Source organism: Desmodus rotundus, chromosome 4, assembly GCF_022682495.2.
Source record: "Desmodus rotundus isolate HL8 chromosome 4, HLdesRot8A.1, whole genome shotgun sequence".
NCBI lineage: Eukaryota > Metazoa > Chordata > Mammalia > Chiroptera > Phyllostomidae > Desmodus > Desmodus rotundus.
In genome coordinates, this window is record NC_071390.1 from 173,437,130 (window position 1) to 173,685,208 (window position 248,079).

Genomic DNA, 248,079 nt, shown 5'->3' on the forward strand with positions numbered 1-248,079 from the left:
TTTCTCCTTAAAGAGAGAAATCTGGAATGGAAAGCTTGCCCAGTCATCACCGTGGTGCCATCCAACAGTATTTTGGAATTTTCCAGAGATTTTAAATCTAATACAAAATAAGCCTTATATCTGATCATATATAAAAGACATTATTATCCAATAAAGGATGGATTTATGTTCATGTGCTTTTACCACTAAACAAACCTACTTTAAGGTCTTTAGAATGGAACATCTTTTATAGAACATCTCTTTTAACAAAATACCGTTTTCAGTATGTCTTATTTAGAATGGTTTTAGTCCTATATTCCTGTGCCAGAGAAATGCTTTCAGAAATGAGATTTTGCTCATGACTGTCTTAGTTGAGTTGTAACAGGTGCATTAAAATCAAAGGCACATTATTCCATTTGTGCTACATCTCCCAGAAACAAATTGAGTTGATGTCCTTTAGAAATCCATAGAATAAAGTCCAGACAGGATAAAACCTAGTAAGTATCAGTCCAAAAATGATTGCCAAGAATAGAAAATATTATTACTGAAACTCAGAGATTCAATAAACTCACATAAATCACTGCAAAGGCTTGCTCTGGACCCAGGGATGTATTTTATTTCTTTTGAAAATCAGTTGCAAAACTGTTGTTTTTTTTAAAAAATATCAATGCTTACTTTTCTCTTTGAAGAAACGGGGAATAAATTAAATTCAGAACTTTTTGTGAGTTAGATACATAGCATTTATGGTTTAGAAAACAGAAGTCGTGTTCTGCTGAAATACATTTTCAAATGAGAAATACAGAATTAAACTGTACTCAATTCAGCAGTTGAATCTATATTCCAAAAATTATATACAACAGTAATCATCTCAAATCCCATTTCAGGTCCTTCAATGCCACGACAAGGCAGTGTTCTTGGACTTAGGCGTGTCTAGGTACAATACGGAAAATTTGTTCAAAATGCAGGAACCCCGAGGCCCCGGGTAGGGACGGAACAGGCCATCAGAAACCATCGGTTCTCATGCAGAATGGATGAAGAACTAATGGATAGATAGTAAAGAAGTTTCATTAAAGACTCACAGACATTGGATGGGTCACTCCATTTGAATTCCCTGTATTATCTTAGACCCAATTACAAAGTCATTCTCGAATTAAGGATTCTGTATGCTTCCACAAACACTCAGAGCACAGGCAGATCTAGCTATTCTTACCCCGGGGGTTCAAGAATCTGAAAATGGGTTTGCGAGAATTTTACGACAAAATTTGGAAGAGGCCATCAGGGTGATCTGTCCCACATTCTAGAGTGAGGCAAAGGAAGCATAGAGAGGTGACGTGTTTCCTGAGGTCAGAGGACTAACTGGGGTCAGAGAGGGTCCAGGCCTTCAGGGTGCCCTCCAATCCCCAAAGTACTTAATGGTTTTTTTGCTCAGGAAAAGTCTATGGGGCGAATTTCAAACATACTTCAGGGGCAATATATTGGAAGTGCTATCAAGAGATGTGTAAATTGTTTTGTAGTTGAAAAGTAAAACTGTCTCGGTGTAAATGGCATTCAGTTACCGCAAAGGAGAAAGAAAACTAGAAATTATGTTTTTTTCAGTTCCTACTATGGAAAGGTATTGCCCCATTTACCAATGAAAGACACTGAAGGCTAGAGTTTATAAGCTTCATAAGATAATTTCCTGGAGCTTGAATCATTGTTAATAGTCATGAGTTCAATGTATTTTAGTCTAAAAATCTCAATTATCAAATCTTTCATAAAATACAGTCACTCCCATTTATTTTTAAAAATTGAACATATTACTCACTAAATTTTCATTCTTTTAAAACAGTTTGTGGTTTGGTATTTTCAACATACAGCTGCCACATGGTAGACAGTACAACCAGCAGGCACAAGAATACACAATTAAGAATGCATGTGGTAATTTTACAACCTTTTCATTGAATTTACATATTCATAATTATGTGTATTAAGATGTAATTTTGCATATACAAATCCATTAACTAAACTTTTAACATAATGAATATTTTGTTGTTGTCCTCTGTTGTTTACATAGAAGACTCTTATCCACCACTTTCCCCTGTTGAAACTATTTTCCACCGATGGAGTGTGCCTTTCACTAGAAGCTGCTACGGCCACATGCTGACAGCACACGACTCACTGCTGAATTAAGGTTTGAATTGAATTACTGTACCTCATGGTTATCCAAATCCTGTTTTTATAATTTAACTCAGAATGTTATTTGATGTCTCTTTAATGGTGGGGATTACATGTTTGTGAAATATTTCTACTGTTTTCTAATGGTGGTATTATAAATCTAGCCCTCTTTTTATGATGGATATAAAGAACAGTGTATTTTAGCTGCCGTTTACTTCCTTCATAGAACAGCTGGTGGTTCTGTGCTGTGTAAATATTTAAGATTATTTGTAACTTAATAGTTTCAAGATTTAGAATAGATACAGATGGACACATTCCTTGGTATCCATAGGGGATTGGTTTAAGGATCCCCCACAGATACTCAAATCTGAGGATGCTCAAGTCCCTTATATAAAATGGCATAATATGTGCATATAACCCATGCACATCCTTTGTCACCTGTAGATTACTTATAATACCTAATACAATATAAATACTATGTAAATAGTTGTTATACTGTATCATTTAGGGATCAAGTTTCTGGAATTGTTTTTCAAATATTTTAAGTTTCAGGTTGGTTGAATCTGGGATTCAGATTTGCTCAATACAGAGGGCTGGGAGGAGAGATTGTATTTGAAAATACCCTTGCTGAGATTGTTAATAACTTGCAATAGGGTGAATTAAATCAAAGAAAACAACTTTTTATATCCAGTAAGATGATTATCTAATTATCAGTACCTACCCAAAGGAAGAACAGTGTTAATTAGAATATTTATATTAATGTTTGCTTTAAAAAAGCTTTGTAGCACGTGGGTTTCATCGGGGGTTGGTCTGTTGCACTTTCGCACCGTTTCACAAAGTGTCTGTCCTATAAGGTAGCGCAGCTCCAGTGAGAAGGTCCGGTTGATGATAAACTACAATCCCTCGGTCCTCCCATCCTCACTTTGCTCACTTTGCTCTGTAACACTTCCAGTACCTGGACACGGCTGCTTCTTTTCTCTCTTTGCTATCTGAAAGGATACACACAGCCTTTGGTACACAATGTCTTTCCTCAGGCTTGACATGGAAAATGAGAGACATCCATTCCTACGATATAACCGGATGCCTAAAGAAACAAAAAATTCACATCTTTTCCCTTCTGGCTCCTGTTGCGTTAAAGGCAGGGGCAATAAGCCAGTAAATGTGGTGCGACAATAAGTGGGAACTTACATACACAAGCAATAAAACTGTACTTCCTTCTTGACAATCAATAAATAGGGATGGGGTGTGTCTAAACACCATAAAAGATCAGAGAATAATAGAGTTTGGGCTGTAAGCAAACTTAGAGGCCATAAACTTTTCGGTATCTTTTGATTTCAAAATGACTCTGGTGATTTGATTAGAGCATTTGTTTTTGAGGGATTAAGGTTCAGTTTTGATCAAGTATAACCCAAACAGAGAATTCCATGGAGGCTGGTCACAGAAATGTTTAGAAATGTAGTCCTGTGGACTGTTCCCTTTTGTGGGGGAGGATGAGGAATTTCCAAAGGCACCAGTTCCTCCTTTCATGGGAAGCCTGGCAGCCAGTTTCCAGCTGCAGGGCTTAGTTCATGTGGGTCCCCCGGCGCTGCCTCCTGCGCTGCGGTCAGACTGTACGGGGGCAACTGAGAAAACAGCCACTCCGTTCTAAACCTGCTGGATTTTTGCAACCAGGTGTTCACTAGTGTCGACAGACCCTTAGGGTCTTTTGACGAATCGGCACAAACTCGATGCTGCTCAGTGCAGGGCGTTTGCATTTGGTTCTCAAGTTTAGACCTAGGGGAGTTTCTAGACAGCTTCGTGTTCAGGCAGGAATCAGTTTTCCTTCTCCTAATCAAAAGGGAAACAGTGGCACAGGTGAGTTGTGAAGTTGGCGTACGGGAAGATGACCTGCCACCGCCCTCTCAATGGAGCAGCAGCATCCACGTGGGAAGAGGACGGCAATGGCGCCTCGGCCCCTTCCCGTATCACCTTCACTTCCTCCACACCTGTGGCAGGTGGCCTGACCCCGCGCTCAGGGCCAAGTGACAGGCCACCGCTGCAAAGGACGGTCCGCCCCCAGCAGAGCAGACACCCCGAGGATGGAGCGCGGGCACGGCGGCCCAGAGCCGTAGCCTAACCCTAACCCGTAGGGCAGTCCAGTGTCCAGGGCGCGTCGAAAGCAGAAAGCACCCCGCGTCTTGGGCCGAGTCCCCGAGGCCCGACGCTTCCCTCCGCGCCCCCACCTGTTGGACAGCATCCCCGAGCTCCTTTTTTGCCCAAGGGCTTCGGAAACTGGCGACGGACACCCAGAGCCCTTGGAATGTGACGGGCGACCATAAATATGCAGCAGAGATGGAGCCCCAGCAGCGGGCACGCGGGGCCGGGTCCCGCGGGGGTCGGGGAGCTGGAGCCCGGCCCTCGCCGCCGTGGTCGCGCGGCCGGTGCCAAGACCCAGCCGGCGGCGCCAACTCACTCCGGGCACCGAGCCTGCAAAAGGGGCCCCGGGCGGGCGGCCGGACACCTGGCAGACGGCGGGCAGCGGGCGCAACGGCCGCCGCCCCGGGGCTCCTCGGCCGACCCTCCGCCCTCCGCCGTCGCGGCCGGCCCGGAGCCCCGGAGGCGCCCGCTCTCCCCTGCCGCACGACCGGGAAGCATGGAGCCCGCGGCAGCACCCCGGACGACGGAGCCCGCGGCGGAGCGGGAAGCGCCCGCGCGCCACGCCGAGGTCCGGAAAAAGATGGCGGCCGCCGTGGCGGCGGCGGCGGCTTCGTACGCGCCGCTGACGCCAATGGCGCGCGCCGGCCGACGGGCCGCGGATGGCGGCGGCAGCGGCGGCGGCGGCGGCCCGGGCTCCGGAGAGGGGCGGGGCGAGGCGGCTAGGGGGCCGGCCGGAGGCGGAGGCCGGGCCGCTGGCTGGAGGGAGGCGGCGGGGTTACTTTGCTCTCGGAACATGGCGGGCGTCGGCGACGCGGCCGCCCCGGGAGGAGGCAGCCGCGGTGGCGCGGACGGCCCGGAGCGCGACGGTCGCGGCCAGGCGGAGCAGCCGGGCGGCGGCGGCGGTCACGGGCCCCCGCTGGCCCCTCAGCACACGGAGACGCTCGGCTTCTACGAGAGCGACCGGCGGCGGGAGCGGCGTCGCAGCCGCGCAGGTGAGGCGGGCGAGCGGACGGCGCTAGGCCGCGGGGTCCGGGGGGCGCCGGGCTGCGAGCCCCGCCGCCGCCGCCGCTGCCTCCGGGGCCGCCCGGGCTGTGGGCGCGCGGGGTTGCCGCCGCTCCAGCGGCTCCCGCGGCGGCTGACAGCTCCCCGGGCGGGGTCCGCACGGCCCCGAGTCCCCGGGGCAGGTGCGTTCGAGAAGGGGCTGCAGCCGGGGAACGTCCGCCCGGGACCACGCCACTGCCCTCCGGAGGTCCTTAGAAAAGACCCTGGGGCATCCTCACGACCCGGCGGGAGCATCTCCCGGGTCTCGTGGAGCCCAAAACTGACAAGCTCAAGGCTGATGTAATTATCTCCAAGCCAAGGTGACTTTTGTTATGTATTTTAAGCGAACTTGAGCCTTAGAAACCTGTTAAGTTACCCTGCACATTGTTTTCCCCAGCCGCCTATAGCTGTGAAGTTCAGTACTTTTGCCCAGAAGTATTTATTTAGCACTCTTCAAAACGTAACCTGTGAACTTTTGCTAAAACGAAACTTACGGCACCTAAAAAAAAAAAAAAAAAAAAATGGCTGTAGAAGAAAAGATGCACGTGCGAACCCTACTTTAACTGGGTATAAGCGTTTTATATTATATCTTTCAGCTATCGGACATTCTTGTTTGTAAAGCGTTTTTAAAAATTGCACTTGCATTTATAATGCCGTTGTATATTAGGCTTAAAAGGAAAGAAACAAGGTTTTGAGATGTACGTTGCATTGAATGTAGATGGCTCACAACATATTAACTCTTACATAATTCTAAGTTTTGAACAGCAACCAAACTGTAACTCCATTAAATTTCTTCCAAAAAAATTGCTTCTGGTGCACAATAAGGTTTTTTTTAGCTGTTATTGTGGGCAGTTCGTGCAAATAAATGTTTAAGTCATAGGCTTATGCATTGATTGTACAGGGGTATTGAAAATGTAGGAGTACTTTAATGCCACGAGGCCGATCAGGTGATAGATGGATTGCTTTGCTAATTTGCAGACGTTAGACATAGGTCAGATTTTGAAGATGTCAGTATCTTCGAAAAATTAACTACAGACTGCCTTGTTCAGTCTTTTTCAATTAACCACTTAATTCTCAACTGTGTTTGGTTTAGTTGTCAGTTAAACATTTGTTTGCAAGAGAGTATTTACTTTCTGAATTGGCAGGGTCTAAGGAAGACAAAAGTATTAACTCTCAGCTGTCTGTTTATTTACTTAGACTTGAATATTGAAAGCACTCTGCTGCAAAGAGAAACAAATGTAGCCAGGTGTCACTGTAATTTCTTTTAAGATATTTCTGAATTTCAGGAAGGGCAACATGATAAGTCTTTCCTTTTTTTTGTTTTCCTTTTACATGCATATAAACTGAAGTTGTCAGGAGCTTTTTGATAGCAGAGACGTTGGGCTCTTGGGATAACTCCTAACACCGCTTCCCTGGCCCTTCCCGGACGGATCAGGACGCCTGGTGCCCTGGACTTCCACAGACTTCATCGCACCACACACCCATTCTTCATCAACATGGGTCACTGGGCAGGGTTGGCTTAACGTGTTTGAAGCTGGGCTTTTAACCCATAGTTGCAGAAAGTCATTATCGAGGAGACATGTCCAGCTTTCCTTGCTGGGGCAGTCCGCTCTCTTTCCCCAGTTCTATCGGTTATGTGTGAGGAGAGATGCCCTGACCACACCTGGGGATCTGGACTTAGGTGAGAATCCAGGAAGTTTTCAGCTGGAGTCACCAGCCAGTGATGTTCCACCTGGGCCTCCGCATGGGCCCCTTATTCTTTCCCCCCACTGCCTGTCTCTGCTCTGCCTGTCCACAGCTCTTGCCATTGCTGGTGCCCACCCTCTAACCCTGATGCTGCACTGGTCGGGGGCATCCTCCCTGGAGATCAGGGTTCTTTCAGGCATTCTTCACCGCCCAGGCTGCTGCCTGGCTGCTGCCTTCCCTCTGACCCTCCAGCATCGCTCCTATCCACTGCTCTGTAACCTCTTCTTCCCTGCCTGTCCAGAATTTAGAAAACTGTCCTCGGGAGCTGGCCTAGAGTACTCAGGGGGGCTGTGAGTGGCATCACCTAGTGTCACGTGAAAAGCACTTCTCCCTGAATCAACGGTCTTCCAAGCCTAGGGGCTTGCACTCACGCTGTCAGCTGTCGGTTTGTTGTGTTCTGGTGCTACCGATGGTACTCCGGTCCCCTCCCCAGATTACAGAACCTTTGTCTTTCCTTTGGTGTCTTGGTGGCCTAACTACCAGCAATGAGTTGCAGAGTTCCCTTTAGCCTGCCTCCCAAGGAATTTGGGGCTCTTATAAATAAGACGTTTGCTGGCCTGTCATGAGAACCTCGGACTTCATAAGTGAATAGACAGGTTAGGTGTTTATTTGAACCCTCCCGGTCAAAGGGAAGTAATTCAAAACATAGTGTTTGAGGTTCATGGTTGTTTTATACCTGTCGTTACTCATTTATAGTTCAGAAGATATATTTCAACATGTGAATATTGATTTGTGTATATACAGCAGTATGTATCATACACATCGATCTACATCAAGGGCAAGCTTTCTTGTTTCTCTTTTCAGACTCTTTAATCACTTGGTTCTCTGAACTTCCTTTCAGTTTGTATGTTGCCTAGCATTGGACTGAAACTTTTCTCAGGGGCTAATCCTTACGCCTTAACCTAGCTAGAAGTTGCCGTCCCACTCCTCATTCCTGTTTCCATTCTCCCTCACAATGGCCCTTGGGTCTTTCTCTGTGGCCTCACATGGTCGCCGGTCTGGGACTCTGGGTATAGTGGTCATTAGGAACTGCAGATCCGTCTGTCATTTTTTTGTTTTCTCCTACTCTTAAAAATACTGCCAACTTCTATTGTCCTTTCTTTAAAAAACGTTTATTTAACTGCCTACGTGAATGACAGAAAGAGGAAGTAATATACAAGTGAAAATATGACTAATAATTCTTTCCTACTTGATAAGACCTTCTCAGCGCTGATGTTACAAAGAAAAGGCGAGTTCTGTCACCGGCAGAGTTATAACTAGTAGACCAGTAACATATTTATACAGATGACTGTTAGAAATGACTCGTGTCGGAGGAAAATTGTCTGTGGCTCTCAGACGTGACTGTTGTCCTTTTTGATGTAAGGCCAGATACTAAGTACATCTTAGGGCGTTTTTGTGCTTGTTCCCCACTTCACTCGTCTGTGGAAGCTCTAAGTGGGAGCGTTTCTGTAGAGCTGTGTTCCCGTTTGGGAATCTAGGTCTAGCCAGTCAACCTTGGACTAAGAATTGGGCAATGTGTTCTTGGCTCGGCCGGTTGTTGAATCGCCTTGTTGACTCCAGGCTTGCCTCACACGCTTGGGCGTGTGTCACAACTCCACTGCTGAACAGTGTCTGAAGTACGTACCTCACTTGGCTACCGTGACCGTGGAGACTTTCCAGTGGAAGACCTGGTGTAAAATGAGCAAGTGTGACGCCTGCATGAGGACGACACAGGGCCTCTTTGGTGCAGGTGCTGGAGAATGCCGTGGGACGGGTGGTGCCTGTAAACCGAGAGCCCAGGGAAACGTGCGGTGGACAGCATTGTTTCCGATTGTAGCAGAAGCGCAGGGCCCACACTTTCCCTTTTTAAATGGCGACTCTCCACTCCCACGGTTTAAGCTTGTAGCCCCTCTATTTTGCTTCTCTCCTCTGCCTTTACCCATTCTAGACCTCTTGCTTTACCTTGGTAAGAATGAGCAGAGGCAGGAAGAAAGACTGAAACCCAGAAAAGCTAATTGATCTCTTTTTTTGAGCAACTCCCACAAAAGATTGCAACTAGGACAGAGGTTTTTACTGTTTGTACTCCCTATCTCTTATATATTGTGTAATTACGAACTCAAGCTCTTACAAATAACATTGTTATTAAAATATGTTTTCACTTAACCAGCCCTCATCCTCCATGTAGTATCTCACACAGTTATCTCTGTGGCCCCAAACTGACCCTAATGGATGATTAAAGGCTGTGATTCTGAAATTATGTTCTAGAATCAATGCTTGATTTCTCATTTACAAAGGAAAGTAAGAGTAGTAAAACTGACTGAGAAATTACTTGGAGTACCACAGATAAAGTACAATTAACTTCTCTTCTGACAGACTATTGCTCTGCTTTTAAAACTCTCACTTGCTTTATCTATGTAGTGCATGAAAACCAAACAAGCAGGGGAAAGTTGTTCTCTCTGGTCTTTGGCCAGTTCAATATCTTGGCCTTTTTAAACGTTCATCGTCAGCCCTAGCAGCTCATCTGTGGCCCAGTTTGGGGACTGCTTGCACAAAAGAGGTTTTGGAAGGGCTCTATAGTGCTGACTATGGGAATAATGTTGTTATAAATTAGTAAATATTCTACCTATCTTCCCTAAATTTAAATAGTTCGAGGTCTTAAAAACTGGAACGGTACCTTTACTGTATTTGACTTCGGAAGGCAGAACTGCTATTGTGTTGATTCCTGGTGAGCCTTGTACAAGGATGTGCCTCTATTTTGTGTAATAAACTTACACTTAATATTTTAGTGTAACCTTAGTAAAGTTTATTAAGGTTTTACATTATTTAAGACTGGAGATTTGCATGTTTCATAATATTTTCGTAACAGTTAACCAATATTACATTCCATCTTTTTTAATGTTCAGAGCTATTCTAAGAAAGATATATTTAGACATGCTACTGAATATATAAATATGTTGTGATTACTCATTACTTTCAATGAACACTTTTCTACCCTGGCTTCTTATTTCTATCTCGGCAGATAATTTAACATAATATTTTTTCTCTGAGGGATGAGGAAGAAACAGTTTTTACTATACTTTTTCTCAATTTAAGATACTGGATCACAGCATTTCTGTGGTAGGAGATGAATATTGATTAAGAATATACTCTGCATAAATTGATTCAGATTTATGAATGTTATTACCTTCCTTATATTAAATATTCACAATTGGCAAAACTGATTTCTTCTAATGTAGAAACTTTTGTTAATATTATAATTAAATGGTAAAATACTTCTATTTTTAAAAGGCTTTTACTTAATGATATTTCTTCTTGGTGAGAATTGGGCAAATGAACTAAAATTGGTTGGCATCTAAAAAGTTAAGTCATTGTTCAGAAAATAAACATAGGTATTACTCTATTTTGGGAAAGTATTTGCTCTTAAAATATAAAGACAGATGCTTGGCATAACAGACGAGAGTGACTTTTGCTCAGAAGAAATAAAATGCCACCACAGTATGGAAAAAGTAAACAACACTTAGCTAGCAGAGTGCTCACAGAACGGTACCCACAGGTTAAAGAACAATAGCCTTCCTAAATAGTCGGGCACCTATACCCAGTCACACAGGACAGGTAAGGTCAGAGGAGTCTGTAGAACGCTAGCAAACCGTATTTAAGAAAGCAGAAGCGCTGAAATGGAGCCACACTTTGGGACAGCAGATTAAGTAGCATCCTGCAAAGTGTCCACGGCCAGGGAAAGGTAGAAGTGGCCCCGGCAAAGCAGCAGGCAAGGCTGACTTAACATCTCAGGCCACAGGGCCACCTGCTCCCCTTCTTCAGTGTGAATCACAGGGCTCTTTCCGATGGGCTGAAGCCACAGGCCTGCTAGGTTATCTTCTCTCCTGAGACTGTCAGGTGATGATGGGTGATAATTACAGGATGGGGGAGAGAGCACACCGGCCTTGGAGTTCAAAGATGCAGGTCCTGTTCCCAATTTTCCCCTTAAATTTTCAGTGACTTTGGACCAGTCTCTTAACCTCTGTGAGCCTCAGTTTCGTCATTTGCAAAATGTGGACACCGTTATCTGCTCTCCACAGCTCTCAGAATTGGGAGGGTTTTATCAAGTAGATGTGTAAGACCTTCATAAACTGCCCCTTGCCATAAAGAGGGGGGACCCTGATCCCTTAAATAGGGCCAGTTTTCCAGGAGAGTGGGAGAAGGAAGCTTTTGAAGTATTTCACGGGTAAAACTTGGTTCTTTGGTTAGTGTTGCTTTAATGTATCTCATAAAACCCTTCCCGAGCCCATTAGTATGGTGTTACTTGTACACAAAACTACCCTTACAGTCAGAACCCACTGGAGGCTGGACATTGGGAAGACTCGGATACATAGTACCTGCTTTCAGAAAGCTCCGGTCTGGCAGGGAGCTGACTAGTTAACTGTGTAACTTATTCAAAGAGAACCTAGGACTATGGGAGCGTAGACAAGGCAGGATGGAGGAGGTCCCGGTTTTCCAGAAAGAGCACAGTGGCCTATTTACAAAAGCACGAGACAGTGATAGGCAAAATAATCGAGTGTCAGCAAGCACACACGTCAGGGATCCACAGCTTGGTCTTTGAGATCTGCCTCTGCCACTGGCTTCCTGCGGCGCCTGGGTTCCTTCACCTGGAAAGTGGACATCACGGTGGGCCCTGTCTCACAGTCGTGAGAGTTGTGTGCTCGGAGTGTATTGTTATCATTTGATTTTCAAGGGCTTATTTTTAAATTCCTCGTTGTGGAGTGCAAATCGGTGTTTATGACTGAAGTGCGTGCATTTCTGCACGTGGAATCCTGACACAATACTGATTTATTTATAAGGTAGTGGGAACACTTTCCGAGGTTTATGCTGTAAAACCGTTTTGCAGAAAAGTGGTTATGCCAGTCATACAGTTTATGAAAGTTACTTGTCAGATTACCTTTTATCCCTGGAAACAGGGCTGTAAAAGTGGCATCAGTGAACACGAGGTAACCACCAGCTAGCATTGGCTACTGTGTGGATCTTGTGAAATGAGTGGTAAGTCATTGAAGGCCTTGGGTCAGGCTTTGTGATTCTCCTGTGCTTTCACATAAACCCTCTCTCAGTCCTTCAGCCATCCCGTGGGGGAGGCAAGCACCTAGCAGGCGTCACAAAACCGGTCTAAGCCTCAGTTTCCCTTCTGCAGACTGGAGATCTATGACATGAGCAGGGTCACAGGACTGCTGTGTGACAGAGCTGGTGCCAGGGCCCCTTCTGCTGATCTCTCATCCCGTGCTTTCTCTTGTGGGCCGTAACAAAACTCTTATCACGGTCAAGGCTCAGCAAATCTCCTTAGCATGGCCGACACACTAGCGGGCTGCCCAGCTTCCCTCCCTACACTGCCTGTGGACAGCATGAGTCTCACCTGTGCGCCCCAGGGCACTTGCTGGCTGTGACTGCATGGGGTGGATGTTCAGGTACGGATTGGGTCTCCCTCCATGGTTACTAGACACACACACAGTAGAAGCCCCTCATGTTCATGGCTGCTGTGCCCCCTGAGGCACCAGGAGCTTTTCACGTTTTCCTGGCTTGCTCCCCATCTCAGACAATTCTGTCTTGGTCCCAGGCTCTCTTCTCGAGAATCTGGTATTTTCTGCCACTACCTCTCCTGGTTTCTGATTCTGTTTTTGTTGTCTGCCACATATCTCTGTGATCTTCCTTCCCCCTGTCCGATCTGTATATCATTTTAGCAAGTATTTGTTGAGCACTTATTATGTGCTATGCCCAGAGGGCACAAAAGTAAAGCAGAAAACCATATAAGAAAGTGAGTATAAAAGGGCCAGGGAAGCACAGGCAAGGGTGACGCTGTGGAAACCTGGGACACTTGGGGACGGCTTCACAGAGCAGGCCATGTCTGTGCTGTTTGCCAGAAACGAAAAGTGGTGTAACTGGAGATTTGTGACCTGGAGATTTGTGACCTAGAGATTCTGGGCAGGCAGGTGCGAGACACGACCGAAAAGACAGCAGTGGCCAAGTTGTAAGGGATCTGGTGTCCCCACTGCTGAGATGTAGGACCTTACCTAGAGGTGACGAAGAGCCGCTAAAGGGTGGCCCTAGTGTGTGAGCTTGCTGACTCTCTGCGAGGACAGGGCAGGGCTGAAGGGCAGGCAGATGGAAGAAGGGCAGGCTTCAGGGAGCTTTTGCAGTGACCTGGGGAGAGGGGGTGGGGCCAGTGAGGCAGGAGCCTGGGAAGAAGGGGAGTGCAGTGTTTCTGAGCAAGAATCTCTAGGGCTTGGTTAGAGGGGACAGACCTGGTCAGCATCGGCAACGAGCTGCTAGCATAGAACTGTCTGCTGAAGCCATGAGCTGCAGTGGAGCTGCTGGTGGGGCAGGGTAGGGTGGGGTGGGGTAGGGTGGGGCGGGGCGTGGCAGTGGGGAAGCCACTGAGCTCGGGTCTGCAGGTGAAGGTGTCTATGGGATTTCCAGGTGGAATTGCCCAGGAGGCTGTTAGAAACATGGTCCAGGCTCAGGGGTCCGAGCTAAAGATATGGTTGGTGACTTCAGGCTTGAGAGGATGGTTAGAACCTGCGACTGTCCAAGGAGGGTATGTGTAGGGAAAAAGAAAAAGAGGGACAGTAACTGAGGATGCATTCCACAATAGCAGCCTGCTGGGATGTGGTGAGTAGAGCACCGAAAAGCAAACATTTAAGGGCGAGGTGGAGGAGGAGGACCCGCCGAAGAACCTTAGGACAGAAAAGTCAGCCACAGGAGAGAGAGGAGTGCCACCGGGGGAGGGGCGGAAGGGAGGAGTGGGGACCCTGCAGAGCAGGTGCTGCTCTGCTCAGGGGTTCCTGTGAAGTGGCTCCGATCTCCCTGGCATCCGTGACAGTTCGTCAGAGTGCAGGCTCTTCTGCTTCCTGTGTGTCCTGTTGCTTCTCAGCTCGCACGTGAGACAACTGGTATTTGCAGACCCCAGCCAACTGGGACACCCTTTCTCTCTGATCAGAAATCCACCTGGACGGAGCATGAGGGCGATTTTTGCACTCTCATTGCTTTTGGCTGCTCTCTCTGCGCTCGAAGGCTTTCGTTTCTCCCCTTCAGACAGCAGACCTTGTTCTGGTTTTAGCCAGCCCAGAGCAGATTAGAAAGTTCCTCACCAAAAGTTCTACTCCACACGGACATGATTACACGAGGGCCTTTTCGCCAAGTGTCTGTCTGTGGACACGGTGGCGTGCCACCCCGGACCCTGCCCGCTGTGCGCGTACTGGAAGTCTGACGCTCACAGCCCGTGGGAAGGTTCGGCCGCCCCTGCGCTGGGTGGCAGGAGGTGGAAGCCTGCCCTTCTCTCCACCTGTTTCAGTCCCAGGTAGCTTCCAAACAGATTATGACCCGGTATTTAAGAAATGTGTGTGTGTGTGACGATTATTATTTTTTGGTATAACATCTGAACATAAGCAAGCCACTTGACTTGGTACCCAAAGAACTAGAGACCTGTTTTAAGTGCTGGAGGAGGTAAGATGTTTTAGGCCCATCAACAGTTAGTCAGTCTACCTCTGAGTCTTCCGAAGGGCTTCTACTCTTTTCCCCGTGCATGCAGACTTAGCATTGCCATAAGACTCAACTCCTTAGGTAGATAAACATAAACAAAATCACCATCCCTCTTGCCATTTTCGGGAGGGAACACCAGTGCTGCATTTGGTAAAAGGACCAGAAGGCCAGCTCAGAGCAGAGGACGGTTTGAAACCTTTGGTATCCTGAGTTCTGAAAGAGAGTTGGGCCCCCTGGGGGTTGTGAGTAGGAAAGGGTGTATGAAGTCAGGGGTCCTGAGGGTCACTGAGGTGATGGGCTGCGAGGGAGGGAGTGTGATGGGATGGAAGCGGCTGGGGTGGGCATTGACAGCCTGGCTTCTCATCTCAAGTGGGCCAGCCATAGTCCAGTGGGAGATTCTAACCTCCTTTGGCCTTACTTTGCTGATCTGAGAGGATGTGACTCTGGCTGAATTTGCTTTGGAGGAACAGAGGAGCCAGGTGGGCGAATGGAAGATCCAAGGAAAGGGAGGTCTTTCAGATCTGAAGTTCCACGGGGTTCAGAATGAGCTAGCCTGAGGGGTGTGTGCCTCAGTAGTATACAGATTATTTTGAGCTGAAGGTGTCCAGGACCCTATGGGCTCAATAGAAGCTTCTGTCGCCTTCCCCCACACGTCCCCCCAACCATCTGGAAGAACTTAAATGAGGGGCCTGGCTCGTGATAAGAGTTACCCCAGAAGTACTTTGAACCTGTCTACATGGCCGGGCAAACTCGTAGTTACCGAGCATGTGCAGTCACCTCCCGAAGCCCGAGGTACCTACCTGAACCCTAGCTCAGAATGTCTTACACACCTCCTTTTCCCCTTCGTGTCTCTGAGCCTCTCATGTACACAGGGGCTCCCACACATACATAGGTAATTGAATTTGGTCATTCTCTCTCACGATGTGTCTCATTCATCAGATCATTAGACCAGCTGATAGGACCTTGAGGGTAAAGTGTCTTCCTCCCCAACACTGTGATTAGCATCACGTAGGTGAGCCTTCGCCTGAAGAAGTGGCGTTATTAGGTACTTCTGCAGGACCTCTGACCAGTATCCATGTCGTTCACCCGGGATAGTTCTTGGACGGAAGCAGTGCCTGTTAGGCGACTTGACTTCCTTTAAAAAAGCGTGTGTGCGTGTGTGTATACCCACCCATCCACTTTATATACATTTGCTGTGTCCTCTTTTTCCTGCCTCCATAGTCCTATACGTTTAACCAATAAGACCCAGGGCTGGGCTCTTGCAAATACTTTTCTGACTATCCCAGCTCATAGTAACTGTCCCTTCTGCATTTCTGTTCAATTTTCAGTTCATACCACACAGAGCAGCAGTTTTCTCGCCAGTGCTTGCTACAGATTCCTGCACAGTTCAGTGTTGGGCACAGAATTACAAATGGCTTTATTTTAATCTGTTGTCGTCGTTACTTAAATGTACTACCTGTGGCCCCAGCTAGCATGGAAGTTCCTTGATAAATACTGTTCTTTTGTTTTGTGTCGTTTTCTTCTCCTATAGAGCTTTCATTGTTGAGGTTCCTCAGTGCCGAACTAACAAGAGGGTACTTCCTCGAACATAACGAGGCCAAGTATACAGAAAGAAGAGAAAGAGTGTACACTTGTATGCGAATACCAAGAGAATTGGAAAAGGTACCTTTTTTTTCTATTACCAGACATCATTTTAATAGTTATGCCAATGTGTTAATCATACAGAAAAAAAAAAAAAGTGAACAGCTTGAGTTGAGTTTTTAAATCATTGGAAATGTTATCCTACATAATTAAGTATATCGATTGGGGGAGTAGGAATTCCCATACAGGAAGAGGCTTAAACAAGTATATTTTTAGTGTGAGATCCAATGACTCTTAACTTGTGCTTCCTATGAAACCCACCCCATTTCCACTGTTGTCCCCCCAGACCGCTCTTCCCAGGGACGAGCTCCACCCCTGCAGTTCTCTTCAGTTGGGTTTTCCTGGGAGCAGCTCGTTTTTCCATTTGGCATGACGAATTATTTAGTTACTGCCTTTACAAGGGTCTCAGTTTCTCACAAAGCCCTCATATTTGAAAACATAAATGACAGTCTCTTCAAGAAGAATGTGGCTCATTGGGCCTTCATCACGAAGGGGCACATCACAGGGTCGGCATGGCCATCACAGCCCTGAGTCCTCACACTCCGTGCTCCCTGGGCTGCGTCTCTCTGTCAAGACCAAGACCAGCAGACAGGCCGGGGGGCCACTTCTTCCTCTGCATTGCTAGAGGTGGCGACTCCGGGCTCTTCTGAAGTTTCTTACCACAAGGAACGAATTCAGAAATAATTCCACTTTAGCTACATTAAAACATGTTTTTGTAGCTGTGTGGGAACACAAAACTCACAGTTCAGTCCCTTAGGATCGTACTCTGTGTTAGAGCGGCTGTCAGAGAGTGCGGTGGGTTTGCTCTGTCCTGTGTTACAGTGACGAGAGGCGAGGCAGGCAGGGAGGGGGAAGGGTCATCCGGTTTGGCGGGTGTCAGTGGAAGGACCAGAGGTGGAGAGTGACAGCTGGAGAAGTGTTGCTTCATGTAGGCTCTGGTGGCGCATCCCATGCTGCAGCTTTGGGAAGGTCTGGGCTAGGTGAGATGCAGAGAGCTGGGGGTGAGGGCACACAGCAGTGCCAGCATTTGTCGCCGTAGGTCGGGATCACTGAAGGTGCTGGGTTGTTGCTGTGCTGTTGCTTCTCTGGGGAGTTCCTGGGCTCCGGGGAGGAGCCCAGGGGCTGGTAGACGAGAAGGGCGAGTGTGTGGGGCGCTCCCTGCAGCACCTCCCCGCCCGTGCAGCAGCGCCTTCCTTTTGTGTATTGGAGTTTATTTAAGATTTTGGTGGGGGGAAGGGTCATGTTTCTTTCGCATGCAAAATTCTTGTATTTTTCTTAAAACGCTTTTTGAAAAGCAAGGCTCACTTTTTCCTCCAGCAGTAAGCTGTGAGAGGGAAGTGCTAGGGCACCGCAGAGGCAGTAGCAGGGGCAGCCTGCTGGGGCTGTGTTCTCGCACAGGGCAGCGTGGCCGGCCACCTTCAGTTTTGCCCACCTGCTCTCTCCTCGGGGACTGTTTTCTTCCCCAGTTTGAGCAGCTCTAGGGCCCATTGCTCTCTGGGGAGAGCATAGAGGGGTTTGCCTGCACACTATGGCTGCACCCAGGGGATTGCTGCACAGCGGGAGGTGTCTGTCTGACCCTTTTTATTACTGCTCCTGTGCCGGAAATAATGAGGAGTGGCAACACCCCTCCGCAGTCCTGTCACCTCCTCAGAGGCAGCTTCATTGGCAACATCGAAATAACAAGCAGGTTTCTTCTGAACAGCTTTCTCGGAGAAACTTGTAAGCATTTTGTGTGTGGTGTTGTGAGTATTAAGTTGCTGTCTGGGGAAAACGCCCACTGGTCTTGATAAGACTTAAGTATAAGTCAGTGTTTTTCAAACTATGGTCCCTTACAGGGCCACTGATGGGGGACACATATGGTTAGTTGCAAATCAATTAGGACTTTTTTTTTAGGAACAAAGTATTAGAGTGTGTTGGCTGTGCTAAAGGTGTTTTTTCGTGAAACTTTGGTTCCATTTGTATGTATGTGAAATATCTATTGTGAGAAAAGTTGAATTGACTCTGTTCATGCACAGCTGTCATAATTTTCTAATCCTTTTTCCCATGAAAGAGGGTTTTGGGTTAAGGACTATTTAGGAAAATTTGATTTGGTCTCTTGGAGCAATACTCTAGAAGCTTTATTGCTTATAATACATGAAGGGAAGTCATATGTTTCAGATTACAGCAATTTCTTCTTAACTTCTAAGACTAAGTGAAACCTAGAGGAAAGGTAGATTTCAGGTTAATTCCAGGCTTAAATATCTTTCAGAACAGCAGGAATTCACTCTGATTCCCCGGGGACCTGTGTTCTGCATGAGCAGCGTCTCACCTCAGGCTTTCAGTGTAAGAGTGGGGAGGCTACCAAGACCTCCATGTTCATCTAAATTATTTTTTACCGGTTTCCCTTGTGTTTCCGCTGTCTGTTCTGATGCATACGTAACGCCTTACTCGGTTTTGTTCTTGTTTTTGGTAAATGTTAGGACATTTTCACCTAGCCTTTTGAGGGAGAGAAACTTGGTAATTACCGAGCCCTTGCTTCTGCAGGGATTGTAAATACTGTAAGACATGTGATTAATGTTTGTACTTTAAAGGGAAGGGAAAGGTCAATTCAATATCTTTTACTGAACCTGCTTATTAATATAAACAAACCCCAGGTTTTTGTCCGAGGGCTAATTTTGACATCTGTGCGAATCTAAAACTGCAGGATTTTTAAATTAGCACCAAAAAATGCTCGTTGAGGTGTTTTCTAAAATAACCTAATATACGTAAGTGCTAATTTAAAGAAACACTGATCACCTATCCACTTATTTACTTACTTCCCCTGTCGTTGTTTTGAATACTTACTGCGTTCCAGGCCCTTTCACACTGTGGAAATACAGAGATAAGCTCGAGACTGGGGAAAGTAATGGCAAGGCGATGAGAGAAGGATGGGGATTCTGTGCGTGCACTGTCGGGCGTTTGCGTATGCACGGGGAGTAGGTGTGTTTGGAAGATCCAGACATGGAGGTTGCTGGGTCCCTGCGGGAAAGCACAGGCATGTTGGAAGGACAGGCTTGGGTTCAGGCCACTCGACGTGGTCACACTGAGGAGTTCAGACTGGCTTCGAGAGGAAAACTACGGGTTTCTCAGGAAAGCTGTCAGCTGTGTGTGTGACAATACCTAACAGTGGCCTACACAAGCGAGATGTTTTAGCAAGTCTGAAGGAAGGAGATCTCAGTAGTTCCAGCAGATGCGTGAAGCTAGCATGGACCCAAGCCTCTTCTCTCTCTGTTTGCCATCATTGGCAAATTCGCTTTTGGGCCCTTGCTTGTTGCCTTTTAATAGAAAGATGAAGGCTGCAACCTCAGGCATTGCTTCTGCATCATCATCAGAGAGAAGAGGAGGGGGACGGTGCCACCTTTCCTACTGTCCCTTTTTTAAAGAATTAAGAGCTTTCCCAGAAGTGCTTCTTTCTGCTTAAGTCTTACTGACCAGACTGAGTCACGCAGCCGTCCCCAGCTGCATGGGGACTAGGACAGTGAGTGTCGTGCTTTTTCACCACAAGGGGAAACACCTTGAGAACAGTAATGGCATTAGCCACCCCCAGAGCGGTGCTTTCAAAACAAGAGTGTAGCCTGTTCCACGTGGGCTGGCGATGAGAGAAGCAAGGCGGTCCCAGCATCTCTCCGTGGGCGTGATCTCTCTCCAAGTTAAAATCGATTGATTTATGTATTTCCCTCTAAGAGACGTATTCCTCGTGTTAAACACATGTCAGATGTAAGTTGTGATTGTTAAGAAGACTTTTGTCAAAATTACTTTTTTCCTGTGGTTACAAGTGTTTATGTAACCTTGCCTATCATAAAAGTTAAAACTAAAATGAAAATACATATTTGACTTTTTTATGTTACAATTCTGTGCTTTTTGGCCATCCCTTATTTCACTGTTACCGTGCTTTGTGCATTATAGTTACTTAATACATTTTTTGAAAAAATGAATTCAACTGATTAGCATTAAACAGAACTATTTAGTTGTCTTAAGAATCTAGTGAATTTTTATTTTTAACTTTAAATTTGTCAGGTAGAAGATAGAGGTATTGCTATAGGTATAGAATATTCTATTTTTAGGCATAAACCATTGTTATTATTAAAAGAGAGAAAGGTTACTGTCACACAGGGGAATGTGTAAGGCCAACATTCAGTACCTTAGCTTCTCATCTCAGGTGTGCAGGGCATAGCGAGGTGACCTGATCAAGGCCTTGTACCTCCTTTGGCTTTGACTTCGTCTAAGATTAGAAAGTTGGACGAGGTCATCTCGGGGGGGCTGGTAGTCCATGAAGGAGTTTGCATACAAGGAACAGGGGGAATGGGAGTGAATGGAAAGATCCCAGAAAGGGAAATGTTCCATGATAGTGGAGAAACTTAGTTCTGCTTGTTCGAGGGTCAGAGGGGTTACATTTAGGAAATGTAATTCACAGAGCGCCTTTCAAAGCAGTGACGGTAATCAGAGTGTCACAGAAAACCTTTTTATTGTTTCTCCCCTTGAGGTGTGTTCAGAAGGTGCCCTCGCAGCCACTGTCTCACCTTTCGTTGAGTGGAGCAGGCCTGGGACTTCCCTGGGAAGCCAACGGAGGGGCTTCCTCGGGCCCCCGTGGGCTGGCAGTAACTTTCGGACATCCTGCTCAGTTTCTCATTTCACGAGAGCACATTTGGGGCACCATCTCTAAATTCTCGTGCTGCGGCCCTTGGTGACGCACCCCGACTCAGATGTCCTGCTACACAGCTGCAGAGGAAAAGCTGGGGATCCACACCGCCCAGAGTCCCAGCAGCCCTGGCTGGTGTCCTCCCTGTCCGTCTGAGGCGTGCTGCTCCCGCTTGTAGTCCTACCTTTCTCAACTCTGGGGCACAAGGCCAGTTTGGACACAGCACCAGAGCCCCTTCCAGAAGTGCGCTGAGAGGTAATGGGAGTGTGGCCCCGGCATCCAGGGCCTCCTGGGCCTGGTGCAGGCCCTGCTGCCTGCTGGGCATATAGAACCCCTCACATAGTGCTAGGACAGGCCAGCCGTGGGGACTTCAGGCCTCTACCCCGCTCACTGATATATTTGAAAGAAAATTTGTGAACTTGGTTCTGTGGGGCTATGTTACCTTTGAATCAGTGACTTATTTCTGTCACATTAGCTTTGGAAACAACCTTAAGTCTCTTTTCCTTTCTTCCCATTTGCTGTACCAAGCCGTTGTGATCTGTTGCTCAGACTCTGTTTCTGTCCTTCTTAACCACTGTCCCTGCTGACTCCCAGTCAGCCATCTCGTGCCACGCGTGCTGGTCACGAGCAGCAGAGCTGCGTCTGTGGTGGTAGCCTGCAGTAGTTGCTACGTCTCTGATCCTTGCTGTGACTCAGATGTGCCCTAGGGTACCAAGAGCACAGCCAGCCTCCTGCACCCTTTCAGCCTCTCAGCGGGAGGGTCCCTGCCCTGCCTGTCCCTTACAACATGCCAAGTAATGGTCCCTGCCTCCAGAGTCGGTGGGAGGATTAAATAAATTAATGTGGGTCAAGCGTTTACAAAATAACAATATTCAAACATGGATTGGAATTAAAAGAAGCAAGACAATCTCAAGACCTTCCCATGTGCATAGGGAATGGCACCAGAATTCTCCCACCTCAAAACTGCCTTTTGGGGTGTTGATTTTAAGCTGGTTATTAAGAAACAAAATACTTAGAAAGAACCTTTCACCTTCCCCCTTTGGTGCCTAAGAGAGTCAGATGGAAAGGCCTCCAGCAAGGGGATCTGAACATGCTCGCCTTAGCATAGGGTAGGAAGGCTCTAGGTAGAGGCCTGGTGGCTAGACCTCCCCCACCTCCGTTGTTTCTGGGTTGCCTAACATGAATTTGCCTGTTACACGGGCTCCACTCTTCCTCAGCTACCTGTAAAATGCCTGTTTCCTTTAAAATCTCAGGCCCCTGCCCCGCTTCCTCCTCTGATGCGTAATGGCATCTAAACCTGAACTTCCCAGTACATTTCAGGTCTCATGTCTACAAACCCTCCCAGCATGTACCTTCGTAATAAATGTTGTATATTTTCTCCTATTCATCTGCCTCTGCCAATTTGATTATTAGCCCAGCTAGAAGAACTCAGAAGATGGGAGAAAAATAGGGGTTTGGGAGGCCCCCAAATAGTCTTCCTACATATTAAAATTTATTTGATTTATTTATTTACCTCTAAGAAATGTATTTTTCGTGTTAAATACAAGTTGTAATTACTGTCAAGCCTTTTGTCAACATTACTTGGTTTCCCATGGTTACATGTTTTTGTAGCCTTGCCCATCATAACAGTACCTGGCTCATGGTGATCCCTTTGTTCGTCCTCTCCTGGAGTGTGGACTTCCTGGGGATGTGCGTTTTTCCATTCAGGTGAAAACAATTATTTTATTGTAGGGATGACCTTGAATCTGCAGTTACTGCTTTCAAAGCCAATCACTTGTAAGCTTTCCTGTTGGTAACCTGTTCTCCTTGACATTGTTCTAAGCACGGAGCCCTGTAGGAGAGTTTGTCGAGAACTTCTGGAACGTAGGACAAAGATTTGCACTCCTTAGCAATTCACTGAGGGTGATTTCTGCCCCTCTTGTACAATTACCTTCTGGCCACACAGCCTCCCGCTTACATTGCACCTTACACACTCTTTGTTTGGAATTCTGCTCCTCCTCACGGTGCCTGGCAAAGTCTAGTGCCTGTCTTCCCTCCTGTGTGGGAGATCTCTGCCAACTCCGTGCCCGCCTCCCCTGTGTGCACACTCCCCGTGCCCTCTTCCCCACCCCCGCTCACGGCACAGACCTACTCTCTGGGCCAGTGCTTCTCGGGCGCGCCATTCATCAGGCACTAACCGCACAATCTGGTGGTCTGTGTCCAGCACACCAGATTGTCAGTCCTGGGACAGGCGTCCTTCCCCAAGCCCTTTTCTCCTCGCATCGTAGAACTGAGTAAGACACACTCTCTGCTCTTACAGCAGGGGACCCAGAGCTTTACAGAAAGTAAGCCCGGGGGAAGGGCGGGAAACGCCCCTTCCTGCTTTACTGCTCCTGTCCCACTGACCTTCCAGACCAGCGGTTCTGGACTAGCGCGTCCTCGGCTAGCCGGCAGTGTTTGGTGCTCTGGTGGCAAGATGGTATTCAGAATTGCCAGCAAGTGAATGTCACGAGGCCTATTTCAGAACCATTGTGCTGTTTCGATTTTAACCATAACGTGGTATTTATTTTGAAATTTGAAAGGGCATTAAAAGGAGGGCAGGAGATTTTTGTGAAAAAGGTAGACAGATTTTTTAGAAGTTAAGAAACCTTCTCCATTTTTCAGAGAGAGAGGCTGACATTTTTATTTCTTTGGAGGAGCAATAGTAGGTTCAAAGTCAACATGGCAAGAGCCGGTTGTGGTCATTTTCACTGGCACGTTTTGTTGACTTAGAGGGTTACAGAATTATTGCCATTTTTTACTTTTCTTAACATTGAAATTCAGATGTTAAAAACTTTACTACCTTGTTGTTTTTAAATACATATGGTGCCAAGTCCAGTGGCACAGTTGAGGCCAGAAGGGTGAGTGGTAGGTGTTGTCAGCACAATAGGGCTCCCTATTTCAAAGCTGCACCTTTTGCAGACCTGCTGAAGTCTGGCCCTGCTTCTTCTGCCCGTGAACTTGATCAAGCCCCTGAGTCTCTGCAGCGTGGAGGTGATGGTGGCCTGAGGCCGTGCCCACTGGCCCCCACACGGCAGTGGCCAGAGCGTGGCCGTGTGCCCAGCACCTGTGGAAGACTCATTCTGAAGCCCTTCCAGACAAGCTCCCGGTGAGAAGAAAGGCCAGTGAACATTTCTGTCCTTAGTTTCCACTTACACTTTTTTTATTCCAAAGAAGAATCTTAAGAACTGCCTTATTAACTAAGCAGAGGGTTATTTTGAAATAATTATTTTTTCATGTAAATTTTTATAAGTCTCTGCTCTGAAAATGAGTTTTAAATTGAATAGCTGCAGTTTGTAACTCCACGGTTTTCGTGCATTTTTGTACGAAGACCTTCCCGCTGCGTGCAGGGCAGGTGCCCTCTGCAAAGCCCCTCGTAGCCTGTGTGAGCGGCGCTCACCACCTGTGGTGGCCCGCCTGCCCTGGGCCCTGCCCTCGGACAGTGCGTTCCTACCCTTCGGTGGGCCATGAGTGTGACGAGACCGGCATTGCTTTTTTAAGAAGGAAATAGAAGATACCAGCCTGTATTTCGTGGAGTAAAGGTTAGTATTAATTTAGTGAAACTTTTTTGGGGGGTTAGAGTATGTACAGGTGTTTATCTAGTGAATTTCAGTGTAAAGTGTATTTCTAGCTGTGGGTTGTGGTCAGAACTTGAATCCTCTTCTTTGGATGTTAAACTTCTTTGCAAGACTTTATTTGATCTTAAAACAGTGAACATATATGTTAATCAACTGTTTTAGTCCCTGACACATTAGAGATGTACACTACATGTTTGAGAAAAAAGGAGGAATGAATCGAAGAATGAGTGTTAGTCTTTGAGAGTTTTCACACAAAGCCTTGTGTAGCATTTGGTCTTCTGTTCCCAGGACAATGGAAAAAGCCAAAACCTCCAGTGTGTGATTTCTTCTTGAGGTATTTGCATTATGCTTTGGTTCTTTGCCATAGTTCGGTTTTCTGCTTTCTGTTCTTTATCTAACGGCCAATTTAAAGAGTTGACATATGCATTAGATGGCCTCCCCTGTAAGAGTGAGACTCCTGTCAGGCGAGAGCCCATGTTCCGCAGGTGCACAAAGTGAGGTGGGACTGGGGTGGTGGCCACAGTCCTGGAGGAGGAAGGGGAGATGGGGCAATGGGCCCAGAGGGTGACAGGGGCCTGCAGCACAAAGCCTGAAGGTCAGCTAATAGGACAGATTTCGCCTGTGATTTAAGGAAGCACATTCTAAAAGCATTGTGCTTCTTCAGTTTTAACCACAATGTCGTATTTATTTTGCAATTCCAAGTGTCACTTAAAGGAGGACAGGAGATTTTTGTGTCTCTCAAAAGGGAAGCAGAGAGTGGCATGTGACACCACTCTCTTCCTTTCTCCTCACGCCTCCCTGACTTCAGGGGAGCCTTTCTTCAGATGTTACTTAACGACTGCTTGAGAACTTTATGGTTATTTCATCCAAATAAAGAGGAAATAGTGATTGCCTGTTTTGTCAAAATGCCATGCAGATTAACCAGCGGTGCAAAAGTATACATTATCCTCATTAGTAATGTATACTCACAGCTTTTAATTCTTAATAACACATTTTCAAAGCTAGCAATAAATATGTGAAAATTTCATGCCTTTTGTAAATTTGATTCATTAAATGCCTATTATTTCTGCATTTTTAATGACATTAGGCAAACTGGCAAAAGATGAGTTAGCACAAAGAAAGTTACGTCACCCCTATGCCTCATAAAAATAGTGGGCAAGACCTTGGGCAGGCCTCCAGCCTCTGGAGCTGAAGTCTCCTCGAGTGTGAAGTAGGGGTGATGGTAACCCCCTGGAAGAGCCGCAGGAGGATTACCTAGGAAGCACTTGCCCGCTTGCCTGGAGGATCACAAGCAGGAGGAGATATTCTCTGCACAGCCCCGTCACAGCCCTGGGTCGGTGGCATCCAGCTGGTGCCAGGCCCACACCCAGCACGGGCTTTTTCACCTCCTTCCAGGAAGGGTGGGTGTCTGCGGGACTGCATCGTGTTTACTCTTCCAGGAAGTTTTCATAGTCCCATTTGTGGAATTTAGGAGAATGCAGTTCCGTGCAGGAAGGGCGCCGTTCACACAAGAGGTACAGTAGTCGGGTCACCTCTCTGCATTCCCAGAGCCTGGAGGTGTGTCTGTTGCTTGCGCCTTGTGTGTTCTCACATCCACAGGTAGTTTCCCTCCCCAAGCGCAGTTTCGTTACGTCTCAGTCACTGTGTCCCTTCCACGTTAATGCTGAGGTCTGTAGCACCGACAGCCCCAGGTGGTCTAGTACGTGGTCGCCAAACAGAGTGAGAGGGTGACTGTGTGCCCACTGAGTCCCCTGGGCTGGTTTAGACTTCAGTTATGTTGTCTACCATAAATGATGCTAACGTGAATTCCTCTAAGCCAAGGACAGGTGACTGTTATTCTGCAGGAAGAGGTTATCTTCACAATTACTTTCCTCTGTGCCCTTGCTCATGCTTCCTCCCCCTGGAGAGTTTCCTTCTCCTTCCCCTGCCCAGTCCGCCCCCTCCACCTGGCAGTGGTCCTTACCTTCTCAGATGTTTTTAAGGGTCTCTTCTAATAGGGAGTTCTTCCTGAATCTCCCCGAGTTGGCCGTTTTCTGCCCAGGGCTCCACTGTTTGTCTCTGTGTCTTCTGTTCTGTCACAGCGCCGTTACTGCTGCCGTGACCTTCTCTGTCTGTGTGTTGGCGTCTCTGCTGAAGTTGGAATAAGCTTGCTGAGGGCAGGAACCCTGTCCTGGTGGGCTGGGCATGTGACTTGGGTCATATGAGCAGCCGAGCGGATGTTGGGTGACCAAATAACATGTTCATCTCCATGTGTCAGAAAGACATCTACCGACTTTCCTTCCCAGCACACTGCTTCCTAATGCACACACTCTGAAGCAGGGAGAGACTTCAGTGACCAGGGACTGGGAGTAGTAAATAGTGACCACTCGCTGTCTGTGGGCAGGGCTCAGTCTTCTGCAACACTCCTGTAAGTGTGTAAACAAGGAGCTGTGCAGACCTCTGGCTGTGCTGGTGGCAGGCTGGATGGCCACACTGGCCGTCGGGGACGGAAGGCTAGAACATGTAATCTGAACACTGACAGGAGTTTAGCATTGTGCTTTCTTTGTGCTTTGTGGGTCTCGCTTGTCATAAAGTTATATGTGCCTATATATGAGGAACATTTTTGAGACATGTTGCAAAACATTGATTAAATGTGTCCTTCCTCTTCAAGGTGTGGTTTAGTTTGCAAGGGCTGCTGTAACAAAGTACCCCTGCTGGGTGGCGTAGAATTGCAGCTCTGAACCTCACAGCCTCAGCAGGGCTGGTGTCTTTCGAGGCCCCTCTCCGTGGTCTGTGGCCAGCTGTCTCCTCCCTGTGTCTTTGCATCATCCTCCCTCTGTCCACTTCGGTGTCCAGGTTTCCTCTTCTAATGAGGACACCAAGCTTCCTGGATTCGCGCCTGCTCTAATGAATTCATTTTAACTTAATGACCTCTGCAAAGAACCCATCTCCAAACACAGTCATTCTGAGGTCCTGGGGGTTAGCACTTCAACTTAGGAATTTGGTGGGGGGGATGCAATTGTGTGCCAAAAGTGTGGATTTCAGCTACTTGATATATGTATGTAGGACAGTGTATTGATGAAGGACACATGAAGTGTTATGTGTGAGGGCAGAGAGACCGTGCTGTGCTTCTGTGTCCAACACACAGGAAGTCACTGCTCTTACAGTGGCAGAGCTGGGTAGCCTGGGTGTGGCTACTTCTCCAAAGCGTCAAGAGACTCCACCCTCCTTCTATGAAATATAGTTCCACATTTAAAGAGTAAAAATGTATAATGCTACAAAAATAGGAAAGATGTGAAGTAGAGTTAAAAAGTTTTACCTGAAAGTTGTCTATAAAATCTTTAATGTTTGAGAATGTACTTAGATCTTTCACAGCTGTGGTCAAGGGCAACTTGTCTTTTGAGTCATTGACTCCTGTAATTGACTCCTGTACGTAGTAAACCAAAGGCTCTGGAAGAAGAAGTACAGATTTGCACTTTGAAAAAGGATTTTTTTCATTTAAATGTGACTTATATCCACAAGGAGAACTATTACTTGTTTTTCCCATAGCTAACTTATGTGAAATGAATTTCATACAAAATTTAGCAATTCCTTATTCAAAATTTTCATCTACAAATATTTAAAGAATATTTATGTTTTGTTTTCTTCTCTCCTTTGAACATCCAGCTCATGGTTTTTGGCATCTTTCTGTGCCTGGATGCATTTCTGTACGTGTTCACCCTGCTTCCTTTGAGAGTGTTCCTGGCTGTCTTCAGGCTCTTCACTCTGCCTTGCTATGGCTTAAGGTAAGTGTGAGGTCACTACTTTAAATGTTTGTTATTTTACTATTTATAGTTGTTAACTATAACAACTGCACTTGTTAATCACATGGAAGGATTTTGCAGAATAGGGATAATTCATACACTTTCATTCACACTTTGGTCTTTAAAGCATAAACTAGTGCTGCTCATCTTTCTAATGAATATTACATGTTTGTGTAATACTTGTATTTTATGTACCCACTCATGTTCCGAATGGTTTTGAACCACAACCTGGCTTTGGCCGGTAAACAAATGTTGACGGTGCAGGACGCGGAGTGCGGGCACAGCGGAAGGGGCTTGGGCCTGAGAGTCGGGCCTCACGGCCGAGGTGCTACCTCACCCTGCACCTTTGTTTTCCTGAAGACCCTTGGCCACCTGGGCATCTCCTGTGCAGCGAGGACTGGGTTCTAGGCGGGGAGGTGGGGGGCAGGGGTGTCAGAATCGCCTAAGGAGCTGTTACTGCGGGGATTCCTCCTCCACCCCTCTTGAGAATCGCTGTGTCAGTGGCCTGGGGACTGTAGCGACTGATTACACGTGAGACTCCCTCTGTTTGAGAGAGGGGACCGCTCTTGAAGGCCATTGTCCCAGTGGAAGGCATCAGACAGCCCGCCCCAACACTGGTTAGCTGGCGAGTCGTGGGCAACTTCTTGACCTCGCAAACAAGCCTGTTTCCACATCAGTAAAAAGGGGTATCGGGAGCCCCACATCTTTTACCACAGAGATTGGGGGACGTTAAATAGAATACCCAGCCTAGTGCCTGGCTCCCAGTAGACAGGAACAAATATTAGTTTCCTTCCCTTTCTTCTGTACCAGAACTAGGAACAGTACAATGAAAATGTGAAGTTTAATGTGAGTCTTGTTGCTCTCTTGGGCCCGAGCTTAGAAGATGTTCGGGTTGTCCAGCTTTCTTTCTTTGTGTAGCTACGTCAGCGTGCCTCCACTCTGCACAGTCACTCCCTGTAACAGTATCCTGCAGTTCTCAGCGCGGTTGCCCGAGCTACACTTCTGACGGGCATCACTTTTCTAAATACATTGCTTTCCGGGGAAGCTTTAAAATGCCGAAATGGACAGTATGTACAATTTCATTTCACTCTAAAGTAGGTGGCTATTCCATGACATCTAAAAATGTGCTTAATAAAGTTACTATCAACAACTGAATCATAGAAACTGAGTTACAAAATCACTGGTCAATATACAGAATTATATGTTGGTGTTTTTTGAAGACTAAAGTCATGGAGATTCTCTTTTAAAGTAGTAAAGGAGCATATACTTGATATTTAGTAAGCACTGAATAACATACAGTTCCTTTAAAAATAAGCCTCACTCGGTCTAATGAGGAAGGATTCTTCCAATATGTGTGAAGAATTCATTGATCATGGTGATCGTACTGGGAAGAGAGTAAAAATTTTTTGCAGGATTACACAGAGTAAAACAATGACAAGAATTAGTATCATATTATTGTTATATGTGATACTTCTCTTTCTTTAATCTTACACTCTCAGAATGAGAATTGTTATGTGTTTTGTTAATTATGTGTTAATCAGATGGGAGAATCTTTTTAGGAATTTACCATCAACTTTAAGGTATTCAAGTATATCCTTTATACTGTTGGGAGAATTTTTACCAAGTTTCATTCCTGTTGACAAACCTCACTTTAAGACATCTGTAGCATGGTGCTTTAATAATAACAAAGGCTACCCTCCCATACTGTTTTCTTTTATCACTATGGGAGCTCAGTAAAATCAGGGCTGTCCAAAAAGCTACTAAGACATTACTAAATGTAGACCTTCACATGTGATTACGCAACAATGTAAAGCCCGGGGAAGCGACCCGACATGAAATGGCGAATGTCACGTAGGGATTTCCCATCTGCACAGTGGGCTAGGTTACTTTCTAGTTATTCTTTGACCAACAGTATGGGGCAAATTTGTGTTCGAGCGTCTTCGAGTGAATGGCTTTTAAAGAAACATTCCGTGTGGCCGGTGGCATGAGGAGCTGCAGCGTCAAGGATCTTTAACCCGAGGCCGCTCTCCTTCCGGGCTGCTCCGTGGGGCTGCTGGTAGCGCACAGTGGAGCTGTCCGAGTGGCAGTGGGGATTTCCCCACAGGCCTCTTTTTTAAGGCTCTTGTCTGAAGACCCATTTTGTTGGACAGGCATCTAAGCTGTATCATTTCTATTGTCCCTTGTCACCTGGAGAAGCGGGGTACCAAAGTAGCACTGGAGAGGTCTTTCATTGTTCTGAAAATTAAGAGAGGTTCTGCAGGGAGCCAGTAAATCTTCAATCCTCCTCCCATCGGCTTTGTTGTGTGAGGCTCATGGTCCTTGGGCCAACCATCCCTATGTACTTGAGGGTAGTGTTAGTATATGGAGTAAAGATTTCTTGTGTACTTGAGGGCAGTGTTAGTATATGGAGTAAAGACTCCTGTGTACTTGAGGGTAGCGTTAGTATATGGAGTAAAGACTCCTGTGTACTTGAGGGTAGCGTTAGTATATGGAGTAAAGACTCCTGTGTACTTGAGGGTGGCGTTAGTATATGGAGTAAAGACTCCTGTGTACTTGAGGGTGGCGTTAGTATATGGAGTAAAGACTCCTGTGTACTTGAGGGTGGCGTTAGTATATGGAGTAAAGACTCCTGTGTACTTGAGGGTAGCGTTAGTATATGGAGTACAGACTCCTGTGTACTTGAGGGCAGCGTTAGTATATGGAGTACAGACTCCTGTGTACTTGAGGGCGGCGTTAGTATATGGAGTACAGACTCCTGTGTACTTGAGGGCGGCGTTAGTATATGGAGTAAAGACTCCTGTGTACTTGAGGGCGGCGTTAGTATATGGAGTAAAGACTCCTGTGTACTTGAGGGCGGCGTTAGTATATGGAGTAAAGACTCCTGTGTACTTGAGGGCGGCGTTAGTATATGGAGTAAAGACTCCTGTGTACTTGAGGGCGGCGTTAGTATATGGAGTAAAGACTCCTGTGTACTTGAGGGCGGCGTTAGTATATGGAGTAAAGACTCCTGTGTACTTGAGGGCGGCGTTAGTATATGGAGTAAAGACTCCTGTGTACTTGAGGGCGGCGTTAGTATATGGAGTAAAGACTCCTGTGTACTTGAGGGCGGCGTTAGTGTATGGAGTACAGACTCCTGTGTACTTGAGGGCGGCGTTAGTATATGGAGTAAAGACTCCTGTGTACTTGAGGGTGGCGTTAGTGTATGGAGTAAAGACTCCTGTGTACTTGAGGGTAGTGTTAGTATATAAGTACAGATGGTTACTTTTGTATATTACTCTGTGCTTCTCAATCTAAACTAATTTCAGTAACATTTAAAAGCAAAATTTAAGTCTTCTATTTTCAGGGTTTTGTAGCTAAAATAACACTAGAGGGCAGCATGTCACACCCTACCTTTAGGGCTCCAGTAAGTTCCTGGGCAAACAGTTCTTACTCTCTCTGCAATTTGAGTCAACTGAGAAATTGCATTCTGTGCCATCACTAATAAATACGTGCTGTGTATAAAATGTGAAGTGCAGTCAGAACTGTACTACAGAGCTCCAGCAATTTTGAATAGTCCGTGAGAATGCAGGCCGGATTCCACAGGTACCGCCTACTGTTTTAACCTTCATGTGCTTTAGCACAATTGCGTGATTCGGGTTGCAATTTATGTTTCTTTGGGTAATTTAGAAAACATTGTCTTTTTGAGCATTATTTTTTATAAGCACCAAATTTTAAATATTTGAAACTTAAAATATAATGTGAAAATTATATTAACAAAGCTACTGTTAATATTGTCTAAGAACTTTCAAACATTTTAGGAATGTAAAAATACATTTTACTTTTACAGAGTTTTATTACTATTCAGAAAAAGCCACATTCTGCCTTCTTATGGCTTTTCTTCCAACGTTCCCTGCTCCCCTGACGGCTGGCTCACTGGGCGTGTCTGGCCCGCAGCTGCCTCACGTTCCCTCTTCTGAGCCAGCAAAGCGTGCTCTTCCCTTCCGTCTGACTTTATTTTCTCAAAGGGCTGAGAAGAAATTGAAGAAACCAGCAAAGAAGTTGATTATGTTCTGTTTTCTTTTTCTTACTCTCCTTTCTGTTAAAAAAAAAAAAAAAAAGAGTCTTCTGTCTATTAAAAAAATGTTAACTCTCCTCCTAGTCTCTTAGCTCTTGAAGTTACTCCCCAGAAATGGGGAGGGGGAGATCAGTCACAGCCATCCAGATGCTGACGTGAAACGGTAACTCTTTGTGGCCTGGTGCTGCTCGTTCCAAAGTCGCCTCCAGAGCAGGATAATGTTACTGCCACCTTCCCATTATCGGGATTAGTGTGTTCCCCTCGTCTCCTCGCAGACTCCTATCTGGCGCAGCATTTATGAGAGCTTCTGAAAGCTGACAGCCTTCCATATTTTCTGCTTTAGAATTTATTCTTTCAACCTGTTTCTAAATCTTTTGCAAACTTGCTGTGGGTTTTTGCTCGTGTGTAAGCAGACAAGGACTCTGCCCTTCCCCCAGGTTGAGGCCAGTGCCCGAGGACCAGGGTGATTCTGCAGCCCTTCAGGGATGCCCACCTTCATCGCCAGTGCCCCACTGGGGGGCATTTTGCCAGCTTTCGGCTGCTAAAATATTATTCACTTTAAGATGCTGGCAGGCTAATCAGTTTGACTTGGCAGTTGAGTGTGGTGTCTGCCAAAAATGTACTGCTTTCATAAAAGGGTTACGTCTCTCCTTAGTATTCCCAAGAAAACTGCATTGGAAACTGTTCCTACTGAGTGAACAGTCTTAAACAGTCTTTGCCTCACATGCTTTCTTACCGTAGGCTAAAATAAAAAACACACCCGGACTCTTTCAAAGCAGATTCAAGTAGGTGTTTCTTCCCTCTTCCCAGATAAGGTAGTGTCTTTTTAGAAAAACATTCCCAGTACTTCTTGAATTAGGATAATTTTTTAAATGATGAGGACATGAAAATTAGAATTAAATTTTGATTCCTCGTATGAGGCATCCATGTTTCTTGGCAGAATAAAAGTATTTTGTTATGCTAAGAGAGGTTTCAAACCTAATTTTTCCAAATTTACTTAGAGAATAAAGAAGAACCAGTTGTATAAATATTTTTAATTTGCCTGGCATTTTTGCGACCCCTCTTTCCTCCTAAAACGTGTGACTTCATTCTGTGTGTTGGATTTCTCAGTCACATTTGAGTTAAAAATTGGGGGAAATTACAAGAGAAAAACGATACCATCTGGTGCCAGCATCCGATAGTTACTTTTGAAAACTTTTAAAACATTTCAGACAGTAAGCGTAGAGTAGTTTTAAGTAATAAATGCCAGAGTGTTTTTCTCTTACTCCAGAGCAAATAAAATATGTACAAGCAGATTTTTTGATGATCTCACCCTGGTTTTTAGGTGACACTTTTACGTGAGGCTTCTTAGACTTTTTTTTTAGAGGCTACAGTGTCTTTTTCTCTTGAGTGTTAACCTCATAGAAAAGCTCTTGTCTGCCAGAAAAATTATGAATTGAAAATGCTTGAGAGTTTCTTAACTCATTGGATTTCCTCTATGCATCTTACTTCCTTCAAGGTAGTTCTCCCTAAAACCAACTTCACGCACACACATACACACAGACACACAGGTTTTTCTCGTTGTAGACGTATGCCTTAGTTCTGACCACAGTGATGACTGCCACCCTGCAGCCCGTGCAGGGAGAGCTCTTGTGACTTTCTCTGCGGAAGCAAGTCTGCCTGTTCCTCCCTCCCACCAGGGCTGGTCCCCAGGCTGGTTTGTGGAGTGAAAGAGTCTTCATGACGTCAGGTGGTGCTGTCCCTTGTTCCTCGCGTGACGCGCCAAGCAGCGTAGCAACATGACTACCTTCTCTCTTTCTTTCTCTCTCGTGAATCAGACCGAAGGGAGGAGCACTCTCACTTCCTTTGTAGAATGGAGTGCGGTGTCACAGGGACCCCTTGTGGTGAGTAAACCCTGATTTTTCCTTCTGTTGTCTTGGCCCAGTTGACATCAGTTCAAACAGATGTTAATTATAATGGGAAAAAAACCCAAATAGGCAGGCACAACCGTTTGGGAGTGGACGTGCACCGCAGAAACTGCGGTCCCCCGTCCTGACCAGCTGGTAAAGCAGGGTCCACATTTACACAGGATCTGTCCACGACCCCACCCACCGTAGGAGAGTCACCCCGAAAAATGATGTTTCATGACCACGTTGGACCCAAGTTGGCAGCAAATACCAACACATAACCCACCACCACAGCAGTAAGCTGAGCCTGCTTCCTCCCATGCAAGCGGTTTTTATTTTTTGTCGCTGCAAACACCGGACATGGCTTTATAAAACCGTTTTTTTTCTAGTATAGTTTGAAATTATTTTAAAGCCCAAGGAAAACTCTAGTCATTCAGTTTAAGCACTTAGTATTTTACTGTATGCCATGAAAGCAAGATTTAAAATTTTCAGTTTTCTAATTAAGGAAAATATCTTAATCTCAATACTTTATTCTAATTTAACTTTAAAATTATAAAGGGACTTATCTTTTCATAAATGAGAACCATATTTAATATTTTACATTTTTCATTTCAATAGAGCTTATATTTCTTTACTCTTTGAGTTATACCACAAATAGCTTAAAATGTTTAGAGAGAGAAAGAGAGAAAGAAAGATCCAACCTAAAGATTTTATAATGAAGTATCTTGTGATGATACCTTGGCAGGTTTCAGCTCTGATTTGAAAATTAACTAAGCAGGGTCATCCCGTTTGTCTTGCTTATTTGCGGTGCCCGCTCTCCCTTCCTGTCTTTCCGTCTGGGACCAGTTTTTGCTGGTGAGCATTATTACCTTCTGCTGAACAGGGGGGAAGAAGCCTTCCCTGCTTATCTTTGTCTCTGATACCATTTTGTCCCCATAAATCTGTGAGCCTTTGAAACTCCGGGAACACTTCTGTTGGTAATTGTGCAAATCTAATGGAAGTATTCGAATGGGTAAAAGATAAAATTTAGAAATGGAGAAAATGTGGTTTCTGGAAGAGCAATTTAACTTGAAAATTTAAAACAAATTTAAGTTCTTCTGAATACCTTGTTTAATATTACCTGTGTTAGGATAACTTACAGCCAACCTATAAATTAGATTAGTGGGTTTTTCACTCTGTTCAACAACTTATTCCACTTGTTTCTGTACTCACGGGGTTTTCAACATTTGCAAAATGAATTGCTGGTAACTACAGTTTAGCAGGCATTTACAAGGAAGAACTTTGGTCTGAAAGTATTGTTCAAAAGCCAATTTAGAGTTGACCGGCAGGGCTGTGGACAGGCTTCCTACGGAGTTGGAGACGCTTGTCAGAGTGTCGTCTGAAAACGCCCTGGCAGAGCAGCAGACAAGCACAGGGCCTGGCTCAGGCGGTCGCAGGCCAGGCGAGAGATTTTGAGGTTAGGTTTTTTCTTACTCTGATGGACTATGGCACGTACTCAGGTCTTTAGATGCTGCCTTACAAACAGTTTTTTACTTTTGCAGCTTTCCTTTTTCATTAACAGGTAGATTTATATGAAAACAGGACCCTTTTTCCTTAAGAGTTCTGCTTCTATTTTTCATTTGAATAATAATCCTTATTTTGAAACTCAGAGGCATCTCTGTGGCAACGAGTTACACTAGAAGATTTTCGCCAGAGCAGCGAGAGCACAGAAAGCAGTGGATACCATGGTCTATAGTCCTGTTGTTTTCTTTTTGGAAATAAAGCGCAAAAGTGATAGATATATTCGCTTTTTAGCACAATAGTTTTTCCAAATGAGAAGACAATACAGTGAATAGTTAAACAGTATTAAATCCTGCTAGAAGATGAAAGGTACTGAGTGGTTGGTTCTTCTAAGTTTAGAAGGTCTTTTGCAGAAAAGCCTGTAGTGGTAGATGGTGGTGAAGAGCGTGCCTTCGGGAGCCAGGCTGCCCAGGCCCAGCTGCCCGCCCCACCACCTGGTAACTCACAGCCGTCTGTCCAGCTGCCGGCGCGCTCTTGGCTGCGCTCTGCCTCATCTTTACAGCGGGTGGTGACTGTTCCCTCCTCGCAGCAAGGTGGTGAGGACCAAGTGGATGTGTGCAGAGGCCTGCAATGGGTCTGCCCTGTAGCTACTGGGTTGTCGCATAGCCGACCCCACCCTTTTTGTTGTTTCTACAGCCTAACCCTCCGCAAATTATAGCTCATTCAAGCTATTTGTGCCACATATATAGGTTTTAACTTATTATCATTTTGGTTCAAAATGTGTGTTATTTTGGGGTATAGATTTCCAATGTTTGGTAGTTCTGATTTCTAACAGTGACTGTATTAAATACAATAGTTCTTCATAGATACACTAACACCTTGGTCTTTTGCTGCCTATGTTTATAAAGAAATACAATTAGATATATGTATTATGTAGCCCTTTATCTCTTAAGTAAAATTGCTTTCATTAGGATCACTTAACTAAGTTGTTGCCAATCTAATACCAAAATCTCTAAGTATAGTTTTCTGCTTTAGTTATCAAAATCATTTTGCTAATTAATGCAGATTCATTAATGCCATCCTACTTTTTGTTTCTACCATTTTCTTTAATTCATGAAACATGACCTGTGGCTTTTACATACAAAGGCCCATGACTGTTGGTGATCTGTGATTTTCAGCCTATGCCCAGCTGTGCCCACACTTCTGAGAAGGAGGTGGGTGGTGTAGCGTCATTTGTCCCCTGGCTAGACCAGAGGTGATTGTCACACATAGGCCAGGAGCCCAAGAGCGTTCAAAATGTCTCCCCTCGTTGTATGAATTTAAAATACGTTTAGCTCCAACTCTCGACAAATGTAACCCCTCTTCCGTTTTTAGTCTTGTCGGGGGGGGGAGGGCAGGGAATTTAGTGCCTCGGCAGTTGGATAGCCCTTGGCAGAGGTCTGTGTTCTGGGCTGGGTGTTCAGAAGCGGGAGATGAAGTTCAGTCTGGGTTCCCAGGGGAGGAAAGGAACAGAGAAAGGGCAATAGAGGTCGCTCTGCTTTGCAACTTCACCCAAACCTCCCCTGCCGAGAGCAGTTGCACTCTGCCTGGCCTGTCCCGTGACCTGCCCTCGGACTTAGACCGGCTCTGGCCAGGTCTCCCTTCAGGCTCATCAGTTCACCTGGTGCCTTCCCACCTAGTTGTGGCCCTTCCTGGACATGGTCTTCACAGAACGTGCCCCTCCTCAAGGCTTTTGCAGTGTCCCCTGTTCTCTCAGTGGACAGGTGAAATGCCTTCCTGACTGGAAACCACGTGTAGAGCGCACTGTAGGAAACAAGGACCAGGGTCCGTACCAACTGCTCCCCGAGTCGGCATTGCATGCATCGCTGTTATCTCGTGAAGTGGTGTTCCAGGTAACAGCTGGAAGGCTCACAGGTTCCCTGCTGAGCCCTGCAAGCATCTCAGGAGGAAAAGAGCCCTGACCTGAATGTGGACGGGGGTTAGGAAAGCGCTCCCGGGAGGAGGTAGCCGAGGAATATGACTCATAAGTAGGTAGCTCAGCACGTCGAGGGCCCAGCTGGAGAGTGAGCTCACCTTAGGGTTAATGTGGCTGTGGTGGGTGGAGATGAAGAGATTCTGCAGCTCCTAAGGAAAGTGCTGGGGGCCTTGTACTGATGGCCTGTTTCTGATAGCTGCCCTGCCAGGAGACTGAGCGTTTTCTGTCTCGAGGGGTCAGCTTGCAGGAGACAGAGAAAAGGCTTCCCCCAGTTCTTGTCATAGGAGTCTATGTCGGGTGACAGAAATCTTAAAGTATTGTTCTAATGTAGTTTTTGCTGTGCCTTAGTGAAATGTTTCTATGCACAATTTAGGTTTCAGTGCTCACACTCTGACCTCAGAAGTAAGGAATGATTTCTGTTCACGTTAATTAGGACATAACTGTTTTTACCTCATGCCCCAGAGGGCTAACTTGTGTAATAGAAAAGCAATTCTACAAACCAGTAAGGAAAAGGTATAAGGAGAGGATTCACAGAAAATATAAATAGCTTAAAAACTTTAAGAAGATGTCAGTCTCCCAGTGAGGGAAATTAACAGGGAAAGTATACTAGACACCATTTTTCACCAGTGGGAGCGGCAAAGGCCCAGAGTGGGTCGAACACCGGGTTGGTGCCCGTGGGCTGCAGGCTTTCTCTTGTGTTTCCAGTTAAAGTCTGAATTGGCGCAACCCCTGCAGAGGGCAGTTCAGCTGCTTCTATCCAAATGTCCAGTGAACATAACCTGGGAATTCCAATTTTAGGAAGCTACCCTACAGACGTACTTCGTATGCGAAGTGTGACATCTACGCTGCATCACAGTTTGCAGTTGCAGAAGCCTGGAAATCTGTGGGCGACGATGGCACCTCCACACCCTGGAGCATCACACTGTTGTAGAAGTACGGGCTCCTTACGGACCGGGGTGGGCCGTCTGTTGTGCTGCTAAGTAAAAAGCGCCACGAGCCGAGTGGTGTGCACGAGCGCGGACGCTGTGTGACGGGCCAATCCAGCCGGCCACTGCGCGTCGTGATGAGGTTAAAGGCGTATGTCGTCATCCTGGAAACACACTCACTCCACAAACACCTGCCCGCTGTGCCCACTGGTCAAGGTTGCCCACTTCTCCACTTCTAATGGTCATTCTGGTTTAACATCTTCACATTCCGTGCAGGGGCAGCAGAGTTCACACTGGTCGGTTACATATGTACACACAAATTCCTTGTTCGTTTGAAGTGTTTAAAGGATGCACCTAATTCTTGTTACCATTGTATGCCAGTATATGTCCAGTAAAGATTCTTTATTTCGAGAATGTAGAACGTAGAACTCATATTTTTATTCCTTTGTATGTTACAGGGACAGGCGCTTGCTGCAGCCAGCCCAGGTGTGTGACATTTTGAAGGGCGTCATTTTGGTCATCTGCTATTTCATGATGCACTATGTCGACTACTCCATGATGTACCACCTGATCAGGGGACAGTCGGTCATCAAGCTGTACATCATCTACAACATGCTTGAGGTGAGGAAGGGCCTCATGTGCCCACCCAGGCGGCCCAGCCCCCGCTTGCCCGGCTGCAGTAAGGGTGCTTCCGGCCTTCGGGGCTCGTCTAGTCCTTGTGCTTGTGAAGATGCAGGTTCTGCTTCCGTAGATCTGGGCTGGCGCTGGAGTCTGTCTTTCCAGCAAGATGTACCCATGTGGCTGGTCCTGGGCCACCGAGGGGGCGGGGGGGGCATGACATGCCCCCAATGAGGAGGAAGGGGCCTGCTGCCTGGGCACTTCTGAGCCATGGCCACCTGGAGAGGGTAAAGTGTCAAAAGGCGGGAGAATTTGTTTTGCCTGTTCACTGGAAACCCATGTCTCCTTTGTGCTAGAACTTTAAAAATCCTGGAGAAAATGTAGGATTATATATATGTTTGCCGTAATAGATTTACATGTTAACTGCTTTGAATTTGCACATAGAGCAACTAAACATAAGTTTCCCAGTATCTCTAAGTACTTAACATTTTATACAGTTTATCTCACTTTAAAGTGGCCAGCAGGTGAACATCTGCATGTGTACAAAAACTAACAGTTACACAAAGCAAACCATGTTTTATTTATGGGCAGAATCTTAATGTTTTTTAAATAGTAAGCTACGCTACGTTATATAATACATTTTTGAGATTCAAGTTACATTTTTCTATCCTGTGTTTTAGGAACATAAGTAAGGTCTGCCTGTCTTAAATTAGCCAGGAAGGGGTTTTTCTTTTTCTTCTTTTCTTTCTTTTTTTAATTGTTGTTCAAATACAGTTGTTTCCATTTCCCTGCCATTGCTCCCCCGCACCCCACCAACCCCCACTCCCACCCTCAATGCCCACCCCTTGGTTTGTCCATGGGTCCTTTACACATGTTCCTTGATGACACTTCCCAGGAAGGGGTTTTTCCTAGTGGGTGGGCAGATGGGACGATGGGATGGTTTTGGGACTTTCTGCTCTGAGGCTGCATTGCTGTGGTACCTGAGGGCCTCCCAGTTCGTCACGGAAGACATGGAACTCAAGCCCTCCTGGTTATCCCTAAGTTCATGACCAGGATGATTTCACACCAACCCCTGGCTTCCTGACTGTGGCTAAGTGCCCTGCACTTGCTGGGCCCCATTGATGGGATGCAGATGGTGGGTGTGAGTCAAGCTTATGAGGTAAAGTGACTATCCTGCTCTCGCCTCCCCCTCTCAGAAGGGCAAGTGCAGCCACGTCTCTCTCTGTCTATCGTCTGTCGTTGCAGTGGCTCTTTGTGCCAGGGCCCTGCTGGTCTCCCCTACTGCCTGGGGAGTAGGGGCCTGCAGGTGACGGGGCCTCTACCTGCCCCTGACTTCATGTGTATGCCTCCTGGTTCACAAAGCCCTCCGCGAGGCAGTGTTACTACTGTTACTATGGAATAGGCCGAGGAAAAGGGCCTGTGAATTGCTGATCAAACGATTTTAATACTCTTCACTCCATGGACGGCGGTTGGTGGCATGGTTTAAGATGATGGACAAGAAGTCTGGGCTCCAGTGCAGAGAGAGCCCGCCTGTGGCCCTGGTTCTTCTGCACGTGGCTGCTGGGTGCCGAGTGTCTCTAGCCCCCAGTTTCCCGTCTGTCAGCTGGAAGTGCTAGGGGGATCGTGAGGACTAAATAAAGCAGCACAGAGGAAGGGCGCAGTGCACTGCCAGGTGCAGTAAGAGCTCCCCAAATGGTAGCTCTGCTGTTGTTCCTTCATTTGGTAAATACATGACAGTTCTGTATGCAGAGAACTGTCTTAGACCCTGCAGATCCAGAGGTGAACAAAGCCGGGTCTCACAGAGCTCATATGCCCTGCCTGAGAGACAGACAGTAAACCAGGAGGTCAGGAGGCACTTGGAAGTGACACGGGCTTTAATGAGAAGACCGGGTGGGGCATTAGACTAGAAGCCACCAGAGATCGGATGGTCTTACTATGGTCTTAATTTTAAAGGTTAATTTTTGTATAAATGTGGATCTCTGATATTTGAGTTGCCTCTAAATCTTAGTAACGTGTTTAAATGGAATATTAGGAAACACCTTTTTCAATAATTTTTCTCTTTAGGTAGCAGATCGTCTATTTTCATCATTTGGCCAAGACATATTAGACGCCCTCTACTGGACAGCAACAGAGCCTAAAGAACGGAAGAGAGCCCACATCGGGGTCATCCCCCACTTTTTCATGGCCGTCCTCTACGTCTGTATCCTTTCAGGCACAGCAGGAGTTCCCGCAGTCAGGCGCAGCCCGCATTGTTTTATTTATCGCGTTTCTCCGATTTACAGGTGTGTGTGTGAACCCCGAACATTAATGCGAAATGTCTGCTGTCTTTTGAGAAATTACTTACAATAGTCATTGTAAATTAACTTAAAGAGACTCATGTATGCATGTTGTTTTGAACTACTAAAAAATAGCTCTGGTCTTGGTGTAACTGATTATGTGGAAGGATTTTTGACTTAAAGGTATTATAGATACTTTATATAAACCTGTGTCACTTTTTATACTTATTTGGAATTTTTTTAAGTTATCTTTACACCTGTGAATTCTTCGTTAAAACCTGGGCTTAATGTTGACAGTTCATCTAGAAGTAAAATTCAAAATTGGTTGGAAAGAATTTTAGAGGTTTTATTCTCCCCTTACATCCCCATTTTAAAGGTTTTCATTTGAAAAGTAAAGTCTTTATTATATATAGTGTGTATGTGTGCCCCTTCATATGCATTTACACGCATGTGTGCCTACACTGGGATTCCGTGTGGGTCGTATGTGTGCCCCTTCATATGCATTTACACGCATGTGTGCCTACACTGGGATTCCGTGGGGGTCGTATGTGTGCCCCTTCGTATACATTTAACGCATGTGTGCCTACACTGGGATTCCGTGCGGGTCAGAACTCATTCACAGGAACGTGTCCTATGATTTGTTTGTACTCTCTCTGAAACAGTGATACTTGAAGGAATTGGATAAATAGTTGGAAAGTTAAGAGGCTAAGTGGGAAGATTTCTACAGAGTAAAAGCTTGTTTCAAGTATAATGGAATAAAAGTCACTGTTTTAAGTAAACTGTTCCATGTGTAATATGAATATAATCCTGCAACTTACGATTTCTTCAAAAAATGACATATGAAGAAGAATCTTAATTATCAGGCAATTCTTTCCATCTTAGGCTCCCCGTCCCCTGAAGGACCAGAAGGGAAAATCACATCCAGACTTTTACTCTGTGTTTTTTCTATTTTGGAATGCAAATCATCCTAATTCAGAATGTATACTGCTAAGTGTCTTCTTTCAGCATTCGCCATAATTTATTCCATTCAGTCAACAAACTTTTTAAAGGGCCTGTTTCCCAAGCATTGCGCCAAATGCCAGAGAACCAGAAAGAGCAAGACAGCTACGGGCCGGGGCTCACAGGGCACGTGAACGGGGTGCGGGTCCGTGTCTGCGCTGGTGTGTCTCACGCAGGTGGCGTACATCCCCATCCTGTCATTTTGGGGCCAACTAGTAGAAAAATTACAATGACTAAAATACACGTGGTCATCTTTTCCCCTCGTTATTCACTTTGAAAATTGTAGTGTTGTCTATTAATCTAATATGACAGCAAATGAGCTTTTTCCTTGACCCCACTCACTGCTAGTTCTGCATGCGATTCTTATAATGGTGCAAGCGACGACTCTCAACGTGGCGTTCAACTCACACAACAAGTCACTGCTCACCATCATGATGTCGAACAATGTGAGTAGGAGTTTTTACATTGGGACGTCATGCGGGCACTTCAGCAGCAATGTTCTGGGTGGGGTAAACAGTTTTTCTGCATGTTAGCTGTTCTTCAGGAAGTTTTATGTGTTATGTCCATTTTTAAAACTTACAATGATAAGGATAACGTCTCTTTTTTACTATTTCAGTTTGTTGAAATTAAAGGAAGTGTTTTCAAGAAGTTTGAAAAGAACAATCTTTTTCAGATGTCAAATAGTGGTATGTACCGTTAGATTCTGCTCACAGCCTTCTGCAGTGTTCTTTTGCAGTTCATTCTCAACTCTGATGTCACACTTCCTGTTTCTTTGACTTAAGCTGGGCTTCCTCTTACTCTCTCAACACCTTTACTAAGTTTGCTTATTATTTTAGTTACTGCAATCTCAGGATGTTAAAGATAATAAAGAAGTACAAACATTTATATAGCTCCCTACCGTACTTTCAGAAACTTCTCATGAATCCAGAAATGTCTTTGGGCAGATGATACTATTCCGTTTTATAGATGTGAAAACTGAAACACGGGGAAAGCAGTTTGACTTTGCCAGGGTCACTGAGCTACTAAGAGCAGAACTGTGGCAGCTCAGACCCCTCCCAAAGAAGAGCTAAGAGCCAAGCTACCCTGGAAACGAAGGTGCTGCTCCTAACTGGAAAGAGTTTAGGAATTTGGGGAATATGCACGTGGGAAACGCTGGCCCATTTATAGAAACCAAGTTTGGCTGCAGAATAAAAGCCATTTCACTTGCTGCAGAGTAACAGGGAAAGGTGGACCTAAGAGAAGCCAAACATTTTGAGGAAGGACTTCAGGGTGCAATTGAAATGCAGAGCGCAGCAGGGGGTCCCACAGCTGAATGGCAAGGTGGGGCGCAGAACTGTGCCGTACTAGAACAGTAGGGGAACGGCGGTTGAGTGTGTGGGCTGTGAGGCGACTGCTCCGGGAGGGACTGTGCTGGCCATGCTCCCCCCTCCCCCCCTCCCCACGGCAGAGATGTGCACACGGGGTGCCGGGCTCGCTGCAGACGTCGGTGCACTTAATTTCACTCCTCGGCTCTGTACTGTCTTAGGCTGCAATGTGTAAAGTAGCTTCTAGCAGGAATTTAGTTGTTTGCTTTTATAAAATCCATTTAGGCGAGGATGAGAGTACTTAGTAAGTTATATAAATGTTATGAAACCTAAGCTGATTTGGTCCCCGCTCCCCCCGAAAGTTCTACACGTGTCTTGAGAAACGCTTCTGTAACACTGTTCTTTTAGTGGAAGGGCTTGTCAGGTGAGCGCCCGTACACTCGGTCTGCACCAAATTGCAAATGCAGAGTTCTGCTCTGCAGGGGTGTTACATTACCCAGTCCTGTATTTTACTTTCTGCTTCAGTTTCTTTCTTGTTCTGGATGAAAATAGTTGTTGTATGTCCCCAAAGACCATTGGAGGAATCTGACTCAATATTACTCAAAAATACTCAGACTGATGGTTTGAGTATTGTTGAAATTTTGTGGAAAAGTAGAATTTTCATGCTGGAATTGTGTTGGTGAAAGAAGTAAATGGCTCATCAGTGTAGCTCCATTCTGTATATAAGACAGTATATTTATTTTACAGACACTTAGCACGTAACATGATTACATTTTCTGACTAAAGTTACTTCATATATATACTGTACTATTATTATTCACATGCACTATGTACTCATGTGTTGAATTTTTTTCAGATATTAAAGAGCGATTTACAAATTATGTGCTTTTGCTAATAGTCTGTCTAAGAAACATGGAACAGTTTTCTTGGAATCCAGGTGAGTAATTTTTAACAACTGCAGTGGCTTCTAATTTTACTCTTGAACCAAAAATCATTCTTTTACATGGAATGAAACGAGCATTAACGAGTTTCAGCTGCCCCCTCCGGGTATCAGCAGCACCCGTACCAGTCTTCAGCCCATCACTCCCTGTCCCCCAGCACCGTCGCTACAGCTGTGTCCTCACCGGGCCACTGGGCCCTGCTGGGCACTGCAGCTGCCAGCCTCCTTACTTTTGCTCACTGCAGTTATGCTGTGGTTATCTCAGTGCAGTCAGATTTTTTTCATTGTAGGAAGGGGTTCACCAGAAGAACGTTTGTTCTTTCCTAACATTAGTAAACCTTTTGAATAATGACAAATTAAAGAAATATAACGTAAAGCAATGAATTGTTACTTACATATATCCCTGAATTGAGGCTGGCTAGTGGTCGGGATGCCATGAGTTTTCCCCGTCCACTCGTCTGGCAGGCGTTCGCCGGCTGTGTGCTGTGGGGCACGTGTGAAGGGTGGTGGCACTCGTTAGCTCTCGCAGGCTCACTGAGGAAGCAGCCGGGCGATCCCAGCGCAGCCTGGTGATGCCACAGTGTGCTCGGCGCTCACAAGTAACGGAGAGATCTCCAGGGCCTGACAGTTTCATAACCCTTGTGCTTAAGAGATGAGATCGTGTCTTGCATTTTATTTGTTACCTGCATACCATGCGTGGTATAGGCATTTAATAACTTCCTGTTAATTTATTTTGATTCATTGCTAGTTTTCAAGTACCTGTGAAAAATCAGAAACATACAAAATGAGATCTGTGATCTTGGAAATATATGTCCAGAAGTTGTTTTCTTGTAGAAACCATAAAATCAGGTCACCTGATTCCCCAAACCTGAGTGCGACCTCAGACTCACTGACACTTCCTCACCCTCTAGTCAGTGTGGAGAGCCCCGCCCTGTTATCTGCACCCTGCCCCCAGCTGCCAGCGTCTCACAGGTCCTGTCAGCATCCCTCACTTGCTTCATGCTGCCCCACTCCTGTATCCTTCTTTGGGGGTGAGGAGTTTATCTGTTGTGGTTTTTATCAGGTAGTTGGTACTAAATTGGCATTTTAGTAAATGTAAAGGTGAGCAAATTTGACAAGTTACATCCGTATGACAGTGAAGTAAATGGTTGGTCTCTATCTTTAAGCCACATGATCAAAGAGGGGAAGTTGTTCAACTGACTCCAGCACACATCCCTTCCCACTGAGGCAGCTCTGGAGCTAGAGGAGCTTATACGAGCCTGCTCATTTCCATAGTCCCCCCAGGGTCCCAGGTCAGCTCCAGGAAGGGAGGTGGGGGCCCTGCCCACACCGTGTCCACCTCAAGTAGTGCTTGGCACAGAGAAAGCACAGAATAAATATGTCAAATGAATTCTTCTTCAACTTGATAAAATATGGCTCCTTTGATAATTTATTGAATGCTTGCTCCATCTCTATTATTACTGTTTATTGGAAATACTACAGTTTTGTCCTGTGAACTTCAGATTTCAGTAATCGCCTGTGATGTGGATTCGATTTATACTAAATAATTTAATTGTTTTTCCCTGTACTTTGTAGATCATCTCTGGGTGTTATTTCCGGATGTCTGTATGGTGATTGCATCAGAAATCGCTGTGGATATTGTAAAGCATGCTTTCATCACCAAGTTCAATGACATTACTGCAGATGTATGTATTTTCATAAGCAATTTAGTATTTGGTGTTGACTTCTGCTTCATATTATAAAGTTGTAGAATAACCAATGTTTAGGTTTATTGAATTTATTATTGCATTATATTGAAGATAGTAGAAGACTAGCACTACTTTAAGAATTATAATTTTAAATTTCTAAAGAGCATTGCACAACTGAAAGTGTGGTAGTTCAGTGTTAAACAATTCTGGTTGCACACCTCCGGGTACAGGTGTAGCCTGACTGGTCATTGCAGTCAGAGTGTCACTAGCTCACAGTCATTATAAACTGTTAATACTACCACCATCTATTCACTTACACTGTGAAAAGTCACATCGTTTCCATTTAAAACATTAGGCTGTCAAAATTCAATTTTGTCTTGCTCAGCATCTATTTTTTTAAGAAGGCATCATTATTATTGTATATGGAATAATAATTTTTAAGCTGTTTATTTAATTTAAAATTTCCAAATTGTTATATACAAGGTCTGTCTGGAAAAAGTACAGCCATTGTTAATATAGTGAGAACAGTTTGTGTGACATCCATGTCACTTGGTAGTGAAGGAGAGTGGACTGGAACAGTGATGACTTCACTATACTAGTCAGTGGGGACAGTAGGTGCTATTGAGTGAGCATGTGTACTGTGTGGCTGTCACATTCAAACTGACTGAGTAAGTAGAACAGTGAATCTGCATCAAATTTTGCATTAAGCTTGAACATTCCTCCATGGAAACTATTCAGATGATTCAGAAGGCCGCAGCTATGGGCAACTGGAGATTGGCAGCTTCATCACGACAATGTACCCACTCATGCATCATGTCCTGTCTAGAGATTTTTGGCAAAACATCAAATCACCTGGGTGATTCAACCACCCTACAGCCCAGATTTGGTGTCCTGTGACTTCTGGCTTTTCCCAAAACTAAAATCATCTTTGAAAAGGAAGAGATTTCAGACTGTCAGTGAGATTCAGGAAAATACAATAGGGCAGCTGATGGTGATTGGGAGAACAGTGTGAGGTCCCAAGGTACCTACTTGGAAAGGGAGTGAGGTGTCATTGTCCCATGTACAATGTTTCTTGTATCTTCTTCAATAAATGTCTTTGTTTTTCATATTATGTGGAGGATACCTTTTGGACAGACCTCATATATTAGACTATTTAAAATAGCTACTATTCCCAAAATTGTTAATTCTCAGGATTATAATCATTGAGTATTTCCCTCTCTGTGAAAAGAAAGCTTTAAAAGGCTTATGAACATAACAGTTGGTGGAATTGAGACTGTTTTACTCTTCTTAGTAGGAAAACAAATAGAGAATCACTACCCAGATGTCTGTGTGGCTATTAGAGCCTTTTTTCTGGTTATTGAACATACTCATCTATCTACAAAGTTTAAATCTGTCCACTATATATATTTGCACTATATTACTTAATATTGCATTCTTATTTGTCTTTAGGTCTACAGTGAATATAGAGCCAGCCTTGCTTTTGACCTTGTTAGCAGTCGACAGAAAAATGTGAGCATTATATCAAAGACATAATCTGAAATTAACTGATGGTGGTTTAATTTAGCAGGAAATACTGGTTAAGGGAAAGCTACATCAACTTAAACTTATTACTTATTCCTGTTCTTGACCCTAAACTTTTACAAATTAATAAAAATAACACTAATACTTAACATAAACAGGACTTGATTTTTATGGCATTATAACAGTGATGCAACTTTGTATTTAAAACTTCTAAAAAAAACCCAACTTCTTATGAACACTTAGATTTCCAAATCACTTTGCTAAGTTATATAGTAGGTGCCAGGTGCCCTTCCGCATAACCTCCCCTGTTTAGAAAACGTGCCGGTGGTGAGTGGGTGGCACTTCCCTCGTGCGGCCTGAGCCCCACGAGCCCTGTCCCTCCCTCCGTCTAGGCGTACACCGACTACAGCGACTCCGTGGCGCGGAGGATGGGGTTCATCCCTCTCCCACTGGCTGTCTTGGTAAGTCCGTGCTTTCTTCTTTTTTAAATGATGCAATGTCCACCATTACAGAATATTAATACATAGATTGATTATGAACAAGTTTGTTTCGAAAGGACTCGGTATACAAATGAAAGGTAAATGACTGGGAAGTTTTGTTGTCCTTCGGAATTTGAGCCATCCAATAAGTGATGTTAAGGAACTGTTTTTGTGTAATGGCTTTTCTAGCAGTGAGAAAACTTTTTTGCCTATTCTTTTGGCAAAGGTTTTTTTGTAATGGAAATACCTGGTGGCGGCCTGGGCCTGGCCACTGTAACACATGTTGGTCGGAGTGTAAGTTGATCCAGCGTTTTGAAGGGGCAGTTTGACAGTTTTATGGAGTGATTCCAGCTCTGGGAACTCATTCTAAGGAAATAGTTAGAGAAGGCACAAGATGATTTATAGGCAGAGTTATACCTTACCGTGGCTTTTATAGTGAAAATTTGGAAACGAGTGAAGTAGGTTCCATTATGGTATGCTCAAGTAAAGAAATATTCTGTGTTCATTTTCCAAAGTTTTTATGATGAAAGTTTCTACTCTTATATTCTGGAATCATATATGTTTCTAAATAATAGCACTGAAATTTACTGAATCAACTTTAGAAAGTCATCAAGCTTATATCTTAATGAATTGCTCAGAACAGCCTTGTCAATAGTTACTGGCCACCTCGGGCTCTAATAATTTTCATTAAGAAGGTTGCTGGCTACACTTGTATTTGATTATATTCCTGGTTTGCTACCTGTTCTCACATCAGAACAGGTGCAGCCATCTTTCCACCAGAGGTCATCTGGAGCTGCCACTTAATGCACGGTGGCACAGAACCACCTAAGAGATGGTTCCGAAGCTGCAGGTCCCGACCGCTGTGTTTCAGAGCAGCTGGCCTGGCTGCGGTAGAGGGTCGATGATTGATAGAGTTAATGTCATTTAAATTTCAGTGCAGCTGTCCAGATAACCACATCCTGAATGTGTTCAGTTATTTTATTAGTTTGTTACAGAGTAATCTCTCTTTTCCTTGGGAAAAGGAACTCCTAAAATTCTGGGAAGAGGGAGAATTTAAAGAGTAAAATAATTATTTAAGCATTTAAAAGATAGATAAGGTAGACTTAAATTTCTCTATGTTTGTTTTATACAACTAGAATCGTGACACATACAGTGAGAGGGTAAACCGAGATAGCTGACCAGTTTCTGTTTAAAAGGACTGGTTAGATGATTGTGTTTGAACGTGGCTCTGGTTTGCTAAATAATAACCATCTAGTAACATGCTTGCCAGAAAACTCTATTTATGAGTAGTATGGATTTTTATTTAAGTATTTGAATTTTTTTGTCTTTAAATGAGTTTTTATGACAAAATACTTCTGGAAAACCAGTATTTTCGTAGCGAGCTGCTGGGTGTTTTTTGGTTTTTAGGGTTTTTTTCAGTGCCTTTCTGTCAGACCTCCCAAGTGACACTGCAGCTTTGGCAGATGTTTAGGAGCTTTGAAGAATATACTGAGGCCTCAGGAATCAGTTCTTTAAGGCCCAAGGGAGGCAAAGCTTACTTCTAAATGTTACCGTGGGTACTACAATGAGTTCGTATCCAAAAAAAGTAAAAGAAATCATGTATTAAGGTCTCATGGAAATGAGGCTTTGGCTGTATGTATCTTAAAGTTACCTAAAATATGCTAGATAAAAATGAAGTCCTTGGAGCCTCATTGAATGTGATCTTTGGCAAACCTTTCATATTAACAAGTGAAGTCCTAGAGCCACATTAACTTCTATCAGGGATGTTTGCGCGGCAGGTCGTTTCCCCACTGGAGGAAGTGATGCAGACTTCTGTATCAGTTTCCTCAAAGTGAGACTTCCCTGAACACGTGACAGCCCACCCCTCTGTTTCCCCCAGTTGCTCTTTTATTGGCAGCATTTTAAAAGTATTGTTTAAAATGTATCTTCTGATGTTTATTTAAGACACCAAAGTAAATTCTTTTATTTGATGAAAACAATGTCACTAGATGGGGTCCCTTATTTTCCCCGATTTTCCGTTGCCATGTAGCAGTTCCCCTGGGCCCTAACAACAGGTCCCCCGCTATCTGAACACAGAGCGTTTCTGTGAAACCTCGCAGAAGCCAAAATGGCGTAAATCCAAGAAGCAGTTGACATGAAGTTGTATGTCTTTATTTTGTTCACCAGGACCAAAGTGCTTAACTGCGTCCAGCTTTATGCTTAATGTAAGCAGCCTTCCCAGCTGCCTTGGGCTTCCCTGATACCTGAGGACACCCCTTGCTCACAGTTGCGCAGAATAAACTGAGATAAAGCCCAGGTGCCCTCTCCATCGCAGCTGCGGTGGCCTGAGGTGGAGGGGCTGAGGGTGGTTCCCTGGGAGGGAGCAGCGCAGCCACTTGTGGCGTCCAGTAGATAAAACCCTGCACATTATTTTTGCATTTTATAATAAAAGCACACTTTGGATTTTTTCAGTTAGCAAAAACAGGTACCAGTGGAGGTCTTTTGTAAAAGCAAAGTGGTGTAAAGTGACCTTTTGAAAAGTGAGGAATACCTGTATGTGGGCACGTTATGAAGCCAAAGCTATACTGTATATATATATATATTTTCCAGTGGCAGATCCCACCAGATGTATTCATCAGGCTTCCCAGGGTAATGATTTTATTGCTATATTTCTATAAGATAAAAAAATAGGTGTTTAACCTCAACTAACCAAAAGAGACAGAAATTTTTGATCTTTATGTAATTGATTTTGTAATAGTATTTTGTTTTTTAAGGAGTAAAAACCTCTTAAGTTTCCCCTTTCTTTCTGATCTCTGCAAGTCATGTTTGGAGGGCGGGGGCGGTGTCTTAAAAAGAATCAGAAAATAAAGGACCCAAAAAGCAAGAATAATGGAAACACCCACTAAATGGTTCTAGCTGTAGCAGGGACGCATGTAGCAGGATGAATTCGTTTGTATTTTCCAAAATAATTTTTTTTTAAAAAAACCAGCTGAATTGTGTCTGTATTGGGGCCAAGCGAACATGTCATTTATGAGCGAGGAGTAATGTCTGACTTCACAGAGTCAGTAGTTGGGCGTAGCATCAGCCGCAAGCATCCAGACTTGCCTGAGTAGCCCACACCTTCCGCAGGTCTCACAAGCTGCCACAGTGTGGTATGAATCGACAGATCTAGAACTGCCTGCCTAGTGGGATTTAGACGGAGGCCACAGGTGTGTGCCTAAAGTGTTAAAATCAGCATAATGACTATTTAAATACTAACTAATAACTCTGTGGTTGTGTTTTGTTTGTGTGTTTTTGTTGTTTTGGTTTGTTTCTGGCTAGCTCATCAGAGTTGTAACAAGCTCAATTAAAGTACAAGGAATCCTGTCTTATGCCTGTGTCATACTCTTCTATTTTGGGTAAGATGAACTGTTCTTGAATATGTTTTTGTTCTACAGTAAAGTATAAGTACAAGATGCAGTCACGTCATAGTGTACCCATTCTCCCCGACCCAGGGCTCCCAGACAGCTTGCACCTCCAGCTGTATTTGCGACTCAGTTAAACTCTGCTTTAATTCCATATGCTGCTATTTGCTAGTAGTGTTGGTAGCACTTTAGATTTTATTTTAGTGAAATTATTTACTTAATGCTCTTTTTGCTTAGGAGTTGAGTTTTCCTTGTTTTATTTTATAAAATAAAGTCTGCCATTACTTCAGACATTTCTCCCTGTTCAAAAGCCTCTGAGTTTCTACTATGTTTGCCACACTAAAGATGCAGCATGCTCAAGGCCTGTGCCCCAGAAACCAAAGAAGGTGCAGCGGTGTTCTCTGCCTGTGGCTGGCTGAGTCTGGGTCTGCACTGGCTCCAGCAGAGCACGGGGGCTGTGCTCCAGGTGCCGTCTGCGGGCGGTCAGACCTGAGTGTCTCAGTAGGAGAAGAGTGGGCAGGGAATGGACGTGAATAACTGCAGCCGTGGAGTCACTCAGAGTCTTCCCCTGGGTGGGGGTCTGCTCTCCAGAGACACCTGCTCCGCTCCCATTTCCCACTATGCCCATTTCCTGCTCTCGGCCCTGCACCTGGCACGTGGCAGGTGGCACAGGAGCACAAGAACAGTCACTTGTCAGCGTCTCACGAACATCAGGAGTCAAGAATGTGCTTCCCAGCCACCCCCTCCCCAAGGTCGTTCAGGCCCATGGGCAATTTCAGTGGTAGCAAAGCAAGGTTTAATTCTGATCACATATGTGACTACTGACTGAATGAACACATAAATGCTTATATTAAGGCAATCTTTTCAATTTTTTTTGACAGTAAACACAAGATTCTTCCTTTCTGGCACAAATCCTCACACTGCCCTTTGAAGTCCAGGGCATTGTGCCTTGTTCATCGAGCGGTGTTGCTGTAATCACCCCCTTCTTTGTCTAACAAGCTTTTAGTCTAGTGTTTTCCTTGTGACATAAACACATCAGGATGTGATGTGTGCATTTGTGGTGTCAGAGAACCTTTGTTTGGCTACGATTGCCTGTGCACAGTTCACCAGAGTGGGTGTGCTTGAATCGGAATTACTGAACATTCACGACCTTCCCCTCCACCCCCACCACGCCACCTCCCCTCTCCCCCAGTGTCTCACCACTTCGCCCCTCAGCAGTCTGGCTGGTCACATATGCTCACTGACCATTCCATCCTGTTGACTACCCTGTAACAGGGTAATACCAAAATTATCCTTTCTTCCTTCAAAAACTTTCTCAAAGCCACCTGTCTGTGAAGGCTTCTCTAATCCTTAACCCCAGCAAGCCCAGGAATCTCCCTTCAGCAAAAACAAGTCAGAACTCAGCTGGGCCTCCTGACACAAAATACTGTGCTTTTTCCCCACCCCCACACACCCAGCCTCTTTCAGGCCATTCTCACTGAGCTACAGGGGGAAGGATTGCGGCCCATCCTTAGGTGGCCGTCTGCTCAGCGTCCTCAGTGGGCAGCGTGCGGTGCCGAGGACTGCTCCCTGCGCTGGCATGGGGACCAAGCAAAAAGAACACAAGTACCTGCCTTTGTGCCACTGAAGTTCCTGTGGAGAAACAGGCAGCGAGCAGAAAGACAAATCACTGTGAAGTGACAGTTGGTAGCAAGCATCGGGAAGAAAACATGACAGAGGCGGCTGCCCTGCGGGGAGCAGCCAGGGAGGCCGCTGTGAGCTTCCCTTCCACGCAGATGGATGGGGTAGGGAGGGCATGCAGGTGCCTGGGGAGCGAGAGGGCTCAGAGGGGACGCAGGAGAGGCCAGTGCAGGAGCAGCTAGAGTGCAGCCATGGGAGGGGCAACCCCTGCAAGGTTCTGAGCAGAGGAAAGCGAGATCCCCTTGGCTTCTTGTCAGGGCCACGCAGGCTGCTGCGCAGAGACTGGACTGGAGCGTGGCAGGAGGAGGAGCAGAAGCCAGGTCAGGCGGCCGTGGCTGGAGCTGGAGTGGTGAGAACTTGTCAGCTAGCGGTAGGTTTTGAAAGTGGAGCTGAGCAGGACTTGTGGATGAATTGATTAGATACGCAGCCTGAGGGAAAGAGAAGGATCAAGTGTGGTTACAGAGTTTGGAGCCCAAGCCACTGGGGCCGTGGAATTGCCATGAACTGTGATGGGGGGGGCTGTGACATGCATACGTGGGGTTTGTTTTGTGTTTTGGGAGGTCAGGGCCGGCTCTAGGAAGTCTGAAATCCTATTAGACTTCCCCTAGGCAGTGCCGAGGAAGCAGGGGGAGGCGTGGTAGGCTGGGGGTAAGTTGGGAAGTGTGTGCCCCCGGGGGCCTACGGCCATGCCGCTGTGTGAGGCCCTTGGTGCTTGTGTTCTTCTTCCCTGGGTGTAGAGGCCACCGTGACAAGGAAGTTTTCTTCTTGCTGTGACCTCCTGCCAGGCCCCTCCTTACACTGCCCCCCACCCCCGGACCTGTAATCTCCTGTGTTTGCCAGGGTCTCATCTCAGACATAAGAAACAGCCGCCCGCGGCATCTTCACGCGCTGCAGAGCTGCCGGCGAGGCCCTTGGTGCTGGGTCACTTAAGGGCCCCATATGTGAGGAGGTCCCAATAGGGAGGGTTTGTTTTATCTGCCTAGAATTTTTGCCAGATTTGTATCAATACCTGCAAATTTTATGGACCTTTGATCTAGAAATCTGACTTCTATAATTATAGCTGTCTAGGAATTTATTTTAAGGAAATACAGATTTAGCATAAGTTTTCATAATCAGAAACTTTTTAATGGAAGAAAAATATTCAAAATACCTAAATATCCAGAAAGGAAGGGCTTTGAGGGGCTTTGTTATGTGATAACCCTTACAGTGCAGTATTATGAGTCCATTAAAATAGTATCACTGAGTATTCATCATATATTGTTCATGCAAACCCGTAATGACGATTACAAAGTAACAAGATCGGCCGACCTTTCTGTGTGGCAGGCACTGCTCTGGGCGCCTGACCGGGACCGCCCCCTTTATGGGTTGGCTGGAAGAGCCCCGGCCCATGCTTGAGTCAGCAGTCTCCTTAGCGTGTGAGCTCACACTCAGCGCCCGGCCTGCGCTCTGACTCGAGACTCCGGCCCTCCTGCCTCAGAAGGGGGCGGTGCGGTCCTGCAAGAAAGCACACGTGGGTGTGTGCACACAGCAAGCGGCAGAAAGGCTACGCCGCAGGTGTCGTACGGGCTAGCACTGGCCTGTGGCACCCTAAGTTGTTTTATGTGTATTTTTTGTTACTAAAAGCATTTATTTTGTAATGAGAGGAAAATGTTAAGCAATTTGGATAAGACTTCTAAATGATATAAGAATAAAATAAATGTTCACTAGTTAGAACCTGTAACTCTTAAAGGGTGTGATTTCTTCTCACAATGAGAAGTAAGGAATTTGTCATAAATTCCCCCAGGAAGAAGCCCCAGGAGCTCGGTGGGGGTGTGTCTCAGGCTCGGGCCCTCCGCCTCTGGGGTCCTGGTCTCACCCTGGAGGCAGGGGGCATCCGCAGTGACTGAGGTGAATTCTGACGGTGGTCGTTTGTCTCTTTTGGGTTTTAGGTTGATATCCCTGAAAGTACTGAATAGCATTGTGCTATTGGGGAAGTCCTGCCAGTATGTGAAGCGGGCCAAAATGGAAGAGAAGTTGTTCAACCCTCCCCCCACCGGCACTCCCAGCAAGCCACCCAGTAAATCGCAGAGCAAGTGTAAACCCTCTCCAGGTAGGTGCCCTTCTCGCCACACCTCCGCGTCCTGCTCTGAGGGGTGTTCGTCTGAACCCGCCCCGGACACACTCTCACTGCCCCTGCCCCAGCAGCCTGTAGCAGCGCCTTCAGGGTGTGATTTCACTTTGCTCTGTTGCTGCGGTCAGTGTCCCTGTGTGGGTCGCACCCGGATACGCCTCAGGCAGTGCTGTCAGGTCCACTCGCTGTTTGTTCGCAGATGATCACCAGGCACCTGCTACATGGGCATCTGCTGTGGGAGGAGAGGGCAGTGCCCGCTGGACTGTCGGAGAGGGAGTGAGCACCCTGGCGGGTGGCAGTGACTAGGTGCTACAGAGAAAACCAAGGCAGGGTCAGGGGAAGCAGACACCCCCCCCCCCCCCCCCCGCCCCGGTCACGAGGAGACGCACCTTCCAGGGAGGAGTGGGCAGAGGGAGGGGGCCAGCAGGCACACGCCAAGGCCCAAGGCGGGACCGGCGGCACCGTGCTTGGCGTGTGGGGGGACATGCAGACCCAGGGGTGGGACTGGAGAAGGGTCCAAAAAGCACTGGGGCCCCAGCTCAGCCAGGGCCCCGCGGGCAGTTCTGAGGACCGTGGCTTTCATGATGTGGGAAGGGGCTGTTACAGGGCTTGGAGCAGAGGAGGGATGCGACCCGGCAGACACTTTAAAAAGGTGATTATCAAGCTTTGTGAAAAATAGAGTGAGGAAGGGTGAGCCCAGAGGCCAGGGCCCAGCGCAGGCTGCCTGGCTCAGAGCAGAGGTTAGTGGTGTGAGCGGGGCAGCCCGACCAGGTCTTGGAAGGGCCTGGAGAGCCCGGGACCTGCTGATGTGGTCGTGCAGTGTGAGGAGGAGACAGGAGTTAGGGACGACCCCGGGGTTTCTGGCCTGGAAGATGTGGAGGAAGAGCAGGGACCCGCCTGAATTTTTGTCGTTAGATGCCAGTTTCCTGTTCACATGGGTGTTATGTTCCTAGGGCGTTTAGCTCAAATGGTGTGTTTGTGAACGCACGGAGCCACTGTGTGCGTGGGTGACACAAAGGCAGACACACCGTGCTCTCAGGGCCTCGCGACGGATGGGGCCACACGGGGGTGATTCAAACGAGGGAGTGAGGGTATAGACGGGCGTGGAGGGGCAGGAGGGAGCCCGCCCCTTCCTGGAGTGGGCCTGCCCACTCTGAGTCTTGACGGAGGAAAGGAAACGGGCCGGGCAAGGCCGGTGTTGGTCCGAAGGGGCCCGCGCTCGCCGTGTGTGCGTTACAGGGAGCTGCTGTGAAGTGAGGCAGACTTGGAGTAGCACTCGGAGTAAGTTTTTCATTACAGAGAACACATGAGCGCTGTCGGTAACCTGGGGCCGCATTTGCTTCTACCGCCTGGGTCGTTCACGGCGGGTCGCGTGTGTGCTGGTGTGCTGGGCCCCTTCGGCTCCTAAGAACTTAGTGTCCATCTTGCCGTAAAGGAACCTCCACACCAATGTGGAGATAACCCCCTAGGCACAGGTCGCAGGTCAGGACCCCTGGGTCCAGGACCGTGTGTGAGGAGGGAATTTCAGAGGAGTTGTCTGAGTGTGGGGCCCGGAGACCACAGGCCAGAGAGCACCTGGGAAGGTGTTGCACAGGAGGCAGCGCGGGCCCCCGTCAAGGATGCAAAGAGGGCCCGCTCTCAGGACAGCATGGTGTTTGTCATGTCTTAAAAGAAGCAAAAGATGGCAGTCAGGGTTGGGGCACAGGGAGGGCAGGACAGAGGGAATCCCCAGAGACAGGCGACCGGTGGTGGGTGTAGCGCAGGCCAGCACGCGGCGGGTTGTCCATCTGAAACACACACAGTCTGCAGTGTGTCAGCTTCACCTCCAGGAAGCTGCTGCTCCAGGGACAGCGCGAGCGGGTCAGATCAGCGGGGCCAGGCCCCAGCCCAAGTGTCCCCAGGCCGAGGTCCAGGACCCTGTGGCCCCAAATAAACGTTTAGGATTTGTTATTGGTTTGTTTTTGCCCCAGATGTGGACTTTCTGCAGGTGGGATGCTGAGTCTAGCAGAAGTGGCTGTGCCTAAGACCTGGAACATTCCAGAGCCTGCTTGGCCCTGACGTCCCAGGTGGAGGAGCTGATGTTCATGCTCTTGGCCTGGCAGCAGGCAGTGAGGACCTGTTTCAGGAGGGAGTTCCTGATGTGGGACTTCTGATCTTTCTAAAGCCGGGCGGTGGTGTCATCTGTGTGAAATGACCCACGTAACAGCCGGCGTGGAAGTGTGGGTTAGCAAACAGAGATGGCGTAGCCTCTGAGTGTCTCTCTCTGAACTGTGGCTGCTTGTACAGCATGCCATTTGGTTATCATCCACACTTTTCTCAGTGCCGCTACGCTGGTAAGCTCATCGTTGTCATGAGTTTGGGGGGAGCCCTTCCTAATTGATGGTAACGGGTCTGTTTTTCCACAGAAGAAAACCTGTCTGCCTCAGTCACCAGCCAGCCCAGCCATCAAAAGGAAAATGTCGTGCCATTACTTGTGACAAGCAGTTCTGACCAGTTCCTGACAACTCCAGATGGGGACGAGAAGGACATAACGCAGGAAAACTCGGAACTGAAACACAGGTCCTCAAAGAAAGATCTCTTGGACATAGACAGGTTCACAATTTGCGGAAACCGAATTGACTGAACTCTGCAGCTCTGTGTGCTGAGCGCCGAGTCCTGGGGCAGCCGAGCTGTGCCGCCGGGCGGACAGATGTGGAAAGTGGCACTTAAATATTTATTTAAGAACTTAAATTATTAATGGAAAGCAAATCTTAGTATCTTTCTTCCAGTGACGTGGTCTGGTTGAAGGTCAGGTCATGGAACAGCAGCAACCTCCAGCCTTGACCTTTGAGGATTCCCCTCTGCTTGCAGGAGCAGTAGGGTCACTTCCAGCCCGATGGGAACAACCTCAGAATCACTCTGCTCTGTCAATCCGTGCTTCCAGAACACCGAACTTGGCCTCGGGATCTCTCCAGTATGAGGGCACACGCCTGGGAAACTGTGTTGCTTTCACCGCGATGTGACCTGTCCCGGCTCCTACTATTTCCACGAACCGTTTTCAAACTACTTCATCTGCCAAAGCATTTAAAAAACATAATTGAACTCAAGTCAAGATAAATGTTCTCACCACAGAATTATCCTTGAAGATGCATCTGAATTATTCAGAATAAAAGGCTACCTTAAATGAGACATGATGAACAGTAGCATTTTATAGAGGGAAAAAAGCCCTAAGCCAGTTTGTCTGTTTAAAAGATATTAATCAATGAAGGTTATGCATCACCGAGAAAATGTTTCACAATTTTTCAGTTTACTCTAAAGCGAAATGTGACCTGTGTGTTGTTTAATCGCAGTGGATGAAACAGAAATTACCTTACAAAAAGGTACTTGTTATATTGAAAAAGCAGGACAGTGTAACATCAATGTACAGTGAACTGGTCTCGCTCTAAAACGAATTGCTTCATCAGTTGTTACAGTTCAAAGGATTTGGGTTGAATAGGCTGCAGAACTGTCTATGTACAAAATTCAAAGATGCTGACTGTTACTTGAATTTTCTGAGTAGCAGATTTAAAGTAAACAGTGAAGTGGGCTGGGCGACATCGCCTGGCGTGGGCTTACCCAGCGCGTTAGTCCTTCTGTGTGGAGTGTCTGCAGGGGCGCTGTGCCTGCCCCCGGGCCCGGTCTGTGCTCTGTGGGGACGTGTGACTGTCCTGTGTGCCTGTGCGGGGGGCGGAGCAGGCAGGTGTTGGGAGAAAGGAAATGGGGTGTTTGGGGTGTGTGGGTGGCTGTCTGAGGTGCTTGTGTATGGATGTCAGGAACAGCAAGCAAAAGATGCTTTTTGGTTTTGTTCGAGGTCAGGATTCCATGTCTGCTTACTTACTAGTTTGTGGCCTATATCATAAGCAAGTTATTTTCCACCACATTTTATCTTGAGAAGCCTTTCTGCATCTCTCTGAACATTTTACAGCGTACTGATGTCAGAGTGCCCGGGTGTCACGGTAACTGTTGTTCCCTTCAACGTTTTCATTGTGAAGCTCAGCCCCTCTGCCGACGTTTCCGAAGTATGGTACGCAGAGGTCAGTCTTAGGTGTTTTGTCTGTTTCCTGGGTGAACACAAAGCAGGCTTGAGTAAAGTTTTGTCATGCTTATTAGACATGCAAAAGTGATTTTTTAATGTTTTGCATTAACTAAAGAAATCTGAAGATTAATGTTCACATCAGGTAAAAGGAAATAGTACAGAAATACTTCTGTTGACCAGGACATATTTCAAGTGAAAAATGAAAAGACTATTAATTGCTTCGTCTATGTTTTAATGATGCCCCAATTTAGGATGGTTTTTTTTCATCTTCTCCTCTAAAAGTGTCCACGGTGAATAGGAATAGTTTGGGGGAAAACTTTGCCAAACAGCCCTAACCAGAGCAGAAGTATGATGGTGGTATATCTTTCAATTCAGCTTGAATTATTCTGTTACCTTGCTGTCGATTTCATGAGAGTTTGATTTCGTTTGCAGAAGATACTGGGAGTTTGGTTCGATGTTCATTTCTTCTGTCAAAATGGCATTCAGTACTAATTTTATAAGTGCATCTTGTGTGAAACTCAATAAATTCGATTTTGTAATCTTTTTTAAAAAGGTCACTGAATTTATTTTGATGACGTTTACTGTTACATTTGATGGAGTGAATTTTCCATTCTGTGAGAATTTATTTCTAATTCACAAGTGACAGGACTAGCGAATCTGAATTACTCTTTTGGTCTTAATGGTGACAAAAATGTTTGATTTTTGTCTTTAAAAGAAAAAAGCTGGGCCTTGATCATAGACCATTTCATATCTGTCGGCAGGGAAGGTTCTCGCACTGCACACGTGTTCCGAACGTCACACAGTACGCTCTTCACATCTGGGACTCAAGTTCAAGGCCCTGCTTTGGTTTGAAAATGTAAGGCGCGACATAGGTCAGACTCTTACTGGCTTTCCCTCTGGAATCGAGCTGTAAACGCTACGGGTCCCTCAGGAGCTCACCCAGACCCCCGTGGACCCCCGTATCTGGGCTAGCCCCTGGACTTTATACTCTCCACCCCCGTCCATGCAAGAAACTGGCTACACTCAGATCCTCAGAAACTTCCCTTCTGCTCTCGGTCACTCAGCAGAGGAGGACCTGCATTCACAAAATAATATAAAATCACGACATTTTGATGCGTCTCAGTTTTATCTGTTCTTTCAACAGAGATCTATTAATCACCTGTGTATCAGGTTCTTTTCCTGTTGAATTTACTAAGGATAAGATGACTGTATAGAACTTCAAGGACTTCTATCAAGTACAAACAAATCCGAAATTGTGCTTCTACTAGAGACACTCGTGGTCCATGCAGACACTGAGTGGTGGCCAGGCACCACGCTGTCTAGTCGGGGGGTTTCATGTGGCCATGTGACTGATTCTCGCCAAGAGGTGGAAGTGGGAGGGGCATACACCCTGACAGGTCCCCTCCACCTCTTTCTGCTTCCCACCTTCTGGAACTCAGAGCAGGTGTGCCCTCTCACTGCAACCATGCAGGTAAAAGCTCAGCTCTCACAGGAGACAGGAAGGAACCTGGGTCCCGAAGGCCCCTTGAAGGGCAGAGGTCCCCATCACCTTGGGACACTCAGCTTGGCCTATACCCGAGAGAGAGAGAGAGACATGCCTTTGTTCCTAAGCCACTGAGTGCAGAGGGTCTACTCCAGCCCTCATCCACTCACTAGGGAATCCGAAAGGGCCTCTTCAGAGAGCTTCACATGATGCAGTGTTAGGCCTGCCTCACTAAAACACTGGCTTCTGAAAATGCGCTCGGGTTCACATTTACTATTTGTTGTTTCTAGGGAAAAAGACAGATTACTGTGCCCCACTTACTCAGCAACGGTCTCCCAGGGCCCTGGGCCATCTTGAACTGAACGTTAAACTCATTCACAAGTGGCAAAGTCCCGTTGGATGGTACACTCTGCCCAGTAGCTGTGCTTGCCCCTGGTCTCTCGGGAAGGCTGTGTGCACAGTGACAGAGCACAGGAGTGCAGCCCGCGAGCACGGAGAAGTGGAAGCCAACGGAGTTACTGCGTGTGTCAAAAAAGCAGCAGAGGTGTCATCTGGGGCCAGTCTGAGGCCAGTTTTCCTTTTACAAGTGACTGCTGAAAATACCCCTATATTCCGGCTCAGTGGCAACCGTAAGGGTCTGAGATGTCAGGCTGGTTTAGATGATGTTTAATCAAAGAGGAACGTGTGCAATTGAGAGGTACCGTCGTTAAAGACGTTGGCGTCAGAAGGGAGCTTCAGTGTCCGGAAAGCTTGCTGATGTGCAGCAGTGCCGGTGAGCATGCCTTTGCTGCTCTGAATTTCAGTAAGAAGGTAGTCAGCTCATACAGCAAAGTAGGGGGAGGCACCTTTAGGCATAGTGTGGTAAAGTTGTATTTGAAGTTGATACTGAAAGTGACAAAAAAGGCTGCCTCCCTGCACAATGTTTTTGCTTTTACCTCGCAACTTTTTTTTTAAGCAGGTGAGAAACTAAGGGGTTCTTGAAAGTACAGTCAACGCCGTTGTAAGAGGAGAGTTCCAGAAGTGCAGAATGCGCAAGCTCTCGAAGGGTGAATCACCTGCACAGTGGGTCGTTATTTTTGAAACGGCCATTCTTTTCAATAACCATATTCTCATTTCATTTTAGATATGCCTGCATAGGAATGTAAATACCAGGGAAAGTTTAGAAATAACTAGAATGTCAGAGTTAATGAGGTAAGTGAAATACAACAGAAAACACATCGATATCTTCTTGGACTTGATTTAACAAATCTTGATTGTGCAGTCACTGCAAAGCACAGGAGTGAACAAGCAAGGCTCTCTGCCCACAAAGTGCGTCTATGGTCTAGTGGGGGGACTGACCGCTCAAGTGGGCAGTCTCAGCCCCACGGGACAGGTGCTGCTGTGAACACAGGGCCTGGTTGCAGTGGGACACCCGAGGCCCATGGTGCCAGCACATCACTGCTGGCATCTTGTCTGGAGCCTTAGCATCTCGTGCGTTTCCTGGCACGTGGAGGCAGCCAGTATTTACAGGGTGAATGAACATTGTGGAGGATGTGCGCTCAGGCTGCGTTTAAATAGAGTGGGAATTAAATGGGTAAGAAGGGAAAGGAAGGGCAGGCCAGACACAAACGGCGGCAATGGGGGGAGCTTAAGTGGAATTTTTATTTTATCCTCACCTGTTTTTGTTGATCTTGGAGACAGTGTAGGGGGGAAAGAGAGAGATTGATGTGAGAGAGAAACATCGCCATTGCCTCTCATACACGCCCCAACCGGGGATGGAACCTGTGAGCGAGGTATGTGCCCTGACCAGAAATTGAACCTACAACCTTCTGGGTGTATGGGACAATGCTCCAACCAACTGAGCCACTGGGCCAGGGCACTTAAGTGGAATTATAAGTTGGATTGTTGTATCTATCAAATGAGAGGGTAATGGTAAAGCAAGCAAACAAGCAAGCAAAAAAACTACTTTGTAAACTATAAAGTGCTACATAACTTGTTCAACATCACACAGGTGGCACTACCAGAGCAGAAAGCTAAACCCTTTCCATAACTGGAAAACCAGTGCTCGCCACACCTGTGCGGTGGGCTGCTTGCAGGAAGGGGGAGGAGACCCCGTCCAGAGGCCACTGCCATCATACCAGAGTCAGAGGACTTCGGGACGTAGGGTAGAGCCACCTTTTGCATACCAGATGTCTAGGGTGTTCAGCCCTCCAGGACGTAAGTGCAGGGGAGGGCCAGCCCGTGTGGGAGCTAGGATGTGCTCTGCGTGACCCTGCAAACCTGCGTCTGCTCGTCTGTACATTGGGTGTAACGCCCACTTCTCAGGGCTTTGGGAGGAGCAAATAGGAATGCATCTGAAACTCGCTTCACAGATGCTGGAGCAATGTACAAACCTCAGCTGTGTTGACCATCATCTCCTGATGCCTCCTAGCCTAGATAAGTGGTCCTCAAAGTGTGGTCCCTGGGCCAGCAGCATCCCACCACCGGGGAGCACCTTAGAAATGCAGAGGGATTCCAGGCCCCCGCCCAGGCCCGCTGAGTCAGAAACTCTGGGAGTGGGGTTGACCACCCGCTTTTTCAGCCCTCCGGGAGATCCGAGCATGTTCCCGTGTGAGATCTGCTGTCCCAGGGCCATCGCTCTCTGGGGTCTGGGCCTCGGAATCATGGCGCCAGAAACAACTCCATCAGCTTTGCCCAAGGTAAACATCAGAGGGAAAAAAATAGAATGTGGGGCCAAAGTTCTTTAGCATATGTCTACAGTTAAGTTAAAAATCTGCATTTTCTTGATGTCATTTGCTCCAGGCTGGGCAGCTGGGATAAAGCAGAGCAGGGGCTTCCAGATGCTGTCAAACCTCAGAGCTCTGGCTGCTGTGCCCTGGCTCCCTCCCCCTCCCGCAGCCGTGGGGCCTTTCAGACCAGTCCCGCGGAGACCAGGAGCACCTGAGGCTACGCAGCTCTGGTCAGCAAACGAAGCTGAGGAAGGGGGAAAGGCCACGCAGTCCAGTAAGCGGTGCTGTTGAGCTGGGGACAGAGCAGACAGGACGGATAGGCTCCTTCTCTTCACAGGCTTCTGCTCCAGTGGAGAAACCAGATGAGAACAGGTGCACTTGGGAACAGGTGAGTGTTGAGGGGGGTGATGGGAGCAATGTCATAGGGGTGTGATGCTTTCCAAAAACTGGACGGTCAGGGCGGGCCTCTAAGGTAGTATGTGGGTAGGAACCTCAAGTTCTAGGCTGCTGGGATGAGAGTGAGCAGGCTGGATTCTACTAGCAGAAGTTGGGTGGTGCTGGGGGACAAGGGAGTGGGGACAGTCTGCACCGTGAAAGCAGTCAGGGGTGGAGAGCAAAGGTCGGGAACAGGTCACTCAAGCCCAGGGGCCAGGAGGAGTTAGGACGTTGCTTTCTTCCGCTGTGTGAAGAATGGGGCGCAGGGCAGCTGGCGTGAAATGAGGGCACTGGGTGGTGGGGGGAGAGGGGTGCGTCTTCCTGGAATAACCCGGGCTCAGGCAGCCTGCAGTCACAGGGCAGTGTCAGATGCAGCCTTCCCCCGCGGGCTGACCTCACTGCTGTCCCCTGGAAAGGCAGAGCAGCAGCGCCTGCAGGGCCCGCCGACCCTCCACAGGCAGGCAGCACAGACAGAACAGGATTCAGCCTAGACTTGAACCCTTTCATGTGCTCACCGCAGAGCAGGCACAGTCGGTTTTTGTCTAACTTTCCGTTTCTCACTGGATGCTGGGCCATGGTGATGAGTGGCTGCCAGACCTGCTACCTTCTGCCATGATCCCCAGAGGCAGGTGGGACCCACCCACGAGCCAAGGTGGGAAGCCACATTTCCAGGAGGGGGGATGAGAGGAAGGAGCAGGAAACTGGGCTCAGCCCCCCACTGTCGGACCAGCCAAGAGCTGCAGATGGGAAGGGGCTGCTGGCGAGGTGACGTAAAGCCACGCGTTTTCAGATTCTCCGCTTCTTTAACTGATTCCCTTGCAAGTTTACTGGACGTAAAAGCACGGTTCACGTCTCCTTTAAAGAGAACAGGTTTAAAAATGAGGTGAGTCCCAGGCTGATGGGACCACCTTGAAGGGGTTCTAACAGGGCACCCAGCCTTTGTCCTGCCCAAGTCCAACCTCTCTCCCAAGGCAAGCTGATTTTTTTCCTGTTTTTTAAAAAATTAATTTAATGTAATTCTTAATTACAGTTGACATACAAGATTACGTGAGGTTCAGCTGTACTACATAGTGATCAGACATTTCTATTCCTTACGAAGGGATCACCCCAGTAAGTCTAGTTCCCACCTGGCACCAGACATAGTTACTTCAGTGGTATTGACTATATTCCCTGCGCTGTACTTGACATCCCCGTGACTGTTCTTACAACTGGCAACTTGTGCTTCCAGCTGCTTTTCTCCTGTGCCCCTGATAAGATGTCACCTGGCTGCAGCTCGAAGCAAGAATGAGAGTAGTAGGAGTTATGAGAATAACAGTGTGTGAAGTAGTACCTATTAGACGTCCGCCACAAATCTTCGCACAAGGAAGGCTCTTTTAATTCATTCCTCATTTAATCTGCACAGTGTCCCTGCAAGTCCCCATGTTACAGATGTGGAAACCGAGGCTCAGGAGGCTCTTAACAGCCACCCAGCTAAGAACAGAGCCAAGAATTCACACCTGGTCCCTCCGACGGCAGAGCAGTGGCCCTCCCCTCTGCGCACAGACCCCAGGACAGCCCTGCGTGAGAGCCCTCAGCAGCACACACAGTTGACAAATGTCCCGTTCCTTCTGACCTCCTCTAGGCTGACATTTCCCAAACTCTTGTAGGATTCTAATTTTCCATTGGTTGGTGTCCCCGAGTGCTATTTTTAGAATTTGGATTATGAATGGATTGTTCTGGTTTTGCTGCTTATTGTTGAATCACCGTTTTTTTTCTCCCTAAGGAGCCCCGACAGCGGGAGGCATCACAGCGCAGGTTTATGTGATCCCTGGTGCTTTGAAAATCCTCTCCACATGGGTTTCATTCATCCAGCAAGGTGGGTGCAATGGGGTCGTGTTGTCCTTGTACCAGCAGGAGACTAGGCCCTGGTGTCCAATCGTCTGGGTGCAGGGCCAGGACCAGTGGGGAGGGCTCCCCACCATGTTGGGCATGTGCTTGCTAAACACACAGTCATAACATGCCTGGCACTGCCTGTCCCACGCTAAGAGGGGAGGGTGGGGAGAGCACACCATTCCCACCTCAAGCAGTAGCAAATACCACAAAGCAGTTTTACAAAAACATGTATTACTTATCATCCTTAGTTAATACACATTAGTTATAGAGAAGTCAGAAGACTATTCAGATAAAGGTAGGGGTGGGGAGAGGATCGCCTATAATTTCACCATCTAATTTGGTGCATGCTCCTTCTTTCCACCTGCTTTTGATCATCTATACGCACACAGGTGAGTTTCTGCGTGTAAATACAGCTCAGTGAGATGCCACACGATGGTTCATAATGTGCTTCATCTCCTTCACAAGGACTAGAATTCCGTGTATGATCAGACCCTAGGTTATGTAAGCAGTGCTTTTTGTTGGGCATTGGTCTGATTGCTTCCTTAGGATAAATTCCCGGAGCTGGAGTTCCTGGGGCAAAAGCGCCGCATGCTTCTGGTGTGAGTCATGAAACTGCCCCCCAGAGGGGCACAGCGTGTGAGTGTGACCGGAGCCCCACGCTCTCGGCAGCCCTGGCTGGATGACTGTCTGAATCCCTGCCAACCTTCCGGGGGTTTTAAAAAACATATCTGGGACCTGGCAGGTGTGGCTCAGTGGACTGAGTGCCGGTCTGCGAACCAAAGGGTTGCCAGTTCAGTTCCCGGTCAGGGCACATGCCTGGGTTTCAGGCCAGGTCCCCAGTTGTGGGGGTGTGAGAGGCAACCAACGAATGTTTCTCTCACACATCAATGTTGTTTCTTTCCTTCCCTTTCTCCCTCCTTTCCCCTGTCTCTAAAAATAAATAAAGTCAAAGAAAGAAAGGGAAGAAAGAAAGAAAGAAAAAAAGAGAAAAGAAGGGAAAAGAAAAAAGAAAAGAAAAGAAAAAGAAAATAAATCATTGGCTTAAAACAATCAACTGCCTGGAACAAAATCAGAGTTTCCTTAGCATGGAGTAAGAGGGAAGGTAGATATCAGGAACACCCAACACAGGGCCAACATCAGACCTGCAAGGACGGACAGGGTGTGGAGAGGTGAAGCCTGGAGAGAGGCCTGTGAGAGAAGGTGGGGAGGCAGGAAAGTGTCTGTCACTTCGGCATGCATGCAGGGAGTCTGGCTGGGAGAGTCCTCTGAGCCCTGCCTACCAGGAGGACCTTAACTACCAGGCTGCAGGACAGGACGCTTCAGGGAGTGGCTTACCTCGGACTGCTATGACAAATCACCAAACACTAGAGGGCTTAAACAACAGACATTTATTTCTCAATCCTGGAGGCGGGCAGTCCAAGGTCACAGTGCTGGCAGATCTGGTCTGAGGAAGACCCTCTTCCTGGTCTGCTGTCTTCTCGTGTCCTCACATGGCAGAGAGCAGAGAGAGAGGAAGCAAGCTCTCTCCTGTCTCTAAGGGCACTGTGATGGTTAATTTTCTGTGTTGGCTTCACTGGGCTAAGGGAAGCCCAGGGAGCTGGTACAACATTATTTCTGGGTATGTCTGTGAGGGTGTTTCTGGAAGACACATTAGCATTTAACTCAGTAGACTAAATAAAGAGATCAAGTTCTTACCAGTGTGGGTAGACATCATCCAATCCATTGAGGGTTAAACTGGAACAAAAAGAGGAAGGAAGGGAGAACTCTCTCTGTCCTGGAGCTGGGACATGCATCTCCTCCTGCCCTCAGACGTCAGCGCTCCTCGCTCCTCCAGGGCCTTTGGACTCTAGGTCCTACACTCACAGCCTCCCCATGCCTCAGGCCTCTGGGCCCAGACTGAGTCGGAGCCCTGTGTTTCTTTAGCTTGCAGACAGCAGACCTCAGGGCCTTTTGGCCTCCATAACTGCACAGGAAACTTCCTACAGTCGGTCTCATATTTATTCACCTCCTATTGGTCTGTTTCTCTGGGCAGCCCTGATAATACAGGCATGAGTCCCATTCATGAGGGCTTCACCCTCAGGACCTACGTACCTCCCAAAGGCCCCACCTCCTAATCACCCACTCCCACCTTCCACTGGGGGTTCTGATTTTCGGGAGCAGAGACTGTTCCATGTCATGACCTCTGTCTGACCTGGGAGCTGAACCTGGGCCGGAAGGGGGAGATTGCTTCCTGCAATGCCCCCTTGAAGATAATCTGATGGTAATCGATGCTGTTCTGACATAAACCGGTACCGTCCCCTGCTGCCACTGTGCCCTGGTTCCTGGAACAGGCCATTGTCACAGCCTTGTCAACGTGTCAAGTAATTTCTCGAACCTGGTAGCATTAACATACTTTCCCCCCGCCCTTTACCCTATTTGGCTTCTGCCAAGAGGTGCAGACACTCATTCCATCTAGCAGCTGCCCAAGGTGTGCCTCGTATGGAAGTTTCTCTTAGTAAACTCTATCCATTAGCAGATTAGAGTGCCCAGCTTCTCTCTGCATCTTGCCCTGCCCTCTGCTTACAGAGGTAGGTTTTCCCTCCAGGGATCTTCTCTTGGGTCTGAGTGTACCAACAGATTTTAACAGATAAATTTGGTAGGGCACAAGGAGGGGACACAAACATTTGGTCCCTAACAGAGAGCATGGTCGTTGGGCAGGAGTCCCCAGGCCCCACCTTCCCAGCAGCCTTTCTTCCCAGAGTTCATTTTTCTAACCACAGGCTGACCCACCTCAGGGCTCTGTCTCCAGCTGTGCTCGGTTGCACAACTTTCTCTGCGTTCTTTTTCTCCTGTAGGATACATTTTCCTAGCGCCTTTTCAAGTGCACGGTCCTCACGAATGCCCCACTGAGGTTCTATTTCAACTCATCCTCCGGATATCTCCCCTGATGGCTTTACACAGCAGTCATGGGGAATGGGAGCCCTCTCCGATGGAGCCACGGTGGGCAGCACATCTGCCTCGTCAGATGCAGCCCCCGGGCCGCAGTGCTCAGCCTTCTCTCACGTCCCTCCCTCGTGATGGCCCCCGTGGCTGAGGACACAGCAACTGGATGTGAAATGATCGCCATTCTGTCCAGACTGGACACAAAATCCCCACAAAAGGAGGGCTTTGCTCAGCCTTCTTCATGCTCAGAAATAAAGCATCTTTGCTGTTACCGGTGTTCCTTTTTCGTTCCGTGGAAGGAGTGCTTCACCAAGTCTTCGCTCGTGTCCCATCCTGATATTTTACTGCAAGTCCTGGCCCCTGACCATTGGGGGTGTCAGCTGCCCTGTCACGAAGGTGATGGTCGCTGATGATGGGCAGGAAGGGGGCCCCTTTCCCATGATGCCTTTAGGACAAACCAAGAGGCAAGAAGAATCCCCCAACGTCACTCTTCCTGCAGTGCCTGTAAGCAACAGCCTGTGAGACTCGGCGTGGTGTTGACTGAAACGATGCTGCACTCTGTGTGGGTTTCCGTATGCTACCTCCAGTCCTCGGGAGGTGGTGGGCAAGGAAGAATTAATGAACAAAGGACACAGCCTCCGTTCTCTGGCGAAGCTGGGCTCCCCTGGACGGACAGCCGAGAGAAACGAGTGATCCTGATGTGATGATAATAAAACCTTTGTATTTTGGTCGGACCTCATGCTTTCTGGACTGTGTTCTCATCAATTATTTAATGGAGGAAATCAGTTTAATTACTCTCATTTGTCTAAGTAGGAAAACAAGAGCTGGAAAGGCGAGGTAGCCAGCGCTTCACCTCTGGCGGGGGCCGGAGAGCAGACACACGAAATCACAGGTCTCTGACCCACAGCTGCGACTTTGCCCCACCCACCGTGTCCCCCGGGCAGAGCACCCTACCGCCATGCAAATTAAATTCCTATGATTTCCTAATATAAACGGCATTAATGAGCTCTGTCATCTTACCAGAGGTGACTGCTCTTGACATAGACTTTTCTCCACTTTGCAAAAGTCCTTTTACTCCCGACTATTAAATTAGGCCACACGATAGCCCCCCGAGCAAGCTGCTGACCCGGTTTGAAAACTGGGGCTGCACCTCAGTGCAGAAGTAGGATCCTCACTGTGAACTAGAACCTTCTCGCTCTCTGTTCATGAACTCAGTCTTAACTCACAGGGGCAGGCTCCCAGCCCCTGGGAGTCATCCTGGAGTGGGCCGTTTTCCCTCTCTGCTGTTTGGGCCTGTAAAACGGGCTTCATTGTGGGACCTGCTTCCTCAATTTCTCTGTGCATTCATGAATCCAGGCAACAGTTGTGAAGCACGTGAGTCAGGCACTGGCCCTTCCTAAGCACTCAGCAAATATTCACTCACTGTTTTACTTCACTATGAATTTTTTCTCAGAACATGTGAAGTTTACCACAGTGTTCTTTATACTGCAGGGGTTCAGAACAAGTCACCCAAGATATGCGTTGGTGGCATTCGGATTATTTTGAGCTAAAGGCAACCTACTGAGACCCCGAAGGCTCAGGAAAGACCTTTGCATCCCTGCCCTTTAACTGACTAGAAGAATTTAAATTAGGGACCTTCCCCCTAATAAGAGATTATCAGAGATAACCTTTTGACCCACCTAGAGGCCAGGGCAAACAACTAATTCCTGAACATCTATCTGCCCTTCTTCTTGTCCTGAGGCAGCCCTCCCTCCACCGCCCCCCAAGCCCCAGAGCTTCCAACCAGGTCCCTAGCTCAGAATGTCCTAGGCAGGGTCCAGGGGAAGCAAGGCCCGCTCGTATGTCATGAAATTTGGTTATTTTCTCTTGTTAATCTGCTTATGTAGATTCAACGATCACACCAGCCGGTGGAGGAAAGTTCCTTCTTCCCCCGCAGTACTAACACAAGTTGCGATGATGCCTAGCAATGTGGAGTGTTTAAATATAGTTCATCTGCATCGAAATCTGTTAGGATATTATTGACATAGAAAAATGTTTACAGCATATTGCTAAGTGGAGAAAAGCAGACTAAAACACTGGCACATGAAACTATTTATATAACAAGTCATTACAAAGGTTCCAAGCACGTGGGTCAGACTGTTGAGTGATCATGTGTGTGATCAGACTGAGAGATTTTTTTCCCTTTCATGTGACTTTTTTTAAAAATAGGCCTCATTTTTGAGAACAATTTTAGTTTCACATCAACACCGTGTAGAAAGTACAAAGAACTCCCACGTGCTCCCTGCCACCCCCCACAGCCACAGCCTCCTCCCACCCCATCGACACCCCCCACGGGGTGGCACACGTGTTACAATCCATGACCCAACGCTGACACATCAGTAGGACCCCAAGTCCACAGGATAATGAGGGTTCACTCTTGGTGGTGTACATCCTATGGGCTTGGGCAAGTATGTAACGACACGTATCCATTCTTAGAGTAGACGGAATAGCCTCGCTGCCCGACAAATCTGTGCTGTTTACTCATCCCCCCACCCCCATCACCTCTGCATCAGCGATCTTTCTCCTGTCTTCCTAATTTGGCCTTTTCCAGCATGTTAAGTCATTGGGATCGTACAGTACGTAGCCATTTCAGACTGGCTTCTTCCGCTTAGCGGTATGCATTTAAGGTTGTGCGTGTCTTTTCATGGCCATTTCTTTTCAGTGCTGAATAATATTCCATTGTCTGGATGTACCACGGTTTCTCGATGCACTCACCTGCTGAAGGACCTCTTACTTCCATGTCGTGGTGATTATCAATAAAGCTGCTGAAACATCCACGTGTTGGCTTTTGTGTGGACATAAGCTTTCATGTTCTTTTTTTAAAATAACAGCTCTATTAGACTATAACTTACATACCATACAATTCACCCATTTAAAGTGTACAATTCCACGGTTTTCAGTATAGTCATAGCGTTGCGCAACCGTTGCCACAACCAGTTTTGGAACGTTTTTGTGACCTCAAAAGAAACTTGACACCAATTAGTAGTAACTCTCCAGCCTGTCCACCCCAGCCTTCGGCAACCACTAATGTACTTTTTGTAGATTTGCCTGCTCTGGACACGTCCTATAAATGGAACCGTAAACCATGTGGTCTTTTGTGACTTCTTTCACCTCGCATGTATTCGAGGTTCAACCCCGCAGTAGCACGCATCAATACTTTTTTCTTTTCACTGCTTCAAAACCATTGCATGGCTATCCCACATTTTGTTTACCTCATTATCAGTCAGTGGAGGTTGGGTTGCTTACACGTTTTGGCTGTTATAAATAACGCTGCTGAGGACACCCATGCATAAGCTCATGGGTGGACTTGTGTTTTCCTCTCTCTGGGGTAGATCCGTGAGAGGGGAAATGCTGAGTCATAGGTTTCACCTTTTGAGGAACCACCAGACCATTGGCAAAGCAGCTACACCAAACAGCAGTGTGTAAGGGTTCCAATCTCTGCCGGTTCTCACCAACACCTTCTGTTACCTGTCTTTTTTATGGCAACCATCTGAGTGGGGTGATGACTGGTCCTTACGCAGTGTGTGTCTCTCTGTTTCCTGATGAGTGTGTGTCACTTCTGTAACTGTGAGGGACGTGTTACTCGAACAAATCAGAGGAGTCAAGCGCCCCTCTGGGCGGCACAGCCATGAGCCAAAGCGCATAGCGATGTGGTTCATTGGGGAAATTGGGTGAATTAAGTAGGGTGTAAAGCATCACCGTCGGCCTGGGGAGCTCTGTGATGTGCCGCTCCTGCTGTCCTCTGAGACCCTGGTCCCTCCACAGCTCCACCTGTTTGTCTCCCTAACCCTAGGAAATGCAAGAGAGGACCCCCTCCCTGGCTGGACCCTGGGTTTGCCTCCCAGTCACTCTGGTTTGGGTTTCATGTCACTCTGCCCCGTGCCTGGTGGGCAGCAGGAAACCTCGCATGCATGGACGATCTCTTGGATATTTCAGGAAGGTGCTGGAAGCCACGTTAGAGCTTTACCGGGTCCTCTGACAGGGAACATGACCCGTGGCAAGGCCCGAGCCCGAGCCCTCTGAGCCCTCGCCCTGTTTGCCCTCGCGGAAAGGTGAGGTTCAGCACTACTCCTGTACCCCGACGACGCCGGGTGCAGTTCAACTCGGTGCTTCCAACATCACCAGGGCGCTCATGCTCGCTCAGAACCGGGCTCCCGGGAGCACTGTCCCGGCGGTTGTGACTCCAGGTGGTCGGAGAGAACCGCATGTCAGGCTTGTTTTCCTTTTTAAGTGCAAACCTAGTGATCTGATCGTTGTCTGTGAGCCCGTGACGGAATTCAAGGCCATAGTCAGAATGGCAGTAGTCACCATGAACTGAGGACCTAACGCCCTTCCCTCTGCTAGCCGTTCACTTATGTTATCTTCGCCCTGTTCCACGCAGCAGCTTCCTTGTGGCTTCCCGCTTCCTTGCCTTCCAGAATGTTGCAGAAGCCGTTTCTCACCCAGTTGGTCAGTTCTGCAGTAATAAGGAGGTCGCTCCTGTATTAATCATGTCTTTTATTTTGTATTTTTGATGCTTTGACATCTCAGGGCCTTGTTGACTCTGGAGGGACTGCCCCTCCTCCCATAGTTGGCTACTTCTAGCAAATGTCTGGGCCGATACTGTCTTTCCAAGGCAAACCAACCAATACAGAGCCTGTACCCCCAACCCCCTCTTCTCTAGGCCCTCACACCCAGTTGGATGGTGTCTGGCCAGGCACCAGATAGCTAGGGACAGCCCCTGTGTCCCGGAGCCCACTGAAATTACTCACACTCACCCACCCCAAGCCTGCCTACCCTGCAGGAAGCTCCTTCCTGTGGAAAATGTGATACAGGCTCTTGTCCACGCTTCTCGCTTGTTCCCTCAGCCTCCTGACAGACCTGGGCCCAGTGTGGCCCTGCCTAGCGAGTGTCCTGTGCCTACTGTTTCTAGGGATCTGTGAGGATAACGTGCTTTCATGACAGCCACGTCCTTGTTGGCATGTCTCACTGTCCCTGATGAAACAAATCCCAGCCACTCTTTAAACGCCTCTGGAAACCCAGTCTAGAGCGTGCCCCCACTCCTGACCCTAACCCTGTCCCGCAACATCCTTCATATAATGTTGTAAGCACCTGATTTCCTGCACTGGCTCTCTTTTGGCCTAGAGACCGTTAGAGGGTTTTGTTTCCTGCAGTTTGCCCTGATGGTCGGCCACTTCCCCCAGGCTGGCCAGGAGAAAAGCCCCCCCAGTGTCTGCCTCTAGCACCTGAGCCCTCAAACGCCCTCCCGCCAGCTCTGCGGCTGGCTGCTGCTGGCTGCCGCTGGCTTGCTGGCTGCTGCATCACAGCCCCCGGGCTCAACTTTTCCCCAAACACAGACTGTTGCCCTGGCCATTAGGTGACCTTTTTTGGCCGGCCTCCAGGCAAAGCTGCTATCTAAAAACGTGTTTTCAAATTCCTTGATGTCTGGATCATTTCCCTGCCGTGGCCTGGGCTCCAGGTTAGGTTTCAGTGCCTGGAGGAGAGGAGCGCAAGGCTGCGCGAGGCTGAACTGAGCAGTCTTTCCATTTTAGGGGCAAGTCTGAGGGATGCTGGGATCTTGTTCTGGTCATTTTCAGAACAGAAACATTTCCAGCCCAGTCTCAGGTTGAAGTTTGTTTTTCCTTTTTTTTCCATCTCACATCTCAAAGCAGTGGCCCCTACCTCACAGGCCTTGCTGTGTCTGGCCCCTCGGGAGGCAGAGGGAAGTGTGGGCAGGGGTAGAGAAGCTGTGCCTGCAAGGAAGTCCTGCTGGACTCCTGTTGGAAGGCCGGGCCCCTGGGACCTGGTGAGTGGTGGGTGCCTGAAGGCTGTCCCTTGTGTTCATTTCCTAGGGATGCCATAACAATGTACCACAAGTGAGGTGACTAAAATCAACAGAAATTCCTCCTTTCACAAGTCCAGGAGCTGGAACTCCAGAATCAAGGTTTTGGTAGAGCCAGGTTCCCTCCCTCTGAAGTGTCTCTGGGTGAGTCCCTCCTTGCGCCTGGTGACTCCAGGCATTCCTTGGCTGGAGGCAGTGTCCCTCTCTTCTCTGTGTCTCTGCATCCATCTTCACTTGGCCTTTTCCTCTGTGTCTGTGTCTGCATTTCCCTTTTCTTATTAGGACACCAGTCACAGTACACATGACTCCAGCATGGCCTCATCTGAACCAATTACATTAAGCACACCCCCATGCCCAAATATGGTCACATTTACAGGGACAGGGGTTAGGGCTTCAGCAGATCTTTTGTGAAGACACGATTCACCCGTGAGAGCCCCCTTTTCTACTCTTCTCTGATGGGCTGCTCTTGTGGTTCTTCAGAGCTATCCCCCTCCGCTCACGCCCACCCTGCCACGCCCTGAGACCTGACCTCCCTCGGCTCCTTCTCATCTCTTCATCTCCCACCAGAGGGTTGACCCTGGAGGTCCCTTTGCCTGGCAAGCAGCCCTCTCGGGCAGGATATCTCCTTGGATTCCCTCGGCCCACAAGAAAACTCACACACCCTTGGCCCAGGCAGCCACAGGGGACACCGGCCGCTCCCCTTGCTGCCCTCACCCCTCCGTGTCACCCAGACAGCTCCAGAAAAGGGGACGCCACTTGCCCATGGCCTCCCCCATTCGGGAATGGGTTCAAGCCCTCACTCGGGGTGGTCGCCACACTCTGTCCTGGTCCTGCGGTGGCCCTGGCCTGCCCGCCCTGCGGCAGCTCGGGAGACGTGCCTTGCTGAGGCAGACACCCAACTGCCCTACTTGCCTTCACCACCCCTCCCAGGGTCTCTCCTCCTGCCCCTCCCCTCACTTAGGTTGAGGAATTTACTTTTCTCTCTTCCCCCTCAGAGGAGGAGAAACGCTATAACGTTCTCTCCATCTGCCAGTCTGCTTGGAAGGATAGCCTCCTCTGCTCCGTCTCCGCTGAGTCACAGGAGTGGGGAGCTGGGGTCCAGGTTCCTGCAGATTTGAGCGTTACTGTCAGGGTAGCCACCGCCTCTTTGGGAACGTGGGAGAACCCACTGTCGTCGGTTTGGGAGATGCAGGCAATCTCACTGGACAAGTCTCACCTAGCGTCCTGGAAGACCAAGGCCATTGCTGGTCCCTAGCGAGCACTCAGTACATGGCAGTCTGGAAAGTCCCAGTGCCAGCCCTGGCACTGCCAGCGTTCGACTGCTTCCTCTTCGGCTACATTAGCAGCTCAAGGCTTCAGGGAAGGCTGCACTCCTCCCAAGCATGCTTTCAGGCGCAAGCACCAAGTCGCTACTCTCTCTGAGGTTCTGTGTCACATCCCTCCCTGACCTTGGAGGGATGGGGATTGGGGCAGGTGTGAGTGACATAGGCAGTGACGACCCCCTCATGCAATTGTGTCCTCCAAGGGGGCTTCTCTGACTACTTAATCCCAAGGAGCACACCCCTGCCCAGATGCTCTCTGCTCTCTGCCCTCTGCCCTTCCTCAGCGTGCTGCAGAGCCGTTCTCCCTACCTGAAGTTGTAGTAAATTACAGTTTGTTTGTTTACCTCTCTGTGAAGCTGGGCCCTGTCTGCCTGCGTGTTTCCTGCGACATCTGGGATTTACAGCAGAGCCTGGCATGTGGTAGGTGTGGCGGGTTGAGTGGTGACCCATAAAAGGCATGTCCACCAGAACCTGTGCAAGGCCTTATTTGGGGAAAAGGTGTTTGCAGATATAACTAAGGATCTTCTAATGAGGTCATCCTGATTAGGGTGAGCCATAAAAACAATGACAAGTATCCTTACAAGAGAAGAGAAGGGAGAAGACAATGTGAAGACAGAGGCAGCATGGAGTAAGGCAGCCACAAGCCAAGGAAGGCCTGCAGCCACGGAAGCTGGAAGAGGTAGGGGAAAAACCTTCTCAAGATCCTTGGGAAGGAACACAGGCTTGTCAACACGTTGAATTTGGTCTTTTTGCCTGCAGAACTGCACAAGAATAAAGTTCTGTTATTTTAAGCTACAAGTTTTCAGTAGTTTGTTAGGTACCCCTGAGAAACTAATACAGTAGACATTCAGTTGTTTGCTAAGTGAGTGAATGAATGAGGGATGAATGAATGCATGCATGCAGGAATGAACGTATCATCCACGGCAGCAATGTTCGGCTCCCTTCTGTAGGATCCTGGAGAGCCCACTGCATCCAGAAGTCACCCCTAAAGGAGGAGTAGGTGTCAGGACCACTGAATGTAAGTCCCAGCTGTGCTCTAAGTATCAGTTCCTACTCCTGGCCTCAGTCTCCCGGCTGGAAGATATGGTCCCCTAGGTCCATTGGGGTCTCTGGGATTTAACAAGAGCACTGCTGAGACCAAGAAGATTTTCCAAGCAGCTCTCTGCAGGCCCCAGATCAGAGGCCTCAGCTGGTGGAGGGCCCCGGGACTTCCTCCAGAGTGGGGCACAGGCGCTGTGCCCAGCGGTGGCAGCTGCTGTGTGTCTGCGCCTGTCCACCCTCGGGGCCTTGTGGTTACCTAGCAATCACTCCCTCCCTGGGCTCCCTGCAGCAGATGGGACCAGCTGGCATAGGGCTGGGTGAATTGTCCCCTGGCTGGGAGACAAAATTGTGTGTCTCCAAGGACATTATCTCTAGGTCAGGGTGGGGGACAAGTGGCTTAGGAAGTCACCTCAGTGCTGAAGGCTCGTTTCCCATTGAGTGGATGCAGGGAAGCCCCGTGGTGTTGCCATTTCTCCTAGGAAGTCTGGCTGGCTTCCCCAACACAGAGAATGGGGGGTATCTTGGGAAACTAGTAAAGATCTACAGAAATTTATCCACGGGCTCTGCCTCTGTATTCTCCTGAGAACACTGTTGGATGGCCCAGTCTTGGTTAATTTCAGCAGACTTACATGGGTGTTAAAAGAATTCAGACCTGCAAATATTTGAATTGTAGTTCAGCTGGCCTCAATCTTCTGACCTTTCCAGTGACTGATTCTACTTGGGCAGCTGCTGCCCATGGAGTGATGATTGCCCTGGGCCTCTGGGTCATTGGGGCAGGTCCCAGGGCCTGTGAGCAGCAGAATGGTCTGTGGGACCATGGGGAAGTGCCTAGTGCTCTCTGCCTCAGCGGACTCATTTGGGAACTGGAGCTCACAGAATCCACCGTGCGTGCCTCCGGAGGCATCCAGGCAGCAGGGCTGTTTGAAAACTTCCTAAAAAAGGGTGCGGGGCACTGGGGAAATGGGTGGAAAAGCTGCAGAAGGAGGCTTGGTGTGCAGTAAAGGATTAACGTTGACCAAAGAAAGGTATGGCCTTTGCCTCTGGTCCTGGGAGCTAACCTTAAGTCCCAATAGGAGAGGCTTTTTCACCTGGGGTGGTTTGGGGCTATGGCAGATGGTCTACCCTAACTAAGTGGTCTAGGGTGGGGGCCTTGTGCCAAGCATCAGCAGCCCACCCTCCAGATGAGGGGCTAGTAAAGTCAGCCATGTGGGTCATCAGCTGTGTCCATGTGGCCGACCCCCATAAAAACTCTGCCACCAAGGCTCGGGCGAGTGCCTTTGGTTGGCCACACTCAGCGTGTACTGTCACACATGGTCTGGGAGATGAGAGCGCCATCCGTGACTCCGCCGGGAGAGGACAGCAGAAGCTGCTGCCTGGAGCTGTCCCGGCCCCTTCCCGCTGCCCCTCTTCTTGTTGCTGATTATAATCTGTGAGCTTTTGCTGTGATAAACCACAACTGCGAGTATGACAGCTTTTCTGGGCTCTGAGTCCTTCCAATGAGTATGGAACCTAAGGGCAGCCTGGGGGCCCCGCAGAACTGACATTTGGAGAAAGGATCACACAAAGGAGGTCTCAGCGGTGGGGAACGCCAGAGCAGGTCCCGAGCAATGGTGGGATGGGCCCCCACTGCTGGTTCCCCCGGATGCTCACAGATGCTCCTCCCGCACCCCCACCTCCGGCACTGGCTCTTGTTTCTCCCACCAACACAGGGAGGGGTCTCTAAGGACCCTGCATCTTTGCATCACCCACTCCAGACTCGAAATCCTGGTAGGGAGCATCTGATTGGTTGAGTCTGGATCACATGGTTTCCTAGGGGCTGGAAGAATTTTTGTGGTGGAGGGGACCATGCCCCCATCTGGATGGATACAATGGGACATACCTCCAGTCCCCAAATTGGAGGGGATGTTCTGACGCAGAGCAGCCAGAAAAAGCTACTCACTCCAAATGAGCTGAGCAGTCAGACCATCTCAAAAACTGCTGTGAAATTAAATCACAGAAGGAGACTGCTTAGAAGTAGGCCGGATTCACGGACACATCACCTGTGCAGGTGCCCTGGACCCCGCCCTTGTTGTAACGCCCTCCTGTCACCATCTTGAAATTCCTAATAATTTTTGAACAGGAGACCCACGTTTGGTTTTGTACTAGGCTTTGCAAATGATGTAACCTGTCGAAGGTGTTGAACACCATGGAAATGCAGGGGCTGATTATAACCTTTGTTTTTACTAGCAAATGATCTGATCCATCGAAGTTATTTTCACAGCTGCCTCTTAGTTTTTCAGTGTTTATTTGACTTAGAATGAAAGTACCACCTGTCCCACTTGTAAGAATGCCCCAGAGCAACACCCTCTGTGGTCACCAAAGGCTTTCTAGTCCCCGCACCCACTCGCCTGCTCTGCTGTGGTCAGTCATGCTGCCTTTGAGCTCTTGGTGCCTCCACTTCATTTCTCTTTCCCACGCTGGCCCCCGCCATCCTGCTCTGCCCTGGTTTGCCCCTCTGCTCCAACTGCTGCTTCTTTCTATCTTCCGTTGGCTCCATCTGCTCTACTTCCTCTCTGCCCTTCAACCCTGGATGTAGCCCCAGGCTGAGTTCCTTCTGGTGTTTCCTCTCCAGGTGCACCAGTTCTCTCTCGAGACTTCCAGCAGGACTTGTGGGCAGAAGCTTCCAATGCAGCAGCCCTTACTGGCATCACCACATGGCTGCCACGGCGGGTCTGAGCCTGACGCCATCAGCTCAGGCCACCTCTCCTCTTGCTCTCCTGATTCTGCCCATGTGACCATCAGCCTTCTAGCTTAACGGGTCTCAATTTTCCTGCTTTCATATTGTTATCATACCTAGTACGTGTCCATCAGTGACATCATTCCTATAGTTATTTGCAACAGGGGGAGGGGGCGGTGTCAGAATCTCTGGGCAGAGGGCTGGGGTGGAAACTCATGTAAGTTAGTGAAAGCTCTCTAGAGCTTCTATTAAGATCCCCGAAACGGATGTTGACTCTCTGAAGTTCCAGCCCCCAAACTTCCAGTTTAGAATCACTGCCCAGGATAGGTGACCACCTGTGTATTAGTTATATTTATTCATCTGCTGTAACAATGTTCAAAATAATCAAAGAGACATTTCTGGGTCTCTGGCCACACAGTCCACATGGATGCAAAGCAGGTCTCCAGTAGCCAGCCCAGGACTTTCAAGGACGTAGGCTCCTTCTCTCGTCGTTTCACTCTTCGGAGTGTGGCTTCCAACCTGCCTTCTGCACTCCAGCAATTCTACCTTCCAGCCAGCAGGAGGGGGAGCAGGAAGAAGGGCATGGCCCCTTCGAAGTTGGGGAGGACATTGTTTCCTTTCCATCATCCAGATAATCTGAACTGCAGGAGACAGTCATTATCCCACCCAGAGATGACCCCAGCTAAAGATGGGATGTTCTGTCCCTAAGGAGCTAGTGTTAGTGGGCAAATGGCGTCTCTGTCACAGTCACACAAACAACAGTCTTGCGTGGACTTCCCCGGTGTGTGGCAAAACAGGAAGTGTACCCTTTTGCTTCTTCCATTGTCCCCCCTTCTGGCCTCCAATTCATATGTCACATATTGGAGCTCCAACAGCCTTCTTGCATCAGGTGTATATTAGGATGGGAAAAGCAAGAGCTAGAAAGAGCCTAGGCTATGAGGGCCATCGAGTCCTCACTCTACCTGAGCAGTCCTCCTCCAGACTCCACCAGGAGAGAGAGAGAACCATCTGTCTTGGTTAAGCCACCGTCAATGCATGTTAGGAACTAATCCTCAGGCCTAAAGGACCCAGATGTGACATGCGCCCCAGGCATTGCAGGCACACTCTAGTTGTGACTTTCTTGCCTTTCCATGAACCAAGAGATGGATGAATTTGCACAGCCACCGGAAGTGCTGGGGGATGTTGTAAGAGGGCTAGAAAGAGAAGGTGGGATTTTGGCAAAACAAGTCAGATCCAAGGCCTACGGCCCAGAGGGGAGTACTGGGGACCTGAAAATAGTTTGTAAGCTGTATTTGAGATCCATTTTAATCCAGTTAATACACTTTGGGGGACAGGAAAGGCCTGAAACTAATAGCCAGCCATAAAGATTATTGTCAGTATAATCACACTGTAGCCTGGTGGAGGCTTGGAAACATTGAGATAACAAGGGGGGGGGTGTACACTTGTGCTTGAATGTATGTGTGTGTGTGCTCATGTGTATTGAGTACATTCTGGAAGTGTACTCAGTATGCACTGGCCAAATTCTAAATTGGCAGATGGTAAAATCAGCCTTTGGTCAAAGCCCAGGCAGTGCTGAGTAGTACAATCACAGAATGAAGTTTTAGGAGCGTGTGATGAGATGGTTCTTTCTGCCATGAGACCACCTGGTCCAATTATCTCCTAACTAGATCCTGTCTCCTAACTAGGACAGACTCGGGGTTATCAGTGACACTCCCCAGCCAGCAACTAGGTGTGGAGGGAATGAGTGAATGAAATGCTTCCCAGTGGGGGAGGCCACGACTAACATTCACGAGCTGTAGGATCAGAGAAAACTACAACCATCAGGATCACACTTTCAGGGTCAAGGCCTGCAACAAGAATTCTGATAAAGTTTTTTTCTGATGTTTAAATATATTCAAGTAAAAATCTTACAAAGGTGTTTAAACACATCCAACTGTTTTTTAAAACTTCCATGCCTTGCATCCTAACAGGAGCCACGTGGTCTCATGCCTGGCCATTGTAGTCGCTCTCTAACTGTTCTCACTTTTTCCAACTGACCTCCCTGTAAGTGGTTCGGGGGTTTCATATGTGGACATTGGGCAAGAGAAACACTGTCCTCGAGGGCCCCAAACCAGTGTGACCAGGTGGGAGCCTGGAGCTTGTCAGGTTCTCTGCTACTGGAAGAAAATCGGGGAGAAAATAGGAACAAAGCCCTAGTAACGTGATTTGAGTCACTGGATTCAGCTGTGCCTGCATTGGCCCCCATTCTTTCTGAACACCTAAGTCACCAACTTTTCTTTTGTGCTGAAACTCCTTTGGAGCCAGGTTTCTGTCACTTGCAAACAAAAGGGTTCTGATAAGTGTAATTTTCTCAGTTTCCTCATTTGCCTGTTGTGAGGATCAAATGAACCAATATTGCATAAGAGCTTTGTGAGTATTAAGTAAAATTATTCTTTGTCATGCACCCCCCAAAGGCACTTAATGAGCTAGGGTACTTTTGGTTGCAGAAAATAGAGCATGCAACCTGAGTTAATGTAAGCCATGGCTACTCAAAGGTGTGGTCCACGGACCAACATCAGCATCATCTGGAAGTCTGTTAGGAACACAGATTCATGGGCCTCCCTTCAGCCCTGCTGAGTTCAAATCCCTGTGTTAGAACAAGTGCCCTGGGTGATCCTTATGTACACTGAAGTCTGGAAATAAATGACTTGAGCAATAAAGGGTTTCTTATCTCATATAACAAACGGTACAAAGGTAGCTAGCAGCAGGTGGTTTAATGTTATCAAGGATCCGGGTGCTTTCTACACTGCTTCATGGTTTACTGGAGTTTGTGTTGGGGTTTATTTCCTGGTTGCAAGATGGCAGCCTCAGCCTCCAGCTGAACATATAGCATACCTGCATAGAATCACGCCCAGGAATGGAGGGGCAATTTCTCCTCATATTCAGGGAGAAAAGCCTTTCCCCCAAGTCCCATAAAGGACATAATCGTGGTCACGGGAATAAAGTGACCATTAATGGCTTAGGCTAAGACACCTTCATCACCTGTGACTGCAGAGGAGCTAGCTCCCCTGAGCACATGGGAGAGCGACTACCCAGACCAGGCCAGAGCATTGCCAGCAGGGGAGAAGGGGAGGGAAGGCTGAGGAGTACAACCGGGAAGGTCTGCCGCACGTGTAATAGGAGGGCAGTTGGAATACAGAGCAGTTATGTTGCTTTGTACTCTGATCCCTCAATCAAAGTGAAGTCCAAGTGCTGAGGACCTTCTCCACGTCTTGGGAACTTCATCCATGGGTCATGAATGACAGAGATTTCTCGAGGTGCACCAGATGAGTTTTTGGTTAGCTAGCTCAGAAGGGTCAAGGAAAGAGGTTGGGTGGCCAGAGGCCACCAAAGGAAACACATGCCCCACAGGTCTATCTGGTGTGGGCACTCCAAGCCTTTCCCATCATCAAGGCCACACCCACATACAAAAAACGTTCCCTTTTCAGGGCAGCACATCATAATAGTGTGACACGTGCTTAGTTGCTCCATCACCTATTGGGTGCCTGACATTCTCAAGGGATAGGTTCCAAGGCATAGTAATTTCCAGATTCATGAGTAAGGACCACTTAGAAACCAGAAGGCCCACCTGAGTCCAGGCCAAGCCCCCAGCTGGAGGACATTTGGAGCTTGATTGAGGGGAGGGGCATCCTGCTTTCAGACCCAACTCCCAATTGACAAGCTATCTGGCCTCACCTGCAGGCCAGCCAAGCAGCAAGCAGCCCCAGATGCGCCTTGGTCAGTGGGCAGCCCCACGTCCCGTGGGCTGCCAGGCCAAGGCAACCATGTGGTCCCGTAGTCCCAGGTTTCCCAGCAATGAGGAAGCAGCTCCTGCTGGGAAGTAGCCTATCTCTGGGAGATTGCCAGAAAGACTGAGAATAGCAAGAACAAGCATGCTGTGGAGGGACCTGAGCAGCAGTGGGAACCCTGGGTCCCTGTGGTTCTCCATGCTGAATTATTTATGATGTATGGGTTGGGCTGTGGTTTTAATTAGCATCCTGGGAAAAGGCCGTGGCCTCGCAGCCCTCCTGTGGAATCTCACAGCAAGCTCTATGGGCCCATCGAATTGTTTTGGTAACAAGATCAAATACTGACTGTGGTGAGCTGGCAGCATGGTTGGACGGGGAGAAGCCAGGCCCGGGAGGTCTTCCTTGCTTTATCAGTCCTGAGGCATGTGCCCTTGTTTAGGAGTTGAGATGGCGTGTGTAAGGCTAGACCAGGTGTCTGGCTCCGTGCCTGCTGTAGACAGGGTATCCTGGCGAGGCACCACCCGAGGGCCCTGTGCAGTCTCTGAGCAGCGCCGGCAGCAGAAACCCTGGGGCCAGCATGGCTGCTTCTGCAGCGCTTTTGCCCTGCTCTCCTTTTGGAAGGCCTTCGTGAGCTCTGCACTGTCAGCAAGGCGATGATCGGAGCAGCGACCAAGGGAGGAAGCACACAGCAGCCCTGGGCAACCTGGAAGGCAGAATCAGAAGCATGCAGGTGAGGGCCCTGGCCACGTGATTCTAGATCCCAGATTAGGGGCAGGTTGGAGACACTTACCAGGCCTGCCGAGACAAGCAGCCCTGTCCCCCTATCTGTGTGACCCTGGACACACTTCACTTCTCAGTACCTCTGCTTCCTTCTCTGTAAAACGCAGCAATGATAATGACCTAGCACACCCAGGCCCTCAGAATCCAGGGAGACAGTTGCAGAGTGGTGGATGCCAGGGGCTTGGCGGAAGGGGGGAAGATGGCAAATTCGGAACAACAGCTTAATGGGAACAGGGCTTGCTTTGGGGTAGTAAAGGTGCTTTGGAACTGGACAGAGGTGGTAATTGCGCAACACTGTGGATGTACTACATGCTAGTGAATTGCTCATTTTGAGATGGTTAATTTCAGGGTAACTTTGTGTTATGTGAATTTACTTAAGTTTAAAAAAGAGAGAGAGAACAGGGCTGTCCCCCCAGGTTACTCCTGTTGATCGGCTCCATCCCCCCTCCTCTCCTCCTCTCTGCAGGAGCTCCACTGGAGGACTCCTCCCCCTGATGCTTTTTGGGACCCCTCAGGAGGGGCCGGACCCCCACGGTGGGCCCCACCGCCCCCAAGGAGGAGGAGATATTTGTCAGGCCCTTGGAGCCGTGAGGGACTTTTCTGGATGACAAGCGGGTGTCCCCCACTACGCTCTACACCACAATGCCACCGGATTCGTTCTGCTGCGGGCTCTCCCACCCAAGCCCCGACCAGGGCCCAGCAGAGCCCGGGAGTGTGGCCAGTAAGTGAACCACGTGCCCTTTTCTGAACGGTGTGATGGGGTCGTTCAAGGTGAATTATTTTCTCTGTTAAGGCCCCTCCATCCTTTGAATCTGTCCCCTGTGTCTCCCTGGGCATAAAATTGGAAAGCTGATCTCATGGGGTTTACAAGATGGAAATGAGGTGGCAGAACTGGGAAGTCCCCAGCAATCTCATGGTCTGGGATTTTCTCCCTGCTCTGCTCTCCCTGGGGAGAATCCGCGCAAGGTGCTGGGCTGTGGTGGTCACGCTGGACCTGCGTTGTGGCCTGGAGACCTCAGTTGGGGACCCACCCTGATTGCTGATTTCAGCCACACTTTGGGGGAAACCGGGCTGCTGAGAGAGAGGTCAGAGGCCAGCTCCACGTGGTGTAGAAAGGAAGGCCGGCCCCGGTTTTCATTCCGCTCCTCCTTCCTTCCTACTGGCAACGCTTGGTACCTTCTCAGGAAGAACTCTATGGAGAGAAAACAGAAGGTCTGTTTGAATCTCAGCTCTGCCACTAAAGAGCTGGGTGACTCTGGCTCCCTCCTCTGCTTCCTTGAGCTTGGGTTTCCTTGGCTGTAAAAGGAGGAAATAAGAGCGACCCCGCAGCCCTGAGTTACAGAGGGTCTGGGAGGGCGAGCAGAGGTAACCCAGCAGGCCCCTTGGAGGGGGCCAGTTAAACCCAGATCCCAGCTGTGATGACACCAGCGTGGGAAAGGTGGCAGCCACCAAGAGCCAAGCGTTTTCACTCATAGAAATCTCCTGCAGCCACCTTATTTATTTTCCCAGGGTTAAGCGCCCTGGATTTAAAGAGCTAGAACCTCCCAACAAGTCTTTTGCTGACTTTCGATGTAAATAAGAGCATGTGTTCCGGGCCTTTGTTCCTCCCGGATGCCAGGAATCAGATCAGAGGAGGAAAAGGAGGTGTTTTGTCCCGTGTGTGGGCCCAGGGAGCTAATTGGCACGGTGGCTACCTAACCACAGAAGGGCAGCGGGCCATCCAAATCACACATGCACACACCCTTCTCTGCCTATAGTAGCCCGAGGGTGCAGGCTGTTCTGGGTGTGGAGGAACCCCAGGGCTCCTCGGGCTCCCACTGCCCGGGGAGAAACAGTTCAGTGCAGCGGGAAAGGGCTCGGAAGCCAAAATCCCTGCCCCTTCACAGATATGGGGCCCTGAGAGGGACAGGCAGCCTCTCTGAGCCTGTTTCCTCTCGTGGGGTGTGGATTCATTTGCTAGAGCTGCTGTAACAAAGTGCCACACACTGGGTGGCTTTGATGACAGAAATTTATTTAGCCTCACAGTTCTGGAGGCTAAAAGCCCAACGCTGAGGTGTTGTTAGGGTTGGTTCCTTCCAAGGGCTGAGGGAAGGATCAGTCCAAGGCCTGTCTCCTTGGCTTGCAGATGGTCACCTTCTCCGTGTCTTTTTTACGTTGTCTTTCCTCAGTGTGTGTCTGCCTCTGACTCTAAGTGTCCCCTTTCAGTAAGGACACCAGGCCTCCTGGATTAGGGCCCACTTTAATGGCCTATTCTTGCCTAATTCCCTCTGTAATGACCTATCTCTAAATATGGTACATTACCAGGGGTTAGAACTTCAACGTGAATTTTGGGGTGGGGTGGGGTAGGGACCCAATTCAACTCACCACAAGGTGGCCGTGATGGCGACAGGAGATGGGGGGAAGGAAGTGTTCACAGATCAGTTCCCTTTACTCTCCTGGAGGCAGGGGCAGCCTTCCTCTTGGGGACATTTCTGTTGTCCTCATCTTCCCTGGGCAGGAGAAGCAACTCTTGTAGGATTCTTGTTGGGTGGTTCCCCAGCATATTCCTGAGGCTCACACTGTACCCTCTGTCATGGTCCTGGGCCAAGAGCTCAGCATCAAATGTCACAGTGGTTCAGAAACCTGGTTCAGTGAGTTCTTCTAGACCTGTTTATTCTGCCCTGAGCTTCAGGCCTCTTTACTTAACAAGCAGTCTGGAGTGGTAGCCAAATCCCGGCCCAGAGTCAGGCCAGTGGGCCTGCCAATGCCCCACCCCCACTCCTCAGCATTAACACTTGGCCAAGGTCCGATAGCCTTGGGAATCAAGAAAACGAACTGCACACTTTGTGTCTGGGATATAGTATAATCTTGACTTATATCTATCAAGTTTACATATACTCACTATTTGTCCTCTGTCACGTGGCATGTCCTCTCATGGCCTGTCTTCCTGGCAGCCCATCCAGGCTCTGCTTCTTTTCTGTCCCTTTTGAATTTAGACAACTGCTCTGCGCCATTTGCTTTAGTATCTATTTTATAAACAGGGCAATAGTTCCTTAGCCCAAGGCATGATAGGCAAAGCAGCCAAGTCCCCCTCCTGGGACTACTAGGTCTTCAGGACATCCCCAGTGAGCCCACCGTGCCCCTTGAGCCAAACACCAGCTTCTGCCCTGGGAGGGCTCAGCAGGCAGGTGGGGGCGGGCGGGGTCAGAAAGCAGCCTTGCCAGTCTCCCAGCCCCCTGCTGCAGCGGTGAGCAGAGATGAGCTTTGGGGGCAGGGTCAGACCTAGTCCAGATAAGCCAGGTGTGGCTGTGAGGAACCCTCCCACAGCAGCATCTGTGCCCTTTGAATGACATTGAGAGGACAGTGCTCTGATATGACTACAGGGGGCTCCGATGCCCCGGGATGCTGGACAGAGTCTCCCATAGGAGTGGACATCCCTGATGTCAACCAGGCAGGAAGAGGAGGATGCTGGGACAGGAAGTAGTTTGGAAGGTGGACCCCAAACTGGTGAGGAGTTGCCACTTTCCTATCTGTGGGCCCCTCTGTGGGGACCTGGACCCCAGGGGTAGGGAGGGGATAAGTGTTTTAGGCAGTGGCCACCGCCCAGAGGAAGCTGAGCCAGGCAGAAGGCAATCTTGGGTGGCCTCGAGGGTTCTGAGAGCAGCCATGTTGGTGATAGTTGTCAGTTAATCTGTTTATGTCCCTTTGGTGCTTCCAAGACCCCCTGTAAAATCTTACTAAACAGACCAGCTGGGACTCAGCTGAGCTGGGCCAAACTGAGGGAGGGGTCTGTGTTTAGGGTGAGGTCAGAGGGCAGGAAGAACAGGTGGGGCCTTGTGATGCCAGAGGTGTGATGACACAGGGAAACCTGCCCCCACCCTGGGAAGGCCCCCCAGGGTGGAGAGGCCCCTCCCCGTTGCCAGTACAGGAGAATCAAGGTGAGGATTGGATGAGGATGCTGGTGAAGCAGGTGTGACCACCCATGTGACTTAACCCCGTCTCTGGGCTTTTCTGGGACAAAAGAAATGATCTGAAATGGGCACACTGCGCTAATGATGCAAGCACGTGCTTTGTCTCCCCAAACCCTTATTCCCAGAAAAACACGAATCTTATAGGGTGTGTATTACCCTCCCTGTTTTATAAATGAGGCTCAGAGAGGCTGTGGGGGCTGCCAGGGTCACACAGCTAGCTAGAAGCAGAACCAGGGTTTGAAGTCAGACTTACGGTACATATTTAAAGACTAAATGGCTTATAATCAGTTAAATGGCTTATATTCAGTTAAATTATTTTCATGTCTATAAATTCAGTATGGAATTCTGGAAGGTGATACAGCTGGATATCGACAGGCATGGATCTGTAAACCCTGATTCTAACACACCAAAGGGTTAATTAAAATAGTGTGTCCTTTCCCCTCGGGGGGAAGAAGAACTTCATATGTTCTTTTTGTTTGAGGCGTCTCTGAACTACACAGACATCTGCCTCAAATGAATCAGAACCATGGGACACAATGAGATCCCATTAATCGGTGATGCCTGACTAACAATTTTTAGAGGCCAGTGCAGCTTACCCGGGGTTTAAAAGGGGGAGAGAGGGATTTACAGCAACAATAAGAGCTGATTGCAAGTATTTCTCTGCCAATTACATTTATTCTAGGAAATCTTAAAATTACTAAGTTCAGTAGCTATCAACTGAGCTCATCAGCTGAAGCTGCTGCTTAGAATGGACGTGTTTAAACCTCCACTGAGGCTAAGAATAGAAGAGTAAGAGAATTGCCCTGGAACTGTCTCTTAGGGAAAATTTGGCTCAGCTCCTGAAGAAATAAAACTTTACAACAGTTTAAATGAGATTTTAAAAACTACCCATTAAAAGCATCTTTCCAAATAATGCATTCTGCCATTTAACGGAACTTAATCAGGACATGAAAATTGTTCTTGAAAGCATTTCCGTGAACTCCTTAAACTACATACTTTCAGAGTGAAAAATTAATGCATTCTTAAGATTTCATGCTTTTTTTCCAGAAAAGTCATGTACCAATACGCATCACTTATAAACCTGAACAATGGAAAAACTTTCACCCCCACCCCCCAAAATATATTAAAAGTGGGATTAGATGGAGATACTTTTACATAATTACAGTAATTTTTTTTTCCTTCAAAGGGTTTTCTTCCTTTAATGATAGAGGAGCAGATTTTTTTTAAATAGTAAATCTGGAATTACAGAAAAAAATTTATAAGGACAAAAAGGTAAAAGACTTTTGTCCCCTTGTGCCTGGAGACAATGGGGGCTAACGTGTGTCGGCGTGTTTGCTTCTGCTTTGTTTGGCTTCTTCTAAGCTTGGTTTTTATTGTTTCCGAGTGTGCTGTTAGTTATGGACCACGTTTTGTTCTAGACGGGCTGATCACCTGGCAGATGGAGGTCAAGGGCGGGGCAGGAGGCTGAGCTGCCACCCCGCTGGATCGCTGTGATCCTGGGTGAGTCATTTCTCATCTCCAGGCCCCACATTTACACAGGTCAGTTGTTTACGCAGGTCGGTTCTGAGAATCTGAAAAAAAAGCAACAAACCCTTTGTCCAAAGTTGCACAGAGACCCACAGCCCCCTGCATGCAAGCGCAGCCCCCTGCTCCAAACCCCTTAACCATCCAGGAGCCTCAGGTTCAAAACCCCTGAACGAGGGGATTTTACAGACCCCTTGGCAGTTCACACCCCTGCCTTCTCAGGGAGGCTGCCGCATGCCCCTGATGTTTTCAGACCCCTGTGTGTTCTGAGTGAGAGTTAAGGAGGAAGGAGCCTTCCCAGCACCCTGCCTCTGCCTCCCGCTGCAACCTGCGCACGCTCTGCGAATCTTGCCATCAGGCTGCAGGAAAAGGGAGGTCAGCAGGCTTTCTGCACCATCCCAAGTCCACACTGCCAGGGACACTTAGATGAAAACCGTCACGTGCTGCCTAATGGCGTTTCGGTCAGTGACAGACCACGTGTACATCGGTGGTCCCTTCAGACTGTGACGGAGCTGAATTTCCTGTAAGAAATAGAAGGCTACCTGGTTCAGGAGGAATCCTCTTGCAACAGCCAAAACTACACGTGACAGTCCCCTATCCCTGTATGCCTCAACTTCATTTCTGATTTCTACTGGTCCTCAGGCCACCTTTCATTCCCTCCAGACTCCCTGTGACGGTGACCCTCGCTTTACCCAGCCAGTTTCTTCTCGATATTTCCAATCAGTCCCGCCCACATGCCTGTCCAGGGAGCAGCGTTGATGGCTTCTGTGTTCTGTTTCCGACCGTGTTGGGAGGCAGTGGGGGAGGGGTTGTGTGGTGCATGCTGATGTCCTGGCCTCCACATCACTCCCCCTCACTGCCGGCCTCACCCAGAGCACCTTCCAGCCCTGCGAGCTCGGTTCACGGTCAGCGCCCTGTGCTGGTGCACCGTGTTTAGTCTTTGATACTGCATTCTTACTGCGCCTTTTCCGTGTGTGTATGAATGAGTACTTACCATGGGGCTATGCTGTCTACAGCATTCAGTGCGCTGACAGGCCGCACGGGCGTGTAGCCTGGAGCAATAGGCTGTGCCTCTCGGCCTAGGTGTGCAACAGGCTGTGGCATCTAGGTTTGTGCAAGTGCACACGCTGATGTTCACACAATAAGGGCACTGCCTAGTGACTTGCTTCTCAGAACGTATCCCTGTCATTAAGTGGCATGTGACTGGATTGGGTCAAGGTCAAGAGAAAAGAAACCATCGGTCAAGTCTTAAGGAAGGGTTTTGTTTTCTTGTGCCCCTGTAAAATGGCCCCAATTCCCTACATGCCCTGGCAGGCATTCAGTGCCACCCAGCATGTTGGCTGCGCCCAGGTCTTGGCCACACAGGGTTCACAAGCAGCCAGACAATGGCTAAGAGCCAATGTCCTCAGCCGCAATGTATGGTAACTGTGGCACACCCCATCTCTCCCTCCAGGGACACGGCCAAGCCAGTTCCGAGGCAGTGCAGAACAAGAAGGTTAGTTGCGGACAGAGCTGGGTGCTGGCGGGCAGGGCAGAGGGCCTAGTGGGGCATTTGGGGACCTAGAGGTGAATAGTGCCCTGGGAGGGACTTCTAATTGAGAGTCTGGAAGAAGGGGGAAAGGGATCGAAAGGAAGCTTCCACTTACTTGGTACTTATTGCATCCAACACTATGTATACAGTAATCCTATTATTCAAGCTTCTCAATATGCGGGTGAAATAGGTATTGTTCAGCTATTTGCCCAACAACTATTATGGGCTGGGGACACTGTGCCAGATCCTAGAGAGATGGCAGCAAACAAACACTGAGTCCGTGCTCCCAGGGAGCTCATTTGCTAGTGGGGGAGCAGGCAAGAAAAAACTGGGTGAATAAGCATGAGATGACAGGTGAAAGTGACCCAGGGAAAAGCCAGGCTACCTCAAGTGACAGCTAGGGGTGTAGTCAGGAGTGGCCTCCAGAGCTGTGCGTGGCGGGGACTGAGATCCCAGGCCAAGGGCACAATCAGGCACAGCCTGAGGGGACATGTGCTCGGCCCTGGTAGGGATGGCAGATGATTACGGGCCACACTGGGTACCTTGGCTGTTATGCTAAGTGTGGGTTGAGATGGGGACCGTCATGGGTTTTTAAGCAAAGGAAAGACAGGCTCTGGCTTCCATTGAGAAAGCATCGCTCTGGCCTCTGTGTGGAAAGTTAGGCCCCAGGCAGGCAGGAGAGAGAGTGGAGGGCACATTATGACTTCTCATTTACAGATGAAGACTCAGGAACATACTTCAAAAATCTGATCATACCACGACCATCCTGAATCTTTGTGCGAATGCTGTTCACCTTTAGAATCGAGCATGAGCTCCCAGACAAGATCCCACAGGGCCTGAGTCGGCTTCCCTCCCCCAGATCCCCAGCTACCCCATTGCCTTGGGCTTTCCCTCTACCTAATCCTTAAGAGGCTCACATTCCTGTACTTACCTGGCTTTTGGGCATCTTTCCTGATACCTGCAATGCCCCCGTCCCACCTGTTCACCTGGCTAAGTCAAATCCTTGTCTTCCTTCATCTCCTTAAACACCTTTTCTTAGGGAAGCCACTCCTGTCCCCATCAACCAGGCCAGGTGTGCTGAGTACCTCTGTAGGGTCCCTCTTCCAATGTGGCTGCATTCTCCACCTTTGAGAATCCCTGTTCTTTGTTAGCCCCACCCTGGATGCTGGAATGCCCAAGGGCAGGCTGGCTCCTGTCTTGTTCACCCCCTGCACTGTAGCCAGGTGCATGATCTGGCATCCAATGTGAACACTTGACCAGACTACTTTGTGAGTTGAATAGAACGTTTGCTTCAAGATCACACAGCTGATAGGTGGGAAGAACAGGGTTTAAACTTTTATTTATTTATGTTTGTTTATTTTCTTTTTATTGAACTTATTGGGTTGACTGTAGTTAACAAAATTATACAGGTTTCAGGTGCGCGATTCTACAACACATCATCTGTACACTGTGTTGTGTGTTCACCTCCCCAGTCACGTCTCCTTCCATCACCATTTACCCCCCTTTACCCTCCTCCATCTCCTTCCACTCCCCTGCCCCCAAACCCCGGTGAGGACCACACTGTTGTCCGTGTCTGTGAGTTTCTCTCTCTTTTTTTTCTTTTTTGCTCAATCCCTCCACACTGCCATCAAGCCCAACCCCCCGGACGGCTGTCAGTCTACGCTGTGTCACTGTGAGTCTGTCTGCTTTGCACATTAGTTCATTTTGTTCATCATGCAGCCTCTGGTCACAGATTGTTCTAAGTGGGGCTGTGGGGAGGGGATCGGAAAAAAAGTCAACAGAATCTCAGTCCCAGCGAAGGGGCTGTTATTACATTATTAGAGTCTACTCAAAGGTTTAGAGGTAACTATGCATTTCCTATTTCCAGTGCTTATTTGCATTTTAATTAAAAATAATTAATGTTTAAAATTTGTTTGTCTCCGTAGAGATCATAAACCCCATTAGGGCTTCTATGTTATAATTTTCAAGAAATTAAAAACATGATTTCCATGCAAATATATAGTGACACATGTCAAAGATTTTACCCAGTTCATTAGTTAATGAGGGAGCTAGTAAGATGTTACAATTGGTTCAAAGGATCCTTTGAAGAACAGACATTTATGTAGGCACTCAGGAATGCTGACATGAATTTTTGCTAATAGTTGCAAAACTTGTCACTATCCTATAGGGCAACAAAATTGTATGTTTAGGATCACATTTCTACATGGTAGAAATGAAGTGATCTCTACTGGAGAACATTCATTGGCATTGGCATCGTTTTTGTACAATGTAACTTCTATCCTTAAGAGTTGTGCTATAGCCTAGTCAATAGAAATACAGTGAAAGAAACCTATCTCTGTGGAATCCAATAATTTCTAGAAGGTCTGTTCAATTATGTCCCTCACTCCATGGAAAACACAGTCAGGCTTCTCCTTTGTTCATCCCCAAGTCTTGGAGAATTTCTTTTGAAGGACAGAGATCAGAATATGTCCAGCTCCTGTGGCCTTTCTGGCCTGGAGCCTTGCAAATCCGTGGGATATATTATGTAATGTTTGTGGGATGAAGTTAAAAGAGGAGATAAGGGTGAAGGACAGCTTGACAGAAAAAAAGAAAGAACAGAAATAATGGCTGCCATTTACTTCATTGTCAAGTGTGTGTACCAGGGATATTACCTGTATCATATCATTTAATCTTTGCAAAATCTCTATTTTGTGTGTGAGGAAACTGAAGTTCAGAGAGGGGAAGTATTGATTTGGTGGCTTTAATGTTTCATGTTCTCCTCTATAAGGGGGTAGTTCTCTGCCATATCTGCGCCTGGCTCACAGAACATCTTGAATGCCTGTATAAGTGAATGAATGAATGAATGAGTGAGTGAATGAATGAATGAATAGGGTAGCAAAGCTAGGACCCATTCTCAGGTTTTTTCGAACCTCCACATCCCATGCTTTCCCCACTATCCCTTAAAAAATAGCTGTTCTTTATAAGTACCTGGGTGGAGCTATAATTTTTTTATGTTGTATTATGCATCTTTTATTTTATTTTATGTTTCCCAATGTAATTGAGATCTAACCAATATATAACATTGTATTAGTTTACAGTATAAATCACAATGCGTGGATATAGGTATACATAATTGTGAAACGATCACCGCAGTAAGTTTAGTTAACATCCACCGCTGTGCACAGTTGTAAAATTTTTCCTTCTATGTGATGAAAACTTTTAAGATACACTCCCTTGGAAACTTTCAAATATACAACACAGTATTGTTGGCTGTAGTCGTCATGTCGTACGTACATCACAAACCCGGAACTGATTTACCTTATGACTGGAAGTTTGTCCCTTCTGACCACCTTCACCCACTTCCCTGGCTCCCCAGCCCCAGCCCCTGGCAACCACAAATTTAATCTCTGCTTCCTCCAGTTTGGTTTTATTAGATTCCACATAGTAGTGAGATCATATGATATTTGTCTTTCTCAGGCTGACTTCACTTAGCATAATGCCCTCAAGGTTGGATGAGCCTATTATTTAACCCCTTAATTGGTCTGTCAAAAAGAAAAAGAAAAAGAAAAAAAAGTGTTTTAATTAGCAGAAAGTTTCCTGAGGTTAAAATAACTATCTTATTACAGCTTTAGTGGGAGATAAAGTATGAAGCAGAAGAGAATTTTGCAGACAATGCTGTTTTTAAAAGTCTCCCAATGAGTTTGCTGTCATTTTTACTGTTCCTATTTTTGATCTTCTTTTTCTTAGGTAAGGATGGAGTGGAGTGGGGGGGAAATGGGACAACTGTAATAGCATCATCAATAAATATATTAAAAAAAAAAGTCTCCCAATGAGGAAAATATGCAAGGATAGTAAAAAAGAGGAAAGACTGTGTCTGAAAAAAGATTTTTTTTAGTAAGTAAGTTCTGAGTCAGTAGGTAATGACTCCATCCAGCTCGTGATCTGCAGTAGGTACTAAGTACATATGACTGGCTCCCTGGTGCCTTGTAAGTACTTTCAGGTAATGATGAGAAGTGCAAATGAGTGGTTATTTAGGGGAAACTAATAATAGTAATTATTTCCAGAGGAGTAAAATACTGCTTAGCAAAGGTGTAAGTTTTGCTGTTGTACAAAGTACAAATTCCTGGGTGAACCTTTTATGGAATGTGATTTCAAAAATGAAAATCTGAAGAATCAGAAACGGTGGAGTTTCCCGCCTACCTCCTTCTCTTCTGCAATCTCTCACTAGCATTTTGGTGGAAGGAAGCTCACCTTTGTTGAGAAAATGAGAGCGAGTGTCCTAATGCTTTATAATTCTCTGCTCTTCCGCTGCCCTCATTTTTTCCCATGTGGTTACAGAACACAAACTCTAAATCTCCATTTGAGTCACTGCATGTGGAAAATGAAGAGGGACAGACCCAGACGAAAGCACGCCATGGAGATGAGGCATTTATTTGAAATGGTTACCTGAAGACAGATTCAGCACATACAATGTAAAACTACCCCACACCTACCCCCATTAAAGTGGGACAGAGTTCGCCAACTTCTCCCCAGAGTACACGCTTGCTCGGAATCCAAGCTCTGAGGCACCTGGCCTCGGGCTGGCCACCCCTCACCTTCTTCCTTCCCTTTGGTCCAAACTGAACTGAAGTGTTCCTTCTCTGCCTTTGAATTAATATGCAATGGGCTTGGTGGATGACTTACAAATTTTACCTGATGTTTTTCAAAGTACAAAAAGAATGTTTCCTTGGTTTTTGGTTGTCAGACATCAGAAATGTTATTTTTGGGATCAAAGCCCAGAAGCAAGGAAGGAGGGGAGAGAAAAATGAACAGGACATCATGAGGTAAAATATCTGTAAGAGAATGCTGGCTTGCAGGATGCCATTCTCTTCAAAACTAGTTTAATTTCTTTTATAAAAAATATTTTATTTATTTATTTTTAGACAGAGGGGAAGGGAGGGAGAGAGAAAGGGAGAGAAACATCAGTGTGTGGTTGCCTCTCGCACACCCCCTACTGGGGACCTGGCATGCAACCCGGGTATGTGCCCTGACTGGGAATCGAACCAGTGACACTTTAGTTCACAGGCAGCACTCAATCCACTGAGCCACTCTGGCCGGGGCAAAACTAGTAGAATTTCTATTTAGAACAATATCTCTCTCTTTTTCTTTCTCCTTCTCCACACACACTTCTCCCGTTTTCTCCTCTCTTGTTGGCTGTCTCTTACACATATTGCACATTTTCAGTCTTAAAAAGGCAGGCCAGTGGCAGCTGACACAATCCTGTTTTCTAAAGAGAAAAATGCTGCCATGTTTATTGGTCATGTTTTTGTTTTTGTTTAAGAATAGCTGTTCATGGTAGAAATTGTCAGGTTAAGTAGAGTAATACACTTGCTAACCTATTTTGTGGTAGTCTTAGTGACTCAGAAAAATATCCAAAGTTTTTCATAAGGAACACCTTGTGGGAGACCTCGGATTCTCGAATGGCCAAGAGTTGGCTATCCTGACAATAACTCATCTAACACTTCAGTTCGAATGTCACATAACCCTGATAACTTTGTTGAACCTCAATCTTCTCATCCTGGTCACGTCGTAATTTTTCTTCACTATGGTTCACCGTTGAAGTCAGCACTGCCCAATAGACCTCTCTGTGATGACAGAAATGTCCTCTATCCGTGCTGTCCAAATGGTAGCCTCCAGCCCCAGGTGGCCAGTGAGGAAGGTGAAGCCCTGGGGGTTTGTGACTTATCAGCCACCGTGTGACTTACCAAGGGCCACACTGGCAGTTAGTGACAGAATCTGAATGATTGTCTGTTGCTAGGATGCGATGGTACCTCATGTTTAGATTTCATCTGGGCTGGGAAAATGGGGAGCCATTTCAGAAAGGGAGACCTACTTTTTGCATCTAATGACGGAGTGTGTATATGGGAATAGTATCCCCCCCCCCGCCCCGGCCTTGTGTATAACGGGCCACATAGAAATTCAGCAGTGCTGAAATGACAGGACAGGACTGCCGGGTTAGGGCTCAGAGCCACAGTGAACAGAACAAATCATGAGGTCCCTTCACCGTCTGCCTAAGGCTGTTCAGAACTGAGCTGAATACTGTGTTCCGTGTTTATTATTTATTCACCCACCAACTGAACACCTATGGTGGTCTAGGTGGAGGAGGCGTTGGGGGTATAGAAAATGGATAAAGACAGCTGAAGCATTCAGGGCCCCACAGCACTGTCCACTGGGGCGCACGGACCCGCGAAGGTTGTGCCTTAGCTTTGGGTGTACTGATGGACTGGGGCTCTGGAGGCCGGATCTGGGTTTCAAACCAGTGCTTCACCTACTAGTTCTGTGACCCTGGACACAGGACTGAGATTAGTTCAGCCTTCTCTTTAAGAAGGAGAGAGAAAATGCCGCTGTTGTTGCTAAGATGACACAAAATCGTGCGCTTAAAGCGCTGAGCATAGCGCCTCCTTCACAGTGAACACTCCCTGAGTGCAAGCGCTCACCACCACTACTACTGCTGGTGGTGTTACCATTATTAGAAATAAAAATGAGCCCTGTGAGGCATAATTCTCAAGATAAAGCAGCCAAAGGCACAGTGATGAAAAGGGTCAGGACCAGAATTTGAGGCAGGCCGGAGCTGGCTGCTCTCAGGAGGGAGAATTCACCTCTGGGCCCCACCCAGAGAGGGCTGCCTCTGAGCGGGAGGGCTGGGGTTCTGGGGGTGTGCAAGCAGAGGCCCCTGACCAGCAGCGGCGTCCCAGGCAGGAACATCAGGCCTGCTGAGAAACCTACCTTTGCCACACCTGTGGTGTCACTTCAGAAGTTTCCTGAACTCATATTTGTTGTCCTGGAAATAGGTGTATTCATGCTGAGTGTAAACTGTGAATCAAACAATGCTGTTCCCAGCGCCTGTTTTGGTGGATTCTAGAGTAAGTGAAAGAGCCACCGAATTAACGTCCCTGTCCATCATTCAAAGCTCCGGCCATTCATCCGTCCACCCACCCATGCTACCAACATCGAGCACCCACTGTGTACCCCCATCTTGAAGGCCCTTTTCCTTGTACATCTTATGTTTCCTACCAGACAGTATTCTCAGTTCAAGGTAGAAAGCGGGGAGCGAGAGGCGAGATGCACGCTGGTGAGTGCGGTTACAAGGGGCAGTGGTTCCTCCTGGCAGAAGGCTTGCACGTCCAGCCGGGCAGCGGGTGGGGACTGCGGGGACAGTGGGGACTGTGGGGATGGCGGGCAGCTCACAGCCGGAGAGGCCAGTATGAAAGGATTAATTACGGGCGGTGAGTTTCCTGTGCAGCGGATGTCTGTAGATGGGGGAACGGCTGCTTTAAGCTGCTTAATAGCTCCAGCCACTAGCTTTGTGATGGGTACACACTAAGGAACCAAATGATCTGGGTTTTGTTTTGTTTTATTTTGGTAAATTGTTTTTAAAAGTCTGTCGGGAGCTGTAAAAGCCCATAAAAGCGTCCGCAGCAGCGGGGGAGTCCGCCGAGGCAGGCCTGAGTTGGAACCAGACGGAGGAGGAGTCTGTGGAAGGAAGGGTAGCGGCATTCCAATCGCAGGGTCCTGTCCGGGTGAAGGAGGCGTGGGTGCTGCGAGGAGGGCGTGCCCCGGTGAGCAGGACTGCGGCCTCAGGAAATGTTTGCAGTCCAAGTCCTACTAGGTGCCGGGGGGCATCGCGGCGACGCTGCCCTGCTGGTCCAATGGGAGCGCGCCCAGGACCCCAGGCTTAGCTATCTTTAAAACCCCCAGCGGGGTCCCCACCAGGCACCTCGCAGCGCTCCGCTATCCCGCCTCGGGTGAGTACTGAATGCACTAAGGAAACTTTGACTAGAAGTGGCTCCATCCGCAGGTCCCGGGTCGGCAGGAGGGCAGGAGGCAACAGGTCCCCCGGCCACCGGCCTCGCTAGTGCTTCTAGGGCAGACGCCTTTCTGTGCCAGCCTCCTCCCAGAGCCTCTCCGGAAGCCTTCCCGGTGGTCCCCGAAGCATCCTCGTTAATCATTCATGAACCGGGCCGAGGAGCAGGGCTGCAAGGGCAGCTGTGGTGGGCCACGCTGGCCAAAGTGGGAGCTGGACCGGGTGCAGGGTGTGTCTGCGTCCTCACCCGGAGGAGCCTGGGGAAGCGTCTGCGACCTGGCAGGGGGCTGAGCCCACCTCCTTCTAGAATGCTGGGGGCGGGGAATGGGAAACTGAAGGGTTCTTTCTGCACCCTTCGCCTCCCACTCCTCTTGAGACCCCGCCCGGATACCTCGGCAAGTGGCAAGTGATGCGAGCCAGAGAGCAAACACAGGGGCTCCGGGGCGGCCCAGGTGGTCCAGGCACCCCGCCAGCCCAGCGGGATTCCGGGCAGGGTGAGATGCGCGCAGACTTTGCCAGCTGCCTGGGTCTTCTCATTCACTGGAGGCGAGCCGGAGGCTGTAGTCCCCAGGTTCTGGTCCGGAGCAGGCGCTGGGAGAGCGAGTAGGACCAGGACCCGGACCCCGAGGCCGTGGGCTCGACCTCGGAACAGCAGCTAACAAAGAGGAGTATCGTCAGGGGCTTGGGACCTGTTCTGCGGTGAGGGAGTGCTGCGTGGCACCGGGGGCGCAGGGCGTTGAGCCTCCCGAAGGGTATGGAAAGCGATCACCTTTCTCTGGTTTGCCAAACGGAGGAGTACGCTGTGCAAGTGACCGTAGCACCAGGGAGCTCTGGGGGCAGTGGGAGGCCATCTCCCCGCTTAAGCCAGGGAGCGCGCTAACCCCTGACTTGAAGCGTTCCCCTACCCCAAAGCGTTCCCCTGTGCCCTTTGGGTGCAGAGCGTGCGGGGACCTTCCGAGGTTTCGGATCCAGAACTAGGTGCTGGGGCGCCCCCGGCGGTAAGTGCGGGCCGGGACAACAAAGGGAAGCGTGGACAGAGGAAGAGCTTCCCTTTGCGGGCGAGTCGCGACCAGAGGTCAGTTTCCCCGAAAGCCTGCGCTGAGAGGGGCAAGGGACCCCATCCCGGACGGTACTTGGGGGCCCCCATCAGTGCCAACCCCAGCTGCGGAGCCCTCACGCTCGCTCGGGGCGGCCAAGTTACTCCGGCAAGCCCCTCCCCCAGGGGTCTGGCTAATTCCTGGAGTCTCGCTTCGGGACTAGCCCTGCAGCCCATTCTTTTGTGTCAGGCTGTCTGGAAAGGCTCCGGGGAAGGAGGGAGCGGGAGAAGTTGGGGGCAGAAGAGGGTTGGCCTGGCGGAGGCTTGGAGTAAAAGCCTGGGGAAGCCAGGGCCCCAAGCTTCCTGCAGCAACAGGTTGCGCCCACAGCACGCGGTGGCTGCTGACGACTCCCTGCCCGGCTCCCAGAAGGTTTTCCTGGAGTCCCGCGGGTTGTGGGTACCTTGCTAAGGATAAGGTGTGTGATTGGTTTCCTTAAACTTACCCCTGCCCTGCGCCGCAATGTAGACCCCCGTGGAGACTCAGCCATCTGCGGCCATGTGTTAGGATGAACTACCTGGAATTGCCCTGGTTTTGTTTGTTTGTTTTTGTGTGGAAGACCTGAATATCGTCAACTTCATATGATTCAACCTGTGGGGCCTTACTACCTATTTTTCTTTCCTCACTCACTTGCGAGTTTGCTCTTTTCAATATCCGTGGAGCCGCCCTGTCTTGTTGGGGTCAGGGTGTTGGTGCCGGCAGGAGCAGGACAGGCCGTTATGGACAGCGGGCTGCGTGCCCAGCGCCAGACCTGTTTCACCTCTAACCCTCCAAAGTGACTGGAAGCCCCATTTCACAGAGCAAAGGAAAGGGTGGAGAAAGCATGCAGTGTCCCGGAGTTAGTCAGACTCTGGACTCTACTTGCACTCTCTCTTCAGCGGTGCCTTTTCTTTCCTTAATGCTTCTCACAATGTTTTTTGTGGACTTCCCTATGATTGCACGCTGGACTGTTTCAGAGAGTCTAGGGCAAGGACCCAAGCAAGTGCATCAGAGGACAGGTTGAAAGAGTAAAACTTTAAACCAAATACTGTTTTGTTGACTATTTAAAATATGAAGGAAATAGGTTTCGCAGCGGGACCAAGAGCTACTTCTGAGATTTGCTAAAGGCCAGGATACTTTGTTACAAACAAATGGTAGAAGCCAACTCTGGTCATTGTATCTGGTGGCTTAGAGAAAGGGCAGGAAGGAGGGCCAGGCAGGCTCAGGAGCCCAGGGGAGCAGGACTCAGGACCTGCACCACAACCCCTGAGTGGTGTACGGCCGTGCTGTCCATGCCGTCACCTTGATGAGACTCTGGATGTGGCTGCTGGTGCTGCAGATGAATGAGAAACGGTCTCTGCCTTGCTGTGTTGCTCCATGCATAGGCCAGGAAAGCATCTGATTGGCCGAGCCTGAGCCACCCTCCAGAACACCGTTTTGGTGCCTCAGCTGGCCTCACGATGAGAGGTAGGGCTTGGCAACCGCAGACTCACAAAAGTGGGCTCAGAAGTCAGGCAGCTCCCATCATGCCCACTCCCACCCCCCAAAGCCCCAGATGACAAACATCCAGTGCAAAGATCCTTTAGAAAGAAATGTCATCAAAAGTTCAATCAAAGGAAGAGAAGAAATGAAGCTGGATGGTCCCCATGTTTGCTTTTAAACCAAGGTTTGTGGAAGGAAGTGCCCCACTCTGGACCCCAGGCCCAGGGTCATGTGAGGCATTTGCTTAAAGTTCACATTCTTGGGCCCCTTCCCCAGTTTGAACTCAAATTGCATTTGGAGTGAAATCCAGGGATTGTCACCCCCATAAACCAGAAAAACAGTGAGACAACTTTATTGTTCAGTCTGGTACCTAGGCAAGGAGATAGCCCCCAGGAGAGCAATTTCCAGAGCCTGCAATATTGGGGGTCCCAGCAGAAAGTATGGCCACCAGAAGGGTAGACCAGTTGGCTGCCTCTGTTCGCAGAAGTAGCCAGCATTGTCCACAAACAAATGTTTGATGCATTTTGAAACAGGTAAAATAGGCCATTTTGTGAGTCTTCCCTCAGCGGTTTGATTTCAGCAGTCAGTCCTTGCTGAGAGCCTACTGTGTGCCTGACTCTGCAGCCACAGAGATGAGTCAGCCCACACAGCAGCTGGTCAGTTCAGTGCAAGATAAGAAGGGTGGTCGGCAGCCTTTGCCTTACTTCCGTTGTCCTGTGGTTGTGTCTGGGAAGCCGGAGCTGTCTTTGGAAAGAGGCATGAATGAGCCCGGCAGCAGTCAGGAACAGCAGCGGTTCTCAACCCTTCTGTGTCTTAAGAATCCCTCACCAGGGGAGCTTGTGAAAGATGCAGATGAATGGCCTCACCTCTAGAAGTCAGTTCTGCTAATCTGCATTTAAAATAAACATCCCCTTTGGCCCAATGGAGCTGTTGGTGCAGGAGGGTTTTCCTGGGTTTGATGCCAGCAGCCTGGGAGCTGCTGTCAGGCACACTTCCTGCATGTGTGTGTGTGTGTGTGTGTGTGTGTGTGTGTGGTTTCATAGGGAAGCACCCACACTTGGTGCCGCTGATTAAAACTGGAATGAAAACCTTTTCTTTTTTGACTTGACTTTTATCAATTGTCTAGTGTTTCCGACGTCATGAGATTTTAATATTTTCTTAAAATGTACTCTAAACTTTAAGAGGGGCTGACATGCTGGAGCAAGGTGTAAAAGTGTCTGGGCCTGGGGCTCCAGGTGCTGCCTCAGCCCACGGACACTCCCATGTGCCCCTGACACTCCCATGTGCCCCGCAGTGGGAAGCAGCATCTTCTTTGGGACTTCCCTTCCCACACCATCTCACGCAGGGAGTCTGAAAGTCTGTTTATTCCTGGCTCTCCCACCGGCCAGATCCCATTTCTCTCCTGCTGCGTGTGTCTCTATCCCTGGCCCAGGCTTGGTGGCATTACCAGGAAGTCAGCCTTTCTTAGCAGCTGAGCCTTTAATCCCTCCAGCTGCTGCGCTCCCTGCCTGTCCTTTAGCAGAGAACAAGATGCAAGTGTGTGTGTGGTCTGTGTCCACAGGTGCACAAATGTGTGTTGTGTGTTAGTGTGGTTTGTGTATATGTAGTGTGTCTGTGTGTGGTATGTCTGTACACAGTGTGTGTCAGTATGTGCATATGTAGTGTGTGATGCACGTATGTGGTGTGTGAGTTGTGTGTGCCCATATACATACACAGTGGGACAAAAGCAGGTTTCCAGATCTTTGTGTGGAAAATAATGCAATGATTAGTAACAATATGAGAATAAAGTCTGTTTTGCGTGCCCACAACTATAAACCTAGTCTTGCCCCATTCTGTATATATGTGTTAGTATGTAAGTGTGGTATGTGCATGTAGTGGGTCAGTGTGTGGTATATGTGTACATGGTGTGTGTTAGTATGTTGCGTGCATACATAGTGGGTTGGTAGTATGTATGTACATGGTATGTGTGTGCATGTGGGATGTGTGTACACATACCTGCCTGCCTGCTTAGAGTAGCCCTGTCCTACCTGAATAGCCACACACACCTCGCCTTTCAAACCTTCCTGCCATTCTGGGCAGCCCCAGAGATTTCTAGACCGAGGGGCCTTGCAAAAGCTGACACTTCGTTTTTTTATTTGTTCTCTCTGGAAATGATCTGATGACTGAGCAGAGCCCTGATCTCCTGTTAGAACCAGTGAAAGCCTCGGGCAGTGCGGAGCCTGAGGACCGTGTTTGCAGCTGCCATGCCCATCAGGGCAATTGCCTCTTGCAAAGTCCTGGGTACATCTGTGAGTGAGATGGAGAGCAGACATGGAAACTCGGGGTTTATGAGGTTGGTCCTGGGAGCCACTGGGGGCTCCGAGCAGCCCCGAGTTGATAAAGGAAGAATTGAGGGTCATTCTGTTGTGGGTCTTTGCAGAAGTAATTGGAGTGGGGCAGGTCTTAGAAGACTGGCACCCTCTAAGGGGATTCCATAGGAATTCACATCTTCTTTCAAATAGCCCATGAAATCCTACCTCCTCCTTTGACTTGGTGGAATGGAGGCCGTGGGTCCACTGGCCCCTGTACAATGTGTACTTTCTTGATGGGCCCCCTCACAGTGTGTGTTTCAAGAGCACCTTGTCTTTGTTTTGAAAGTTAGTGTGTGTCTACTCTATGAAATAAAATCTGGGGTTTCTGACGCCAGGGCAGAGGGGCCAGCAGAGCTTCCCTGTTGCCCTGGTGGGTTCTGTTTCAGTTCACTAGTCTCACGCACCGGCCCAAGTAAGGCAGCGATCTGATTTGTATGTTCAGCAGCACTTTCTGAGCCCCTCCTCTGTGCCCTGACTTGTGTTCAGCTCTGGGGAGCAGGGGCCACATTGGGTATTTTCAGTAGACAGTGGGTTGGTAGCTGCTTTTAGGATTCCTGTGTTTTTTCTGCCTCTCCCCGAGGGTGAGCGGGAGTCCCCCTCCACCCTGAATCTCATCACCTGGACCCCTAGGTGATCAGGTGGTGACTTGGGGTCAAAGGTTTCCATCAAGACTGCCTGGTGACTGTATGAGACAGATAAATTCCAATGTCACCCAGTGAGGTTTTGGTCCTTGCCGTTGAGACCATGTTCTTCTAGTTTGGATTGGGGGTCAGTGGAGAGGGGATGCTTGAATGTGATCAGTGAGCAAGTAAGTAGAATAAAAGGCAGCGTATGAGTTATCTCCAGAGACAGGGGAAACAACACAAACTTGGAGGGAAAAATCATACAGTCTATTGCTGGGGGCCTCCTGCCTCCGACTGGAGCCTGAGAGGGCAGGTTCTGCAAGGAGAGCCTCTGTGTCTAAGATTGGGCTCTAAAGGCAAATGTCTGTGTTTGAGTTCTGGCCTCCCCTTGAATCAGCTGTGACCTTGGGCAAGCCACCAAAACCCTCTCTGTCAGTTTCCTCATCTGTAAAATGGGATAATGCCTTAAATAAGATCCAACCTGTAAAGCATGTACCACAATGTCTGGAATATAGTAAGTGCTCAATAAATGTTAGTTTCCGAGACTACATAGCCATCTCTACACAACCTGGTGTTTCCTGAACCCATAAAGAGACTGAATGTGGCCCCTTGTGGAGGAGGGAGCTGCTTTTCACTTTCCTGTCCCTGTGGCTCTGAGTCAGCCTCTGTTTGCCTCCCCCCCTCCCTGCGCCCCACCCCCATCCAGATTAGGCGGATAGGCTTGCCCTAAAGCCTGCAGTTTCCTCTGGGGCAGCTCCTGCTGCAGGCAGCTGCTGTGTTATCCACTGTTGCCCCTTGTCTCTCTGCCAGGGATGCTGCCTTGAGCACCTAACCCCTCTGGAGGTCTCGCATGCCAGCCTGGCCAGAAAACAGAGGACTCCGAAGACCCAGTCCTCCCCACGCCTCTTCTGCACAGAAACGCATGCTCCTGGCTCATCCTCGGCTTCCGGAACCTCTGAGGCAGAAGGCCCCCACTTCTACCTTATGTGTGGGGCATCTTGCTAGCTATGACCCTGACACTCAGCTTCCTGCTGCTGCTGGGGCTCTGCCGGAACACCATTTCCAAGGGGCCTCCGTCATCCCCAAGGAATCCCGCTGGTCTGGAATTTGAATTGCCCTCAACGAACTATGAGACCAAAGACTCTTACACACCTGGACCCATTGGCATTCTCTTTCAAATGGTGCACGTCTTCCTCCATGTGGTGCAGCCCAATGCTTTTCCAGAAGGTGAGTGACGGTCACGGAAAAGATAGAATAGTTCTCCAAACAGCTGTGTGCACACACTCAACGTTGTTTGTTAATGACAATGTGACCAATGTACATTATAGTCAGTGTTAAGTATGAGGTTCAAGGTGATGAATTGCACAAGAGCAGGAAGTATTTCGATAGAAGTTAAGAAAAGTCATACCAGGTTAAATAGGTTGTCAAGAATGCGGTGATAAGAAATGAAATCAAACTATGTATGCTGGTTTTCCAATTCTTTATCCTCCTCTCCTTTTTTTTTTTTCTTATTCTCTTTGGCCAGAGCAATGACTCATTCTCAAGTACATGCCAAAGGTAAAAATTAGGGTAAAAATGCAAATTCTCTGTCATCAGATGAGAAGTTAATAATTACCTCATGGTTTAACAATCCAGCGCTTCTCTACCCACCACGAAATGCCATTGACATTGCTTCTGGCGAGGACAGGCCTGGCCAAACCTACGCCCCTGAGGGACCGTGTGTTTCAGTTCTCAGAGTTCATGAGGACACGAGGGGTGGCTCCTTTCAGGCCTGTCCATGGCGTGTGGTGCCAGTGTCCTTTACACATGCAGCTGCGTGGCCTTCTTGCCATTGCTGGGCCTCCTGGGCTGTGCTCAGAGCCTTTGGGATGTGTGTTTCCGGGGACGGGGTTATGAACTTTATAAGGGTCCGTGGAGACATTCTGCTACCAGGGTCGGCAGGCTGAATTTTGTCGGCTTAATGTTAGATTTGCCCTGTGCTTTTCTTTAAACTACAAAGATTTGAACACTATCATGATTATGAAAAATTCTAAGAATTGTGGAAATTTGTATCATGTTCCTTAGCTGGTCAGCTACTGTTCATAAGAGGAGCGCGGGGAAGAGAGAGAGGGAGGATGTATTTAGTAAACTTCAGCGCTTGTTTATATTATGGGCAGTTTATGGATTTTCATTCAAATACGTTTATATCAGAATATTTTTCATTTATTTGTCTTAGATCAAGCAGATGGAACAGTTTTAAGTATAGTTCTCAATTTTCTTGTTAAGTTTAAATTTTGATTTAATGAAATAAATTACTTTGAGCCCTGCTGTCTTTGAAGAGATTCCTGAAGACTACTTCCTGTTTACGTCATTGCTTAGGAGACTAAATTTGGAAATCCAAAAGACAGAAGTAGAAAATACGCTGAGTTTATTTATTTACTTTGAATACAAATTCACTGTTTTCAATACACATCTCTTTATTTGTAGGCTTGATGTAAATATTACTGAAGAAACACATACCTATTAGTGTTTCCACTAGATTCTTTTTTATGTAAAAAGCACAGAGTTCAGTTGTTTATTAAGAACTTACGATGACATCTTAAAATGTGTCATTGTGCAGCATAGCAGGTACCGAGCTAATCCTGTAATCTCTTTCCATATGTTGTTCTATTTCCCTTCCTCTAGACTTCAGAGGAAGACTTCCTCACACGATTTTACAAGGGAAAAGCAGCATTTTAAAAAGTCTTCATTCAAATGATCAGGTTAAAAGATATCCTATTTCCAACGCATTCTAAGGTGATGAGCTCCAACATCATTGTTAATCTAGAAGGAAGATTCTGAAAAATTAGATCCTGCTGTAATCTGAGGGAGTTAGCCTTGCTTGCCCCCTTGACCTTATTCAATACTTATGACTTCAGAGAAAGAAATTCTCGAAGGTTTCACGAGTACACCAGAGCAGACCAGCTCTACCCCATTCAAAAAATAATTGTTAGGGCTGTTTAAAGAATATAATTTTTTTAAGATTTTATTTATTTACTTTTAGAGAGAGGGGAAGGGAGGGGGAAAGATGGAGAGAAACACTGATGGGCCAGAGAAACATGGATCAGTTACCTCTTGCGCACCCCCAACTGGGGACCTGGTCTGCAACCCAGGCGTGTGTCCTGACCGGGAATCGAACCGTGACCTGTTGTTTCGCAGGCCGGTGCTCAGTCCTCTAGGCCACGCCAGCCAGGGCATAAAGAATATAATCTTGAATTCTTTAATCAAGATTATGATCTTGGAATGCTGTTTTTCTTTCCCACCACCCCATTATTTATATTCTTTCACCAAGTTACTAGACTTCATCATAGCCTCAAAGTGCCCAGTGGACGCTTTGCGGCACAACAGACCCACAGAGACCAGCATGGCTTTCGCAGGTGTGACCAGTGCATCTCATGGTTGCCTCCTCATAGGCAGCCATCTGTGCAGCTGAAAATGGAAAACTGAAAAGAGAGGTGGATTCTTATGTTTACCTCACTAACTTCTGGTAATACACTAACCAAAACAGAGATCTTTAGTGTGAGTCCTCGATGGAGAAGACTCTGCTTCTATCTTCTGAGAAGATACTGTCCCATAGGTATAGGCTTTCACTGGAAAGAGAACACGTGTTTTGATGCCCAGGCCCAGTGCAGGAGCTGGAGGGGAAGAGAGGGCCCTGGAGGCCGGGCTCGCTCCTCTCGTGCCATCGGACTGGGGAGCTTTCTACTTTTATATCCTGTGTGCAACCAAATGGTGTACCAAAATTATTATTTTTTTTTGCACTTAGACCTCTCTAAACAGAAACACACGTTTCTGTTATTTAGCTAGTACTTGAGACAAAGGCTTCCTTAACTTCCTGGGGAAAGAAAAATCAGCTTAGGGAAGGCCAGGAAGACGATGCGCTGAGGCAGACGGTGCTCTGGAATCTGGTGTGGGTATTTCATAACGACCTGCAAGGGTGATAAGAGGAGTCCTTCGTTGAGGGCAGGACGCCTGAGGGTGTTGAACATCCTTTGTTCCAGGAAGGGAACGGCATGTCTGGGGAATGGAGGAAGCCATGGTTCACTGTGGACCCCTGAGGTGGCTATTGGTGGAATAAGACCACCTCCTATCGGGAGCCAGAGAGGACAGGCAGGTCAGAGAGTTTTGTGGAGGGAAGGAAGCTGAGGAAGCTGAGGCAGCACGAGCAGAGGTTTCATTCATCCAACAGGCATTTCTCGAAAGCCCTGCCTTCCGTGGTGGTGGTGCACCGTGCTGGGTGCTGCAGGCTGGGGAGGAAGCAGAACTGAGTTTGGGGAAAAGAATCTCAGCAGCTGGCGGGATAGGTCACAGGGATGTGGAGGCTCTTGTAGTGGGTGCAAAGGGAGGTAATAACGAACTAACTCAGAACAAGTTAAACACAATGGGGGGAATGGAGGCTGGGTCTACTTTCTGTCCAAGGGATTGTGTTTAAATCCTAGCTCCTGCCTATTGCCTGCTGTGTGATATTGCCAAGCTGTTTCATCTTCAGAGACTCTGTTCTCATAGACGTAATGTGACAATAAATGTAATGCACTTTATAGTGTTTATCTGTGAGGCTTACGTGGCTGTACTAATATTATTATTTGAGAGGAAACATTGGCCAAATTTGATGCCAAGATTAGTTGCAGGAGGGAAGGTGGGAAAAAGGAGGTGTCTCCAGGAGGAATCAGTGAAACTTCTTGCTGCTGCTCCCGTGGGGATATTCCTCATGGAGGTGCCTTGGAAGAAGCAGTTCCACTACTTTAGAAGTTAAGTGGCTGTGTCCCCTGGCAAGCGCCACAGTAGCAGAAGCAGGGGAGAAGCCAGGGCTCGGATGCAAGGCTACTGTACTGAGTGGTCTTTACTCCTCCACTGAGATATCTCCATCTCATGCGCTCTTGCTTCCTCTGCTTCTTTCTCCTCTCCTGCTCTCCCTCGTACCTGCTGTGAGACGTCTTTGCTAGTGTTTGCTTCTTTGAATCTCCTGGCGGCTTTGAGTGGCAGAAGAGGGTGGTAGATGGTGGTCTGTCTTCTCTTTTTCATATCCCTCCCCCCCTTACAGGTTGGAAAACTAAGTTCAGACGAGATTACATGTTCAGGGCACACAACTAGCCAGTGGAAGGTTGAGAAACCCATCTCCAGGACTAGCTATCACTTCTATATTCCCCCGCTTCCCTTGTAGATAATTTATTTCTCTTTTACTTTAGCATAGTGCTTGTAAACTGGCCAGGGAATGCGATGAAGAAAATAGTAATTTTTACACATTGGAGGGGGTCACTGCGGAAGGTTATCTGGCATAGATGGTGAGGAGGGCCCTTTTCAATGTGCTGTGTCTGTGACTAATCTGGCAGAAACGGGACCTGGATCAGAGGCACTGCAATGGAACAAATGAAAAAAGAATTTCGCCTCTGCTTTTATTTTTATAGAAATCCTCTACAATTATTCTCTGCCCTGTTTTCGTATATTTTTAAGTTAGATTATAGGATGGTCGGTCTGCTTCCAACAGCATTGTAGGCTAATCAGATTCACTCCCGGGATTTGAGGGTATGAGAGTGGAGTTGGGAAGTGGCAGAGTGGGAAGAGGGAAGAGGTGAGATGGTTTCTTGCAATGGCATCAGGATGTTGGGTTACGTGGGAGCCCCTTCTGGTGCAGGTGACAGAGACCTATCAGCTAAGGTGATCACAAACAGGAGTTTATCGTCAAGACTTCAGGTCACCCTCTAGTTTTTCCTTGTCTGGGAAGCTCTGGGTCGGCCCTTCAATTCTCAAGGATAGCTTTGCTGGGTAGAGCAGTCTTGGCTGTAGGTTTCTGCTTTTCATGACTTTGAATATTTCTTGTCAGAGGAGTTCATCATCAGCAAACCATTATTATATGATATGTTAAAAGGACTTATTTAAGAAAAAGACCCAAACTATGAACAATAAAATGGCAAAAAAATGCAAATCTATCGACAATTGAATCTAAAAAAAAACAAAAGCAAACAAGAAGAACAGAGACAGAATCATGGATACAGAGAAGGTTTTGATGGTTGCCAGATGGGAGGGGGATTGCGGGGAGTGGGTGAAGAGGTGAGGGGATTAAGAAGTACAAACAGGCAGTTACAGAATAGCCATGGGGATGTGAAGTACAGTATAGGAAATGGAGTAGACAAAGAACTCATACACGTGACCCATGGACATGAACAATGGTGGGATTGCCTGAGGGAGTGGCAGGTGCTGGGTGGAGGGGTAGTAAAGGGAGAAAATCAGGACAACTGTAATAGCATCTTCAATAAAATATAATAAAAAAAAAAGACTTCACGTCATCTCACGCACTCAGGAAAAGGGTCAGGCACCAGGGACTCTCCGTCTCCCATGTGGGAGCTCCTCTCTACACGGCCATTTCATTCCTCCCCCCTGACCCCACCTCTCTGGGTTCTCCCACTCCTGCAGTCTCAGGGTAGAGAACCAGGTTGCCAATGTTACAAGTTTCAGACCGGCTTCCTGGACAGTGGCTGGGCATTTTTTTCTCTTTCAGTTCCAATTCCAGTCCTGCCTGAGCCAATCAATACCCATGGGCCCCCAGAGTAACTGTGGCCAAGGTCCCAACTCCTGGGCCTGACGCTGTGAACCATCGCTATCCTCACAGTGTCACGGGCGGGAGGTGGTTCCCAGGGAAGTGGTGGCCAGGCTGACAGCCCAATGAGAGTGTCTAAACCAATATCCATGTAGAACCAGGATGTTACATCCAACACCTGTGTGTTCTTAAGTCAGACAAAGCCGGTACTGTCCTTTAGAGCACATGACTCATACTGGCAAAGGGCCTGGCTCTGTAAGGTCATGGAGGGAAAGAACTAATTAATATCTGTTGTTCCTTCCTCCCAATGTCCCGCATGCGGAGCAGTCCATAGCTGCCCCCTCTTTCCATCCCACCTACTGTAACAGCAAACAGCTATTATGAGCCTCCACGCAGGGATTTGAACACCTCCACGCTCTAGGAGCTAGGTACTGTTACTCCCATTTTACAGAAGAGGAGGTTCAGGCCCAGAGAGCCAGCTAACCTGTCTAGAGTCACATGCTGGTCAGTGGCAGAGTCAGGGTTTGAATCCGGGCAGGCTAGCTGGCTGTAGAGTCCAGGCTCACAGTTGCCATTTTTATTGGGCTGGTAAGAAAAGTGAGACTTGGGAAGGTCAAGGGACTACTCCAAAGTCACGCACACTGATGGCTAAGTGGCTGAGCCAGGCAGGGCTCCATGCTGCCTCTGTGGAGGACACCAGCTGTACAGACTGCATTTACCTGTCCCCAGAGACCTGCGAGTGTGAGGTGGAGCTGGCTGGGAGGTGACAGACGTGTCCGCAGACAGTAACAGGGACTCTAACCCTCCTTACACATCTGCTTCATAGTGCAGCTAGTTCAGCTCAGCTAAAACACTGGTCCAGTTCACTGCATTCCCATAAGCTTGTCTAGGAAGCCCTGCTGCACTATGCTCCTGCCTTCCCTAAGGGAGTGAGGGAGGCAGTGTGCACTAAGGGAGATGTGCGCCTGTCCCCAAAAGACTCCAGAAGAATAGCTTCCTGTCTCTTGGTCTCCAACAATGATGTCCTTTTAGGAGGATTTCAAATACATGCAGGAACTGAGAGATAAAGTACAAACGTAAATAAAGAGAGACCACCCCAGGAGCTGCTGGATGAAGGCAGCATGGTAATAAGTATCGCTTGTTTACTGGGGTTGAGTGGGAGAGAAGTCCTGAAATTTGCACTTGGAAGAGTAGCTGCAAAGTGTGGCCTGCACAGGGCAGTTCTGGGTCAGAACCACGAAGAGTGGACATTACCAGGAGAGTTGGCTCCTGATGGCCTGGCACACACCCTCTACTTGGGTGGGGTCTGGATCCTGAAATGAGCCTCACACCTGAGCTGTGGGGAAGAGCTCACCTTTTGGAGCCACCGCCTGGGGTTGAATCCTGGCTCTGTGACCTTGGGCAAGTGACTTAAACTCTCTTTGATTTCCCGCTCTAAAGTGGAAATAATAATAATGGTGGTACTTCTGGGTTCATCATAATATTTACATAAATAATATTTACAAAACAATTACAACAGTGTCTGATATATATGAAGTGCTACATTAATGTTTGTTAAATAACTATGAAAGTATACAATCCATATGCATTTAAAAGCATTTACATTAATCTCAGGTCTTGGTGATCACATGCACTAAAGAATAAGTAGTTATTTGACCCCCGCTGTATTGTTTTCCTAGGGCTGCCATAAGAAATCACACACTGGGTGACTTAAAACAAGAGGAATTTATTCTCTCACAGTTCTGAGGGCCAGAAATCCATGGTCAAGGTGTTGGCAGGGCCATACTTCCTCTGAAGGCTCTCAGGGAGAACCCTTCCTTGCTTCTTCCAGCTTCCAGTGGCTCTGCCTTTCTTTGCATGGCCACCTCTGTGTCTCTGGCACAAATCTCCCTCTGCCTTTATCTTCTAAAGACAGCTGTCACTGGATTGAGGGCCTTCCCTTTGTCCAGGGGGATCTCGGACCCTTAACTTGATTACATCTGCGAAGACCATTTTTCCAAATCAGGTCACCTTCCCAGGTTCCCAGGGGCAGAACTTAGACAAGCATTTTGGGGGTCACAAATCAACCCACAAAACCTATGACATAGTTCTTTAGTCGTCGCCACCAGCTCAGATGTTAAGCAATGTGCCCAAGGACCTATTTCTGAAAGACAATGAAAGCAGATGCAAACCTGACTGATTGCTAGTGCTTATATGTCAATTATGTAGTGAACTCCTACTGAATGTGAAGCCTAGTGCTGTTGGGCAGAGATGGAGTTGATGGGGTTTCTCTGTTCGCAAAAGGCTGACATTGAGAGAGGAGACCTTCACCTAAAAGTGGGCTGATACAGGACAGGCTGGTCGTACTCACTGTCAGGCCTGAGCAGTGTGCTCTTGGCTGGTCAGAGGAGGGATTAATCATGATGGGGCAATCAAAGAAGGCTTCATGGAGGAAGTAGCATTTGAACTGAGCCCTGAGGGTGTGGGAGGGTTCAGGAGGCAGACAGTGCTCCAGGCAGAACATTCTAGGTGTACCAGCAGAGGCCTGTGTGATGCGAGCTGAGACAGGGGCTCGTAGGATCTGGCCTGGAGAGCAGTGGCGCCAGAGCCCTGCATGTCTGGGAGGTTGTAAGGCCATGAGCCTGGGTCATAGCTTGTAGGTGGATGGCCGACAGGCTCTGGAATATCATGCCAACACATGTGCACAAGGTTCTGCAAGTCATGAAGAGTGGACATGACCTGTAATCTTGGCCAAAGGTACAGGAAGGAGGCCATGGGGAGTACGCATGTTCCATGGAGCCTGTTCCTGGAAATTCTCATATACGCTTGGGCACCAGTGGTCTGGCCCAGGGCTTCCCTAGGTGTGCATTTTGGACCAACAGCATCAGCATCACCTGGGAGCCTGTTAAAAATGCAGAGACTTAGATCCTGTCACTATATCTACAAAATCAGAAGCATTTTTTTTAATTTAAAAAATATTTAACTTTTTGCATTGACATGTTAATGAGCATGTAAGAAAGCACACCTAAACCTACCACTTGATGACTTTTCACAAACTGCACACATCTGTGTCACTAGCCCCCAGATCAAGCAAAAGCAAATGAGTTTGTAGAAGATTCTCTTATTTCCTAGAACCTTCTATTATTTTCTGTTCACTGTCCCCAAATCATCCCAAGGGTAACCTGCTCCTGACTGTTGATTTTTTAGATGAGTTCATGCCTGGTGAACATAGTATAAACTCTTTTGTTTCTGACTTCTTTTACTCAGCATTTTCATTGCGAGATACATTCATATTGTTGCATGTCATATAAATATTCATTCTTATTATTGTATACTATTCTATCACATGAATATACCATAATTTATTCATCCATCCTACTGCATTGGCATTTGAGAAGTTTGTAGTTGGAGCCTGTTTTAGTCAGCTTGGGCTGCTATAAAAAAATACCAAAGACTATGTGGCTTAAAAAATAGATATTTATTTCTTATACTTCTGGAGCCTGAAAGTCCAAGGTAAAGGGGCCAACAGATATGGCATGAGTCCTCTACCTGGTTTGCAGATGGCTGCCTTTTTTTCTTGACAGAGAGAAAGAGAGACAAGTCTCTGGCCACTTCTTCCTCTTGTAAGGGCACTAACCCCATCCTGAGGGCCTCATCCTTGTAACTTCATCTAAATCTAATCATACCCCAAGGCCTCACCTCTGAATGCCATCACTGGTGATTAGACCTTCAACATGTGAATTTGGGAGAGACTCAAACATTCCTTCCATGGAAGGGCCATTGTGCAGAGTACGGCTATGAAGATATTTGGTTGTCTTTTGGTGACTATATATACCAACCAAATCCTTTAAACATTTTAATTTTATTTATTTATTTTTAGACAGAGGGGAAGGAGAAAGAGAGGGAGAGAAACATCAGTGGGTGGCTGCCTCTCTCATGCCCCCTACTGGGGACCTGGCCTGCAACCCAGGCATGTGCCCTGGCTGGGAATCGAACTGGCAACCCTTTGGTTCACAGGCCTGAGCTCAATCCACTGAGCTACACCAGCCAGGGCTTTATTTTATTTTTGAGAAGAGTCTGATGAGTCCTCATTTACCCATCACCCAAGTGTCAACTTTCAACTCAAGACCAATCTCTCTCTATTTCTACCTTTACCCACTTCTACTCACCCCTTCGTTCTGAAGCAAGTCCTAGTCTTTCTATCATTTATCTGTAAATACAGCATCTGGCAGAAGTACCGCCTGTTTGAGTGTGGTTGGTAGGGTAATAACATGGGTGTAATAATGTATAGTTTTAATATGAACATTTAGGAGGAACCAAGATGGCGGCGTAGGTAGACACACTGCGCCTCCTCGCACAACCAGAACTGACAGAAAATCGAACAGCAAGGGGGACCGAAACAAGGAAATAGAAAATAAACATTCATCCAGACTGGTAGGAGGGGCGGAGACGGGCACCGAGGTAGAGAGGACTCGAGTCGCTGTGGCGGGACTGAGACTGGCGGAGTGTGGGACAAATGGCGCAGGCAGTCCGAGCACTAGCAGACCCTGTGGCCCCACATTTGCACAGATAAACCCAGAGGGCCGGACTCAGAGTGGCGGAGAGTGGGGCAGGCAGAGTGGCGGGTAGCACCCTGCGGCACCACATTCGCCCACAGATAAACCAGACGAACGGCGGGCAAAGAAGCAGACCGTGCAACCCAGGGCTCCAGCTCCGGGAAATAAAGCCTCAAACCTCTGATTGAAAGCGCCCCTGGGGGTTGGGGCGGCAGCAGGAGAAACTCCCAGCCTCACAGAAGAGGTTGTTGGAGAGACCCACAGGGGCCTAGAGTGTGCACAGGCCCACTTACTCGGGAACCAGCACCAGAGTGGCCCAGTTTTATTGTGGGTGGCGGAGTGAAGGATTGAGGTCCAGAGGAGAGTGAGGCGGGCGCCATTGCTCCCACTCGGCCCCTCCCCCACGTACAGCGTCACAGTGCTGTGACCAGCATTACCCCACCCTGGAGAACACCTAAGGCTCCGCCCCTTAAAGTAACAGACGCGCCAAGACAAAAAAAAAAAAAAAAATGGCCCAAATGACAGAACACTTCAAAGCTCCAGAAGAAATACAACTAAGCGAGGAAGAGATAGCCAACCTATCGGATGCACAGTTCAAAGCACTGGTTATCAATATGCTCACAGACTTGGTTGAATCTATTCGAAAAACAGATGAAAAAATGAAGGCTATGCTAAGAGAAACAAAGGAAAATGTACAGGGAACCAATAGTGATGAGAAGGAAACTGGGACTCAAATCAATGGTGTGGACCAGAAGGAAGAAACAAACATCCAACCAGAAAAGAATGAAGAAACAAGAACTTGGAAAAATGAGGAGAGGCTTAGGAACCTCCCGGACGCCTTGAAACGTTCCAACATCCGAATTATAGGGGTGCCAGAAGGAGAAGAGGAAGAACAAAAAATTGAAAACTTATTTGAACAAATAATGAAGGAGAACTTCCCTAATCTGGCAAAGGAAATAGACTTCCAGGAAGTCCAGGAAGCTCAGAGAGTCCCAAAGAAGCTGGACCCAAGGAGGAACACACCAAGGCACATCATAATTACATTACCCAAGATTAAACGCAAGGACCTACATCCAAGATTACTGTATCCAGCAAAGCTATCATTTAGAATGGAAGGAAAGATAAAGTGCTTCTCAGATAAGGTCAAGTTAAAGAAGCTCATCATCACCAAGCCCTTATTATATGAAATGTTAAAGGGAGTTACCTAAGAAAAAGATCAAAAATAGGAGCAGTAAAAATGACAGCAAACTCACAGTTATTAACGACCACACATAAAACAAAAACGAGAGCAAACTAGGCAAACAACTAGAACATGAGGGTTGTCAATGTGGGAGTGGGAGGGGGAGAGGGGGATAAAGGTACAGAGAATAAGTAGCATAGATGATAGGAGGAAAATAGACAGGGGGAGGGTAAAAATAGTGTAGGAAATGTAGAAGCCAAAGAACTTATAAGTATGACCCATGGACATGAACTATGGGGGGGGGAATGTGGGAGGGAGGGGGGTGGGCAGGATGGAGTGGAGTGGGGGGGGAAATGGGACAACTGTAATAGCATAATCAATAAATATATTTTAAAAAGTTAAAAAAAAAATATGAACATTTCACCTAAAATGTCATATGGCATGTTTGAGTGTGATATTGTTATGTTACAGAATTACCTGCTTATGGTTTTGTAATAAAAAAGGGGCATTATTTGTACTGGACCCCACATTTCCGTATGTGTCTCCAAAAATAAAGACACAATATTATCATACTATAGAAAGTTAACAATAGTTCTGTAATATAATCAGATATTCAGGAAGTGTTCAGATATTTTAATCGTCTCATAAATGCAATTTTAAATAGCCTGAATCAGGACCCAAATAATGCCTATACATTGCAGCTGGTTGATATGCCTCCTTATGTTTCTTTTGAATTTATAGGATGCCCCTCCATGTCTTTTGTCCCCTTGCAATTTATTTGTTGAAGAACCTAGTTACTTTTCCTGTGGCACTTCCTATAGATTACGGATTGTATCATCATGCTGTTCTTAACACGTTCCTCTGTCCTCTGCATTTCCTATCCTAGTCCTCTAAAGGTCAGATGCATGTTCATTTGGGGTCAAAATAATTGATAGATGGTATTGCACCTTTGCGTCAGGAGACATTTGTCTGGTGGTTTCTCTTCATAGTGGCAACAGCATTGGTGATCACCATGTATTCATTCATTCATAACAGGTCCAATCCTTTCAAACTCCTTTGCAAACAAGCTTTCACTTATATGGAAACTCCTAAGAAAAAATGAGACACTTTATATATTCTGTAACTTGAATGTTTCATATAGTGAACTTTTCCCCATAAGGATGTTGACTGAAACAGATTTTCAGCAAGGAACCTAGAATGTTCTTTCACCGATCTTTTGATGTAGGGCCAAGGGTTTAACATTATTATGAGTTAATTCTTTGAAGTTTTACGATTAGTGTTTCTGATATGAATAGCACACACCCAAAAGCATCCTATTTTTAGTTTTATTGTTTTGATTTCTTTGAAGTGGAGCAGAACACTTGGAGCTCAGTGTTTTAGATTTATAGTTTATTGTTTTCTCCCCAGGCTTTTATGGCTTCCCCACACGTAGTTTCACCCAATTGACTGGCTGTTAGTAACCCTTCATAGAACATTTGACTTGGTTTTTAATGGTCGTCCTTTTAGGTTCTTATCTCTTCAGTTCATGTGATATTTAATCACTTATTATACACAAAGAGGCAGAAAGAAACTTGGGAACTAACCCAGTGTTTTGGGTTGAGTTGTCCTGTCTCCCCGCCACCGAAATTCACATGCTGTGCTCCTAGCCCCAGTACCTCTGTATTCGGACTGTGTCTGGAGGTAGGGTTGTTGCCACTGCAGCTTGTGAGATGAGATCAGACTGGCATAGGGTGGGCACCTAATCTGATATGACTAGTGTCCACGTCAAAGGGGGAATTTGGAGACAGGTACACACACAAGTAGGACTCCATGTGAGGGCTGGAGTCATGCTGTCACAAGCCAAGAAACTACCAGAAACCAGGAGAGATCGAGAACAGATCCTTTCCTGGGGCCTTCAGAGGGAGTGTGGCTCTGTCCACATCTCGCTCTGTCTGGACTTAGTGCCCCAGAACTGTGGGGCAATAACTTTCTGTCGTTTAAGCCACTTCATTTGAGGTGCTTTGTTACAACACGTCCAGCAAGCCAATAAATCCAGTAAGTACACAAGTGAGCAGAAGACAAGTGCGGAGGGCCCAGGGCCCCCAGCAGAGATGGTCACCTGGCCCCTGTGGACTGTGTGCAGCCATGTTTTCTGAGGGAGAGCTGATGGCCAGGTAACCTGGTCAGCTGGGAAGTGGGGTTCAGCTCCTAGAGTCTCTACTGTACTTTTATATACATCAGTCGCGTCATCCATTCTTTAATGGATGGATTCCAACGCACGTGCTGAAGAGTAAAAGGGATGAGAAGTAAATAATGTAACTGATTATCCCCACCTTTTCACAACTGTGTTATGTAGCATTCACCTTCACCAACGCTTTAAAAATTTTTTTAAAAACTGCCACTGCTTGTTTGAGACAAGAGATTTAAGGGCTTTCCACAGATAATTCCTGGTTTTTGTTCCCTGCAGTCCCTGACTGACTTGAGAACCTCACTTTTTTCAAGATCAGACACCTCACTGTTGCCTCTTGTCCTTCACTTGCCTCCTGGCAAACTGTTACTTCTTCAAACTTTCCTTGTGATTCATATTGTGAAAATCTGGTTCCTCCTATCTCATTGTTTTGTCTGTACCACTTTTGTTTATAAATGAAAGTTTTATTTATTTATACATTTTTGCATGTCTAACATGGCCTTTTAATAGTTTGTAGACTTGCCCTGGGTGGTGTGCTCAGTTGGTTGGAGTATCGTCCTGTAACTGAAAGGTCGAGGCTCCATTCACGGTCAGGGCACACACCTAGATTGTGGGGTTGATCCCTGGTCAGGGGGTGCACGGAAGCCAATGAATGGATGCTTCTCTCTAGCATTCATGTTTCTCTCTCTTCCTTCCTCTGTCTCCAAAAGCAAGGAAAAGAGTGTCCTCAGTGCAGATTAAAAAAACACTTTGCAGTCCTATCTTATAAACCTTTTGATGCCAGCCATGCCTGGAGTATCAGAAGTCCTTCATAATTGCTAGCTTTTATATTGATATTTTTGAACTTTTAAAGAGATTGCACTCTCCCACTCCACCAAATTTCTTTTTCTATCCACTCAGTGAAGGGTGAGTATTTGCCATGTATACCTCCCTGACGTCCTGGTGTCACCGCGCCACCACACGCGCTCAGGAACATGCGCCTTTCTGGAGTGTGCTGCTCTGCTTTCACATTTCCTTCTGAAACGTCCCTCGCTGTCAGGTTTTCAATGACTTTTCTTTTTATTTCTCTACTGTCAGCTGCCAGTGCCTCTCCGCTTTCTTCAGACCATAATGCTTCACATCACACACTTCACTTCATGCAACCATCTGGGTGGCTGCCGTGGTGGCCCTGTTTTTCCCATAGAGTTCAGAATGGGTGGATTTTATGATAGCTATTTATATTGCAGAAACTTGAAACATTATTTCCAAGATTACCGCTTTTTTTACTTTTGTGGCAAAACTCCAGCTTATAACATTTTAGCCAACAAGATGCCCAGATTTAACAGTAATTAAATATTTCTGAAGAGTTCAGGGGCAAGGAACAGCTGTGGTGTGGGGGCCACCGTGTGGGTCTTCACTCTAAAGGTGACAAGGGTTCCTGGGGACACCTGACCTGGGACAGGATAAGTATTGAATAAATACAAGTCCTCATATGAGTCCAGTTACAGGCATTGTTATTAAATAGCTATTGAATTATAGTTTTAATAGTTATTAAGGTAATTTAAAATGAAGTTCTTTTATTTTTAAATATAAAGCAATATATGTACATAAAAGGCAAATGACATTTAGTGGTGATGATTGCTAACAAGATTTTTATGTAGCCATTTATTCAGTCATTCATTCAGTGGATGCTGAGTGAGTGCTTTCCAAGGGCCAGGCTCGGTTCCAGGCTTGGTTGTAGGCTCTGGGGAATAAACACCCACAGAGTGTTTTACGCGCACACACACACTCTCTTTCTCTTTTTCCAAAAGTGATTATTTAACAAAGTTTTTCTGCCTCTTCCTTTTAAAACTACATATCTGATTATTCTAGACGTCCATTTCATTTGTCTTTACTTTCCCAACATGCAGAGAAGTACAGAGAAAAACATTCATAAAACATCGTAGTGTATTTCTTCTTGGGGAACGAACAAGTAGTGGGATTGTTTTAAATAAGAGAATGCAAATGCTAGTGACAAAATTGAAGCCCCCGTCCCAGTTTCCTTGATCCTGTCTTCCCTCCCGCCTTCCCTTTCCTTATCCACAGAAGCCTGTGTTCTTTTGTGCATGGTTTTATGTACTCACTATACAGAAAGGGAGCATTGTTTTGTGTCTGCTTTCTTTCTTTTTGTTTAAGCTCACTGTTATGTTTTTGGTTTCTCTCCATGGTGCGACCCATGGATTCTAACCCATTCACTTGAGCTTCACTGTGATGCTCCATTGTATGAGTAAGCCACATTGTGTTTGTCCCGTTCCCTAGCAATGGTATTTTAGTTTTCCTCATCTTTGTTACTGCTGCATACTTAGTGTTCCATTGACTAGACAATGCATTTCACTGGTGCATTGATGGATATTTGGGTTTGCAGTTTCTCTCAAACGCCATTACAAAGACCACTGTTGAATGCACGTATAGCTTTGCGTAGTTGGGCAAGTACAACCAGCAGGAGCAATCCTAGAAAAGGAATTACTGTGGCAAATGGCATGTGCATTCAGAATTTTGAGTGACTTACCGAATTGCTAAGTTGTGCACAAATCTGTACTCCCAGTATTAAAACATAAAATGCTTGTTTTCTCATACTTTCTCCAATGCTGGTTATTAAGACTTTCTATCAATACCAATCTGACATGGTATAGGAAACAAAGTCATGTTTTAATTTGTGTATCTTTAATCACAAGTGAGTCATATCCTTCTTCCATTTGTATTTCTTTATTCAAAGGAACTTCCTGTTGCTTATTTTTCCATTGAGTTATTGCTGTTTTCTACTGATTTGTTAAAGTGTCTCACCAAATTTAAAATACTGTATTTCTTGAAGAAGTAACAAACGTACACGACTCAGAATTTAAAATCACAAAACAATGTGAGTGTGCCGTTCTGTGCCCTCCTTGGTTCTCGGACACCCAGCCACCGTTTCCAGGGCTCGTGGGTGCATTTGTGTGTCTGTGTCTTTTCCGATGTGTTTTTTACCAGCGAATCTGTGTGTACGGTCTTCTCCTCCCAGATGACAATATGTTGTAGATGTTATTTGACACTTGACGTTCTTTTTAAACATGCCACTTGGTCCTTATTTTATGTTAGTACATAAAGAGCTTCCTCAATCTTCTTTTATTGCTGTACAGTTGTTCATTACTTATTAACTAGTTTCCACCATTCTGCTGTTACAAGCACTGTTCTTAGGAACTTCAGTTATTTCACAAATGTGCAAGTATGTAGGATAAACTTCTAGAAATAGAATTGCCAGGTCAATTGATAATTTTGCAAATTTACACTTTTAATAGATATTGCCTAGTTGCACTGCATAAGGATCAGACCGCTTTAATCCTACAAGAGCAGTGCAGATCTCTCTCATTGGGTCTTGTCCAGTGTCCTGTGAGGTGGGCATCATCCCTGTATTACAAACAGGGACATGGAGGGTCAGAGAGAGGAACTCACTTACCAGGGTCTCACACAGCTTGTGAGAGGGCAGCGTGGGGACTGGGCTCAGATCTGTCGGAGGTCAGTGTCGTTGCCATGCCATGCTCCTTTGGCCAGGCTGCTGGGTAATACCTTGAAGCAAGATTGGACAATGGGCCTCATGGGAAATACTTTGTAAGTTCTACTTCCCAGAAGTCTAGAAAGAAAAACAAATAGAATGACTGTAAATATTTGCTATAAAGGCGGTCCAGGTATTACTCAGTGGATCTTAGACCATTTCCAAGGTGCCTGTTCACACATTGTGCTGCTTGTTTCATTATTGTCTTCCCCACGGGAACAGGAATGGACTCCAGAATTAAGGGCCGGCCTCTACCGGCTCCTAACATGCCTTTAAATGAAAAATTATGTTCCCTTTGTTCAAGCTATTTTTAGTAATTCTTCCCTTCTATACCTGGAAGTCCAGTTGTTTAATTTTCTTTCTTAACTTTTTGAGTTAGACATTTGGTTCTCTCTTGGTTTTTTTTTTTTTCTGTTAAGAGTTTGCCATGTAATTTATTTGATGGGCACTCTTCCTAGGGCATTTGTGAATTTTAAGTCCAGAATATAGACAATAGGAATTTTGGTTACAGTCTGTACCCATCTCAGAAATAGCAAGTGATTTCTTTTTTTTTTTTCTTTTTTACTTTCAGCATTAGTTTGTATTGGTTTCAGGTGTACAGCATAGTGGTTAGACAATCATATACTTTACAGGGAGTTCACCCTGATAAATAACTCCAGTACCCATTTTTATTTCTATTTCCTAATAAATGCATTTAAGTGTATACAGTTTCCTCTGCGAACACTTCGGCTTTACCCTGTAAATTTTGAAATGTGGTGTTTTCTAATAGTTTATAATTTCAATTGAGTAAATTTTACCTTTTTGAAAGGATTGAATGACAAAGGTTAGGCATGACTCATTGTAATTCATTTAGAAATCCCCAGTCTTAGGCGAGGCTTGTATCCTGCCGACCACCTGGCTCTGTCCGCAGCTGTGAGCTGCGTGCCCAGAGTGAACCCTAACGAGCCCTCCTCCCCTCTCTGCTCATCACTTTCTGAAACTGCGCAATGAAACACAGGGCCTCCGTTTTAGGATATTGTTGAAGCAGTTGCTGACCCCGTCTCCAAGTTTCCTCGTGGTGAGAACATGTGGAAAAACCCTTCATTCTAGTCTTGTTTCTCCTGAACAATTGGCCAGCGCAATTAACTCTGAGTGGCACCTGGGGAATTTCAGCGCTGTGGCTGCCCCTGTAAGCCAGCAGGCACAGGGCTGCCCCTGGCCGCATCTGTTTCTTTTCTGCAAATGCCAATGAGTGAGTGCAGGCCGTGGGGATGGAAGGTGGGGGGCAGATAGTCTCTGCTGCTTTAGCTTAGGAGTTTCATCTTCTGCCCCTGGGCTTGCTTTTCTTTTTTCTTGCTTCTCATTCATGTTGTCTTAATTGTATACATATCCCTGTTAGCAAAGGTAGAATAGGAATTTTATAAAAAGAAAACCTTAAAGTCCAAATTTGTATTGAGTGGGATTGAAAAACAACTAACTTAAAACTAGAGGAGAGGGTTGGAGAAGACCCCCAGGACAGCAGTCAGGTGACTGGAGTCTCCTTAGCCTTTCGAGGATGAGGACAGAGGGGTGGTTAGTTTGCAGAGAGAGCGCTGCTTGAGACGCCAGCTGCAGGGAGGAAAGTTCTTAGTCTACACTGGGGGCCAAAAAGTGGTGAAACAAGTGTTTATTGGTGTTTGGCTTTTTTTTTTTTTTTTTTTTTTTACCATTTCTGACCTCATGTAGGAACCTATGAGTTTCTGAATTATCATTTAAAAATATTTGAATATGATGGTGTCACTGATTCAATAGCACATGTTTATTAACTGAGATGAAGGCTCTCTTCAAACCTAATTGGAAGTAAATGGCCTTACACCCAGGCCGAGAGGAGGTTGTGTACATTTTAATATCCTCCTGGAAATGGGCTGACCCAGAATCTCAGCCTAATGAGATTTGGACAGCAGGCTTCTAAGAAGGAGATTGATTGTGACGTGCTGTGTTTAATGCAGACAAGTCTGCGGCGGTGCAAAATGAACGTGCAGGGAATGGCATTTCTTTAAAGAGCCGTTCCATATATAACCTGTGCAATAGAAATGAAGCTGGGTAGAAATGAATATCTCCTCCGAAATTTAAGTTAACAACAACTTTAGAAATGAGTGCTTCCCAAGTATTGCACTGCAATAAAGGAGCAGACCAGTCTCCTTAAAGACCGGTTTGCTCACAGGTAAATCCGGATGTTCTGCGATGAGGTGTCTATCAAACCTGCTCACTCATCTCGACTGTGCTCCTAGCTGAGGCTGCCCATCTCCTGGACCACCACAGGGGTCTCCTGGGGTACACAGACAGTGGGGAGGGCTATACATAGTAGCCTCCTAACAATCGTACTAGTGACACCAGCTGGCTCTCCCCAGAACCTGCCACATGATGCCCTGCCTCAGACCCTTAGCATCTGACTACTCTGTTTGCCTGGACCCTTCTTCTGCATGGCTTATTTTTTCATGCTGTTTGAGTCTTTGCTCAGCTGTCACCTCAGAGGGAGCATCTTTGGCCATACTCTCTAATTCAGGACCCTTCTCCCCACTCCCTCCCCTTGCTTCATTTTTCTCTGTAGCACATAGTTTGATATTATAGTAAATATTTGTCCTGCTTCTTAGACTCGAAACATCTCGAGGGGTAAGACTATTTTGCTGTCCTCCTCAACGCTGTGTCTCTAGAGCCTGGAGCAATGTAACGCTCGATCCCTAATGTGTGCATTAGTGGACACACTCGCGTGCACCCCACGTGCTCATGGTGTGCAGTCACACCCGCCTTTTAGCTCCTAGAAATCTCCAGGCTCCTTCCTGACATGGGTGCCCTTGCACAGGCTGTGCCTCTATCTCCAAGTTCCACATCTTCCAAGTAGGTGGCTGGCTCCTTTGTGTCTCCAAGTCTCTGCCTGGGTTTTCTCCTCAGATGGTGGCCTCCCTCGAGAAAACGTAGCAAGCTGCCTCCTCGCTCATTCTTTTCCAACTCCGCACTTTGGATCTCACGCTCAGAGCCCCCCTCATCTTCTCTCCATCGGCAGGCACCCACAGTCCTGCGTTATAAGCATCCCTCCTTCCCCACTGTGATTCTCTTCTGGCAAAATCCCATGTCTCCTTGCACCATTTTCTGGTTCCTCCATTGTCTCATTTCTGTGTCGGAGCAACTGTGTACTCCTAGAAGAGACTGCTGTGCCGTCTACAGGACTCACTTTACGTGTGCATCCACAGATCTCCAGGCCACGCACATTCCTGTTCCACTTCTGACTTGGTGTACTTCCTGTTCTCGCATTTCTAACCCAAACGCTCCCCCACCAGCCAGTGACCTCATACTACATGAAGGGAATGGATGGAATCACATGGAAACTGACTCATCTCTCCCTATTTTTATTTCCAGTTTCTCTGTAGAGCTAGGCATGCATTTAGGTTTCTTTTCCCCTGGATAGAATTATTAATCAAAAGATAAGATCTTTTTCAAAGTTTTTTTTTAAAATTTCAACTTACCAGAAGGTCCAGTAATTGTTTATGCCACTGCCAGTAATATGTTGGGCATTTCAAAAACAACCACTTGCAAGGGATATAACCTCTTGTCATTTTAATATATATTTTAGTTACTGGTGAGATTGAGTGTTTCTCATCTGCTTTTTTTTTTCCTTTTTGAGGAGTTGTCTATGAAAAATGCCTCTTGCCTAGTTACATAGCAGAATCTTAGTCTGCTTACTGTCTTTTTTGTGATGTTAGCTGTTTACACAGAAGCCCTTTACCTCCCTGTTTACTGTGAATTGGCATTAGGCCGTTTGGTGTTAGAGAATTTGTCATTTAGGGAAGATCATCTGGTCAGAAATAGTCACCCAATTTCATACCATTTTATAGATGAGAACACTAAGGCTCAGAGGTGGGAGGCTTGCTCATTTAAGACCTTAGTAAGAGCTGGTAGGAAAAGAAGCAGGAAAAAGAAGGAAGGGGGAGTGGCCTGGGAGGTCTTTCAGCACATAAGTTGGTCTTCTTTGTTGACTGAAGTTGGATTCCTGCTGCTTGGAGCAGAGTAGGAGCTTTTGTTGAATAAGTATGCTTTTGTTCACTAAGTAAGCAAACTAGTCGTTTTTTGTAATGTCATTTGTTGCAAACACAACAGACATACCTTTATTTATTTCCATTTTACATGTAGTATCTGTTAATATGAAATGCAGAGAAACAAATAAAGGTCCAGCTGTATGAAAATCAGATGTGCCGCTGGAATGGCTGGGCTTTTCAAGTTCAACAATATGGTGATTTCAGATTTCTTTTAGTTTGGAAGAGGTCTGATTTTTCAGTCTCAACCGTTTAGGGCTTAATAAAGAAGCTGAGGTAAAGGATGTGCCAGAACTTCTTCTTTTTAAAAAAAAAATTTTTATTGTTATTCAATTACAGTTGTATGCCTTTTCTCCCTGAACTTCTTAAAACAAAAAAGATCCAACTTCTTAAGAATAGTATATTTCTATTTTTTTTTCTTCAAGGAAAACATGCCTAGAGGAATGTTATCTTCCGAAGTCTCATTTAGCTGTCCTGTCCAGGGCGTGCATGATTTACTGAACACTTGCCACAGATGCACGCGCACTGGGTCAGAGATTGTGAGATGTACGTAGGAGAGAGAACATTTTCTACTTTAAGGAACAGACACTCTCTAGATAGGAAGATAAAATGTATTTACAGAGAAGAAGGAGTCCAGGGAACATGTAAGCCAGACGATCATTAAATGTCACACCTGAGTGATGAGTTGGAAGGGTTTAGCGAAGAGGGAAGTCAGCTGAGGACCTCAAGTTTTAACTTAGAAGGAAAGAGCGAGGGTTTCGGCGGGTGGGGGAATCTCATTAACAAGTCTCGGAAGGGTCATGATCAAGTCAGGTTTCGACTGGGGGACCAGGGAAGAGATCTGGCTGGATTGGGGGGGTCTTGTTTGGTGGGAGATAGCACTACAGCAGCTGCCTGCTTATTGCTTAGTGTGTGCCTGGGCATCTTGTTCAGGGCTTCTCACACGTTATTTCTTAATGACAGATATTATTACCTGGATTGTACAGATGACAAAATTGAGGCCCAGGGACATTAAATAGATTTCCAAGTATCAGATTTGGAATCTGAACCTAGGGTCACATGATTTAAGGTGACCATTTAATTTATCAACTAAAGGGGGCATTTTAAGAATAAAAGGAAACATTGGTAATGATTTGGCCAGAAGAACAGGTTATCTCTGGACAACCAGGACTGTGGGCAACCAAGGTATATATTTGGTCCCCCTGACTGCAAAGCCAGCGCTCGCTCTGATTGAAAGCTAATCAGTGCAGGTGACATAAGGGGGTTGTAGGGTGATTAATCTGACAGCACTGAATACAATGGAACGGAGAAGGGAGGTGAGAGGCCAAACTATAATTAGCAGGGGACTCCATTAAAAGCACGGTAGATGCGTGGAGGGTGAGAATTAGGCGGCGGAGTGCTAGGGAAGCAAGATTTCCTATAAACTGTTTACAATAAAAAACTGTAAACCTACCCCAAAGTGGAAAAAATAATACAGTGAATCTCTATGTGCCAATTGCTCAGATGAAAAAAATTGTCCGATTTTTTTTCTTGTTTCATCTATCCTCTTCTTTTATTTCTCAATATTTTTCCTTGTTTGGATATTTAAAGAAAACTCAGGCATAATATCATTTCACCTTCCACCTCAATTGGATTTCTGAAGACTATGGACATTTCTTACTATCTACAACACCATTACCAAAACTACCAAAATGAATAGGAACTCTGATTTTTTACTATGAATTCTCACTACTGAGGATTATATCCACATTTCCCCAGTTATATGTTTTACTGATTTCTGTCTTCCCTTGAATCAGAATCCCAGTGAAGAAGGGAGAAATCATAAAACATTGTGATTCCCTAAAACTGGGTCCAAAAGTTTTGAGCTTAACAAGCAGGACAGCAGGTTAACTGGATAAGCGGGTATTGGGAGTAGAGTTTGGTTAAAACAGTTTGGAAAAGTTTATGGCGAAAGTTGGGGAGAAATCCAGGAACTTTTTTCCTTCCAGATATTTATTTTGAATAATTTTAAATCTTTAGAAATGTTTCAAGAACAGTACTGTGAGCACCTGTATGTCCTTTACCTAGATTCATCAATTGTTACTATTTTCCTGACCCCTGAGTACTTCAGCACGCATCTGGTAAGCCATTTTCCTACACCAGCGTGTGTGAGGATGATACTCAGAACATTTGACATTAGGATAGCACTTTTATGTAATATATAGCATTTATATTTATATTTCTCAAAATTTCCTATTAATGTTCATACTTTTTATTCTCAAGATCCAGCACTCAGCCAAGATTCCCACTCTGGCTGTGTCGATATGATCTCTAATCCAGAACAGTTCCCTAGCCTTTTTTGATTTTTTTGTCTTTGTAACATAACAACTTATTTTTTTTGAAGAGCCTAAGCCATTTCCCTCCAAAAACATCTCTCAATTTTGAATTTATCTTGATGCCTGATGATTAGATTCAAATCAAATATTTTGTCAGGGGCACTACATAAATGCCCCACCCCCGCAGTGGGTCACATCGCGAGGTTACTCTTGTCAGGTTGTCCCATTACTGGTGACATGACGTTTGATGATTCAGTTAAGGTGGCTTGTTCCCCAACAGTCATGTGCCTAGTGCTTTTAGCATCCGTAGATTATTCTTGCCTTAATAAACCATCACCTCGGTGGTTTTAAAAGGATAACATCCTATTACTTCTTTTCCATTCACCAGTGGGCTTTCTGTGGTATCAGGAGCATTCTGGTACCAGCACATTACAGGAATTGGGGAAACCAGCATAGTCAAGTGTTTTCCAAGGATTCAGTGGTGATTTGGGGAATGGCCTGCACAGAGCTCAAGGATCTGGAATCTCTGGGAGCGCAGCAAATGTCTGTTTCTACATGCAGATGCAGAAACAACCAGGGAGGAGGGCCGTGTGCATCTTCAGCTGCTGAGGAGCCTCACTGAGTCGCGCCTTCTGAGTGCCTGAGGCTCAGCTGTCATAAAACATTCCTTTCAGTGGCCAACCAGCTGCAGGGTTTCTTATCCCACAGCTAATAAACAGGCATAGTTGTAGAGATCCAACAGCAGTCGGACTGTTCCGCGTTTAAATTGAAAAAAGATGGCCTTTGGACATTTCATTCCTTTTCTCTGCATTTGGAGTTTTGCTTTCCGACACTTAGGAAGTTTACATAGGAGTCATTCAAAGCAGGCAAGCAGGTGTCCTGTTTGTACTGGGTTTGGGATGTTGGCTTTTGGGGCCACTGGGCTCTTACTAATTCCAGTCTCATTCTCAGTTTCTAGTGCTGCTTTTATCTTTGCCACGAATAAGTGGAAGACTAAAATGCTGGGCTCACTAAACCAGGGTCAGGAGTCAGGTCCCTGCTTGCTTGGCTTTGAAAAAAATCATTTTGTGACCAAAGAAAGCCCTATGCATTGACCACACGGACCAGTCAGGCAGTGTGGGGCTGCTATTGATCTCAAAGGGGTGGGACCTTGTCTGGAGCCTGCACTCCCAAAGCACACGCCATGAGGCCTTATATCCCCCTTGGCCCACAGCCCCGCCAGTGTCTCCTGATCAGCATCTTATGATATAAAATCAGCTCATTTGGGGCTCAGTGAGGGTTTGGCACACAGTCAGTACACTCTTTACTTCTCAGAATGATGGATGTTTACAGCTTTTAGGGAGCTCAGAGCTAGTCATTTGTTAATGACCACCCCCCTTCCAGGACTCATTTACAGATGAGGAAACTGAAGCACAGAATGGGTAAGCAACCCGTAAAAGTCCACACAGCCATTAAATGGCAGGGCTGAAATTCTCTTCTCTAAACTGTTAAGCTAATTGCCTCTCTCTCCTCATCTCCCACCTTGGATATTTTAAGCCGTGCCAATTATTTGTAGTTCCTTAAACCAGTCACGTCATCTCATGCCTATGTTCCCTTTTCCTGAAGTTTCTTCCTTTCACTGAACAGTTGGATACATTTCTACTCCCCTTTAAGACATCTCAAAGATCACCTGCTCCAGTCTTGCCTTGCTCCTGCTATCTCCCCTGACCTACCTGCTGACGCCGAACCTCACACGGCCACAGCTTCCCACCTAGCACACCTGCTTCATCTTATTTATGTACCTGTCTTCCCAGTAGACTCTGAGCCCATTAACAGCATAGATTGCATCTTTTCTTCTCTTCACCCTTAGCACCCACGACAGGGTGTGGGAGAGGAGGCAGCCTTCCTCAGTGTTCTTACACTGCCTCCCCAAGGCAACCAAACCCTTGCCTGGAATCTCTGTTGGTCTTGGGGAGGAGAGAGTTTTCTACCCTGCTCACAACAGTGGCATGCCTACAACTGTTTTCCTTCCCCAGGAGCAGAGGGGATTTTGCTCCCACCCTGTCCTCCCACAGCATGGGGTTGTTCCCTGTATCCTACCAGCAGGAAGGTTCCCAACCTCCTCCCCACAGGCAGACGGCTTTTGCATGTACCCCCACCTTAGATGCCGCAGTAGAGTTTTGCCTTGGCTCTGGCACAGAGGGTCCGCTGCCCCTCTCCTGATGGCTTTAAGGCTTTTGCCTCATCTGCAAACAAGGTCTAAGGACCTAGAAGGGGCCTCCCTGCCTGTTTCTCAGCTGCAGCCCACCGCCTCCTTTTTGTGGTCATGTTTTACCCAGGAGACTTTCTTCAGGCATCTGCCCTGCCCCAGTCTCTCTTACGAGCACCCAGTGGAGGCAGCCATTGGAAGCTTGTAAGCAAATATAAACTCATTTTTTCTGGGCCTTCCAGAACCTTCCCAATGGACATGTTAGCCCACAGTTGGCTTTTAAGAGCTTATGAACATTTTTGGTGATTTCTTCTTTCCTGCTTGGCACTCTTTGGAATTCATTTCTTTGCAGCCTCAGGTCTTGGGTGGGCCCAGGAAAAGCAATCTTGCTATCTGGCCAGTTGATGGGAGGAACATTATTTTGCAGATTCTTACCTCCTAGTTTTGCACTGAACATTCTTTTTTTTTTTTTTTAAGATTTTATTTATTTATTTCTAGAGAGAGGGGAAAGGAGGGAGAAAAAGAGGGAGAGAAACATCATTGTGTGGTTGCCTCTCATGCACCCCTACCTGGGGATCTGGCCCACAACCCAAGCATGTGCCCTGACTGGGAATCAAACCACCGAACCTTTGGTTCACAGGCCAGTGCTCAATCCATTGAGCCACACTAAGCCAGGAAGTGAACATTCTTAATGTTGGCGAGTATGACTCTCCTGATAGGACTTCCCCAGCAACACAGATTTCATGATTTCCAATTTGGGTTTTATTCACATAATGGGAATTTGTGGTGTCAACTGAGGCTGATTTTTTTTCCCTAGTTTCTCCTTGTTTTCTCTCTGAGTTTTTCAAGTTATCTTCCCTATATTGAATCCAACAGCTCTTTTTTTTTTTAAACAACAACTTTTAAAAATTTTACTGAGTTTTCTAAACATTCCATGTAGTATTTATATAAACAACAACATTCACTTTTTGTGGTCATGTTTCATCCGTCTGCATAATAATTAAGTAAATTGTATAATTGCACCACAAGTACCACTGGCAGAAAAGCGGTTTGGGGACAAACATGAGAGACTTTGGGAGAGCCCCACAGCTCAGTGGGCCCGGTGGGAGGGGTGGACCCATAGCCACGGGAAAGGTGGTGCTGGGGCGCTGTTAATGAAATGCTAGAGGAGTGTATTTTGCCTGAACCAAACATTTCTTGGGACAAAGCTGGGCTTTTCCAGATCTTGAATACTTAATTATTTCTTTTCTAATGATTATTTATTGGGCTGCATCTAAATTGTTGCAGATTTCACTCTCATTTCTTCTTAGTTTTTTTTTAATGCTCTGAAAATGGCTCCAGGTCACATACCCTGCACAAGATACTGTAAAATCTGATTTACATTTATAGGAAGTGAATGTTCTAACTTGATAGTGTTAAGAATTATGTTGTTTAGGGGAGGGGTATAGAAAAGTATGTCCATAAAAGTTCCTTGTTTAAAAACTTTAAATATTCTTTTAAAAATTGAAAGTGAGCTCAAAGTACACACGGAAAGTAAAGTCCCCCTTCACTCTGCCCCTAGCCCCCACTTTCTGCCCCCATTGTGGGGAGGTGACTGTCCATAGCTGAGCCTCTGTCACATGAAGAACAGAACAGGGTTTAGCTGATGTACATCTCACAGGACTGTATGTGAGATCATGTGGATCTCCTGACAGACAAAAAAAAGTGATTTGAACCACATTCCTTTCAGGGATCCTCCAGGCAAACTTTCCAGCAGAGACAAAGGCTATAACCGGAATTAGCTTTCCAGGAATGTCTTAACGACAAGCCAGATACCATGGGAATCTGCAGATGTTTTCATCGTGTTCCCTGCCCCCTCCCTGGATTCACCAGTGGTGGCAATACAGCTGCTGGCCTGTCCCGGGTACCAGGGCCCCTTCCCAGCTCCTCCCATCGCTAGGGACGCCCCTGAGCCCTCTGGGGACTCGCAGCTGTCTGTGTCCAGGATTCTGAGCTCTTCGAGACCCCAGAAATCTCCCTGCCCTGTACAACCTGAGCACCTGCTTCCTCGGAAAGAATTTGAAATGATTTAAGGGCAAGTTGGGCCACTAACAGGCTTGGAATTGGCTGCCTGCTGTAAAGGTAAAATAAAATCCCAGCGCTGGGATTGGTGTGCACACGTGGCCTGGAGAAAGCCATGAGGACCAGCCTGGTGCCAGATGTCTTCACAAAGATAGCTTCCTGTGCAGCGTTTTTCCCGAGCATTTTTCTTGGAGAGAGAGTCAGCACCGTGGTTAATTCTGGTGCAGGCCTGTGTGCACCGGTGCGTCAGTCCTTCAGGGAGAAGCAGCTCCAGTTAATTAAAGGAGGCCCGCACAGTCCCGTGTTGACAGCTGTCACGAAGGAAGAAAGCACACCAAGGGGGCCTGGATTGCCTTTTAAGTGAAGGAAAGGAGCTCACCTGCCCTCCAGAATACTCGGTTATATGCTTGGAGGCAGGGGGAATAAGTTTTGATAAGTTCTAATAAACTCAGCTTGGCTTCTAAAGGTCTGAAGCATCCATTTCTTTATTAAAAAGCCAAACCAAAGAGCTCAGTCATGTTGACAGAGGCTTTGAACTGTAGGGCGAAGGGTTCCATCTGTCTCTTGTTGGTTCTGTTTCTTTGGAGAACCCTGCCTGACACGACCATCCTCGTGTTTGGGGATTAGAGGAAAGCCTAGCCTTCTCCCCATTCCCATCACTGAAGAAGCAGATAAGCCAGGTCCTCTTGTATCTTCAGGCAGAATCTATGATCACCAAGTGCTTTCTCTATACTGCCTATGTGATGTGTAGATGGTGTGACTTTGGCCGCCAACGACGCCATTTTCATCCACCCTAAACCTGTGGCTTTGAGGTGGGGTGGTTGGCCCCAGTCAGCCATTAAATAAGTGAGGATCTTCCTTTTACCAAAGATGCTATCTTGACTCACCTCCATTCTAGCCAGAGCACTCATACTCAAAAAAGTACCCTTCTCATCGACTATGGCTAACAGATGTGTATGGATTTGCCCTAAGTTAAAGTAAAATGCCTAAGGCACAATTTCCTGCTTTTTCTTTTTCAACTAACCTCTCAGCTATCAGAACTGGTCACACATACTATGCTAATTCAAGTATATTTAAGCATTTTCATGCAATGAACCTGTTCCTTAAACATTCTTCTTGGTAACAGGTAAACTAAGTCAAGTTATCCAAATAACCATAAATTTCCAGATTTGTTTGAATTAATGAGATATATTTCTGTCAAGAAACAATGTCTTCCAGAAATCAGAATCAGGAATTTCCAAAGCATAAAAACAAAACCCAGTAAGCCTAGATTGATGAAGGAAGACCAGACTTGACTGCAGTGAATTACCTCCGTTTATAATGTGAGATCCCTTCCATCTGGAATCTCTGGAGAAAGTGCTGGGGGCCACATACAAACCACGTAAATGTTTATATTTTTACCAAGAAATGTTGCATCTTGATTGAAATCTTTATTCTCCTTCAGAAAGAGCAGCCAGGACCTGGAAGCTGGCGCTCCCATCTGTGCCTTTCTGTGTCCATGACTCTTGGGTAGGGCACCAAGATCTGGTCAATTTAGTCTTAATCTGTTTTCGGTGCACATTTCCCAGAATAACACTGTAATCTGAGAGCATTTCCTTTCAATATTTTGGCAGTAGAGACCATGCTTGAATCTGTGGTTTAAATGGGTTATGAATATGTACTTTGTAGATCAGGAAAATTCAGTTGGTAGTGACGCTTTTGAAAGGCTTGTGGGCATTGAAGACAGGCCTATACATGACTCCGAAGCTTCGTAGACGCATGGACAAGAGCAGGTAGAAAGAGTGTTTTACCTGAGCTATACTTGGTTGCATTTTGCAGTGATTTTTCTGGGTTCCAATGCTTTTTCATGCATTTTCTTGTAGGAATACAGAATACCAGTCTTTAAACAAGATACCTTTTAAAATCTCAGTTTATCTTAGGGCCAACCTGTTGGCTTCACCAAGTCTCCATCTGCTGTGTGACCCGTATGTGCACGTGGAGACTCCCTCCTGGGAAAAATGAGCTACTCTTTGTTGGGTCAAAGTTGGCAGGATAAGCTGCAGGGGGAGGGTGTGTACAGCAGAACTACAGTGGGGGTCTCAATGGCTGGAGCTTTTAGTGAAAGTAAGTGACACCATCTGTCAGGACAAAAGCCCAAGTTTCAGTGAAGAAAATGCCTCTCTCACTGCTCATGCAGTGTCGAAGCAGTGAGGTGAGAGGTCTGGGAACCGGGGCTCGCTTTGTCCGATGGTGCCACCACTGCCTGGGCTTCTGAGTTCTCCATGGGATCCTCTAAATTATTCCCACTCTATACTGTGGTGGGAAGTGTGTAGAGAGGGCAAGCATGAAGGTCTGGTGAGAGGTTTTAGAGGCCAGGCCTAGAAGTGGCATGCACACACCTCTGTCCATACGCCACTGGCCAGAACTCAGGTCCTGCCTCACTGCAAGGGGGCTGCAGAATCACAGGCCCAGGAAAATGAGGGGGCACGTGGATTCTGCTGACACGCACGTTCTGGGCCACAAAGGCAAGCTCACAGAAGGCTGTGCCACACCAGAGGGGAGGTGAAAGATGCTGCATTTTGTTTCCTGTTAGTGTATTAGGTACCAAGCACCTCCCCAGATGCTTCCTTGCCGCTCTTCCACTCCCTGTGCACCGCGGGCGCCCCCAGGGCCCTAACCATTGACTGAGTGGTGGGTGTTCCATCCGGAGTTTCAGGCATTCCAGGTGGTTTGCTCATCTGCCCCCATCCCCTCAGGAACTCGGTCTAAACAGGGGCAAGTTATCAAGTTTATCTCTAAGAGCCTGTGGAAACTCTTATGCCTGGAAAGAAACAATGAGGTGTACTAATTGATATTTAATTTCCTATGAAGGTAGACACTTATAAGCCTAGTTTTTATAAGTTCCTAGAATAAATTTGCATTTTATTTTATTCTATCATAAAACTAATACTTTCAAGTAAAAATGTGAATAATCTCTTTTATTTTGATCAGTGTCGATTTAACATACAAATGAACAGATTAAAGACTAGTAGAGACTGTCCCCACCGTGTGAGTTTACGATGCTGCCACTCCAGGGTCAAAGAGGGACATGGCGGTGTTCCCACAGAGAGACACTTAGCACTGTTTCTGCTCTCTTTACATTTCCAAGTAAACACTTTATGTGCCCAAGAGGGCAGACTGTGTGTGTGTGTGTGTGTGTGTGTGTGTGTGTGATTTCTATTAATAAGAATTCTGAGTACACTTAACAAATGTAGACATTTAGAAAAAAAATTATTCCCTCTCTCAGGTTTGCTCCTAAAGAACAGCTTGTTCTGTACATTTTAATACTCAGTTTTAATGTTTAACACCATAATGCTTCTAAGTCTGTAACTTAATTTTACACTTAATTTGAATAATTTGTACTCTGTCCTGTTGTTGCATCTGGTTAGAGACTAGAAAACATTAGGTAGAGACCAAATAAAATGACCTGAATATAAAACTTGACTGAGACTTTTTAAAAAGTCTTTAAAACAAAAAACCCCTAAAATTAGAATACTTTCGTCAGAAAAAAATTAGCAGCGATGAACAAAATTAACATTTACATAAGAAATGTAGACGCAGTACTTTGTATGGACACCAGTTATGCATATTAATTACTGGAGTGGTGAAGCAGAATGAGAGGCAGCTCTTAGCCTAGGTGAGCATTTGAAAATGCCCCAAACAACATGCGTGTGTAAGTCCAACTTTGTATAGCTGACATTTTAGGGGTTTTATGCAGTGTTCAGAGATGACATGGGAGAGATGTCTCAGGATTCAGAACTCTTGGGTTAGGCTCATGGTAAGATTCCTCTCATTGGCAAAATATCATATAAATGTGAAATTGTTGAAGGATAAATTGTATCTGTGCTTCCACATAATGAAGGATTAGCAATTGCAGCGTAACGTTTTATCAGTGACTTTGAATGAAGTCTGTGCAGTTTGCTGATAAACATTAAGGTGTGCTGTGAGACACCGAAAACTCTTTCAAATGGCAGCCCTCTAATTCTGCCACTGGCAAAACAGTAAGTCAGAAATATCTGTCCTCCAGTCCTTGTTAACGGTTAAGAGCCTCATTAGCTCAATTATGTACCTGCATTAAGAAATAGGAATAAAACTCTGAGAGTACAGCAGTATACAGAGGTATAATAATTTGTGAACAAATATAGACCTTTATCTTTTAAATATACATTTTATACTTTTACTGAAAAAGTAATTTTGCTGTTGTTTTGTGGCTTTTTTCCCCAGATATTTTAAGAAAAATAATACAAAAGAAGTTTGACCTTTCAGCTGATTATGAGAAGGTAATTTTTATTGATGTACTTATTTTAAAGTAAGTATGAGCAAATTTTGAGTGACTGGAAAGTAAATCTTTAAATAACAGGTTATGTAATCTGTGAATTTAGTAATCTTTTTTGACTAAGACCTTCTTTGGAATATTGAAACACCTTATAAATCTCATTTGAACTACAGCAAAAATCACAAAAGCAGTGGTTAAAGAAAGAGTCATCTTTCAAGTTGTATGATATTTAAAAACTATAATTTCCTTAAAGGAGGTATTAATGCTACTGTTTTAGTGAAGGGGGGAGAGTTCCCTAAGTCAAGTTGACCCTTGAACCATGTGGGGGCTGAGGTGCCAACCCCCGTGCTGCCAAAAATGCTGGTAGGTCTTTTGACTCCCTGACACCTTAATTACCAAGAGCTGTTAAACAACTCAAGAAGAGTGTGGAAGCTTTGCTAGAAATAAATGGCAAAGATTCATTCATGGGCCGTAGAGTTTACAAGCTGGAACACAGCTAGGCAAAACCCAGAAGCGCTCCACAAAAGAAAGAAAAGTTCAGAGTGGATATTATAAAGTCACATTCTTGAGACCGCTCAGTCCAGGATTCCTCGCCTCTGGATCGGTCTGAGGAGGTGACCTGTGATCTGGTGGTCTGGGGCCAGGAACAGTCTCTCCTTAGTCCTTCGCGGGTAACCAGAGGTTTGATGTATCCCGAGGCATTGACGCAGGACTTGAAAGTTCAAAACTTTACATTCCCAAGCTGCCTAAAACAAGAATAGAATCATTTACTCATACCTCAACCTACTTGATTTTAGTAATTTAACAGCTTGACTCTTTACAGCTTCACTCTGTTCCCCACGGCCTACTGTTGGCCTTACCAGTAACGAACAGTTGATTAACACGTATTTTGTGTGTTGTACGTAATATATACTGTGTTCTTACAATAAGGAAGCTAGAAAAATGTCATTAAGGAAATGACAAAAGACGTACATTTACAGTACAGTGTGTATTTATTCAAAAAGATCCGGTATGAGTGTATCTGCGCAGTTCAAACTGTGTTGTTTAAGGATCAATTGTAGAATTGTTTGCACACCCCTAGAAATAGGGGTGCATACTTTTTTTTAGAAGATAGTTTGTCGAAAAGTAGCTTTCCGTTTGAACACTGTGTTTTGAGCCCTCTGAGGGTGCACGTACCTGGGATTGGAGGGGGATGGAAATGAGGAAGACAGCCCGGGGTCTCAAGAGGCTACGGAGCCAGATGGCCAAGACAGTGTCTAATTATTTAAAGAAGGAGAAGAAGGAAATAGTAGATTTATAAGTAATGTACAGAGGAACATAGAGAAAAAAATAATTCATTATGACCAGAAGTTCCCCTGTGGGGAGCTGACTTTGGGGCTTGAGGTGAAAAGGGTGAGCAGGGCTGGAGTAGGTGGGGAGGTGGCCTTGCTGGCGTTCCAGGCTTTGGGGAGCATGTGAGCTGGGAGGACAAGGTGCGAAAGAGGGAAGTTCATGCACAAAGCTGGTGGGTGAGGAGGGAGAGGAAGGGAAGGTGAGCTGGGGCCGGGTCACTGGAGGGTCTTGAACACCTTGCTGTGATTGGTGGACAGTATTTTCAGGAAATATCAAAGTACCTGGCATGTCTCTCCTTAATGCCACGGTATTACTAAGTCACTCTTTGGCATCTGTGACTGACTACCTAAACAGAAGAGTGTGTTCTTTTGATTTTGGTTTATGATGAGTGTAGATTACCAGCAAAACAAACCAACAAATGTCTGTTGCGTTGGATGTTATGGAAATAAAAAATAGTTGAACCTATGCGTCAGGTTCTTAGTCCTGGGCTGGCGTCTTGGTTGGGCGTTTCCCTGGTTGGCTTCATGTTAGAGCTGGAGGTCCGGGAAAATGGCTGCTCTTTGGTTTTTGACTTTTCTTCCCACATCAGGTGCCTTTGCGAACTGATAAAAACCATCGCTGTGGGTGCAGAGTGGAGAGAGGAGACAGGACTGAGCCTGCATGAGTGAACTGAGTTCTCCCCCGGGTGTGGATTGGGTCACAGTTTCCACAGTTATCCAGGAAGAGAGCTTTAGTTAAGCCAAGACACCCAAGGAGCGAGGGCACTTTGGGAGGGTTTCAGTCTGATAAGTGCTGGGTGTGTTAGGTTAGGTTTCCCCAGGACAGACCCTGAGGCCTGGATTCCAGGGCAAGTCATTTGTTTGGCAGGTGAAGGGCAGATGATGGGGAAGTGGGAGGTGATACGGGGGAGAGGAGCGAGGGGAGCAAGGGCAGCCTGTAAGGGCTGTGCCATTATGCCCCCTGCCACAGGTGCAGCTAGAATTACCATCTGCATCCAAGTCAGCCCTTGGGAAGGGGGAAGAGAGCTGAGGTGTCTGAACCCCAGGACTGTGGGGGCACTGGATAAGGGCTGCTTAGTGGTGGGTGACACTGTTAGTCCCTAGGCAGGTCTGACTTATGGTTCTAGAAAATGCCTTCGAGCATAGAGTTGTAAGTGCCGGAAGTTGGAAGTCTGAAGAGGCATACCAGGATGGCGAAGGTCTGAGGGGCACGGGTGGGCACCAGTGGCATCTTATATACTGTCCCGCGCCCACTGGCTCGCTGATTAGTGCAGTCGCACAGGTAAGATCTGTCTAGGTGAGTGGTCCTGGGGAGTCTTTTTAGCGCTCATGGCCCCGCGCTCAGTGTGTCGTCTTCTGGTGAGCCTCCGCCAGCCAAGGAGCCTGGGCAGCTGAGTCGGTGACTTTCCAGTGGGGGCTCTGTCAGGGACCTTTCTCCATCAGGGGTTGGGGGCACTCAGCAGTGCAGACCCTTTGTCCCAGGGAAATAGCTCCCTGTCACAGCACTGCCTCCTTTCCGGACTTAAGCTGAAAATTAAAAGTAGTACATAGGACTCTTGAGCCCCTTCTCCTTTGTGACATTTTAAACATATTTTCTCTCTTTTGTTTAATGTATTTATTTAATTGACATTTAGAGTACTGACTAGGAGCAGTGCCAGGGAGGGGGACAGGCTTTTACTCCAAGAACTCGCAGTTGGGGAAGGGGAGGCTGTGGGATAAGATGTGTGTGTGGATGGTAAGGGAGAGTTTACCCGGGCAACTGACTTGCCCATTCAGTGTTTGGGGTTGGGCACGCCCCGTGTGTGCCACGCCCCGTGTGTGCCACGCCACGTGCTCAAGATTCAGAAATGAGCCGTGCTGAGCACAGCCAGTAATGCCGAGCTCCCGAATCCATTCCCTGGGGAATCGGAGAGTGTGGGCGAACCCTCCCCAGCTTCTCCACGTGCTGACTGACCATAAACAAAGGGGAAAACACATAGCATCGCCCACCTCCAATGCTCACACAGGGTTTCTGCAGAGAGAGCGTCTCAGCCTAGCTTGTTAAGCGACAGCTGCTCGATTAAATAACAGAACACATTTCCTATACTCAAAGAATGCATAGTTTGGGGCCATTTAGATAGCCGATTTATTATCACTTTGCACCAATAACCCATCAGTGCCTCCCACGCATCTAGAAACCTTTTCAGGGAGCAGTTCTCCCAGCAACCGCCCCCCCCCCCCCACCTGCCACCTTCCCCATTCTGCACACCACTGTTAGCAGGAATGGCGAGTTTCCTCAGGATGACTTCCTGAATTAGGTTCCAGGTGGTCTGGCTCATCTCCCCTCCAGCCTCTTGGTTTGTATCTTCCTCATTCATTTCCATCCTCAGTAACTACCTTCCCCTTCCTTGAAGCTTCCTGTGGGGGCAGGTGCAGGGCTTGGGACCTGTCCCCGCTGCTTCTCACAGGATGTTTGGGAAAGGTGAGTTAGTTCCCCGTTTCCTGCCCTGTGAGCCCCCGATGACTTGCTGCCTGTGAAAACATGCTCTCCTGTCGAGTATCTTCCAGGGGTCTCAGAGGGCATGCAGATGAAAAGCATTGCAAGCCCCTGACCAGGATCATCATCTGGGGCTCCCTGGAGCTCAGAGACGAGAATAACGCTGACATGCATTGATTATTACCTTTTCTTATTGACTGAGCCTTCGCTGACAGGCTCTGGTCTAAGCACTTCAATGTATGAACCCACTCGATGCACATGAAATAGTACATGTAAAGCGCTTAGAACAGAATAATGTAAACACAGGTTACTTCTCAGGTTGTCTCTGCAGTAACTGTGTAAAATAGGGTCTCAGCTCTTCCCCCTTCTGTCGCTAAGGTAACCAAGGCTCCGAGTAGCATGGTACTAATGCCTTGACCGGACCCCAGAGATTCTGATGTGGTTGGTCAGGGGTGATTGCTTATTGATATTTTCACAAGGCCCCTGGGTGGTGGCAATGGCGACTAACTGCAGTAGGGAAGCATGGCCACTCAGCGGCAGAGCCAGATGCAAACTGCTGCATCGCACAGATAATAACCTCAGACCTGTGTGACAACCGGCACAGGCACGGAGAAGGAGCACGTGTCCCCAGGTCCGCGGAGGGGTGTCGGTTCGCTCCCCCAACATATCAGACCAGGCTGAAACAGGGGAAAAGGAAACACAAGCAACCGGCTGGCTGGTGGGGCTCGCAGGCGGCTCTGCCCTGGCCGGAGCCCAGCATGGTCAGCCCTGGGAGCCAAGAGCCGGTTTCCCAGACTTATCTACTCATAGCCTCAACACAGGGCCACCTTAAAGACAGATTCCTGCTCTTAAGGAATCTCCTGACACCTACTTTGGGGGAGGAGCCTGAAGTCAGTGTTTTTCACGTGTACTGGGAGGCGCTCTTGGGAGTGAGTTTGGTTGGGAGGTACCCGGGCTATAGGTCCCTCACACAGGAAGAGGGCGGGGTCATTCAACCTGCCTGTAGCCCTGCGGTCAGAGGCATCTGAACTGCCCACGCCAACATTTTGGATACCTCATTCAAAAGTTCTTAATGTCACAAATGTTTTTCTTTCCCATATGTGAAAATCTGCCATCTAAAACAGTAGCTTCTGAACTTGGATTTCTTGGACCAGACCATTTCAAAAAGTAATCTGGGGAATGATATATATGAGCCACCTAATTTTAATTTGCTGTGGTTGGACATTTATTAAGTCAATCATGGTGACTTTGTTCCCTTTCATACACGTTCCACCTCCCTCCCTGAAAAAAGATAGTCTTATGAATTGAGCAAATTTTTCTGCTTCACGAAGGGTTGGTCCATCCTCATCACTGACTGACCAGTCTCTGTCTCTGGACCACTGTTTAGGAACCGTTGGTCTAAGGCAGCAGCTCCTACTCCCTCAACTCATCCGTTTATCTGATTCTGATGGGCACCGGCTGTATGCCAGGCCCTGGGCTGGGTGCCGGCAGAGAAGGCCTAGTGTGGTTGTCAGGGTTCTCAGTCTCCCGGGGCATGCAGTGCAGCCGGTCAGCCTGCGCGGGGAAGTGCTGTGAAAGGGCAGCTATAGGACTCCAAGGCAGCACGAAGGAGGGTTGTAAAGCAAACCCAGCCTATCAAGACAGACTTCCTGGAGGAAAGAACATCCAACTAAGTATGGTGAGTTTCATCAGGGAAAGTGTAATGGGAACAGTGGTCCGGACAAGGAGGGAACTTGAGGGAGCCCAGAGTGAGGATGGGGAGAGAGCATATGCTTCCTGGAGACGGCAATGGTCAGGAAGAATGGGGACGTGAAGCCGAGATTAAATAATACTGGACCACGTTAAGCCTGGATTAAACATCCTGGTGATTCATGGAATGCTGTTAAACAAGGTGACGGCACCATCAGATACCATTTCAGAAAGGACCCTTTGGCAGGTGTTGCCTTTGGCTCTGGGGTTCTAGGCAGCGACTGCTTCTCTATTTCACGAAGACCACGTGGTAGTGTGTTTAGCACTTGTACCTTTCCTTCTCATTCCTCTGTCCATAACTGATTAGCATGCCGATTAAAAACCTTTCAAGAAATCCAAACGAGAATTCAAATGTAAGTTCCAGAACTTGATCTACTCAAAACACTCTTCCTCTAAGAAACACTCAGGTTTTGTACTTCTGCCTGGTGTTGCTCTTTCTCCCACTTGTGCACTCCGTGGTTGATCACTCACCTACCTGTCTCTGTTTTCTTGATGCATGCTCTCTCCGCCTCACACGAACTCCTCACCGCTTTGACCTCCACAGCCAGAAAGTGTGGTCTTGACCCTGAAGGTAAACTCCTTGTCTGCTCCTTCACATTGCTCTGTCTAAAGTCCGTGAGTCATGTAAATGTAATGCTGTTGCCAGAACCTTCTACCCTTCCCTGTCGTGTCCACTGTGATGGCCTTTAAATTATTTGTGTCACTTTTGTTTGTGCATTGTCTTTAGTGACAACTAAAGTTGTCAGTTGTAGTAGCTCATGGAAGAAAAGTGACCCATCCCAGCAAATCTTTGGTCTTCCCTTCGCAATCCCCAAAGCACTCCAGAGGTCTCAAGGTTTCAGAAGGTTGTTGAGGTGTTGGCTAGATGTTGGCCAGACTCCAGCCCAGAAGTCAACTCTTGAAGTGACATTTCTTGTCCGTATTCAGTCTGACATCATCATAGTTAGTCAGTAACATTGGAAAGCTTGTATGTCGAATATAAAATTTGTGTTTGGAGCTAAAGAGTATATTTAAAACACTTCAATACCCTTTCCCTCCTGGGTTTGGGTTCAGTGTTTCTTGAGATTCAGGAAGACTTCTAAATTCCTAGAAAAATAGTCAATAATTTAGGATACTTGCTGAGAAATAATAGCAAAATGTATATATAAGAGTTTGGGGTGTCTAGAACTGGTTTCCCAATTGGCCAATGCCATGATTCCCCAAGGGAGGGTTAAAAGAGCCAGCTGCCCTGACTCTTCCTGACCACGAGCAGGCGGGCCTTAGTTTAAGTAGGAACACGTATTTGATGGGGATGCAGCAAAATTTAATCACTTTTTTTCTTTTTAGCACCTTAACCTTTATATCTAAATAAATAATAATATTCAAGTGCCATGTGCCCCTGACTTAGTATATGAGCATTTGCTCATGGAGGTAACTACTATGGGTTGAATATTTGCTGTGTGCCGGGCACTTGGCTGGTTGTTTTCACATTAAGTCATCTCATGGCATGTCCCTTGCAATATGCTTATGAGGTAACATTTTCCATTTTAGGGAACTGGAAGCCCCCTGCTGGGACTTAAAGCGGGTCCTCAGGCTTCTCTCCTGACACATCACCTTTGCTCCTAGGACCAGCACTTGTGTTTTGTTTTATTTGCTCAGCTTGGCTTCAGAATCTGCTGCTAACTAGCTGGTCCATTAGTTGCAAACTGCCGACCTGTAATTTTCTGCCATTCTTTAAAAATGTCGTGCTTGATGGAAACGTGAGTAACTGCATATGGATTGGAATGAGGTCAAGTTTCATCATCCAGTTGCATTAATTTTTATTTATGCCAGAATAAAGTCAGGAGTGATTAGGAAAACGTGTTTCGGTCACACAATTGTATCTAGAAATTGTGCCAGTTGCTGGGACTCTAGGGTTCTAAGAACTGTCAGAGACACGGGCAGCCGAGCCCAGGCTCACCACACCACGTGAGAGCTGCCGCTTACCAAATGTCTCCCTGGTGCCTGGTACTTTACTTGGCACGTTATTGCTAGTCCTACATTATCTGCAATGTTTGCAATGATTTTACAAGGCACGGGATATTCTTCCCAGCGGGTGGGTGGGGAGACCGAGTGGCCGTGTCTGACTCAGAAAGTCTGAGCCTTTTGTCTAAATGTTGATATATTCCAGGCTCTTTTGTAATGGACTGTGAACTTTTCATTCATTGATCCTATCCAAAATGCTTCGAATCCTTAATAACTTCTCCTGGTTCTGTTTTTCTGGTGAAAGCACCCTAAATGCAGAGCCTTCATCACGCAGGGACTTCTGCCAACGTCTGTTACACCGTTTAAAAATAACCAGAATACATTTGCGGTTGAAATGAAACCCTTTGCAACTTGACCCTGCATTTGGACATTTTTCTCAGGAGTTGAAAGAACACAGGAACTGCTTGGCCCATGTTCTCATCACTCAAATCTCTGCCTCCACTGTTCCAAGGGGCTTTACAATGGAAATCTACACACACACCCGTGCACCTACGTGTGCATGCACACTCAGGGTGGCAAACAGACTAAAGAAAGTGAACCGTGCACACTGTGGGACGGGCCACTTGTTTTGTGGCACTGTACATGGAGTTTCTTTTGTTTGACTTGCAGGTGGTCCACTATGAGATCGGGATTATCATCTGCACCGCCCTGGGGCTGCTCTTTGTCATTCTGATGCCTCTGGTGGGCTTGTGCTTTGGTTTGTGCCGCTGCTGTAACAAGTGTGGTGGAGAGATGCACCAGCGACAGAAGAGGAACGGGCCTTTCCTGAGGAAATGCTATGCATGCTCCCTCTTGGTGACTTGTGTATTCATAAGGCAAGTAGAATCTTGGACAGCACAACTGGTTGGGTTTTTGGTGGATGAGGAATGTCTCATGTTAAGCCCATGAGTTTCAAACAAAGCCACAGAAAGAAACCCCCCAAAAACATGTAAAAGAAAACAAAAATGCTTGTCCGGGATGACTTAAAAAAGTGTCACTGTAACCACGAGTTAGCATTGTAGTTGTGCTGCCCTAACGCACATGCTAAGCCAACCCTTTGGTGCGTTTCCATCTTGAAGACATGCTCGTAAACCTTAGACTGCAGGAGGCATTCACGTCCTGAACAGAGGCTCCCTTCTCCTAAGTAGCTGTTGTAGGCAGGCAGCCTGCAGGGAGGCAGAGCCAGGATTTGCTAGACAGTTTCTCCCTCCAAAGGGATCTGAAAGCATGGCTACAGTCCCTGAATTTGGGAACTGGAGAATATTGTGGAGTGGAATTAGCTCTCCAATAACATACCTAGTTTCTTAAATTTGCAGTTAAGCTGTTACCCTCTCTCGAAGTCTGGAACACACCTTGTAGTTTAGGGTGCTTCTTCCTGTAGTCCTGCAGCCAAAAGTTTTCCAACTGACGAGCAGCTCGGAAGTACACTGCTTTTCTTTGAAGATGATGACGTTTTGTTAAGAGTCCAGATCAGGTTCCTCAGCTAAGGAATGTGCTCCATGACACCGGCCCCTGGTTGGGATCTTCGGTCATCATCCTGCATTTCCTCACTCATTCAATCTGCGTGTCATTTCACCCACGGGAATAAAGTTCCTGTGACGTGAATAATGCTAGGGCTCCCGGGGACTCAGAGACAATGAGGACCAGCAGGCAGCATCTTCCTGGATGTGTCTCTAAGTATTGCATTTGCTCAGTAGCCACAATTAAGATTTTTCAAGTTGTGCCAAACAACTGGTATTTGGGAATGTAAGCAGAAAACAGAATTAGACAGCAATTAAACAAAGTTATACAGAACAATTGAAGTGGCCCTACCAGTTGAAGTTCTAGCTGCATGTTCGAGAAGAAATGTTCTTGGAGTGTGGCCATCCAGAGGGTAAGATGAACGCTTTGGGGTGTCCAGTCATTGAAATGCAATATACCCTTTGGGGAGGACTGGAAGCTCGCCACACGCTGATACAGAATAGTCCCCAAGTGAGATAAAGTGGAAAAAGCAGGTTGCAGATTGTGTGTAGAACATGGCAGCTGGGACAACAACCAAAAAGGAGGGAGATACAAACCTTGGTTATATTTGCATTGAGCCTACATGAGCAGATTGCCAAGACCCTGGCCACAGTGGTTGCCTGTGGGGAGGAACCGGCCGCTGTGGAGGGAAGGAAGGAAACTTACTTTTCACTGCGGATCGACTTTGGGTCTCCTTCATTACCCTCTATGTTAGGTACACGAAAAATTAAACTTGAACAACCAAAACAGCCCCACAGAAAGCAAACGCCAATGTGTGACCACTTGTTCCACGGCAGTGATATTTTTTTACAAGACATACTTTTGCTGCAAATAGTGACGTAACAGACTTGAGCAATATACTTGTAAACAACATTCAGGTGAATGTACTAGCTGATTTCATGCATCCTTTTTGACCACCAGGGTTCTTTTGTGTTCTTGGCGAGATGAGGGTTGGGGGCATCTCTCTCTCTCTCTCTGTCTCTGTCTCTCTCTGCAAATAATTTGAATCTGTTTATTCACATTTAATTCTAAAAAACAAGTTACGATTGAGACAATCTTAATTCCAGATGTTCCTGCCTTTCTGCTTTGTGTTTGAAATATTTTCAGGAATGCACACAGTCAGCAGCCCTTATCTCCTCCCCAGCTACCAGCAAAAGGCCATTGATAGCCCACAGACCTGTCAGCCCTGGGAACGTCCTCTATGGCTGAAAAGTATACCCTTTATTCCCGCAGAGACTTGGACAGTGGGGCTTCTCCTCTTAGTACACTGTGGGCACACCCTGGGCAGTAAAGATGAGGCTCAGTTGAGAAAGTATCATTTGAAAATATTTGCCCTTAGGGCTTCTTGTTAGTGGCATCTCTAATGAACAATTTAATAGTTTTCACTTGATATAAACACATATGATGTCATTTCAGGAATATGCTTCATAGCATGTAGTTACTCATTTACGCGAATAAATGGTTTTGTTTTGTTTCGTTCTGTTTTCGTTAGGGTTAGAGTTAGGATGAGGGTTGAGTGTAGGTCCCTGCTAGGCTAGTGCTGGGGTTGATTTAGGGCCAGGGTTAGGGTGAGGTGTATTGTTCCGGTTAGGTTTTCCGAGTAAATTTTTATATATGTAATAATGAGCTTCCGATTCTTCTGAATGAAGAATTTAACCTGTTTGGGGTTTCAACTTTTAAATTAGACTTTATTTGCATTACACATATTTATGTGTTATAGTTCACCCTGAATTGATTGAATTATTTACATTCTGCTTAAATACCAAAATATATAAACAACAAGGCCACAAAGTCAGAAATAAACTTGGCTGTCATTTATATATAAAATGAATGCTACGAATTTTTTTATTTCAGAGAACTCAGACCCATGAAACAAATTCAGTTAAGTTTTTCTCCTGAGTATATTTTAGTTCAGAAAATTCTTTTTAAAAATAGATTCTGTGATTCTATAGCCTCCTTATATATTCAGTTAAGATATTTCCCCCACCCAAGTAAAACTTATTAATTTGAAAATCATAATTTTAAATTCCAGTATAATTAAACCAAAATTGATCAATTATTTGAGGCTAAGTGACATATTTAAAACTAATTTGTCATATAATGCATTAAATTGATATGAGTCATAAATAGGTCCAAAGAAACTATTCGATATTTTTTTTGCTTAATTTAAATTCAGGCTAGAAGTTAAAACTCCTTTCCCCTGAAGTTTTAAATTTAGAATGGCCGTTTCGATGTCTTCCTTTTAAAACTCCTGTTGGTTTGCAAGTCTCTTCGACCTCACCAGTCGACAATAACAGCTCTATGTCATTTACAGGGGATCAAAATTAGCCCTGAAGAGTGAAGACCAGGGGGACACAAAGCTTTCTGTACTATCAGCAGATAGAACGGGGCAGAAAGTGTGCCCACAACATCAGAGGTCAGAGAAGAGGGAGAGGCGTGCAAACAAAGCCAGAGAAGGAGCCGATAGCCTCTGGCCATTGTGACCTCAGCAGAGGTTGGATACTGTTGGTGTATCATCTTTATAAATGATTTCTTTTTTAATTCAGAAACCAGGCATGGCTGTCACTTACCTTTTATCAGACTCAATCCTACTTTGTGTCTCTCTAAGAAGTGTTACAATTAAAAATGAAATTAATTTTCAAATTAGTCCTAAACACTCTAATTTTTCATCCATCCTTTTTTATTTAAAATTACTTAGATTTTACTTTTTTTCTGATTGAGAAAGGCATAGGTGTTAAGGAGAAAGATCCCGTAATAGATGTGGAATGTATGTGGTCACGTTCTCCCTGGGTTTGAGCTTTTCCAAGGTAGCTGCGTGGGTCAAAATCGCGCAGAGGCTGACCTGTGTTTATGTAACTGTCCGACCATGGGGGAAGTTTGCGTTTCCACCTCTGACTGCAGACTGCTGAGCAGATGTGTCTCACTGCAGAAAAAGCCGCCTTTCCTCTTCTTTCTTTCCCTTGTGCTTGTCATCACTGCATTTTCCAGAATTTCAAAAAAGAAACCCCTATAAACAACACAAAGGAACAACCATGCCTTTATTTTTCCAGCATGTTTCTAAGTTCCTGAGTATAATCAATCAGCTTTTGACAATTACCCTGGTAAAAAACGGAATCCCAGTCATTTTCAGGAAGATGGCAATTTTTCAAAGTTCATTTTTCGTAGGGATGTGATTGTCAGTTCCCGGCTCGGAGGCCACAGTTTCCAGAAAAGAAACTGAGTTAGCGTGCCTGAAAATCACAGGACTTTCTTAATGTGAATAAGAAAGCTAGTTATTTAAAATTTAAATTAAAATTATCTGCAAAAAATAAGAGATCAGGTACAGACTGAAAGCAATTTTTTAGCTTTCATTGGCTGGTTTTATTAAGACAATAGAAATGGTAGAAAAAAATTGCTACACGTTTTGAAGGTTTAGTCGTATTCTTTAAAAGCTGTAGGTATTCAATTTTAAGGGTATATGTGAGAAAATCGGTCTATTCATAATTTAAAAAAGAATGTAATACTAATGTTCCATAAAAAGTACAATTCCTATCTTGTGCTAAAATTTTTGAGATTTTATTGTACTGCATTAAAAAAGTGCCTCTTGATATCTTTTGTGTTTAAATAGAAGTTTCAAATTAGAGATTGCAAATGGAGACCAGTTGGTTCTCTGGTTATTTAAAGTTTCTTTTTTTCCTTGGCTCCTTGCTAATATTTAAAGTAGGAGGTTTTACATAAGAATACAGATGTCCGGGTTTCTGTGAAGATCTGGCCGCAGGGTCTGCGGTGGTCAGGGCACTAGCTAGGACTGCAGAGCAGCTGCCGCACCCCTGCCTTTGACCCCCTGCTCCCAGAGGTCTGTGCCCAGCGCTTTGCCCTTCGTGTTTCCTTCCTGCCCACGTAGGCATTTGAATTTTTTCATGCCTGATCTAAATGTAAAACTTGTGATGTGGCATGGGTCTGAAAATCAGCTTTGACAGTTGCTGGATTCTAGTCCAGAATTCTGTTTAGTACAATTTTTATTAAATGATCAATACTTTCATTTTAATTGAATCCATAATCGATCAGCAGAAGCATGGGTCTCTTTAAATATGTTGCATTGAAATTCAGTGTCACGTCACAATTTATTTTACTGATTAATGATCTTGCGAATAAAGGCATTTATTTAATAAAAGAACAAAGACCGTTTCTGACTTGGACACTCCACACATGTGGCTAATCTTCTAAATGGACCAAATGAAACGAAGTCCAGTCTTTAAGGCCGTGGTCACTGAGCACCCACCACACATAAGGGACCCCACATTATGCAAAATTGACGAAGAAGCAGTTTTCACCTCTTTTTAGAGGAATTAACCACAGATTAAAAATAAAGACAAAAATGGAGTGTGCAGTGAGAAATAGCCCACCAGAATTTCAGGAGAGCCTTCTGGGAGAAGAACCAAGGAGGTTCTGGGGCCAGGGCGCCCTTGAAGGCCAAGGGGACTTGGTCTTGCTGTTTGTTTCCCAAGTTCACTTTGACTTCTTATATGGCACAGTCTGTCTGGAACATGATGAATGACAAATCATCTGGGCATGTTGGGGAGAGACAGCAAGGGCCCCCACGATGAAATCTTGTCATGGGCAGGTGTATGCAGGTGGCGATCCTGACTTACCACAGGTGTTTGAAATTTGGCGTGATAACTAACGCTTCAAGTACATTGCAATGACTCAACTTTTTTTTAATTCTGTCCACACTGCTCCAAAGTCATTATTTTGGGTCATTTGGCTTTCTTTGGCATAAGTGTGCATTACTTAATAACCTAAGTAATGACTTAATAACTGCTGTTGCTATGGGGTAAAGTCTGCCTCATGAATACCAAATGCAGACTTAAGATGGACAAAAGTGGATTCTAAGGTGATCATTCCAAATGGCCCAGAATATTGTTAATATTCATTATTTAAAAAGATGACCGTCGACATGAACCCAAACCTAACAAAAGTCTTGGAGAACATGTGGACGTCCAGCAGCCCTCTCCTTTGTAGCTTTGGAAGCACTTCTCTCGGGTAACTTCCAGTGCTGTGACACCAGCTGAAGCTCAGAGAGGGCATGCGACTTTCTCAAGCTCACACAGTGTGAGTTAGGGGGTGATGGTGGCAAAGCTTGTGTTTCTGCTCTAGCACACGTTAAACATAAGAAGTAGTGTTCTACATTGTGTGTTACAGACTTTTTTGGATTAGTGTGGGAAATCTAACGCTCCCGTGCAACGCTGCAATGGGACAATGTTTTAAGTCAGACCAGCGATGAAATAGTGCTCCTTGGAATGAATGATGACAGAAATGGGTGAATGGCTGTCCCCATTTACCCGAGGCTGAGAGGTTTGCTGGGAACATGGGCCTTTTGATGCAGAAACAGACACTCGGCCTCCCCACCTATAAAAATATATGAAGGCGGAAAGCCCATTGCTTTTGGTGCAGTAACAAGGTATTGGTACTCTGCATCAGAATATACCAAGGTTTGTTTTTTACTTGCAAAACTTTGTTCTATCAAATCTTTTGTTCTAACTTTGTTCTATCCATACGCTCTATTTCGAATGGTTACAAACTAACGATTTTATTATTGACTGTAGGTAAAATAGTCTGTTATGAATTTATGTAATTCCTTACTGCCACCTAGTGGCTAAATCCAACAAGCCTTGGTAATTAGCAATTTTAAATAACATTTTATTTGTTCTAAGGCTTTAACATAAAAAGAAACCAATCAGTCAAATTAATTAAGTCAGGAGATTGTTAGTAATTAGTCAATATTAAAAGCACTCAGAATGATTAAGTGTAGACATTGTTTTGGCTTGAAAAAAATTTTTTTTTTCATGTAGAGGAGCCTTTCCTATAGTGTTTTTGAAAATCTTTACTGAAGTGTGTTTTCCGTGATGAAAAATGTCCCTGTCATGAATAGATATTCATGAGTTTCTATGAAGTGAATACACTAGTTACATTATTACGTGCCCCTCCCTAAATACAACCACTGACTTTCCGTAGAATTATTTTGCATGATTTTATGCTTTAAATAAAATGGAATAGTATAGTATGTACATTATTGTTTGCATCTTTTCATACAGCATTTTCATGCTAAAGTGACACGTGTTTCTTTTCAACCTAGACAATAGAAAAACGAACAAAGACAGTTGGAGAAACCAAAACTGTTAGAAAGCCCAAAGCAGTTTTGTCGTTTCAGTATTTTTGCTGGTAGTCTTCTTTGGGGGAGCAGAGGCGTGCGTGGGGGGGGGCGTGCACTGCACGGGAGGGCGTGTGCCTGTAGTGCACACATTACCTATAACCTTTGTCAGCTGCGTTTCCCTCACAGTTTCTCATGAACACTGTCCTGTTGATAAGATTCAACAGAACAGTGTGTCTTCCATGGCTCTGTGTCTTCTCTGAGCAGACGGGTCCTGTTCCGCAGCCCACACGTCGGTGGTGGGTGAGTCAGGGCATCTGAGCTCAAAGGCTGTAGCAGTGGAGGGACCCGGTGGGGAGGAAGGCCCTGTCCTTCCTGGGGCTCTGCTCAGAAGCCCTGCTCCTTCCCATCCGCAGTGCCGCCCTGCACCTGGCCCGCCCCCACGGTCACACAGTAAGTGCTCTTCCTTGTCCTGTGCTCTTCCTGCAGCATTGGCATCATCTACGGTTTTGTGGCAAACGACCACCTCAGGACCCAGATCCGCAACACACGGAAACTGGCAGACAGCAATTTCAGAGACTTGAGAACGCTCCTGAATGAAACTCCATCGGTAAAAACCCCGATCTGTGTATCCCATGAGGCTCCGTGTTTGGGGCCTTTTGGAGTTCCCGTGTATATCTGAAACCTTATTTAGAGCTTCTAGAAACCCAGTGAATCAATGTAGACACATGTTATCTTTGAATTTTGTGGATGAAGAAATAAAGGCCCAGCAAGTGATTTCTAAAAGAGTACAAAAACATGTTTTCAAAATTGGTGTTATCTTATTTTGTTGAGGTATAACATAAAATTATAGTATATATTATAACAGTGTTTAACCATTTTAAGAGTCTCATGATTTATTTTTTTTAAGAAAAAAATCTTTAGGTGCCATTATCCCTTTTTTTTTTTGGCAGTATACTTAACTCTCCATTGTTTGCATAAAGTTACCTTTGTAATGAAACCTTTCTACTTTATAAACATGCACTTGCTAACGTCTGTATAGATGGGGGAGTGGACACGGACACACACACACACACACACACACACAAGTTGTGTTTGGGGAGGGGAACATGATGGGCCGAGGCACCTTTTTTCTGTGACCAGTAACATGTCGATGTCTTGCCTGTTCAGAACGTTGTTTGTACAAATGTCTGAGCAGAAACCAGACAGACACAGGCCGCTGAGCTCAGGGGACCAGCCTGGGGAGTACGGCCAGCCCGCTGGGTTTGGTAATCGGAACTCTCACAACCCACAGGTCTCCTCACACAGGGCTGCTCCTCCAAGTTTGTTACAGTCTACAAAATCCTAACCCATTAAATAGCGTCCTCATTTGTGAAAACAGGGGTGGGGCTCAAGGGGCAAAGGATGCAGGCAGTTCTTAAACGTTGCAATTGGAGAAGCTAATTTGATCCATCGTATTACAACAGTACAGGAAGGGAAGTGTTTCATCTTCCCAATCTGTGCATAAAAATTCGTCGTAGTTTTACCTGTTGCCCTGAAGACTCCAAAGTGAAACTTTTTCCCTAAAATGCTAGCAAAATTAAATACACAGTGATTGTGGCTGGAGTGCTTGGGGATCGTTTCCTAAACTTGGGAGGAGAGTAAATTGTTATGGCTTGTGGGGAAACCTACCGACTTCCAAACACATAAAGAGCTTTTTTAAGGCAGAGGCTGTACCTAGTCATTTTGTAGAGGAAGCATACCTGACCCCAAACACCATAACATACTTATTCTTACTCTACTAATGGGAGAAGTGAAAAATTAAACAATGATGCACGTTTTCACTGAGAGGATTGGCACTAGTGATGTAAGAATAACAGCAGAGGTGTGAAGGACGTGTGGAAGCCGCTGAGACACAGAGACGCGACAGCAAGCCCAGGAGCAGCCACCAAATAAAATGGTCCTAAGGTGGTAGTTGCCAGTGGCCTCAAATTCCTTCTAGCTTCTCCCTTCCAGAGGTGGAACTGTTTACGCCTCTTGAATCCAGGCCATCTCTGTGACTTGCTTTGACCAAAAGATTTCAGCGAACATGACCTTGTGCACATGTTGAGCTTCGGCTTTTCAAGGCCCTGCAGCCTCTAGCCCTGTTCTCTTCCCACCAGGGCCAGAGTGCGAGAGCACCCAGGCTGGACGCTGGGGAGACCAGAGGCCACGGAGAGGGGCCCACGCGTGCCCAGCCACACCAGCCCAACCCACAGCTGGCCACAGAGCCAGTGCATAGAATCTGAAAAACAATAAGTCATGTTTCTTATGCCAGTGAACTTTGGAGTATTGTTAAGAAGCCTGGGTATCAGAAAATGTAAATATCTCTAAGAGCCTGCTTTCTTTTTTAAATGTTCTGGTTTGGGATAATTTTTGTATGCTAAATCTCTTTTTATGGTGGCTCTGGATCTTAGAAGAGAAGGTTTCATGTTATTTTATTTTATTCTAGCAAATCAGCTATGTCCTGGGCCAGTACACCACTGCTAAGGAAAAGGCATTCTCAGATCTGGACAGTGAGTAGAATTTAAAGTCGCCTTGGATTTTTTTGTCTGTTGGTTTTGGCTAGAAGATGCTAAGGCCACCTGGCATAAAACATGGACTAGGAGGTGAAGTATGCTCAATTTCTGTGTGAAAGGAGGGGAAAACAGCAAGGTAAAATTCCCTAGAGTTACTGCCAGTTTGCAGAGTGTTATTCAAGGATGAAAACCTAGCAAAATGCTTTTGCTTTCTTTTTTTAAGTGGCTTAAAACACACACATTTATTTATTTATTTATTTATTAATATATTTATTGATTATGCTATTACAGTTGTCCCATTTCCCCCCCTTCACTCCACTCCATCCTGCCCACCCCCTCCCTCCCACATTCCCCCCCTATAGCTCATGTCCATGGGTCATACATATAAGTTCTTGTAGCCACAAGCGCTTGCCCTTCAGGCCCCCTGCGAGGGAGGAAGTGGGTCTCTGTCAGGTCCATTGTGACTGACAAAAATAGGCCCTGGAGAAGCCCAGGGCCTCAGAAGCAGAGGGCTGGGCATGCTGGTCCCCGCGTGCCCCCAGGGACTCACACGCAGCCTTGCTCAGGCTTCGCAAGCAGGGGCTGCTCTGCCTGCAAGGCGACATTTGGCAACATCCGGAGACATTTTTGGTTGTCCCAACAGGCAAGGGTTGGGGTCAAGGCTAATGGCATCTGTGGGTTGAGACCAGGCCAGGGTGGCAAGACCCGGGTCTGGCTGGAGAGGTTTCGGGCCCCAGGCAGTCAACGCTCAAGGTGATAAATCGCACCGTGTTCCTGGTGTGATTCAATACCAAGTCTCTGGTAATTAGTTTCTCCCTGGGGCATGGCTGGTGCGGGCTCTTGGAAGAGCATGAAGAAGGCTCCACACAAGAGTGACACCTAAACAGGGTCTAGAATAGAACTGGGATTTCTCTGCGGGAAAGACTGAAGGTGATTTTCCAGGTGCCGACCCCCCACGGGGCAGAGAGCACGAGTGGGAACAGCGAGGGAGCACATGGAACAAACCTCACGCTCCCTTGTGCCTTTTTGATTTTAGATATAAAGTCGTTGCTCGGAGGCGCAATCCATGAACAACTGAGACCTAAAGTGATCCCCGTTCTTGATGACATCCAGGCCATGGCAGTGGGTAAGTCCTGAGATAGACCGAAGGGCCTAGAGGACGTGCCACCCAGAAGCTGCGGGCTTCCCAAGCTCTCCCGCCCTTTTCGTGGTTTCCCGTGGAGTTGCTGGGGCCACGGCCACCATCTGTGCTCTTGCACACAGGCCAGGCACACTGTGTCACAACAGGATTTTTTTCTGAAGCTTGTTGCACGGTTGTCACGTGGTTGGCCTACGAGTCATTTGAAATAATAGCGGCAGAATTTGATTGGGGCCCGCCACCTGCTTTTGTTGACAAAGTTACTGGAACACAGGTGTGCTCATGTGTTCAAGCATCATCTCTGGCTGCTTTCACCCTCGGATGGCACCCTGTGGCCCACAAAGCCTGAAATGTTTACTACCTGGTCCTTTTACAGAAGAAGCTTGTTGACTTCTGCTATAGAAGGCAGGTAGCCTATAGAATTTTAGGTTTGGGGGTCTCTTAATTACTCTTTCCTTTGTCCCCCCCCAAAAGAACTAGTTCTGTAAAGTAAAAATATACATAATGTATTCAAAGTCACCACAGCTGATAGGATAAGTGAACAGATATTCTGATCTTAATAACTGCACATTGGACTGCAATTTAAAAAAAAAGACCTCCCAGGCCCTTCCAGGTGTTGAGAACATGTCTGGGCTACGTACCCGGTGCTCTTCCTGCACCAGATTAGTCAGTGCCCACAGCTCTGTGGGGTGGTGCGGTTACCTGCATTTTACCAACTCAAGACAGGAAGGCCCAGAGATGGTGTAACCTGTCCAAGATCAGGGAGCTGGGAAGTGGTGGAGTTGGGATTCATACCCTGGTCTGGCTATAAAGCCTGTGTAGGACCATCCTACAGGATGTCTGGGTCCGTTTGGGAACGTGAAGATGTAGGGTGCCTCTGTGCCATCCATGGTCAGACAGCCCAGCGTCACCCTGGAGGAAGAGTTGGAAATGTGGAGTCAAGAGCTGGTGTGGCCAAGCATCCCTGCACCCCACACCCCTCGTGGGCCAGTGCATTTGGACTGTTGGTCTGCCAACATCTCTTCCTGCTCCAAAACTCTGCAGGTGAAGGCTGCGCCAAAGTGGATGAACAGTGATGCCATGTGGTTGGCGCGGGCCTTGACCTCTCGCCCTGTGGTTTGCCCAAGATTTAATGTTTGAATTATAGTTCTCTCTGGATTAAAGACAATTAAAACACATTTATTTTTCTCTTCAGTGCCTCATATATTAGTATTAAAGTTCTATTAAAAGTCAGGCCAAATGCGTGACAGCTTAGCCTTGGGTGTTGGCCAAGGCTTTTAAAAATGTGATTAATAAACAGCTTTGGCAACTTTTTTTGCTCAACATTCTTTGCAGGTTTATGCATTTAGTAGCCTTTGGAGAGAGCAGAAACATGCAAATTTATTTGAACAAATCATGTCTGAGCTGCACGTCGGGGTCTGTAAAAGAAATGAACTATGAGCTGGTAAAATATGAATTAACTAAACTGGAGATTCTGAAATATCTTTTCACTGACTTCTGGTACCTAATACGTGACCTTGGCAGGCCTGGAATGACTCCCAGAGTTACAGCTCACTAGATATTTTATAGACATAAAATGCTCTGAAGCCTTTGGAAAATCTATGTATGTTTACACTTCTCAGTCCTTGGGCCAGGACAGCATAGTACTCACAACCCGGAGTGTCAGTGGATGGTGCCCAATGGACGTGTTTTCTAGGCCATCGATTTATTTTATTATCCATCATTTTTTGTTGTTGTTGTTTGTTTCTTGCCTTAAACTGACTTATCTTGAAGTCAAGGTGGAAAGGCAAACCATCAGAGGTAAACCACACAACATGAAGAGGTGAGGTGTGTGCTGTGTGATGTGTATTTGGTGTGCTCTTTTCCTTTCTGCCGTGTGTTTCTAGTTGCAGCTGTGTTCTCTGGGTTTTTGTTTGTTTGTCTTTTGCTTTGCGAAGGTAGCTACTTATTGAGCTCTCTAATAGAGCAGGCACCAGCTCTATGCTGATAATTCTGCGAGGTAAGTGGAAGAGATGAGAGACTGAGGCCCAGAGTGACTCTTCGATAAAGTCATAAATATCATTATAGTTTCAAATATTGTTGTGTTACAACTAGAGCAAAATTCAAGAGAAAAGATTGTTTGAAGCAAACTTTAAGATTTCCTATTCAGAGGAGACGATAGAATTTGGGACTGGTAGTCAAGCATTAAAGTGTGTGTGTGTGTGTGTGTGTGTTGTTTTTGTTGTTGTTGTTCTTGTTATAGCTCTCAGGTTTACGTGGTGGCCCAGGAAAGTTGGGGACGTGAGTTTTTAAGGGCACTCACCCTTTTCCTAGCAATACCCAAAGATGGCTCTGCCATCTGTTTTGTGAGCCTGGAAGACTTACTCGCTTAGAAGAAGAGCAACGCCCTCTAATTTAAATTTCCGTCATCATCTGTTGTGGCTGTAAGTCACTGTAGGAATGAGCTGTAGATTTGCCGCCTCCCTACTCATGAATACGGAGCTCTATGCCCAGAGAACCAGGACAACAAACAATTGTTGGGGATGTCCTAGTGTAAGAATGTTTTCCAGGCTGCGGGGCTCCCAAAACAAAACAGATGGACTCACGGTCATTGAGGACGTTCGGACTGATTGTTCCAATCCCCACATTTCATGACGAGCATGGTGGTGGTTTCACCATTTGCAGATGAGGAAATTGCTGAAGAACGTCCAGGAATCGGCTCCCAGTTACACAGCACGTAGGGGAGCTCGGGTCTGCACCCAGACCTGCCTGAGTCCAAAACCGTGCCCTTAACCGTTGCTCTGTGTGTACTTCCAGCTCTTTGACTCTCCATAGCTGAAACATGTCTGGGTGTGACCAGTGTTTCACGTGGATCAGAGCTGCTCGGGAGTGAAGATGCTAGCTTTTCTGGGCTGGCCTCTGCAAGGCTGGGTGTCGCTAGGGTGGCAACACCCTTTCCTGAAGCTGCTCCGCCAGTGACAGCCAATGAACACCACTCTGGGATATCCCCATCATGTTTCCCAAGTGGGAAAGCGGAGCTGGTCGTAGTGATGGGCAGAGGAGGCCAGCAATGTCCCTGTGTTCCCCTCTCAGACTGCCCCTGGCAGCAGGCTCTTCTGGTGGCCTTCCAGTGGCATATACACGTTCGTGTCAAGTCCCTTTAGGGGACTGCTGTAGATAAGAAGTGATTTGCCATCGCCAGGCTAGTGGGTGCCCCTGTTCTAAAGCGGACTGTGTTCCTACAGCAATCAAAGAGACCAAAGAAACCCTGCTGAACGTGAACAAAACCTTAGGGGAGCTGAAAAAATCAACTGCGCGACTTAGCACCAGCCTGCATGACGTGAAGACGAACCTGGAGCAGTCACTCAATGACCCCACGTGCTCTACGCAGTCAGAGATGGCCACTTGCAATGACGTCAGAATGACTCTCAGCCAACTGGATGACAACACCAACTTGGGTCAGGTGAGGAGGGTGACCGAACCACAGGGCTGTGTCTTCGGGACCACTGGGCAGGGCTCGGTGTGGGTGCGCCTGTCAGGCGCGCAGTGGCCTGGGTCTCCCTCGGACTTCTCGGTCAGCCAATTGCCCCGGTGCAGCTGCAGCAGGGGGCGGGAGGAACACGGAACCCCTTCTCGCGAGCTGTCCAGAACTGACTCGATGAAACAGCAAAGGGAATTCAACTTAAAAAAAAAAGGGAAACAGTTCATTTTTGTAGACTTTAAAAGTTAAAAAATATTTTGAAATGAAGTACCTAGTATATTGACCACATATACCTAAATATAAAGTAATTCCTCATATTCCCAAAGAGAAGATTATGGGAAAAAAAGAATTTGGAGCAACTTGAATGTATAAAGTTCTGAATATATAAAATAATCATGTCTACTCGTGGTTTTCAATTTATGAAGATAGTGACGTATAATACACATCACATTTATATAAAACAATATTTCAGTAGAGCCGCGTTTTCCTCACTCTCCCGTGTCATGACTCGGGCTTACTCAAACACGGCATGTCAGCGGCTGTGTCTGCAGAAGTGATGCTCCAGTCACTTCTGTTAGCATCCCACAGTTTTTACAGCCCAAGGTCTGCACTCACATTGGAATTGAGATCGGGCCTTTTTGAATGCGATGTTTTATTCTTGTGTGTTTTCCAACATGAAGAAAATCCACTAGAATGGTACAGGGAACCCCCGTCTACACCCTTTACCCAAATCCACCAATTACCAACGTTTCGCTCCATCTGCTTGATCATATCATTTTATCCATTTATCCATCTTTCTCTCATCTATCTGTTAATATTATCATATATGTGCATAAAATAATATACATTTTGTTCTTTTCTCAGTCGTTTGGATGTAAGTTACAGACATTGTACTCTTTTTACCCCTAAACATTTCCTACCTTAGCCATTATACAATGATCAAAGTTAGGACATACTCATATAACGTAGACCTGATACTACCTTCTAACCCATAGTTTATATTCAGAGTTTGCCGGTTTTTCTAAGAATGTCCTTTACAACCGTTTCCTCTCAGTCCAGTCTATGGTCCAGCCCCGGGTCACACGGGGCCTTTGGTTTTCACGTCTCTTTAGTTTCTTCAGTCTGGAACAGTTTCCAAGTCTGCCTTTGTCTTTGGACGTTGGCATTTTTGAAGACAACAGGCCAACTGTCACACAGGATGATCTTCCATTTGTGTTTGTCTGATGCTCCCTCGGGATTGGCCTTCAAGTGTGTGTCTTTGCCAGGATATCACAGAAGTGACGTTGTGTCCTCCTTGGTGCCTCGTGTCGGGAGGCCCAAGGTATTTGTCCCAGTCTTGGCAAGAGATAGAGCACGTTAAATCCATGAATAGCATTGTATAAAGGGAAAAATTTATGCCAGACAACACACCAATATAACCACTGACTGTAGTACTTCTAGATGGGTTTTTTTTTTTTAAGTTATTTACAACTTTTCCCAACAGTATTCAGTACCTGAAATTCTGAGGTCACACCTATTTGAGGTATGTTAAATTTCACTCCCTCATTTTTACCTGACCACAGCAGGAGATCTCCAGATATGTAAAGTTAGTGTTTAATGTAGGCCATTCTGAGCTTAAATGTGTTTCCCCCAAATGATACTCTACTGTTCCAAAGAAATTTAGATCATCCCCTGTAACATCCCCTGTAATGTGGAACTTGGGTATAAGATGACAAATGATTTTGGGGGTAACCAGCTTGCCTTCTCTTTTGCTTTCCACATTTCAGCTCCCATCTTTGGATAAGCAAATTGATAATATTACTAATGTGCTTCGAACAGATTTGTCCAGCCTGGTCCAAGAGGTATGTTGTTTTGGAAAATATATAGTAGCTTATTTTAAATAATAAACTGATATATAAGAAAATAGGTAACAGCAAAAAAGAAGTGGAATTCTGGAGAGGGGTTGCCAAGAAGGGCGATGACTATTAACTTCCAGGTAATTCTGTGCAACATTCCAATTCAAGAAATGTTTATTAAGCATCTCTTAAGTGCAAAGAAACCATGCTAGGACCAAAGAGAGAAAAAGAAATACAGGATCTCAGCTTTCTAGGACTCAGGATCCGATGGGTCAAGTGCTGGGCCCCACACTGACTGTACCGCGAGCCGCTCCCCCACCAGCCCGTGGGGCGGCCACGCTGGTGTTCTGCCTCCGCGCCCGCTTGCGCATGCTGCTGCTTTGCCGCCTCCCTCTGCTTGGCCTAGCTACCGAGGCTACGAAGCACTAGCCACTTTAAGTTTCCTGTTTCACTTTCTCCAAAGGCCCAAGAGGCCTTTCCTGGGCATCTTGACCAGGTCAAAACCTGTTTTATTACATTCTTACAGCATTGCAAGTGTTCTTTGTTAAGTTCCTCGTGACTGTAATTATTGCTTTAATGTCTGGGTTATCCCACTAGACTGTAAAACCCTAAAAGAGGCAGGGTCCACATTGGCCTCGATTTCCCCGATAGCCTACCAGTTGTTGCTGCTTATGCAGCCAAGGTCTTGAGTGCCCAGAGAATATTTCTCTGTAGGTGAGGATTTTGTAGGCCTGTAGGAAAGGGAGAGAATAGTTTTATTCTTGACTCTACAATGTCTGTTAGCATGGATATAAAAATATCATCAAATAGCTATTAAACTCAGCTACACATGAACAAAGTACATATCCCCTTAGACAAGCGATTAAGGCTCTTGGTCTTTGGACTCGGGTGTCACGTGGTTTCTTGAATAAAGGAATTGAATTAGGAGATCTGTAAGGCTCCTGCCAGCCATAAAACCTCTTACCGCGGGTGGCCTGCACAAGCCCAAACCAGGGTTAGGAGCACAGAAAACCGACACAAGCTCCCAAGTGCTGAGGGTGGCTTAGTCACCTCTGATTCGGGACGTTCTTTCTGTGTCATCGGTGTTGCCAGGGTAAAGTGGAGCCCTGCCAGCACCATCAGTATAAGGAAGCTTGTCACTTGGACTGGACTGCTATAAACAGCAATCACAGACTGGGTGGCTGATAACCAACAGACTTTGATTGCTCACAGTTCTGGCGGCTAGAAGTCTGAGATCAGGGTGTGGACGTGTGAGTTCTGGTGGGAGACCCTTCCTTCCAGGTTGCAGGCGGGCATTTTCTCATGGTGTCCCCTTAGCATGGTCTTCTCCTCACACGGAGAGAGCTCTCGGGGTCCCTTTTAAAAGGGCACCGGCCCTGTTCATGAGCCCCTCCTAGTTCATGAACCCCTTGGGGGACCTTAAGAGCCTCCCCAAGGCCCCACCTCCTAGCACCTCACTTTGGGGGTTGGGATTTCAACATTTGCATTTTGGGGGCACAGACATGGAGTTCAGAACAGGTCACAATCTCTACGGTGGTCCCACGCAGCTGGCTAAATACACCCGCTGACAGAAAGAAACACAAACGAAACCCCCAGGGAAAGGCTGGCCATTTAATTGACTGACTTGGAAAAATTGACACTTTCCTGTCATAGAGGTAGCCACAAAGTGATCTAGCTCGGCGTGGCTGTCTTGTTTCCGATTTGACCCCACTACAATTTGTATTCTCTCTAAACTGTACTTCAGTTGTTTTCTGTGAGAGTAGATCTCCAGTCTTACTGTGCGATTGCACTGGAAAAATAAGGTTCTGTTTCTGGAAATTCTTCTGTATGAATCAGGCACGAACTCACAGCCGCACTGGTGCATTGCCGGGTCAGGGTCCCTTACCTCGCTCGGCACAGCGGGCACTGTGGCTGCCCGGGCTCTGGTGGGGGCTGCGCTGCGCACTGCGGGGCATTCACTAGCCCACACCGGCCCACCCAATGCCAGCAGCGCCCCCCACCCCCAGCTGTGATAACCAACAAGTCTCTGAATATCGCCACATGTCTCCTTGGGGACAAATTGTCTCCATTTAAAAACACTGGTATAGTCTAGATACATGGAAACATTGAACACGAGTTAAAAGTTAAAAATGTTTAGCATGGTCTTTGGTGGATACAATTTAAAGAAAGTCCCCTCTAAAGGGAATATTTTTAGACTTTTAGTGACCATATAATGATAATTTATGCCTTAGGTAAATCTTACATTTGTTATTTTTTGCTTTTCTACTTCCTACTAAATGAGTAATGGTTAACTGCTATTCTACTTACCATGTACATCAATTTATTTTTGACTATTTTTAGGGCTATAAATCCTTTAATGATATACCTGAGAGGGTGCAAAACCAAACCGTGGACATAGTATCAGGTGAGATTCACAGTTTGAAATAATTTTGTCTCTCTTTGTTAAGAATTGGATGGTTAGTGCAAAGAATGTATTAAAAGTTATATTGCTCTTTTTCCCCCATAAATAATATTCTCTCACTAAGACCTAGAAAACTAAATGAATATCAGAGCTTTTCAATGGTGCCACCTCCACATGTGATGTAGTTTTAAAGATAATGATCCTCTACTGACCACGGTCACCTCGCCCCGCTGGTGGAGGGCCACCGGGAGTGATGAGCCCTCATCGGGAGCTGTGAGAACTAACAACAGCCAAAGCCTGGGAGGTCATGTTCCAACTGTTTGCACTGGGAAAAAACTGTAGATTATTATAGCTCCTAAAAGAACTTAAAAGTGATTTATTTTTTGGAATACTATGTATAAGGATTTATTTTGTCTTTGAAGATGTTCATTTGCCTCTTCTGCTCATGTAATGATATTTTAGGCTCTTAAGGTTGCTTACAATTTTGGAGAGAGAGCCTGATGGTGAGCGCATTCTGCTGGTCTTAAATGATCGACTCACGTTGCATTTAGGGTGAATGGGCCGAGAAATAATGCAGTGTAAACAGTTCTCGGTGCAGGAATGGGGATAAACCTAAGTTATTTGCTGAGAGAAATTTTTGAAGCTGTGTAAGACTGTGTTTTCTCTCTTGCTCTTTTTCTTTGTCTGTGGGACATTAACTATCTTTTATTTTTATTTTTTAACTTTATTTTTGACACTATTACAAATGTCCCATTTTCTCCCCTTTGCCCACCTGCACTCAGTCCCCACCCCCCTCCCTCCGGCCATCGCCACACTATTTTCTGTGCCTATGGGTTATGCATATATGTTATGTTTTTTTGGCTGATCCCTTCACCTTCTTTCATCTAGTTCCCCCTCCCCCCTCCTCTCTGACAGCTGTCAGTCTGTTCCATGTGTTCAGGCCTCTATTTCTGTTTTGTTTGTCAGTTTATTTTGTTCATTAGAGTCCACACATAAGTGAAAACATATAGTATTTGTCTTTCTCTGACTGGCTTATTTCACTTAGCATAATGTTCTCCAGGTCCATCCGTGCTGTTGCTAAAGGTAAGAGCTCTCTTTTTAACGGCCAAGTAGTATTCCATTGTGTAAATGTACCACAGCTTTTTTATCCACTCATCTACTGACGGGCACTTGGGCTGTTTCCAGATCCTGCTATTGTAAATAATGCTGCTGTGAACATAGGGGCGCTTATGTTCTTTCGAATTGTTGTTTCGGGTTTCTTAGGATGTATTCCCAGAAGTGGGATCACTGCGTTCCCACCCATAGTGCAAGAGGGTTCCCTTTTCTCCACATCCTCACCAACACTTGTTTATTGACTTACTGATGATCGCCATTCTGGCAGGTATGAGGTGATATCTCATTATGGTTTTAATTTGCATCTCTCTAATAATTAGTGACCTTGAGCATTTTTTCATATGCCTATTGGCCATCTGTATGTCCTCTTTGGAGAAGTGTCTGTTCAGGTCCTTTGCCCACTTTTCTTTCACTCATTTTTTTTGGCCCATTTTCCAATTGGGTTGTTTGTCTTCCTGGTGTTGAGTTGTGTGAGTTCTTTATATATTTTGGAAATTTACCCCTTATCATAGGTATCATTGGCAAATATGTTCTCCCATTCAGTAGGTTCCCTTTTCATTTTGTTGGTTTCCTTTTCTGTGCAAAAAGCTTTTTAGTTTGACATAGTCCCATTTGTTTATTTTTTCCTTTGTTTCCCTTAAAGACTTAACTGTAAGTTGCAAAGCCATAAAAATCCTAGAAGAAAATATAGGCAGTAATATCTCAGACTGTCTTCTCTTTCTAAAAAATGCTTTTCTCAGTGCTTCTGTTTAGCTATTGACGAAGTGGATTGAAATACTGTGTTAGGTAGAGGTACTTGATTTTTTCCCCCTAATAGTATTTTTCCAGTACACAGTGCTTCAGATGCCTTGTGGGTTCCCTTGTGTTGAATCTAAGATTCCAGTTGAAAATACTGACATATTAAAGACGAGGTCCCACTGTTGTATGCTAGCATCTGAAGGCTAACACACGCTGAATGTCTTACAGCCACCTGCTTACTAATCTCTGTTTACTTCCTCTGTCTCCCCTTCCTGGACCTCTTCTGCCAGTTCCTGCAGCCCTCCCTTGTAAGTCTGGCAAAGTGAGGTGTGCAGGGTGCGTGAGCGAGGCCCATGGCACGCACTGTCATTGCCTACACACAAGCCAGAGTTTTCCGGGGTCTGGCCGAGTGCCACTCCATCAGCAGGAACATAAATTGCTTATTTTCATGTTCTTCTAAAACAATTGGAAACCCTTAGCTGCCATGTTTAGATCATTCAGTCCTATCTTGCGCACATGGTTTAAGCACGTACTGTATGCCAGGTTCTGCCGCGCTCTAGGATGGGAGATGAATAAGGCATGGCCTGTGCTTCCCGTTTGGTTGGGCATGTGTGCAGGTGACATTTATCACACTCTGGTAACATGTCCAAGGATGTACAAGGGATCCAAAGTGGGCCAAAGGAGGACGGCTTCCTGGAGGAAGCAACTTCTGAGGCCTGCAAAAGGTATTTGCTATGAGAGGGCACCAGGCACGTACAAAGTCACTAGGGAACTGGGTTGTGTGAGAGGGCAGGACAGCTTGAGAAGCAGAAGGGCCCAATTCTGAGTTTAGGGAAATATTCATAGGAGAGGGGGCATCTAAATACCACATCTCTCCAGCTCCCAGACATCCCAGAGGTAAAAAAGAGGCCCATGGAGTCACCTTGGCTAGGATCCGGCGGCCTTTGGGCACATAGCCATTTGGAGGAGGCGCTGAGTCACTGTGCAATGACAGTCTCTTCCTGCAAGATGTCGAGATTTCAATCTTTATTACGAACACACTTCGGAAAAGGTCCCCTCCATGTTTGTGTAGTGCCATGGTGGACCACGCTACCATCCCCCCAAAGTCACCGGGAGACCTAGGGTCGAATTGTGAGAACTGCTAAGCTTGTCTCGGCTGCTGCAGAGAGAATTCAGGATCAGGGCTTTTAACTGGCGTGTATGTTCCTAGTACATCCCTGTCCAGAAGCCTTGTGTGAGTGTCGGGCCAGGTGACACCTCACACCCCAGAGAGCTGATCCCAGGACCTGCCGTGATGGACAGACACTTCCTAGAAAGCCAGAACTTATCTCCTCTCTGAAAGACTGGGCGAACAGTAGCGAGAGCGGTTTGACCACTGGGAATGCTGTTGCTTTTCGCATGTCGGAAACACAGATGTGCTTTAACAAGTCTCAGCTTGCGCGAGCCACACAAAAAGTTACCGAAAATACCACCCGGAGGCTCGTGTTCAAAACATCAGTCCCGGAAAGTTCGTGTGTTCCTGAATGCCATTTCTTAGATGGAGGAATTATTATATTATTGAATTATTTTTCTGAAATTACTTAACAGAAGCTTTTAGAGTTAGGTAAATCCCATTTCTAGTGCTTTCTGAAAAAGAGACATATAGGCAAGTGTTTAATCTCTATGAGCTTCAAGGTCACTGTTATTAAGTGGGAATAAGACTACCTACCTCAGTGGAATAAATGATTTCACATTGACAAAAGTGCCTGGCCCAGGGTAGGCACACAGTATATTTTAATCCCCTGGCCCTTTATTTCTGTTTTTAAATAAGCAGAAGAAAACTCTGGCTTGATTTCAGCACCATATCATCACAGTCCACGCTCATAGCTTGCTGTTTGGTTAAAGTAATTGCTTTTTGATGGTCTTGGCTACATTATGCTTGGTATAGAACCTTTTCATGTTTTAAGTGCATACATAACACGGGAAAAAGTAAAAGTGGTTCAAGATTTTCAGTTCAGTCCCCCAAAAAACTTTCTGTTTCCTCTAGGTTCAGAAATACGTAACTGAGGCATTTTTGTTTTCAGATGTCAAAGGTAGCTGGAATTCCATTGGTTCACATATTGAAAATATAAACGAGCAGATTTCTATTCAGGATAAGCTGACAGGTTTCTTGGATCACATCGATCACATTGAAACTTACGTCCACCGCAGATTACCCACGTTGGAGGAATATGATTCATACAGGTGAGTGCCTCCTCCGAGCTGGTGAGCCGGGAGAACCTTGCTATGGAACGGGGTAAAAATTGGACATTAAAACCAGGATAATCTTCTGAGAGCAGGTTGTACAAAGAGGTCACAACCTGATGGATTCACCCTGGTTTACACTCACTAGGAGGGTTGAAATGTTCACTGTGTCAGGAAATATACTAGAGTTGAAACCAAATGATATTTCAAGTGCCCAGCTGGCCCCAGGCATAGTTATCACAACATTATCGACTGTGTTCTTGGTGCCGTAATTTATATCCCTGTGACTGCTCTGGAACTGCCAATTTGTACCTAATTCCTTCATCGGGGGACCACTCTGTGTAAAGCACGGGATTGTCTAACCACTGTGTTGTAATCTGAAACTAATAGAGGATAATACTGAATGTCAACTGTAATTGAAAGAAAAAGAATCACAGATCATGAAAGCTTAGAAGTAAACGTATTAAGAAATAAAACAAAATTAACTAAAATCGAAACTATATGAAGAACATCAGTGTAGTTGCTGCGGAGAGATGATGTGCAAATTCATAAAGCACTTCATAGTTTTATTTAATTTGCAGACTGGAAGTTCTCGAGACACATTTTTAATAATTTGCAATTTTGATGTCATTAGTGGCTTCTAGACTCTTAGTTATAATTATTTGAAGCGCGTACCAGGATTTTAAAACTTAAAAGTAATTAAGAAGAACAAGGGCATTGGGGTGAGATTCTTTGCATCACTGGGTTATAAAATGAATATGGAGAGGCTGGTGCTCACGGAAAGAACATTCCTGAACCCAGTTGGTTGTCCAGAGAGCTCAGGTAAGCCGCCCAAGTTTGCCCCATGAGAAGGCACTCATTGCGGGTTTGGCCCTGGGCAGTGCCAGTGGACTTCTCAGACCCGGTGCCAGGGCGAACTTGGAGACTGGAGGTATTTGGAGGACCAGGTGAGATGTTAGGATGTGCTACCCTCCCTGAAAGGCTCAGCCCCATGACGTGCCCCCAGAACTGTTCTCACCACCAAAACCCAAGTGAATTCCAGACATGGTAGTTCCTATTCAGGTTATTAGTTATGCAAGAGCACAAGAGAAATCGAAACAACAATCACTAGCCTTTAGGGGACAGTTACAGTGTGCCCACCAAGGACTGCACACGTGACATCTCCTATAAAACACACAACCCCCTGCCCTGGGTTGTGTCCTATTTATAGCCTGGTTTCATAGGAAATTGAGGCTCAGGGGCATGAAATGACTCACTTCAGGCAGCAACAACGTGGCAGAGGGGGTTTTCAGCCCCCACCTGACTAGTCTCTTAAGCATTGCCCTGTAAGCGGCAAACCTATGTCCCTCCCCTGGGGCTAGGCCTCCCCAGCGGGTATCAGGACAGACATAAGACAGACCCTTTCTCAATGAACTTACAAACTCATTAGTGTTCCACAGATGGAAAGAATGGTACCATTCTCTGTCGACGTGTCAGCTTCCCCCGCCCAGAGTCCAACAGCTCATTTTTAAAAGAAATGCGCCTAAGCAGATGAGGCATTGACGGTAAAAGATTTCTGAGGCCAGGCTCCACCGCTTATTGAGTTATGTGTCCCCAGGATCTGGAACAAAACACCACAGAATGGATGCAGATGGCTATTATTATAATTATCAAGATTGCTCTTAATTGAATGAAAAGCTTTAGTGGCAGGCTGTTGTCTCAGAAGTAAATTCTTTATTTTTTAGTGTTTTAAAGGTTGGGAAACATTTTTACCTTCAGCTGCTGGAGGAGCTTATTGTACATTCCAGGAATGCCAGGAAGACCTAATTGAGGATCTATTATCCTAAAATGTCACGCAGGACCATTACACAATTGAGATTTACATTCTGTAGGCATTTGATTTAGGGTGCTTATAAAACTCTAAAATATTCAATGCACTCACCATGTAGAGATTTTCTGGGTCCATAAAGAACACAGTGCCCCCCAAATAGTCTTGCAACCACAAAATACTTTAGAGAAAGACCTGGGGGGAAAACCCAATGTTTCTTTATTTGTTGGCTAACCATGATCCGCTTGCATCTCATCATCATTCTAATAAGCACATACTGCATTAGGAACCTGGAAAGGATGTAAACGTCAGGGCTGATGCTACCAGTAGCCCTCCCTGGAGGAGTAGAGCTAACCCTGCTTAGCAGCTCCACAGAAGTGAGGCAAAGGAAGAAATGATCCCATGCAGTGAGAACACTTCAAAACCAAGAAAAAATTAAGATTTTTTTTATTGGGTTGGAAGACTAGTGGTAGGAAAGCATCTTTTCATGTCTGAGAAATTAACAGGGGAATCTGATATTTGATTGCCGAGTATTACCCAGCTGCTTCCCCCCTGGTATGACAGCTTTGGCATTACAGTGATGTCACCTCTTTCATGTGTGGTAACACTGTGCTTCTTTCACCAGGTGGCTGGGTGGCTTGGTAGCCTGCTGTTTGCTGACTCTCATCGTGATTTTTTATTACCTGGGCTTATTGTGTGGCTTGTGTGGCTATGACCGAAATGCCACCCCTACCAGGCGAGGCTGCGTCTCAAACACTGGGGGCATCTTCCTCATGGTGTGAGTGTTCGCTCTTCCTTGTCATGTGGAGGGGTGGGAACTCAGGGAAGAGAGCAGGTGACCCAGGTGGTGCACAGATCTGGTGGCCTCTCGGCTGAGCACTCGGTTCCAGTGGCATGTACATGTGATTATATGTTTGTCATTTTGAGAAATTTCATCAAGGAAAAAAGTAAAAGAAATTTCTAAGTTAGCTGTACTTTGATAGACAAGCTTAAACATACTGTTTATCTATGGTGGGCTCCTCTTTAAAGCAGCTATCATGGAAATTTTTTTGAAGTTTGCTTTCTTTATTCCCATTGTTTTTTTCCTGTATTCATATCCATCCAACCATCCATCCATCCATCCATCCATCCATCCATCCATCCATCCACCGATCCATTCATCCAACCATCCATCCATACTTGTTAAAGTATCCACCAGATACTTGTTAAAGACTGACCTGGTATCAGACACTGTTCTATATGGCCATCTAGTCTGTTCCCTTTGAAACTCTAGGAACTTGACTTCAAACAGAGGTTGCCTGTCCATCCCATCCTTCATGCTCTCCCAAGAATGTTCTTCTTCAGAGAGAAATCGGGTTGTGTGTCTCCTGTGCTTAAAGCCCCTCAGGAGCTCCCCTGCCCTGGATCCACCAGCCACCACTCCATACACCCCTACTGTCCTTCAAGCAGCCATTCATCACACTCTGTGCCCTCTCTCTGGGTACAGAGCCACCTGGGCCCCTTTCGGACCCCCAAAGGCACGCTTCCTGCCTCAGAGCCTCCCCACTCACTGTGTCCTCTGCAGAAAGCCTCAGTTCCCTCACCTGACTCAGAGCCCATGTCTGAACCATGGTGCTGGCTGCAGGTGGACCTGTGACTGAGCCATAAGGGTTGCCTAAACACGTATGTGCCTAGGACTGAAAGGCCACCGTGCTTACCACTTCCTGTCCTCACTCCTGGGCAGGCTGACTTGTTCAGCCTGCAAACAGCTGGAGATTCAGGTCCCTTTCCTGCAGTGAACAGGTGGAGTCAGTGACGACTGGTAGGTAGTATTGAATATTGAATAATTCCTTGTAGAATTCTTAACTTTATTTCTCTTTTTTCCAGAGGGGTTGGAATCAGTTTCCTCTTTTGTTGGATATTGATGATCATTGTGGTTCTTTCTTTTGTTGTTGGTGGAAATGTGGAAAAATTGGTCTGTGAACCTTACCAAAACAAGAGGTTATTCCAGGTAAGTGTGGTTTTCGGGACCATCATGGGAGGCTCGAGCCGAAACGTTGACTTCTCCATATCTTGTGGGTTTTTTCAAGAGCAGTAAAAACAGATGACTGGTTCTGTTTTTATTCAGTAAGTTGAGATTTCTACTATTATTTGTTGAGCAAAAAAATATATATATGCTAGTATATATTTTTGGTAAGTGAAATCAGTACCAGGAATTCAGGCCTGTGTATCAGTGGGGATGGTAATGGTTTGGGAGAAATAAATTTTCCTCAGCGGTCGTTGTCAAATGTGGCTGGAAATATCAGGAGATAAATTCCCTGGTTTCTCCCACACTCCAGGAAGCTTCTGACACTGGAAGCGTTTCCCAGATGACAGTTGCCCACACAGATGGTTTGAGGCCATAAATTTGAAGTGAAAGGGTGATAAATTCTATGCCTCCTGGCAGACAGTCAGCTGAGGCCATTAGAAATTGAAGTCAAGCCTCCCTCTAAACGTTCTCCCTCAGAAACCAGCTACTGCAGACTCCAGGGGCTGTTTCACACTTAGCTTCGGTAGTAAAGAGGGAAGTTAGTTTCAGTTTACATGCTTGTCTCCTAGCTTTGGCTTTCCAATGCTTTTTTCCAGATTCTGATTTTTAAAATATGTTTCTGTTTTCCTGTCTCACTGTATCTATTTCCCACCTCCGATCTATTATAAAGTTAAGTGGACGGCTATTAAAGTAACCAGCTGTTGTCATAGTATTTTCATTACTCAGTTGGTGGAGGAAAATTAAAAGGACAGCATCAATTTCTTACTTGGTCTCTTGATAAAAAATAGTAATAATACATCAAGCCCGACTTTGTTATCTTCCATCCTGTGTTAAATCATTTAAAAATAATTCTTAAAAAGTAGGTAATATTTTGAAACCATTTACACGCCTCAAGCCGGCATACAGCCGTGCACGAATTAACCCATCTTGGGTGTACGTGGTGTGAAGCCACAGAACGTGTGAATGTTCATTCATTTTGTCCAGAGAGGATAGTGAGGAGCTACGTCTGCTGCTTCGTGGCTTCCCATTTGCCACTCTGCATCCCATGGGCTGTTCTCTCATTTCTATTGTGTTTGTTTTACTAAAATGTAGTGTTCTCCAAAAAAAAGTAATTTCACTAATTCCTCCTGAGGCTACCTCGTGGTGGTTTGGTTTATTCTAATCATACTATTATTTTCTACTTTTAAATTGAAAATCAATGAGGAAAATCATGACATGGGAAACCCCAAAATATATTTTAACAGAATATTCATTTAATCATATGTGTGTATATATACATTAGTGTAAAACTCTTTTTAAAAAAATGTTTTAAACTTTGTTCTAGATTTTGGATACACCGTATTTAATAAATGAGAAATGGAAATATTATCTCTCTGGCATGGTACTTACCAAACCGGATATTAATCTCACTTTTGAACAAGTTTACAGGTATAAATAATTGCATTATGTACTTTTTGCTAGTTCAAATGTTATTTTTCCCAGAATGAGAATTTTACTTTCTAAGTGTCTCTAACCTTAATGATAAGACTTTCCAGTTTCCAAAATTAAGCTGTTCTCTAGTCTTAGCAAAAAAAATAGTAGAAATAAGACCAAAAAGATGATTCTTCCCTTGGACACCTTCTAGACCAGCGGTCCCCAACCTTTTTGGCACCAGGGACCAGTTTCATGGATGATAATTTTTCCAGGCACCGGGATCAGGAGGGGAAGGTTTTGGAGTGACTTACATTCAAGCTCACCTCCTGCTGTGCGGCCTGGATCCTAACCTAACAGGTCCGGACTGGTACCAATCTGCAGCCCGGAGGCTGGGGACCCCTGTTCTAGATCCTGGAATGGTGATGTCTTAAGGGCCCTCTGTCCAGTGATCACTGGGACACACTGGTGAAGGTGACCCTAAAATACACAACAGGATCCTGAGTTTTCACAGGATCCTGTGAACAAGAATTCAGTGGATGGGTCCAAATCACAGACGTGACAATAGCCGTGCAGTTCAAGGGCAGGGCTGTGCAGTGGGACTGTCTGGGCTCCAGTCCTGGCTCTGCCACCAGGGACTCTGTGACCCTGGACAGTTCCACTTCTCTCTGTGCAACAGGACTCAAATGCCAGTGGCTCTCCTCTGGCAGAGACAGCAGACGAGTGGCAGGTGTGCCCCCCTCGCATCTGGCCCTCGTGGCGGACGCTGCAAATCAACTGTGGTCTTCTACTCGGCCCAGGGACTTCTCAGGACCCTTCCCAACAGCATGTGCTAGGCGGGCCTTGTCAATCCACTGGAGTTTCTGTGCACAACTAAACCCTCCCTGGGCCGAGAGGACAAGACCAAGCTCCTTGTGATTCAGGCTCCTGCAGAGCTTTCTAGTCTTCCTTCTGCCTCTTAGTGCATCAGGCTCTCTGCTCCAACAAATCCACCTACTCGGGGCTCCCTGGAGAGGAGCTTTGCACCTCCTAGGGATGAGGGCATGTTCCTGCTCCCAGGTACCTCCAAGGGTTAGAGGGCTCTGGCTGCAGGACTCGGAGGACACGTCCCCAGCAAGTAGCTGTTTGGGTGGCAGAGACACGCATCAGATGAGGCTGACCTTTCTTAGCTCAGAGGAGGGGGGTTTCCCATTTTAAGGAAGCACAGGGAGGTTAGGCCAAGTTAGGTTTCCAGCCAAAGTATCCCGACCATCAGGATGTCGGTGGCCCCTCCGTGTCTCCATCCTGCCACTGGAGTATGTGTCCAAACATGGCCTTAGCAAGTGAAGCTCAGCCCAGGAGCTATGGAGGGAGACGGTCTGGAAGAGTTTTGATAGAACCTGTCGATAAAGCCCATGACATGCCTTGTAACATACACCTCTTTCTAGCCATTGTTGTTTAGGGGGTTTTTTTGAAGTGAGAATTTATGGCCGCCCGATGGGTAAATGTGTTATCCCCCACAGCACTGGAAAGAACCCAAGGAGACAGATAGAAGGACGTATTTACTAATCCTTCCGAACCTGTTCTCAAAATGGGAATTTTATAAAGTGGGGAGCAGAGTGCGTTCTGGGGGGTTCACGTGGCCACTAGTGACCACCTGCTGTGTCGACACCCAGAAGCCCCTCTGTTCACAGATTAAACAGTTAACGCTTCTCTTCGACATTCGCAGTGGACAGAGGTGGCCACACCTGCCTCCATGGGTCATGTTCCTCTGTTTGTCCCCGTAGCGACTGCAAGGACAATAAAGGAATTTACACCACACTGAAGCTGGAGAACATCTACAATATCAGTGAATATCTCAACAGCCAAGAGGTGAGTAACTAGAACCAAGCCGGAAATTCTTGTAGCTCTTCACTAAATCCAGTTGTCTTTGTTCCTTCAAATTGACGTGAAATTCACATAAAATCAACCATTTTAAAGTGACATTTCATCCATTCATAAGGCTGTGCCACCCTGCCCTCCATCTAATTACAAAGCACTCGTACCCCGCACCCCCAACCACTCGTCTTTCTTGAGGCACCAGTTTCTCCAGCAGATGGAACAGGCCCTGAGGGCACTTCACAGGGAAACAGTGTATCTCCCTGAGTGTCCATGTGCCTAGAAGAACAAACCCTGCTTGTGTCCCAGGGATATTGGCTCTCCAAGACTGGCCACCGCCTTGTGCCAGGCCCCTGACAAAGGAAGAAGGCACTGACCACTGTGGCCCACCCCCCACGTCGTTCCTTACGAGTCATGGCTCTGGCCCCAGCACCCTGGGGTGGGCTCTCCTGAGCTCTGCTGGCCCTTGGCAAGAGACGGCATGGCACCAGGGATGGAAGTGAACAGCATGGCATGACCCCTCTGACCAGAAGGAGCGGGAGAGTGTGAGCTGCCCAGGCCTAGGACACACCTAGAAGCCCGCTGGCCCTCTCAGCTATGCCGGAAAGACTCTAAGGAGCCTTCTCTCTTCTGGACTTCCACCATGGAAGCAGACACGAAGGGGTGCCAGGGAAGAGGTTGTTCCTCAAACCCCACAGCTTGGCCACTGAGACGTCACAAAAGGTGTCATGGCGGCCTAACAGGTTTCAAATGTGAAGAGTTTATTTGAAGCGGCGTACAAATTTGGGACTGGTCACCTTCCCTAAAAATGCCTTGCAATGTGCATAAGTATATCATTTTGTAACCAAGCTGCAAATAAATGCCCCCCCATGCACACATTTGCCCGTCATGCTGTGCGGCATTTTCTCTATGCGCCATGATGAGTGAGGTTGGAGATCCCGGGACACTTGGACACCACACGCTGCCTGAAACTACCGACTCTTAGGGCAACGCCAAGTGATCCACCACGGCCCGTAAACTCAGGCCTCCCGACCGCCCGAGTCCAGGGCGTGCTGCCCCTGGTCCGGGATGCAGCCTGCCCGGCCCCTTTCAGCCTCTCTCTTTGTCAAGACCCCCTCAGAAAGCTCCCCCCTCGTCCCTGTCCCCGGCGTCCTGATGCAGTTCCTGTGCCTCTTCCCTTTGGGGTCTTCGAGGATAAAGATGCAACATTATTTTGCTTTGCGCCCCACCTCCTCACACAGTGCTTGGCACAGGGCATAAGGAAGGAGGGGGGAGGGGCGGGAGGGGAGAGAGAGTCGGGAAGAGATGCCAGTCAAGTGCACATGTATTGGTTTTTGTCCTGTGTCATTTTATTGCTCTTTGGTGACATGGTTGGAGAAGAGGAGACTGACTTCTGACTTTTGTTTTTATCACGAAGTTTACCAAAAACATAAGCGGCGATTTTGAAAACATGAAGGTGAATATTGACAATATCGTCCTGCTGGATGCAATAGGAAAAAAAAACCTTCAGGACTTCAGCTCTTCTGGGGTGGACCGAATAGATTATGGCGCCTACTTGGCAGAGGTACGACCCATTTGTTTACGCTTGATCTTTTGGGGAAAATTAGAATACAAGTATGTTTCTTTTTTGTTTTTATTTATTATCTTTATTGAGATGAAATTCACATAACACAAAATCAACTTTTGAGTTAGCAATTCACTGGCATCTAGTATGACCACAGTGGTATACTAACCACCACCTCTGTCCCGTTCCAAAGCATCTTCGTCACCCCAAAACAAAGCCATGTTCCCATTAAGCCGTTGCTCCGCATCCCCATCCCAGCCCCGGGCAACCACCAATCTGGGTTCTGTTTCTATGAGTTTCCCTACTCTGGATGTTTTATATGAATGGAATCATGTAGTATGTGACCTTGTCCCTTTCCTGTAACCCAAAGTTTTTGAGATTCATCTATGTTCTAGCATGTATCAGTCAGTACTTCATTTCTTTGTAGGTTTGAATGATATGATTGCATGTTTATAAATAAGAATGCAGCCTTGGCTGATTTGGCTCAGTGGACTGAGTGCCAGCCTATGAACCATAAGGTCACCGGTTTGATTCCCAGTCAGGGCACATGCCTGGGTTGCCGGCCAGGTCCCCAGTTGGGGGTGCATGAGTGGCAACCGATAGATGTTTCCCACATTGATGTTGCTCTCCCTCTGATTTTCCCTCCCTTTCCCTCTCTCTAAAAACAAATAAATAAAATTTTTCAAAAAAAAATACGGCAGATGCCACCTGTGTAAAAGCTTCCCACCTTGCTTTGTAGACCCATGTTCAGTCTGCTGCCTGTGGACGTCGTTCAGGGTTAAAAATCCCATTTCCATGACACAGTGTTCTTTCGTCTCCTTTCTTAGACAGCTAAACCGCCCACAAAAGTGAATCTTTTAACATTTGCAGATGGTCTGGAAGAAAAAGCCAATAAGCTGGTGAGTTCGGGGAGCCGGTTAAATTCTGTAATCGCTGTAGATGTCCAATGTCAATGCGACCCTCAGGGGAGCTACCGCAGAGGTTCCTCACACCACAAGTAGCCCCTTGTTTACAGCCACTCTCCAGGGTCCCACCAGCAGCCCGTGCTGCGGCCCAAGGGTCTGTGAGCCTGGGAAGGTGCCCCGGGCGGTGTCTGCGTGTACGCAGCTCCTCCTGAACCCTGTGCTAGGTGCTAGCGCTGCTCTCACCCCATCCACTCCCCTCTGCCAAACACATGCACATGCTTGCCTTGCAGTGTAGGGAATGGGAGGAGGACATGGGAGGGAGGGTCCAAGCACCCCTTTCCATCACCTGTAAGAAGTGGATGAAGGAAGGCAAAGATACTCTCTGAGCCCTGTAAGCTTTTCCCTTCATCGGCTGCTCCGCTGGCTGGTGACTAAATGACTGGAACTGGTCCCTTTCGAGAAGCAGCAGAGCGTGGTGATGGGGAAGCTGGGCTCTGGAGGAAGACCCAGATTTAAATCCTGACTCAGCTGCTGCCTAAGAGGAGGACCTTGGGCAAGACATTTCCCCACTCTGTGCTCTGGTTTCCTCACCTGTACGATGGGCAATAGGATTGTTATACATTCATATACGAAACAGTATTGAAGTGTGGGTTCAAGAAAAATTGCTCAGTCGAGCCTTGCTTTTCTCACTGTAAAATGGGACTTTACTCACTGTAAACGGGACTTTATAGCAGATCTATATGGGAGCGGGGAGAGGGAATGCAGCCAGTGGCACTCAGGAAGGACTGCGGGGTGTGGGTCGCTGCAGACAGCTCCTGGTTCTGTGATTTCGTGTCTGGGCATAGCCCCTCCCACAGCCCCCAGGCCCACAGCTGTCATTGCACCCAGAGGGCTGTGGGTCAGAAAGAGTGCTGCACAGACTGGAAAACTGGTGTTGATCTTTGTTTATTTCATTCTCCTTGTAGCCCCATGGAAGCTTGAAGCGGTCCCTGGCAAGTAATGCACAGAAGATTAGAATGATTTACCATGGCCAAGTCATGCCGCTGGGATCCTCCATGGTAACGGTCAACCTCTGGCATTTTGCTGTGCCCTGCATGTGACTCATTTCACCTAGGTGGCTTTCATTTAGCCTGATGACACAGTATGTGCCTCTCACACAGGCAAACCCGATGGGTCTCAGACTGAGAAATTTAGCTGTTTTAAAAGTAAATGATAACAGATGGGCTTTAAAGAAGACACAATTTCAATTTCATCCCCTTCTTTCTGCTTACTTTCCTGTCTTTTTCCACCTGAGGGTGAACACTTGGATGAAATCTGAGGTTGCCTCATATTAATGCATTGTGCTCTGACTCCCATCACTTTTACCAACACTTGGCTGCACGCTGAGGTTTCTTTCTGTTCTGGACTGACTTATTCTCAAATTCTTTTCCTCCAAACCCTGCCAAGAAATAGGGGAGGGCGACGGTGAGTCCTTTCCTTTCCGCCTCCAGCAGCCCTGTTTGCTGTCCCGATCAGCATTTCCTCTCTCCTCTCTTCCATCCTCCTGCCTGACTTCCCTGTCTTATTCTCCTCACCATCTGCTAGCTTCTTTCCTGAATGCTAGAAGGGCAGTTTGTAGCAGAGAAAGAACAGGGGCTCTGACCTCAGGCAGATCTGAGTTCAGATCTTGCCTCTGCCTTTTCAAGGTCAGGTAGCTTCCTGTGTCCTCATCTGGAAGTGGTGGGACTGGCTTCCGCCTCACTGGAGATGAAGGGTTTCACCTGCCAGAGGGACTCTGTAAAAAGGAGGAATTATTTCTATGCTTATGAGGGGTCTTGCTTGCAGTGGCCAAGGGGAAGACTGTGGAAACAGGGTTACAGAGTCAGCATGCTCAGGTTGGGAGAACCGTATTAGCTCACTTGACCTCAACTTCAGAAGCTTCTGTAACTAGTTTTCACCACCTCTGTCTTTTTTTCTTCTTCTAACTTTTTGATTCATTTGTGTATTTACAAAGTCCTTCTACTGAATTTTCTTAATTTTTGTGCTGTGCTGTAGCACAATTTTCTGCTATACTTGTTTATGCCTCACACAAATTTGTTAACCTCTTCAGCTGGTTTTTGCATGTCCCTTAAATGCCTTCCTTCGAGTGACCACAGGATTCCCTGTCCTTTTCAGAACTGGAGCAACCTGTCTACAAATAGCAAGTTGTTCTGCACACAACCTACAGTGTAAACCAGGGGTTAGCAAACAGCGGCCCTGAAAACTACGGCCTGTGGGCTAAGTCTGGCCTACTTCCTGTTTTTATCAATAAAGTTTTATTGGAACATAGCCACGCTCCTGTATTCAAGGTGATCTGTGGCTCCTTTTGGCTACAAGGGCAAAGTTGTGTGGTTGGAACAGGGTATGACTCACAAAGCCTAAAACCTTTGCTATCTGGTCCTAAACTCATGAAGTTTGCCGTCTGATCTGAACCACACACATTAAGCCACTCTGGTTGGGTGGCTTTATTTTAAGCCATGTCTGTCACTTTGGGCAACCCTGACACCGCGCACGTGATGTGCTGCCCTTCGAGGCTCTAGATTACATGTCCTCATTTCCCAGTTCTCCTGCACCAGAGGACTGTGACATGCACCTCGTGACAGGAGTCTGTTCCTTCTAGAACAACACTTCGACAGAGCCAAGTTGGACTTGATGGCCGACTTGGGGGAGGAGGTACACAAGGTGTGGGGTCTTGTTGCTTCGTGTAGTAAGTTGGAAAATATTATCTGTGTTTATTTACCAGACGACTCTTCACCAAAGCATTCAGGACCTTCAACACAAAAGCAGTGGATTGGGGGTAAGAATTCCTTTTCTTTTTCTGTCATGGGGTCTTATTATAAAAAGTGCACACAGACTTTCAGAGATGATGGCTTTGCAAGTACTTTACATATTTTTAAATCTCCATTATCCACCCATTTTAAGTGCCAACCTGGGTTTTCCTACCGTCTTTCTATAAGTACTTCCGTCCATACAGATGACCTCTTGGCACGTTGTTAGGGACACTGGGGACAGCTGTGCTTTGATGTGTAGGATGCAAACTAAGAAGATGCACCAGTCACTTTTACTGAGAGCACGCTGCCTAACAAACAGCCCCCAAGGCTCAGTGCCTCCGACCACCAGCTTTCATTGTCACCCTTGGGTGGACTGCAGGCTTCCCCACACACTGTCCCACCTAGAGTCCCAGCCTGAGGAGCAGTTTCTGTCTGGGCCACCATATGTCTTCCTAGGCGGAGACAGGAATTCAGGGAATGAATGGGAACACGGGTTGCCCTTTAAGCCACCTCTTAGAACCAGCACACAGCCACCTCCTCTATGGCCCATTGGCCAAAGCACGTCCCATGACCAAGCCCATCATCCTCAGGGTGGGGAAGTGTGCCCACCCCTGGGCAGCCATGGCTGGGAAGGTGTCAATAGTCATGAACAGCTGATACCATCCACCAGAGGAGCTCCTCGGGCTGGAAACATTCCCACAAGGGAAACCGAGCTCCCAGGCTGTGCTGTATTTAGCTTGTACCCACGGTGACACTGGGCAGCTCAGGAAATATTTCCCACCGCACGGAATCGGCGGTCCATGGGAGCTGTTGGAGGTCAGCCAGCCCCACACAGAAAACTGTGTGTCCTTCCCTGAGCTTTCCTCAGAGCTCCCAGGTCCCCCCTTCATCACAGGGATTCCCGCCACACTTGATTGGGTGCCTCCCCCCACCCCAGTAAACTGTGAACTCCTCGGGTCGCTGTTGGTGCTCCCCCAGGCAGCGCTGAGTCCGCCTCTCTGTTGCTGTGCCGAGGTCCTGACTCAGGTCCTCTGAAGACTATTAGGTTTACCCTGCTCCGGGACCACCCCTGTACCTGGTCATGGTTGCCATTTCACAAGTGTGTGTCCCATGCCAAGGGAACCTGGAGACAGACTTAGGACTGCCTGCAGGTCCTGTGCCACTCCAACGCACCTTGACATTCAGGGTGACAGCATGCTGCTGTGCATTGCCCTTCACGATGGGCTAGTGGGGGCAGATAGCAGTCCTTACCCACTGGCCAGGCTGTGTGCCCTGAGGTCTCGGGGCACCTCTTCTAATCTGCACCAAGCTGCCACGTGGGTTGGCCTTGTCCTCATCTGTGTGACAGTGCAGAGTATGGACCTCAGGGTGGAAAAAAACTAGGTTCAAATTCCAGGTGTTACGCTCCCCAGCTTGGGCAGGGGATGTTGGGCAGGGTCAGCTCCCTCACCTGTAAGGGGGCGTAACAGTACCTTCCTTTCCACCCAGTGAGTATTCAGTGAGTATTCAGTGATACGAGTATTCAGTGAGGGGCTTCAGGTAGAGGACCTGGCCCAGTGTCTGGCACACAGAACCGCTTGCTATGTACTCATCTCCTTCCTGCCCCCAGAGGTCTGGGCTGGACCTGTCGTCTCCTTAACTAGTGAGCTGTGTCAGCGTGGGATGGAGTTAACAGCGCTCACACCCATACGCAGTGAAACCCTTTTCTCACTTGATAGACAGCCTGGCGATTGTTGCTGTGTTTTTCAGGTGAAAGTGCACAATATCATTTCCTCTCTGGATTCTGCTCAGGACTTTATTGCAAACCACATTTCATCTGTTATTATTCAAGTAAGTTTTTTAAGCCAGCATGCCAATGCCAATAAGTAGACATGTGTCCGTCAACTGCATGACTCAGTAGAGTAGGGTGTAGTCATTCTAACATTTTCCAACTCTTTGATTTCTTTCCAGGAAAGTAAGAAGTATGGGAATATGATAATTGGTTATTTTGAACATTATCTGCAGTGGGTCAAGATCTCTGTAAGTAGTTTATCTCTTATGAACACAGGGGAATCATGTGTTAGGATAAAATCAGAAAGATAAAATCAGAAATAAATAAAATGAAATTTTCAGTAATTTGGTAGGAGATAAGTAAAAGGACCTTGGATATGGGGACCATAACTGAAGCTTCCTTGAGACTCAGAACAAGTGTCCAGACTGGGTGGTGCCTCCCAGGTTGGAGGACATGCTCCCCCGTGCTCTCCCCCAGCTCCCTGTGCTCACCTTCATCACAGAGATTCTTGCTACACTTGGCTGTGTCTCCCCGAGTGAACCTTGACTTCCTTAAGTTAGAGTCCATTTGAGGTTTGGTTTGTACACACCCTGGGTAGCACTGAGCCTGCTGCATTGTTGCTTAGTCAGCTAGCTATGGTTCAAACAACCGAAACTTACTCTCTCGCAATTCTGGAGACTGGAGATCCAAGATCAAAGTGTTGGCAGCGTTGGTTTCCTCTGAGGCCTCGCTCCTTGGCTTGTAGACAGCTGTCTTCTTTCTGTGTCTTTACGTGGCATTTCCTCTGTGCTTGTCTGTCCACGTTTCCTCTTTTATGAGGACTCCAGTCACATTGGGTTAGGGCCCACCCTAGTGACCCCATTTGAACTGACTTGCCTCTTCAAAGACCATATCTCCAAATATGGTCTTCAACTGGGGGTTAAGGCTTTAACATATGAACTTTTGGGGGATGCAGTCCAGTCCATAATGGTTGTATCTCCGTGAATATATCAGAAAAGTTGAGGAGCACAGTTTCCAGTGGTTTTAAGGCAGCATCTTGCATCCAGCACCTGGCTTTTGTGGAATTATGGTGTCTTGGAAAATGTCTTTTGTCATCTTGGGCTCTGGGCCGGCTGCCCTCGAGGATTACTCCATGGTGGTGTTGTTGGGGGTGGGTGTTGGGGGGTGCTGATGCTTGCAGCTGAGTAACTTGAGTAGGTGCTGCTGACTCAGGAAAATTTGGGCTACCCCTGAGCAGCCCTGAGCTTCTCAAATCTTATTCCTGGCCCTTCACCATGTGAGCCCAAACTGCCTGCCGTCTTCTCCTTCATTTCTGCCCCACCCCATATTCCAGCTACACTCACCTGCTTGAGTCCCTGGAATGTTCATTCTCCATGTGATTCCCTCTGCATGTCATATCCTCCCCGCTAGTCCCTGCCTCCGGGCCCCATGCGTTGGGTGGACAATGTGCTTGGTCCTCCTTCCCGAGCCAGCTTCTTGGTGTCTGTGCAAACACCTCCTCCCACCCCCGGAAGGGAAAGCCTCTGAGTCTCCTCAGTGCTAGCAGGAGGACACACACAGCTGAGTAGTGGCAGAGGAAATGCATCATCATCATCGCCACTGTGGCCTCCTCCACTAGACCAAGGGACCACATTGTGGGCATATTTATACCTGGAATACAATGCAAACACTCTGGGTCCAAAGCAGATCTGGACAGGAATGGTTTGGTTATACTCGAGCCGCCCTGTGGGGAACACTGGGTGGCCATTTGAACAAAATGGATCAGAGCCACACCGTGGGACTTGGTGAGACAGACGAGATGCAGAAAAACATACAGAATACAACCTCCATCCTACTTTCTGTAGAGCAAACAGTGAAGGAGCCTATAAAGACTGTGTAACGTAGTTTGAACTTGGAGACACGTAAGCTTCTTAACAGGAGTTGCCTTGTAAGGTATAGGCAAGCCAACCAACAAAGGAAAAAGAAATAAGGCACACTACATTGTCTGTGTTCCAGAACTTTTTGAATGAATGAGTGTAGCTCTCTTAAGTCAATGGGATTGGAGCATCTGTCTGGGATCCATTAAACTTCTTTACTCTCACCTCATTCATGAGTACATTGTTTTCTGTCTTCGAAACAGGGTCAGCAGGTACCTCTGTTTTTGTAAATAAAACTTTATTGGCACACAGCCATGCCCATTTCTGTCATATTACCTGTGGCTGCTTTTGCCATGGCAGGGTCGGGCAGTTGGGACAAAAATTTATCGTCTCACCTGCAAAGTCTGAAATACTTGCTCTCTGGACCTTTATAGGACAACCTTGCTGGTGTCTGTTCTGAAATGTACACTTACTAGTTAACTAACTTTCCATTTCCTCCCCGCATCTTTGTCAGGTCACAGAGGTATCGGGTGAGAAATTCAGACTGACACAAGTTGCTGGACAGGTGTGCTTTTTAATTCTCTCAGAAGTCCAGGACAGTGGGTCCTGTTGTTCCAGATGGCAAGGGAGGAAACGGGAAATCGGGGCTCAGAGGGAATCGGGGTCTTGCTTTCAAGCACATACTTTTGTACATGGTAGAACTCATCCATAGAAACCAGCTGTTGGCTCCGTATCTCAGAGGACAGAGAGATCCTTCTCGTGAAAACAGGCTGAAAGAACACAGCATGTCTGGTTCTCGTGGGTTCTTGTGGCTCTGGCTCAGAGCTTGCCTCTGTTTCTCTTCCCCTTAGATCACGGAGGAAATTGCAGCCTGCAGGCCCGTGGCCACTGCTTTAGATTCTGCTGTCAACGTGTTTCTGTGTGGTTACATCATCGATCCCATGGTAAGTATTTCATCTTTCAGAAACTAAGGACAGACAATAAACTCATCATCTTTGATCCTACCCTCCCCAAGATTATACTATGCATTATAATATAAAACAGTTTTCTGCTTGGGTCTGTTACATTTGGACCTAAAATCTAAAATATAAATGAACGTGTTCTATTACCTAATTCACTAGACAAGTCAAAGACCTGGCTGCATGTTTTTGTTCCTTACTGGAATTATATTTACAGAAGTCAGAGGATCCTCATAAAGAAAACTGTCTGTCTAGAATAATTGGAAAGGAATAAATGAATAGTCATTGGTGTGCAGTTGGCCAATATTCAAAAGTGTTAGTGCCCACGCACACACACACACCCATAGCTACAGCGAACTTAATTTCCTTTGTGATTTAAAAGCCCACTGAGATGTTACTATTGGGATGGTCGGTTCCAGTTAACCAAGTTTATTCCTGAGCTCTGTTCACTCTTCAGTAGACATTGACTGTCTCCACGCGCCAGTCCTCTCCTGCCTCATTGGCTGCCAGTTGCTATTGAAATGAAGATTAGGATCCTTACTAGAGTGCTCTAGGCCCTGCAGACTGCATTCCTGCCCACCTCGGCCACACTTGCACTATTTAATCACCTTTCTCACTGTGCTCTAGACATACTTATTTTTTGGTTTTTTTGGGGGGGGGTGTTATTTCTTTATATACACCTCAAGCTCCCCACCTCTGGATCCAAAGCAGGGCCTTTGTACACGCCATGTCCTCTGCCTGGACTGGGGACTGGACACACGCTTTTTGTCTCTCTCTCTCATTCCTCTCTTTCACACCCATGCCCCATCCAGATAACTCTTCTAGGTCTTCTCATATAAGGTTGAGGACAGACTCCGAATTCAGTTGTCACCTCCACATTTTCTGAACTCTGTGACTTTGAAAAACTATTAAACGTTTTGGAGCTTTACCACCTAAATGGGATTGTTTTGATGGTTTAGTGAGATATTATACGTAAAGTCCTTAACACCATTTCTGGTATGTTATACACTCAAAAAACATTCACTACTATTAGCTATTGTCTTAGCTCAGGTCTGGGCTCAGACATATCTCTCGTTTCCAGGAAGCCTTTTCTGGTTTCCCAATGGGACTGGGCTCCCTTTTCTACACTCCCACAGACCTCCCGGCTTTATCTTCAGAGACGCTGCTGCTGTTTGAAGTGTGCCTCTGTGTGGTTCCTTGATTAAGACTTTCCCCCACGACACACAAACTGGCCTCTACGTCCGTGACTGCAGGGTCTATGTGTGCTCTGTCATCAGCATATTGCTGGCACAGGCAGCGAAATGAATGAAGGATAACCAGACAGCTGTCTGTCACAGTGCATCCATATTGCTGTGTTCGCCCATCTCCCTGTCCCGTGTCTACATGTCCCTTTGTCTGTGGGGTGGACTTTTGTATGTGAATGGAAGTGATCCTAACATTCCCAATATGCAGACCCTGATCCTTGGCCTCCTGGCTGCCCCACTCCTTCAGTTTCCTACCCCGCCTGTCCTGCTGCTTGCAGCCCCTGCTGATGGCCCTGGGTGAAGCCCTCAGGTGGGTTCGGGAGGGTCCTTCCTTGGTTAGCCTGGTTGATTCTGAATTGATCCCCCTGCATCCAGTCTCCCCCACCCGCCCAGGCCAGTCAGACAGCCCAACCACCCCATGCCTGCTCTCAGATAATAGGAGAACCCCTGGAGGGGAGGCTGCAGCTGTTTACAGTGGGTGGTTTGAATGTGAGGGAGAGCTCTGGGCATCATCTCCCCCGGGGAAACACACTCCAGGCTGACTCACACTGAGGCAGCTTCCAGTAGACACACAGTTACCACAAAAATTTAAAACCTCTCAAAACAGGTCAAAAGCATAGAAATCTACCAATAAAAGAGTATGGCGGGGGGTGGGGGGAAGAGGACAAATTTATTAGAGATTCTGGGCCGACACATGCCACTGTCACTCAGCACTGAATATGACCAGGAGCAAAGCAGAAATGCAGTGGCTGAGATGGGAAGTGGTGCTTTAATCCAAGCTGCCTTTTGCCTCACCCTGGGCAGGCGAGGCTGCTCTCTGGGTACTTACAGCACTAGCCTGAGGCATGGGACAAAGACTTGAACCTCTCCTGGACCTGGCGGGTTGTAGGTTTACAAAGCAGGACAAGGGTAAGACCCTGGCTGGTGCGTGGTGCCCACAGGGTCATGCTGGTTGTGCACAGCTGTGTCCGTTCTGACTGGTGCATAAGTATAAATAATGTTGGCTATTACCCCGGCAAAAGTCAGTGGTGTGTCTGTGGCAAACTGAGGACAGGTGGCCCTCCTGAAGGAAGAGCCACCACTTGGCTACAGCCAATGCTGCCTTGTGGGAAGAAGAGCTCAGGGTTACGAGATCAAACTTCAGACTTTTCAAGAAAAGACATAAATCTAGGTTTCTATACGAAATCTGACTTGGGCATATTGGGAACTTAAAAAAAATACTTTGACAATGCTTTTTAAACAAAACAGGATTGAATGCAGCCTGAGAGCTGCGATAAGATGGGTGAGACTAAACATGGGGGGCTTGTTGAGAGCCTGGTGCACCCTAAGCATTGCTGTCCGCTGTTCACGTGCAGAACGAAGTATGGAGCGGTTCATTAGTCACAGTGACATCAAAGCAACTCTCCAGAGGGATCCGAGCTCAGGCCTGCTGGCTGTCCCTCTCATCGCTGGCGGCAAAGTGGACTGGTCCACAGCTGTTTTGGAGCGTCCTAGAAGCAAAGCCTGGCTTCCCCACTTGCTGCTTCTGTTTCTTGTTTATAAAATAAATATAATGGGATCCCTTCAAGGTTTTTAAACAGAGTTAGTGAACTATAATAATTTGCAGCACTTCACCTGGTGGCTGTCTCATTATCAAGTTCGCCAGTGGTTTCAGTGAACAAAATTAGAGCTCCTAAAAAAACATTGCAAACTAGAATGATCTTCCCCAAGCAGCTGATGTTTCCCATTTCCCATCTTCATGCATGTAATCCTCCCGATTTGCTTTTTCCCCCTAGAATTTGTTTTGGTTTGGCATAGGAAAAGCTACCATATTTTTACTTCCGGCTCTAATTTTTGCCGTAAAGCTGGCCAAGTACTACCGGCGGATGGATTCGGAGGATGTGTACGATGAGTAAGTATCTGCCTGGGGCTCCCCAGAGCCTGGGGTCCTCTTCTGCAGCGCTGCCCCCAGAGAACTCATTAGAGACGGGCTCTGTTGAAAGAAATGATTTTCTTTTTAACCACTGGGTCACTTCTGTGCAGATGTGTTCTTTGTACCAATTTTCTTAGGCTTGTTTTAACTGTTTTTTTCTCTCTTGCTTGACCTTCTCAGCTTCCCTAACTGGCCTTCTTGTTTCTCGTTTGCAGTTCCTCTGTCCCGCGGACTTGGCACTTGAATTTGTAGCTGTTTTGGCTAGTCTGTGCTTTGACCCTGTAGTCTGCCCTTCTCTCTGTGTCCGGTGAACTCGCACGCTCCATTTTTACGTCACTCATCTTCTTCCCAACACGTTCCTCTTCCGACCTGGTTCTGTCAGCATCACATTAGCGTACAAAGGGGGGAGGGGGGGGTGCGGCTGTTGAGCTATGATCGTAATTAAAAAATAATGATCTCTCTCTCTTTCTTTCTTTTTTGATATTTTATAGTGTTGAAACTATACCCATGAAAAAGTAAGCCTTTTCTTTTATAAACCATGTTCATAGGTTGGGACTGGGGTTGGGGGGTGCCCTTTATTATTATTCATTGGACTTTTTAAACTAAATCAATAACATCTTAAAATTATATAACAACAATAGATATGTCCAGATAAAAATAAATACTGATGCCTCTTAAAAGTGATGATGGCACACGGTGCTGAAAAAATAAATACTTGTTGCATTTATAAAAATTGTACATGTTAAATGTATTAATATATAAAATGGTTGTTTTGATATTTGATTTTTAAAGGGAGCACTTTGCCTTCTTTGTAGATTTAACAATTTGTCACGTGAGCATTTCTATTGTCTCTGTAATCCGCGATGTCAGTATCCATGTCGGAGGTAACATGGTGTTTTGGTGTATTTATTTTTGTTACAGTATGCAAAAGGGTAATATTGGTTTTCATAGACATCACACCACACCGAATCTATGAACAAAGCTGTTAAACAGGTCCAGCTGCACGGGTTCTCGGTCTGCCGCGTCTGCAAATTTTGGAAAAGGAATCCACCCCTGAGGAGGGGGCAGATGCAGGGTACCGTGTGAAACGCGCACTCGGGGCCCAAGAGGGAAAGGCGTGGGCACCCGAGTCCCACCTCTAGAAGTCTGGCTTTAATCACCCGAGCCGTCTGTGAAAGTAGAAATGTGGACACATTCATTCATTTTCTTTCAGTTTAGTCCTTGGAACCAGACGTGAATTTTGTCACATTCCATGGCTTGGGAAGTTAGACTTGTAGTGGGAGGCAGTTCGGCAAATAGCAGATATGCGTGTGAACAATAAAAGAATGACTTCAGAAATATGACTCCAGTCTTCTTATTGAAAAATGTATCCGTACTGTAGTTATCACTTAGGCACTGTATTGTTTTCTTAGGGTAGCAAACTGAGTGGCTTAAAGCAGCAGAAACATATTCTCTCATAGTTATGGAGACTGGAAGTCTGAGATCGACTTGTCGTCAGAGTTGCTCTCTCCTTGAGGGCCTGAGGGACAGTCAGTTCCCTGCCGTCCCCAGGTTCTGGCGGCTGCTGGCAGTCCATGGAGTTCCTCGGGGGTAGACTTACCACTCCAGTTTCTGCCTCTGTCTTCACACTTGTTTCTGAGGAAGGCTCTGTGCCTTGCACTGGCCCCTCATGTAATCCTCACCACATCCCTATCAGGTCAGCAGTTCTATTCCAAATTATAAACTAAGTGGCCTGAAACTGACAGAGCTGAGTGACCCAACATCACATAGCTCTTCAGTGTTCAGGCCAGAGAGGATCCAGGTCCCCAGTCCTACAGCACCTGGCTCTCCTGACACGGGCGCCAGAGGCTAGGGTGGGTCTGGTACAGATCATTTCCTGACAGTTCAAACTAAACCACCTTAGAGGTGTCCAGTGTTTTCTAATGGTGAAATGTGATGCAAATCAGCACTGCTCAAAGGCTGGCCCAGGGGCCCAGAGCAACTGGATTATCTGGGGAGCTCCAGAAATGCTAAATCTAGGACTCCAACCCAGACATACTGAGGGTGAGGCCCAGGAATGTGTATTCTAACGAGCTTTCCAGATGAGTCCAAAACACAGTAAACCTGGCCAAGCAATGTTGCAAATCACCATATAGAATAGGTCTTGATCCATTTAGAAAATAGCTTTTATCCAAGAAATGTGGTTATGCCCCATCAGAAACAAGAGATTGTTGGCAAAGCAATATGTGCTCACACAACCTCTGCAGGAGGACAGTGGGAAGGCAGAGCTGGTCCGGAGACGGTGCTCATGGTGGAGTTTTACAGGGCTAGCCATCAGTCTGAAATGTCCGTCTTCACTCCTGTCTTCCTTTCTCAGGAGGGGCTCCTGCTTGCCCACATGCCTTTCCTGAAATGCTGCTACCATGCCCTGGGGTAAATCAGTGATTTTTACCACTTCTCTGTTCTCTTCTAACTGAGCATTTAGTTCATTGCTCTCTCCCAGCAAGATCTTAAAAGCTTATGCACACAGTTCATGTCTTAAGTTCCTTTGATTCCCCACCATGCTTTAGAGGAAGAATGGATGGATATTACACTTGGAAGACTTCGGTTCAAATGTGACTCTCCCCTGAGAAGCATCATGAGCTCCCTTAGCCTCATCCCCTCTGTTAAATGGGGAGGGGGTTGCCCCCATCTCATTGGATGGATGTGATGATTGGCATGATGCCTGGCATCAGGTAGGCTCAAAGTTGAACCAATATCACCTGCCCATAGTAGGCTTCCAATAAATAGCAGATCAAGTTTCTTTGTGAGGCACCGAACACCTTATCACCAGGGCTTCAAGCAGAGGCTAGTCAGCCTATATGCATGATGTCCTGAAGAGGAGTCTCCATTCAGTTTTTGTTTTCTTGCTGTTTTTATCTTATTTTATTATTTATTTATTTTTTAATATATTTATTGATTATGCTATTACAGTTCTCCCATTTCCCCCCTTCACTCCACTCCATCCTGCCCACCCCCTCCCTCCCACATTCCCCCCTATAGTTCATGTCCATGGGTCATGTATATAAGTTCTTTGGCTTCTACATTTCCTACACTATTCTTACCCTCCCCCTGCCTATTTTCTACCTACCATTTATGCTACTTATTCTCTGTACCTTTCCCCCCTCTCTCCCCCTCCCACTCCCCTGTTGATAACCCTCCATGTGATCTCCATTTCTGTGGTTCTGTTCCTGTTCGAGTTGTTTGCTTAGTTTGCTTTTGTTTTTGTTTAGGTGTGGTTGTAAATAACTGTGAGTTTGCTGTCACTTTTACTGTTCATATTTTTTATCTTCTTTTTCTTAGATAAATCCCTTTAACAGTTCATATAAGGGCTTGATGATGATGAACTCCTTGAACTTGACCTTATCTGAGAAGCACTTTATCTGCCCTTCCATTCTAAATGATAGCTTTGCTGGATACAGTAATCCTGGATGTAGGTCCTTGCCTTTCATGACTTCAAACACTTCTTTCCAGCCCCTTCTTGCCTGTAAGGGCTCTTTTTAGAAATCAGCTGACAGTCTTATGGGAACTCCTTTGTAGGTCACTGTGTCCTTTTCTCTTGCTGCTTCTAAGATTCTCTCCTTCTGTGTAATCTTGGGTAATGTAATTATGATGTGCCTTGGTGTGTGCTTCCTTGGATCCAGCTTCTTTGGGACTCTCTGAGCTTCCTGGACTTCCTGGAAGTCTATTTCCTTTGCCAGATTAGGGAAGTTCTCCTTCATTATTTATTCAAATAAGTTTTCAGGTTTTTGTTCTTCCTCTTCTCCTTCTGGCACCCCTATAATTCAGATGTTGGAATGTTTCAAGATGTCCTGGAGGTTCCTAAGCCTCTTCTCATTTTTCTGAATTCTTATTTCTTCATTCTTTTCTGGTTGGATGTTTCTTTCTTCCTTCTGGTCCACACCATTGATTTGAGTTCCAGTTTCCTTCCCACGGCTATTGGTTCCCTGTACATTTTCCTTTGTTTCTCTTAGCATAGTCTTCATTTTTTCATCTAATTTGCGACCAAGTTCAACCAATTCTGTGAGCTTCCTGATTATCAGTGTTTTGAACTGTGCATCTGATAGGTTGGCTATCTGTTCGCTGCTTAGTTGTATTTTTTCTGGAGCTTTGATCTGTTCTTTCATTTGGGCCATTTTTTTTGTCTTGGCACACCTGTTAGGTAAAGGGGCGGAGCCTTAGGTGTTCACCAGGGTAGGGTAATGCTGGTCACTGTGCTGTGACACTGTACGGGGGGGGGGGGGGCACAAGGGAGCAATGGCTCTTGCTCTCCTCTCTGCCAGATTTCAGTCACTCCCTCTGCTACCCACAATCAAACTGGGCCCCTCTGGTGCTGATTCCTGAGTGGGTGGGCCTGTGCATGCTCTAGGCCCCTGTGGGTCTCTCTAACAAACTCTCCTGTGAGGCTGGGAGTTTCTCCTGCTGCCACCCCAACCCTCACGGGTGTTTTCAATCAGAGGTTTGAGGCTTTATTTCCTGGAACTGGAGCCCTGGGTTGTGTGGTCTGCTTTGCTCTCCCACCATTCCTCCCGGTTTATCTGCACGCGAATGTGGGGTCACAGGGTCTGCCAGCCGCCACCTTGCCGTGAGTCCTCTCTGCCCGGGCTGCCCATCTCCGCCCCTCCTACTGGTCTGGATGAATGTTTCTTCTTTATCTGCTTGGCTGTTGGACTTCCATACAGTTTGATTTTCTGTCAGTTCTGGTTGTTTTTTGTTTTTACATTGTTGTCCTTCTTTTGGTTTTGTGAGGAGGCACAGTGTGTCTACCTATGCCTCCATCTTGGCCGGAAGCCTCTCCATTCAGTTTTAAAAGGAAAGGGAACAGTTGAGTAGGAAGCATCACTGTCTGTCACTTGAACAAGAATGGCACTGGCAGAATCTGTCAGATGTAACTGTTTTTGGAACTCTGGTGTCTACTGAAGTCCTTCAAATTCCAGAGGAAGGCTTGGATGGTAAATTGTTAACTCGGGTCGGTTTCAACTCGTAGCTCTGCAGCCCCTAGGCATCCCCCACCCCGATCTGTGTGTGCCCTGCATAGTTTTGAGTGCCAGGAAGGGCAATAAGGACGCTGTCGCTCACGTATGAGAGATCTGTGTTCTGATCCATGTTTGCTGCTTCTAATCCCAGAGGTGCCGGCACAGAGGTGGGCAGCGGCTGGCACAGTCGTTCTGAGGACCAGCTGCATTCGTGTTCACGTATCTGGCTATGTAGACAGTCCATGATGCTGGTAACACGGTCTATCCAGCAATTAGACCAGCTGAGAAAGAGAAGGAACATGGAATGTCCGATGAATATCATGTCTATTAGCCCTTTGCCAGGAACGGTGTGGCATCATATGACTGTAATTGATCCAGATACCCAAAAATATGACAGAGCTTGGTCTCAAGTGCTCCTTTGCTGTGGCCCAAATCTGCCACATCTGCTACCCAGGCAAATTTGGAAGATTTTTCTGGTCGATTTATACACAGGGCTCGATAAAATACTTGGATGAGGTACACATCCTGTCCCCAAACAGCCCAGCTAAGTCTAGGCACCCCTTTTTGGTCACACTAACTTTTCTTTTACTGTCTCAGCAATCAATCTTTGAGCCTCAGTCCCTTGTACCCCCAAGAACTGACTTGGATGGCTGACCCCGGAACTGCTCAGGGCTAATTAGCCCCCAACACACCTGCTTTCATATGAGTCAGAATCTGCCTCCAAGCCACTGCCTCCTGCTGGTCATGGGTGTCTATTAGCAGACATCCTCTGTGTACTCACCCCTGGAAAGGGAAAAGCATGTGCCACTCACTGGTGGCAAACAGGAGAATTCAGGTGTCCCTGTGGAAGGTCAGAGTTTTGGAGAACCAGGTGATCTTCCAGGCAAACTGATTTGTAGCACTTTGTGCCAAAGAGATTGAGAAAAAGGCATTAGCCATGCCTAGGACAGAACATTGCCAAAAGGTGTAATCAGTTCAGCCACAGTCACAAAGTCTGGCGAGACTTGTTCTAGGGGCAACAACGGGATTTTGCTGATGATCATCCACTGTGGAAACATCCATTTTGGACTTTAGGTGAAGCAGACATAACTTTCCGGTGTTTTCAGCCTGTAAGTTCGGGCTTTATTGGGATAGCAACTGGCATTACACAGCTAACACACTCCGGGACTTCATAGGCTCTGAGACCTCGTCATGACAGGTACTCTGTCTGAGCTTCCTTCCGGCGCTCAGTAAATATTCGTCAAATTAATTGAAGTGATAAATTTAAACTGATGACATTGAACTATATCATCTCCAATACATATTCTGCCTCTCAAACATGCAATGACCAAAAGATTATTTGAACATTGGGCCAACTTGGACACTGGGCCAATCACTGATGTTTTCAGCAACCATCCCACTGTGTGCAGGAAGAACTTAAAAAATGCCTGAGAGACGCAAAAATTGTGGTTGGGGTCAAACTGCTTTCAGCAAAGTGGCGAAGAACAAGGTGAGTGTGAGCATCTCTTGCTGTGTGTCTAGTTGCAAATATATCCAGGTTTCTGAGCTCCAGAATGATTGCAGTTAATAATTAGTATAAAGAAACCCTTTAAAGACCTTTTCCTGCCTGTGAATCTCCAGTGTGTGCTGTCCTGGTGGCAGCTGGGAGGTCTGTGGCTGCTCCCTTAATGACATATTTCCATGTTTCCTGAAGTCAGGTGGGAAAAGATCTGAACTATTAAGAGTGACCTGTTTTATGCAAAGATGTATTCCCCATCCCTCTCCAGCCTTGGAATCACTCACCCTCCACTGTGGATTGTCTGTTCCCTCTCCTCCTCACCTGCCTTTCTCATTCCCCCTCTGCTCCTGGAAGCCATGCCAGACCAGGCTGTGAGCTGAAGTCTTACCATGGTGCAGACAGGAGACAAAAAAAAAAAATGAAGGAAGAGAGGGAGGGAGGGAGGAAAGGAAAGAGAGAGAGAGAGAGAGAGGGAAGGAAGAAGTTATAGTATCTGCTTTCTTGGTATCTTTGTAAACAATCTTTTGGTTTTACATGGGGTTCTTTTTTGGACACAATATGCTTAAACCTGAACCAAAGGTTATTTTGCCCTATTTTTAACATTCCAAAGGTTTGAGGCAGCTCTCTGGCCTGGCAGCTGCAGCTCCATTTCAAGGTGGCTTTGCTTACATTGTTTGCATGTAAGTTATAAGAAACTTCTAATAAATGCCCAACTTTGTTCCTGTTTTCAGTTTTCTTTCTATAATTACAATCAGAATAATCTTGATAACTACAGAATCCAATTCAACCAATAAATATTTGCTACCCAGGATGATGTGCAGGGGAAAGAGCGGAGAGGCAGACATAGCTGGAGCCCAAGGACTTGTGTGTAGGGTGTGGCGGGTATTGACCTTGAAGCTGGCTGGGATCGAGAAGGGAAAGCCCTCCTATGCCACTGAGAAATTTGGACTTCCTCCTGTAGGCCGAGGAAAACCATCCCAGTCTTGAGGATGTGATGAGGTGTCATGTCTACAGCAAGCATCAGACAGTGAGCCCTAGGCTGAACTGACCAGTCTCAAGTGGAGGAGCCAAAGCCTATTCACGTCATTCCCTGCAGTGACTAGTGTTGCATTTTTCATAGTAGTTACTGAGTAATGATTGAATAAATAGTGCTCTTTTTCCTCCAGCGCTGAGTTGTCTCTTATCCAGTTGTAGGCCCTTGAGAAATTCTCTCTGCCTCTAGCTCAGTTAGTGGACTCCACCTTGAGCCCCTCAGCCTTCTCTCCAACCTAGTACAATAATTACCTCTATATCGTCGTGATTGACATCCTCGTCTTTCCCCTTGTTGTCTACCCTCTCTTTGAGGACAAGGACTGTGTCACTTTGACTGCATCCCAGTCGATGACAGAAAGACCCCTGGGGCATGCTCATTCCTTCTTGAGCATTCTTTGCATGAACTAAATGGGAGAATGAATGAATGACAGCTGAATGACAGATTGCTTGGCAGGATGTAGGAGGTCTGGCTAGAGGCCAGCCCACGGCATGTGAGAGTCCCTTCCTCTCTGGGCATGGGGGCCATGTTCCCTGGGTTCCCTTCCAGGCCTTTTTTAGAGCTTCTTTCTGGCACATTTTATCTATACTTCTTCACCTCTTCATGTGACAGAAGTAGTAATTCATTAGCTCACGGGCATGGTGACTCACAACATTAACAAGGAGAAATGACAGCTTGTCTCCCCGCTTTTCCAGTTTTCTGGGGTAGCAACTGGCCTCTTTGTTAACGAACACAGGTTAGAGACTCAGAATTCCAAAGGGAGACCCTTTAGTGCCTTCTTCTGCCCTGAAGATGAGGTGGTACAGTGTACACCTGTGCGTGCTCGTCTGTGATGCCCCTGTGAGAGCGTGTGTGAGTGCATGCGTGTGCACATGTGCATGTGGAGGTGCACAGCCATCTGTGTGCTCTGAGGATTTTATCTAAAAGGAACAGACATCTTTAAAGCGTGTTTAACCTGTTTTACAATGATTTCCTTGAAAAAATATGAAAAATCTGGAGATGATCCATGAAATTATCTTGTATGGAGTTTGTTATAAAACACTAACAAAAATTTTAAAGAACATATATGGCTTTGAGACAGCTCTATTTCTTGAGAAAAATTACTTTAACAATTATTATTATTAGGTCAATCCCTTCAAAATTGCTGCTATTCCACCACACTAACTGCCACAAACAGCAATTTTATTTGGTTTAATTTAATACAAAAACTGTGAGTTGCTTTTTAGATGGATTCAGAATCAGAACAAAATGTTGCACATGGCTGTGAAAAGAACTGGGTCAGTGTGCTGGGGCTTGACACGGGGCATTCCTTTCAGATAAACTCACTTTGATGGATTATACTCTGTGTTCACACTCAACACTGTACCATCTACCCTGAAGCTGAACCGAAGCTGAATTCTCATGACAACAAGCACTTTCAGGTTTGAGTGCCAATACCGTTCAGCAGGGCTGGGAATGCTTTTGCCACCTTAATAGGTTTTAGCTGATGTTTCTTTAGACAATTTCCTCATTGTTTGACAATGAATAGGTTTTTAATAGACATGATTCTTCCCAAAAGATTAATATCGCTGTGGTGCAGTGACTCAGCGTGTTGTCTGTACGGGAGGTTATTTTTAAAGGAGAGAATGATTTTTGAGCAAATTTCACCCGACACATGACAGGAAAATCAGCTTTTGAGCTTGAAATCACCTGTAGTCACCAGATTGCATGAGACGTGCATTCAACCACCAGACTTAGCCTTTGCGTGGTTACCAGTTGTGCTCAGATTTCCCTGGAAACCTGCAAAGGGAGGCTGCTCTCCATTGTTTAAATTTTTGCTGAAGAGAAGATGACACGACCCCAGTCTAATCATGAGAAAAATACCAGATGTATTCCAAATGGGTGACATTCTCAAAACGCCTCTCAAGGTCATCAAAAACAAGGAACATCTGAGAAACTGTCCCAGCCACAGAGAGCTGAAGGAGTTATGCCTGTTAAGCGTCCTGTGGTATGTTGGATGGGATGCTGGGAAGAAAAGCCCATTGGGGGTTGAAAACTGTTGTCCACACCAAAACCAGCACAGGAATGTTTATACCACCTTTACTCATAATTACCAAAGCTTGGAAGCAACTGAGATGTCCTTCAGGAGGCAAATGGATAAGTAGATGGTGTTACATGGAAATAGTGAGATATTATTCAGTGCAAAAAATAATGAGCTATCACATCCTAAAAAGACATGGAGGAAAGACTCCTTACAATCATATACGGACTGAAAGAAGTCAGTCTGAAAAGGTTAAATTCCATCCGACTCCAACTTTATGACATTCTGGAAAAAGCAAAACTATGGAGACGGAAAAGATCCGTGATTACCAGGGATTAGGAAGAGGGAGGGATGGATAGGTGGAACACAGAAGATGTTTAGGACAGTGAAAATACTCTCTCTGATACTGTAATTATAGATACATGTCATTGTGCATTTGTGAAAACCCACAGATTGTACAACACCGAGAGAGAAGTATTCGAAAAACCATGGACTCTGGGTAATTGTGATGTGTCAGGGAGGACTCGTCAGCTGTCACAACCGTCCCACTCAGGTGGAGGAGGCAGACAGTGTGAGCAGCTGTGGTCAGTGAGGTGGGGGGCATGTATGAGAACTCTGTACTTTCTGCTCACTTGGTGCTGTAAACCAAAAACTACTCTTACAAATAAAGTCTATCAAAGATTTTAAAAAGAACATTAGATGAAAAGTAATGAGATCTAAACAAAATATAGACTTTAGTAATACTATATCAATAGCGGTGCAATCATTTTATAAATGTGGCATTATAATGTAAGAGGTTACCCACAGGGGATCCTGGGAGAGATGTGGGTCAGGGGACCAATGACACCAATAGAGAGACCATGATATCTGAGGTGGACCCTGACGGATGAGCTGATGTGTACTGGGCAAAGTGGGACTGGAAGGGCATTCCAACTACGGGGAATAGAAGGAGCAAAGGTAGGAAGTGGGCAAATGCACTCAGGAAGGGGTGGGTGAGTAGCTTAGTGCAGCCGTATTGGAGTCTGTGTGTGTGTGTGTGTAAATAAGTTTGGAATGACAGGCTGAGCCAACAGGGAAAGGTCTACATAGCCTGGTCTAACGTTGTGCCCCCTTGTTTAAAATAGAAAGATCAGGACAGAAGTTTGGATGGGATCACAGGAAGGCTGAAGATCTACTGGAAGCCAGTGGGGGAAGTTCCGTGTTCCCTGAGAAAGCTTGGAGACACACTTCTCAGAAAAGGTCCTGGAGGCCATGTGTTCCCTTCAAATATGCATTGTCTTCTGGCCTACAGTCTTCCTCCAGAAAAAGTCTGGCCGCCTCCTGAGGATCAAGTTGAACTTCTCGTTATTTCAGAGGCCGCCTTGATTTCTGTCTCCCTGTGAAACAAAGCCACTTTATCTTGCCTACGTCCCAATAATTTTCTAAAGCCTCACACTGTGAGTGCCTATTTGTGGAGCTCATGGCTCTATAAGGTGGTGGTCAGGACAACGGGGTGGATTCTCTCTTTATGAGCCAGTTGTATAGAGGCCTAGAGTCTGGGGAGATGGCCCCCTTGGATGCCATGTATGAAAAGACCCTTTGAACCTCTGAGTAAACCAGTCAACATCCATAGCCCTGTGACCTTGGAATTCTCAAACAGGGGCATCCTGTGTGGAATCCAACCACTGTTATGACTTCTGGGTGTCTTTATTATGGACCAGGGCAGCATTTTTAGAGAATTTCAATTTAGATGCCAGCCCAATTCCACATACACACTTTTGGATGTTGGGACATTTCTTAAAAGTTCAGGAGACTCCATTTTTATCAAAAAATGTACGAGTACATACCAAAAAAAAAAAAATCACGACTTCTGAAAATAATGACCGCCATGCCACATGTTCTCAGCCAGTTGGAGCTGAGTGCTGACCCGCAGATGCCAGAACCCACCCAGATTGCCGCAGTCCCCACCACTTCCTGTTATGCCCCTGCTATGCCCCACAGCTTTCGACCACTTCCCTATTTTCCTTGTAGCAAAGGCAAGGTTGGTTGCCATTTATTACTATTCACAGACTATTTTTTCTTTACAACTGAGTTAAGAAAAGAAATACAATTTCTCATACCCAAATACAAAAAGAGAGGTGACAGAATATAGTGAGGTCCACATCTTCCTTGTGGAAGTGACTCTTTCTCTGTGTTGAAGCTGAAAACAAAATATGTCTGTTTTTTAAAGAATGCAATTCGAGTCACCATCGTGAACCCAATCTGTCCTCCTTCACTTTACATTAGTAGCTCAGCCCCATAAGTAATTCAGTATGAACCCCCAAAGGAGGCACTGTTATTGTCAGTAATCTGGAGATGAATAAATAGAGGTTCAGAGAATCTACGGGACAGCTGTGACGGGGGTCAGGGGAACGCTGTGTCCAGGACATAGCGCCTGCGTCATTCTGGTATGAGACTGCGTATCGAAGACTGAGCAGGATGCGGTTCCCACGTGTGACTGGAGGTGGATATTTTCAGCAGAAATTCCTCAATCAGGAATTCCCTCTCCACCAGCCATTCCAAGCTGTGGCCTGATTCCTCTGCACACACAAAGCACACACCCATTCCTCTTCGGGTGCCTCGGAGAACACAGGGACTCAGAGCTGAGACAGCTTCCACAGCTCATTCGCTCACTCACCATTTACTGAAAGTGGCAGGGGGGAGAAGATCAGACAATGGATGCAGGGAGTCCCAGGTTTAAACCCTGGGCTCCTCATCCTCCTAGCTCCGTGACCTTGGACAAACCCTGAATAACCCCACGCTTTAGTGGTCCATCTGTACGAAGGGATGAGCCACATCTTTCCATATCGCGGAATAAATGTGATGAGAATGAACGGAGAGCTTTAGATAAAATGGACCTAGTGTGGTGTTCACCAGCTGTGGCTGGGATTATTTTTATTATCGTTTATAACTTTCCCCAGAGGTACTGCTGCTGCTGGGGTCCCTGTCTCATCAAGGAGGGTCTTTACAGGGCTGAGCTGTCCTCCCACACTGGCCGCTGGGGGAAGTAAAAGGGCCTGGACAAAGAGGTCTAATGCCCTGTGTGCACCTGCACCCGCACCCCCCCTTCCACTCAGACCCATAGGATTACACCAACCACTTTACCTGCAGGAACTGGCTTCCTTCCAGGGGGCGTGGCTGGGAGGAGTGTGAACAGAGGAACACAGGTGTGGGCCTTGTGAAAACCCTGTCTGCCTGGGCTCCTATAAAAAGGGCCTTCTGTGTCTTGCACTGCAGATGAGACAGCTGCAAGCCTGCCTGCAAGCTCACTCTGGTGTCTGGAGTTGCACTCAGAACAAGGTAAGAGCCTGGCTCTCTTAAGAGTGTGATTGTCTTCCCCATTTCCAGCTTCCCTGAGGACCTCAGGTTCCTGGGGTCTGGATCCCATCAGGGGCATGCAGGGGCTGAGCCCAGTGTTGTAAGGAAGGAGTTGGTCTTCATCAGGTATGCCTGGCCTCCTGTCCCACCTTCACGCCTATGACTGTCTTTCCCTTTCTCAATCCTAATGTCAGGTCAGACGCCCAGGGTAGAAATGAGGTCAGGGCCATTTCCTAGGTCAAACTCTTTTTAAACAAAATTCAGTATTTTCTTTTAAAATGGAGCACTGATAATACAAATCATCTTGTCATCATGAATTAAGCCAAACCAAATCCTGAGTTGTTCATGATTGCTTTTTTATTTCTTGCCAATATTTTTAAAAGGCAGAGTAAGGCAAAGGCAAGAAGGGTGGTATAAAGGACCAGAGAGATGAGTTCTGGCTCCCTGTCCCAGCTTTGTCATCACTTGCCCTTCATGGGATCTTGAGTGATTTATTTGCCGGTCTGAGCCTTAACTGCCACATCTGTTACTGGAGAGATTTATTATTAGCTGCCAGGGAGGGCTCTTGTGCAGATTAACGAGGCAGGAATCAGATACTGGTCAAGTGCAGAAATACTATTTCTCTTCTCCTTTCAAGAGAGGTACTGTTGCCCACCTGATAAAATCCACATGGGTTAGTGTAGCATTTAAGATTATCCTATTTATTCAATGATTTATTCTCACATGCATTGACTAAGGGCATTGCATATGCCCAGCACTGTGCCACAACAGTCTAAATGCTCTGCTGGAAATTCACCCTTATCCACCCTGGGTCACTTTGCCCAGTCAAATCGGATGATCTCCCCTCCTTCGTGCCTTTCCTTGGGCTCTTACTTCATCCCAAATGCCTCTCTTCACAAACCCACCCATCTCAGAGGGCACAGATCTTGTGCATGTTTAACCTTGGGTCAGACATCGCTTTTCCTGTCCCTCACCATGTCCTTTCTCATAGCAGGGCCATCTGAGTCCATGGAGAATGTGAGCTAGAAATCCAGCTCACAGGGGCTGGAGGAGAGTGGGCTGTTATCTCATTCAACACCTTGATTTTCAGATAAATGAACTGAGACCCAGAGCGGGAGGGTGACTTGCCCAAGATAAATTTGTGGACATAACTGAGGCAGACTCCTGGCCAATACTACTAAGAATCCTCAAAGGGTTGCCTCTAAGTTTTTCAGATGTGGGACTTTCTTATTTACCTTGATAAGTGCAACACCTAGTCTAGTGCATGGCATCTAGTAAGTGCTCCATAAATGCTTGTTGAATGGGTGAATAAAGGCATCAGTGAGTGAGCAAATGCAGGAGAAAAGGAGGGCATGAATGAGGGAGTGAGAGTTAATAAGAGTCAGAGAGTAGGAAAGGAAAGAATGAAGAGTAGCAAGATATTGATATCCAACACTCCAGTCAAGCAGAAATATGAATAGACAGGCTTCTTGTCTAGTAACTCCAGGAACCAGAAAGCTTCTTGATCTCACTCCTAAGCGGGCCAGCCTGTGTCAGTGTGAAGGGAGGGTCAGCTTGCAGCCCTGCACTGCTGAACTGGTGCCTGGCATTGGCTCACCTGCCTTTTGTCACACAGGTTCCCACCAAATGGAAAACATGAGGATCCACAGCCTCACCCTGCTCTCCTTACTCCTTCTGGCTACTCAGGTGTTCTTGGTGGATGGCAAAAAGGAAGTAGAGAATAAACATGGCAGCAAAGCCACCACTCTGGGCAAGCCCCAGACTGAGCAGAGAAGTCAGCCACCCAAGTACCTGACCAAAGGCAAGTTTGTCACCCAAGACCAGGCTGACTGCAGATGGGTGGTGACTGAGAAGGAGAAGGGCATTGTCCTGAAGGTTGACTGCACCCGACATGATGAGAAGTTTTCCTGTTTCTTTACTGGCAATCCAACCTCGTGCATGGAGTTGAACAAAAAGAGCTATTGGAAACAAATTGGCCGGAGCCTGCGGTCTCAGAAGGTCATCTGTGAGGACTCCAAGAGTGTCCTGAAGACCAGGGTGTGCAGAAAGAAATTTCCAGAATCCAATCTCAGGCTGGTGAACTCTACTCTAATTAGGAAGATCTCCAGCCTGGAGTCCATGGAGCCGTCTCCCAGCAAGCAGAGCACACTCAACGAGGCCTCCCTCATGGAGCCTGACAAGGTCAAAGAGAACACCCTCTCTGGCACTGCAGAGTCTAAGACCTTGGGCTCCAATGATCCCGAGTGTCTGGAGAACGTAGATTTGATGAACCAGCAGAAGACAGCTGTGGAGTACTGTGGGGAGATCTGGGGCCCTTTATGCAAATTATTCGTCACCATCGTGCATGGTGATTCATGCTAATGAGGTCAAAAGAGAACAGAGTCCATTAGGTGCCATGTGCAGCCCTTCAGGACACTGTAAAGCTGTCCAAGTTCCCTGTAAGATGAACATTTGTGCTACAAGCGTGCAGGGGATTATTTAAGCAGATTTTGTAATTTCTGTTTTGTGTTTTGGAGTTTGATTTATATTCACTTTTTTAGGTGTGATTTTCAGCAGGCGTTTTCCTCAGTGTTTCCGTGGCCCACAAAGCTATGTGCATCTGAGCAGTGACGAGCTGTCTTTGAGCTTGAATGAGCCAGAGGCATGATTTCAGTGCAATGCACTTTCTGCTGAATTAAAAAAGATAATAAAGTTCTGTGCATTTTTTCAAAAATACACTCAACCATTGTTTGGCTTTTCTGTATCTAGTTCCAATGGACTTATAAACAGGACCCTATATTTCAGTGCAAAAAAAAAAAAAAAAATCTAAGGAACAACTTCCTGTTCCCAACCCATCCCAAGTCATCCTATAAGGTGACAGACTCCAAACCTCTCTCTTTATACTTTCATCCCTTTGGTCTGTGGTGTTTGATGCTCACTGTACTGATTTCAAGTGGAGCACCTGTGCCATGAGGTGAGTCACCTGTCAGGGTCTCACAGATAGTAGGAGGAGAGGCAGGATTTGAACCTTGGAGGTCTGTGAGCCAACTCCACAGGCTGGATAAACACCATCTACTGGCTGAAGTCAGAGCTGCCCATTACCAGACACTATAGGCAAGACCCCTGACCTGGAGGAACTCATTTCCAGCCCTGGGGGAGAGAGTTCTGGGAAAGAACAGTGCCTTCTGATAAAGACTCCGATGGAAAGGATGGGGGTGAGGTAGCATGATAAACCAGAGAGGAGGAAGAAACTACTGGAAGATCTCAGGTTGGGCTTCACTAAAGAGGTGATCCTGGAGCTGGAATCTAGAGAGAGTATCTTTAGGTAGGAAACAGGGCAGAATGTGGGCATGTTAGGCAGATAACGGCATGTATAAAAGCAAAGACAGCAGAAAATCATAGGAGAACCAAGATGGCGGCGTAGGTAGACACACTGCGCCTCCTCGCACAACCAGAACTGACAGAGAATCGAACAGCAAGGGGGACCAACACCAAGGAAATAGAAAATAAACATTCATCCAGACTGGTAGGAGGGGCGGAGACAGGCACCGGGGTGGAGAGGACTCGCGTGGCTGTGGTGGGACTGAGACTGGCGGAGTGTGGGACAAATGGCGCAGGCAGTCTGAGCACTAGCAGACCCTGCGGCCCCACATTTGCACAGATAAACCCAGAGGGCCGGACTCAGAGTGGCGGAGAACAGGGCAGGCAGAGCAGCGGGTAGCACCCCGAGGCACCACATTCGCCCACAGATAAACCGGACAAACGGCAGGGAGCAAAGCAGACTGTGTAACCCAGGGCTCCAGCTCAGGGAAATAAAGCCTCAAACCTCTGATTGAAAGTGCCCCTGGGGGTTGGGGCAGCAGCAGGAGAGACTCCCAGCCTCACAGGAGAGGTCGTTGGAGAGACCCACAGGGGCCTAGAGTGTGCACAGGCCCACTTACTCGGGAACCAGCACCAGAGTGGCCCAGTTTGATTGTGGGTAGCAGAGTGAAAGATTGAAAGCCGGAGGAGAGTGAGGTGGGCGCCATTGCTCCCACTCGGCCCCTCCCCCACATACAGCGTCACAGCGCTGTGACCAGCGTTACCCCACCCTGGAGAACACCTAAGGCTCCGCCCCTTAAAGTAACAGACGCGCCAAGACAAAAAAAAAAAAAAAGGCCCAAATGACAGAACAGATCAAAGCTCCAGAAAAAACACAACTAAGCGAGGAAGAGATAGCCAGCCTATCGAATGCACAGTTCAAAGCACTGGTTATCAATATGCTCACAGACTTGGTTGAATCTATTCGAAAAACAGATGAAAAAATGAAGGCTATGCTAAGAGAAACAAAGGAAAATGTACAGGGAACCAATAGTGATGAGAAGGAAACTGGGACTCAAATCAATGGTGTGGACCAGAAGGAAGAAACAAACATCCAACCAGAAAAGAATGAAGAAACAAGAACTTGGAAAAATGAGGAGAGGCTTAGGAACCTCCCGGACGCCTTGAAACATTCCAACATCCGAATTATAGGGGTGCCAGAAGGAGAAGAGGAAGAACAAAAAATTGAAAACTTATTTGAACAAATAATGAAGGAGAACTTCCCTAATCTGGCAAAGGAAATAGACTTCCAGGAAGTTCAGGAAGCTCAGAGAGTCCCAAAGAATCTGGACCCAAGGAAGAACACGCCAAGGCACATCATAATTACATTACCCAAGATTAAACACAAGGACCTACATCCAAGATTACTGTATCCAGCAAAGCTATCACTTAGAATGGAAGGGAAGATAAAGTGCTTCTCAGATAAGGTCACGTTAAAGAAGTTCATCATCACCAAGCCCTTATTATATGAAATGTTAAAGGGACTTACCTAAGAAAAAGAAGATCAAAAATAGGAACAGTAAAAATGACAGCAAGCTCACAGTTATTAATGGCCACACATAAAACAAAAACGAGAGCAAACTAGGCAAACAACTAGAACATGAGGGTTGTCATTAAGGGAGTGGGAGGGGGCAAGGGGGGGAAAGGTACAGAGAAAAAGTAGCATAGATGATAGGTGGAAAATAGACAGGGGGAGGGTAAAAATAGTGTAGGAAATGTAAAAGCCAAAGAACTTATAAGTATGACCTATGGACATGAACTATAGGGGGGGAATGTGGGAGGGAGGGGGGTGGGCAGGATGGAGTGGAGTGGGGGGGGAAATGGGACAACTGTAATAGCATAATCAATAAATATATTTTTAAAAAAAGAAAAAAGAAAATCATAGAAGAGGGGAGAGGCCACATGGATGGAATGTGGTGAGACACAGGGATGGCACCGTGGTTACTCATGTACACGTTAGTGTGAAGGATCTGAAAATGTTTTAATGCAATTTCTGGGGAGAAAGAATGAACTGTCCCCATGCCTTGTCACAATTCCACAAAGAACAGAAAGTTAGGAGGCAGAGTTGGTGAAAGCAAACTGTGCTTTGGAGCCTCTTCAGAGTAGGTGGCAGGGAGGAATGGCCAGTGGAGTGGAAGAGTGGCATTTTACATTTGCTGTCCTACCAGGACCAACACTGAGCATTGTCAGTGGCCAATCCGGAGTGTGACAGCCTCAGAGTACATTTGAATGTCATTGTCATCATCATCATCAACACATTTATCTCTCACTTTCTAAGTCCAGGCACCGTGCTAACTTCTCCCATGGAGTATACATGTATTCATTCATTCACTCAATCATTTAACTCACACTTTATTGAGCACAGACTCTGTCAGACTCTTCTAGGAGCCGGGCATACAGCAGTCCACGGAGATGGCTATTCTGCCCCCGTGGAACTACCAGTGGAAAACTACTGATAAACTCACAGATACACAAGTGTCAAAGAGGAAAAGGAAAGGAGAAGGAGTGGCTACAAGTGAGGGAATATAACCAGTTTTAGATGAGGTGGTTAAGGGAGGCCCTTCTATGGAGGTGACTTCTGAGTCTAGACCTAAATGAAGTGAGGAGTCAAGCCAGGTGACTCTCTTGGGTAAGGGTGCTCTAAACAGAGGGACAGTCAGTACACATGCTCTGACATTAATTAATAAGCTATGAGCTCCTATTATGTGCCAGGCATCATTCTAGGAGAAGGAAGTAACAACAAACAAAAAAGAAAAGTAATTCATTTTTTGTGGCATTTGTATCAATAGCTGGGTCATGCTTGACATGTTCAGAAATATCAAAGATGGCAGAGTCATTGTCAGAGAGAACTGACCTGTGAACCTTATCCCTGTTCCCAAGAGAACGGACCTCACAGCCCAGACCCTCCCCTTGGTCCTCTGGCCACACCATAAGAGCATTTTTTCTTATTGTCTGCACAGATTATCAGCCCTCTGCCCCAGGCCCACTCACACATTTCAATTCTGCACAGTCCTGAAATAGGAAAACATTTCCAGGGGTCATTAAACAATAACCCTACTCTGGTTTAGATGATGTAAACACAGAGAACCAACCAGACCAGGCAAATGGGAAGCCTTCTTAGGGCGCCTTCCAGCATATAAAACTGATGGTTCTTCTAAGTCACGCACAGCCCTGGCCATGGGCAGAACTGGGAGGGAGCTTGTTTCCAATGCAGTGAAGTCAAGGGGACCTGAGTTAGAGGTTTGTCTCTGCTGCTTCCCAGTCAAGGTCCCTGGACCAATTATTGAACTGTTCTGAGCCCCAGTGAGCTCCTCTTGACCATGGGGATAATGAAACCACCTTTAAGGGTTGTTGTAAGACATACATTGATCAGTAAATCTTGAGCACCTAGACCCGCGTCCAGTGCTCACATAGTGGGTGTTCAATACAAGTGACAGTCTGAAGTTCAGAGTGCACGACTGGTTGTGGAGGGAGGTCAAAAAATTCTTATGTAAACTCTTTAAAAGTATGAGTTTTCACCCTGGCTGGTGTAGCTCAGTGGATTGAGTGCGGGCTGTGAACCAAAGGGTTGCCAGTTCAATTCCCAGTCAGGGCACATGCCTGGGTTGCAGGCCAGGTCCCCAGTAGGGGCACCTGGGAGGCAACCACACATCGATGTTTCTTTTCCTCTCTTTCTCCCTCCCTTCCCCTCTCTCTAAAAATAAATAAATAAAATCTGTTTTAAAAAGTAAAAAAAACAAAAACCAACACGCATTTAAAAAAAGAAAAGCATGAGTTTTCTTCTTTAATGTGACAAGCAAAGAGGAACAGCCATTACCAACCACCTACTAGGTTCCGGTGGCCTTTCCCCATTCTCTTAAATCCCCCCAACAATTCTGTCTGGTAGATGTTATTGTCCTCATTTCTTCGATACTAAAACTAAGGCTCAAATAAGCTGAGCAACTTGCCAGGGTCTCAGAGCCGATAAGAGGTCGAGCCTGTAAGTGAGAAACTCAGGTCTGGAGGTCTCCAAGCCCTTTCTGCTGCACAATTTTTTCATCTGGTGAGAGGAAAGTGACATTTGTGGTCTTTAGACATGAGCCCGGCTATAAAGCAAACAGGGTGCATCAGTCCCTTTCATGTTCTTTGATAAAGAAAGTTCCAGAAGCTAAACCTTCCATTCCTGCTCAGTCTTCTCTCATAGTCACAGCCTGAGGGGATGTTTTAAGAACACAGTGAAAACCACATAAAGACACCACAGATTGTCTGTCTAGCTTGTTACTCCCTATTTTCTCTCTGAGGACTTTCTGGATACGAAGTGGAGGAGCCAGCTTGCGTGTGTGTGTATCCCTTGCTAGCAAGAGACGGAAACCTTTTCACGTAGGTAAGAGGAGCTGCAAGATGGCATGTCTGCATCCCCTAGAGCCACTCAGTAGCAGGTATGTCTGTGTTCCTTATAAAACCACACCTTGGCAGAAAACAGGGCCTCCCTCCTCTGGCGGCCCAAGCTCAGCATTGTAACTCACATCCACACTGGTGCTGACCTGAAGCTCTGGAATCCAGAACATCTCACCCAGCCTCCTACCCATCCCCGCTTTCCCCAGCCTCCCTCCTAAATTGTTTTTGGCAGAGGAAGCAAAGAAGGCATACGTTCCTGGGGCTGACAGCCTCCGTGCAAATGCAGGGCCAGCCATCCTCCCTGATGTTGATGTTCATAAGGCTACACGTACAGCGCTCACGCACCTTGAAACCTTTCACACGAAAACATAAGCAGCCCTACTGAATGAGGGATCAGGATGCAACATGGGGAGAAGATTCTAGAGAAAGGCTGTTTTGGGAACTGGTGAGTTTGAGGTGGGTTATTCAGGGGAAGTTCCCTTCAGGTAGGTGGGTACGTGGATAGTAACCCAGAAAAGACAGTCTCCATTGTGTCTGTCACTGTAGCCCCAGCCCTTGGGGGCAGCACAGCACATAACGGACCCTCAGGAAATATTGGCTGAGTGGGTAGAAGAGGAGAGAGATCGTGTCACAGGCAAAGATTTGGGGCTCCACAGTAAAAGAAAACTGGGTTGTCGTTTCTGTTTGTGTGACCTGAGACAAGTTATTGTTTTTCTGTCTAAGCCTCAGCTTCCCCTTCTGAAAGTGGGTCTAAGTGTATGCATCCAATACGAATGAGACATGGGTTAATTACAGTCTAAAACACGGTTCTTACACAGTGGATTCTCATTGAGATTTTGTTACAGTTGAATGAATGAGTGAATGATTGAGTCAATTAGCTGAGGGAGGAGAAAAGAAGGCAATTTTCTAGGAAGGCTACACGAGACTCAAGACGCATCACACCAAGGGTCTGAGTGTCACTGGAGCCTGCCTGTTCCTGATCACCTCCCAAAGACCACCCTCTGCCTAAGGGTCGTTCAGGCCTCCCACACTTGTGGACTGACCAGCAGTGCTTTCCATGAAGTAGGAAAAGGTGAGGTCAAAGCTGGTTCTTTAGGGCAACCTTTAAGATTTTCTTAACCTGCCTCCCAGTTTACTTCCCACAGCTCCTCCTGCTTATCTTCCTCACTTCTACAGCTTGAGTGCTCTGGGACCATGGTTTGGCAAAAGCAAGAGTCCAAGAACCCAGATGAGCCCCCCAGAATAGACACCACTGCAGTCGGGGATGCGTGAAGCTGGAGCGCTCAGAAGTGGGAACAAGGCAAGGCAAGGGGTCAGCTTCAGAGCAGCAGCAGGTGTGAGGGCCAAACAGCACACAATGGTCACTTATCAGCTGCCTCCTGGGTGCCTGAGGCAGTGATTTCCAACCTTGGCTGCAAGCTTGAATCACCCCAGACTCTTTAGAAACCCCTAATGCCCAGGCTGCTTTCAGATGAACGACATCGGAACCACACCAGGGGACAGCCCAGGGATTTTTCAGGCTCCACGGGTAATTGCAGTGTTCAGCCAAGGCTGAGATACCAGCGTGATCTCCTTTCGTCCTCAAGACCATCCAATTGTCAAGACTGTCCTACAGACAAGGTACTGGGGATGCAGGGAGGTATGAGATTTGCTGGGTCAGAGTTCATAAGAGGCAGGGTCTGGAATCTCCCCGAGGCAGCCTGCCTCCAGAGCACATACTCCTGGGATAAATAACAGACTTGAAGGCTACTCACTATGTAGCAGAAAAAGCAGGAGGCTGCGTTTGAAACTATTGCCCCCGCATCTTAGGGGTCTTGGCAAGTCATTTCATTCTTCTGATTCTTTCAGTCCTTGTCTGCAGAATGGAGGGATATTATCATCTCTACAGAGCATCGGGGATTCAATGCAATGCTGTTGATGAAGCTCCTTATGGAGTTTCTGGCCCATAGTTCAATGCTCAATTATTTATACTTGTTTTTATGTTGTGTGTGTGTGTTTCTTTTTATTTATTGTTTAATATATTTATTGATTATGCTATTACAGTTCTCCCATTTCCCCCCCTTCACTCCACTCCATCCTGCCCACCCCCTCCCTCCCACATTCCCCCCTATAGTTCATGTCCATGGGTCATACACATAAGTTCTTTGGCTTCTACATTTCCTATACTATTCTTACCCTCCCCCTGTCTATTTTCTACCTACCATTTATGCTACTTATTCTCTGTACCTTTCCCCCGCCTCTCCCCCTCCCACTCCCCTAATGATAACCCTCCATGTGATCTCCATTTCTGTGATTCTGTTCCTGTTCTAGTTGTTTGCTTAGTTTGCTTTTGTTTTTGTTTAGGTGTGGTTGTTAATAACTGTGAGTTTGCTGTCATTTTTACTGTTCATATCTTTTATCTTCTTTTTCTTAGATAAATCCCTTTAACATTTCATATAATAAGGGCTTGGTGATGATGAACTCCTTGAACTTGACCTTATCTGAGAAGCACTTTATCTGCCCTTCCATTCTAAGTGATAGCTTTGCTGGATACAGTAATCTTGGATGTAGGTCCTTGCCTTTCATGACTTCAAACACTTCTTTCCAGCCCCTTCTTGCCTGTAAGGGCTCTTTTTAGAAATCAGCTGACAGTCTTATGGGAACTCCTTTGTAGGTCACTGTGTCCTTTTCTCTTGCTGCTTCTAAGATTCTCTCCTTCTGCTTAATCTTCGGTAATGTAATGATGATGTGCCTTGGTGTATGCTTCCTTGGGTCCATCTTCTAGGGACTCTCTGAGCTTCCTGAACTTCCTGGAAGTCTATTTCCTTTGCCAGAGTAGGGAAGTTCTTCTTCATTATTTGTTCAAATAAGTTTTCAATTTTTTGTTCTTCCTCTTCTCCTTCTGGCACCCCTATAATTCGGATGTTGGAATGTTTCAAGATGTCCTGGAGGTTCCTAAGCCTCTCCTCATTTTTCCAAGTTCTTGTTTCTTCATTCTTTTCTGGTTGGATGTTTGTTTCTTCCTTCTGGTCCACACCATTGATTTGAGTCCCAGTTTCCTTCTCATCACTATTGGTTCCCTGTACATTTTCCTTTGTTTCTCTTAACATAGCCTTCATTTTTTCATCTGTTTTTCGAATAGATTCAACCAAGTCTGTGAGCATATTGATAACCAGTGCTTTGAACTGTGCATCTGATAGATTGGCTATCTCTTCGCTGCTTAGTTGTACTTTTTCTGGAGCTTCGATCTGTTCTTTCATTTGGGCCATTTTTTTTGTCTTACCATGCCTGTTATGTAAAGGGGGTGGAGCCTTAAGTGTTCACCAGGGTGGGGTAACGCTGGTCATAGCACTGTGACGCTGTATGTGGGGGAGGGGCCGAGAGGGAGCAATGGCGCTTGCTTCACTCTCTGCCAGATTTCAGTCACTCCCTCTGCTACCCACAATCAAACTGGGCCCCTCTGGTGCTGATTCCCGAGTGGGTGGTCCTGTGCACACTCTAGGCCCCTGTGGGTCTCTCCAACGAACTCTCCTGTGAGGCTAGGAGTTTCTCCTGCTGCCACCTCAACCCCCACGGATGTTTTCAATCAGAGGTTTGAGGCTTTATTTCCCCATGCTGGAGCCCTGGGTTGAGTAGTCTGCTTTGCTCTCCCGTTGTTCCTCCTGGTTTATCTGCATGTGAATGTGGGGCCACAGGGTCTGCCAGCCACCACCTTGTGGGGTCTGCTAGCTGCCGCACTGCCTGCCCTGTTCATTCCACAGTCTGCCACCTCATCATGCGTCCTCTCCACCCCAGCTGCCCATCTCTGCCCCTCCTACCGGTCTGGATGAATGTTTCTTCTTTATCTCCTTGGTTGTCCGACTTCCATACAGTTCGATTTTCTGTCAGTTCTTGTTGTTTTTGTTTTTAAATTGTTGTTGTCCTTCTTTTGGTTGTGCGAGGAGAGACAGTGTGTCTACCTACACCTCTGTCTTGGCCGGAGTATACTTGTTTTTAAACCATGTGGCCAAAATGGGTTGGTCAGCAGCTGGGACTAGCACACATTGAGAAGGGAGCAACATAAACAAATTTCCGCTGTTGGAAAATTAGATTGTTGCTAATCATTTGTCATTTTAAACAATTCTGTAAGAAACCACCCTTAAAGATAAATCTTTTTTTAACATTAGGATTTTTTTCTTCAGGAGAAATTCTTAGAAAGTAGACTGCAAGGTCCAACACTTTGCTTCAGAAAAAAGCTTTTTATTATTTTAAAGCTCAAACATTCATAAGTAAAGGGATGAGTGTAGTAAAGGTCTGAGTGTCCTTCACCCAGTTTAAACAACTCTCAACTTGTGGCCAATCTCAGCGCACCGATAAAAGGCTCCAGTTATCCTCTCGCCTGTATTGTTTTGAACCAAATCCCAATGACACATCATCTCATTCATAAATATTTTAACTTGTATCTCTAAAAGATAGGGCAAGAACACACATGTTTTAAAGCTCTTGAAACATATTCCCAAACTGCCTGCCAAAATTTTTTGCAGCAATTTCTAGTCCATTCCTGCCCACAATATAAGTATATGGCCATGTCTCCCCACTTTGTCAACCTTAGGTGTTCAGGTTCAGTGTCCAGTTGAGGTGGTGGGGCTGGAGGTGAGAGTTTAGTACACAAAAGTAAAGCACAGTTATAATAATATTGGAACCACTTTCAATAATATTGGAAAAGCAGAAAGGGCAAACAAAGCACAGTGAGCCAGCCCCACAGCCAGGAGCTTCCTATTAGCAGCCCCAAAGGGTGGAGAGACAAAGGGAGCAGGTGGAGTGACTGAGCCCAGGGGCCAGGGAACCCAGCTGGAGCTGGGGGACTGGGGGGACAAACCCTCTGAGGGGAAGTAGAGTCAAAGCTCCTGGAAATGCAACCAGAAACAGAGAGAATGTCCTGACTTCTTCCCTCCCTTGGTTCCACTGGCCAATCCTAACCTGAAGCCAATGACCAAAGGAGTCTGGGAAGTGAGTCTGGGTCAGGTCCCCAGCCCCACCCCCCAAATGCAGTGAATGGCAGTTCAGGAGAGGGTGGAGAATGGACCTTGGAGCCAGGGGCTGGTGGCAGCTCTGTGAGCACTGCCACGTTCGTTTAGCTTTGGTACTTAGTATGAGCTACTTAGGGCCCCAAACGTCTGCAAGTCATGAGCTGAGGCATGAGACTGACAAGTACAAAGTGTAGAGGACAGAGCAAGGAGAACGTGGTGTGGAGAGAATGTAAATTAGTGCAGCCCATTTTGAGGGGAATTCGTCACTATTTCTCAAAATTAAACATCACAAGCCCTTTAGCCTAATGATTTCCCTTATGGAGATTTATGGACAGGTACTGGCACATAAGCCAGACAGATGGTGGGGGTGCTCCTTGTAACAGCCAAGCAGTGCAGACCACAGACATATCCGTAGGGACTGGCTGAAAACCATGAAGGGGTTCATTGGAATGATTTTAAGAGATGCGGCTAAAGAAATAATATTTTTAAAAAACAGTGTGCCTAGCATGCTTCCGTATGTTTATATATTAATATATGTATAAAACATGGCTCAAATTGTACACATTTTTGTTTTCAAATCACTGGCACTTACTTGCCTTTAGGGAGAGAAAACAGAAGATTGGTGTAGGAGAAAGGCCTGTGTACCGCCCCTTTGTACTTTTTATACTTGTTCACTATGCTTTGCCTTCAGGTGAACCGGATAAAGTTCTTCACGTGGTATCACTTTTGACCCACCAAACAGCAATTTCATGTGGTCCAAAATAACACTTTTTTATCAATGAAACAAGTAGCTACTTTTTAAAAGATCAACCAAGGAGCTGTTACAGTGGAGTGTGGATTTGGAGTCAACTGTTTCAGTAAAGTAAGAAGGTGACCCAAGACTTTGACCCACCGGGTGGCAGGGTGGTTTCATGTCTTCTCAGAATTAACTTAGAAAAGCCAGAGTGACAACTCATGAATTCAGGTCTTTCAGAAGAGTTTACAGGAAGGGCTCCTTGATTCTCAAGACAACATCGACTCTTTCCGAGGCTTAAAATGAGGGCAGTTTGGGGCTCTGTGTGCTTCTCCATTAACTCCAAATGCTGCCAGAGGTGAGAGACAAACCAAACTAGGAAGCAAATCATCCTGTCGCCAGGCAGGCCACTGTTTGAGCAGCCTGTAGCCACCTGTTCCCAGGGCTAAGTACAAATTTCTTCACTTTGAAAAACAAAAAGCAATTTAAGCAATCTTGATAGCTTCTGATGAAAAATATCCAGAGGCCCTTCACATTCCAGAGCCTGCCAGGGATGGGGAGGTTGGGGGGATCGGTCAGAGGAGATCCTCAGACATGTAACTAGACTTGTTCCCATTCACCAGGAGCATCTCATGGGGTGGGTGCTGCCGCCAGCACATAAAGTGTAGGAGCAGGTAACATCAGCACGAGGAAAAGCAGGGACTTCAGTGGAGCACCAAGAGCCTTAATTGCATTACCCATACCACCCCTCCCAGATGTGGGGGGTACTCTGTGCCCATTTTACAGGTGAGACCAATGAAGCTTCAGGAGGTTAAATGTGTTAGAAACTAGGTCTGACTTACTCCAAAGCTCATTCTCCCAATGGTCACCCCATTTGTGACAAATGTTAAAGATGACAGCTAATGACAGACGATGCCAGCTGGGAAAGGCTGATGCTGCACAGATGTCGTTTTGGGGGTGCAAGCGGGTCTGGGATGAGGAGGGGTGGCTGGCAGCACATCTGATCCTGTCATTCCCCTGCTTCAAAGCCCAGTGACCCCTGTTGCTTCAGAGCACTACCCACAATTAGTGCAGAGAACAGGAGGTGCTCTGGGTTCCACCTGCCTTGCCAGCCTCCCCTCTTCCCATCCCCGCACCCCCTGCTAGATATGGTTGCCCAGCAGAACCCAACCCACTCCCTCTCCGTGGTGCCCTGTGTCCTCCCAAGCCTTTCCCCACTGCATGTGCTTGGTTCCTGCCTGGATCGCCCTGCCCCACACTGTGCACGTGGCCAACTGGAAAACTCCTTTTTCCCAGTGCTCCTTCCCCCACCCTCAGCTCCCTTCCCACCCCCAGCTGAGCAGGACTCCTTTTCTTGGATTCCTTTGCCCAAGTGTTCCCCTCAAGTCTGGCATCCCTTCTCCTCTCCTTCCTCTTCTTCTTCCTTCCATCTTTTATTCCTTCTTTCTTTCAATGCCCATTCCATACCAGTTATTAAACTGCATTTGGAGAATAGAAATTGAATAAGAAAAGGTCCTTTTATTCACGGAGCTTGGTGTCAAGACTAAGAGGCAGACGGAGACTAAAGGCACACAGACACAGTCACCAAAGTGTCTACACGCTCAGCACTGCGTGGAGAATTCACTGCTCATTACTTCACTTCACTGATGCTGCAGACGTACAAGGCAGGGACTCCTGCTTTTCAGAGGGGAAAATCGAGGCAGAGTCAGGGTTTAAACCCAAGCCACCAGTGACCAATAATAATATACCTTCTTCAGAAAGTTTTGGGAAGTCAATGAGATATTGTTTGTAGAACTACCTGGTGACAGTCCATGAAATGTGCTGAATTGGAGGTATCTACCGTGACAATGGTGCTTCTTGTATGTACATGGAACATAAAGACCCAAGAATGTGCCAAGAGGAGGAAGGGTGACAGAATGATCGTTCAGTGTCTCTCATGCCAACTGGACTGTGAGCTCCATGACACTAGGGATCTGGTCTGCCTTATCTCTGAATCCTCGGCTCATAAATATTTGGTTATTAATTAAAAGTTATTCTCAACTGAGAATTATTGCCAATTAAACTACTGAATCTCCCCAAAGTTTGTGTTCTTCCTCTGTAAATGCCCCATGTCCTAGGGTCCTGACAACTAGGGGAAATGCAAGGCACTGAGTGCGATGCCAGGTTCAGAGGGGTGTTCAGGAAGCCAACCAGTTCTCATGGGTAACTTCCTATTTGCAGTTGAACTCATCCACCCAGCATTCACCAGTGGGGCAGCCTTCTGAGCTCCTCCAGTGACGTCCCACACGAGGAATTAGGCCCAGTGATGTGAAGGGATGTGCCTGGAGCCACTCACTCAGTAAGACACAGGGACTGGGCCAAGCTCAGGGAAGGACACTAGAGGCATGAGGCTGGTCAACACCCTCTGATGTCTAGTGTGATGAGGAAGATGAGCACTCACCAGAGAAACAGCTAAAACAGGTGGCTAATTATATGTCAGGTGCTGGTGGAATTCCAAGTCTGGGGGAAAGGATGCGAGCAGGAATGCATGCAGGAGGAGGCTGGGAGCAAAAGCTGGGCTTTGAGAGTGGTAAGAGGAGGAGATGGAGAGGGATTTACAATCAGTGGTCAGAGTGAGTGTGGCAAACCAGGGGACAAAGAGGAGAGCTAGTCTGTGGGAAAGAGACAAGGTTAGCTGACCTATGCCAAGTCCCTACTACAGGCCTGCCAGGGCTCCCCTCCCTTCCCATACACTTAGGAGACAGGTTGTCACTATTGTTATTTTAGTGATGGAGAAATTGGGAGTCCTTGGTCTGTGGCAAAGCTGGCATTTGACCCAGGTCTGACAACAATGCTTTTGTGCTTTTCACTCTGCCTGGTCTTCCTGGAAGAGCCTGCACTGGTGACAATGTCTCCCACTGGAAATGGGGAGATGGTGATTCTATCCCTGAATAATGGAGGGAACTGGGCAAGGGATTCAGCCCCACAGCCTCCTCCCCTCCTCTGGCACATGAAGTAGTAATGAGGACAACAGTTTCTACTGTGCACCTGTCTCAGATCAGTCCCAGGGTTCCTCTGTGGGACTGTTACCCCAGGGGAGGGTTGACAAATGGTCATCACTTTACTCATGAAAAAGAAAGAGCACGGAAAATCAGGCATAGCTTTTTAAACATTCCACCCAGTGACACATCATTTCCTTTTTTTTTTTTTTTTTTAGCAAATACAAATCCAGTCTCCACCCCCACGCTTCAGGGGGCAGGAAAAGGCCCAGTCACTGAGCATATCTGGGCGGGAGAAAACTGGGAAAAGTGACGGCTACCATCGGTGACTAGTGACTGGATCACTGTGAATGTTCCGCAAGAGCTTTTTCCATACCTGAGTTCTGTTTATCCTTAGGACTCCATGTGACTTTGAACCTGAGCATGAAGAATGTGGACAGGATTCTAGGCAACGGGGGGGCCCTTTAAGGTTTCCAAGGAGGGAAGAATAGAAGTGTTAAAGTTTGATAGGTCAGTGCAAGCTACAGTCAAAGTAGTGCTGGGGATCAATGACGATGGTAATCGAATGCAGGACGTGTTTGCAATGGGAGACCCTGAAAGCATGGGGAGCCATGGAAGAGATACTGGAATAGTCAAGACTTGGGATGGCAGTGATGGACAGACAGGGCAAATCTAAAGAGACCTTTTATGCAGCAAACACTAACTGCGTACCCACTCTGTGCCAAGCATTGTGCAGGGCGCTAGAGGCACCACGATGGATAAGCACCACTCGACAGTGGGTGAGACAGATGTGAACAAGTCCTCGTAGGAAACAAAGGGAATGAACAAACCTTGAGCTTGCACGTAGCCACTGGAATTGCTTTGGCCCAAGAAGTAGAAATGAGCGTTTCGTTGAGCAGCCTCTGTTCACACCGCTGTGCCCCCCTCAAAGACTTAATACTTAGTTTTATCTGCAAAAAAATACACCTGCAACCTCTCATTAATGAGGGCCTACATTGTACTGAAAATATGGAGTGTCACGGCATTGGACACCACACAGCCAAATAGATTGCCCATGTGCATTCAATGACAGTCCTCCCTCTGCCTGTGCTTGGACCACAGCGGGGCTCACTACTTTGTTCCCTGGCTTCGATGCTTCCCTGCTTCCCACCCCGTATTTTCTAAAGCTCTCCCTTTTTTTTTTCTGCAAAGCAATTTAGTTCTCTCTCCTAGCCTCTCAGAGTTTGCATTCCAGCACATATCACAGTTCTAGGCAGATGGTCACCCCCCCTTAGAAATCACCCCCTTTTAGAGAGGAAGCAGGTGGCAAACGTAACCATCCGTTTTTTTCCGTCTCAGTCGGTTGTCTTTCCTGCACCTCACAGAGCGGGTCATGTGGCTTCAGCCAACCCATTACCTATCCTTCTTTCTACCCTCTGTTCTCTTGAGGGCTCTCAAGGGAACAAAGCAAGTCATTCACTTCATGCCTGGCCTCCTCTTTCTCCTGGTCGGACACCCTCCCCTCTTCCTGTTGGCTCTGCTCTGTCATTCAGAGACACATTTGTCTGTTCTTCCACCTGGGGCAGGTCAGCCTCCCCAAGGTCCATGGCGTCCCTCATGAACTTGCCGGCCTCGGGGATTGGTAGCTCTCTCTGTGCTTCCACACACCACTTCCAGGAGTTCAAGGGGGTTGGGGAATGGACTAGGCTCCTGCTGGGGCTCCAACCGGCCTTTCTTCTCGCAGGTGGTCTGCAGAAATCAGCTCATGATGCCAGGACTGTACAGATAGAATTCACATCCCCAATAAAAATGAAGTGGTGACTATTTATACTCTTCCTAGCAATGGCAAAGCAACCGTTAATTATTGCTGGTATTTTTAAATATAGAAATGAACAAAGCAATGCTGAGTGAGTGACATACCACACTAATGAAGAGCGTCCATTTGCCAAATGAGGTTGGGATGCTTTTCTACCACTTGCCCCAGATATGAAGCAGCTAGCTAGACCCTGCCTCACCCCCGGCAACTGTGGGGAAGGAAAAGGTCTGCATGTCCAACACCTGGAACAGGACTCCTGTCCTCACCTCCCTCAGGCCTCTTCAAGGTTCCCCAGACTCTACACAGAAGCCTACAACAAAGCCCCTCTGGCCAGAAAGAGTGTGTGAGCAAGGCTTTGTCTGCCTCACCTAGCTGGGGTCTGAACTCAGTTTAGAATAGAGCCAGGGCAGGGGCAGCAGGGGCTGTGGGGGGGGGGGGGCCCAGAACAAGACCAGCGATGGTGGCTTCGGTGACAGCTCTTATTCCCAGGAAACAAACAACATTAACAAACCTTGAAGCAAGTTCATCGACCTCAGTGCTCGGTGTGTCCTTCTTCTGGAAAACAAACGAACAAACACCAAAGTGAAGGAAGGAGAAGACACACCACCTACAGACGTTCTTACACAAGGCCTTCCAGCTCTAGAGACAGTGCTGGCGGAGCGCAGTGTTTGTGTTAGAGAATAAGGCGTTAACCCACAACCCTGCTGCTCCGTACTGAAAGGAAGTAGGACAGTGGGGACTCTCAACCAAGGCGGGCATGAGGACTCAGGACATCTTGTACCTTCGAAGTGGTCACCTGCTCGAGGCCACAGAGCTGGCAGAGCCTGTGACAGAGCCAAGGCCTCTGCCGCATGGTACTAATCATGTTTTTCATTTTATATATATATAAAAAGTTAAATATATATGTATTTAATGTATATAAATATATATGTAAATGTAATATATATATATATATATTTTTTTTTTAGTTCTTCTTTTTTCTTTTTTGCTCTGTCCCTCCACCCTCTATATTTCCTGCTGTTCTGTCATCTCAGGGCCTGGCTGACCCCGAGAGTCTGCACTCCCAGGGCTAGCCAATGTCTAGAGATAATAGAAGACCCACCTGCAAGTGCTCCTTTCACATGCAAACCCCACCCCACACACCTCCCTCACTGGGCTCTCACGGGACTCTTACACTCCCGGCTACGATTCTCACACCCTCATCATGCCAGGGCCAGCGCCACACAACCTGCACTGTGTCTACACCTCAGAGCCTGCTGATGCTATTCGCATTAGCCAGTTCCGAGCCTCTTAGCCTGCCTCACCTATCACCTCCTGCAGAAACCACAGTGCAGGCTCCTGCTCCTCTCTCTGCCTCCTGACTGACCTGGCGCTTCCTCTTGGTGTGGTGTGCCCCCTCCTTCAGGGCAGTGTGAGTAGTAACAAACTATTTTTCCAATGGCAGCCATCTCCTGGGCTGTGGGCCTCACCCCACCTGAATAGTAATGAAATCTGTGTTTTAAAACACCAGCCCTGAGGGCAGAGGACTGGGAGTGGTGTGGAGAGTATGTGAACGGTGCTTAAGGTTGTCTTGGATGGGGGCAAAAGGGCTCTAACTAGTCTCAGGCTTTGGGTGTCCTGAAACTTCCATCTCCCCAGGGTTGTCAGAATCAGAGCAAGGCCTGGGGAAGAGCGGAGAGCCACTGATACTTTCACAGGTCCTATACGGAGAGAATTAGTGAGCGTTTCTCATGTGTTCTTGTTTTGCAGTGAAGTTTGTCAGAATCCAAAGCTTATGCATGTTCTTAAATGACGATTGTCTATCACACAGGGCCAGAAGCATAAGACCTGGGTCAGAAGGCCCCACTCTCCCTCCTGTGTGTCTCTCCTTTCTCACTGCTCCCATGCTCAACACTGCGGACACCAGACCTGTGTGTTTGCTGCACACCGAGCAGTTCTGTGACACCAGCTAGGTGCCCTACTGTTTAACTCAGGGGAGTCACATCAGATCCATGAGACCGTCCCCGACTTCAGGTGTCAATAGCAAGCAGTAGGTCCCCAGGTTACCCACACCTCTGTCTGATTTGGCTACAAATCAGAGTTCCCCATGACCCCTCCCTCAGGTTCTATCAACTTGCTAGCACATCTCGCAGAACTCACAGCAACACTCACTTATATTTGCCAGTTTATTAAAGGATGTAATAAAGGACACAGATGAAACCAGTTAAACAGATACATAAGGCAAGTTCTGGAAAAGTCCCTCATGTAGAAAATTCTGTCTCCATGAAGTGGAGGTGCTTCACCCTCCCTCTGTGGATGCGATCACCCACGTGGAAGGTCTCCGGACCCCATATTTTGGGGACTTTAAAGGAGGCTTCTACACATAGGCATGACTGATCGTGAACTCCATTTCCAGCCCCCTCCCCTCTCTGAAGAACGTGGAGGAAAGAGAGTTGAAAATCCCATTTCTAATCATGTCTTGGTCTTTCTGGTGACCAGCCCCCAGCCAGGAGCCTTCCTGGAGCCACCTCATTAGAAGAAAAGACTCTCCTGTCACCCAGGACATTCCAAAGGATTGAGGAGCCCTGTGTCAGAAACTGGGGTGAAAGACCAAACTGTCCAACCAAAAATGTTCTCAGTGCTCCTTTCACTTAGAAATTCACAAGGGTCCTCGGAGCTCTGTGCCAAGAACCACGGGCAGAGACCAATATGCGTCTTTCCTAGTATTTCACAAGATAGAATCTCTGAAATCTGAATCCATTTGACAATAGGTTATACACATCCCTGCTTTCTTCCGTGAAGTTAATTCAAACCGGGCACGTGGACCATGAACTAGGCCACCAAAATAAGAGCACGTAAGCTTTTAGTGACAGCAGAGGCATGTACTCACCTGTCTGGAGAACACACGAGCTTCGGTGTCCAGATAATACTGTGGTGCTTTAAGAGACATTTGTTTTATTCCTTTCCAGCTTTTTGGAAACTTAGAGTGAGACTAATTTTTATTAGTGCAATTAAATCAGATGTTTTTATGAACAGAAACTTACAGTCCTTTAAAAATATATGTAGTAAAGTGGTTCAGTCCCTTTAGAGGCAAAAGGCTGGGGACTGGAAGCCTGGCTTCAGGCCTTGCTGGCTGTAGTGGCTGGGCAGTTACTAACCTCTGCTGTCCTCTGTTTCTCATCTGTAAGAAGGGAATACAGACAGCGCCTACTTCTTAATGCTGTTGTGAGAACAGGGCAAGGGGTGCAGGGATGGGGAGACCTTTGCCATTCTTTCTAAGTTCACTTTCTCTCTCCCGCCAGGGGCTGACTTAGTCACCCACTTGGCATCGGCTGGGACTTGGTGGTTGACACTTTTGCCTAAAGTACCTGGGGAAGGGAAGGCCAGCCAGCCCTGCCCTTCCTGGGCTCAGGCCCCGATCCACCGTCAGCCTGATGTCACCTCATGTGCTCCAGCCAATCAGCACAGCCGCTGCCCTCTCCAGGTACCCGCTCCAGGGAGCCCATCCGCCAGCCAGCAGGAAGCAGGAGGGCGATCTTCCCTCCCCACCTCCTCTACCTGCACCCATCACCAACCTTCACTGACTCTTGACCCCCACCTTTGCCTTCATCTTGCCCAGCTTATTCCTTTTGAGGGCCCCTCCTCCTAAAAGGCAGGTCTTAATTCCTAAGTGGGGGGCAGGGAGCCAGGGAGCCACTGGCAAGAGGACACATCTTACCTCGTTGGCCTAGAGCCCAGCCTTTTATTTTATTTTTCCCTAAGACCAAACTGCTTTTTTCTGCTTTGCTGGCACAGATTTTCACAGGGAGGAAATTGCCCAGCAGAGGACATGGGAACCTGAGGGAAACCACTGGTTTGGTGTGGAGACAGTAGAAGGAGGGTGTCTGGGCCTGCAGGGTGACGGCCAGGCCACCCCCACCAGTTCCACCCCTGATTCCTTACAGCGAGGAGCTTCCTCTGACCTTGAGACTCCCCGCTAAGATGATTCTGGGGGAAAACCTGATGTCTCTGTTAAATAATATCCCTAATTAGTTAAGATGCCTTGAGTACTTACAAAATGGCAGACATCCTGCTAAAATGCTTTCCACATGGTTATTACATTTAATCTTCTCTCCTGGGAGGTTTGTGTCATTGGCCCTAATTTTCAAAAGACGTAGTTTAGGTCTGAGGAGAGTGATTTACACAAACGGTGACAGAGGCGGGGAACAAAGCTCTTGGTATAACCTCTCTGCTGAGAGTCAAATAGAACATTCCAGTTTCCTTGGCAGATGACAAAGCAGGCTGAAGGAAAATACCCATTTCGATGACAACTTTCCAGCCCATTTTATCTTCGGAGCAGCTCATCAGAAAATCCCACAATCTATTCTCTCATTCATGCAGTCAGCCAACATGTTTTGAGTCCATCCGTGAGTTGGGAACCATACTAAGGCAAGATGATCAGACATAAATCCCTGTTCTCGTGGAGCTGACATTTCAGTGGGGTAGGGGGAGAGACAGACAATAAACAATAAGTGTAAGAATATAATGATTTAATTATGTAGTAAAATAAGCACTATGAGAAGAAGTAGAATGTGATAAGGGGGATTGAGAAAGCTGGGTAGGTGAGAGCAGGTTGCATTTATAACAGGGTTTTCAGGGTAGGATTCATTGAGAAGACTGGGAGGGTATGAGCTTCCTGCTCTCTTAGGAAAGAATTTTCTAGAAAGAGGAAATGGGCAGTGCAATGGTTCTCAGCCTGGAGCACACCTGGAGCAGCTAGGAAGCTAGTGGGCTGGCGAGAAGAAAGGGAGTGAGTGAAGGAGGAAGACTGATGAGATATGAGGTCCGAAGAGGGGACGGGTCATGTTCTGTAGGATCTTGTAGGTAACTATAAAGACTGACGGTCACTGTGGGTGCCACTGGAGGCCATAGGAGGGGTGACCAAATCCAACTGTTATTCCACCAGCATTGCTCTACCCTTATGCTGAGACCGGCATGCGGGAGGGCTTGGGTGGGAGCCGAGTTCCAGGCAAGAGGCTTTCATGGCAATGCAGTTGGCAGATGATGGTGACCAAGGACCAAAGTGAGAGCAGTGGAAGTGGGAGAAGAACTTGGATCTCGGATCTCCACTGCAGACAGAGCCAATAGGATTTGATGCTGGACAGCATGTGGGTCATGAACAAGAGGAGTGGAAGGTGACTTGCAGGTTTGACCAAGCCGACAGAAGAGAGTCGTCATTACCTGAGACAAGAAAGGAATGGTGGTGGTGGGGATTAGGGCTCGCCTTTGTTTCTCAGCAATCACGCAAGCAAGCAATAGGGCGCAGCTGCGCTTGGTGTGGCGCCTTTCCCCGTGACCCAGAGTGCTGTTCTGTTAGTCAGATGGGCTTTCACAACACCACCTGCTCCAGCTTCCTGTCTAGCACCACTGCCTGGTAAGCTTCTACTTCTCTTTAAAAGTACCATTCAGGTAAATGGCACGTTTCTGTGAATCCTCTGATGACACTAAGGGCGTGGTGTCAGGCCTCCCTCCACTGAGCAGTCTCAGCCCCTAGAGACTGTGCCACCCAATGTGACACTTGATGACATGCCGTCGCTTGATATACTTCCTTGAGGTTTGCTAGCTATTGTTTTTAAGAGGCCAAGGCTCACGCTTTATCCTTTGTGTCTCACGGGGAACACACCTCACACACAGAGCTGGGCTCTGAACGCGACTTCATCGGAGCTTATCCACTGAGCTGCTTCCATACACTGTGGGGAATGGCCATGGTCGCACCAGATGGGAGTCACAGGTTTGGGATCATGGAGTGAGCACTTCTCTAGTGCAAAGGTCCTGTCATCAGAGGAGACACATGAGCCCCACAGAGGGAAAGCAGCTTGTCCGCAGTCTTTCAGGGAGTTAGAGAGCCAGGACTAGGACAGAGTCGCTCTGAGTTTTAGACTGGCGATCTTTCCCCCACACTCAAAGACTGGGCCTTGGGCAACTGGCATCTCCTTAAACAGACCCCAAATGAGACTCTAATTGCTTGAGAGTGGATATAAAAGAAGGTGTTTTGAAACAGACATTCTCACACTCTGTTACTGGCCGTATCATTGCCACAGCAGTTTGGCAATATCTAATCAAGCTGGTAAATGAACAGGCCCTCTAACCCAGCAAATCCGTGCCTAGCTATTTGCTTTATAATAGACTCAGATGTGTGGGAAACAACATTTACCAATATTAGTCATTACATCAAAGGCAACTGCGGACCAGTGTGCGTACCAGACGGTCTCATTTGTATAAGAAAAATGTGGACATGTCTACATAAATATGTTTGCATATACATAGTATATCTCTGGAAGGATACACAGGAAAAATAACAGCAATTGTATCTGAGGAGGAAGACTGGGGAAGGAGACTGTATCTATTTTTAATATTTGAATTTTTCTCTTATTTTTAATTAATAACATTAGTCGACAAAATATATTCATATAATTTAAGTTATATGAATTATAATTCATATAATTTGCTAAATATTGCAAAAATATTGCGAGGAGGTCTTGTCACCCCCTTTTTCTGGCAGGTGAATAAGTCCGCTGTGCCCAAGGCAGGAAATCTGTCAGGGACCATTTCCCTGAGGAAACCCATCCGTTCTGACTGTCATCTGCATGTTCATTCTTGCTGGTGACTGTTGACAAATCGGAAAGTGACTCCCCCACCTGGGCATCCTAGAGAGGCCAGACCTCAGAAGGGGATCGAGAAAATGAGCTTCCACCTGTTTCCTGAAGGTCTGGTTCCCAGACTTGGGCAAGTGTGATTTACCTGCTTCTTTGTGAAGAAAGAAGTCCTAGTATGGCAGCCACCAGCTCCCACCTAATTAATCAGAATGGGAGCTGTTTGATGGCGGATTGGGGATTGAAATGCTGCGTGCTCTGTAATTTTCTCTCAAAACTTCTCAGTAAATCTATATTGGGTGCTAATGCAGTGGTCCCTTAGGAATATAAAAAAGTGCTGAGTTGTGCTTAAAAGTTGCTGCAGAGCAAAAACAAAATCTGCAGTTGGAGACAGCCAATGTATGGTGCCATTTCATTCAAACAATTACTGGACATCTAAGTACTGGCCCAAGCCTCGGGAATGCAGAGATAGGGAAGTCAAGGTCCCTCCCTTTAGCAGCTTGTACTAGTGGTAGGGGCATGGTGGGTGAGTTGCCTCCCACAGAAAAAAAAACAAAAACATTTTATTTGTTTTTTGGTTTTATTTTTATTTACTTATTTCCTTTTTTAACAATAATTTTTTTTTTAATTTTCAATTACAGTTGTCAGATGGATACTGGAATAAAATCAGTTTCATAGAGTTTTACAATGAATTCCCCATCCTGTTACTTTTCTGAGTAAGAAAACCATTTTACGACAATAATGTATTCTTAAAACAACCGTAACAAAAGTTTTACTCGCAGATGATTTTCTCTCGACCGATCCTGATGGTTTGAGGTTGGAGAAATCAAGCTGTCAGCTCCCTCTGGGTAATGGATTCAAGGTTTCCTCTTCCCATTTTAGTCGAGTCTCACTAGCACTGGTTGGTAGCTGCTTCAGAGTGGTGTTTCTTAGGTCTGGCTGAGAGAGCCATCCCTCAGTACTTGTTACCCTGGAGCCAATCACTGTATTAGTGTTCAGTAAGAACCACAGTGCTCTGACACCTAAAGATCAACCAGCTAAACCATTGGCAGCTCACTGTTTCACAGATGATTCTTGGGTTGTAAGAGCACCCCTATTTAAAAAATCTGCAGGCAAACACTAAGTGATCAAACTTGGGTTTACAACGTTTGAGCCTGGAGACAGCTGGGAGGACATCAAACCTCTCTGCCCACCAGGCCTTCAGGGTGGGGTTGAAACAACTTCTTACTGAACGCAGTAGCGAATCACCTGCTTTCAACACCTTTCCTGTGGCCTACCGAGTAACTGCCATGCGTACAGGAATTCATGGGTGCCGAAGCCTGGAGCATCTTCAATATCCCTTCAACACTGGAATTGAGCTGAATGGAGAATGTGCTGTGTGGTTTCCAGAACCAGCTGTTTGCTTAAGCCAGTTGAGCAAAAGGAGACACAGGACCTTCTTTTTTTAAAACTTTTTTATTAAAGTATATTGGCATGCAATACTATATTATTTTCTTTCTCTTTTTTATATTTATTTTTATAGAGAGGGGAAGGATGGGAGAAAGAGAGGGACAGAAACATCAGTGTGTGGTTGCCAGCTGCATGCCCCCCACTGGGGACCTGGCCTGCAACCCAGGCATGTGCCCTGACTGGGAATTGAACCGGCAACCCCTTGGTTTGCAGGCCCATGCTCAATCCACTGAGCTATACCACTATATTATTTTCAAGTGTTATCATTATTGTTAAAAATCCCTCTTAGGTAAATACTACCCCCCTCATAGATAAATACCACAGTCACATCTTTTTGCTCCCATTTGAAAATCTCTAAAAAATTTCCAATTCTCTTTAGAAACTTGAAAATATAGCAACACCATGGGGACCGTGGCAACAATTCACTAGAACAGAGTACGGCTGCCCCCGCTTCGCCATAGTCTCCACTGCCCACGTCACAGGCTCCCATCACCCGCCTGTGGGCATCTGAATGTGTAACAATGGATCTGCTGCTTCGAGTCCTCACAGAAACCTGGGTCTCACCCCCTTTGCTCTGCCCTCACCCTGTGGGGCCAAGTCACTGAGCCCAGTGGACCCTGATGCCTGTAAAATGGAGGTAATGAATATCAGCCCCACCTAAAAGGCCAGGGGACTGGGCCAGATAATGCCCTGAAATCCTTTTCCAATGTGCAGCTCCCTTATTCTTGCATTGTTTGCCTCATTTCCAGCTTTGTTTCGTGCAACACTAGACTGGAGGCTTTGGAGGAATGGGTCTAAGGGTCTAACGCTTCCTTCCTGACCTCTGTCTGTGTTGTTCATGCAGAGCAACCTGGGAGAACACTCTTGAATTCCTGGGATCTGACACAAGCTCAAGTTCATCTCCATTGGTCTATAGACAAGGTCTTCTCTTTATACCACCAGGTACATTTAGATGTTTTAGATGCAGAGGAGAAAGCTTGTTAGAATATTGGGAAGCCCCAGTGGTGAAAGTGATATTAAAATGGTTTAAGTTGCTATTGTTTTTTGAGTACATACACTGGAACAACACCACACAGGGCATTTTACACAGGTTCCCTCATTTAATCCATGCAACAGCTCTATGAGATAGAAAACTTTATTCCCACTTTGCAGATGAGGAAATCGGCCATGAGTGGCTAAATATGTCTAAAGTAATATAACTAGGAAACAGGCTTTTCTATGTTCATCTTTCCAAACAGTTTTGACTATTGAATAATGTAGATGCCCTATCTATTTCAAGGGGGGAAATCCTATCACCCAGCAACAAACTGAATTTCAAAAATCAAATAGAAGCCCTATGTTGTTACCCATGTCATAACCCTATATCATAAATGGAACTACCAAGTGTATTAGCATCTGCCCCATAAAATTATTTTTCAGATCAAATGAGATAGCCTATAGAAAGCACTTCCGATGCTGCCTGGGCCTCAGCAAGCTGAACTGCGGGCACTGTGACAAAGTGAAAAGTGCAAGTACGTTGGAGGTGAGCAGACCAGGACTGCGTATTTACTACTGGGAGTACAACAGGCAGCACGGGCAACTGACTTCATTCGTCCACTCATCCAAGGCTTGTTGAGCACCTACTATGTGCCCTGCCTTGTTCCAGAAATCAGGGCACATTAGAGAACTAAACAGACAAGCGTCTCAGCCTGCGAAGGGCTTGCATTCCAGTGTGGGGAGGGGCTGATAATAAACAATAGACATAAAAACAAACAGATTATACTGTCCTGATAAGTACATTAAGAAATAAAGCATCCAGTAATGGGGTAAGGGAGATGAAGACTTGAGTCACACTCCAGACAGACTTATCAGAGAAAGCCTCAATGGGAAGGAGGCCTGTGGGGCAGAGGGGGGGGGGGGGGACGGAAAAGGGGAGGGACCTAACTGGGGAAAAGGATTTCGGGCAGAGGGAAGAGCTGGTGCCAAGGTCCTGAGGCAGGGGTGGGCCTGGTGTGCTGAGGACTAGCACGGAGCTCCATGAGGTGGGAGGAGGGATGAAGGTGAAGGAGAAGTAGGAGACAGGGGCTGAGAGAACATGAGGGCCTGAGAGGCCCACAGGAAGGCTTTCGGCTTTTACTTAAGAGCGATGAGGAGTTACTGGATGGTTTTGAGCAGAGGAGTTTCCTGCTCTGAGGCTGATTTGTGGAAGATACACTATAAAGCAGCAGGAGCAAAAGCGGGACCAGGTAGGAGCTTGCTGCCAGAATCCCAACAAGGGGTAAAAGTATCTTGGATCACGGACAACAAGTAAAATGACAATATAATTGCAAATTCTGTAAATATTTTGAAACTACAACTGATGGGGCTGGTACGGGGTGTGGTGTATAAAGAGAAAGCCAAGAGATTGAACTGCCTGATACAGAATGTGGTTATAAACAGAAAGCCACTGGAAGGAGAAAGTTGCCAACGACAGAGAGAGGTGAAGCCTAAGAATCCCCTAAGAGTTTTGGGGGATGTGGATGGGGACTAATCCATTTGGAATACATCAGATTTTGAAATAGCTCTTAGATAGCCAAGTGGTAATTTCAAGAGAGAGTTGCATACTTGAGTCTAAAGTTCAGGAAAGAGGTTTGGAGAGCAGATCCAGTTGTAGGAATCATCAGTACATGGATGGTATCCGAACCATTAGATTAGAGACAACCAAGGCAGCAGATGGAGTCCAAGGACTGAGACCTGGGCCCCCAAAGTAAAGAGGTTTGGATGAAAAATAGGAAGCAGCAAAGGAGACAGAGAGGAGGGGGCAGTAAGGTAGGACATAAACCAACAGCAACAGCATCCCAGCAGACAAGTGAAGAAGGCGTATTACCGAGAATGCAGTGATCAGCTGTGTCAAATGCCAAGGAGGGTGAAGGATCTGTGGGTTTAGCAACATACGGGGTTTGTTACGTCCTTGGCCAGAGCTCTCTTGGTGGAGAGATGCGCCCAAAGGCAGATGGGGTGACTTCAAGAGAGAATGGGAGGAAAGGGTAGGAATTAGTAAGTTTAGTTACTTACTAAAGTAACGTTAGTTTACTTTAGTAAATTTAGTTTATTTCTTCCATGGAATTTTGTTGCAAAAGGGAGTTAAATGAGGTCACCAATGCAAGAGTCCAGAAAAGTATTTGTTTGTTTATATGTCAGTTTCTTGTTCAATGGAAACATTGGCTGTATGTTTACATGCTGATAAGGATAATCTAGCAAAAAGCCAAAACCAAGTGGCATTATAGATGATAGAGGAGAATTGTTTGGAAAATGTTCTCGAATAGGCTGGAGGAGTAGGATCTAGTCTACAAAATGAGTTTCCGACATCACCCGAGGTGGTAGTTGGGAAGGTAGTGTGTGGGTACAGATGCTGGAAGATGGAAAACCTCTCTGGATCTCATTTTCTTATCCATGACTGGGCTTACAATGCTCACCGCACCCCCAGTTTGTAGAGGCTAAACGAGTTAATACAGGTGAGTGCTATATAAACCATAGTGCTCAACACGTGGCAACCCCTGACGTGTCTCCTTGTCCTTTCGTTATGATTTCCAGCCTGGAAACCTCTCTTTTGAGAGGTTGCACTTCGATTACATAAAGTTTGAGAAGCTCGTGAGATTGTTTACCCATGCATACTCGTCAGATTTTTTAAACATTTTATTCTTAACAAAGTGCCTCAGGGATTGCATGAAATTCCTCCTATTACAATATTACATGACAGGAAGTAACAAAATCTGGCAGAGGAGCATATTTCATATCTTTACCACCCTGTTTGGGTAAGCTCATTGCAACCTAAAGATTTGTTTAAATGATCCATAGCCTTGATAACAGAATGGAGACAACAGAACAGAGGCTGCTTCAGGCTGTGGGTCAGAATCTGTGAGAAACCACCGCCTTCCCTACCTGATTTCAGAACACAGATCAGCCAGCTGGATGAGCCAAAAGTTTGAAGTCGGCCAAGTTGCATTGACTCACTCCGCTGAAACTGTGTTCCCTAAGAATCAGGAACCCTGGGCTGTAGCCCTGAAGTTAACTTGTCCTATTGGACTAGACTGTTGGCAAGACCTTTATCAGGCTGGGCCTTTGTTTCCTAACCTATAAATCAAGGTCTTGGACCTGTTGGCATCATTCTGCTTTCAGGGCCCGTGATTCAGAGAGTCTGGGATTGTGTGGGACTTTACAGGCAGTAGAAAGAGATTGGTTGGGCCACCACCATCCCACTGTGGAATTTGGGCAAATCGTTCAACTTCTTCTAGTCTCAATCTCCTCATCGTTTAGCTGTGTTGTGAGAACTAAGTTCAGTCCTGTAAGAGAACCACTTTATTAAGGGTCTGTAGCAATTCCTAGCTCAGGGGTTAAAGCAGGCGGGCTCAGCCAGGAGTGGGCAGGGAATATCAGGAACAACCTACGGAGTGTATTCAAAATAGTCACGTCTCCCCTACCCCTCAGCAGCTGGGCCAGTGTGGGCAGTAGGCGTCTTCTGTTTTTTCAAACTATTAGGTTGGCCATGGTTGTCTAGAGCCTTGTCTTGAGGAGAGTGGTAAGGACGTGAATGGACTTCACTAGAAAGTTTGGGGTTGATTTACGCTGTCCGCACTGGATACGGGATTAGTGACAGGCAGCTGTGGCTGCTGGCACTCCCAGTTTAAATGTGTACAGGCTTATCAGAATTACTATTGAATTCCATTTCCTTTTTCTTTCATTATTTCTTTTCTCCTCTTTAAAACTCTGTCCTCTCCCGAGCTAGGCCTTGAGTACTCTTTAATTTTAAACTTCAACACCGAGAGGAGACAGGTTGGTAGAGAAGTGTGGCAAACGCTGACTTTCCTTCCCGGTTTCCATGGCGGATTGTCTGCAAAGACGGTCACTAGGCCCCTCTGCCCATTAGGACAGGAATCAGTGTCCCCAGCCCTGAAACCACGGCTGGCCTTGTGACTTGTTTTTTAACCACCAGAACACAGCCACTGCGCTGCTCTGGGACTTCTGGGCCTGGGAAGCCACATTCTTCTTCCACTCCGAGGGGAATCCAGCTGACCTCAGAAACAAGTCCAAGCTTCCCATGGGGACAGAAAAGACCACATGGACAAGAATCTAGATTCCAGACATATGAGTGATACCAGCCGACAGCACAAGAAGAGTAAGGACCAGTCACCCTGACAGTCACCAGACGTTAATCCATTCCAGCTAAGGCACCAGACCAGACGTGTGGATGAGGCCATCTTGGATGCTCCAGTCCCAGACGAGCCACCCCAGCTGTGACCACAGGGGGGCAGTCATAAGCTGTTCCTCAGGACCCTGCTCAGATTCCCAGCCTACAGAATTGTGCCCCCAGCATGGTTTTAAAAAACGGGTTGCAGATGAGTTATCACCTCACCCAAACTCAAAAAAGGAGTGAAGAGCAGAGCTGAGATTAGAACACAATTCCAGGCTCTCCAAAAGTGATAATGAAGTTCCTATTCTTTCTCTTCATACTCTATTCTAGTCGCATAAACAACTTGAATTTCAAAATTTTAATTACAGAATGAAAAGCTACAAAGCATAACCGTGTTTAGTTGGTACTGAACAGTTCAGCTCTCAATTACATACCAACTTACTCTTCTCCCTAATTACTTGATCGGACGTATTTCAGCTTACAATTTCTCAGAAGTCAGCAAAAGGGAATGTGCTTCCTGACAGAATTTGGAAGTATACTCATTAGATTTATTATAGGTGGGCTTTCTTTTTCATAATAGAGCCCAACTTTTAAAAGCTTTATGTAAACAAAACCTGTGTAAGTCAAATCCTATTTTAATGAAATAGAAGTCTCCACTTCCAGAAAATCATCAGTAAACTTTTTATAGAGCTTAAGTCATTTTTGAGATGATGAATTGGCTCAGGGTCATTTTCTATCCCAGAAGCTGAGCTTTTTATTTTATATTTTCTTAAATTTTGGCACAACTTTAAAAAATGAAATATATGCAGTTCATAGAATAGTTCTTGTCCCTAACTAAGTGCCCGGGAAAAAATGGTACCTATTATATGCATGTTATGGGTTGAACGGTGTTCCTCCAAAATGTTGAAATCTGAATCCCCAGTAGTTATGCCCGTGACCTTATTTTGAAATAGGGTCTTCGCGGACATTATCAAATTAAGATGAGGCCATCAGTGTGAGCCCTGATTCAGCATGAGCAATGGCCTTTTCAGAGGAGGGACATACTGCGTGATGACAGACAGAGTACAGCGCTGAAGCTGCAGGCCAAGGAATGCGGGGGATCAACAGCCATTGCCAGACGCTGGGAAGAGGCAAGAAAGGACCCTGCCCAGAGCCTCAGAGGGAGCCTGGCTCTGCGGACACCTTGACTTTGGACCTCCAGCCTCCAGCACCATGAGAGAACCGATTTCTGTTGTTTGAGCCACCCAGTTTACAGTAATTTGTTACAGGGTCTCTAAAAGTTTTTGAAGGAAAACTTAGAAGGAAGAAGATGAATGAGGAAACAGGAGCAAGGACTATTTTGGGGCCAAATCAATAGATATCTCCATCCCCTTTCTCCAATGCCACTTCTACCGCAGGGGTGGACAACAATGAGATAGATCCTTACTTTCTCAAGCTCCATAGCAGCTGGAGTTACTCATGTGACACATCTGCAGCCAATTAAACATAAGCAGAATTCTGCTAGGAGACTCTGGGGAGATTTTCTTGTTTTGTTTTGTTTGTTTGACTAAAGGTAAAGGCATGGCTAGGCCAGCCTTCCTTGCTCTTCCTCCTTCAAGTCAACCTGTCTTGGGTAGAGCACCCACCTTGCAACAAGTAGGCAGCAAGCATGGGAGAAAGACAAAGAGCATCAAATTACACTGTGTGCACATGTGATGCACTATGCCCACCGTTTTTGGGCAGAAAGCCCCTCCCCAAGGACCACAGCACTCCCAGGTTCTAGTAACACCCCTATGCGAGGTGATAACAGCTCCCCGCTGTTGCTACCCTCTGGTGCTTCAGCACCCTTTATTGGTTCATACACCCTGTCTACACCTTTGGAAAATAACCCCTCTTAGAACTCTCTTTAATTACCCTTTGAGTGTCTATCTTCCTCCGATAAGCAGACTTATACAAGGTACACGAGGAGACGAAAGAGAAGCTCTGTGAAGAGGTTTTCCTTTGAGAGGGCTCAGTCGGGAATTCAAGAGGCTCTGGTGCCCAGGGAAGGAAATGAATTAGGTTTGAAGCACCCACTGGAAGTTATGAGCCCACGGAACAGAAGCAAGAGTGCTTGCAGAAAGTGGGCTTCTCTATACGGTGGTCTGGCTGGGCTGTTGCACTGAGGGAAACCCCAGAAGTGTTGGGCTGTCAAAATCACTAGATGAGATTCTTCAAATCTCTTCTGAATGGCTCAGCCACACTCCAGTTTCATGGAGATTGATTAGGGCAAGGAGGGTAGGAGCAATGTCTCAGCATTCGGAATGTCAATTTTACTTAATTCTTCTTTGCGGTTTTTGTACAGTACCATTGTCCTTTCTTGTGATCGGATAAGACTATTAGAGATCCTCTCTGTTTTATCCTCTTAAAATAAACCTCCAGTCATCTTTCTGGGTGGAAGGGTCACATTCAAGGAGGGGATACAGAGGTTTCAGCTACTTTTTTTTCAATCCGCACCTGAGGATATGCTTATTGATTTTAGAGAGAGAGGAACAGAGGGGCAGGGAGAGAGAGAGAGAGACATCAATGTGAGAGAGAAACATCGATTGGTTGCCTCCCTACACAACCTAACCAAGGATCAAACCTGTAACCTTTTTTGATGATGCTCCAAACTGCTGAGCCCCCTGGCCAAGGCTCAGCTACTTCTTATGCAGACCTTTACAGAATGCTCCCTCTGGACTCATACACCACTCTCCCTTCAATTCCAGAAGCATTTGGTTCCATCATTTCCTAAAAAGGGACTGGCAGTGTATTCATATGCTAGGGCTGCCTTAACAAAGTACCACAGCCTGAGGGGCTTAAACATCAGGCATTTATTTTCTTACAATTCTAGAGGCTAGAAGTCCAAGATCAAGGTGTCAGCAGAGCTGGTTTCTTCTGAGGCCTCTCTTCTTGGCTTGTGGATGGCTATCTTCTCCCTGTGTCCTCACATGGCCATCCCCTCTGTGTATATCTGTGTCCTAGCCTCCTCTTCTGAAAACACCAGTCACATAGGATAAAGGCCCACCCTAATGACCTCCTTGTAACTTAACTACCCCTTGAAAGATCTTGTTTCCAAATAGTCACATTCTGAGCTACTGAGGATTGGGACTTCAATATATGAATTTGGGGGGGGGGGATGTAAGTCAGCCTATACAATGTAGTAAAAAATTGTATTACTTTGGCCTTCCCCTGTATTAGCTTAGAGTTAGCTTTTTGGATTTGCCAAGTCCACTCAACCAAAGGTTTTCCATCTCCCAAAACGTAGTTGCCATTAACTTGTGTCCCAAAGCTTTTGTCCTGAAAGGTTTGTGCCTGTCTTTATATGTCGCACGTACTCTCATTTGATGTGGTCTGGAAGTCAGCAAAGGTGAATGCTTGTGCTCCATCCACCATCTCTCATCAGATGTCTCTAGCTCACTTTATATCTCTTAACATAGCAACATAGCAACATAGGAGTTTTCCAAATTATTGGGAAACCTCCTCAAAGCTAATTTTTATGACTGCATAACCAAATCCCCCAAGAAGGTATCACACTCTATTTATTTATTTGATCTATGGATGTGTTTACCAGTTTATGATAGAAATAACACTGCAATAAAAGTCTGGGTCAAGACTATTATGTCTTCGAGGTTTCCTTAACGCATACCTCAGCTCTTCAAACGTAAGACACTGTACATTGTAAGTTACACCAAAAGAGTTGAACAAGTTTGTTTTTGGAGAAGAGGAAAAGGGGGGTTGGTGAAGTCAAGAGACTGGATTTTTACAAGTTTTTTAAAACTTTTTGACTGTAAATATGGTCACCTATGAAATCTAATAAAAATAAAAACAAAGGAAAAATTAATCTCCCCAAATTATGTCTCCAATGAGACTTCAATTATTTAAAAACAATTTAAAACTTCATAGACAAAATACTAAGGATCAACAAAGATAAGTTTATGAGTGAGTTTGTCTTCATTTTTGGACTTTTCAAAATTGTTTGAGGTCAATAGCTAGTTTCTAAAAAAATATTTAGTTGTTCTTTACTCTAAAAATAAAAATGAACAGGAGGAAATATACCAACTGTAGTTCCTGCTTGGTGAACTCCTTTGTGCTTCTCTGAAGTCGCCACACTTCCCCTAAGAAACATGTCTGAAGGCTTTAAGGGCCCAAGAAATAGCACCCTAGTTGAAGAAATATTCGAAGAATTAAGGAAGATGAAAAATAAAATATCATCCTCATAATTGGTAAATACTAGGTTGAAGGACTTGCCTAAAAATCAGATTTCATCCTTTCTTGTGGCGGAGGAGTGTTGCTGAGCTACACACCTCCTTTCTCCCAAACCCGATTCTTTTGCCTCCCTCCCGAAGTCTTGATCTCAAGAGCACCTAGTAAACTTTCTGCTCTCAAATCTTCTTCTCAAAGTCTCTTTCCCAGGGAACTTGACCTACAACACACATATGTCTTAGGCTGGTTCAGAGGAAAACTTCTACTAACTTGTTTTAAGTCAGGAAAGTATTTCCAAGGGTACTGTTTTGAAACGAACTCATTTTGGCTGGTAATTTTGAGATATATATTAACTAGCTGGTTACAAAACACTTAACAGGCTATGAATGATTGCAATTTAAAACATTTTTAAGTACACACCTTTCACAATAATAAAGACTTGAGGAGATAGTCAATAAACTAATACTTTGTATGTTATCTACTTTATATCAGGAATTAAGTTCAGCATTACACCAAAAGTATGAAAACGGAGATTAACCCTGGGTGATGGAATTAGAAGTGATTTTTATTTTCTTCTTTTCAGCATTTTTCCCAAATTTTCTTTGGTGATTCCATGTACAAAGTCATAAAAATCATTTTATAAATAAGCCTTACATAAATAAATTCATTATATCAAATATTTCAATAAACACTTGCTGTAATATTTATATTACATGGATAGTACTCGGTACCTCAAATTCTTCTCTCCATTCTCTGAAAAGCCCAAGACACAAAAATAAGATGTGTCAGTCACACGGAAGTGAGCAAGTTTTGAATTTCCAGATTTGGAATATGCAGAGTTGTTATTATTCTTTAGTGCTGAAAAAATAGCTCAAGTATTTTCTAAATCATTTTCATTTTGAAACTGAGAAAAGGGAACTCTTAGATACAGTACTTCCCACTGACCTCCCATAGATTACATGACAAAGGAAACTTAAAGCTTTCCCAGAATCGGGCCTTTGACAAAATCCGCGTGGACACCAAGAAAGGCAGAGCCTGGACCTGAGAGGTTGGGACCAAACCCTAATGTTTTCATTTCTCCAATCTAGAATCTGTCATCCAAAGATTATATCCATTACTTTTTCTTTGCCACATGTTTATGTAGAATTCATTCCTAACTGACTATATTTGATTTTCAGGTCAGAGAGAAAAATCAATATATCGTCACTCTTGGGCTAAAAGGACAAATTATAGGCAAAATATTTTACAATATAATTCCTTCCCCCAAAACATATGGCTTTTTACTTTTTTGGCTCAAATAAATATATTTTACTACCTCTCTCTGGCAAAAACTTTTGACTGAACAAGAGTACCTGAAAGTTAATTGAAACATGGATTTTTTTATGTAAGCTTTTCCAGTTGGTAATGAATTCCTGCCCGGGCAAGATATAAGGTGAGAGGTAAAGGTAAGTTGACGGCTCCCAAATGATGAGTCTGTCCTGTGGGGTGACTCCACATGAGGTCACGTCCAGAGTGGCACTGTCTGATCTGATTGAACAAAGTGTAACAAAGGAGATGGGTCATGAGAAGCCAGGGGAGTTGATCCCTTTCACCAGTGTTCCCGGCTTTCCCTGGTCTTGGAACACACTGAAGCATAGCAAAGACTTCTGGGAAATAGCAATGTTCATCACTTTCTAGGAAATCATAGAGTGTTCATTAGAAAATGGCTTAAGTTGGGCAGCCCTGATTAGGGAAGGTGGAAATCATTGTCGTGAATCACTGGAAGCTAGCTGGGTATCAGATGGCACGTGGTGGGGAAGGGGAGGCTTTGGGTACTTTGGTCCCTCGGACTGTGGGCAAAACAAGAGATCACCTTCCTTGATGTTGATGAGTAGTACCTCCCTGGTTTTCTCTTTTACAAGGTTTCCTAGATTTCTCAGTCTATCCTACAAGCTACTGCTAGACTCATGTCCCTAAAGCAGCATTTTTTCCTCCACACATGGATGATTTATTGACTCTGGTTTAAGGATCACAGGCTTTGAGAGCAAGCACCTTGCTCTAAAACCTTGCAAAAACCTTGTCCAGCCCCCTCATCATAGAGATGGGAAAATTGAAGCCTAGAGAAGTGAAGAGACTCACCCAAGGCCACACAGCACTTTTCCACAGTATCTCAGTGATTTTCTGAAGTCAGTCTCCACTTCCACATATCTGCCCCCATGCAGAGATGCCTAAAGCATGAGACATTCTTTACGAATGTCTTATGAACTGGAAGCATTTCTACCACTGAAGAGATAATGTGTGAAAAATCGAGGGAAGCCAGTGGCCCCAAAGGGTCCCCATGGCCTAGTGGAGGGCTGGGAGCTGGTTATAGAGAGTGGGCCTTTCCCAGGTGGGGCTAACTTGGCCGATGGTCTTTTAACAGAATGTGCTTCAGGGAGACATCTAACCCCGCAAAGACTGCCTGTGAAGGGGGGCAAAACGCTGCCCTGCTCTCTCTCCCCTTGAGCTAATTTCTCCTTCACTCTGGACTCCTCAAGAGATGGGAATAACTGAGGGATTAGGTGGAAATTAACAAGGAAAAGGATTACTAGGTCTGCATCCTCACAGCACCAAACCTCCATATTCCATGACCTTAATCTCCCAGGTTTCACGGACTAGCAAAGACTCCTGACAGGGATGTAACCTCGAGATGAGATGAAACCACCCAGAGAGAAAAAGAAAGGGAGGAACTGCCTGTCCCCCTGCCCCCAGTGGTCCAAGATAAGTTAATTTAGGAACCTGTTTATGGCCCACAATTGCTTATTGAGTCCTACTGGGCACCAGGAAGGCGGAAATTAATGATGACTGTGACAATGAAATAGTCACTGTTCACAGAGTGTTGACTGTGCTGGGCGCTCCCCTGAGTACTTGCTTTCCTTGTTCCTTTGGCCACACAGGGACTCCATGGTGAGTGCTGTTAGTGCCCTTGTGTTGAAGACCCTGAGCCTTGGAGAGGTCATATCCCAACAGCCAGTAAGAGGGGTGGCTGGGCTTTAAAGTCACAGAGTCCAGGTTGTGAGCCCACATTGTTAGCTATTGTCTCTGCCCTTAAGGGTACAGATGTGTAGATAAGTAATTTCCTTTATTCCCTCACCCATGCACACATTCAGCAGGCATTTATTGAACACCTACTATGTGCTGGGCAGTGTGCTAGGCTCCACAGATACAAAATCCAGGGAGAGGCCAGGACCCCAGAGTTGCAGGGGCCAGAGACAAGGGGAGTCTTCCCTGGTTTCCCAAAGGGCTCCATTCACAGCACTGCATTTGCCTTTCTCCCTGACTAGATTCACAGTTAGCTGCTTGATGCCAAGGATGTGGCTCACACCCCTCTCTATCCATGGCCCCCGAGCACCATGCCTGGATGCAGAAAATGCCTGGTAAATATGTGTTCACTAGAAAGTAGCAGAGCCTGAAAAAGGTCCAGGTGTGGGAAAATGATTCTCTGGTGCCTTAGGCTGCTGCCCTGCCTGACTCAAGGAAGGCACATGTGTGATGTAGTCTGTGTACAGGCAGCTTGGATGACCATATCTCCTTGGGGAGTGCCCTCCGGGTGTTCTGCAGTTGGCTACCTCGATCCTGGAATCTATCCCTAACTTGGGTCTTACCTTTATCAAGTAGTAGCATTAATTCCAAGCATCATGAAGTATCAGAAATGGGTGAAGAAATGAACTTTGCAGTCAAACAGAAGTAGCTTTCAATGCCAGCTGTGCCCCTGTTTTGTTTTGGGGTTTTTGTGTGTAAATTATGTAACTTCTCAGAACTCCAGTTCCCTTATCTGCAAATGGGGAGAGTAGTCTACTGTGTCCGATCATGATAGGGACTGAATGCTGTGGTAGTTCATTTTTATGTGTGAACTTGACTGGGCTGCAGTGGTCAGATATTTGGCCAAACAGTATTTTGACTGTTTCTGAGAGAGTGGTTTGTGTGAATGAGGTTAACATTGAAATGGGTGGACTTAGAGTAGAACAGATGGCCCTCCCTGATGTGGGTGGGCTCCGTGCAATCAGCCTAGGGTCTGAATAGAACAAAGACTGACCTCCCCCAAGCAGAGGGAATGCCACCAGCAGATGACCTTCACACTTGAACTGCTCCATCAGCAATGCCAGGTCTCCAGTCTGCTGGCCCACCCTGCAGATTTTAGGCTTGCCAGCCTGTAACAGGCTGCAGCCAGGAGGGGGGCCCCAAATAGGGATTTGTAATGAGGTCCAGAAGAGCTTGGAGATAATTGGCTCCACACCACAGGGCCACACTTCCCTGGGATGCTGGCAGCTGTGACCACTTGTGGGAGGAGCCGGAAATGGGGCTACAGAGGATGATTGGCGCTGGGATTTAAACCGAGGCGCAGCAGCCATTCGGCGTTTCATTTGGGGACCACGCTCTTTTCGGGGACCACGCAGCTTTGGAAGTGCTCCCTTTTTGCCACGTGGATGGTGCCGGGAGCCTGAATCACGGACTTCTACTTCTTTCCTGAGATACGGTACCCCAGACTGGGCAAAGGGGAGAAGGAAGGACTGTACGTGTTTGTGGGTATTCTAAAGAACTTTAGTCTGTATTATTTTAAATAATAATAATTCCTTCCCTTTTCACCGATCTCTGGCATTGAGAGATGTCTTTCCTTTGGTGGCGGGCAAAGCATACCTAGTACGGGGGTCTTTTATATCGTTCAGCCCTGCCCCAGTCTGTTCTGTAACAAGCCTACACAACCACATAAGCCAATTCCTTAAATTAAAAAAAAAATAGTATGCAGTAATTCCTGAAAATGTATATCTCATATATATGATATATATATACACATACAGAGAGAGAGAGGGGGAGAGAGAGATCAGAATGTAACCAAAAGGATGTGTATATGCGTCCTATTGACTGTTTCTCTGGGGAATCCTGGCTACTAACACATAGAATTGGCATGTTACCTGACAAGTCCTTGACAAATAACAGGTGCTCAGTGTCTATTAGCTTCATTCCCCCTCCCTGCGACCCCACTTCATCTGCAGGTAAGTGTTGGCCCAGGACTTGTCCACTCTCCCAATGGAACCTTGAAAAGTTCTGAGAAGATAAACCAGATAATGGGCTTTGAGTCTCATAGTTTAAGGGACCATTTTGTTCTCTACAAAAGCCCTTAAAGGGATGTCATAGTTCATCTGATCCAAAAATCACAAGGTGTTGGCCTCAGGGTCCCATGCTGGTATGCTGTGGTTTTTATAATTTTAATTTAAGATTTTAAAAAAGTCACCTAAGTCTGTGTTCCTGGCTCCTCTTGAGGAGTTGAAAGATCAGATAACCGGAGGCCTGCACACCTGCCTGGCAACACTGGGCTGGAGGTGAAAGGTCACTGCCACCACAGACAGGACACAAGTCATCAGGCCAGTTTACTCTTTGTGTTACCCGTCAACCCCTGTAGACATCAGAGTGTGCGATTCCCCGTGTCTTCCCTCTCCTTCAATTTAGAGAAGAGGGAGCAGAGGAGCAGACAGGCCTAGTGTGCCCGCACGAGGTTGTGCGGCTGGGGTTGGCACAGCAGGGTCTAAAACCGGGGCTTCCTGCCTCCCAGGCAACTTAGAATACTCTCTTACCAAATGCCACAAGTACTCTTATTGGCAAATGAAGCGATTCCAAAGGGTCTTCTGTTCTTCAATAGGCTTATTTATTCCAGAAGCCGGATCAAGTTCAGTGTCACAGATGAATACCGTGCTTCAGGATGGGGGTAAAAGGCTTTGTATTGACTCATTTACTGTGATTATAAGCCCAACTCCAGGGTCAGAACAGACCTAGCTCTGCCATTACCTCGGGCAAGTTCATCACTGTCTTAATAACAATCGTACATGCCACACAGTGTAACAGTGTAACGGCGAGCATTAAATCAGATAGTTTGAGTGGAGTGCTCAGTACTTAACATGAACTGTTTCTGGAATATGCCAAGTGTGGAACAAATGTTGTTGAGTTAGATGTCAGAGCAGGTAAAGTAAATATAGCAAAATAGCAACGTAGCTAAATGATTTTGCGTCTGCAAGCATGGATGAGTTCCCAGAGATCCCCCAATTCAAATCCAACACCACAGCGTTTTCCTCCTCGGCTCCCACTTTATGTATGTGTTCTATGTACCCATTTGGTCTAACCTACAAGACATGAAGTATGTCAGTACAAACTATTAAGTAAAGTTCAAGATTTATTTGCGGTTATCTTTGCCCTCATACAGCATGGTCAGGGTATCATACTCAAGACTTGAATTTGTTCCTCGTGGCTGGGTGGCTGGGTTATCAATATAATATACATGGGATTAACTTTCTGCTGTTCATATTGATTTTAGGATCTGTTTTATCTTATTCTTAATGACTTAATTTTGGTTTTTTTTAATGTCATACTTAAGTTCCAACCAATAAGCACTATGTTATTGGAACTAAAGTAATGAAAATAACAGAGCTCCTGTCTTCTGAAAGCTTAGAGATGGTAGAAGAGACATGTAAAGAGACATTATTCTGAACTGTGTCTGGGAGGGGGGGACCAGGACTTGGGCATTCTTGTGAGGGAGGCAGACAATAAATAAGTAAATACTGAGCTCCTGTGTCCCACGTGCTGAGTGCAACAAGAGGTAGCCGGGAGGAGTTAGGAGGGGGCGTGCAGAGCAAGACTCCACCTGACCCTAACTCCAGAACTTGGTCAAGCTACCCAATTTTCTGTCCCTTTGTTTCCTCATCCATGAAACTCAAATAACAGTAAGATCCGCCTCATACGGATTTGTGTGAGAATCAAGCACGATACTTTGAAAGCACTCAGGATTGTACCCAGCACACAGGAAACACCATGAAAGTTATAAATTAATAAACATGGAGAAAATTAATGCAGAGAAGGGGCATTGCAGCTGGAGGAAGTGTGGAAGAGTACAATGCATATAGGATGGTCGAGGAAGACATAGCTGGAGAGGAGACGTTTAAGCCAAGACATGAGGAGGGGAGAGACCCACCATGTAGGCAGGTACCTGGGGAAGTGTTCCAGGCCCAGGGAGAAGGCAGCACAGGGCTCTGGATGGGGAACGCCGAGTGGCGAGGACGCCAGTGTGGCCAGAGCAGATGACTGAGGGGAGAAAGGAGAAGATGAAGGCAGGGAGGTGTGGATTGGGGAGGAGGAGGGCCCGTAGGGCTTGTTGGCCACATCAGCCTGAGTGCCCTCAGGAGCCATTGGAGAGCCTTGACCTGGGCTATGACGTGGTCTGTGTTTTGTTTCAAAAATTCCATTCTTGCTGCTCTTGGGTAAATATACCACAAGGGAGGAAGGAGCAGGAAACTGGTCAGGAGGCCTTTGCAAGAATATGAGGAAATTAGGGGCTTGACTGTGGTGGGGAGATGTGGTCAGATTCTCGGTATGTTTTGGAGGTTGAGCCAATGGGATTTTCTGTTGGTTTGGATGTGGGGTTGAGAGAGGGGTCAAGGGTTGGAATAGAGGAGACGTGCTGGGCACTACGAAGGCATGAAGGAGTTCTAGAGAAAGCAGACAGTGGGGGAGACCGCCCCGGGCAGGAATTAGTGAGGAAAAGCAGTTGAAATATGGCGTCTAACATAGGTGACCTGCCCATTTAAACATGGCTCCTCAAATCAGAGTTAGTGTTTATATATGAGGTCTGTCTGGAAAAAGCCCAGCCATTCTTAATATGACAAGAACGGTTTGCGAGACATTGATGTAACCTGGCAGCCAAGGAGAGTGGACTGGAATGCACGCGCGTGAACAATAACGACTTCACTGTACTAGTCCCTGGGGATAGTAGACTCCATTGAGTGAGCATGTGTACTGTGTGGCCACAGCATTCAAAATGACTGAGCAAGTGAAGTAACAAATCTGCATCAAATTTTGCGTTAAGCTTGAACATTCTTCCGTGGAAACTATTGGGATGATTCAGAAGGAAGCAGCTATGGGCAACTGGTGATTGGCAGCTTCATTGCAACAACATGCCTGCTCACAAATCACATCTCATGCAGAGCTTTTTGGCGAAACATCAAACCCAGGTGACTTGGCACCCACTAAAACCCAGACTTGGTGCCCTGTGACTTCTGGCTTTTCATAAAACTAAAATCACCTTTGAAAGAGAAGAGATTTCAAACCATCAGTGAGATTCAGGAAAATACAATGGGGCAGCTGATGACTATTGGGAGAACTGTGTGAGATCCCGATGTGCCTACTTTGAAGGGGACTGAGGCATCGTTATCCTATGTACAATGCTTCTGGTACCTTGTATCTTCTTCAATAAATGTCTGTATTTTCATATTGCATGTCTGGATACCTTCTGGACAGCCTCGTGTTTAACCCATTGAATTCCAAGGGCTTGCAAACATGAATCAGATCCAGCCTATAAATGCTATAGCGTCTGTACCTGGTGAAATTGTCAAGTCCAGTCTGGGAAGGTAGGAAGACAGGCTACTGACTCCCTCTCCTGGCTGTTCTTGTATTTCAGTTTACACACAGCCTGTTACAATACTTGCTAGGTATTCTGGTATTTTACTGACCTTGAATATTTGCTATAGCTTTCCTTTACATACTCAGCTTTTAGAAGGGCATTTTAAATATATCCAGGTTTATAAAAATATTATTTTTGTCCCAAATTACAAGATGATACTGAAAAAAAATCATATCATCATCATCACCACAGCAATAATTCACCTTTGTCCTTTGTTTTTCTTAACACTTTCTGCATGAGCTCATTTGCTTGCATATCCTCTCTGTGAGGTAGGTAAGATGTCATTCCCATTACATGCAAGAGAAAACTGAGGTTCAGAAAGGTGATGTGACTTGCTTGCTGTAGGGCTCAGGTAGAATGATTTGCCAAGAATCCTATCTTTCTGTCACTGAGAAAGATGCCCCATGTGACTGAGAACCTTGGATGATGTGAAAACCAGGCTAGGGGCGACCAAAGCACTGTGTACCCTATGTAAGGGTTTCTGGTCTCCCCTAAGAATGAGGACTACTCATTGCCTTCCAACCCCACACCAGGTGAAAGCAGTAAGCACACCAGGCCCTTTAGTAGCTGTCATTACCAACCCTTTTGACTTACGCATTCTCGAGGACGAGACAGGAACAACTGGCCCACCATCCCCGAGTGCTTCAGTAAATGCCAGAGCTGGGATTTGATCCTAGTTCCATGGGCCACACCATTTTCTCCCCCACCCCCCACAATGCTTTCCTTTCGGTCTGGACACATGGGCCTCCATCTGCCATGACCATTCAGAGCATGCATGGGGGCCTTTCTCTCTCTCCTTCTCCCACTCTGCAAAGTGGTGCACCACTGTCTTCCACCAATCTTCAACTCTAAAAACTTCAAATGCCAGTTGAACGTGGCCTTTGGGAAGCTTGCATGGACCCGTAGGACTCTGTTTTCAGTGCCTGCACTGTGCTCTGGGATAGAGAAGTGTTACAGCTGTCAGCTTGACAGGTACGTAAGGTAGGCACTGTCTTCTCTTTACAGGTGAGGAATCTAATGCTGGGGAATTTCCCTTGACTAAGCACCAGAAGACTCATGTCTTCTTAAATTTCATGCCCTCGGTGACTCTTTTAATGCACCCGAGTCCTGACTCTGCTGAATGGAACAGAGGTGGAAAAATACACTTTACCTGGCTCTCAAGTTCCAAATTCACGTTCAAGTTTCTGACTGAAAACATGCATGCATGTGCCCAACCCAGTGACCTCTCATGGACTTAATGTCTTACCCGAGTAACATTAACTCAAGAGGAAAATGCCGTGTCACCCTACATTGCCAAACACTTCATTATCATTTATGCAGCTTTCCGCCCAATTCTACCACTTTTCCTTCCATACATAACTTATTCAGGTAAAATATATCTCTATCACATATTTTTAAAACTACACATTGACTTTTCTTTCCCTTCTATTTGAAGACTAGACTCTATCCAGGAAAAGGATTAATTAATATTGGTGATGGAAGGAATAATCAGTAAGTCAGTTGTTTCACAGTGAGGCTGAAGCAGCCAGCAAAGTCAAGTCCAGAGCAGGGAGCTGCAATGCAGAGGCAAGAATGGAACAGGGGGTCGCAGCGACAGGAGCTCTGAGAACAAATAAACTTTGAGCTTCTACTGTGTGCCTGGGGTTAAGGATAAAGCAATGAACAAAACAGACCAAGTCTCACCAGCACGGGACAGAGATTCTGGGTGACAGTGACTTGGGGTGGGGGAAGTGAGGGAGAAGGCTCTTCTGCAACCCGTCAGATTTGCCTTCCACTGGCTGTGGCTTCATCTCTGGGTCTCAGGCTGCTCCTGGAATTTCATTGTTCAGCAAAGGGAAGCAGAAAGGAAAATTCGGGCAGTGTCTTCATCTTTAAAATAACCAGGTGCCCTGGCTGGTGTGGCTCAGTGAATTGAGTGCCTGTCTGAACTGAAAGGTCACTGGTTCGATTCCCAGTCAGGGCACACGCTTGGGTTTCAGGCCAGTTCCCCAGATGGTATGTGAGAGAGGCAACCAATGAATGTTCGTCTTGCACATCGATGTTTTTCTCCTTCTCTTTCTCCCTCCCTTCTCTCTCTAAAAATAAATAAAAATCTTAAACGAAATAAAATAAAATAACCAGGCAATTGTACTAATCATTCCCACTCACATTCCACTAGCCAGATGCTGCCATAGAACTGAGAATGTATTCTAGGGCCTGGAAACCATGTTTCCAGTTAAAAATGAGGAGATGATGAACACTATTTATTTTAAAAGAAGACAAGGAAATAATAGATAGGAATCAACACTCCGTATTCTCCACCACTCCCGTCTGTGGAGTCTGAGGCTTTGTGATATGGAAGAGAGGGACAGAGCAAAGAACTCTCCGAAGCTACAGCCAGCAATTCAACACTTGCCCCCTGAGACTCCCCGGGGGAAGGATTCCGTGTCCTCCCCCGTCGAGTGAAGAAGCTGAGTTATTGCTCTGCAGCCATAATGTTCTCTGATTCCTTCATAATTCAGTCATAAATTATTACAGAAATATCTAGTTTGTAATTTAATGTGAACATAATTGACACGTTAACAGTTGCAGGTGGCACTTAAAAAACAGCACATCTTTAAAATAATCCAGTTAGCACACGCACAAGTCCTCCTGCCCATGTTC

At 46.5% G+C, this 248,079-nt stretch overlaps 3 protein-coding genes and 2 long non-coding RNA genes across 13 annotated transcripts; 4 read left to right on the top strand and 1 right to left on the bottom strand.

Annotated features, from left to right (window-relative positions):
* The first annotated feature begins 4,759 nt into the window (after positions 1-4,759).
* TAPT1 (transmembrane anterior posterior transformation 1) lies at positions 4,760-60,185 on the top strand. 2 transcript variants are annotated; one of them, XM_053922220.2, is made up of 14 exons: positions 4,760-5,261; positions 16,088-16,218; positions 28,096-28,214; positions 39,032-39,194; positions 41,256-41,391; positions 42,815-42,912; positions 43,083-43,152; positions 44,627-44,707; positions 46,286-46,395; positions 47,848-47,907; positions 48,312-48,380; positions 51,699-51,775; positions 55,390-55,550; positions 57,977-60,185. In XM_053922220.2, exons 1-14 carry the CDS (start codon positions 4,766-4,768, stop codon positions 58,192-58,194), a joined length of 1,989 nt encoding a protein of 662 aa, XP_053778195.1. In that variant the 5' UTR covers positions 4,760-4,765; the 3' UTR covers positions 58,195-60,185. The 2 variants fall into 2 exon arrangements, with proteins under 2 accessions (XP_053778195.1, XP_053778196.1); XM_053922221.2 differs by lacking the exon at positions 16,088-16,218 and having other exon boundaries at positions 4,902-5,261.
* Positions 60,186-84,356: 24,171 nt separating this feature from the next.
* Positions 84,357-189,810, top strand: PROM1 (prominin 1). 8 transcript variants are annotated; one of them, XM_045182695.3, is made up of 26 exons: positions 84,357-84,481; positions 105,698-106,114; positions 137,725-137,780; positions 143,877-143,903; positions 145,946-146,151; positions 153,435-153,555; positions 155,416-155,479; positions 156,519-156,608; positions 159,845-160,062; positions 161,847-161,921; positions 164,256-164,319; positions 168,231-168,390; positions 170,823-170,975; positions 172,064-172,187; positions 173,530-173,633; positions 175,382-175,466; positions 176,890-177,036; positions 177,864-177,935; positions 178,907-178,999; positions 180,703-180,756; positions 182,480-182,560; positions 182,681-182,749; positions 185,209-185,301; positions 188,336-188,451; positions 188,964-188,987; positions 189,394-189,810. In XM_045182695.3, exons 2-26 carry the CDS (start codon positions 105,895-105,897, stop codon positions 189,446-189,448), a joined length of 2,571 nt encoding a protein of 856 aa, XP_045038630.2. In that variant the 5' UTR covers positions 84,357-84,481; positions 105,698-105,894; the 3' UTR covers positions 189,449-189,810. The 8 variants fall into 8 exon arrangements, with proteins under 8 accessions (XP_045038630.2, XP_045038626.2, XP_045038633.2 ...); XM_045182691.3 differs by lacking the exon at positions 84,357-84,481 and adding an exon at positions 99,064-99,299; XM_045182692.3 differs by lacking the exon at positions 84,357-84,481 and adding an exon at positions 100,286-100,433.
* LOC123478000 (uncharacterized) lies at positions 84,386-87,115 on the bottom strand. Its single transcript, XR_006653092.2, has 3 exons — positions 86,896-87,115; positions 85,563-85,723; positions 84,386-84,454 (listed from the first exon to the last, which is right to left on the bottom strand). It is a non-coding gene; the product is annotated as an uncharacterized lncRNA (long non-coding RNA).
* Positions 189,811-201,179: 11,369 nt separating the features above from the next.
* On the top strand, positions 201,180-204,041 carry FGFBP1 (fibroblast growth factor binding protein 1). Its single transcript, XM_024573551.4, has 2 exons — positions 201,180-201,332; positions 202,966-204,041. Exon 2 carries the CDS (start codon positions 202,977-202,979, stop codon positions 203,709-203,711), a length of 735 nt encoding a protein of 244 aa, XP_024429319.1. The 5' UTR covers positions 201,180-201,332; positions 202,966-202,976; the 3' UTR covers positions 203,712-204,041.
* Positions 204,042-228,030: 23,989 nt separating this feature from the next.
* On the top strand, positions 228,031-229,357 carry LOC123477994 (uncharacterized). Its single transcript, XR_006653088.3, has 3 exons — positions 228,031-228,257; positions 228,465-228,562; positions 229,040-229,357. It is a non-coding gene; the product is annotated as an uncharacterized lncRNA (long non-coding RNA).
* Positions 229,358-248,079: the final 18,722 nt, after the last annotated feature.

Coding starts and splice junctions, on each gene's coding strand:
- TAPT1 (XM_053922220.2), top strand. CDS start 4,766: ATGGAGCCCGCGGCAGCACCCCGGACGACGGAGCCCGCGGCGGAGCGG. Junction 16,219..28,095: donor TACCAAGAGAATTGGAAAAG/GTACCTTTTTTT, acceptor TTGAACATCCAG/CTCATGGTTTTTGGCATCTT. Junction 46,396..47,847: donor TCAATGACATTACTGCAGAT/GTATGTATTTTC, acceptor ATTTGTCTTTAG/GTCTACAGTGAATATAGAGC.
- PROM1 (XM_045182695.3), top strand. CDS start 105,895: ATGACCCTGACACTCAGCTTCCTGCTGCTGCTGGGGCTCTGCCGGAAC. Junction 168,391..170,822: donor GAGGAATATGATTCATACAG/GTGAGTGCCTCC, acceptor TTCTTTCACCAG/GTGGCTGGGTGGCTTGGTAG. Junction 175,467..176,889: donor AATATCTCAACAGCCAAGAG/GTGAGTAACTAG, acceptor TTTATCACGAAG/TTTACCAAAAACATAAGCGG.
- FGFBP1 (XM_024573551.4), top strand. CDS start 202,977: ATGGAAAACATGAGGATCCACAGCCTCACCCTGCTCTCCTTACTCCTT.